The 288,358-nt window shown below is 43.6% G+C and overlaps 4 protein-coding genes across 14 annotated transcripts; 2 read left to right on the forward strand and 2 right to left on the reverse strand.

Moving 5' to 3' along the window:
• Positions 1 to 51,857: 51,857 nt before the first annotated feature.
• Positions 51,858 to 81,968, reverse strand: TMIE (transmembrane inner ear). The gene is made up of 4 exons (XM_086741685.1): positions 81,873 to 81,968; positions 70,954 to 71,071; positions 56,812 to 56,961; positions 51,858 to 52,192 (listed from the first exon to the last, which is right to left on the reverse strand). The coding sequence occupies exons 1-4, from the start codon at positions 81,966 to 81,968 to the stop codon at positions 51,858 to 51,860; spliced, it is 699 nt and encodes a 232-aa protein (XP_086597811.1).
• A 3,867-nt stretch (positions 81,969 to 85,835) lies between these two features.
• ALS2CL (ALS2 C-terminal like) lies at positions 85,836 to 134,761 on the forward strand. 5 transcript variants are annotated; one of them, XM_086741676.1, is made up of 27 exons: positions 85,847 to 85,908; positions 104,449 to 104,626; positions 106,162 to 106,270; positions 107,156 to 107,348; positions 108,929 to 108,994; positions 109,721 to 109,886; positions 110,332 to 110,460; positions 110,797 to 110,916; positions 112,356 to 112,432; positions 112,832 to 112,898; positions 113,382 to 113,578; positions 116,409 to 116,474; positions 117,290 to 117,388; positions 118,394 to 118,552; positions 118,860 to 118,971; positions 120,478 to 120,555; positions 122,047 to 122,174; positions 123,221 to 123,394; positions 123,967 to 124,060; positions 124,639 to 124,796; positions 126,965 to 127,033; positions 128,958 to 129,131; positions 129,971 to 130,013; positions 130,706 to 130,767; positions 131,846 to 131,995; positions 133,021 to 133,117; positions 133,405 to 134,761. In XM_086741676.1, the coding sequence occupies exons 2-27, from the start codon at positions 104,453 to 104,455 to the stop codon at positions 133,474 to 133,476; spliced, it is 3,033 nt and encodes a 1,010-aa protein (XP_086597802.1). In that variant the 5' UTR covers positions 85,847 to 85,908; positions 104,449 to 104,452; the 3' UTR covers positions 133,477 to 134,761. The 5 variants fall into 5 exon arrangements, with proteins under 5 accessions (XP_086597804.1, XP_086597802.1, XP_086597806.1 ...); XM_086741678.1 differs by lacking the exon at positions 104,449 to 104,626 and having other exon boundaries at positions 85,836 to 85,908; XM_086741680.1 differs by lacking the exons at positions 85,847 to 85,908; positions 104,449 to 104,626 and adding an exon at positions 87,215 to 87,234.
• A 2,218-nt stretch (positions 134,762 to 136,979) lies between these two features.
• Positions 136,980 to 143,386, reverse strand: JMJD4 (jumonji domain containing 4). Of its 2 annotated transcripts, none has more exons than XM_086741683.1 (7): positions 143,283 to 143,386; positions 142,138 to 142,720; positions 141,382 to 141,547; positions 140,175 to 140,300; positions 139,238 to 139,505; positions 138,369 to 138,515; positions 136,980 to 137,524 (listed from the first exon to the last, which is right to left on the reverse strand). In XM_086741683.1, the coding sequence occupies exons 2-7, from the start codon at positions 142,400 to 142,402 to the stop codon at positions 137,213 to 137,215; spliced, it is 1,284 nt and encodes a 427-aa protein (XP_086597809.1). In that variant the 5' UTR covers positions 142,403 to 142,720; positions 143,283 to 143,386; the 3' UTR covers positions 136,980 to 137,212. The 2 variants fall into 2 exon arrangements, with proteins under 2 accessions (XP_086597809.1, XP_086597810.1); XM_086741684.1 differs by lacking the exon at positions 143,283 to 143,386 and adding an exon at positions 143,030 to 143,117.
• Positions 143,387 to 143,487: 101 nt separating this feature from the next.
• Positions 143,488 to 185,737, forward strand: SNAP47 (synaptosome associated protein 47). Of its 6 annotated transcripts, XM_086741690.1 has the most exons (6): positions 143,488 to 143,517; positions 150,796 to 151,351; positions 155,637 to 156,121; positions 160,469 to 160,599; positions 185,445 to 185,538; positions 185,650 to 185,737. In XM_086741690.1, the coding sequence occupies exons 2-6, from the start codon at positions 150,855 to 150,857 to the stop codon at positions 185,718 to 185,720; spliced, it is 1,278 nt and encodes a 425-aa protein (XP_086597816.1). In that variant the 5' UTR covers positions 143,488 to 143,517; positions 150,796 to 150,854; the 3' UTR covers positions 185,721 to 185,737. The 6 variants fall into 6 exon arrangements, with proteins under 6 accessions (XP_086597816.1, XP_086597815.1, XP_086597817.1 ...); XM_086741689.1 differs by lacking the exons at positions 185,445 to 185,538; positions 185,650 to 185,737 and adding an exon at positions 169,749 to 172,372; XM_086741691.1 differs by lacking the exons at positions 185,445 to 185,538; positions 185,650 to 185,737 and adding an exon at positions 169,765 to 172,372.
• The last annotated feature ends 102,621 nt before the right edge of the window (positions 185,738 to 288,358 follow it).

Below are 288,358 nucleotides of genomic sequence, written 5' to 3' on the forward strand. Positions count from 1 at the left end.
TTGAGTGCTCCCTCCGTAAGTTTGCAAATAGCACCAAATTGGGTGGGAGTCTTGATCTGCTCGAGGGTAGGAAGGCTCTGCAGATGGCCTGCAGAATTTTCAGCATTTCTTTTTTTTTGTTCACAAGGCTTCTTGCTCTGTCACTGGGCATCACTGAGAAGAGTCTACCTCAGTCTTTTTCATGCCCTCCATCAGGTATTTGTATAAATGGACAATATCCACTCGAGCCTTCTCTTCTCCAGGCTGAACAGCCACAACTTTGAGGGGGCATCTACAATTTATCTGGGCAACCTGTTCCAGTGTCTCACCACCCTCAAAGTAAAGAATTTCTTTCTAATATCTAATAAAATTCTGCCTTCTTTCAGTTTAAAACCATTGCTCCTTGTCCTATCACTGCACTCCCTGATAAAGAGTGCTGTCCCATCTTTTCTGTAGGCCCCCTTTAAGTACTGGAAGGCTACTATAAGGTACTGCATTTGTTGAGGATGTTCCCACAGCCGTCATACAAGGCAGTAGAGGACAATAGGAAAGAAATTTGTGGAAGAACAGACATAATGAACAGTTTGATATCAATTGTTCCTATAGAATCCTAGAAGCAAGCTACATATTTTTTATCTCCAAGTAAACATTCCTATACAACCAGAATTCCTGCATATCCCAGAAGAAAGCTCCATATTTTTGAGCTCCATAATTTGGCAGAACTCATTAAATAAGGCCTTCAAAAATATTTGATCATTTGATATATATTCTTTTTGACATAGCTGGAAGAGACTAGTATTTGGAGAATGAACATGCTTAGAGATGAAAGTGATGGACATATTTATCAAAGAGGTGGGCAGGTAGGTATGTAGGTAAGAAGAGGAAGAAAGGAAGAAAAGAAGAAAGGAAGAAAGAAATAAGGAAAGAAACAAAGAAGGAAGGATGAAAAAGAAGATACAAGGTTTTGTTATAGTCTGACTGGATATCCTACAAGAATAGTGTTGAAGATTGTCATAATTTCCACATCACCATCTGATCAGAACCAGGAAGACCAGCATCATAGAGAAGAGTAAAACCAAACAGACTTCTAAAAGCAGAGAAATTTTAGCTCTACTTCATTTAAAACTTCAAAAGAGGACATTACAAACTTAGGCTAAAAACTTGGCAGGGATTCAGCTTGTGCCGTATGCTATCCAAATGTATTCAACCCTCCTCGACCCTGAGTGTGCAAGACAGCTGGAAAGCAAACAGTCACAGCATGGAAGGAATGAGGATCTCGTGGTTAAACCATTAGACAAGGCCCCAGGAGATCTGTTCTCATTCTTCAGTTTGTCCACAGACTCCCCACATGAATGCAGGCAAGTGGTTTAATGTCCCTGGGCCTCCCTTCAGTTCTGTGATGAAAACATACCAACGATCCAACAAGCTTAAAAGGAGCTGACACGAGTGGCCACTGAGTCCAGTTCTACACAACGCAAACACTAACTCTTTTATTACACCCAGCCTTTTTCTTGCTTGCCTATTAAGTACAAAGTCTTCTCCATGGCAGGGCTTTCTCTTACTACTCATACATCAAAGCCCAGAGTCATCCATTTGGCTGTGGGTACTGCAATAAGATGCCTAAATTAGGACCTTACACAGTCAAGACTCTTTCCAGCTATTGGAGAAAGGCCGAGCCATCTTCAGGAGCTACCTGTTATTCTCCAAAGGACATAGAGTTAAAGGTGATTGCACTCCAAACACACTGTCGTAGTTCAGCCCCAACGGGGACCAGACTACGCAGTCTCTCTCTCACTCCCCCCACTCTCCGAGAGAATAGGAGGAGATTTGACAAACAAAAGAAAACCAGGAAAAAAAAAACCAAACATGTGGGTTGAGATTGAACAAAAAAGTAAATTTAACAGTAATGACAGAAGAAAACAAGAGAGTGATGGAACACAAATACAGTATAATAGCTCACAACAGATCTCCACATCCAGCCTCTTCCAACTAGCAGGGGCCTCCCTTCAGCACCCTCCTCACTTACATACTGAGCATGATGTCAGATGGGATGGAATAGCCCTTTGGCTAATTTGGGTAAATTAACCCCAGCTGTTAGCTAATTAGTTAACTATCCCAGCCATAGGGGCTACCAGCTTCAGTTCTCCACCCAGCTCAGGTAAATATTAACTCTATCCTGGCCAGAACCAGGACACACACACATCTTGGTTGAATGTGGAACACATCCAGGATGACGAGTCTAGCATACTGTAACCTTGATGTTTCTGTAGTACAAACATTGATGTGCACAGGCATTAAACATGTGATCCATGGACATAGATAAAAGCTGAAAAATTTGGATGAAGTTATAATACATCATGAAGTCAATAGGCATCTCTGGGTCTGAGATTTTTTTCCACCACCAATGAGAGTCAAGTAATATGTGATAAATTCAGAGTCTGATTTATCAAATTAATAAATTATTTTTATCAAGTTCTAAATTATTTCTTTTCCTGACTGTGAATAGGTGAGGGCTGTACCGAACCATAGAATCATTATGATTGGAAAAGATCTCTAAGATAATCAAGTCCAACTGTCAGAGAGACCATAGCCTGTTGAGCTCTCTCTCTGTAGATCTCCAACTAGAATGTACCAGTAAGATCTTTGTCATTATGAGGTCCCTGGGCAGGAGCCATGGTTTAGTATTGCGTATCACTTCTCACACAATTAAGTCCTAGCCCATGGCTGGAGCTGGTAGGTATACCGATGGTTTCAGACAAACTACTTGGATACTTGGATTTATGAAATGTAAGAGCAATTGAGACCTCCAATACCAGAGCTGTGAGAACTGGTGGCACAACTAGGGAAGGGCAGCAAGGACTAACTCAAACCATCTGTTTCCGAAATAACACAGTCTATTCACAAATTCTATAAAAAAAATACATTGAACTTGTACGCTGCAGAAGATCCTGCTCACTGCAGGAGGGTTAGACTAGAAGACCTTTAAAGGTCCCATCCAACCCAAACCATTCTGTGATTCTATGATTTTATTTCTGAACAGGGCCCTATGGAAAAATGACTGATAATATTGGTTACTCTAGGAGCTTTTAAAGTCCTCTCTTCAGCAACAGTAGATGAAAAGGGACACTTTCCTCTAATTTCTCTTTCACATCCAGACTCTAAGGCCTCACCTACACTGAAGAAAATGTTTGCCAAGGCTGTTGCACTTGGTAACAGTGACTTTTTACCTGCTTCTAGCTCTGAGAACTGCCAATTTTTAATATAAAGAGGCAGATGTCTCAAACAGGACCTCTGTGGTAGTTTTGCAGTTGGCAAAGAGTGGACACAAAGTAGGATGTGCAGCCTACTGAGACCAGAGGAGAACATGTCTACGCTGATGTCTTCCATCACTGTAATTGCTCTCTGCAAATGACCCCAGGGCTGATTCCAGGATGTTTCTCTCTGACAAGTTGTCAGGTCTCCAGTTTTCTTTAAAGATATACAAACAGGCTGAAGTTTGCCCTTTCATCCTTGAGGTGACAAAGCAGCCATCTCAAGTCTTCATGCTGTTCAAGGAGAAGAAGAGATAATGTCATTAGGTGCAAAATGCACCAAGTGTTCCCCTGTCTGTGCCAAAAGACAGCTCTCAGTACTCCCTTGCTGGTGGCAGGGTCTCTCCCGGTCTCTCCTCACCAGAAGTCAGGCAGGCAGAAACAGAGTGGAAACAGTGAATTTATTGCTCTGCTCCAAGCTGCACTGTTCAGGCACAAAATTCCTGCTGCACAGGGACTGCTGAACAACCCTGTTCCCGTGATTTGTCTGGTGCTATATTCCCTCTTTCCCACCTTTTCCCCTCCGAAGTTTTCCCATTTATAATCTCCAAGCCTTCTCAGATGAACAGCACTCCTCTGTTTGCATCTTCCCCATTGCCTCTGGTTTTGTTGGTGTTATACCTTTATTTAACACTTATGGTGGTGTTCTGCTATAGTTGCTCTTTTTGGTCAGTTCTGTCAAACTAGTATTTTCCTTCCCCCCCTTTTTTTTTTTTTCTCTCTGTAGCGACCTGCATACATCAGGGTGAGCCACCTGCTCCTTTGTTATCTCTTATCTCCCAAAATTTCCTCAAGGTGTTACCTTGTTAGCTGCCTCATTGGTTGGGATTTGACATCTGCACACCCTGACTACATGCACCTAACACAAGAATGAGGCAACCAGTTGTAACTTCATCTTACTTCCTCACACACAGTAGTCAAAGCTGATGCTCCTCAGTGACCACATGGGCCAGAAGCAGCTTGTCAGCTTGAGTGGTCCCCTCTTAGGTGGGTCTTGCACAGATGAAGGGTGATACAGTGGGGAGAAGTCACAGAGCAGTGGTGCAAAGGAGCAGTGAGTCGCCTAGGAAGACTGCTCTCAGAGGACCCAGCCAGGGCATCTTTCCTCCAAGTTGGCTCTTCTGCCAAAACAGAGACTTGAAAAGACCCATTAAGTGTTCTCATGTGTCTCTTCTTTCATACAACGGACATCCTGGACACACCGTTCCGGTCACATGGAGCTTTACAATATAGCAGTGAAGATGCTTATGAGGTCGGGTAAAGAGCAGTGGCATTGGTTGTCACACAGGGATTGCTACAGAAAAACAAAGAAACTATAGAAAAATATACACATTTCTGGTGACAAATCCTGAAAGAAAAAGGTAAGTACTCCAAAGCAGCACTGCTGCGGCAGGTTCATGGAAGCCTTTCTTTTTGTTGGCTTTCGCTAGGTGACAAACTGGGACAGGGAAGGTTTGAGTCACTCAAAGCGCGGGAAGCTGTTGTTGGCTGGATGAAAGAAAACAGAGAGCTGCCATCAGCGGAAACAGGAGGTGCACAATGGTGGTTAGGAGCATAGATGTATGGTTGTCACGGCAATCTGTCCTCCTCTTTTATTAAATATTTGTCTGCGTACGAATAGTCCCAATATAGATAAGGCTTCATGACCCTTTTAACATAAACAACTCATTTCAGTCTCTTAATGTTGATGCTGACACTGAATTGTAGAAAGACCCCATGAAGGGTCTTAGTCTCTTTATTTAAGTAGAAAAAGTGAACGGGATCCAGGAGTTTCCACAAATAAAGTAAGGGAAAATATTTTGCTTTGCCCAACTTAAAAAAAAAAAATTTAAAAAAAAATTGGAATTTGGAGGCATGTCTCTTTGTAAAATAAAATTCACACACATTTGGCAGAAATACAAGCCTTTGAAATTCCTCCTTTGCATGAGAAGTTTGCAACTATCATGTACCTCCTCCATTTCTACTGAGCACACTGTATCCTCACCAGACACTTCCTCAGTCAGCCATCTGTGGGATCCATCTTCACAAGACATGTTTGCAGCCTCATGGTGACCATTTGGGAGACTTACTGTGATAAACAAATATATATGAACCTTCTTTCTTTCATTAATCCTAGCTATGCTGCTACACATTGAGTGTGACTTCAGAGGACTTCCCCTCACTTTTTCTTCTTTGATATCACAAGGATCCTCAGCATGGGGAGGAATGGGAAGAAAGCCTTTCAGTGACCACCAGCTGGGGCCTTTCTGTGACCACTAGCTGGAGGAGAGGAGGACTGAATCTCACAGATGAGGAAGGAAGTCAAGGGGACAGAAGATGGCAGGGAAAAAACTGCAGAGGGAGGCAAAGCAGTAAGATGAAGAGTCTGACCAAGATCAAGACCAGATCAGATCAAGACCAGAGGTTTGATCCTGGAAATTACTGTGAGGAGCACTCATGCAAGAAAATAAACAAATTAAACGTCTATGTCTGTCCTCCCTTTATGATTTATGGCTACTCAAGAGGGGAATTCATCTCCTCATTCCCCCTTGTAGTTACATAGATTTTCCTTTTTATTTTTTGAGTCACTCAAAGATGCAGGAAAGAAAGCAGCTTATTCTCTGCTGGTTTGACTAGTGTTGACATTCACATCTCCGTTGAGAACGTCTGCGTTTACTCATTCTCACTAGGGTATTTGTGGAGCAGCTGATAATTCAAAACAACTGCTTCCAGTGGATCCTTCAGCCTCAGGAATGGCTGAAGGAATAGCTGAAGGAATAGTCTGGTGCTTGGGGCTCGAGTCAGACTGGTCCAGCCTTGATGAGGTTCAGTGAAGATCTGTGGAAAAGAAGGTGAGATTCATCTCCTTCTACAGCAGATATCCAAAGTAGGACTGATGCAAGATACTCAAAAAATGTCAGTTTCTCAACATTGTCTGTAAAGGGAGGAATAGGGAATTCAGCTGGAGATATTTACATTACCAACAGCAAAAGCTGGCTGAGATGACACTTGTTTTTGACAAGACCTTGTCAGTTTGCTTACCACCTGATCATATGCACATTCACACCTCATTCTTTTTCCCTGGAACAAACTTTTGAAATGAGAGAAACGTAACCTTTTCTGACATTGCCCTTCAAAAACTTCCAACGTATCAGCTTGAAACAACACCAAGAGTTTGCTGGTGGTGTTGTCTCGGTAGGTTTGTTTCCCTGTGTTAAACCCAAGACAGGGTCAATCGGTTAATATATTAACAAGGATGAGATTTGCAGTGGCTGTTTAACATGAAAGACATAAATGTCACGCAAGCAGGGACGAGACCCTAGGACTCAGGTCAATGCTCCCATTGCCTGAGCCAGTGAACCAGCACGGTTTTGCCCTTTTTCTCAGTGCTTCCATTGGGTTCACATTCCTGGTCAGCCAGGGGGAAAGCTCTGGCAGGATCAAGGGAACAAGACAGTCCCCAGCAGCGTGCCTTGCCAGGTAGGCTGTAGTGAACATGTTTAGCAATTGCTGGAGGCAGTTCAGGCAGAAATCAACACATTCCCTCTTCCTTTTGAAAAGCTCTTTGCAGACATGGACTTGCATGGCAATTTTTTTTTTTCCCTTCAAGCAATCTATCTTTTAAGCAGTACTAATTTGGCCTAAGCTCTTTTTAATTACTATATAAAGGCTCCCAAAGCCCTGTGGCATGAAATTATTAGAGACCAGCTGTGACTAATTACATTTTTCAAATTCACTGGACACAGCACCAGTAAGACTGTTTATTGTTACTCTCTTTGTTTTTTTAAAGCCAAGTTGAATTTCAATTTGGCCTTGGAAGAGGTCAATTTTTTCACTTTTCCTATGTGAGAAAAGTGAATCCCATACTTTTCTTTCCAAATAAAAGCTTAGAATCCGTCATACTGCCTTCGCTTAAACTCCCTGCTACAGAATGATATGGAGACTTTCCAGTATTGCCCCAGCAAAACTGGACAAACTGGACAAAAACTGGACAAAAAAAAAAAAAGAAAAATCTTTTCTTGTCAATGGGTTGACCTGGGCTCCAAATCCCACAGCATTTGGCTATCTGGACAAACCTTTCCAGGATGGTGTACTCAGGTGAAGGAGATTTGCACGGCTTTTTCCCACCTGTCCCCAACTGGTAACTGGTAATATTATTCACAACCTGGTAAGTGTTGGGAATTGAGCAAGGAAAATCACTTCCCTGGCTCCCACTGTTCTCCATTTCATGTGATTACGTCTCATGGCTCTTTGTTGCAATATGAGCTGGTTATAACAGGGCAAGAGTTATTTTCACCAGTCTGTCATGGCCCAGCTGTGAGTTTAGGTCTCTGTGTGACAGATGTATCTGGTTGTCCTGTTCTGAAGACTATTCACTCACATTATTTTTTGATGAGGTACTTGAGGGGAAGAGATAGTAAGTATTGCTCTCTCAAAATGATGCTAATTAGCTAGTCTAGCATCATTGCCCACTGCATCATACAATTTTATTTACATCCCCCAGGGCACAGAATATGTGATGTTACACTCATGAGCATTGTTCTCTCATACAAAAAAAAAAAAAATTGGCATTTGATAATCATTAATTGTGTGAGGTTGAGCAGCACACATGCTAGCAGTCCAGTGTCTCAAAATTTCTTTTTTTCTACCACCTTCTATATTTGTGCATTGCTATTGCACTGGGTCTAAATATTTGTCTAGTATCAACAGCTGGAATTGACTTATAAGCACTGAAATTCTCTTTCTTCTTCCCCTAAAAAATGACATGGAAGGGGTTAATCAAGCCAGGCAGATGAAGTAGACATACCACTAACTTGTTCCCTTTAATCACTTTGCAGGGCATGAGGGAAGAAATATTGCCTCTAGGACCACAGCGCTTTATGGCAGGGCAAGTGGAATAAACCAGGAAAGCAGCATCACTAATTAACTTGCAGTGAGCTGCAGCACAACCCATGACTTCGTGAGGAGGAACTAAAATAGCTGCTGAATTGCTCTCATGACCTTGTTATCTGGTGCTACTGCACCAATGGAGGACATAGAAGGAAGGGCTGCTCCAATGTGAGGGGAAAAAAAACCAGATCAACTATGGCATCTTTAATCTTCACAGGCTTTCAAACCACAAACCACACAGTTCTTGTATATTTTGTATAACTCCTCAAATACACAGGACTCATGGTTTGACTTAGAGTGCAGACCATTCATAAAGAAAGATATCTGCAGCGGGTATCAAATAGTGGCCCAGTAGAACAGTGTATAAACTAATTTGGCAGCTTGATTGGATAAGAAATTCAGGTAAATGTACCCATACAGAGCTTCAGGTTATGGGAGCTAGCTGGTTCCTGCAACCTTAGTATATAGTAAGATGGTGTGGGTATCTCTACACCATGTGCCAGTCTTGTAGAAGTACCTGGGCGGAATTCATCCCACCCAGCTTCAGATGTTTAGATCTGAGCTGTTGTCTGGGCCCCTTTTGTACCACTGAAGAGAAACAGGAACTTCAAAGGCAAAATTCATTCACCCCATTTTAGTTGTATTCTTTTGGATACGGTGAATAAAACCACCAACATCTTGAATGAAGTTCAGTTGCCCAGATATAAGCACTTGGTAGCGCTTCAAATATTGGCTAAAACCCTTACAGGTCTGGCTTCCAGCTGCTGCAAGGTCCTCTGTTACGTTTGTCAGCCCTGTATGGATCCCTCAGTTCCCTCTAACATCTCAAATGGCACTAAGCAACTCAACCCTGCCTCCTTCATTTGAATAACAGTTGGTCACCCATTGTGATGTACATTCAGCTCATGTCACCATACCTGAGCTAGCTTCAAAATAGCTATGACAAATCCTGCCAACCATGCAGCCCTGAGTTTGTGGAACGTCTTCCTCTCTATTCAGATGGGTTTTGCTTGCTTCCATTGTCACATCAACAACAAGGCATGACCTAGGTGGGTTAAAATCAGTTTGAGCGTGCCTACCTGACGATGTGTTACAATTCTGATGTCAAGGAGCACATAAATGGGCTGATGTAGGCATTTTTAGTTGGCTTGCACCAAGAAAGAGAACACCCAGGTGGGGAACATATATCTGAGAAGATGTTTGAAGAAGAAAAGAATAATCTGTTCTCCAAGACTCACGGAGAATAGAATAGGAAGTCATGTTCTTACCTTGGAGTAAAGAGATTACAATTAGGCTTTAAGAAGTCTCCCATCTCTAACAGAATGAAAAATAAGGCACTGGAAGTAATTGTGTGAGTATAGGTGGGGAATCTCCCTTACCAAATATATTTAAGGGTAGGTTTGACAAATATCTATCAGAAATCATGTAACTAGGAAGAAGGGGCTAACTAGTCCTCTGGAGGGTTTTCTTTGGTTCTGTGATTCTGTGAGTCTGCTCCTGAAAAGGGCCAAAATCTCAATAAATTCCAAAGTGGGTATTTAAATGGATAGCAAGAGTACTCATCGTAATCATATTTGATGCTATTCTGAATTCTGGAAGGATTATTGAGCCTCCTGATTCAGGATTTGTTTTTGCTGGACTCACTTAAGACTAGATCTCAGTCGTGAACAGATTATTTTACATATACTGAATGGGAATGTTACAGAGCTTAACATAAGATTTTAAATGAAATGCAGGAAATCAATCCAAAGAAAACTTTCTTATTCCTTGCACTCTGCCCTACAGAGGAAGAGGGAAGCCAAGGTCACAAGATCAACCTAGCCCCAAAGACGAATTCCCTTCTTAACAGAACACTCCTGCATAGCTGGGGGCATTGAAGAAAAGAGAATAGAGGTGGAGGAAGTAAGGAAGTTAAACTTTATATAGTCACTGATGATTCTTTCACCCTGGCCCCTTTCCCTGACAGGGACAATCTGTGTTTGCTTCACAGTCTTTGCTTTTTGTTGCCTTGATGTTCCATGTTGGTCACAAGTGGTGTCCCTCAGGGGTCAGTGTTGGGCCCGACCCTGTTCAACATCTTTGTCGGTGACATGGACAGTGGGATAGAGTGCACCCTCAGCAAGTTCGCCGATGACACCAAGCTGTGTGGTGCCGTCGACACGCTGGAAGGGAGGGATGCCATCCAGAGGGACCTTGACAGGCTGGAGAGGTGGGTCCATGCCAACCTCATGAAGTTCAACCAGGCCAAGTGCAAGGTCCTGCACCTGGGTCATGGCAATCCCAGGCAGAAATCCAGGCTGGGCGGGGAATGGATTGAGCAGCCCTGAGGAGAAGGACTTGGGAGTGCTGGTGGGCGAGAAGCTCAACATGAGCAGGCAATGCGCCCTTGTGACCCGAAAGGCCAACCGCATCCTGGGCTGCATCAAGAGAAGCGTGGCCAGCAGGTTGAGCGGGGGGATTCTCCCCCTCTACTCTGCTCTGGTGAGACCCCACCTGGAGTACTGTGTCCAGTTCTGGAGCCCCCAACATAAGAAGGACATGGACCAGTTGGAGAAGGTCCGGAGGAGGGCCACGAAGATGATAAAAGGGCTGGAGTACCTTTCCTATGAGGACAGGCTGAGAGAGTTGGGGCTGTTCAGCCTGGAGAAGAAGAGGCTCCGGGGAGACCTGATAGTGGTCTTCCAGTACCTCAAGGGGGCCTACAAGAAAGATGGGGAAAGGCTGTTTAGTAGGGCCTGTTGTGATAGGACAAGGGGTAATGGTTTTAAAATAGAGGGAGGTAGATTTGGATTGGATATTAGGAAAAAAATTTTTACAATGAGGGTTGTAGAGCACTGGCACAGGTTGCCCAGAGAGGCGGTGGATGCCCCTTCCCTGGAAACATTCAAGGCCAGGCTGGATGAGGCTCTGAGCAACCTGATCTAGTCGGGGATGTCCCTGCTCCTTGCAGGGGGGGTTGGACTAGATGACCTTTGAAGGTCCCTTCCAAACCTAACCATTCTATGATTCTGTGATTCTATGTCTACCTATCTGTGGCTCAGAAAAGGGAGCATTTAGCTAAGTTAGACAACACTAATGTGCAGGAGCTGAACATTAATTTAGAAGGAGATCTAAGTGGCTTTACTCACAGCTCATTTGGAATAATCTGTGTCCCAACAGTCTTTGACTTCATTGCAATTACCTAGCGTTACCTAGGGTTATTTTCAGAACTGGCTGAGGAAAATATATGCTTAAGCAGGCGTACTACAGAGCTAATCTACTACCATTCCAGTGAACCAATAAAAACTGGAACAAGGTAATGATTTTCTTAAGGCCACAGTTAAGAGTCATTCAGTAGATCAATACAGTTGAAACAGCCAAACTGGTACAGTAGATAACGAACTCCTATTATAAGAATAAGACTTAAAAGAGTGCCATGGGGAATCATAGAAGACTTTGAAAGATTATGTAGTGCATGCCTATGTCCTCAGGCAGGAACAACACTATAAACCATCCTTGACCGACACCTGTGCTGTACTTGTATTGCTACCCTTTCTGTTATAACATTTGTTCTATTCACCAATCAGAAACTTTTTTTTTTGGCAATATATGTCCAAGGCTTCCTGGCCTCACCACCATGGACACAAAGAACAGATTGTTTTCTTCCACTCTGAAACAATTTCAGAGACACTCAAAAGCTGGTTTCGTACCTCCTCAGGCCTTTTTTTCCTTCAAACTAAGATAACCCAAATTATCTCAGCCTGTTCCCTGAAGCTGTGTCTTGTATTGGGACAATTGAAAGAGCAATCAATTTCTTGTCAGCTAAAAGGCTTGGACATTGTCATAGACATTATTATAGGAGTGCTTGTTCTTGCATACACTAGGAGAACAGGCACATCTCTTCTCTTCTTAGCATATGACTAATCAGATAGACGCAAGAAGTGACAAGGTGACAGTCTCTCCCATAAGGCAATCCTTGTGCAAGGTGAAAAAGCATAATAAGATTAAGTCTTATTCATGCCCAATCGTCTGCATCATAATTTGTACCTCACAAAATGGAAAAACAAACAAAGAAAACCTGGATTGTTCAAGGTCTAAGCTGTGGAGACAGATTTAGATTTTTGGATGAGGGAAATTATTTATAACCACATCCATCAGGTCATCTTGTTTACACAAATATGCAATAAACCAGTCAATATTATTTGGCCTCTCTTATCACATACTCTTACCAAAACAATTGTTTCTGCCTTCTTATTACTTAACAAAACAGCCTGCATTTTGTACTGACAAAGGGACAGAGAACTCATATGAAGTCATAATTGCCCCTTTGACCAGTGTAATCTTTTTTTTTCCTTTGTACATTTTTTTTATCAGAACAAATACTACCCACAACTAAACAATTAGATTTTTCCTAGAACCTGTTAAATCTGGGTTTGTGCCTATTACAATAAATATTTTTCAATTTGGAATTATTTTGAAATTCTGTTCTCTGTGGAACTTAAAAGTCAAATTTCTAGTCTTAGAGAGTTTTCTGAGCTCCCTCTTCAGGTAGTGCAATTACGGTTACATCCTAAGAAAGCAACTGAGTCTACTGAGTGGGAGGCACCTAGGAGAGGCAGTGAAAGCCACGCTTGGAGACAAGCATCTCTCCGTGGACTTCAGAGTCTCATTTACTTCCTTAGGCTACCTTGTTCCCTTTTGACTACAGTGACTTTCACCTCTACAGAGTAGATCATCCGCCTGTTTCAAACACTTGTGTCAGGATGAGATCAAGTTTGTGCTTCTCATTGCTCCACTGACTACGCAGAGTAACTAGACTCAATATCTAGCACTTTTTTTCTGCATGGCAGTTAGGCAATCTTAAGTAAAATTAATCCCATGGTAAGTATTTTTCTGCATGTTCATTCTTTCATGTGATGGATCCCCATCTCCACATTGTTTTCTAGCAAGGATAACAGAGATGAGAAGTAGGTTTTGTAGCCCGATTGAGTCAGTTTGTTTTTCTCTCAACTTCTTTATCACCCAAGTTCTGTTCGTGAGATGATAATTGCAGGCAGCACACCAGGGTGAAGAGCTGGAGGCATGAATATCTTCAGATACTATATCCAGATCCATGATGGTCCCTTGTTTTGAACTCACCACCCACTAGTTTCTATGCTATTTCTAGTATTTCTAGTTCTTGTATTGAAAGAAATAGTAAACAAGAGTATCCCACTCTCTTTCTGTGGGTCGTTCACGCCTTCTGTCACATCCTCCTCTGTTGTTTCTATTCCAGGAAAGAGAGACCAAGTATGTCTGAGCATTTCTTACTCAAAAGCAGTTTGATAACCTTACTTATTCTTGTCACCCACCCTTGCATGTAGCCCCGGCTACAGTTTTCCTTAGCCTCTGTCAGCAGGAAAGTTACCTTATGGGTAAGACAAATGTTTAATCCAACAGTAGAGATTATGAGGGAAGGGATCAGTCTTCTGAAGGAAGATTGCCAAATATGCTAGAAAAATACACCAAGCATTCTTACAAGTTAGTCTCAGTCTCTCATCGGCAGCTGCTCTTTCGTCCGCTGCTATTATAGTAGAACATATCACTCTGGGTTTGATCAGAGATTGCAGCCTCTGCTTGAGAAGGGACTTCACTGCAGCTAGGAAGGTGCAATGAAAAATTTGAATTTTGAGCAATTAGAATTTCTGGAAGAAAAATGAGAATTAAAAAGACCAAAACCAAACAACCCTGAAAAGAAAACAAATCTCCACAGCAGCAACCTGCCTGCTCACCTTGAGTCTTGCAGTCAGCCCTTGGGAACAAGGATAAATACACTCTCCTTTACTTGGGAAGGGCTTCCTGAGCTCTTGCTCAGGGTTTTGATGAGATTATTCTAAATTTGATCTCTGCTGTGGTTGTGATAATGAGCCACAAAAAAGAACAGGAGGGAGAGGAAAAAAAAAAAAAAACACCACCACAGCTGCTGACTGGCTTCCACAAACAAACACTGCCGATGACATTTGTAAATACTCAGAGGTGAAGTGAGACAAAGAACAAATTTCATAATTTACTGAGCAGTTGTCAGAAGCAGACTTGGCTCAGAGCAGATGAGCAGGATGAGGCTGATGGGCTAACCAGCGTGAGATCCAGCCTCCAGATACTCTACATGAAGGGGAGAGATGCCCCCTAATGGGTGATTATAGAATAATCTTGTTTCTGAAATCCTCTTTTCCCCAGTCTTTAAGGTTTCCCCGTCTTTAAGGTTTGTATATTCACAGAAGTGTGAGTCCGTATTCCTCAATACCCCTCTTTGGGGCCAGAAAAGGAAAAAGCAACCACAGAATATCATTGCTCAATTAGATCCATTCCATTTTGATGGCCTCATTTCCTTCAATCCATGTTTTCCCTTCTACCTCTCTGCTGGGAAAGTTAGTCAAAGCCCCTTTTAAATGAAAAAGAAGAGAAAGATTGGCCCCATTGAATAGTAGACCTCTCATGAGGTACAGAGAGGTCTCATTAATATGCACAATAAATGAGTGTCAATGCATATTGGATCTTACGACGGAGAGGAGTCATAGTATAAAGCTACAGAAGGTGTCTGATTTCTTAGAAGGCCGTCTACAGTCTTGTGAGTTCCCCCTCATAGCAGACATGGCATGGCTGATCCCAAATTTGGTTCAACTGATACCGGTCCAATGAAGAAATGTCTTCTCATGTGGATTCCAGAAGTGGGAGGTGTGAACCTCCTTATGGACCCTTGAGATTTGAGGGCTCCCTGGGACATACTAAAAAATCATAGGTTTCTATATCTTTAATATTTTTATTACTAAGCAACATCAGGATAATTCATGGTCTGCTAGACTTTGGCCTCCAAAAAGTTTCCTCAAATCTGTGCAGTTATACAGAAACATGACAGCATGTGCATTACAGATCTCACTCAATAGCAAGCCAGCACTACAGATTACCCATCAAGGATTCAGATACTTAGCAGAAGGCTTTTCTCGTCCTGCATTCAAGTGAAAGTTGATGTCTTTTCTCCAAGTTTTTTTTCTTCCAAGTTGCCCAGTTGATTTTACATTGTTGAACATTATTCAATATTTGCCATTCTCTGCCTTTCTGATTTTCTGTTCTTTCCTGCTGTCCTCTCACAATGCTTTATGGGACCTAAGCAAGAAAGACAGAGCTTCTGTTTTTAGATAAATAACCCTGTGGAAATTGAGTTTTCACACCTCTTCTGAGCAGGATTTGCACACTGGCCTGCTGCCTTGCTCTAACTGTCCCAACTAGTATGGTTCAATAGAGAAGAACAGAAGAAAACAGACCCTTATTGTTTCACTGAATCAGTACAATACGTCTTGTGGCACGAGTGTTAATGTGCCCCTGATCATTTCTTATTGAGTTATACTTTCCATAATCATCAACACAAATGACTGAAGGCAGATTAGATGAGCCAGGAGAATTTATCTTTGTTTCAAGAGAAACTGTATAGCAGAAAATAATTGGTTATGATTTTTTTTCACTGCACCATGGGCACATATCCAAAGTGAGATAGGAACAGATTGGAAAAGCAGTAATGTTTTATGCACTGTCTGAATTTTATTTGCCTGTACCAGCATCCTTATGTGGATTAGTGGAGGCTGAATTAGACATTTAGTACCAATTTGTGCTTTCCTTTGTATCCATAAAATGTCATTTTCTTTAATACTAAGACTATTCTAAGGTTTTGGACAATGGAAAAGGGTCTTGAAACAAATGAAAATGAAGCTGACACTTACCGTAAGTCCCAGCAGCAGGGCAATCTAAAGTAGCCATCAGGACAGTACAACCTGACTTTGAATGTTTCCAGGGATGGAGCATCCACCACCTCTCTGGGCAACATGTACCTGTGCTTCATCACCCCAATTATAAAAAATGTCTTCCTTGTATCTAGTCTTAATCTACCCACTGTTATTTCCAAGCCATTTTCCTATTGCTACAGGCCCTACTAAAAAGTCTGTCCCCACTTTCTCATAAGCCTCCAATTAGTACTGAAAGGCTTCTAGAAGGTGTCCCCAGAGCCTTCTCTTCTCCAGGCTGAAGAACTCCAACTCTCTCAGCCTGTCCTCACATGAGAGGTGTTCCATCCCTCTGATAATATTCACGGCCCTCCTCTGGATCACTCCAACAGGTCTATATCTTTCTTGTACTGAGTATCAGAACGTCTCAGATACCCTACTGTGTCCAAAATGGCACTAGAGGCAAAAGACTCATCTCCTATTTTTTAAGTCATGGAGCCCAGAGAGAGTTCAGCTTACCCATGTGTCAGTAACGGCACTCGATTTACAATTTGCTGTCCAGCAACAGACCATTTCAAGTGGACCTCCATTAACTATAATGGGAACTGACACAGCCAGTGCTGGTTTCGAGTGGTTGCTCAGCCTTTCTGATGGACTGGAAATCAAGCACTGGATTCTGCTTTATAAGAGTTGGAGACCTCCTCCGCATGGGCACAAGGCAGAGTTCAATGGCAGACGATGCTTTTGTAAAGACAGAGCCTTTACTGCTGTGCTTCTGCAAACCTCATGGTTCCTCACGTTTTTTCTTCACATCAAATGAGATGTGACCTCCTGAAACATCACTTAATCTGAGATGGAAATAGTTAGGTATCACCAGTGATTTGAGCAATACAGAAGGTCTGCAAACTTTCTCTTACCTCCATCAGTTTTTCAGTGGCTCCATGTTGGAGAGAAGCAATAAGGCTCATGTTGCCTGACGAGGTGCACTGATATCTGTAGATATTTGTAGCATCTTTGTATTATTTCACCCAGACCATTATGGCTTAGAGAGTGGCTCTAATTTTGTACAGCATTTACGGGCCCTGGAGAATAATACAGGACTTGTGTAGGCTTCAGATCTCTTGATCAATCTATGATTATGGGCTTGATAATAATCCATGCACTGTGTATCTGCCTAATGACAGGGTACATTTGGAAGGAAGATTATATGTAATTTTGTTGCAGTTATTCTTATTTTTCTCCTAAATTTAGGATAACAAGAATGATCAGAGAGGAAGACCACACTCAGTTTTCGGAGGAACCAATCCAGATTCACATTAGTGGGAGAAAGGGCAATGCCAAAAAAAGCTAGCATTTCACAGCTCACTTTGGTGCTCTCTGAAGTTAGAACATTCCTTGTCCATTTGTCACCCTGTGGCTACTATTTCTGTTTACATAAGAAGTCAATTCAATTATTCAAATCACAACGAAGGCGTTCTAGAGGTGTTCATTCATAAAATCGGTGTCAATGCTGCATCTTCAGTGTTTTCTGCTTAATTTCCTCCTACTTAAGTGAAAGCAATGAAGATGGGAAAAAAAAAAAAGGGAACCAATCCATTTTCTTCAAGTAATATGTTATCCAGGAGGTGCTATTAACTTACTGTTTGATACTTTCCACAATAACTCACAAGAATCAGCCACATGTTCTCTCTTGCAGCACTGGAAATCATAAGGATATGGATCTCCAGAGGAGTCCTATGGTGTGGATGACTCCAGGAGGGAGAAAAACCATATCTAAACTTCAAATTGCTTCTCAGCTGGCTGGGAATCTTGTTCTGGTGTGCCCCACTCCTCCAACTTCCCATCTCTACTCTACTGTTCCGTTTCTGGTTTCCTGGTTTTTGACCTGCCTACTGATGGTGATCGTGGTCTTTGCTCTTTACTCTATATATTTCGTCATACCTCCAACTGGAACACTGAACTATAAGGCAAAATGGTAATTTTGGTCATCGAATCAAGCTTCATTTATTTAAAGCTGCTTCACTTTCCTTTGGTAAAAGAAACTCCAGGAAAGGCTGGCCTGGGATCCAGTGAGTTTAGCGAGCCAGTTGGGATTGAATCAGAAGAAAAAGTTGGTTTGTCAAATATACCACAAGTAGATCTACCACAACTATGGGAAAAAAGGTGGCATTTCCCCAACTATCTGAAAGGATATTTTCCACAAAATGATAGTCTGTCAGCATTCAAGCTCTCTAGCAATGGTTTGATGAATGCATGGGGGCAGTTGTGTTGTACTTGAAACTAAGCTTGTAGAAAACTTGTAGAAAGACATTGCCAGTGAACGTCATAGCAACTTCTATCCCATAAAAATTTTGGCCAAACTTTGCATTGTTTGGGGACAGAGAACAGAATTAAAACAAAATATTTTCTTGATCAGCAAAACACTTTGAATTTTTCTTCTCCTCTACCCCCTCCAAATATCTTTATTGGGCAGTTTTTTATATTTGCAAAGTTTCTCCTTATTTTCCCCTAAAGCTCGTAAGTTTTGGAGAAATCTCCATCTCTGAATGTTTATTTTTCTTGGCTTTGTACAACTGATTAGAAGACAGCACTGGTGTGCGGATACTGATGAAGCCAGGAAAACAAAGAGAGCTGTGATAGATACCCATGAAGCCTGTCAGCTTAGGGAATAAGGAAAGTAAAGATATCAGGCCACTTCTGCAACGTCAAACCCTGGTCCACTGTGGAAACAAGGTAATAGTTTCACACCATCTTTTCTGCCTGGAGAGCTGGAAAATTGGCAGTCTGAATCCTGGGTTGGACGTTACACAGGTGGTTGTGATGCCAGAACGCCTGGGAAGGTGGGCTGGCAGGAGACCAGCTGACTAACCTGACTGCCCACTTGAAGAAGTCATCACATTCCTGCAGAACATTGCAGCACTGCACACACAGCATTTTCCGGTGGAAAACTGCCTGAGAAACTTGGACCAACTCTACAATGGTCGGAGCTGACTGAATTCTTGGAGGCCTGGTACTGTAGTGAGTTTGAATATAGCTTCTCACCACTTGCACGTGTAACTGTGTGGTTTCAGGAAAATTCTAGCAAAGGGTTAGTGATAACTTACATAAACTGCTGGGAAGGGAAGAAGATGGCTAGCTATAGAAGAGACACAGGCTATGGAAAGAAGTGGAAGGGCAGATGGTGGTGCTGGGGGTGAAGGTACGAAGGTATGGCTGGAGCAGTTCTCCATTCATCGTCTGACATGGATGCAAGCAGATAGAAATGCCAGTGTGTGCAGGGTTAGTTGTCCTTGTGGAGGAATGCCTTTTCCATCCCGTGCCCAAGCAATGCCCTCTGCCACATCTTGCTGGAAAAGGCTGAGCCGCTCCATTAACACCAGGGCAGCTGTGCCAAGTGCTAAATGCAAACCAGCCATTAAGCCTACGTATTTTCTACCCTGATCCACTGTGGGGGAAGGAGACAGATACAGGTACCCGGCTTGGCAGGTAACAACACATCTCCCAGCAGCTTAGATGTATGAGCCAGTTGGCATGTCTTGGTGGACTTTCGGCCTGCGGTCGGTGTCGCTGTTCTTGTGTGAAAGAGCTGTAGCCCTTAACCTGAGTGGTACTCTTCAATTAGAGGCATCCAAGAGTCAGTGGGAAATGCTCTGGTGTGCAGGTGTATTTTATAGCACCACCTCACAACTTTTGCATTTTTTAATGTGCGTTCTAGCCAGCGTCAAACTAAGCTTCCAGCTGTGGCTGTGGCTGCTTTCTCTTGTGTTTGGGGCTTAGGTACTGAATGGAAGAGTGGGCTTTAACAGCTTTCTAGAGAAAGTTTGAATTGTAGCACAATATTAAATAGATGAATGTTATATGGGAAAAAAAAAAAGTTGCTTTTATGTATGGTTCAACAAAAACAATTCCAAATGAAAACAATGGAACAGGACGCTGATATAGTAAGAGTGCAGTTAATTTAATGGCTTGCTTTCTTTTAGCCAAGAAGTATTTTTGTGACCCTATTGAATTACTCATTTACCCCTTGATTCATCAAAACAACTCTTTTACAAATGAAAACATGTTGTCAAGCACAGATGCTGACACTGCTGAACACTGCTCGACTGAATTAAGCACAGAACATCCACTGCCTTTGAGCTTTGCCTTGCGCTCTGATTCCCGATCCCGTGCCAGGTACGTAGTTGGGCTGACCAAGCAAAGGTCAAACTAACCAGGTGAACAGAGAGGATGAATGGACATCATATTACGAGGAAGATTTGTACAGCTAGCACATGGGAGAATGTTTTTAAGCACTCAAGCAGTGAGATGCATGGGAACATGAAATTAAGAAACAAGTGTGTGCCTCAAATGCTTTTCCATCATTCAACTCAAGAGGTGGGTAAAAAGCTCCTGTTCCTGTCAACGAAAGGAGCTGGCATGCTGGCTTTAGTTGAAGGGTTTGGTTCGTCAGCAGCATTAAAAAGCCTTCATTTGAAATCTGCTTGAGCAAGCACCCTGGAAACCGTTATGTTCTCAGAACAAGGTGTTTTTGGCTGCAGCTGCCGAAAACAGGAAGCAAAATGAGGCAACTCAGAAAATGCGATAAACTTTGGCTCGGTTTCACCATGCGAGCTCAGAGGAGTGGTGGGAGGGAGAGCTTTTGCCACCTTCCCATGCAGAAATGTGAGCGTCGTAAGATGAGCGCATCTGATAGCTGCTGCTGCTTGACCACATCCTTTCCATTCTCTGAATCACCGCGTGCTGACACTGTGTCACCTGGGGCTTCCTGTGCCACCGCTGATAAGCCAGCAGAGAGGAGCCTGCCCTTATGCTTCTCTGCACAAGGAGGCTATAGACACACATGGTGGGGCCAACATGTTGGTGGGGTCCCCCTGGTGCCTACCAGCCCCCCATAATAAAGAAACAAGTGTTTTCCGTGCAGCTTTCATCCTGTACAGTAAGCACAGTGTGAATCTCACAATGCTTGATTTTTAACGTATTTCACAGAGATTTACCTGAAATGAAGTGTAAGACAGAGTATCAGCCCCATGGTCCGATGAACCCTGAATAGTCTCTCTGACAATAACCGCCACACAAAGCTGACAATGACCAAAGTAGGCAGCTGAGATACAGTGTGGGATGCCCCTCTAAATCTAGCATCCAGTATTGTCTTTTAGCATTGGTTGTTGGAAGTCTGGTTGCTCTACATATGATGGAAAGGGTCCATGGGTGATTAAAGCTGTGTGTTGGACTGCAGCCTCTGGGGTTTCTCCTCAGCCTGCAGCCCATGGGCATGCAATGGTGAAGAGTCCTTTGATCAGGCCTTGGCATTATGGAAATGTCAGGGGCCTCTGCCACACATTATCTTAAGTGGCATGACTTTGCACCTTTGAACTTGACCACCTCAGGTTTTTGCTTTCCAATTTTAGGCCTTCCTGTGCATTGCAGAAAGCCCTCCAGATACCTCAACATCAGCCATCTGTTCTTCTGAGCTTCTAATGAGCAAGCAGCTCTTAACAGCTGCAGAGAGGAGCTTTTCCACAGTTAACTCAAAATAAGATCATGTTTACCAGTGTTCTTTACTGCACCTTTCTTGTTCAGACTTGAGTCAAAATTCAGCTTAGAAGAAATATCACCTGTTAATTGTTTTTTGGAAACAACCCATCCAGCTCATATCCCAGAATGGGCCTTGCTGTGAGCTGACTTGAAATAAATAAATGATGTATTAGTGAGAGTACAATCAATACAGCATGCCTGGAAGCAAAAGTACAGATTGGATACTTTCCTCCCCACGTAATATATGCATAGCGTTATCAGAAAGAGAATATTTCCCAGGTGATGGCAGGGGCGTGAAGAGGAGACAATTTTCTCCGGGGCACTATTTTCTTGATGGTGTCTATCAACTTCTACTGCATAAGCAATAGCCAATTAACTGGCAGACGTAAATAGCTTTCAAATATCTTGCCTGTCAGTGTTTTTTGACATGCTAAATTCAGTAAGTCGGTTTTCACATTTGAAGAACATAAGGACAGTGGAATGGAGGGAAGATGTTCTGGAAAGGAGACAACGTGTTTTCTGCTCTTCAGTGAGGAATGACTACTGACCGCCTAAACAGCTGAGCCCCTGATCACCAGGTCTGAGTTTACTGGGAAGGAACTAAGAGGGATGAAAATACTTTAAGAGGTTATGGACAGAGCAAAAATAGAGTGTAGTGCCTGCTGTCCCATTCCTTTGGACACCTAGCTAACTGGCTGAAACTGAAAATCAAAAATCAACTCAGCATCAAAGACATTCTCTGAATGTGATCGGCCAAATCTCGACTGCATGGAAGAATTAAGTTTTTTAATGATCTTTGTATTCTTGCATAATATGGCGCAGGCTGATGGGCTGGTTCACCTTCACCTGGAAGATACAAGGTATTGAAGACCAAGAAGGAGATTTTAAAGGTTAGTAAGCACCAAAATAGATTACTTAAGGACTGCTTATAGAGATGGTGTCATCCTGAAAAAAAAAAAAAAAAAAGCAGTGTAAAAATCACAAAGATTCACTAAGAATCACAAACGACATCTACTATGGAGATTTCAATGCTAGGACCTTTGGCAAGTGAAAGAATGGTTTGGGTATTTTTGTGTTTTAGATACTTACATCTCTTTGGAAGAGATGGAACAAAATCTTTCTGCAAATGGAAACAGAGAAGATTGCTTTGGATAGGAGGTTGATGTAAAGCTGAATTTAACCTTACATAAAGTTTGTTCCTTCTTAGAACACTTGTCCTCTGTTCCTCTTGTATTTAATTAAAAAAAAACCCAGGAACTTATTTCTCTGGGAAGGAATCTTCCTGAACTAGCCAGGACATAATACATGAGAAAACAAAGCAAAATAAAGAGAAATGTTTTGAGGGGATTTCAAAACACGCTGCATCACACAAGAGAATACTGACTCACCCTGGTTGTCACTATATGCTTGAGATACTATGTTTAAGTTGAAGATATTGACGGAGTCATCATACCAAGTGTACCAGTATTTTAAGACTACTCTACATATTCACTGTTCTTGGATTCATTGCCATTGATTTACACTGTTTTTGTGGTCACAGTGATCACCTGGCCCTGAAAAGCACAGAAGCCAAAGAAAACACAGCACAGGAGGAAAAAAAGATATAGAACTAGAGAGGGAAACAGGGAGCAAGGAAGATGCTGCAGGAAATGAAGACAAACGTCACTACTTGTTTGCAATGGGCTGATCATCTGAAGGTTTCAGAAAGTTTTCACTTGGGAATCAGAAAGACCTCACATGTCAGAAATTACGGAGTACTTGTATTGAATCCTGCTCACCCAAGCAAGATCCCAGAGCTGGTGTTACTCCTGAAATTGGAAATGCATTTGCCCACATGGACCTTGGGGTTTGGACTAGACGACCTTTAAAGGTCCCTTCCAACCCAAACCATTCTATGATTCTATGATCTACAGCCCTGCAAGATTTTGTTACCTCAGGTGCTCCATCACCAGCCCTCGCTGCTGCTGGGACTCCACGTGCCAAATGCTGTCAAGATGCTCCAGTCCTGCCAGTGCTAAATTAAGACATTGTCTCCTGCTGTGGTCCCATGTGCTCTTATAGTGGGATTATCTCCAGGAAAGCATGAAGAAATGCCCAGTAGTTCTGAACTGGGCATTGTGAGCTCTCAATACTCTTTTGCAATATTCCCATCCCTGCACATTCACCAGTTGGTCCCTTCCTGCCTCCCTTTCCAAAAGAGGGTAGGATCCAGGCAATTTCATTTCTGGCTCTGTGATGTCACAGCGCACAGAGTTCTCATTAACTGGATTGTCTTATAATCAGGAGGAGCTGTCAACTATTTTTATTAATGGGAAGAAAATGGAGACATTCCCTCTCATCACTCAGACCTAAGAGCAAGGACCATAAGGAAAGCCCTCATACCACAAGACTTCATATCACAAGCTGTGAGGAATCTGCCTTTCTTCCCTCAGGGCTGAATGATGAGGCTCAGCTAGCTTCTTTTTTTTTCCCCTTTCAATCTTCCCTGCCATTTTCAATCAGAAATGTGATTTTTCATGCATTAACCCTAAGTGGCCAGGCAACAATCCTTCATGTGCAGCCTGACGAGATCCACATTATTATTCATGAGGATTGTGAGCAAAGGCAGGACTAAAAGGTTCATCTTCTTGTGGAAAAGACAAACGACTCTCCAGGTCTGGAGAGGTGGAAGCTCCAGACCATCATTCAGAACTGGTGAGTGGTACTTGAAAGATTCATTTTATCAAGCAAACATTAGATATCTCTTGCTGTTTACTTCTTGCAACTGAATCTTTCTTATCTCTCTCGAGTACATAGCACAGTTGTGCCAGAAAACGGATAACTGATTAATATCTGTAGAAAGTGGGCCATGGAGAGAGCAACAAGGTTTCACTGTGAATCTTTCCATCAGCTGTAAAAGCTGGAAGGTTGTCCAGGTCCCTTGCAGTTAAAGATGAAGCATAGGAGTAGGACATGAGTAACTCCAGCTTGGTGAGGGCTGTACAGACTTATTTAAGAGGAACAATTCTCTGCTACAATTCACAGCACTGTTTGCTACAGGAGCTGGTTTGTTGCTGAGGATTAAGGTCTCTACATCCCATATTGAGGTGCTACGGGCCTCCTGCGTTGTGGTGCTACAAGAAAGTGTTGGTAAGTTACACCCAGACAGACTAATTAGTTCTCAATTAAAGTCACCTCCAGGGTTCTTTGAAGAAATTTCTCAAATATTGAGGTGAAATTTTTCCATTTCTCTGTTCACCCATCCAAATGCTTCTCAGAAATTTGTAAGTTATTCTCTCACTGGGTGGGCTACGATCCTCAGAGGAGCAGTTTGCCCGGCTGTCTCCCACATCCTGTGACTGAGGTCATCTTCAGCACCAAAAAAAAAAGGATGATAATGAATCAAATTTCAATGCTGATTTTGGTTTTATTGTCACGGTTTTATACAGTACTGTCAAGCAATGATACCCATCTCCCATAGTGCTCAGAGCTTTAATAATTCTGCTTGATCTCATCTTACACACCATAAATTCAAGGAATTTTTGGCTAACAGGCTGCCTATCTGCCTGAACTGCCTGTCTTTTCAAAACCACTGTGGATTGATTTCAAACCTGAAAGGAAGACCCTCATTGTGGTCCCTCATTGTGTTGTTGAGGGAAGTGTTGGAAAAATCTGATTCCTTGCTCAGAGCTCTGAGAGATGATGGTGAAATCTGGCATTTTAGGACTATCTTAGGCAACCAGCTGTCAGGAATAGTGTTGGTGTAGCTGATGTTAGCTGAAGGAGGAGAAATAAACTGGATGACCGCTGAGGTCCCTTCTAGCCCTCTTCTTCAGGCCCTTGCTGTGTAAGTAGATGATGTATTCAACCCTGGAACAGGTTACTGGGAACCCTGCAGGCTCTGTCTGGTATGTGCTAGCTGTTAGTGAAGCTTGTTAAGCATTCTCTCTTTGTAGAGATTTTGTATTCAATTTTTAATTTTTTTTGGTAAATTTTGTAAAAATTTTGTAACGAGTGTTTTGTATATGATCTAAATTCCATTAAAGTCAGGGGAAAACTTTCTTCTCAATTTCAGTGAGCTTTCAAAAGGTCTTTCTTTGTTTTCTTGTGATAAATACACCAACAGCATACACCTGATGCTAGCAAAATTACAATACCTCAGTCTCTTTCTGGAAAATCTACAAATATTTCCTTTATAACTATGATGCAGAATCAGCTTTGCTATGTCATTACATCGTTAATGATTTGTGTATGGATAGTCACTTCTGCGTTCTTTTTTCTTGCCTCCAGAACCCACTTAGCGTGGCTTTCATCATTGTGATTGCAGATTATTCCTAACCACCTTCAAGCCATAAAAAGAAACAAATCATCAAAACACTTTGCGTGAGCATAACAGGAAGCCAAGTGGGAAATCTTCTGCCTCTTAAAAATGCAGTACCTGAAAGAAGATCTTTTAAAGCAGTGAAGTCTCGCACAAGAGCACAAAATGTGAAAGGTGAATAATTCAGAGTAAGGCTGTAGATTCCAAACCTCCTGGAACATAACAGGGTGATTTGATCAGCAGCCAAAATACGAAACTTGAGGGAAAAAAAGATTTGAGGGAATTATTGGGTACCAGACTATGGTTTAAAGTCAGCTGCAAAACCAGGTCTAGGTATATTTCTTGTTCGAGCTAATGGTGATAGGTGTGAGTCAATCTGAACACCAACCCTAGTCTTCTTCTGAGGTCTCTGCCTTGCTCCGATTCGCCCACACACAGGAAAATGCTTAAAGTTACATAAAACCATGTACTTCCGTAGGAAATGAGGCTGCAATCAGTTTCTGCCCTGCTTGTTTTAGCTTTCAGCTCCATCTGACACACAATGATCAGCCTGGCTTTGTCTTTTGGAACGATAAAGACATCTTTGTTCTCTTTTGGCTCAGGGCTCACTCTCACGTGGGAGTCAATAAACAAGTGGATAAACTCACTTGTTTGGTATTCCGGGCCCACCACATGGAGCTGTAAACCACCAGTTGCCCAAATTAGAAGAGGATAAACTTTGTTTACCTCTGTTCACCCTTGGCTACACTTCTGGAGATAGATAAATCCTCCACGGGTGCCAAGCATTACAGCTTCCTGAATTTTAATGAAACGTGATTTAAAGCTCCTGCAATCAGTTATGCCTCCTGAGAATCAGCGTTTTGGAGACGTGTTTGCTTTGAAAGAAAGACTGTAAAGCTATTTGCTCTGGCTCTTAAGAGGGCAGAAGCAGAGGAGCAACATCTGTGTGCTCTTCTGCCCAAGGGAGTTACCCCCACCAAGGTATTGCACTGGAGGAAATCCTTCGCCGAGGTGAAAATAGCAATATCCATCCTACCTTTGGAGTGCCTCTGATGACCTTACGTGATTAATCTCCTGCTTCACTCTGCGCTGTGCCGCTCATGCATAAAAATGTATTAAGGAGTAACACTGAATGGGGGTAGAAATTGTTTGTTGCAATTGGCACTTCTTTTTTTTTTCATGAGAAATATTCTGTAAATCATGCAGTTAACCAATCACTACTGCAATTAAGATAATTTAGAAAATTAGATCAATCATACCAAGAAAAAAGCAAAAAATAGAATCCCCAATCCCAAACCTTGGTAGTCCTCTAAAGCTACAGTAGGGTTCTGAACTCTTGCAAGCAACAAAGAGAGAGATTGGAGGAGCTCAAAACAATAAAAATTCATCTAAATTTAATAATACCCATTACATATAAATTTATTTAAAAATAAAGACCTGGAGTTAAAAAAAGGAATATTTCTTAGTGAATATTAGGCTGATGGCAATTGCAGTTTAGGACAGCCTTCTTCCCTCTCTGCCCATACATCTGCAATGACACAGATGCCACAAAATCCAGCATCACACTGAGATATGATTTAGGCAAAAGCAGTATCTGCAAAAGCCGTTCCAGGGTCCTTTCACTTTGCTCAGCTTTGGTATGGCCCCAGATGTCGGGCCAAAAGTGATCACAGAATCATAGAATCATAGAACGGTTTGGGTTGGAAGGGACCTTCAAAGGTCTTCTAGTTCAACCCCCCTGCAAGAGGCAGGGACATCTCCAACCAGATCAGGTTGCTCAGAGCCCCAGCCAACCTGGCCTTGAACGTTTCCATGGATGGGGCACCCACCACCTCTCTGGGTAACCTGTTCCAGTGTTCTGCAACTCTCATTGTAAAAATTTTTTTCCTAATATCTAATCTAAATCTACCTCCCTCTATTTTAAAACCATTACCCCTAGTCCTGTCACAACAGACCCTACTGAACAGCCTCTCCCCATCTTTCTTGTAGGCCCCCTTGAGGTACTGGAAGACCACTATCAGGTCTCCCCGGAGCCTCCTCTTCTCCAGGCTGAACAGTGATGGAGCAGCAGAAAAATTTATTTACACATCTGAAAGCATAATCTATGGGGAAAGACGGCAGGAATTGGCATTCCTCGGTGTAGAGATACAACCCTGAAAATATAAGGGTACATGCCTCCAGAAACAGTCAACTAAATCACTACTGGTGTTAATTGACCTGAGAAACCTCCAGTTCTAGGAATCCCGCATCATTCTTCGGCCTTTATCCTAGGGCTGCTCTGCTCCAATGATTAAGAAGTTACTTCTAAAAGCTGAAATGATTTTACCTCCAATTTTAGCCTCTTCCATAACAATTGTCTCTACATGAGCAGAAGATGGTTCTTCTTAGTGACAGAAATATCCCATCTGTATATACCAAAGAACAAGGCCTAATGTTTGCCTCCAGCTTTTTCCGGTTTCAGAAAAATGTTACTTCTCTTTCCTTTTTTTTTCTTCCCTAAGACTACAAGATCTCTTTTTTTTTTTTTTTTTTAGCACATAGTGCAATAAATCAAGCCCTAAAAGTGTTTACAACAGAAAAGACAAAGGTTTGGAGGAAAAATATGTTTTATGTTACAGATTGTAAGGAAAGTACACGCTCCTCAGAGTTTTAGGTACCAGGAACCGTTTCTTGTGCCACCGAAGTCACATACTTTACCAATGTAAGATGTAACTTCTCTTTAACTGAAAGTTTATACCTGGAAGCTTTGGAATAAAATAGTACTGTTTCTGAAATCCTCTTAAAACTTACAGTGAGATCGTATGTGACTATGGAATCTTATGCTGTGGCACAGAGGAATTAAGGCTGGGAACCATCATGTAAACTAGGGCACTTTGTACGACTAAATGTGTTTTGAGTAATTAATCTGCCATTAGAATACATGAAGGATCGATCGATCTGGGAAAAATTCTGATTGCTCATTTGAAGGCATCTAATGCCATTTGAATTACCGTGAAGGATCCCTCCTGATCACTGCTTTCTGGTTCAAGAGGGTACAAACCACTGATGTTTAGGCAACTGGATAAAACCGTCTACAGGAAAACGCAGCTTTCCTGAGCTGCAAACTCTGCTTGTGATTGCCACACCATCCCGAGGCTTCACCTCATTTCCTCTTTAGATGACTGGTCCCAGCAAACATTTTCTATTGCTCGCTTGCAGACTCAAAAAGTTGCTAGCGCATCACTTTCCTGTGCTTTACATTTACATACTCTATTAATTTTTCTAGCTCTCTTTCTTACTAGATCCATGTTGATACTGGTTCTTTGTGTAAGCAAAAATGCAGATGTACTCATTTTCCTTTGTGTTGCCCATTGTGGGTAGTTCTTGTCTTTTATGATTTAATCATTTTTTAAAATCAATTCACTTTGTGTTAGACATGAAAAGTAATGTATATCCAACAGACATTACATGGGTACATAACGAGATTATGGGACTCATGTCAAGCACCTCGTATGCTGTGCATTAACTGAAATGTCTCCAATTAATTCATAAAATCCAGTAAGTAACTTCTCAGCAATCTGTACGGTGTTTAGCATATTAAATTCTAGGCCTGATTTTATTGGCACTGCTGGTATGCTCACGCTGATAACTATGCCTAATGGTTGGTGGAGTAAGTTTTGTGGTGGGTATTCAGCTTGTAACTTACAAAGACAAAAGCACAAATGATCTTGAACTATGCCTATGTTCTGCATTAGACAACTATTAAACCCAAAATCTCTGAAAATATCCCAGCAGGGTTCACCCATCAACCTTTATTGAGCTACAAATACTTCGTAATGTCTCTCATTGATGGATTGCTATTTGTAAAGGAAGACTCAAAAGAATGGACGAAGGCTTCCTTTGATCAGAACAGTTTTTCTCTTGCTAGTTACAAGAAGAGGTGGATTTGACAAAGCCTAGATTCTAAGATCCCCCACATTGGGAAGTGCTTTCACCTGCAAGCTGTTAAAGAACAAGAGGAAGGTCCTTCTTCTTCTTCTGCCTGTGTTTTGATCTGACCTCCATGCCCTTTGGGTTTTCCCAAAGCAAATTGGGTCTCCGAGGTGAAAGTGAGTGTGAACTCCTCTAGTTTTGTTTTTTTTTTATCTCATTAATTTGATGGGAAATAGTCATTTAGCTGTGTCAGTTCAGCCAAGACTGTAGCGCTCATGAATCCGCACAGAGGAGAACTGGAGGTGCATAAAAATTTACCAGAAACAGGATATACCCGTGTACGTTTAGATCCTTAAAGTGGTTGTTGGGCTTGCCTTCTTCCACAAAAGCCTTAAATTCTCTACTTCAGATTATGACACATGAGGAATATTTGGAGTTTCATGTCTACCTACTTTCCTCTTCTCACAGCCAGAAGTGTGTCCCTGAATCACACTGACACCAACAGATGTGCCATGTGGCTATTTTTCACAGATTTTCTTGCTCTCTATCCAGTTTTTATTGCAAATAATTATTCTGGGAAGCAAAGATAAGAGATGCATTCGAGAAAAGGCAGACATTTACATTCCCATGTAAAAGCAAATGTAAAAGCTTAAACTCTAAGTCTTGCTTGGCAGAATAATCTCCCCAAGGCCTAACAGCTATCAGACCTCATTCGTTCAATGCCTTCAAAACAGCAATCACATGCCTTTTTGAAACCTTTCAGATACCGGTGTTATTTTTATTAATGTAACAGATTGTGTAACAGAAGCGAGATAAAATGGCTCATTAATAAAGCAGATTTAAGCTTTTTTTTTTTCACCTGAGGACCTCACAGGAAACTCTGAATCTGTTTAATTGAGTGTCAATACATCTCACCAGCTTCCTTAGAACAAATGCTTTTCAACTCCAGCCACATTTTGGTATCTCAGCATAGAGGGTCCTTGGGATGACTTAAAAGCTACTGAAGCCGACGGCAACCTTTCCCTTGCCCCTTTCAGATTTTGGATCTGGATGTGTATTCAATACTATCTTGTAGTCTTGATGGTTTAAAGACAGAAAGAAGACAACTTTTACTTAATATGAGGTTGACTGTTGACTGTTTCCCTGAGGAATCCCTTCAGGATTTCCATCCTGAAGAAAGGGTTGAATCTCTGGAAGCATCTTTGTTCTTTCCAGCTGTATCAGCTGGTCTAATAAAATGTATCGACCCTTACTGCAAAACCTATTTTTTGTAGACAAAGCAGACAGATTTTTCATATGTCCTGGGAAATATTTAAAGTTACAAAGCACTTCTGAGAAGGCAGATCCTCTCTGGTTTTGTTCTCAGAGCAAAAGAGAGGTGAGCTTAGGCGTCAACATAGTAGCCTTGGTGCAATGCAGAGAACAAGAGGAATGAGAACGAGATAGCAGCAGGCAATCGGAAAGGCTCCCGGTCTCCAGAAGGACTCAGAGCTCCTGAAGAGTTCAAGCTTGCACTCAGGAGCAGGCCTGGAGTGGTGGCCAGTGGCTTGGCTCACTTGTTGACACCAATGCAGGTTAGACAACTGCTTCCTAGCAGGCACCGCAGCGTCTGTTGCCTGTGCCAGCTCTGTCTAGACAAATCCATAAAGGCAACTCACGCCATGCCTTTCCTGGGTGGAAGAGGCAGCCTGAGACCTCTCTGTCTTCCACAAATGTAGCCTCACATATAGTCCCAGTTAGCAGTCCAGATCTTCTGAGGAAACTTCGTTAGCAGTCCTGTTTACTGAGGAAACAACATACATTAAAATAACTGTATCACTCCAATGTGAAGAACCAAGGTTTGTTAAAAGCCCAGATCCTCTCCTTCACTAAGTTTTAAGAGGTCAGCATTCCACAAACACCGAATTAGCACTCCTCTTTGAAAATAAGTGGGTGATTTGTCTTAACTTTTGTAGAAACCTACTTGATCACAGAAAGGGTCAGCTTTCTGAATCTGATTCTAGAGGGAGCTTGAAGTGACTTACCCAGAGTTAGACTTCTGGCACTTAGATGACTGCCATAGCCAAGACAAACCTCGTATGTGGTGTCAGATACGTGAGTTGTCAAGCTAGAGCAGAACTTGGCTCAAAAGGGCATCACAAAGAGTTAATATTCTCGCTGGACAGAGGACTTAAGAATGAAAAGGCATGAACAGGCAAAAAGGTTATTTCTTTTTTTAATCTCCTGAACTAAAAGTGGACTTGCCAAACATTGACTTGGCTCATAAAGGCATTTGAACAGTTTAAGCAGCTGCCAAGTAAGCGAGACAGAGGAAGATTTCCAGTTATCAGTGGAATGGTAAAGGGATACAGTTTTTTTTTAAAGGTAATTCCTCATTTTTGAAGCCAGAAAACCAAAATGAGCATTTCATTTGAACTCAGTCAGACTACTTTGCCTAGCAATTTGTATCAGTCCTCAGGCTCTCTGTTTGTTGCTGTCTCATCAATTTTGGAATGACCTCCAAGCTTTCAAATTACGAAGACTCTACCACAGGTATCCCCAGGAAAATCAGATAACTACAGGGAAGCCATAAGAATCAATCCTGGATTTAAACAATGCATGACAAGATACAGAAGAAGACCTCTAAGTATTTTTTTTATTTTTTAAAAGTCTGTTCACAACATAGGACCGTCTTTTCTATGTCACCTCCCAGTGCTAATCTTCAGCTTCCCAAAACTAAATGTGCAGCTTCAGAGGAATGAGTAGGAATGAGTTCTCCTAGGTCATGGGTACTGTCCATGGAGAAATTCTTAAAACATAGCAGTTCAAAGAAATTCAAGGCATCCTATTCCAATAGAAAAGAGGGCTGTGCTTCCTCATAGAGCATTCAGTACCTGGTGGGTTACAACACAAGGTGGAAGGCTGAGGAATAAGGGACAGATCTCCAAAGCCAGTGACCCAATGACTCTCTTATATTTTTTTAAACCTCTTGCAATCTGGCTAGTAGGACAGATTCCTGAACAGTGAACAGCTTTCTCATGAGACTTCAATATGGTTGAAGAGCTACTGTTCAAGTGCTTTGTAAAAGGTTATGCAAAACACAAGAATACCTAGAATCATAGAATCATAGAATGGTTTGGGTTGGAAGGGACCTTCAAAGGTCATCTAGTCCAACCCCCCTGCAAGGAGCATGAATATATGTTGCATAGAATAGCACAAACAATCTAATCAAGCTAAAGGGAGAATTAGTCTTTTTCATCTTTATTTCAATTTAAAGCAAAAAACTCAAAACTGAATACATTTAAGAACGTTCATAGGGATTTGTTTTTCAGGGATTTATACTTTCAACCTTAATTTATCCTACAGAAAAGATACAGAACAATTCTTGGTGCTCAGTGCCCGGATGAATTCATTGCCATATTGTGAGTTTAGACCCAAAGAAACCTCGTGCACCCACTCGTAAAGAGATGTCTATGCATTGAAAAAGTTTTGTTATTTTGCCTTAAATATTTCATTACAATACAGTTCCTTATGCCCCAAATGGAAAAGGAACTGAAATAGTACTATGAGAAAGATCCTTCTTATAATAGTAGCAGCTGGAGGGGAAATAGGAGGTATTAAAGCGGCAAGTTCTGAACGTCACAGGTTCAGACCCAAGTGATTGGGTCTCTCATCTTTTGGCCAGCAGACAAACAGGTACTTTGTTGCTAGTGCCCTGAAAACTGCAAAAATAGAATTGTTGGTTATAAGAAAAAGTCTATTTCTACATTTCCTATTGGTGGTCCTGCTCCACCAAGCCAAAAATCTGTATAGCCTGTCCTAAAAGGCGATGCATAGGGAATGAGTGGAAGAAATACGGAATGTAGAGAGTGATGCTGTGTCTGGAATAACCTTCCAGAATCTGACACTACACAGCTCAGAAGCTTCCTGTGTTGGAAGTTGAATCCAGAACCTTGAATTTAATAATCCCATGAGGTGGATCCTCCATGGTTTTGTCTTTATTTTACGAGCCTATCTATGTATTTGGACTCCACAGCTTCCTGTGACAATGAATTACAGGATATGAGCTTGGCAGAAGAAGGCTTCCTCTCATTTCTTTTTGAGGTGCATTGCTCCAAAAATTCATTGGGTGCTCCATTTAATTGGTAGAAGCTCCTGCTGACTTTCTCCCACCTCATCATCCCTCAGGAATTTACAGACTGATTTCACTATTTAACAAGCTGAAGAGCAGAGGGGCTCTTTTCCGATGTGGCCATTTTATTGTCTCTGTCATCCATCTCCGAACCTTTTCTGACCTCAGCGTGTCATAGAATCATAGAATCATAGAATGGTTAGGGTTGGAAGGGACCTTCAAAGGCCATCCAGTCCAACCCCCCTGCAAGGAGCAGGGACATCCCTGACTAGGTCAGGTTGCTCAGAGCCTCATCCAGCCTGGCCTTGAACGCTTCCAGAGATGGGGCCTCCACCACCTTTCTGGGCAACCTGTTCCAGTGTTCTATAACTCGCATCGTAAAAAAAATTTTCCTAATTTCTAATCTAAATCTATCCCCTCTATTTTAAAACCATTATCCCTCGTCCTATCACAACAGGCCCTACTAAACAGCCTCTCCCCATCTTTCTTGTAGGCCCCCTTGAGGTACTGGAAGACCGCTATCAGGTCTCCCCGGAGCCTCCTCTTCTCCAGGCTGAACAGCCCCAACTCTCTCAGCCTGTCCTCATAGGAAAGGTACTCCAGCCCTTTGATCATCTTCGTGGTCCTCCTCTGGACCTTCTCCAACTGGTCCATGTCCTTCTTATGTTGGGGGCTCCAGAACTGGACACAGTACTCCAGGTGGGGTCTCACCAGAGCAGAGTAGAGGGGGAGAATCACCTCCCTCGACCTGCTGGCCACGCTCCTCTTGATGCAGCCCAGGATGCGGTTGGCCTTCTGGGCCGCAAGGGCGCATTGCCTGCTCATGTTAAGCTTCTCGCCCACCAGCACTCCCAAGTCCTTCTCCTCAGGGCTGCTCTCAATCCATTCCCCGCCCAGCCTGGATTTGTGCCTGGGATTGCCATGACCCAGGTGCAGGACCTTGCACTTGGCCTGGTTGAACTTCATGAGGTTGGCACGGGCCCACCTCTCCAGCCTGTCAAGGTCCCTCTGGATGGCATCCCTCCCTTCCAGCGTGTCGAAGGCACCACACAACTTGGTGTCGTCGGCGAACTTGCTGAGGGTGCACTCTATCCCACTGTCCATGTCGCCGACAAAGATGTTGAACAGGGCCTGGCCCAGCACGGATCCCTGAGGGACGCCACTCGTGTCCTTTCCTGGGTGGAAGGGAGGAGAACAAAAAATGCCAGAAGCATTGAAGATGTGGGTGCACTATTTAGCTATGTGATTATTTTGTCTTCTTCTAACACAGAGATATTTCTCTCATCTTCTCTTTGTCTCAATGGTTTTATAGTCATTGCTAAGATCTATTATCTCCTTGAGCACTGAACTGATTTACAGACATCTCAATACAAACTCCAAGATCACTTAACCTCTGTGCCTCACCCTATTTAAAAATAAATTTTTTAAAAAAAATATCTTGCCCTGTAAAATGTTCTGATTTAATATGAGAAAAGAAACTCCAGAGCAATTTGACTGGAGTAAGTAGCATTACACAGAGCATAATTCAGCTCACAATCCTACATTAACAGTGCTGTCAGAGTTCAGATCGCCAAAAGACGTATTAATTCAGAAAAACAGTCATTAAAGTAAATAAAGTCAACTTCCTATTCCATGATTCCGAAGCTGCTGGGGGGCAAGCAGCCATGGGGCTAGCTGGCACTGAAGCAAATGCGTTAAAGACCAAGGAATTTACTAATTAAAAGGCACTGCATGAATAATAAAGCTGAGGCCTGGGAACTATGATGATGGAGAGAAGTCTGCAAGCCTGAATGAAAGAACTACCATTAACATCTTACCAGTTCAGCTGAGGCTCTGAAAAGATACTGGAAGCCCAAGAGAGATTGAATGGAGAGAGTAGTTCCAAGCTGTACATTTGCCTTTGGGTCACCATCTCTACCGGTAATAAATGCACGCACATTTTACCCTGATTTCCTCTGGAACTCCACAGCTTCTGTGGTGCAAGGGCTGCTAGCTCACACTCCTCATGCAAAATGGGAACAGAATATGGATGCGGGACACAGAAGGCTGCATTAGACTTACAGTCTAAATGACTCCGGTGTCCCATCTCTAACAATAAACTGCAGAAACTGTTTCACAAGAAGGTGAGAGAACTCTGTGTAAGATAGCTAGAGCATCATCCACCCCAGACATGTCTTGGGCTCTTGCTGCTTCAGTATGGCTGAAGCTCAGCCCTAACTTCTCAAAGTGTTTCAAGCTAGTGATTCACTTTGGCCCACAAGTCTTGTATGTTTAGCTAAGAAATGATCTCCATACCCCTCTGTATCTGGGTTTGGTCAAATATTCACTTGCTCCAGGTAAGAGCCAATGAAGAAAACCATCAAGACTGCAAGCCCTAGCCTGACACACCAGTCTAGACACCAGCTACTGGACAGCTAAAACACAAAGCATGACCCTCAGGACCCACTCCTATATTTTCTCGTTTAACTGTAACAACCTCACCTATTCAGAGTAGGAGTAAACATGGCAGCTTCTTATTTAATCTAAGCTTTAGGACTAAAGAACTTCTTGTCCTTGTCCTCAGTCCTAAACGTCCTAAATACCAAGGTAGTGCAAAAGCTCTGTAACTGTTGAGTAATAGATTGAGGTTGTTTCACATTACTGTAGCTGTCTAAGAATTAGATATCTTGTCTAAACTGTGATTTCTCTAGGTTTTCTCTACAACTAACAGAGAAAGAGAGAACGATACTGTTAGTCTTACTTTCAGTTTCTTTTAAACCCAGGCAGAAATCCACTGAAGCATAAGAAGATGGTGGTAACATCTCTGTTAAGCACCACCCAACACAGCAGTCTTTTTGCATAAGGTGATAAACAGTAACCAGAGAAGTATTCCTCCGTTCTGGGTAGCCTCCAGACCCTCTAGCCTCACCTAGGTCCTCACTAGTCCACACCTTTAGCCACACTGGCTAACACGAACTCAGAATATATTTTGTCTTCCTACAGAGAAACAGAAGGATAGCGTTCTGTCCTTGCACTCTTTTAATGGAGTCAAAGACTTACAAAAATTCAAACAATGCCCCAGTTCTGATTGTTTGTCATTTTTTTTTAATCAGTATTTTAGTCAAGATCAACATTTTATGTAGAGAAAAAAAAAAAAATCTTGTTGACAGAATGCTCAGTTGCTTGCTCCAAGTCTTTCAAGGCCTTTTGGATGTCTGAACCTTTGGACTCTTGACTGTCTGTAATAAGATACATAAGATTTTTGTATACAGCTTTGAGAACTGGTATGGTTATAGTTAGGAAAGCGATTCTCTAGGAACATAAGCCCCTTTCCCCAAAGATCTATTTCATTTTGTCTTTGAGTCATAGTGGATTCTTTAGCAAGCAAAACTAATATTTTACTCCTGTTGGTTCTACAGAGCCAAAGCCGTTAATGGAAAAATCATCTCCATTCGGTTCCAGCTCATGCATCATCAACAAAATGGTTGGCTAAATTCCAATGGAAGAACTTTTGGGGAGGACTTAAGAGACACACACAAAAGTTTTTCATCCAAAACTGAATTTGTGTCCCTGGTAATTAGAGGAGGGGGGAGCACGTCTTTCATTTTTGTAAATCAAATAGATGCAATCTGGAAGCCATTGAGTGAAACCAGAGAGGGGGAGAGAATTTCGAACTTCACCATTTTTATCGAGCCGATTTTCTGATGAATGGTTAGACTTTCATGTGGAAGGGTTTTTTTTTTTTGTTCTGGCCTGTGAAAGGCTGCTGGATGTGGAATGAAGGATGTGGAAATGCATCTGTGCCCAGAGATCGATGATATTCATGGCTATTTTCATTTTGTTAAGGTTGCAGAATGGTGACATTAAAGAACACAGCTGGGCCACTTAATATTTAAAGGTTGGATATAAAAGCCTGGTGTTTCACTTAAATTAAAAGGCAATGCTTGTTTTCTTGCAAAAGAATACAGTTTATATTGTCCTTCAAAGGCTTGAGTTAAAAGTCATCCCCCGCAGCAAATATTGTGATTCTTTTTGTGGTGTTTAAAGTTTATGGAGTACTCACAAGTTCTGGGTTCTCTGAGGTTGCTTTCTTCTCAGGGCAAGGCAGAGCCAGAGGAGAACACAGGAAGGTCTGTAAGTCCATTAATTGTTGAACCTTTCCTAGGCCAGTGAAGGTCCCATGTTCTCTAAACAGGTGGTCAGGGTTTTACAGGGAGGTTTAGAGGCAAGTTCTCAACAGCTTTGTATTACCATGCCATTGATAAGTAGGAACCATAGCCCTGGAAACTTGATTGTGGAGGTTTCTTTCAGTTTCCCTTTATTTCTCACATCATCACTTTTTGTAATGGGTGTTTTATCATCAACCCCTCAGGTTTAAGAACCCATTTTGTGCTTCCCAGCTCTTCCTCCCAGCTTTCCAGGCTGTCTCAGGGACCGTGGTTTCAGAATTCCCCGTACTGTTGCTGCCCAAGCGTGTAACACTGAGATGAGCATCCCAGGGCTCTGCAGCATTACTTGTCATTGATTCCTGCTTCATGTGCTAGATCTCGCCACCCTCCTCTGCTTTTCAGAGGGCATCACATGGAGTGGGAAGCCTCAAATGCCTTTAGATTCTACAGCGCAGCCACATGACTCTGCTCTGGTGACGCCGGGCTCGTTTTGTAGTCAGTAGAAAGAAATAGAGCCTTTTAGGGAGCAATTTGTTTGATCTAGCGTCTACCTTAGAATGAGAGGAGCAGTGCCTTAGAAGCATTTATTTATTTTAGCAAGCTGTAATGAAAGCCTGGGATGACTTCATCAGCTGTAGACACCGGCAACTCAGATGTATTCATTTAGTTACAGAACTCCTGTTCTTGTGCCTCAGTTTACCGAGCACTAGGAACCCAGAGACCCTAGAAGACATCGAAGACTCAATCAGCGGTTTTCCTTCTCTCTCAAAATTGAATTGATTACTAGAGTGAGCTTTGCTCAGAACGAAGCGTTTGTACAGCTAACACTCCTGTACAGCAGCACCAGATTAACACCCTCATGCTGGTTGGCTTGTTTAAAACGTCTGGGATATCTATCATTGGTTTCAATAGTCTCATCCTTACCAACAGTTTTCCAGAGATGTCCACCACATCGATTTAAATGCAGGCAAGATTTAAGATTATTCCCAAACAAGCTGAAATTCTCCTTAAAATGCATTATTTAAATCTTATAGTACATCATACTTTACAGCACACCTTTCTGCTTATCTAGTTAGATTATTTACTTACCAATTTGCTCTCTCTTTTTCTTCCAGGTTCTGTATTACTTCTGTCAAGTTGCCGGCTTATTCCCTGAGTGAAATTCATTTTTACTGATTCATCATACTGATACAGTTCCTTCATTTTAGTAAATGGATAGCCCAGTCCTCAAACCATCCTTTACATCAAATATTTACTGACTCACAGGATACTCAAAGGTATCTTATGACACAGTTGCTCTTTCAGAGTCCTTTTCTCTGATCTCTCCTACTTGCCTTTTTTCCCCTTAGCCTCCCTCAATAGTGTGCCTTGGTATGAAGTCTCACGTCTGAGAAACCAGTATATGTTTTTCCAGGTAAGAAATAGAAAAATACCTTTTACAAAATCTTGCTGAAAGGAAAAAGACAAGAAACCCTAAAAACAATAAGAACAACCAAAAACTACTCCATCTCTGAAAATACAGGAGATGAAAAAGTGAAAAGCAGGTAGGAGAGGTAAATAGACATTCCAGATGGACTGGAAGTGGTAGCAGCTTTAAATCACTTGGATGCCAATCTCCGCTTGAGGTTAAATTCTCTAACAAGTGACACTGTATTTCATAATTTTTATTTTGTCAGCATTTTATCCTAGAGTCCAATAGTTTCACAAAGCATACACACAAAGGGGATATTCTAAGGCTTCCTGATTCAGTTGGCAACCTTCTTCTGTACTGTCCTAATAAGTAGTGTCTCCCTAAAAAGTACTGAGAGATTTATTCAGTGCCTATTCAACTCTGTTGGAGTACATTTACATTTGTCTTTGAATTTCAAGGTTATGCAAAAAACTCTCCTTCTCCCTGAATATATTGTACAGTAAACTTCAGAATATCTGTTTCCAAGTTAGTGAATTTAGCATCTGACATATACAATGTCTCTGACATTGTAAAACATTTATCACTGTGTTTTATGTCTAATATCAATGATTAATCTGGACGAACAAAAGTCTGACAGGAATAAAATAAAACCTTCTACATATATTAAGAGAAACAGAATGGGAACCAGTAAATTATGCTGAACTTATAAATGTTGGATCTGGTTTGTCCCTTGGAAGCACTCCAACGGTTTCATGGGTCATATCTACACTTGTAAAACAAAAAGGAAGTTGGAGAGTGAGCCAAGACAGGAGACTTCCATGTTCTCCATTCACATTCCTTGGTACGAACCTGACTCTGGATAGAGCTTGAAGGATACATCTGAATCCAGAAGTAAAACGGGTCAGGGTCTTTCTGGTGGTCCTGAGACCAACCGGCACAGTACAACCTACAACCCCACAGCTTAGCTTTTCTACTCCTACTTTTAGGTCATGACAACCTGAAACGGGGTATCTTCATGCACTGTATATTAGGAACAGTCATTGGCCTGTGCAAACCTCAGAAAAGGCCAAGACATTTGCTAGAAGAATGCTCATTGGCATCGGCCAGGGCAAAAATAAATTAAGTGTATGGATGACAGAATTCTTGCACTGAGGGAAGTTCCTTGGTATTCTTTAATTCTTAGGATAGACATAAACAAAATCTTGATATTATCAGTTTGGAAGAAGGGTAGAGTTCTTCATCTATTCTTTTAGAAGTTCCAAGCATTTCTATACTGCAAGGGTGAGTTTCTTGGGTAGCTGATTGGGTTTGTTTTTTTCTTATTTAGCAATGTATATCACTCAAAGCAAACACAGTGCTTCAGGACTCTACAGGAACAACTTCTAGCCCTCATTTGCTGCTTATACAACCATACCAAGAGCCTGCTTTGAAGCATCTTACTTCCTCAGATATTCTGCACCTACCTCAAGGATGATACCACACTTGAGCAGAGCCCATGGTTGAGGGAGTAGAGTGGTGAGGCAGCTGAATTGGGTGGAGGATGAGCATAGAGGGAACAGTGATTCTGACGAAACCTGTCTGGGAGGTTTCAAAGAATCAAAGACTCCTTCGGTCTCCGTAGGGGACACCCTGGGAAAAGCTGGTTCAGGTAAGGAGGACTCTCGTCATGGGGAGTCAAAAACCCAAAAGTAAAAAAAAGTAAGTACATAGGATATATGTACATAAGTACGTTTACACTTACACTTTTGAAGATACTTCTTGGTTACAGGCCAGGCTGGCGGCGTGTTGTGTTGTGACTCGTTTTTTGAGCTCTTAGCTTTGGCAACGTGGGGCATCCTAAAGGAGCCTCTAACAGGTGACGATGAAGAGAGCTGGGAAATGATTCAGCAAGAGCAGAATATTTATGGCTGTAAAGGCAAAATGGCTTCTGGGAAGCAGGAGAATGTGAGTTATTTTTAGGAAAGAAAGGACAACGAAGTCTTGTCTACACCGTGAGTTTTGCCCAGCTCCCAAGCTGGCCTGGAAGCTGCCTGAAATCACTGTGTAAACAAATTCCCAGCTGCCAGAGTCAATGTTACCACCCTTTTAGTTTTAAACAGATTTCAGAGGGTTTATCTGCTCTGTTTGCCAGCAGGATTGCATCCCTGAGTTGTAATGCATTGTTCCTTTCAAATAGTCTCACGAAATAGGGCAGAGCTCACTCTTTCCCCTCTACAGCCATCATAGCGTGGAGAGGAGAAATCAATTATTTAAGGTCAAACATGAAGCATGTGACCAAATAGGTATTTGATCCCAAGATTTGAGCTAACACTCTAACCATTGAGGTACTTTGCTCTACCTGTGCTTCACATCTTTTAGAAATTACTTAAATTTTAGAAAAATGGATCATCTGCATAAAGAAAACATTATTTTTCTCCACAAAGACTGGTAGATTTCAAATCAACATTTAAACCATATTTTTTCCCATTTTCTTTGTATTGGAAGAACAAGGCCTGGAAATATGAAGTAAGAAGCTCTGAAAACAGAAAGTCCTAGTAAAAAAGGGCATCCCCTAAATCATATTTTTAAAAATTATTTAAGCAAATGTCATGACTTCTAGTCTGAAGTGGAAATCTGGAACTTGTGTGTACAAAATCCACCACGTTTCTACTCAAGATGTCTAGGTCCATTTCACAGCTCTGTATCGAATCAGCTCCACCTTAACCAACCATGACTTGTGTCTAACCTGCTCTTAAAGTCCTAAAATGAGAGAGGTTTCAATACTTCATTACTCTTGTCATTTAGAGTCTGTTCTACTAGCTGCCCTAAATGTTTATTTCTATAATTAAGTTCATTTTCACTTTCATTTCACTTTTCATTTTCATTTGTTCTGTCTGCAGTGGACTGAGAAAACACAATACACAATATATTTTTGATCTAGTTAGTGATCTTTATTTTTTTTTTGAAAACTATTTCCAAGCTTTTCCTTTGCATTCTCTGCAGTAAAACTTCGTTTCAATTTTGTTTGCAGGCCATTATTTCCGCTTCTCTGATGCTTCCCCTCACCTCTATCTGGACCACCTTGACCTTCATTACTAGCTCCAAATGGAGTGTAGGACCTATCAACCTTTTCAGATACTCACAGTAATTTTTTTCTGTGTTTCAGCATTCATTAAACTCTTGCCCATCATTTTCTGTATTTTCCACTCTTTTACAACAAAGGAATTACATTCAGCCACTCCTTTCCTCTTCGCAAATGTGTGAATATTGAAGCAGTGTTTGGAAAAATGTGTTTAAGTTGAACTGAAGTAAAAGAATCAAGTAAAATAGGGGTTTAATTTTCTCCAAATCTTCTTTAGTCCCTCTTAGATATTAGCTTTCCGTGCCACTGAAATGCTTCTCTGAAAGTCCTCAGATTGAACTGTTGCGTATATGGTCAGTAAGTAGAATAAAATGGACTCTTATTTCTGTTTGTCTCTTTCCAGTACATAACAGGATAAAATATTCAGTTTGGGGAATTTGTCTGAAAAGGTTTGGCAGCCTTCTGAGATTTTTTTGGCCGGTGGGACAATCTGATTTGGCAAACTAGCTAAGAAGTTGTTGAAAGAATTAAACCGTATTATTGGATCAGATGTGATATGGCTGTTTTGCCAGAACTGTGTTTTGGAGGTATCGTTTCCACTGGTGAGTATTTTTCAAATTATACAGGCTAGGTGGCTTTTTTTTTTTTTTGTACGTGTGTAGTTAAAAAGGCCCCCAGATCTCCCACACAATGAACATGTTAATCTGAAATGAAAACAGAATAATTTTAAAGCATTCTTTTTTTTTTTTCTCAGAAGTTCACATTAAATGCCTAAGTCATTAGATGTCTAAGTCATTAGGCCTAAATTCTATTGTAATTTACAGTTTATTTTGTGGGTAAAATCCCAGCAGACAGAAGGTCGGTGCTTACATAAGTCGCATGCCCTTTATTCTTGCCAGTTCTTGCGCTTGGTTGAGTTTTTCAAGTCTGCAGAGGAGAATGATTGCTGTCTGAAAGGCTCAGATCAGATACTTTTACTTTTTTACTTACTCCCTTTCTGTGGACAAGAAATTTCTCCCCATTGAGGGTTTTCCATGAGGAATGTATCCCTCAAATTACTTTCAGGCTTGCAAGGGTCCTAACCAAAAAAAAAAAAAACCCAAAACCACAACAAACAAAACTAATCAAAAAACTCATTGGGAAATGTAGAGTATCAGTTACAGCTTGATATTGAACAACAAAGTCACACTGAGACTTTTACAGAGCGCAGGGAGACAATGGCTTCTTGAAGAAAATCTGAAGTCCACCTGAAAGTTTGTTCTAGTTACTTGGGGTCGAACTTGCTGTCTTTGGTAAATGCAGGAGCTCTCATGCCCCTGTTGTCTCAGACATAATTTTTCTTCTTTTAGGTCAAGTCTTCACCCCTCAAGGAGAGAAAAGGCCACCTTTTATTCCAGCATGGTCCCACCACATTCAGCCTTGCCTTCTACTCAAGCCTTTAGCTAATGCTTAATCTTTAATTAATATTTAGCTTTCATATGTGCCTTAAATATGTCAGAACGTATATTCATGGAAAATCCAGTGTTGATATATATCTTTTCTTTGCTAGACAGCCCTGTTTAATGAGATTAACCTGGAAATATATTTAAAGACCACCTGGGATAGGTGAGTATTAACTCAGATGTGCCACCAATCCAAAGTCCTTCACTCACTAGTCCTCTGGTTATGATTTCTGGCAAATTTACATATTTTTCTTTCAATTGTGCAGCCTACATTTAGCTCCCTTGCAAACAAGTTATAACCTGCCCCACTGTTTCATAACTCTAGAAATGAGAAGAGTGAAATGTGGCTCATCTTCTGCATCACTCTGAGGATCTCCCAGATGTTAGGTGTAAAACCAGACCTTAGAAATGCACAGTCTTTGCAGCAGCAAGGCAATGGACCCCGTTCACCTCAGTGGCATGGTAAATATCCCAGCAGAGAGGTTTCTGAGGGTCCTCTTTCTGCAGATCTTCCCTGTGCGTTGCACTGTGCCCCTTGAATATCTCTGGTGGGGCAGACCAGGGAACGGGTGCTGGCTCATTTTTTTACCAGCACAGGCACATTTTCCGACTGCAAAGAGAACAGGATTTGTGCTCAGAGTTGACAAGTGTCTGTCCTAAATTGAACTGCACTTCATTATGTTACGGCCATAGTAGTTGGACTTTGAGAGTCAAGCTGTTAGATGTGTACATCTGTGCTTCTACTATTACCATACACCTAGGTCTTTCTTTTTTCTTTCTTTTTTTTTTTTTCTGTAATTTTTTTTTCTGTGTATATGTCAGGATGCTTACAGTCTCCTTCCTTGGATCAGTTGACATCTTTACCCTTTCCCAGCTGCCTGGCCTAGCGCATGCTGTTGCTTTTGAAGATGAAGCTGCACCTCTGCCTCCTCTAGATCTGAATTTCTAGCATTTTCCCTACTGCCTAGTTCTGAATTTCTAGCTCTTTTCTTATTGCTGTCCAGATCTGTAGGAGGTTCTTTTTTACTCTGCTCCTACACAGCTCTGTCTCACCTGGCATCCCTTCTCTGCTATACACACCTCAGGAAGGAGCCAGGCTAAGACAAGTAGGATCCCAAGCAAGATTTAGAGGTGGATACTCTCAACTGTGTTCAGTTTTGGGCTCCTCACTACAGGAAAGACATTAAGGTGCTAGGAGCATGTCCAGAGAAAAACCATGAAGCTGGTGCTGGGTCTGGAGCACGAGCCTTGTGAGGAGCGGCTGAGGGAACTGGGGTTGTTCAGCCTGGAGAAGAGGAGGCTGAGGGGAGACCTCATCACTCTCCAACGGCCTGAAAGGAGGGTGTAGTGAGATGGGTGTTGGTCTCTTCTCCCACGTAACTAGTAATAGGATGAGGGGAAATGGCCTCAAGTTGTCTCAGGGGAGGTTTAGATTGGATATCAGGAAAAATTCCTGCATAGAAAATGTTGTCAGGCACTGGACCAGGCTGCTGAGGGAAGTGGTGGAGTCACCATCCTTGGAGGTATTTAAAAGATGTGTAGATGTGGCATGTAGGGACATGGTTTAGGGCTGCACATTCCAGCCAGGACGGGACTTGTGCCCTAGACAGGAGTTCTGTCCTTCTCCCAGCTCGGCGACTCATCAGACAGAAAGCCACAGAAATTAAACAATTAGTCTTTATTTCTATACACATGGGGCATTGATCCTAGGGTCTGTTTTATGGGCTGGGGAGGGGGGAAATGGGATGGGGACAGGGTGGAGGAGAGCATGAGTGCATTTCATTTATGAAGTCAAGCCCTGTTCTAGTGAAAATTTAAGTTCCTGTTTCTTTCTCTCTGTATTAGACTCCCTGTCCTCTTACAGGAAGTCTTAATAAAGTCTCCAGGGATGTTTAAAATGAATTTTAAAAAAATCATAATCCCCATATGGAAGCATTGGCATCAGTAAGATACACCACTGTGTGATAGCATGGAGCCAGGGAATATTTGGAGGCCTATAAAAGAAACTCATTAAATTGGTATTCTGAATGCACTGCCTATGGAGAAAGCCTCCCGTAAGACACTTCCTATCTCCTGAGCAAAGAAAAAAGATGTGCTGGAGTTTAAGAGCTGAGCAGTTTGAGGCTGGGATGGAGGGAGAGCAGCTCTACATTACACAGGAGGGACAAACAGCAATGGACAGACCCTCGCTGCAAAGCACACAGCTGGCTTTCTGCTTTTAGTTTTGTCTCAAAGCCATCCTTCCTCCTAGCAAGGAACAAGCAGTCCAGAACTCTTTCAGTCAGCCACAGAAGGACTTTTCACATGCAAACGGGAGATCAGTGGCAAGAAGTCAATGAGTGGTAGAAGTAGCATCAGGTAGAGGTCACCACGTCAACAGGTCTCAGTTTTGAGGGAGAGCAAGGCAGGACCAGCCACCAAAGTCTTTGTAAGTGATGACCTGAAGTCGCTGCAGACCTCAGGCAGAAAGAAAGACACGCTAGAGAAGATCATAATAGGCTACTTGTCCAAAGGCCACCAAAATCCTAAATCCTTTCAGCATTAGACCAGTCAAATATCCCTGCAGCCCAGCCTCCTGTCCTGGATGGTAGCACAGAAATGCCCAGGAAAGGCTAAAATAACAGGTCAAGTATGGACTGAAGATTTTCTGGAGGACTCTCCCAGCCTTGAGGTAAAAGGACACTTTTTCTTCTCCAGAATCACAGACTCAAGAGAGCTGTGAGTAACAGCCCAAGGAAAGGAAAATTACACAAATCTTTATATCTCATTTTCCTTTTTCCTTTCACTCTCCTCAGAGCAAAATGAGTTCACCTCTTTAGCTTCTCAACAGCAGATTTTTGAAAGTGAACATGAATTTCTATTGTGTCTTAAATAGGAGAATCTCTATCGCGTCCTACAACCTCCCTGCAAATAACTTTGCTTTGACAGACAGTTTTATGGTAAGAGAAGATAGTGAAGTTCAGGGAGGCCTTGCCACTATTATTTTAGATCAACTCCCTGGAGCATCTTAAGAAGGAAATGTGCACAAAGCCCTGTTTCACAAGATCAGTGCTCAGGTCTCATCTATTGTCCGATATTTTGCTTCTGACATTAAGCAGATTGCCTTTTATGCCCCAGTTACCCTGCTTGACACGCTTGACACTACTCAGTCTGCAGGAGTCCAGACTAAGGGATTCAGTACATCAGGGACTCAGCAAGAAAAGATCTATTTTCTTTAGCCAGAAAAGATGAGGACCATAAAAGCCTTTTGGGTCTATGTGTGGAAATGAGGGAAGTGCCGTGCAAAATGCCATATGAAATTAGGAACAGCAGAGAGCCAGAGTTATCTCACAGTTATTGTCTGATGCATCTCTAAGGCACCTTAGGGATTTTGGAGTTAGATTTTGTGAGGGTGTTTAGCTGGCTGATGTGTTTGTAGGAACACTCTCAAAGGACCACAGTTTCTCCCCCTACTCCCCTCCTCTAAAAGAAAAGGAAGCAAAGAAAAGGAGGGGAAGGAGAACTTCTGTAGCTCTTCATTTTTTAAAAAAAAGATGCTTTCCTTTAAGCCTACAAAACCCTATGTCAGCAACATAAAGACCAACCCGACCTACAGATGAAAAGCTCCATTTCCAATCCTGCAAATATTTTCAGGTTGATCCCTTTATTTTTTGGCCACTGAAAGGAAAAACCCATGGTTTTAACAGCTCCACCTCAGATCTGGACTCCTCATGTCACCTGGTGGAAGGAGGAATCTCCCAGTGCAGAACTTATTTGTTCTCCATGGGTCTAACCGGGTGATGAGGACAGCACAGGTGATCCAGATTTCTTCTCAAAAGGGAGCTGGGCATGGAGAGTTTACTTTCAGAAGGTAGATCCAAGATACTTCTAATATTTAGATCAGTATTATGAAATCAATAAGAAGCAGCGGTTCTTATTAAGAGTCTCACTGTGTAAGAAAGTACACAAAGAGAGAACAGAAATATTGTATTTTTCCTTGAGAACCCCTGGGGCAGCTGTAAGTACTCCAGAGGATTTAATACTTTGGAGAAAGCTGCAATTTGGTGGCGAAAAGGTATCACGAAATTTCCTAGCAACAGATGCACCTTGTGTGCAGTATCTCCTGGCAGATCAGCACAGAACCTATGCTTAGTTTTTCACTGCTTTTCATTAATACTAAAAGCAAAAACAACGATTAAAAGGGAGCGGAAGGAAAATAATGCAAACGGGTTTTCCATGGGCTTCTTTCCCAAATGAACCAAGAATGAAATTTAAGAAACTTCAGCTTCTCATCTCCTGCTATTGACCTGCTCATGCAGATTTATGATCCTCACCACCTAGCTAGGCTGGCTTAAGTTTTATCCACCAAAGCCAGTGGCTGTTTTCTTGACGTCTCTTACATCAATGATGTCCTTGGTGTATTAAGCTGCTGTTGACTGAACTCTTCCCTCTATTATCCAGTGGAAGAACAATACTGGAAGAAGATATGATGGCTCAGGTAGGTAAACCAATGCCCTGAAAGTCTTCTTTAGACTGAAGGAGAGATGTTACCAAAGCCAGGCTTTATTTAACACCACGGATAAGACAAAATCTATCCTGCACAAACTACCTTTACAACTATCTCCAGATATTGCAGAGGAAGAACAAGGTCCCCTCTAGTGGAAAATTGTGGAATATCCCGAGCAGGACATCGTGCAAATCCTTCCTCCTCCTGGGTCTGTAGGATCTCGGTTTGTTTTCTCCACATCACCCTTGCCATGCACACACCATCAAGCCAATCTAAGGAAAGCAGAGCTGTTGTCATTGCCACCTGGATGTCTGAGCCTTGGGATTTAAATCTTGCTTTGGGCCTCTGGGATTTGTCGTTGCACTTATGTTTTCAGAGAAATCAGCATGTCTCCCACCTTGTCATTAATGATTCATTTTGTAAAGCTTCGGCAGCTGTGGGTGTAATTTTTCCAAGGCAATTTCTCCATCTGGTGGTGTAAAAAGCAGCTTCTGAGCTGCTGTCGGTCAGCATGTTCCACTCCGGCCGAGCTATTTTACACCCGCCGAGATCTGGCTTTCAGATTCCACCCGACCACTGTGACATGAACTAGGGGAAAACACACACCGGTTTTGGACTGTGCCTGTAAATTTACCATGCTCACTCCAGATGTTACGATAAGCTTTGTTAGGCAGGATGCTTCCCTGAAAATCTGCAACCCTCAGTAATGTATTTCCCTCATTGCACCCACAATTACTCTGTGGCTCGATCCCCTCAGGTGACACAGGGCTGATTCGTCTCAGAGGAAGAACTTTTTTTTTAAGATAACATCTTTTTTTTTTTTTCAGTAAAACATGACCACAAAGTAGTGCGATCTGACATGTAAGAAAGACTTGGAATGTATTTGCTATCTGACCTTGGTAGAAATTAATTAAGATCAATTGCAAAGGCTCCAGCAGTCCCTGATGCAGGTTTTTTGTTGATTTATTTATTTTTTAATGTGAGAGGGAAAGTGGTTGTATTGGGGAGGAAGGGGTTAAGGAAAGTGCTATTTTACTCTATGACAGTGATCTTAATGACAAAATGGTTTGGTTTCAAAATAGAGGGAGATAGATTTAGATTAGATATTAGGAAAAAAATTTTTTACAATGAATAAGGATGGTAGAACACTGTCCCAGGTTGCCCAGAGAGGTGGTGGATGCCCCATCCCTGGAAACATTCCAGGCCAGGTTGGCCCGGGCTCTGAGCAACCTGATCTCGTTGGAGATGTCCCTTCTCCTTGCAGGGCGGTTGGACTGGATGGCCTTTGAAGGTCCCTTCCAACCCAAACCATTCTGTGATTCTGTGAAGGTGCAAATCTTCTTCATAGAAGCTTTTTGATCAAGAACAGACCTGTCCCTCTTCTCTCTCGCCCAACAGGTACAGACTGAGTCAGCATCCTCATTCCACGCATCCTAAGGAGATTTAACAGCAGGAATAACAGCACCTCACCATATTTCCAGCCACAGGACAGGGAAGCAGTTCTTCTCACCCAAATCACAGCTGGATCCCATCCTACAGCTGCTTTACCTGCGAACTGGAGTTTGTAAGACATAAGCATCTACTCAATCCCCCTAAAACACACAACGAGCTCATGCAACCTTGTGCGGTTCCCAGGGAAGGAGAGAACAGAAGAAAGGAGGTGACTGGAATATAATGATTGACACCCATCATTTGTCTGTGTGTTGGAATCAAGATGCTTTCATTAACTCTGGCACTAGGAGTCTCTGCAGCTCCCTGAGTGAAGGTGTGTCAATATGAACTGATACCTCATCAGTTATTTTAAGGTTCTACAGGTGCATGTACACGTACAGACACAGACTGGATTGCAGACCTGTGCTCCTGTAGGGCTGCCTCCTCCCCAGCTGGCTATATGACTTATTTCCTTTTACTCCAGCTGAAAAAGTGAATAAAAGTACTTTTCCTCATCTTACAGCCCACTAGTTGTCCTGAGCCATAAACCTGGACATCTGGGACCTCTTAGGCTGAAGAAGGAGTTGACAACAGGTCTTCTGCTCCTGCCTGGAAGTATAATCCCCATTCATTATTAGTAAATATTTCTGTGGTTGTGAACATCTTTCCCATCCTTGCTCCTTACACCCTACACTGTCCCTTCAGTAGCTCTGGTGCTTTTATGGCTTTTTATGAACTGACTGACGTCATTAATACAGCAGAAAATGCTTTTCATTTTGCGGGGTCCATTTTCTACCAGGATGGGATGTATAGGAGAGGACAAAGGGAAAATGAGAAATGTCTTTGATAGATCAGCTGTCTGTGTTGAAACCACAGAGTGGATAGAAAGCAGTTGGATTAATAGACATCTAATTCAAGGGGGCTGAATAAACTACTGGCGATAACTCCCTCCTTGCCCCATGGAGCAGACAAAGCCATGCTGGTCTAGATGCTCAGAGATGGTGTATCCAGCAGAGACAAGAGGTAGAGCTTCAGTCATCACAAGAGCTTGCAAACTATCCCCCATTAGCTTTTTTGATAAATACCCCATGGCTGCTAATCTTAAGGCACGAATTTCTGAGATATTTACAAAACACACTAGGAGAAAAGCTGCTCCTGATAAAACCACTCTTCAAAATTTTCCAGGAGGTGAGAGAAATAGCAGCCGCATAAAAGCGTAGCAAAATGCCTGGTTTCGAAACTGCTTAGGGAGAGAGCAAGGAGATGAATGCGTTCAGCCCTGCTCCCCTGAGACCCTGAGTTTCTGCTGCAACACGTTGATCATCTTCACATCGCCTTTGTCCCAGCGGGCTCTTGTCATCTGTTGCCTTTCCTGAAGTGAGGACAGCTACTGCCTACAGCAGCACAGATGCAGTCTGCTGATTTTTTTTTTATCTTCATTCTGTGCACATCCTCCTGCAGCTTGACTTGTATGTCTTTCATCAGAAAAGAGAAAAAGGTGGATAAATCTTCTGGGAGACACACAGTTCTCTGTGTTTCTTTCAGCAGTCCAGAGAGAGCAGCATCTGAGAAGGATAGAAAGCTTTCTCCCATGTGTCCAAGCCACCTCTCAGAAACCACAAGATCTATGACATAAAAAACTCCATTCTTTGGGTTTTAGCATCCAGAATTTACTTAATCCTTAAAATTTCCCACATACAAATCCCATTTAAGAGGAGATGAGTGCCAGTAAGTATTTATCAAACTCCTTAAGGTCCTCAAGAAGAACAAATTCTAAATGAGTCTTGTCCTCCCATTAGTTCAGATCGTCATCTCTTCGCATTTCCATGCCTATCCAAAGTCCTGATCCTCACTCCAGGTTGCAGTTTGGTTCCAGCTGCTGTTATCACGTAGCTCTGCACAGTGTATTTTATTTACAAGATAACTGACTAGCCAAACGGCCAGGTGCTCCTTTGGTGGACAAAGAAACAGTGACTTGGTCTTCAAAAGGTAATAAATGCGTACATCCAGTGGCACTCAACAGCCTGAGTATACGGAGTCAGCATGTCCCGTCTGCTCCCAGTGCTCTACCCACAGCAATTTGACAGTGTCCTCCTGGACAGACTGCCAGCACTGTCTTTTAACAAGGTCACTTCTTCTTTGCTGGGCCTTTGGCATTCCCACCAGCCTTGCCGTTATTTTTGGTGCTTCCTCCTGATTTTACTGCTTCACCTTCTTTTTCACCTTTCTTCCCACCACCTTGTTTCTTGTCAGTAGTGTCCTTTCCCCCCTTTTCTCCCTTTTCTCCCTTTCCTCCTTCTTTCTTTTTGGCCCCATCCTTCCCTTCTTTCTTGGATCCTTCTTTCTGGTCCTTCTCACCGTCCTTCTTCTTGGAGCCTTTGGATCCATCTTTCTTACCCTGTGCCTTGTCTACTTTTCCAGACACAGTGGGAACTTCTTCTTTTTTTTCTTCTGCAACCTGAGCTGTATGCAAGGATGGGAAAGGAAAACAAGAAAGCAGTTAACTTGGGTTGACGCTAGCGAGGAAGAAGGCAAAACTCCTGCTCCATGCTGGCAAATCTTGGACAAAGGGAAAACACTTCTACCGGAGCTCTGGTCATATAGCTGTTTTCCTCACTGACTACCGACTTTTGTGTCTTTGTTTTAGACAAATGGGGTAAAGCAAAACTGGTAATTTCAAGAGCTGAGTTGTGGATTTATTGGAGGAAATGGCTCCTGTTGGTAGGAATTGATCCATAGACACTATAAGCACGGGCCATAAGCATTTTCCAATAATGATATTAAAAGTCAAGTTGTCTCCTTCCACAAGAAGGAACAGAAACACCTCTCATACAATTCAGTACAGACCTGGCTTGCGTTTGGTTTTGGGGTTTTTTGGTTGGTTTTTTTTTTTTGTTTTTATTATTGGTTAGCTTTTCTAATTCTTTGTTTTTCTCTCTGAGGTATATCTCCTACAGCTGAGAGTGAACAGTAGGGATTCTGCTGGGTATCTTTGCCCTCAGAGACAGACAAGCAAAGATGACTTGCCCAGCACAGGACTACAAAGTAGGCTTAGCTTATGTCCTGTCCACATCCAATCACCATGGGACTGGCTTCCTACCTCTACCACTGTAATTAATGGCAGTAACGTATCACGGGCATATAGCAATTAACTCTACTGCATAGTAAGCTCTGTTTTAGTATGCTTCAACACACAAGGATTATTAGTTATAGGAAGCTTATAATGCCTTTACTTATGAAATATTTTTACTTAGGAATATCTTGGATTCAGTGCCCACATTTCAGTTGAGAAGACTCATAAGTATCATACTGGCTCTGAAGACTTTAATTATTCTGACAAAGGATTTGGTAGCAGAAAACTTTTCCTCGTCTTGCTTATTTTTCCTCTACTACAAGTGGTTCATTTCCTCAAAAGCATTTTTTACCTCAGGGCTTGATGCACTGAACTCTTGTCTCAAGCTGCAACTTGACACTTAAACACAGATCATATTTCAAATATTTCTGATGGAAAGTTTTTCCTTCGCTCAAGACCAGCAGAGGATAAAGTTTTGCAAAAACAATTGAAAATGTGTTCAGTTTCCCTTCACTGCCTCTGAAAATCCCCAATATAGCACTCAGAAATGTAAATAGATAATGATGCTAACATAACGATGTTAACATCATGATGGATGCCCCATCCCTGGAAACATCCCAGGCCAGGTTGGATGAGGCTCTGAGCAACCTGATCTGGTTGGAGATGTCCCTGCTGCTTGCAGAGGGTTTGGACTGGATGGGCTTTGAACGTCCCTTCCAACCCAAACCATTCTATGATTCTACGATTCTATAACTTAATAATTAAAATCAGCCAAGATGTAGAAATGACCTGGGAGTGACCTCAGCAAACAGAGGATGATTGGTCACTATTCAGCCTTCTTCAGCTGGCACCTAGGCTAAGTCAAATTATTTCACATTTGTCACGGGCTAAGGAATGATGACAGTGAACTGGCTTAGGAGGCAATTTAGTATGGGCCTTTGGTGAGACGTCCCTTAATTGGAGCCACTGGACCCCCATCTGTTTAAGTAGCCCCAAATCTCCCATTGCTGTGGATGTCTGTAGTGTCACTTGCAGCAATGTTTTACAGGTGAAAATCAAACCTGAATTTGTTATGTTTACCTAAAATACTGCTTCATCATGTACACTGAAATAAAATATCAGCCTTTCGCCTTGGGAACTGGCAATACATTTGTACATACAAATGGGAGTAGAACAATGCAGACTCTTTCTTACAACCACAGGGGAAATCCTGACGTCTTATGAAAAAAAAAAAAAAAGGAGAAGGAAGAATAAAAACAAAACCACCACACTGTCTGCTTCCTGGACAAATATGGTAGGAACCAGGTGAACTCCCAAAAATATCAGCCGGAGCAGCTTCGGGTCAGAGTACTTGAAGATCTCCCAGGCCATGGACCCAGACAGTACATCTCCACTTAGAGCAAAGGCCAAGTCCTGCTTGTACTTCTCCCACAGACTGGGAGACAGAGCGCAAATGAATCAATTTGTAGATAACATTTCATACACTGAACCCTAAAGTCCATTTTATTTATGTCCAGTAAAAGGCCTTGCCATATATGACACTGAAAAAAAAGTGCATTGAGAGCCATTTCACAGTCAGAATATTCCATCATAGTCAATGTGAAGTACGGTAAAACGATGCCAAGAAATGAGAGTATTTAAGCATTGTAACATATTCATGATTGATAGCATTTTACACTTACATAAATCTTTAAAGCATTTAATGGCCACCCAGTAATTAAAATCACTCAAGCCATCTCTCTGGCCTTGACTGGGTCTACCAGGGGTTGTCACAGTGTGAGTATATAAATAGTTGACAAATACATACATTATATTTCACGACTGTATAAATCAAGGTGGGCTGCCAAATGTCAGTGGGGCGACATGGCAGAGTATCTCACACTCTGTACAGACAAAAACAACAGCAGAGAGATGAAACCCAAAGGTTTGCGTACTTTCCATTGTAATGCCTAAACCATGTAGGTAGACTTTTGGGGGGACAGGATGCACACTGATCTCAGAAGGTGGATTTGATCTCACATAGCTTTTGCAGTTAATATTTTAAACACTGAGAGCTGACTTTTGGGTCCCCAAGATTGGAGACATACAGGCATTTTTAAGGCACAATTTATCTCTTCCATTTTAGCACCTCTCCTACCTTGAAAGGAATCACATCCCTTTTATCTTCCACAGTGGATAGAGGGATAAAGTTGAGACAACTAGTGCTGCTGATATCCAGATCTGGATAAAGTATTTGTGACTAGATGACTCCCACCCTGAGTTCCTTCAGGGCAATGCTGGCAGGTTTATCTCTGACCCCAGGGGACTAGGAGCTTCAGAGCACACGTATTCATGAGCAGAATAACCAGACATCAGCAATACACTATCCACCAGCCTCTTACCCTGCACCGTGCTAGGACCATAATTCTGGGATTCTCAAAAGGTCAAAGGGTGGTCAGCTGTTCAACTTACACATTTAACTGGATAAAAGTTTAGGTAGTTTTTATGGTGCAGCTGACTTTCCATAAATTGCTTTCTTGTGGTAATTTATTCATGAATTCACGCTGCAACAATTTACCACGGTCTGATTAAATCTGCACCAAAAGAGCCAGCCTTTGGATAGAGTCCATGGACGTGTTTGTGGGATGTAAATGCAGCTTATGGTACACCAAATTTTTTTAGCATTCCTGGGTGAAGAAGCCTTTCTGCTGCCCAAATATATTTTCTGTCTTTTCTGGATGTTCTCATCATTAATTTACTGTTTTTCCAGAAGTAACAGGTATGCAGGAAGAGGATGGAGCAGAAAATGAGTGAATTTGGCTTTTTGCTACCTATGGGTATGATCCCTTACACCCTATAGTGTCTATTGATAGCTGGTCCTTAAAGAGTCAGAATTTGGTCTTTTGGGTAGGAAACCAAAGAACACAATACTAAGTGCTTCCATGTGTGATTGCTCATACATGTAAAAGTGCGTTAACTAGACTTTTGGATGACTTTTAACTTTAAAGTAGGTTAAGAGAATTTAACTATATGGACAAGGTCTTATTCATGCCAGTTGGGTTCAGCTCCAGCGAGTGATCTGGCCATCCTCAGTTTATAGTAGAGGAATAGTCAGATGTATGAGCACTTCTGAAATACTGAGGTATGTGCAAGTTCCTACTGTTAAGCACTTAGTTCTGTACTTTGCTGGTGTAGGACTAAACTTCTACAGTTATGTTATCTGCCTCTTTCACAAGTTTTATGGACTGAAGCATCACACGTAGAGTCAAGGAAGCTCCTACTTTCCATGAAGCTACAGACCACAGGGCTTGCAGAGACACAGGAAAGAGAAAAAAAAATCTGAAAAATGGTACTGAAACAAAGAGGTGAAATGCAGAAAGGGAACTGAGAAGCAAAGTCCAAGGTATGACGGATCTCATCAGAAAAGAGAAGCCATAGACAAAGAGACAGGAAGGAGTCCCCTAATTTCCTTGCAGGGCCATTTCATCTTCTTCTTTCACCACAGGCAGGGAGTTGAGAGGTCTGGACTGGACATGACCAGAGAGAGTTAGGAGAGTTTCAGTAGAGCCTAGGGTACAGAATCAGGAAAGATGAGTGAGAGGAGCAGAGAGCAGTGACAGAAATACTCTTGGCCATCCAAATGGCGGAAGCCATTTATAGGTAATGTGAAACTTCAAGAACTCCTTTTCTTTCTACTGACACCCCACCTCCAACCCAGGAATTGGCCCTTAAAATGAATCAAACTCTCTGGAAATTTTAAACATAAACTTCAAAGGTATGATCCAGACTCGTACCAATGGAGAAACTGTCTGTTTCATAAAAACAACCATGCCTGCTGCCACAAATACTGCAGGTTTAGTCCATGGGAATGGGAGGTGTTTACCAAGTCATGGCAATATCTTCAGGGTTGTGCTCAAGGAGCCACATTGGTTTACACTAAGGGTGGATCTAGCCCTTCACATTCATGCATACAGAAAGCAACCCAAAAAAGAAAAGATAAGTCTCATGTAGGTGTGAGCATGGGAATTACCTCCAGGGATCTCTGTCAGCTCATTGAGCGGTGGCACAGTCTCCAGTTTGTCTGCATATGTCTTGGCTGCTTGTCGTTGAGCATATCGTGCCTCAATCTCTTTCTTTGTCCGGGGAATCCGGCACTTGAAGATACAGCACAGCGTGATAACTGGGAAAGAAAAGAGGGAAGAAAAAGCATTCCATTTAGTCAGCAGATCTCTGCCTAGTACAGGCTGGGCAATTTACAGTGGGGAGACAGCAGGAAGAAAAAATAATTCCAGAAGAGTTTCTTCCAGTAGGAATCTGTAGCCACTTACATCAGTGGAAGTACCTGCCTGAGGGATAGGGTCACACAGTCTAAAGTAGTTGAGTTACCTGATAGTAAAGAATTACCGCTCTTCAGCTGAGCTGCGTTAAAGTACTGAGTACGTCCTTCCCAACAAAACTAATGCAAACCATTGCTTTAAACCATATATGCCAATGGTGCTTCTGAGTATCAGACCATCAACAACTTAAATGCGTTATCTCTTTGGAAATGACAGCGGCAATTAAGATGTACTGTCACCTTTCAGCAGTGTGTTATTGTTAGAGGTTCCTGACAACAACAATGGCCTTAGCCATTCATTTTTGTGGCAGGTAGATGCTGGGGCTGTGGACCTCCAGCTGAAGAAAGCAATGAGAAATTTGGCATGGAAATGCTGTAAACTCTTCAAAATAGATCCAGGATAAGAGCTCAATATAGGTCGCAACTGACTTTCATCCAAATCCATTTAGTGTAAGCCAAGAATTGAACCCAGATCTCCTAAATCTCCCCATCATGCTCTTCCTTTTCCATCATGCTTCTTTCTTTGAGCCAGGCTTCTTTACATGAGTTAAGGATGAAGCTGACGCTTTTACTCCTAGAAAGAAATATTTTCTCTTCATGCTTAAACCTATACATTATTTCAGAACTTCCATCTGCAAATCTAATCATGATTCAGACAATTCATTGTAATGAAATCACTATTGGTTGGTTTCCTAGACTAGCAATTCACAGGCTTGAGGAAATAATTGGTTCATCCATGCACCACTTCGGACAGCAACAAAGCAGCAACTTCAGGCGAAAGGTCAATAAAACTCACAAATAGGTGATCATAAAATTTGTTGGCCCACAGTTCATAAATGCATAAGAATCATGAGATCTCATGGTGTGTGTGAACTTTCCAGTTGTTTTTTTCTGGGCATCCTAAAAATGATTCAAGGGACTCTGCTATTCTAAATAAAAGCTCAACATTCCAATCTACCTAAGTTCTTTACCTCGTTTATACTTTGTGGAAATGGATTCTGCAGGCAGGCAGAGCCCCTTGCTTGGAAAGATGTTGTACGATCAGTTTTACATACTATATCTCTCATTTTAACTGGAGGTCCCTGGTGCCACATCAATGCTATGAGAAAGGAGCGAGCATCCAACTTTCTGTATGTTGCAAAAGTCAGGTAATCTCCTCTGGCTTTATATCACCACCAGCAACGTGTTAGACCTTTGAGAGTAATCCAAGGAAATGAGCGAAATAATCTGTATGCTTGGTTCCAAGTGTGAGCATTTCTCATTCACCAGGAGTAAAACCGTTTCGCAGACAGCTTTCACAGCACATCACACAGACCGTTTGCTGGTGTATATTTTACTCCCTAAAAGCTTGTCCTGTACCTGTCCAACCTCTCCTAAGTCAAGAGGGATCACGTTAAACCAGGAACAAGCACTGCATGACCTCTCCAAACAACAAAACAGAAAAGGAAAGTAGTAAAACATCTTTCTTGGTGTTTTGAGCTTGGTGTAAAGTTACCAAAGTGTAGCAGCTCCTCTATCCCTTTGCTGAATTTTGCATTAAACAGTTTGCTGCGGAGGTGTTGTAGCGGAGTCACACTCAGGGCCACCTAAATGTCACAACAGGATGAGAGAACTGAAGCTGAAGTGAATCGCCTAAAACAACATGAAATTGTAATAACTTGTAATGGAGGAAGTAATCAAGATGCTTTTATCCTTGCTCTTCCATGAGGGTCAGCAAAAAGCTGAAGGTAATCAAGCTTTTAATTGTCTTACAAAAGGAAGGCAAGGTACCCATATGGCATTATTGTCAGGACAACATCAACAGACTGCAGGTGAGCAGCACGCCACATCTGGAAAGCACACAGCTGGCTCTGCCCTGCTGTTCAGGGCACTGGGATTTCACTGTGCACCTGCCCACAGAGCCTCCTACGGCTATGTCGCAACCAATGGATGGCACAGAGCTTTTCGGGCGAGTAGACAAAAAAAAAATACCCAGCAGCTGGGCAAGGACTCAAGGCAAAGTCAGACTAGACATGTGGATGCATTTTTCACAGTAGCAGCAAGCAGGGAAATAATTTACTAGGGGAAATGGGATATGTGCTTTTTCTCTCACCACTTTTAATCAAGATCTATTGTTTTCCTGAAAGCGCTCTGAAATTCAGGTAAGCCAGGAAATCTCTACTCACATTTGAGAAAAAAAATTGCTGAGAAATTTAGCACCATATTTCCTGGAGATTGATAGACGATGAGTCTGTTAGCTTCCAAGTAAAGGCCAAAGAGATTGGTCAATACCCTTGAAAGTCAAGGACCAAATGCCTGCTGACGTCACAGTAGTTGGCTTAGCCCTCCAGGAAGGAGCAGGGGCTGTTGTATCTTTCACAGTTCTACTTCTTTTCAATTACTAAGGACAAAAATGGTAGTTGCCACCTGAGAATCATGAGCTGAGCTCTCTTCTAACGGAGACGAAGTGTTACACCGAGGTACTGGGACTTACGTGGTCTTGGGATGTGAAACGACTCATAACCAGCCCCTGGAGCAAGAGGCTCATGTGAAAATAATACAGTGCTCTTCCTATCTCCATCCTCCCTGCAAGCGGTGTTTAGTGTGAGCCCCCCACGCAGGGGCCTAAGTATTGGACTGAACACCATTATTTTTTTGAAAAGAACTGGCCAGTGAATAAGATTTTGGTACAAAAGCTTTAGGACACTGAAACTGATGCAAGGAATGATAATTTCATGGCCAGTGGGAAGTTATTGCCTGTTAGATATCTGCTTTTCCCTCCAAGTCAGGAGACAGAGTGGGTGGAATTCATCCGCTCTGCTTCATCTGTCCCAAAGCTAGAGATTATGGTCTCAGACAGTCACTCCAGGCTCCCTTTATCACTGATGGAGGGAAAGAAGCATCTCTACAGGGTGAATTAATATCATCTTAAAACAGAAATTTAAAGTGTGCCAAATAAACCATTCTCTGCAGCTGCCTTTCTCCCCACTAACTACAAAAAGAGCCTGGAGTGACCAGTCTGACACAGGACCATGGAAGATCTATGACCCCCAAAGTGAGAGCCGGAGGTTGTACAATGGGCCCTAGGGCTTCCCAGATGACGTCAGAGATCCACGTTTAGGTGTGTGAACTGTTCCCTCAGTTGGAAAAGGTGATTCTTGTACTTGGGAACTTAAAAGTGAAATGTTTGTTGCATATGAGAAGTTTGGAGCTATCTTAGCATCATTTCTGTTGTGGCTGGTAGATACTTTAAGATTTTCCTCCTTCAAACTGGCGAGATTATATTTGCTTCACGGGTAATTTATCCATCAAGTGAGGCAGAAAGCAACACAACCTGTAGTATTTCCTGGGCCTTTGTTGGTGCCAAAGTTCATTGGAAGAGTACGGATTTTTTGCGTTCTGAAGACAACCTGGGAAGCTGAACATGGCTGTAAAGGATCTGAGAGCATCCTCACCATCATTACGCTTTTTGGGGTTTGGCTGCCTGGGTTCAGGGCCAGATAAGAAGTAATGCAGCTAGTGGCCTTCAAAGGAAGAGTTAGAAGAAGCCTCAGTGGAGGCTCCCCTTTTCTTCACCTAGAATGACTCTTAAACTGATGTTTTCATGCCTGACCCTCACCAGATGGCCACTGCAGCAGATGTTGTAGCTGTGCCATGCCTGGACATGTGTCCCATTGACCCAGACCCTGACCCATGGATGTGACTTTCTGGCTTTATCTCAGATGTGCTTCATCGCTACCGACTTGGCTGTGTCTGACGCCAGTCACACTTAGCCATCATGTGAGGATGGCTGGCACTGAGGACTGCCATCTAAAAATATCCATCCCTGTAAGATAAGACCAAGAATTGGACTGTACTCTCTTCCATGAGAGTTAAACATCAAAGCAATACTCTTACAAAAGCTTAGTACGTGACGTGGCATCAGCTGAGCACTTTAACTGATAGGCTCATGTTCTCTGGGTAGAAGAATTACAACATTAAAAAAAAAAAAAACCTACTAAAAACCTCCATAAGAGTTATATGTGTGATGAAAGTACCTTAAATGAAATGTTTTTGTTTGGGATATAAATACGTGCAGGAATATTAATGGCAACTCAGTCGAACAGTGATAACTTGATCACTTTTGATACTGGGTCCGTAGGTGGAACTATTTGGGTGACCAGTTAGCTTGGATGTAACTCAAGAATCTGTTATTATGCTTTTCTCCTGGCAGGTAGATGACCTGACTTCAAGCCTTGAATGTCTGTTTTACATTCACCAGTTCTCTTATTCCCCATGTGAACGCTTTAATCACACTGCTATCAAGCAATAATTAATCCCTTTTTTTTCATGCCGTGCATCTCCTTTTGCTTTCCAGGATTTTAGCTTTCATTTTAATTGTTGAGAAGACTTCTAAAATGCAGCCTGAGTAAACTATTGCCTGTATGATGCTATGGTGAGCTTAAAGCAATCTCCAGAAGATGTATCAGTGCCCCGTTACCACCATGGAAGGTCCATGAAAACATTCACCATCAAGGCTTGGAATGGTGACATTATTCATGGTTTCTCTACTATCAAACTATGTAAAGCAGAAGAAGAAAATCCTCTGTGACAAAATATGATGGAGTAATTTTCAATTCTCTCAATTTTCTCTGCTTTTCTGTATTAAAAATATAAAGTATTGTAATACTCTGATAATAAGCATCTTCCATGAACTGCACAATTAAAATACAGGCTTTTTCTTTTTCGATACACGCTGTGGATTGCTTTGCTGTTTGGCTTCTAAAACTCATTTTGTCATCTATTTTTTTTTTTCCTTTTCTGCTACCTGACACACACAGTTGAATTCAGCCACCTATTCTGAAGGTACACTTCTGTCTTAAATTAAAAAGTCAGGTCTGATCCTGCAGATAGTGTTCTCTTTCCACACTGAAGACTCCAGCTGACAACATATCAAATAATTTTTCATTGTTTCTGCCTGGCTGTTCATATGAAATGTAATTTTTCAAGAAGGAAACAAATACTTGGTAGTCCTTTATTAAATGTACTTTTTAAAAGAGTCAACTTTTTGCTATCTACAATGACAAAAGAGGTATTCTAAGTGATACATTTTCCTCATCACATACTAAAAAAACCCTGACTGAGGGAATAATGAAGAACTCTGAGGCTTGCTCCTTTCTGGATTTTTAGCATATTTTAATTATTTTTACAGGGAGCACTGTCTTCCTAATATTCATTTTCAATACTAATCAGGTTGGAGGAGCTGAGAAATGACTTAAAAAAACTCATCTGAAGCACAGTAACAGAACAAAAGTTAAACATATAATTTCCACCAGAAACAGTTAGATGCTTATGACTAAATAACAGCTGTGTGTTCACTCCCACTGGCTTACACTAAAAGATTTTGTTTTGTCATTGAAGCAAGCTAAAAGCCTACACAAAAGACTGTGAAAGGAGGTCTATTGGCTTAAACCAAATGTCCATGTGGCCAAGTTGCCCTGTTTGTGGTCTTTTTTCTTTTCACTTAAGTGAAGTTAGCTCATCAACAGCAACAGAGTTGCTTCTACTTTAGCTGGGCAGTAAATCTGGGAGAAAAAAAAAAAAAAAAAAAAAAGAAGGAAAGAAACAACTTGATTCTCCTAGGAGCTGGGGAAGATGTCAATGAAGTGTCTTCTCCAGAGGCCACTTGATGTAATATTTCAGCAGAGCTATGACGGAGAACTGAACAGTTTCGTGAATTGAATGGAAATTGGCTGCAATACACAGTAGGTTTGCTCCCTTTGAAGCTGAAAAAATACAGTCTGCCAGCGAAGCATTTAATTAACATTTAGCAAAGTAGCCTGTGCTGCTCTGAGTTAATTAGGCAGCCATTCCACTGTTAATAATGCAAGCAATTAATGCAGATGTGTTCAATGGCAAGTTAACTGCAGCACTTGTGTTTAAATGCTCGTTGAGAAGCCTGGAGAGTTGCTTACTACATGACTACAAGGTACTTGAGCTGGGGTCCAGAAGAAAGAGGCTTTCCCTCTAAAGGATGTGCAGCCATCTACAGGGCATGTAACCGCATCCCGGCTGTGGCTTGGGATCAGGCTGCAGCAACGGGGACTCAGGATCTGCTTTCTTCCTGAAAACAGAGATGTGGATGGTAAAAACGTCAGATTTAAAGTCCAAGTCGGCGATGAATTAGATGCCCTCTCACAATCCTTCCCAACCCTGTATTTTATCCCATTCTGTGGTTGCTCTTTCAAGGAAAATCTAGTGCTTGGATTAATGTCCTAAGTTCCTAGCAAGCAAAAAGAGGAGACAAAGAATGAAGAGATTTAGATTTTAGTATTAATAGTTGTACCAATATGACTTCAAGCAAAGCATGTTTCTAAATATGTCCACCTCTGTAAAACACCCTGAAGATAGGCTTAAACTGCTGCGAGGGGTCAGGGCTGCTCAGCCATCAAGCTTAACTACGCCTCCACATGTGAGATATTCCTGGTGTCTGGAAACGAGGGCCTGTCCGCACCATCAGATCACACCATCTGACCTCTCTGCACATCACAGGTCACCATGTCTAATTACTGCCTGAGTGAAATATCTTGCGTTAGACTGCACCCCACCTCGCTCTGGATAGAGCTGTTAACAGATGGGGAGTGTGACGATGGTTTACCACTCTCCCTGCCATATTTATTTCTCAAATTCTCATTTGAATTGACCTGCTTTAATTTCCAGATTCTGTTTTTGCCTCTATCTACTAGACTAAAAAGATCTTTAATACTTCTTTTTCTTTCTTTCTTTCTGAAATCCTTCAATTCTGCAATCAAGTGGCCTTTTGATGTGCGTTCCAACAAGCTACACAAAGTCCGTTCAGTGAGACTCTTGTTTGAAGATCTTTCTCCAGGCATCAAACAGAGGTGAGGATTTTTTTTTTTTTCCCTGCAAGCCTTTGTTGTTTCAGCATTTACGTTCATACATAAGGAACAAGCATCTCACCAGGACAACATACAGCTGTCAAAAAAACTTCCTGCCTCTCACTAACCCGTGATAATACATGGAAATAACTCCCGACTGCAGCATTACCCTGCAATGGGCTGCTTAACCGATTGCTTTGCTCTGACAGCAGTTATTAAATTTTATGGATTATCATTTAGTCACTGAATATTGGTTTATCCTGTAGAAGAGGTCCATATTCCTTTCTTCCAACCATAGATTCTTGCTTTCACTTGCATTCACTGTATTTTGTTTGAATGGACTCAGTGATCTCCCTGCATTGCTCCTTCCACCTCATTTTTTAATTTTTTTTTTTATTCTCCTCTCTACTGGTAAGGAGGACAGCTTTAACAGCCGGCACTTTTGATTTATTCTGAGTTCGCTAGTGAAAAATATGAGTTATGGCTGGACCACTCATCAGACCAAGTGTTTCCTTAGGAAATTTTCATCTGAGCAACATTAGATTTCTAAGCTAGGATACGTTGTGTGGGATAAAAAAAAAAAAAGCAGGTAGTCACTGGGAGCTCCCTGGAGCATCCTCAGACAGGATGCTCATCCTAGGCAGCTCAGCAGTTCCCTGGTGTGATAACTGAGGACCATCTACAGGGGTAGATCCAGACAGCGTAGTGAGGGCACTTGAGGACATAGGTCATTATCCTTAGGCAGACATCTGAAGCAAACAGATTAATTACTCCCACTTGTTGTCTCATGGGGTGACTCTAGATGCCAGGCTGCTGGTGATGCAGCACTTGAAGATTGATGCTAAACCCTCTGTAAGAAAGCACCACGTGAAGCACCCCTGAGCCAGCCTAAATTTTCTGTGCCTCACCAGAAATCCTGCATATTGACGGAAACATCTGGGTAGTTTTGCCATCCAAAAAATAATGGTTATTTAATAGTGTAAATCTTTCGCTTGGCATTTATATTTCAACACCCGTGGCAAGCTGGTAAATAAAACCTCTAACGCTTCACATTAAACTGCACTCAGTTAATTGCATGCAAGATGTTTAACAGCTTTGTTGGTGCTCGTTAAATAATACTTGATTCCTGGGTACATGTTTGTTCAGTGTGAGCCTCCCTTGTACTGTTTTATACTCCCCTTAAACTTTTGACAGGTTCAAAGGAAAGACTCTCAGTTATACGCAGACAGATAAGGAAAAGCTTTGCATTCATGACTCCCAAGCGTTCCTCCTGGTGACAGACACGCATCTTCAAGCTTCCATGTCCACGGCTATGTGTCAGGAGAGAAATCACTGATGCTCGTGTCTGGGGCTGCATGTTACCATTTGACTGCTATGGGTGAGAATGGGAAAGCACTTCTGGTCAATCTTGCAGAAGGACAGGAAAACAGGGAAAAAGAGATCAGAACTGAGCCAGGTAGACCTGGTGTGGTCTACATGTAAAGACATGCAGTGAATAAACCTGTTTCCATGGTCCTAGAGCTGTTCTGGTGCCACTAAAACGTTTCCTATCCCTGTAAATGTTCAAAGCCAGGTTGGACGGGGCTCTGAGCAACCTGATCTGGTTGGAGATGTCCCTGCTCCTTTCAGGGAGGTTGGACTGGATGGGCTTTGAAGGTCCCTTCCAACCCAAACCATTCTATGATTCTATGATTCTAAAACACCAGCACTGAACAATATCAATGAATGAGGGGGAGAAACTTTTTAACAGGGCCTGTTGTGATAGGACAAGGGGTAATGTTTTTTAAATAGAAGGAGGTGGATTCAGACTGGATATAAGGAAGGAATTTTTTACAATGAGGGTGGCGAAACACTGGCCCAGGCTGCCCAGAGTGGTGGTGGATGCCCCATCCCTGGAAACATTCAAGGCCAGGTTGGACAGTTGGTGGTGGTTGTGATGCCAAAGGAAAGGATAAGTCAATGAAGTGCACACTGGGCAAGCCTTGGGCCAGCTGCTGGCTTTCCCAGGGATGGATCAGGACCACCCCCTCCTCCACCACAGGACTGCAGTTTGCAAAGGGTAACAACTTTTGGTGCAAAGTCCTCAGTCTTTGTAGATAAAACAGGCTATGCAAGATTCCAAGGCTGTGACTCAATCCCATCCTATCAGCATGACAGTGTTGGGCCTCAGTTCTCTTTTACAGCTTTCACAGCACTGAAAAAAAAAAAAAAAGTGAGGCCAAGAAACCAGATAGCAGCCCTCCCAAGAGAATCAAATCCTCCTGACAGCTAATCTCATATCAGTTGTTTGTTGTTGTCTCATCAAAGTCTCTCCAAGAAAGAGAGAGACAGATATAACCATTGTCTTTGCTCCAGAAGTCTCTTTTCTTATCTACCAGCACTTGGAGAAGGAACCCAGAGCAGATGAATTACGCTGGGTGCTGAGAGACAGCCCTGATAAGGATTTCAAAGCACACTATCAGGAAATTTGCCAGCCTAATGGCTTGCCTTGCTCTACCTGATTCCAATACCCAAAAAAGGAACGTTTCCTTTAACCAAGGATGAAATGACTGAGCTGAAGTATTTGGGGCAGAGGAGCAAAAGTGAGTTGACCTGCTCTGTATAGTACGTGAGAAATTTTGATTTTCCTCCCATTCTTTCCAGATTTTGCCCTGTAGAGGTTGTGCTTGCTTTAAAAATCACCTCTTGTGTGCCTTCTCCGCTTGTAGTAAAAACATCTGGCATTCCTGATATTTTAGTAGATAAACAAGAATTGTGTAATGATTGAACATGTCCATGAGACTCATATCTCCAGCGTCACCTGAATGATGCTCTACATGTGCTATAAAGTTATATTTTCTACTTTAAGTTGCTTTACTCCCAAAAGTTGTTTGTTTGTTTGTTTTTTTTTTTCCTCGTGATGTATCTTATCACAGAGCAGAAACAAAGGGAAAACATGGAGAATGACGGCTCCAACAGAGAGATGCTTTCATATGGCATATGAGAAAGCTAGCTATCAGTTGCTGGAGGAGAGACAGAAAAGCTTTCTGATAACAGGCGTGCAAACATTTCATCTTTTCTGGTCTCTGCTGGGTAGAGCTAGGAGGTACCCCACTTGGTTTGTAACCTAGCCAAAAACCTTATGATGAGTTAGAAGATCTCCCCAGAGACTTTTTGCCCATTTCAGTGGTGTGTGTTGATATATAAGACGCCTTTATGTGAGTTTTTTAAATACGTCTTTTTTTTTTTTTCTTTCCCCACTAAACAAGGAAACGTAAGTTGAGTCTTGGATTTGTCCGGTTTTCCTGCCATTTATTATGTGATGATGCCATCTTGTGGAAGTTTCTAAGAACAAGAGTTGGAAAACACACCTAGATCACATCTATATTTGCACATTCTGTCGCTCAGCGGGAGCGGGTTTGTGAGGTGGAAGGGCGCAGAACATCTGCCATCCACACTTGATTCGTTTCAGGAAGGTTATTCTGGAGTTGCTCTAGTTTGGTCCTGTGGCTTCCCTTAGCAATTATCACACGTATCTGGGACCATACCTTTCTGGAGCAACTACGGTCTCTTTCCATTTCAAGGGAAAGAAATTCAGTGCAAGTGCTCCACAATCACCCACCCTGAGGGAGCTAGGGGCATTAACTTTAAAAGCATCTCGGTTCCCCTCCTCATCCTCATTTACTCCTCACCTGAATTCACATGACAAAGCAGACACGCCTTTGAAGCCTTGATAACAGGATGAGATGGGAAGCCAATGGGATCAGGTGAGGGCCCTGAGAAGCCCTGGAAAGAATGTTCTTGTATCGCCTAGCCCAGAGTTTTAGTGCTGTTAGATGGTTATGTTAGCCTCTTGCTGTCACTGGGAAAGTGCTCCTGGAACTGGGAAAAGAAAGCCACGCTAAAGCTCTTCTCCAGCTCTTGTCCCATTAGAAAAGTAGAACATTGCCTATTTTTCCAGACTGATACCAAGGCAGCCTCCAAGCTCACTCACAAGAAAACCTTTATCTGCTCCTGAGAGTTGAAACTTGGCCGGGAAAGCTGGGGAACCAGCAGTGCTTTGGGGATCGGAAAGCAAAGGAGGAGGACGATGCTGCTGGAGCAAGATACGAGAAATTGGTGAGAACTGACTGCATCATTCCGTTATTCTAATGTCATTAAGTTTGAACTTATCCCATTTTGACCTGAATTGCAGACTTGGTTAATAGTTGCTGTCTTCACTAAATGCTTACTGTTTTCATAAAGCTGACTGAGGTGGCACAGTTGCTTTCAAATCCTCTCTGCTCAATGAAAAAGAAAATGGTTTTCAAAAAAAAGAGAGCAGTAGAGCCCCAAACTGACTCCTTTCTGTGTTGTGATGTTCTGAATCTATTTCTCACTCTGAGAGCCAGCAAGCCAAAACCCTGTGATCTCCTAGCAAATACTTTCCTATCCCTCCAGTAATATATTTGCAGCAGGCTGAGGTAATAGTCTGAATCTGTTGAACGACCTCTGTGTGTTAGTTGGAAATCAAATCATAAAGCAGATGTTACTTTATTGAATTGCTCAAAACCTATTTGTTTGCTTGTCTAAACATAGATCCTTATAAGTTTGGGGTTTTTTTCTTTTTTTTTTTTTTTTAGTTTATCATAATTCACTGCTTTCAGCACTTTAAATACCCAGGCTGTGACTTTCTTTGTATGCTGCTTTCTATAATAAATTTAATTTCCGGGTTGTCTCTATATCAGTAAATTTTCGTGAGTGTTTGCATCTTGCTACTGATATTTTTAGATAATCAAAAACCCCTTAGTTTCTTTTCTGCAAACAGCGCACCATCTAATGTGTTGGTTTGCCAGCACGGCAGAATTTCCACATGTCTAACCCTAAATAACCTGGTATTGCCAGGGCTAGTTTCTAATGAACAACAAAACAACCAGACCTACTGTGGCAAAAAATTCTTTACAATTCCATGGCCCTGAGTCAAGGAAAACAAATTAAATAAACCCTTTCACCAGTCTACTTGCATTCTGAAGCTCTTGCTGTTAATTTTGGTGCCTATTTCACATGGCGTATGGAGTCACCAGGGTTAAATACTTGGCTGTGTTTACTTTGCTCAGCAGAGTTTCTTGTGATCGTTTGCAAAGGGTGTTGTGGCGTATGATGAATTAGCATAAGCTCCATTGATCAAAGCAGGCAAGTTGTAGGAGTAGTTATCCCTCAGACTTTGGGTGGAGGGTGTGGTGCTTGGCCAGAAAGGCAATAGGTGGAAAAGAAAGCAGAGGAAAATGCTTGTGTTTGCTTTGAAAATGTGAATATCTGGTTTAAACAGAGCACGGGAACATCATAGGAAGGCTATCGGGGAAGGGCTGATGCAGGCTACCCACACCAGCCGAAGAGGAGGCTGCGTCAGCAACAAGTGTCTTAATTCCCCCAATATCAGCAGAGACAACACCCCGCAAGCTGCTGTGCTCTTTGATTAGATGACGGCTACACCTAGATGTAGGTTTACCAGCAAGTTAAGAAGTAACAGGGAGCACTAGAAATGAGTTTTCTGCAATACGATATTTTTAGAGCTGGCCCAGCAAACTCTAACGATGGCTGCTCATAGGTCAGGGTTGGCATCACCCATGGCTGTTCCCTGCCAGGAGTTGTACGTGGCCACTATATTTTGGAGAGTGCTCATCACTGAAAAGGAATGAGAGCAGAAGCAATGTAGAAAGCTAAGGCACTCAAGGCCTTCCCTGAGTCACTTTAAAATGCTTCATTGCTCTGCAATGTCACAAAAAAAAAAAAAATTTAACAAGCAATTAGCCCCACAAGCCAGAATGAGAAGAGAATGGTTAAAAATGCCCAGAAGATTTAGACATTTCTAAGTCCCTATGGCTGGATGATGTCCCTCCTGGAGTGGGTAAGGATTTGAGGTGATCGCTGATCTTTGAGTTGATGGGATTTACCTTCAGGGACTCGGGACAGGCTCTGTCCCTCTGCTTACTTGCCCCTAAGAGGAAAAAGAGGACATTCAAGGGAATTGTAAATGCGTCAGTGTAACATTATTAGCTGGAAGAAATGAATTAGTTATACATTTTGCAAAAATCTAGAGAGTAATAAGAAGGTGAGAAAGAGGTGGATTTATCAAGTTTGACTCATATCAAACAGTTTGGGGTTTTTTTTTTTTTATGAAGTTATTGTTGACTCAAGGAGAGACCAGAATGTCTTTTTTTTTTTTTTTGCTGGTGTTATAACAGTGTCCTAAGTGATATTCTCATGAGGAACCTCATGATAGTAGTTTGTAGTGCACAGTGAACTTGGCTTACGCTCTTCCCAGAGAGTGAGCTGCAAGGGGATGAAGCTGGATGAAGACACTTAGGTGGGGAATTGGCCATACCCAGGTAGATCCTCAAAGGGTTCTGGGAGAGTGTCTGATCCCATCCCACCTCAGTCACCAGTTCTGAGCCAGTGGCTTCCTTGTGCTTGGGTCCAAAAAATAAGGAGGTTTTTAAGTCCTGAAAGCCCTGACAAAACGAAGTGGGAGTCTTAGCACCTTGAACTGGAGTTAGGGACCTTAACTCCAGACCTGTCTGTGACTGGAGACCTCTTGAGGCTTCCTATCTCAGCATGTGGGACAGCACCACAAGAGGTCACATATGGTTTTTATGGTTGTGTGACAGGGCAGGACCACGGCTACAATACACATTTGGGCCTGAGTGTGGTACTGCAGCTGAACACAGTCCCAGCTGTAGCCCAGCCCTTATAGCACCTCTTCTTCTCTGGGATGCCATCAGCTAGGACCTGTTGATCGGTGTGTTACAAGATGAAGCCATGATGGCCCATCTGCGGTTCCTTCAAAGACCCCACCTGCCTCTCCCTGCTGCAAAAACCCCTCAGTGTGTATCCCTGCGATGCCAGGGCTACAAGAACCTCAGCCTGAGACCTCCATGGCCATCTGGTCTGTAGTCCTCCAGGAACAAGTCCTACTTGGGGTGGTGCTGTGGTTGGTGCAAGGCAGAGAATTATGACTTACTGACTGCCAGGACAAAGATGGCAAAGATACCAATCACCTGCCAGAGGCGCAGCCCCCAGATCACCACCGTCTCCGAAGTGACAGGGTCCGGTTTCTTTTTTGGGGGTTCTGTGGTGGCCTGGGAAAGAAGGTGGAAAAAAAAAAAAAAGAGAGAGAGAGAGAAATATGGTTTAAGATTTCCAGGAGTCCCTAAAACAGTCAGAAAGATGCCAACAGTACAAGAGATAGTAGACTCCAGTTTACTGGCCCCCCAACAATTTGGAAATCTTTGAGGAACAAAGACTCCAATAAAGAGTTGTATTTAAAGATTTTGCCATTTTTAAATTTATCTGAAGCATTGCCAGTTTTCATGATTACAAAGCAAACCTTTTTGCTCTTGTTTCTTAAAGTCACCAGTTTTTCCAAGGAGTCCATTTCCTGGGTCAGGAGGAAGTTTCTTATATTTTGCGTTCCTGTCTTTAAAAGATATTTTTAAGACTCAGCTGCAGCAAATTACATGGCTCTTTTTTTTTTTTTTTTTCCTATTTTTTTAAAAGACTTTTCCACAGGTTGCATTGCAGTGGTATCTGTTTTGCTGGTGCTAGATAAGAAGGGAAGGAGGAAAAGAGCTAAACATTGGGGCACAATGAGTGCCAGCTGCTCCCTAAAGGTGGGAAGCTGAGGAGGACAGCACAAATTGCAGGGCAGGGGTCTCGCCAGCAAGACCCATCCCACCACTCCCACATAAGGGTAGGCCCAGGGTGGCAGCCAGGGTGAGCAGAGAGCCCAGGTCACCAGATACGTCCATAGTGATGGGGCAGGTCCCAAAATGTTGTTTCATTTTGGTTTATGTTGAAGCTTGCAGGTTGCTTTCTGTGCTTTCATGCACACATAAGATGTATATTGTGATCTGGAAAACAATTGAAGCAGAGGACATAGTACCAAATGCCTCTGTTCTGTAAAAATATCTTTATTTTTACAATTAAATGGAATTTTCCCAGCTGTAAGTGTACTTTTTTTTTCTTTCAATTTATATTTATTTTGAGGAAGTCTGTTTTTTACTGGTGTTCTCCATGAAATTAATTGGTAATGAATTAAAATGGAACATTATAAAAGAACCAAGAGACTTTTTCATTCTTCACTCATAAACAGTACCATTTTTAAGCAGTCTTCCTTCTATATTTTGAGTCACTAATGGCAAGTTTGACTAAAGAAATCTGCTCTTAAAGTGTTTTGTAGATGTTGCATTAACCCTGATCGTGATTCATGAAAGCACGTCTCAAGTTAACATTAGGTTAATAACATTTAGCTATTCAGGCTAACAAGGAGGTCTTTGAATTAAATTCTGTGGCTTGTACTGTATCAAAGGTCAGAAAATATGTGATGGTGTCCTATTTAGTGTGTATCTTCAAAAAGAAAGGGGATTTGGCTAAAGAGGGGAGCGTGTATGACGCAGCAAGAACAGCACTCTGATTTCCAGCTCCTGAAAAGGCTCTAGAAGTGAAGTGCAAGAGCAGAATGAGAAAACAGGTGAAAAAATGGAATAATAATCATGCAAGCCTTATTTTGTGAAGATGGTGATGTGAGCTTTCCTTATGCAGTTTAGTGGTGATTTGGGTTGTACTTCAGATGACGTGAATTGCAACCTCAGCTCCACTGACTATTTGAGTAGATCTTCAACATCTATGGGAAAGCCTGGGTCAAACAGCCTTACAGATCCCTGCCTTTGGCAGAAGAAACTTCTCTGGAGTGGCCATTTAGATGGAAACGGGACAAGGACCTGATGGCCACCATAGCAGCGAGGTGTTGGACAAACAAGGTACCAAAGTCTTTTTGCAGGGGTAGTCCTTAACTCTTGTGTGCCTCAGTTCCCCATTCTGAAATGGAACTGAACATGTTTCACAGGTCTGTTAAGAGGACAAACATCACTAGTGAAACAGGTTGTCTAGACCAACTCCTGCAGTGCCAGCGCAGTGACGATGTTGTCGGGTCACACATGCCAACAAGCAGCATTTATTCTCTTGTCCTATGGCTTAGAAAATTAGAGGTTAACAGCCCCTCACTGCTAATGAACTTCACGTTATGATGTGTTGCGGTGCAGCAAATCATAGGGTTACAACCTGCTGGTGACCTTTTGGAAGAGTTGTTAGCAAAACACCTTAATTGATTTACATCTGAATGCAGGGCCTGATCTGAATTGGTTACGGCCTTTTGATAGAAGATGAAAACACAGAATTTCTAAAAAAATAATTAAAAAAAAAAAAGTCCTAAACAGGCAGATCTATTCCCTGCAGTGCCCTTCCCTTCTCAGCCCACGAAAGTGTTAAAACACAGCTGTAATGGATATCACAGAGTGCACTACAGCTGCAGCTGCTCTCCAATTACACGCCTATTTGTGCAATACAAACCATATTTTAGTCCGTTCCTAATGAAAGATGCTTCCCTGCCGTGTCTGGAGTGCTTTGTCTCCCAGGGGCATCCTGTTCGAAATCCATCTGTGGTGGATAGGATTGCTGCCTGAGCTTTTCTCTTCCAAACTGCCTTCGTGACAGCCACCCTTCTTCCGTAGCGTGGGGACTGCCCATGGGGCATCTAGTGCTCAAAAACCAGAATTGCTACGGTGAACTGGGAGAGAAAGAAAGTGTAGCTGGAGTGGTGCAGTCTTGTAGAGGCATCTGGGACGATCCAAGAGGTAGGAATCTGTGATACCTGACACTGAAAAAATCTCAATTTGCAACTGCAGGATTTCTTTCTACTCTTTACCAAGCATCCAGCAATAAAGAGAAGAAATGGAAGAAGCTACAAGAGACAGCAACTGTAGGGAGGGATCAGGGCACTGGTTTAGGTTCAGAAAATTTCGTCTAATTAGATGTGCTGACCCCAGATATGGACAATTCTAGAGGAAGTTTTGGGTGAAGAACAGCACAATCTTAAACACAACTGAACTTGCATTGGAGGGAAGAAACAACAAGGTTAAAGATCTCTGCCACTTTTCTTGCTTTCACAAAAGCTCTTGATGTGAACCAGTACATAAAGTAGCAAAATATTTTGCAAATTCAAGACAAAAGTGCAAAGGGAAAAAGCATGAAGCAAGACTGCTGCAGAGTGATGACCAATCATGTAGATCTCGCGGTTTGATCACTGTAACTTTTCTTCATATTCTTAGAATGAGTGTTGGATGCTAGAGCTGAAGAATGTGGTGAAATTACTGCAGCGTAAGGGTTAAGCTACCACAGTTTAGCAAATTATCACACAGCAACTGCCTGGTGCATGCACTGGGACCCGGTAGCAGATGTCTAAGTTTGCATTACTGCACATGCCAACCAGACAAGGCATCCAAACTCTTAAGTGTGTCCAAAGATGCAACACTGGCCCACACCTGGTCCTCTTAACTTTTGGAGATGATAAGTACAGTGGAGGGGAAAAACACCTTAATGAAAGTAATTCTTAGTAGCTTCACAAAATTGGAACTGCTGATTGGTGCTTGGCAATGAGTGTCAAGATTTGGAGCTGTTGATTTGTGCATGGGAATAAACGTCAAGGTAACAGAATGATTGGGCTGGGGACAAAAGGAAAAGATGTAAGGAGGTGAAATGCAGCAGAGATGGAACCAAGACAAGGTGATTCTTATCCAGCCCTGGCGGGGTCTGGGATGGGGCACACAGATGACAACACAAGAACCTAGTTCCATCAAGGGTGAACTTGTGCCCTTGGCCACCAGTGTGGTCCAGAAGTGGAAGATGGACAGATGGAAGAAGAGGTTAGATTTGATATAAAGACTAAGAGCATTGCTTTATCTACGCAAAGCAGCTGCATTGAACAAAAGACTCCAGAAGACTGGAGGCAGTAAAGACAACTTCTGCAAAAGATATCAGGCTTCAGACGAGTCATCTTTGATGAAGGAAGCTGTTAGGAACACAGAAAATGCAGACAAGAAGCAGTACTAGCAACAGTCTGGTAATAATTCAACAGGGAAAGACTTTTGAAGGCAAGGTGATGAGAATATATCAAACAAAATGATGCGAACACACCTGAGGTTAGCATCACTGCACTGTTGCTACCACTTAGTTGTCTGGGCGGTGCCCATGGGAATATGAAAGGGTTGGGGCTCCAAGAGGAAACAGAATTGAACACAAACCAATAACAAGGAGGCTCTGGGCTGAAAGAGCGTATAATCATGTTATAAAAGAAACTTATAGCTTAGTTTAGCAGCCTAAACTTAAATGTAGAGGAGACAATGAAGTAGGTCTTGGTAAAAAATTTCATGTAACATTTGTGGAAGACCTGCACTCTCTGGAGCAGCAGCTGGAAAACAGGTGGAGTGGAGCACAGTGCCTAAAATAAGATTAGGCTGCTATGTTTAGGAAAGTGAAACCAACTCTTAGCCAACACCAGTAAGGAATATTGAGATCAAAGGTGGACTGTTGATTGGGTTGTCTCTGGCACGATAGTGGAACAGCTCCTTAGGTTCTGGCTGCATTGATTACATCTCCCATGGAAGCTGAGGCACCGGGATCACTTGTTGATGCTAATACGTAGACACATATTTTTGTGTCTTAATCTTTGGGCTAAATCTCAGTCTAAGAAAATGCATTTACCCTTACTTAGGTGCATAAAAATGTGTGGTACAAGTAATTAAGCCTCAGCTAGTTGTTCCAGGGTTATTTATGTCTGAGAGAAAGTGGGACTTACACAGGGCTATTCATCCTGTTGAGGAAACTTACCTAGATCTGATAAATAAATGATTATTTCTCTTCAATCATTATCAGTGGAGCCTACACTGACTAGCTCAGATTTGGGTGTCCGGTTTCTAGAGGCCCAGTTCAGAGCAGGTAAATCCTGCCCTTGACACCCACATTTTTTTTTGCTTGATATCTGGAAGCAGGAGCAGGGAAGATAGAGAAGGGGATTTTGGGGGTGTCCTAAGGATCAAGTGGCTCTCTGGAGCAGCTGGAACCGGGGCTGGTGGCCAGTTACTGCCCCAAGCTTTGGGTTTCCAATCCCTCCATTTGGGAGGGATTTAAAGTAAGAGCCAAGGCTGGACTATGTTCATTGTACCCTGGTGTCTCTTCTGCTTTACCACCCACCATGGGAGGTTCCCCTAGCTCTGGAGGCATAACATCTTCCAGTGAAGACTGGACTATGCCAAAGACTTGGCCACCAAGTCCTGGTGGATGGATCTCTGTGTTGTGTGCAGGCATAACCTTTGCAGCTTCTCCAAGTGCCCAGCAAGGGCTGGAAGGAGGAAAAACTACTCCATAAGGAGCTGGATCTGAACTGACATTGGACACTCAGGGCTGCAAAACATCAACTAAACCCCAAAACATTAAATAATTTCCAGGCAAGTTGCATTTTCAGGTCAGAACAGTCTGACACTGGTTCTTCGAACTACAGGAAAAAAAAAAAAAAAAAAAAAAGACTGCTTTGTTTCTGATTCATTTCAAGCAGGCAGAAGCTGTCAGTGCTGATGGTGGGGGAAGCAGAGGTATAATTCCCAATGGAAAAGGAGATAGCTGCTGGAAACAGGAGATTTATTTGCTTCACCAAGCAGCAGAGAAGAAAAATTACAGAAGGCACCGCTTTTCAAGGCTTTTTGGTTTTTGTTTTGTTTTGGTTTTGGTTTTTTTTTGTTGTTGTTTTAATGTCCCTTCTAATTAGGCTTGACTGGTGGGGCCACTTTGTCTGCAGCATGGCTGGGCTTTGAAAAACTAACAATGTTTACTCCTAATTGCATTTGATTGCACATATCTAAAGGCCACAGATGGTTCTGGAGGACTGAGCTTTAAATAAATGCACGGGTGCACTGTCTTCCTTTCCCTCCTTCCCAGTAAGGAGAAGGAGATGGACAACCTGACCATGGACCTCCATCCAGCGAGGCCATCAAAATCCCCTCCAGTGGTGGGGAATCCCTGGCAGAGTCCAGATGCAACACTGAAAACACAGTCATTGGTCTGTAGCTTCACAGGTCAAGGGCCAATATAATAGGAGTATGTATTTAGGGAAAAAAAAGACTGATCATAATGACTGAATTTAAGTGCGATAGCCGATAAATCTAGTAATTAATGTTAAATTATTATGTAGATATAGCTGTTGACCTGGTTGTGAGACTTGCTTGTGCCAGGGCTGCTCCTGGGCTGGCCAGAGAGACTCCTCTTGTGGTCTCAGACCTCCAGACTCAGTTCCCCAATGGGAACCTCATTTTTTTCATACCTGGACCAGTTCACACTCCTGCGAACAACAGTTTCAGACTGAACCCTGATGCCTCTTTTCATCGGAGAATGGCAGTAGTCACAGCTTCTTTACCATGGCTGTAGCATTTGGAATAGTTCTTTTTTAGCAGAGACAACAGATCTAGTTATAGATGCAATCTCTCTGCAAATAACGAAAATGCTCTGAGAGGATGTGGATTTGGGTCTGGTAGGGTCCAGTCTCCATCCCTCTCTTTTGAGCCTGTCTCCTCAGACAGACCATGACGAGGAATTTTCCAGAAAACTGGTTTTATAATTTTCTATAGTATTTTGAAGCCAGCTAACCCAAAATACCAATATCTTCCTTAAAGATGCCATTCTTAAAGCTACCGCTTATCTCTCAGATCACCACGTGTGTTGCTCGTGTATGTCCTCCTGAACTATTATTTTCTTGCTTGTCAGCTATTGAGTTAAATCCATGCATCCACATGGGAAATCAACCTCAGGAGTCCACTACAACTACTCAGTAATTTTACCTACCTTCATTTGAACTACAGTCCCACATGAGTATTTTTAGATCATTGCATCCAGCAGCTCATCCATCGCGCTCACTTGGAGCCTACAAATGAGGGTCACTGTCCCTTGAGCGAACAATATACAGCTAAATATAATATAAACTGAACTCCACTCATCACCCTGTGTATCCAATATACAATTTGTCTATACGGCAATTTGGAAGTGGAAGGTCTTGGAAAACATCTGAAAGCCTTTAATTAACTCCTCCTCCTTTTTTTTTTTTTAAATGGTATTCGATTTATCTTGCAGTGATCTTCTTACCCTGCTCCATCAGGACCTGCCTTCGTTCCACTGAAGCTATTCATAACTAGTAAAAAAGATTTGTTTGGTTTGTTTTAATTTTTTCTTCCCTACTCTGAAGTCTGTGTGCAGCTTTTCCAAGGAGCCCAAGCTAGAACTGATGGGACACCAGAAGCATCTTTATTTTAATTCCTATCTTGGTAGAAAGAAGGGGCACTTTTTTCTCGTCTGACAAAGCTTCTGAAGAGTTTCTTTTATGTGGCTTCCTAGGACAGAGTTTAATCTACTGAATAGGAAGCTCCAAACTCCAATCCAGAGACCAAGAGGTTAATAAAGGTCTGACAGATACAAAATTGACCCAATAAAGGCATCATTGACCAAACCTCACACTACATCCCAAACGCCTGCTATACCTTCCCCTCCCAGGGTCCAACTTAACACCTGGTCCAAGTCTTTTAAGAGCTGACCTGATGCACATTGTGCTGATCAGGTCACCCTGATGGTTTTCTATATGAGGAATGCCGAGAGCACCCATGAGGCTGATGGACCTAAACTCTGCCAAAACAAGGTGGACCTCTCCTGTAAAGCCACGGGGATTGCAAAGGTCCAGTTTTCAAACTGCTTTTTTGTTTTTTTACATTTGTTTTTATCTAGCCTGATTCCCTCCTTTAGGTCCCCCTTCTGTCCCTTTCATGGACAGAAAACTGTGTAGCAAAGAAGAAAAACCAGGTAAATCAAATAAGGGCTGAGAAAAGGCTTGGAATAGAAATTAGAAGATAATTATATCAACAAGGAATTCAATAATGAACCATAGGGGGATGACTGGGAAAATATGGTCTGTTCCAGCTGGTTTATCAGTCATTAGCATCAATAAAGTGGCTCAACAGAGCCTCAAACCTCAAACAGAGGTTTCCCTGTGCTTTCCCAAAGCAAAGTCCTCACGGTTTCCTTCTCATGCTGCAGAGTAGACTGCTCCTTAAGCTGATTACAACACAGTCATAAAACATTATGATGCCAATTTTCAGCCCTGGTGCAAAAGAGGGCTGAATCTAAGAAGTGATGGGATTTATATTGGCCTTTGTAAGAGGACATTTCTGTTTCAGAGGCACTGGAAATGTTGATGTTCCTCCATCTGTAACTTGTTCTAATCCTGTTTCCAGAGCGTCCCCTGGGCATGTTGAAGGTCTGATGGGCAAAAGGAGCAGTAGTAATATGAATTGCGCTAACCTCTCATCTCTCCTTCCTTGTATAAGCTGCCTGCTTCTTGAAAGGCATACCTCATCCTAGCTGGGGCTCTTGCAGAAGTGATGTGGAAGGTGGAAAGCTGAGGAATGGGCCAGAGCTATATGCATTTCATGTAATGGGTGTTATTCTATGGGAGATGAATGTGTTATCTGAGTGGTCCTGTGCAAGTAGAAAAAAAAAAAAAAAAAGCCAAAGCTGTGCTCTTTTGTTTAGTTTTCTTGGTGCTAGGGCACTGGTGTGTTGCTGGAAAAGAGCTTTTTCCCAGTCTTGTAGCTGTTTATCGAACACCTGCTAATGTCTGAGAATGTGAACGAATTTTAAAGGTGTGGAGTGCCTAGGTAGAGCTACGTGGGTGTGTATCTTCACAAACCCACACAGACTGCAGTCAAACTTGGGCAAGGGGCTCCTCAGGAAGAGTCCGCAGCTCCGGGTCAAGGGCAGGAGGTCCCTCTGCAATGCTCCTTAGAAGAGGGCTCCTGCTTCACCGAACAGGCCAGTGTCCAGGAAAGCCCATGGAGCTCATTCCAAATTTTACCCAGTGCCAGCATAGCCTGCTGATCCTCGGGCAGTTATCTTTCAACCCGGGAGACTGAGAATTCTTCCAAAAAGCCTACGAAAGAGGAGAGCTTTTTGTCAATGCAATTAGAGCCAATATTCAGAGGCTTTTATTGCCTTTCCGCTCCCGAGTGGAAAGTGCACATGAATCTGCACATTTGAAAACATTTGAACACCATTAAACAAGAGCATCAGAGCATCTTCTTGTTTCTTCTCCTTACTGTCTGGGTTTTTTAGCTGATGTGGTTTTGGTGGGGTTTTCTTTTTTGTTATTTCGGCGGGGGGGGGGGTGTTTCTTTTTTTTTTTTTCTTGCTCACTGAAATGCTTTGATGTCCAGTCCCTTTAACCTCCTCTTTATTTGCTTAGGTGGGCTGGCTTAGCGTAAATTGAATTATTCAGGATAACTACATTGTATAATTATTTGAGGTAAAAGTCCTTGCAGAGCTTTGGGGCAGCCTGTAATCCATCTGCTTCTAGAAATACAGAAGCTGACTGTTCATCTAATCTCATTTTTGGATAACTGGTAGTTAACCTGCCACGCAGCTTGTGTTTCCAGATGAGATTTGCTCCCTCTGACATGCTATAAGAAGTGGACAAGTTTCAAGAAAGCTTAGTATCAGCAAACCAGACCACAAAATTACACCTATTTTATAACAATTTTTGCAATTTTGCCGTTTATCTTTGTTTTGCTTTGGCATGAGGACAATTCCTGTGAAGCGTGCATCTGTGAAACATAGTGAAAGGGAACGTCTTCCTGGTGGGGTGGATGCTGCGTCTGCACGTCGCCCGGGGATCAGCAAAGCATGCTTTGTGAAATGTGCACTGTCAGAGAAAGTTCTGCCTGGCTTGTCACCTTGAGAGCTCCTGAAGGCTGAACAGCTTGGAAAAATGCGAAAAATGTCCACAGCAGAGTGTGGGTGAGTTTGTAAAGGAGTTTTAGGTTCCTGTTGGCCTTGCTGGGGATGCTGTGTCGTGGTCAGACAGGATGGGTTGGTGGATCAATTTGAAAATCCTGAATTAAGTAACTTTAAAATGAGACAACCAGAGGGTCGGGGCAGAAGATGAACCGTGGGGTGGAGATATGAACTCAGCACAGTTGTAATTTCTCTGTCACACTGGTGATGAACTGCTAAAATCCACAGACCAAAGGCTGTGGAGATCACACCTAGCTTGATGTGAGGCCAGACAAGGGGCAGGGCAGTCAGGGATGCGAAGTTTTAAAATGTTGAAAAAAAATGTTTTCTCATGCTAGCTCATCAGAGCCCTTAAAGCAGCTAAGCGTGCACAGATGCATTTTCGAGCAGCTAAACCCAGAAATCTGAGCAAAACATGGTACACACTGAGGCTCTGACCCTGGACCAATGCAGCGCCTGCCTCTAACGCGGCTCAGGCTTTAGGAAAAGTGATGGAGAGCTTGAAAATGGGTGGGCTGCAAAATTTTTGGCAGCTATAATTCTGGAAGGCTGTCCTTCCAGCTAAAATAGGAGTCTCACTTCTGAAACTGCTGGCAATCAGTTATAACCGCTTCCAGGGCGTATTCCTGGGTTGTGAAGCTGGTCTTCCCTCCTGGTTCATCCCAGCCTTGATGTAGGGAGCCGGGGCCGTGGGAGTGTGTAGTCATCCTCAGAGGAAAGCTCCGAAACGGAGCTGTGGGAGAGGAGCATCACCTCAAAAGTTAATGTTTTGTGCTGAACTAAAGGAAATAAGGGAACAAAAAATGCAACTTCAACGTTTAACTTGGGCAGGTACATCCAGGGATGGGATCACCTGGGTCACGCTTGGTCCTTCTCCTCTCTCCCTGAGCCTCTGATGTGAGGCACTTGTTGGACACACCGTACTGGGTTAGGAAACTCTGTGCTGTGACTTTGGCCCCTTGCTCTGTCTCAAGCTGTCTTTGGGGCTTAAAGCAGCCTTTAAGTGCTGCCTGTCCTCAGCAGCAGCTATTGGCATTTTAAAAGCACTTTCTTTCCAGTGCTGGGCCTGTAGAAAGCAACAAGCATCTCCCAAAGAAACCTTTAACTCCTTAGAGCCACCTTAAATTCCCTGCTTTCTGCCCTACCTGTCCCCCCTGGACAACAGGCATGGAAAAAAACCCATGATTTCTGGACACCTCCAAACCCCGAGTTGCTCCTTACCTCGATGAGCTGTGCCACGGCCGCTCGCGAGCAGAAGATGAGGGAGGACGACCTCACCCAGGAGAGAGGATGCTGCGCGGCTGGATCCCACGCCATCTTCTCTCCCCGGCGTATCTCCGACTTCTGCGCCGTAGCCCAAAGCAGGGGAGGTTACGAATAAACCCAGCCAGCTCTCGGCAGCGCTCAGCGTTTACTAGAAGCAGTCGCGTGCTGTCCTGGCTCTTCTTTACTGCCTTCCTTTCTAACCCAGAAGCCACAGAGCTAGATGCCGGGGAGTCATTAATTAATTAGAGTGGTGTCGCTTACAGCGTGCTCTGCTGCTCCTTGAGCTGGGCTTCGTGATGGGGGGATGCAGGGAGCAAAGTAGCGCTCGGAGCTCTGGCCGCTCCCTCAGAGGAAGGCGATTTTCACTCTGGCTTTGCTTTTTTTTTTTTTTTTTTTTTTACTCCTGTCTGACTGATTCCAGCCCTCTTGCTTTTGTTTTTCTCCTGGTCTGTTGAGGGAATCCTCTTCCTCTAATGAAAAATGGCTGTAAGCCAAGCTGATGCATCATCAGCATCACAGCTACCCTATGCTAACAGGGTCCAGTGTTACCAGAGACGACTACTTGACATCTTGGGACTTTAAAAGCATCTTTCATCCCTGAAGGATCTCGTGGAGGTGTTGTTGCAGGGCCACCATCTTCAGCTCAGCTCTGCTCGAGGGGGCTCAACAAAATTATCTGTAATTGGATGGGTAGGAACAACACAGCTGGAGGGATTTGAGGGACACTCAGCTGGCCTGTCCTTCCACCAAGGAGCAAACAAAACCTCTGGCCACAGAGCAAAAAAGAGAGTCAGGAGGAGAGTGACCGGATGAACAGGTTTACTACATTCTCCAGTACTCATAATTTCTTGTAGTACTCTTCACTGGGAGAAGCCTGGGATTTTAGGCAAGAAAACAAGCAATGAGATCTGGAAGGATCTTGTCACTTCTGCTACTGTAAACACAATTTCAGGAAAAATAGCTCCATAGCAAATTAATACTTTACAAGCTCAAATAGGCAGGACAGCTTAAAGGCCAGCTTTCCTGTGAGATGATGAGAAACCATGTGCTCAGAAAATCGATGTGAGAACTGGGCAGGATGTTGTGTTGTGAGGTCTCATCAGCAGGCGACAGACGGTGGCAGCATGGAGGCAGGGAATTATCCATACGCCTCAGAAATCCTGCAGGTTGGTCCTCGTCCTCCTGATGAAAATCCAATCTAGGGGTCTAAGACGCTAAGTGGTGGTTCAACGAGCTGGTTTTAATGTTCTTCAGCTTGATTTTTAAAGGAAATGGGGCTTTGGACGTGACACTTTGCTCACCCTTCTCCTCCTCTCTTCACCTTACCTTCCCTCCTCTGGACTTCTAAAACTTTGCTGCTGTTTTAATTCAGCTAAAATTGGCCAAGGGATAAAGGTCTGAGAGATACTTTTTTTTTTTTTAAAGTGCATTTATTTTTAAAATGTATGCTATTGGGTAAAAATTTACATCAGCCGCAGTCCCCATGGAGGGAAGAAAGACAGCATGTGGACAATTTTTGCTGGATACCAGCAAATGCAACCACAGGGCATAAATCCACGGCAAACCGGGCTGCCAGTCCTGCTTCTCAAGAGGTGTGGGGTTCTGGTGTTCTGTTTTGTTTTGTGCTGAGCTAGTTACACTGCGATCTTCCTGCAGACGATGGCGAGCTATCTCCAGCCTGTGCGCTCATGAACGAAGCCTGCCGTGGCACCGAAGCACCGCTGGGAAGCATTTGTGCCAAGAGCTATGCAAAAATAGCACAAAAAAAAACTCGATCTTTTTTTTTTTTTCCCCAACCTCCAGTCTTCTTATTCTATATATGGGTCACTGAAGCGGTGTGCCTCCTTTAGTTTTCACGGCAAAAGGAAAGTGCGGATTTCTGCAGACTCCAGACCTTTCAGCACTTTGTAACTTCATTTTAGCTTCTTTCCTTGGGACAATTTGAAAACACCTGAAGCAGGTCAGAGCAGAATCTCCTGCTGGGATTTTAAATTACAATAATTCATGCTGGCCTTCCATTCCTTTGAGCTGTCAGAGTTTATTTTTTCATTTTTTTTCTTTGATGATAAGGAGGACAAACTTCATATGCAAGCATCTATTTCTAATTTGATGACCTGACCCCTCGAGATGGATATTTTGTAGAGAGAGGAAAAAAAAAAATTGTTGCAAAACTGCTGAATTTAGCAACAGTGAGGAAGTGGGATTTGCAGAGAGAGAGGATAATAGTTGTCTTCTCCCATACAGAGCCCTACCAGCAATGACCCCTCACTGAATGAGGTTACTCATAGCCCGCATTGCACGTGCTGTCATGTACCCACAGATTAGTGGATGACCATCCCTTAATGAAACCACAGGTGCTGTTAAACTTGTCAGCTTCCCACTTACAGCTTGTGCCTCTTGCATCCTCTTGGGAAATAAATGAAACGTGGCTCTTGCTAAACATTTCGCCTCGCCAGTCACCGCGGTGCTGGCGTTGTTGCTACGCAAAAGCACGATGATGCCGTTTGGGAGAATGTCACGAGCTTGGTCGGCGCGGCAGGGAGTGCCCAGGGGTCAAACCGCTGGAAGGAGATGTGGCTCTTGCCTGCTTCATCTTCTCCCCGACCCTGGGGCTTCCTTGCTATCTGCCTGCATTTGGTATGATGGGCAAATGGACAAAGAGCTGTGAAGGACTTGAGGTCTGGTCTCCATGGAAACGCACCAAGCACGTAAAAAGACAGCAGGGAAGTAAGTCTCCTTGCTTTATTGATATTGATATCTGCCAATTTCAATAGCTGGGATTTCTAATGCAAACGTCTTTTGTGAGAAGGCTCCTGAAGAGAGAAGTTGTGTGTTCTGCATGTGCTCGTGTTGCAAAACTGTTTGTAGGCACTGCTGACAGAAATCTGAGACTGGCCCAGTGGGTAACTTCCATGCACGTCACGGCTCTGTTATGCTGCTCATTCTGCTGGGTGCACGTTGATTCCTTTCCTCCGTGTGCTTCGAAGCAGCCTGACACTGCGGTGATGGGCACTGTGCAGGGTTACAGTGTTTGGAGAGAAATTACCCTTTGCCATGCAGAATGTGAGTTCTTAAGTGAGTGGAAATAAGAGATTTGGGGGAAGATGGAGGGTTTCCTTTCCTGCTCAAGTTGTGGGATGATCTCTATCCAACCACTCCCAGAGCCCCCATGCCCTCCAGCAATCATCTCCAGGCTTTCTCTGCTCTCCTCACTCTTTCCCCAGAGCAGCGAGGTCCCAAGCCCATGTGCCTCCTTGTTGTCCCAGATGTTTGAAGATTCCCAAGGAGACCAGGCTCCCGGTTCCCCATCGCTCTTCAGCCCAGCTGTGAGCAAAGAGGAGGCAGTGCCAGGGCAGGGGAGGTCTGGGAGCCAGGAGAGAGGAGAAGCCAGGAGAAGGGAGGAATGGGTCTTCTTTAAACCCCTTTCTCTACAATTTATTCCCCAGAGCATGGCAAAATGTTTTTTGCTTCATCTTTACAGGTCCCCTTTAGATATTTCAAGATTGCCCTCAGTCCCTGCAGACTGTGGCTAGGAAACCTCCCTTGCAGGAGAAGTGTGGAGGCTGCATTGGTTTTCAGCTGGCCCCATCATACCTTGCCCACCCTGAGCACCGCAGAAGCACCGCAGAGCTGAAGGCCAACTCAGGAACACTCCTACATGCCTGCCTATGGGGAGTGGCAGCTGCTATCACCCATTCACGGCTGCCGTTTCCCTTTAAATTCTCTAAAAGCCATTCAAGCGTCGTGTTGCTTGCTGAAATTTAATGTGGAGACCGGCCAAGTGTGATGGCAGCCTGCCAGGGGTTTCCATGTCTACCAAGAATGTTCTGCAGTGCACCTTGGGAGAGGAACATTACTTCCTCGATTTTTTTTTTTCCCTGCCTTAAAGTGAGTAAATAAAGCAGCTGAAAAGTTTGAGCAGGCGGTTTTCATCACCAGCTCCTCTTTCCATTCACATGGCTACGTATCCTGGCTGAACGCTCGACCCATGGTAAGAAAGACTCTTTGCTCAGGTTCCGATCAGCTGCCGGGAGATGCTACTGAACTGCTCTTGGAGTGGTCTCATGGGAGATTGGGTTTGGGTTTGTGCTATGATGAAGATTAGAGGGTTACAGCTTTGGGACACAGAGTGATGTTCGGTGTGTGAAAGTGTCTCAAAAGTTTATTACTTGGGTATTTCGTAGGGTTAGGAAAGGATGCATCCATGCTTAAGACACTGGCTCGGGGAGGCTGTGAATTCAGTGAAATCCTGCTATCCACGCCTCTGTAAAACAGGAATGTTGTTCATTTCCTAGCTGCATTGAGGCAAATATTCAGAAAATATCTCCCAGTGCTGATAGGGCGTGTGCTGCAGGAGCGGGATGTAATGGTGCGATTCATCATAACGCTGTGCGACAAGGTGCCTATGTTTCTCCGACATCATGTCTCCGGGCGGTTGGACTTGTTATGTAGCCGACATGCCTCGCGGTTGCAGATGGCTTCCAATTTGTTCAGACTGGGCCTTGCTGTCCCCATCTAGCTGCTGAAGGGAGAGGTTGGATATGGCCAAGGTGGTGATGTGGGAAGGTCGCTCAAAGGCAAGGAGAGGGCCACCAATCTAATGTGGCCACAGAATGAAGGTCACCTCCTCCTGGTTTGTTCTGTTTCCAGGGAGAGTGTTGCAGTGACTCGTCACTGCTCTTACAGCAAATATGGGTTGCTGATGGGATGGTCTGTGTTGCTCTCTCAACGGTGGTTTTGGGAATTGGGAAGGATAAGAGTAGGGAGAAGACTGGGCCAAGACTTGCTTTGCTCTTCAGAGTTGCTAATGAGCTGACTGGCCCTCACCATCTTCTCCCATGCTGCCTGTGTTTGAGGAGAGCCTTCCCTACCACACTCAAATCAAAGGGTAGCTTTCTCTGGAGGTACCCTTAAAACCAGTCTGGGTGATATAGGGGCAAGGGGGCTGGTCTTGGCTACAAAAATAGTCTCATGCATTAAGAAAGAAAATCTAGTTGATTTCTGCTCTCCATCCTCCTTTAGCGAGCCTCTTGCTTATCTGTAGCTCTGCACCCTTGCTCCTGTTTCATGTTTCCACGTGCCAAATGCCTCTGGCTATCGGATTGCTCTGATCCACCGACTGGATGCATCTGACACAGCTTGCCAAGGAGTGGGAAGAAGGCCCCCACTGCAGTTGGGGTTGTGCCACCCTGCTCGAAGCTTTTGGAAGAGCCGTAGTAAAAGTCTTTGTCCTCCTCTGCCGTTCCCCAGCGGGACTGCTCTGCAGCCCAAAAGACTCGTGCAATTATACAAAATTAACAACAAAGTTAACAAAAATGTACTTGCTTATCTCACTGCTACCATTTTTCCGCTCCAACTCAGACAAATTTTCATGTCATTTTCAGAGCCAGAAGGGTTGCAATCATTTTGCTACAACGAAAGAGCAACAGAATGGGTTTTTTTAATTATTATTATTACAGTTTTTGGGAAACTTATCCATCCAACTAACCACTGAAAGGCTCATGGTTTCAGATAACTTTGCACAGAGGAAGAAGCTGTTCTGAGCTGAAAGATGACGGCTTGGTGCTGACATAGGAAAGTAAGTTTCTTTTTGTCTGTTTTCCTGCTTTCTGGCTTCCTGCATGTGTAGCAGCTCCTATGGAATTGGGACTGGCTGCTAGAGGGAATTTTTTTTTCTTTAGCAAGACCTTTGGTTAGACAAGCTAATACAGAGCAATAAATAGTTTGGAATAGTGAGTCGTGCTTCATTCCTGTAACTAAGTAGGCATCATGGGTTTATTTTAAAAAGGCTTTCTTGTTTCTGTGTTTGTTGTTACAGTAAAATAATCCTCAAGTAGAGTCCTAATGGATTTCTTGGAACGGCCAGCTGTCAGTGTCAAAGGTAGCTGCTCAAGGACCGATATTTCTATCTGTTTTGTTCTGTGAAGTAAGAATTAGAATAGCTTTATTGGGCAGTAAGCACATTAGTCACGTAAAGCCATGTGCTATGATGTCCCAAGTGAGATTGTGTCTTTGGATATGATGTGGGGCTGGGTGTGATTGCAGAAGTGCTCGGTATCTTCCCAAAATGCCTGTAAACCATCTGGGCTTTCCAATATTCTGAGAGCGATGTAGCACCCTGACCTTCAGATGACAGCCATGGCCAGATGGATGGGCAACCCAACTGGCTCTTCTGCCCTCAGGGTACAGGCAAGTACCACAGGTCACATGGATGAGGGTACAGCTTGAAATGGTGACCATCCTCACTATGACCATCTAGTTCTCTCGCCTTGGCAGCCTAATCTTCTGTGCTGTGTGGGACAGGGGGAGGATGGGACCAGTTGGTGCAGCTCATGATGCACAGTTTCAGCACCACCTCGTTGCAGCTGGAGTTTGTCCAATGGGCTAAGGAACTGGTACAGCTTGACTAACAGGCACAAGGAGACATGTTACTCTTGGGTACTTCTTGGTCCTTGGATCAGGACCAATGTTTTGTCCCTGATGCTAATGACCAGCATGCTCCTGTTTGATTTTGCCCCTTTCCAGCTCTTCCTTACTCTAAAGAGAACCAGGTGCTACCTGGTGAAGGCCATCAGCCAACAGCTACTGTCTGTCCAGGGTCTTGTGAAGGCCGTTTGGATGATCTTGCACTTCTACCAATTAAAGAAATTGTAGCAAGTCCCTGCTGGTGGCGGACCTTTGGCAATGCTGATGTTGAGAACTGGGTCTGCCATAGACCAACAATGAGTGCACATCTAATTAGAGACAGTACCAGGACCAACTGTTGACTTAACAGAGGAGCGCAGAGGTGGGGTAGACTTGCCAAAGGTCATGTAAACAGCTAGGAAAATGGTATTTAGGTCATCTGGCTGCTCAACTAAGCCTGAAATGTCTAGACTGTGCACACTTCCAAGGATTAACTCTTGACTCTTCAAGCTGAGAGCCTGTGTGGGACAAATACGGTGACCCTGAGTTTGCACCTGAGCTCTCTGTCTAGCAGACATTGAGATTGAAGGTTGTAGGAGGAGGCAGTCTCTTAACTTTGCACAGGGCTTTTCTACAGAAGGAAGTAAGGAAAGATGTTGAGTACATATCGATGTATTTTCCATGCCTTCTCTCCTCATACTTGTTCTGTGTGTGTCCTGCTCCTGGCCGGTCTTGTGTTGCAGTCTGTCCTTGGTCTTGTCTGATGTTACCTCTGTCCCTCATGGACAGGAATACAGATGCAGGCACATGACTCTGCAGTGTGTGTCACCAGAATTCTTCTGTGCATCCAGACATGAGTCTGGAGAATTTCTAAGTGTTTGATTTTGTCGTAGTTCAGCCCCGATCGGGACCAGACTACGCAGTCTCTCTCTCACTTCCTCCACCCTCCGAGAAAATAGGGAGAGATAATATAAGGAAAACAGCTCGAGGTTTGAGATAAGGACAGGAAGAAAATCCTTAAAGTTACCGTCACGGGCAAAACAGACTCAACTTGGGGAAAACTATTTATTTATTACTACAAACAGCAGGAGAATGAGACAGAGAATAAGATAACCTCCCCCCCGACCCCTCCCTCTTTCCAAGCTTAATATTATCTCTACTACCTTCCCCCCCCCGAGCGGCACAGGGGGGAAGAGGGATGGGGGTTGCAGTCAGTTCATCACACGTTGTTTCACGCTGCTGCTTCATGGTCGGGGGAAGAACTCCTCGCATTCCTCCCCTGCTCTGTTGTGGGGTCCCTCCCACGGGCCACAGTCCTTTGTGGAACTGCTCCTGCGTGGGTCATCTCTTCCATGGGTGCAGTCCCTCCAGAACAGCTGTCCCAGCGGGCCCTCCACGGGCCACAGCCTCCTTCAGGCATCGACCTCCCCTGGTGTGGTGTCCTTCACGGGCTCCAAGTGGATCTCTGCTCCTCCGTGGACTCCATGGACTGCAGGGGGACAACCTGCTCCACTATGGTCGTCACCACAGGCTGCAGGGGAATCTTGGCCAGGAGCCGCATTACTCCTCCCCCTCCTTCTGCACTGCCCTTGGCGTCTGCAGCCATTTCTCTCACAAGAAAAGTTCTTCACAACAGGCTGGCAGACGCCTCTCAGAATCTCTTCACACCATCCATCTCATCTCCTCTCCACTTCTTGCAGCCGGGCTGGGCCAAGTTGGGCCCAGTTGGCCACCTGGTGAGAGGCCAGAGGGTGAGGCCTGCAAGGCCCATGAGGCCTGCGCCTTCCCCTCTGCGCCTCTGCCCCCGCTCAGCTTCTTCACATCTTCTCTTTTTTTTTTTTCTGCTTTCCCCTTCTTAAATATGTTATCGCAGAGGCGTTATCATGGGACATTCTGCTACCAATCGGCTCGGCCTTGGCCAGCAGCGGTTCCGCCCTAGGCCCGGCCGAGTCCACTGAACAAAGGGGAGCGACTTCCAGCAGTTTCCTACAGAAGCTACCACCTTAGGCCCCCGCCTCACTAAACAAAACCACAGCAGATTTCTATACTGGTTTACTGCAGAATGGTTGCTCAGATGTAGAAAACATGTCTGTAGCCATCGTTGGTCCCAGTTTCTTGTTCCTTGTTTTCTAATCAATCCTGCCTTGCATGCCTCTATTACCATTCAGGGAAAAGGCTTGTGTTGCCTCAGTGAGAAGAACCGGGACAAGTTTCATTATCAAGCAGATTGTGAAACTTCTTTTGCATGAGATATGAATAATTGCACACTTAGCTCCTGTTTCCATGCATACTTTCTCAATGGCATGCACAGGTACCGTGCTTCTGGGCTTGCGAGGCACATGAGTTGGAGAGTACGTGCTTGGATCAGACATCCACCTCTACGTTAGAGTCCCCTGGGTGAGGGAATTTGCAGACTCCACTTTGTTGCTCCTGTCTGGGGTGGGTGCTGTGTCAGATCTTTAACTGGCTGAAGCATAGCAGATCCAATGAGGTCTCAGCAGCTATGACTGCCTTGTTCCCTGACAAAGCCTCAGATGGTCCTGTGGCATGGCCGCAGAAATACCAGGTTGGTGCTAGCTGGGATTATGGACGTGGTGCCACCTTAGATTTGCATTGCTTTCTCCATCTCCCAACTCAGTCCTCTTTTACTTGACATCGATGAGCATCTGAAACTCTCGGGATGTCTTGAGGGATAAACGAAGCTGCCGATTCTTCAAAAATAGCTTTTTGGAAAGTAAAGAAAGATATATGATACTGAGATTTATGCTAGGACGGGGGGCGCGGGGGGAATAGTCTGTTTTTCTCACATCTTCAACCAGCCTCTACTCAGGGGTAAGCAGGAGCTGAGGTTTCATCGAGTGACGCTGTGGGAATGGGAGGCTGCAGGCTGTTTGCTGCTGCTCTGGGGCATGCTTCAGCAACCCCGTATCAGAGCTGGTGTTGGCAAGGATATTCTTTTAAGCGAGTGAGTCATAAAGCAACTATTTCCAGAACGGTTGCTTCTTGTAATACAGGCTGGCATTGCCCTGGTGACTGAAAGATGTGCTGGCCAACAGAGCTGACTCAGCGTCACCGGCCCCAAAACTCAGGAATTTGCCTGTGACCTAGTTTCAGCAGAGGAACCTGGACTAGGTTTTGGTTAAAAAAACAAAACTAAACCTCCTTGATGGAAAAGAGGACTTGTTTCAGGGAAGCTGTATTTGGAGGAAATCATGAGGGTGGTGAAACACTTTTCAGCGAGGGTGGTGAGACACTGGAACAGGTTGCCCAGTGAAGGTGCAGAAGCCTCATCACTGGAAATGTTCAAATTCAGGTTGAGTGATGCTTTGAGCGACCTGATCTAGCAAAAGATGTCCTTGCTCCTTGCAAGTGGGTTGGACTAGATGATCTTTAAAGATCCCTTCCAACCCAAACCATTCTATGAAAGGAGACATTTTCTCACGAAGTACAAGTTGGGGTGAGATTTGTGGACAACCCAGTTCTCATGGCTGAAAATCCTAAGCAGGAAGAGCAAGGTGAACTCCTTCTCTTAGAATTTTCTTGTTCAAAACTAGTTTGATATTTCTAGAGGTACATGCTTTTTATTGCCATAGGTGGCTGAACAGCAATTTGTTGTGCTTTCTTGGAGACAGCATGTTCTTCAGTTCCACTGCACTGCAACTGCCACTCCCCAGTCACTTGAGTGGATGTTTCTAGCGATGGAGTTAAGCATAGCTTTAAACTATGTTCTCTAGAGTGACACACGCAAGCACAGGAAACAAAGATTTAAAACTGAGGTCAAGCAGGAGAACAAAATACAGAGCCTGGACCACCTGATACAGTTTTCTGTAGACAAATCAATGCTAGTAGCATCTCATAAGCTCCTGGCTAGAAATGATATCACGCGCTCTGTGTTTAAGATCCATGGCTGCAGACAGCCAGCGACAATTTAATTCATAACGATCTGGTCAGATAACAGGAGACAGACCTAGGGCTGATGGGGAATATTTCTAAAGACTTCCATGGAAAACCACTATGTTTATTCAATAAAAACTGTTAGTGGAAGAAGCTTAGTCCTGACAAAACTCCAAGCATAGACCCCTTTTTTTTTTTTTTTTCAAAAAGAAAAGCTCCCTCTGTCAATGTGTCCCTGATTTATTTTTTGGTTTGTTTTGTTTTGATTCTTTTTTTACAATTGAAAGTCTCTTGGGCCTACTTTTTTTTTTTTTTTTTTTACTTCAAGTTTTTAAACCAATCATTTCCCAAGATCAAAAAAGGCCTTTTTGTCTTAAGGTTGATTAGGACTAAAACTTAGCAATCTGCAAAATACCTCTTTGGGTATGTTTTATCCCATGTTTCCCCCATCCCAAGCCCCCAGATCAAAGTAGGATGGGGAAGCAATTGCAGTATTTACAAGTATTTACAAGATGAGAAGCATCTTCCTGTTGAGGAAGATAAAGAAAAATCCAGGCTGTCTGGCCTGCTGTTAGAGGCATCCTAAGGAGCAAGGATGATTAGGGCTGGGGAGAAGAGGAAAAGCAGCAAATCAGTAGCAGCGTGCTGAGAACTGGGTTGCACAGATCATGACTTGCCTTCTCCACATCCAGGAAGGATGTCCCAGACCTGAAATACAGAGGTGCAAACATCAGGACTTGGGGCTCCTGCTGCTGCTCATTGGGGTTAAGGCTGAGAGGCAGCCTGAAGGTCTTGGACCGAACACGACATTTCTGCAAATCCTGAGCATTTCAGGAAATCTAGCTAAGCGACTAAAACCAGAATTCTGCTGAAGAAATACAAGCAAAAGTAAAAGAAGTGTCCTAAAGGAAACTGTCACACCCCTCTGTATCATCAGTTTCACCACAGCTTTACCAGAGTGGTGTTAAAAACAATAACGGGGAAAAAAAACCATGAATCCAAAGCATGCACAACAAGCCACTTGACCAAAACTTTGCAGACACAAGCCTCTGAGCTTGAGGTCCAGATCGAAATGCAGTCAGTGGGTTGAATCAGAAGACTTCAGATATCAGGTGGGCTCTCCAGAGTCCATTTCCCCCAGCATGGAGCAGAGGTCCTGGGCCTTTCGTGCAGTGCCGCAGGGGAGCTGGAGATCCTCAGACCTTTGTACTCATTAGGGAAATGCTCAGCAGTGGGATGTCTGAAAGCTTCTCCCCTTTCTGGAGGGGTAGGCACTATCGTAAGCTCTGCCAGGGAGCAATCTCCATCCATACAGACTCTGGAGGCTGGAAAGTCATAGAATAGTTTGGGTTGGAAGGGGCCTTTAAAGGCCACCCAGTCCAACCCCCCTGCAAGAAGCAGGGACATCTCCAACCGGATCAGGTTGCTCAGAACCCCGGCCAACCTGGGCTCAACCACCTATGCGAAGACTTTGAAAGGACTTTTTCTGCCATCTAATCCCTTGTGGGTGAGCGCTTCCTCAGGATGTGGCAAATCTGACTGCATTCCAAATCTTGAACTGGAAGAAAAAGGTCTGTAATTTTGCTGATCACCAGCTCTTTGACTTCATAGCTTGCGGAGCAGGTAGGAGGCCGGCAGTGAGCTCATTGCTCACTCATCCTTTCCGCCCCCCGCTGCATCCTTTCCTGGTGTTGCTCCTCGCTGTGTATGAGGATTGCTGCTCCGAGGGTTGCTGCTGTGTGGTTTAAACCTCTGTGTTGAGGCAAACAGCAAGTTATGGGCACATCCCGCTCCGAAAAGACACCAGGAATCCAGGAAAGTGGGAAGGAAGTCAACACAATAGAAGAACCTCTCTGAACAAAAGGGGATTGAGGCACCTCTTGTCTCCTGTGACACCCTGAGCATCCTCGCTATAGAAACCGACTTGTCCTGATCCCACAGCCCACAGTAAGTTCCAGTGAAGTCCTTGAAATCATATAGGTGGGGAGGAGGTGAGCTGCTGAGTTGTAACATGTTCGAGCGCCCAGGGAAGAATGGGGCTTTGTTCGTGCTCTTGAGCACGCTGGGAAGCAGAAGGGGAGGGCACGGGGCTTTTGTCGGGCAGCGTATCTACTTTTTCCGACATGGAGAGTGCGTGTGTGGTGGCAGCAGCTGCTTTGACAAAACGCTGATGGGGATTTGCTCTAATTATGGATGGACGGGGAAAACACTTTCGTGATTTAGGAGGTGGGGGGGTGGCTGAGCTCAAACAGGTGGGCTGTGGAGGGCTCTGGGACCTCCTGATAGATGGACTTGGGGCTTTGGGTTTGTTGTTTTTTTTTTTCTTTAAAAGGAGGGGAAAAATAGTTATTCTGGCTGGGACGTAGCAGAGGACAGACTTTGCATGCATCACGTGCGAGCTGTCACACGCTCCGGGCAGCAGGCACTGAATAGCAGGAAACGGCCCGTTTCCCAGGGTTTCCGCCTGTGAGCTACAGCAAGCACAGAAGTCACACGAGGGGAAAGACTGGCAGAAGGAGAAGAAAAAGCAGAGGAGCTTTGTTTGGCAAACTGCTGTGGGAATGCATTTTAGGTGAAAAGGAATTAAAGCTGAGAAATGCCACTGCGCAAAGAAAAACACATCCTGTCCTTTCTCCTTTCAGGTTTTTGGTCACAACGTTTCTTGTCCTTTTAAAAAAGGCAAATAACAAGCAATTGCTTTAGAAACCCCATTCGCATGGGTTTCGTAACCGTCTCCCCGGGCTCTGTGGGTGTCTCGTCTAACGAACAGGCCCAGATCTGTGTTTCAGCAAACGAGGTGGATGGATGTGGGAGGGAGAGGTGGGAGGAGAGAGCAGCAGCTCCGGGAGCACCGAGTATTTCAGGACTCGGGAAACTCAGAGGAGCTGCCGCTGTGCAGCATTTACCGTGGGGGAAGTTTAATTGGCCGCCTTACGCAAGGTACGTTGCTCTATGCGCCGGTTTATTTTTGGGTTTCGTGACCAGTGTTCGTCGGTTGGTGGTTTTCCCATTGACGCTGAGGCTTGGTTTTATGTTTAGCCATGTACGGTAGGAGAGGTGTAAGATTATGCTTAGCAGGCTGAAGGTAATGTCGAAGGTACTGTGCTATGGGTAAAAGTCTTGAGGTAGAGTAAAGCTCGGGAGTGTTTTCTAAAGGTAGAAATTTTACCAGTGCAAGTGACCAAAGGGGTGGAATGGACTTTCCTGGAGTGCAAAAAGCACTTGTGTGCAGCCCTGTGCTTTATCTAAACAACACATTGGCCTTGCATAAAGAATGTACGCCGTCTTTACGGTATTTAATTCCCAGTATGGTCCAGACTTGGGGCATTAAATCCTCTGCTGGCTCTCGTGGTGTGTTTTCCAGAAAGGGATCCTGGGGATGCACATTCACGCGTGGTACCTCTCCTACCTAATCACATATGTGTTAGGGCTCACTCCTGTTTCGAGGGAGGGACTTTTCCACCTCTGCCAGGCGAGCCGGCAGCCTCACCTGGCAATAGGGACCTGATGAAGTAAGGCTGAAAACCGTGCACTCATACTGGGGTTGCACAGCTTGCCTGGCAGAGTAAAGAAACGAATACCCAACTAATTAGTCAGGGCGAGAGAGGCTGATAAGCTCTCCTGGGTTTCTGCAAGGGAGGGAAGCGGTCAAGAGCTTGCAGGTGTCTTAGGTGTTAAGTGAAAAGTCTGGGTCAAAGGCCCAATTACAGGAGAACTGTAACCCACTTAAGACTTTTAAAAAGCAACAAACAACTATGTGTTTGAAGCCAAAAGAGGAGGAGCTGCCGTTCACGGGAGGGACTGTTTTTAAACTTTAGCTTAGTTTAATTTGGACCTGGACCAAAGCTGTGTCTCTTTGTCTGTGGAAATTTCCTATGGCCTGGAAGCTTCCTTAGACCTTGCAGCTGCTCCCTGAACTTGGTAGTTTCATGACTGTTACCGCAGTGACTTAAATTCCCAATGAGCTGCAAGATAAGAGTTTTGAGGATCTGCAAGGAAACCAGGCGGAACTGTCTGTCAAGACACTGCCTTCAATTTAGCAATGCATTTTGGAGACAAACAGTATCGACAAGTTCAAGAGGGATAAGAGAAATTCAGGGACAACAGGTCCATAGGCAGATACTAGGAATAGGGTTGCACTCTTTGAGATCTCTAATGCAAGAGTTGGTTGTCAGAGAAACACAAATGGACATCAGAAAGTGACCAAGCTCTAGTTTTTTCTCTAAATAACAGGTCTTATTCTTACTGCCAGACTAGCTAGACCACTGGCCTGACCTGGTTGGGTATTGTTTACATTCCTGCTGAATTCGAAAGGGCTCATGCAAAACACTTCGGGCTCAACAAACAGGAATTTTCTTGTGGAACAGTTTTGTCAGAGCTTTGAGCTTCAGGTCATCAAAAGACCTGGGTTTTGGGACTCAAAGCACCTCAGTGAACTGTGGCGTCTCGGAATGATGATCAGAGGTTAGGAAGCACGGACGACTCTTTGCAGGTCTATCCTGCCTTTCGTGCCTTGTAATTTGTCCTCCAAGAGCACCTGAAGCGTTTGATGAAATACAAGAAGCTTCCTACTACACTCAGCCTTTGGTAAAGGCCTTGGGCACTGGAGGAGAGAGGAAGAATAATTTGATAGTTCTTCAGTTGGGATTGTTGTTAATATTCCTGGATGTGGTAGAGTTTAGGGGACTCAAACAGAAAGCAGAGAACAGCTGGGTGCAGGGATTAAACTAATCCATGTATGCCATTTTTTTTTGTCTCTATTCCTGTTTTTCCTTTGTACGGACTTCAGCCCTGTCCCATTTCTGGCAGGGACTGGGGATGCAGTGAGGTGCTTGGGCTTTGCACAGGTCACTTGGTAGGGCAGATCTGAGAGGTTTTGTAAGTGGCATTGTGTCATGATATGTCATTAGCTTTTGGATATTGCCTCCAGCATAAGCAAACATCTGTGAGATGGGAGGAGAGGCAAGTTGTGGTGTCAAAAGGCAGAGCAGCTAGAGGATGGATCCAGAGCCTCACTTGGGAATATTCGGTGGAGCCAGCCACCTCAAAAGTGGCTAGTGTCACAATTTTATGATGATTTTTTGTCTTTTAGCACAAAGGAAGCAAAATCTCCTCTGGTCCTACTCAAGTTCTGGAGGTCCTGAGTGGAGAGAATGGTCCAGGGGGATAACAGTACTGTACACTGAACTCCATCTCATCTGTGAAGCAGTTCTGCTACCAGCTCTGCCATTGTCCCAAGGGACACTCCTCTGATATTGGTTGTGTCTCTGGGTTGGTTTCCAGGCTATAATTCAGACTGGTTCTCAGGATCTGACTCAAAACTTCTTTGGTGTAGATGGTAACATGTTTTCTAAACCCCAGATGTGTAGTGCTCTTGTTTTTTGAGGCCATGATGGAATTTTATTTGCTCTGGAAAAGCAGAGGAGGGATATTGGGTGTATGAGGCCAAGGGAGAGGAGCTCCTGCTCCCAAAGCTGCTACCAGAGCTGTGACACAAAAATTGTCCCTACCTGTTATCTTTTGGCTTTCCCATATTTCTACTCCAGTGAAGAATTATTGAGTCCTCTCTTCTCAAAATCGCTTTTTCCTTTGCTGCCTCCAGACAACCTGTAGCTTTTTTTCAGGTTTGCCTTGGAGTCTCATCTGGTAACTCCAAGTCATTTTGTGTTGCATATGAGTTGCTGGGTCACAATATTTATTCTTTTGCATGCATAAGGTGCCTGCGAGTGATAACGATAATGGGAGCCACAAGGCCATGGGGGATTAAACCACTAACTAAACATCATCTCACCTGTGGACCTTATTGTACTTGCCTTCCTATTTGTAAAGGCTGAATGACATCCTTAGTTGTGGTGAAAGTGATCTTCTCTAGCCTTCGTTGTCAACAAGTAAAGGGTCTTATTCGAGTTGTTTCATTCTGTAGCTAGTGGAGAGAGACCAAGTATGTCCAAAGGTCCACTTATCTCACTTATGCTGGATTAAATTGAGCTTCCCATATGCCTCTTTGTTGATTACAAAGGGAGTCTGGGGTGGGAAGTTCAGCCTTTAGACACCCAGAAAGGGCAGGTGGATTTTGTCCTTTTGAAGTCAACTAGGGGTTTACAGTTGTTTTGATTGGGCTCAGGAGTGAACTTCCTAAGGAAGGGACGTGAGCTTTCAGTTTGGGTTAGGGGAGGAAAGAAAAAAAGCTGGATCAGATAAGGTTTGTGTAAAGCTTTTGTGTTCCCTGTTTTTGCCAAAAAAAAAAAAAAAAAAAAAAGCTAAAAACATACTCTCCTCCTGCACACATAGCTTCCTGTTTTTCTTGGTTTTTGTGTTAAAGATGGAAGAAGAAAAAATGTCTGAAGAAAAAAAAAGGTTCTTCTTGAGCTGAAAAATCAATTATGCAGCCTCAGTGCTTTCTGAAGAGAGTATTAATGCCTGGTTCACCCTTTGTAAGCTCCTGGCCACACAGTGCTATCCTAAATTTGCTGAAATTTTAACACGGTCGATATTTTGACAACCTGGCAATGTCTCTTCTTTCAGTGCTTGAGGTCCTGCCATGCAGGTGACCGACAAAAAAAATTACGGTTGATGCATAAAATCAGCGGTATTAAGCCAGGCTACATCACCGCTCATAATACAGAACAACATGCCTGGACAAGAACAGCACAAAAACTGGAAAAGGTTGTAGTAATACTTCCTCCTTATGTACTTCTTGCTTCCTCAGGAATTTCCTGAGCTGGAGTTGATGCCTTTGAGCCTGAGGGTCTTGTATTCAGGGTGGGAGTCTTGATGGGTTTGTTAATTTTCTCGTGTTTTTAAGTGATGTGGTGCACTGTGCGTACCTGCTTTCACTGCTGCAATTTCCCCTAGTAAAGAAAATGTTGAATCAGACCCCCTAGTTCCTTCACGTGGCTGGCATCAGCACGCTCTCTGTATCCCATGCTAAATCCTAATCCAAGTAACTGCTACCTCTGTTGTTCTCTTCCTCCTTTTCATGCTGCTACGGGCTGTCTTGGGATTTGAAGTTTTATTCTCTTTTTGTCCCATTTATTCCCAGTTATCTCTTAACTGGTACATTGTGTGTTTCTGTCTGCTTATGAGGTGGCTCCAGTCAGTTGAACACTAATTCATCCCGACTCATGATGATCTGAGGCTTGACAAGAGCAGACGCTGAATGGAAGAATTTGCTCCAGCCTGTTGGTGTTGGTTAAACAAAGCCTGGGATTGTTTTTCCACATGACAGAATGGTCTTTGTGCCAGCCTGAATGCAGACTCAGCTGGAGCGTGACACGTGAAAGGGGGGATGTTGTTCGGAAACGCAGGCAGCGTGAGGACACTCGGCCCCTAGAGAAAAGCAGCAAAGGTTGGGATAGAAAGAGGAGCAACACCTCAGCGTTGGGCACCGGAGTTTGACCCCGTGGCTGAAGGAGCTCCTGAGTTTATGGCCTCTGAGCCAGCACTACTAATTGAATGAGGAGATCACACTCTGTTCATGGTCATGTTTATGTGATGGTACATCAAACTATGCTGGGGAACAGATCCAAGTTAAAAAGTAATCTGGCAAAGAGGGCTAGGGTCCATGGTCCAAGCTCAAACACATCTTTCCTCTCCTTCCTCCACCTCTTAAGTTGAACCCTTAATGCTAATCCATTTTTTTTCCCTGAAAAAAAACCCCTATTTTTGGTCATATTAATCATGATTATACAGATGTTGAGCTGACCAAGGGGAGGAAACAGCTAATTAGGTCTATGTTTGTTCTGGTTTAAGGTTCTGAGATTTGTCTGTCATGTCACACACTGTGATGTGATGTAAAGTGCTGGCCTGTATTAACTCCATCTAATAATAAATATTTAATAAGTTTATTGGTTAAAATAAACTCGCTACTGGCAGGTTTTGTGCAGAACTGTCTATTTTTCTGCCCTGTAATGTGCATCCTTTAGAGCTACAGGCTGCTTGGGGAAAGACACAATCCTCATGCAAAGGGGCAGTGAGTGGTTAACAGCTGGGGAGGGTTTGTGTGTCCTTCTGCGCATCTAGAGGAAAGTCTGTCAATAAGAGAGTTTTAGATTTCCTGCGCTTTAGACTGTGTCTTCCTGCAAAGTGGAGGGGCATTTACCAGCCCAACTGTAAGCACCCATGCTCTGTATGGCATTCTTAGATGGTTTTAGATGCTTTAGTTAGAAGCAACACCGTTACCGGCATGAGAGAAAGTGTCCTAGAGAGTGAAAAGCAATATTTGAGGAAGAGTTTCAGGTTTACCCTGTCAGAGAAGTATCTTTGGTCCCTCTTGTCTTCAATTTGGAAGGCTTTTATTTACGTCTGAACTACAATTTGAATTAAAGTAGCTTTACTCCTGCCTCTGAAACGATCATAGAATCATAGAATGGTTTGTGTTAGAAGGGACATTAAAGATTATAGAGTTCCAAGCCCCCTGTTCTGGCCAGGAAAACCTTCCACCAGATCAGATTGCTCAGAGCCCCGTCCAACCTGGCCTTGAGTGTTTCCAGGGATGGGGCATCCACCACCTCTCTGGGCAACCTGGGCCAGTGCTCCACCACCCTCAGTGTAAAAAATTTCTTCCTTATATCTAGTTTAAATGTACCCTCTTCCAGTTTAAAGCCATTACCTCTTGTCCTATTACTATATGCCGTTGTCAAAAGTCCCTCTCCATCTTTCCTGTAGCCCCCTTTAGGTACTGGAATGCTGCTATAAGGTCTCCCCGGAGCCTCCTCTGCTCCAGGCTGAACAGCCCCAGCTCTCCCAGCCCGGCCTCACAGCAGAGCTGCTCCAGCCGTCTCAGCATCTGCGTGGCCTCCTCTGGACCCTCTCCAACAGCTCCACGTCCTTCTGGTGTTGGGGGCTCCAGAGCTGGACGCAGCGCTGCAGGGGGGTCTCACCAGAGCGGAGCAGAGGGGCAGAATACCCTCCCTCACCCCCTGCCCACGCTGCGGGGGTGCAGCCCAGGGTGCCGTTGGTTTCTGGCCTGCAAGCGCACATCGCCGGTTCATGTTGAGCTTCTTGTCCACCAGCACCCCCAAGTCCTTCTCCTCAGGGCCACTCTCCATCCATTCTCCACCCAGCCTGGATTTGCGCTTGGGCTGTAGTAGGAAGGCATCTCTTCAGCTGCATGTCAGTAGTAATTTGACTGCCTCTCAAAAGGCAGAGGAGGGAAAACTTGGCCTGTTTGAGGACTGTAACTGCAAGGATGGATGAGATTGGAAGGGCTGCAAAGGCGCAATGCCCTTTAGGTTGGCGATGCAGGGAAAAAGGAGACTTTAAGGAGGGGAGGGGCTGCAGCAAACATGGTCATGGCATTTACATCCCAGGTGGTTTAGTATTAAAATGTCCTGAGCCCTCCCTAAATCTGGCATAGTTCATGACAGGTTTCTTCCGTCTGAGAAGTGTTGTGTCAACTGACAATCTTAACTTCAGCACAGAGGGGGATTCACAAGAGGAAGATGGAAAATGAATAGTCCTTTTGTCGATGTCCAGTTTATTCCTTAATGTACAGGAGCTGATAAGATTTTTTTGGCTAGATGCATGTTTCCATCAGGAACTTTGTGTCACATCTAAAATTTATGGGGCTTTCCAGACATTTTCCTGGGGGAATAGCTGCCTCAGAGCTACAGACTCCGAAGTAGAAAGGGGTTCTATGCAAAGCTGACAATGATGTTCAACATTTCACCAAAATGTCTCTTTGCTTGGTTTCCGATCTGTTCCACCCACCCCTCTGGCAATTTTCTGAAACTGAGTATAAGAACCTGTTGTGGCTCCTCAAGACTTTTTTTTTCTTGCTAAATGTGCATTTAGCAGCTTTGGACAGACCCTATTGAGGGTGAATGTTCCTCCAGATGACCCAGGTTGCTCCCATCTATTGCATGCTCACCAACTGCTTAGGTTGGTATAAGCTGCTCCAGCACCCTTTTTTTCTGCCCCCCATTGTCATGCTCAGTGGGCAGACAAAGGATATGATGAGCCACCGAGATCTGGTGACTCCTACGGAAGTTGTTTCTCAAGGTCTTTTACCTGTTTCTACATGAAGACTATTATGTGTCCCTTCTTTAATTACAGATCTGTGCTGTACAGCTTTCTTCTACCTTTGTTTAGGGAGAAGAAACAGATATGTCTCATACTCTGGAAAACGTTCTCCTAAGAAAATCTCATCCTTCCTCATGGGAGCCTGAAGCAGGCTGGTGGATGTTTTGTTTCACCAGTGGAAGTCTCAGTCCTCAAAGGCTGCAGAGTTTCAGATTTTGCACATAAACCCAGGCGCTGTCATGCTATGTGCAGCTAGTGGACCCTTCCTTGCAGGTCCTCTTCCATCAGTTCTGGCCATCGGGAGTGCATCACCTTCAAAGGTCTTGACTCCCTAGCAGCAGAGCCATGCACGAAGAGCAGACGAAGATCTTGTGAACATGCTTCAGAGTGGCTCTGCTCGAGCTCGCCTTGCCCTTCACAGAGCAAACACAGAATTGCAAAACCACCGAGTCACGTGAAAGCTGTGTCCAAACCGGGGGGAGAGAGCATGTGACAGCCCCAGGTTTCTGCTCAGTGCTTCTGTCACCCAGCGGCACTGCAGTTTGCATTCAATTTTTCACATATGTTAATACAATGTGACCTCCGCGTGCCCTTGGACAGTCCCGACTGTTTCCTTTGCCCTGTGTGGTGGAGCCAGTGTTGGTTTTGTTCACTAAGCGACAAACTTCAAATATTCTTTGCTTGACTGGGTTAGAATAAGCAGGCGAATGATGTTCTCACAAAACTGATGAGGAAAGCCTGGAAAGAGTGGCTGAAACTCACGCTTACCTTACTGGGTGATGTGATGGGATGTGATGTGGCGACTTAGGTCTTCTTGCAGTGCCAGAAGGGCTGTTTTGAAAACTGAATGGTGCTGCTCACCCATTTAGCAAATCATCCCTGACTGTCATGTTCAGGCTGGAAATAGCTCACAAATTTTCCCAGGAAGGGTGAGAACATGATTGCTAAAAAGAAAGAAGCACCACCAAACTCAAAACAAAACAAAACACTGTGTTAAATCTGTGTCAGGTTATAATGGAAAAGAGTGTCCAAATGCTTCTGGGTTTTTCAGAGTTAGCTTGGGTGTCTGTACAGCGTTGCGACTGCAGGGGTTTCTCAGCCCACGTACTGCACCATGGGAATACTTTGGGCTGAGCCCTGTAAGGTTTGAGCTCAGGTCTTCATGGGTAATAGACCTTCAATGAACCAGGATTGCAGATGGGCAGGAGGCAGAGCGTGGGTCCAGCTGATGGTTGGAAGGGGCGATGCTGCATCCAGATCAGTAGGTCCACCTTGGACATACGTAGTTCTTCTTCCAGGTGACTATTAGAGAGAAGTAACCAAATAACACCTAGGCTGGGGCAGTGATCTTTCTGTGGTGCTGTGCATGCTCCTCAGCCTCCTGCATCTGGTCGTGGACTATCATGGTCCTGTAGAGCAAAGCTTGAGTATCTGCACCCTTGGTTTGAGTCATTCAGTTTACGTTAAGCCATCTGTACGTAATGATTGGGTGGCTTCTCTAGTTGTTTTTGTAAGGGGAGAGTTTGGGAAAGACTTCCCGAGTTTGGCATCTTAGCACCCATTCTTTTTGTTTTGCGCAGGATAAAACATTTTCTTGCAGAATTAAGTAAGGACCAGGTGGAGAACAAGCCCCTCTCATAGCAGAGTGATCTGAAATGATTGAATTGTTTTCCTTTCTTCTCCAAAAAGAGACAAAATAGTCAGGCTTAAATATAAATGTGACCCCACTGGCTACCTGCTGTTCTGCTGAAGCATTTCAAAATGAAATGCTGTCACGTATCCAGCCGGATTTTACTCACTGATTAGGCAAGCTACTTACGCCTAGAAATTTCTAACAAGCTTGGATGCTTTCTAGGACCGGTGAGAAACAACTTTATCCTTGTGCCTACAAAACAGGGGATTAATTGGTGGCAAAAAAAAAAATTAACTTTTAGATCTATCCTGTCCTCTTGGTGCTCCAGGCACCAAAGCAAAGAGCTTTGTTTTGCTTTTTTTCCTGGCTCAGTTGCTTTCCCTGGGAGGGGCCAGGAGGAGTTCAGATTCCAGCTCTTTGACCTGTTTGCATGCCTAGAGCTTTCCTGTGGGACAAATCACTGGTGTTCCTGCAAAAAAAAAAAACCAAACAGCTTTATGGTCATGCAGATCTTGATGTATGAAAACCTGAAAACTAATGAGATTATGGAATTTTTTAATGCTTCCCATTTTTCAGACAAATGAAATTTAAGAGACAGTGGTTACTAAGGAGAAAACATTGTCATTCATCTGTGCAGCCAGTTGTGTCTGGATCTGAACAACCACCTAAAACCAGGCCAGCTAACCATTCAAACCGCAAAGCATCCCTTTTTCTAGGACACCGTTTCATCCCAAGCTCCAGGATGACCTGGAAAGTGAATTGCTAAGCAGAGTTTGGTGCCTTTAGGGACCTTAAACGTTTATTTAGCAAGGAATCCATCCACACATGAAGCTTAAAAGTGAGATGTTCCCACCTAACTTAATCACCCCACCCAGGTGACCTATTTATAGTCTATGTTGAGATGCTCAAGGAATTTCCTCCCAGGAAGTATAAAGTAGGGTTAGGCTTCGATGTCTAGCTTCCTGACATCTCAACACAGGGAGAATGAATCTCAGCTATTGTTTGTAGCAATCAGGGTAAAGGTTCAGGATGTCTTAGAGTATGCCACCAGCAGACAGCCTGAGTTCAGCTCTTCCTGGAAACAGTGCAAAGACTCTAGTTATGTCTCCATTAGTAGACAAATTATGTCTAGCCCCATAGCCAAGGGTTATTGCATAACCTACACATAGCTAATTTCTCCTTACCTCCCAAAATAGCATGACTATGTGCAAGCTACCCATTTCAAACGGTCTGTGGACCATACCTGAGAATTAATTGTCACAGATGAAAATTATGTCAAGGTCTCTGCCACCAATTTAGCAATGTAAATCTTTGCAGCATAATGCCATATTCTCATTTGCTTACTATTGTGAACGTAGTTTTTGAGCGTGCACTACAACCAGGGTAAGGATAAACGTGGACAGACCATATTCAGTCTCTTGAGTTTGCTGTTTTGCTTCATGAAGTTAAAAGAATCTCAATTTTGTATTTTAATCACCATTAGTATTATCAGCTGATTCTGACCATAGTATCTTCACCACTTGGCCCTCTTACAGTCTCTTATGACATACCATTAGCTGGCTGTGTTCACTTCCTCTGAAACATTTATTTCAGGAGATAAGACTGGGAAGGAGGAAGCTACTGGAGTTTGCTCACATAGGTTTGCTGCCGTTTTTTGTTTAAGTGCTGCCCACTTCCATTTTAGGCAAGCCTTCCTTCTTGACGCAGCAGTTGTGACATATAACCAGCAGTGCAGTGTCCTACTCGGAAAGGAGTAACACCAGACCTTTGTTCCTTCAGAGGGTTGGGCGTCTGGGCATGGCTGGCATGGCTTTGCAGCTCCGTACAATAGCTTTCAATGCCAAAAGGTGTAGACTGAGGCATCCAGGCAGAAAACTGGTGAGGGATATGGGAAGAGATGCTCTGCTTCATCCTTTGCTGCCTTGTACTTCAGGGATTTTCTTCTGGGAGATCGAATCTGGCACTAAGCAGGATTAACACATATCAAGAATTTTGGGGTCTTTCCAGTCATGTACCAGAGGTATCGTGGCCCACCTGAGAAGATCTTCATTTGAAGCATGAGGAAAATGGGCTGTAGCCTTGGTGGTCTTCTGAGACACCAGCTCATCTTGAGCTATCGAGTTTCCATTTCCTCTTCTAACATTTTCAGATGCTTTTCTTGGGAGAGTGATGACACCTGTGCATGCTATCAAGAGCAGGAAAGGCTGATTGTTCGCAACGAGCACTGAAGCCTTGGTAGATGGATTCTCTTGCAAGGGAGTTCATGTGTTCCTTCTGTGTTGTATCCAGGACATGTGCACGGCTGAAGCAACTGCGTCTCTGCTCCAAGTGGAAGAAACCTTCTCAGCATGCCTGGCACGGATAGATGCCCTCATCCTGAAGCCTCTGCTCCAGGCAGGTAGGTCAGAGCAGACTACTTTTTTTTTTGTTTCTACTTCTAGCCTTGAGTTGCAGGCATACCTATGAAAGGAATTATAATTTAAACTCCATGGCTGAGAACTTTGCTGAGGGCTGGTTTGCTGGAATAAGTGGTATAAGTGGAATAAGTTGTTTCATTTAAGATAGTGAGCTCCTAAGGATGCCAATGGCCTTTCATTCAAGCCTACGACCATGGGTCCTGTTGTTTTTAGAGTGTAATCCAGATTCTAACCAGAGTCAGCCTGTACACCTGCTCTGAGGATTGTTTCCAGCACAGTGTGTGGAAACCCAAAATGCATCTCACATATATGTGACCCCTAAACTGTGCCAGTTCTGCCTCCTTGCTCTCTGTCCATGGTCATGCCCGTCCTGGAAGGTAAAACTGGTGGGAGCAGGTTCTGAGCTGGCAGTAAATCAGAGCAGCTCTACTGAAGTAACAAATCCATATAAATATTTACAAGCCTGTCTGGCCAAAAGTGGTGCAACTGGATTAGGCCTGTAGGGTGATTCCCTCTCATGTCACCACTTTTTTTGGTCTACCCTCCAAGGAGACCAGGAACAGTCCTTCAGGCCAGGAGAAGAAAATTTTCCTCCAGTGCTTGTGTCTGAATTGGGGCTGAGCCTCATGGGCTGCCCTGACCACATGGCCCACAAGAAAGGGAAGGATAAAGTCAGTGCAATTACTCACAGGAACACAATCCTAAATCATCATCATCTCCTTCCTCCCTGGCATTGTTTTCCTATAAGAATATATGTGCTTTACACTGAAAAATTGGGCTGAGTATTAGATATAGACAATGTTTTCCATAAGATTTCTTGGCGTCAAGGCTTTCTGATAGCCTTTTTCCCCATCTTTTCCTCAAAGAGCCTAGTGACCAGAAAGGAAAGGAGAACTTCAAGCTCTTCGTGCTCCTGAACGATCGATTTCAAGCTCTCTGGAACCTCACAGAAGAAAATTACCGGATACTAAAACAGAAATGCAGCACCTCTGAGTCACTCTGCATCCAGGACATTTATGTTGTCTGGAAAGGAGACCTGTTTCTAAGCCTCTACATCCAGTAAGTACAGAAGCATTTTGGAGTAGTGCAAGGGACCAAATTTATCAGCTAATGGGTAGGTCAGTGCAATTAATTTGTGTATTTAATTTGTTCAGTCCTGTCCACTAGCGTTCGGTCATTAGGTCAGGGAAGTGATTGCAGTCAGTGCTCAGGACAAATGCTACAGAATACAGCATCTGTGCAGACACCTTAATATTTTTTTTTCTTTTGTAGCTGTGAGTAGGGTTGTAAAAGGCAGATTTTTTTTTTTCTTGCAAGTATAGGGTTTTTTACACATCTTAAAAATGGGAAGAGGACAAGGGGAGAATTTGTGCCTGGGGAATTTGTGAGGACAAGGCTTGGGCTGTTATCAGGAACAGAAACGCATGCACAAGCAGGCTTAAAGGACTCATAGGGACAAGGAGAGGAAGATGTCACCAGACACAGTTCATATTCTCTGTTTCTGCCACATTTTTGTGCTTTTAGCGAGAGATGTGACAGCAAGTGATAGATATAGTGTGATGTGCCACTGCCCCACTGCTGTTTCTATAATTAATTATGTCTGCTCCCCATCTGTCTGCACCACAAAAAAAAAAAAATGTTTACCAAAATCACTTTAGCATGTATAACCCGTGTGTCGATGTCCTAGCATGAAAAATGGTTTATGGACACCTGAGATGACAAAAAGATCAGACAATGTTCAATCCTTCATTCATCACATTGGCCACAAATGTGCCAGGAGATGGGCTCCTGGACTTTGCTGCTCATCTAGTCTTGATCTTGAAGGTTTTTATGCACGTGGAGGGAGGAGGGAGGAAAGAAGGACTACTTTTTGTTTTGTTTTTATTTGGACAGCATCATTTTAGAAAGTGATGCACAACAAGCTTTGCCTTTACGTGAATGGGGTTGGGAGCAGTGTGCGTTGTTCACTTGGGAACTGATGCAGTGACTTAAAACTGGTTTGCCTTAAAAAGGCACATAAAAGATGAAAACTTGTGCTGGGGTTTCAGATGATACAAAGGAGAAGTTTATCTTAAGATCTAATTTCCCCTCATTTTGAATTTAATACCTGGTTTTGTCGGGTGTTGTGCAAAAAAAAAAAAAAAAAAAAAAGGTGGTTCCTGCCCATCTCTGCTGACTCACTCTGTGCAGTCCTGATCCTAGAGCATCTCACGCTTTTTGGAATGATATAGGAGGAATCAAAGCAGCTGTTCAGGGGCCTGAAAATGAGCAGTAAATATGTGTCCCTGAAAGATGCAATAAATGATAATTAGTCTGGACCTTAAACATGGCTGAGCTGAAAGCACTACTGGAAGAAAGGGTGGTATTTACGGACAAAATATGGCTCGATCTCCCTCTAGTGTGAGATGAGATACATCGGCGTGGGACACCTTGCCTTGAATTTACCATCAGTAACACAGACCTGATCCTTTTCCTTCAGCCAGCAGAAATTCGTACATCCGAAGGCGGTATCTCAAGCTCAGCCTTTGTATGTTCAAATGAACTTCATCCCTCTGTCGCTTAAACCTTGTAGATAACATGCATCTCTAACTCAGCCTGTGCTTATTTGTGTTTTTTTTTTTTTTTTTTCTTGCCAACAGATATTTCGTCACTTTTGCAAACTACGTTGTAGTCCACGGTTTCGAGCACGCCACAAAAAGCAAAAGGTCAGTGGGTTGGATAGAGCTTATTGAAGGGGCTGACAGGAACACAACGCTACTGCACGGGTTAAGACACTGAGCAGGAGTGAGCACTGCACCTCGCGGCGATCTCCATTGCACAGCTGCTTCTCCTCTAAACTGGCCATACTGGCTGGTCCTGTCATCTTCTCAGACCACGGCAGCAGTGTTGAAAGGTTTCCTCTACAGATCTCTCTCCATCTCCTTCTAGCCATGCACAACTCCATTTATAGGACAGGAAACCTGTGAATTTGGAACTGGGGGGTGGGTTCGGGTAAGAAGTGAGACCTGAGAAAGGATGATGTGGGAATCTGGCAGGAAATTTCCACTGCTTGTCCCAGATGTCGTCAGAGTCTCATGGAAACAGCAAATGAAAACACGAGCGCTGGATGTGAGCAGATTCACAGCCACTTTATCTCAGTCACCCTCTTGGTGTGCAAACCATCACAAAAATCACAGGATATTCTGTGTGTCTGTGGGCGTGGGTTCTATTTGCAAAGGTTGCTAGGCCAGAGGCAGGATGGATGGAGCTCATTGCCCTATCTCTCTGTGTTTGGTGTGCAAATATATTTGCACTACATTACCTCCTGCTCGTTCAAGTCTTTCCATACCCTCCATGGGAGTGAGGTAGCATATAAAGTTTGGAAGGCAGAAGAGTGGCAATTTGCAGAAAAACTAATTCATGAACCTTGGTCTTAATTCACCATCTTGCAGCGAGGCCTGGAAGCACCATAAGACAGTGCTGAAACAATTCCTCACAGACTTCACCTCTGAGACCTCCCTGTCACTGGCCTTGTACACTGTTCTTCAGAAACCAATCCGGGATCACATCGAGCAATATGTACTGCTCCTCACCAAACTGAACGAGGCTCTCAAAGAGGTAGGAAGCTTTATGTGATGTTACTTGACTGGCTTATGCTAAAATGTTGCGCAGGGCTTTGTGGTGATGTCATTGAATCCAAAGTTGGCTGGAAGTGAATGATTTCCCGTGGACAGTTGGGGTGGTAGAACCAGCACAAGTGGAGTGCAGCCCACCTGAAGGTCTCGAAGCAATGAAGAGTGGCCACTCCAGCATAGTATGAGCTACTCATCATACAGAGGACCTGAAAGGATCAAGTCACTGGCCTAAGGTTGCACTCTTCTGTTGGTGGCAAAGATAACGCTAGACTTGGGAGGCTTTCCTTGTAAAGGGGTTTGGAGGGTTAACTCTTGTTAACCCTTTGGATTCAGAACTGCTGAGACTTTTCTGTAGCTGTAGCCCAGAGAATAGATGTCCTGCACAGCCATGCCTAAAGCATTGCTCAAGCCCTGCCTTCTTTCATCAGGGCTCTGAAAAGGACGTGGTTACCACTGCCATCAAGGAATATATGAAGCTGGAGTCTTTCATCAGCCAAGTCCTGGATGAAGCTTGTTTCACCAAGTCCTTATGGAAATCCTTGGGCTACAAATTCACAGTGAGTCGTGGATGTAGAAACTGGCTTGATGGGGAGCTTTTTGGAGGTCTTACACTTCTGCTTAGACATGGAGGAAATTTAACACGGATCAAGCATTTGAGGCTTGGCTTGGAAGCCAACAGAGTAGGGCAATGTGGAAGCCTTGGAGAAACCATATGGACACTGGGTGCTTTAGAAGTTAAGCCCTATGTCTAGTTATGCTGTCACTGTCAGCTTGTACCTCAAGTCAGACAGTCTCTGGAGGAACCGTTGGCTTGAATTGTATGCTCTCTCCCAAATCCTGATGTTTCCTAATGCTTTGATCCACCATCTTGACCTCTGTGGTTCCCTCTGTAGGACATGCTCTGTGTACCTGAAAGAAGGCTGCTGGAAGATAGCAAAAATCTTCCCATCTTTACCAGCACGAATCGATCAGACCGGATCTTGCTCTTTGATGATGTCCTTGTGCTAATTCAGGTGAGTCTTCAATCTTTCATAGAGATTGGAAGGGTAGTGTGGATAAATGACAGTAAAATTCAAGTTCTTTTGATGCTGAAGATGCAGCGGGGCTTGGCTGTTGGCAGAACCTTGTATAAGATCCATGCACCTGTGTTTTGCACTGGAGAATAAAAGCAAGCCTCATGAAGAAAGAATAGAGGAGCATCCACATAACTTTTTTCCCCAGTAAACGTGTACTATCCAACCACTACAGGCACCATCCTAGTAACCCAAGCCCATGTCTACATATAAATCTGTTTATTTCTGTCCTTGCTTATTCAAAAGGGGTCTGATGGGTCACAGATATTTTGCTGTAAACACTCACGCATAGGACTAAACATGGTCTTTCATGGTTGACTCTGCTAGTGGTATGGGAGCAGAAGTCGCAGGTGTTCTTGGGGTGATTTCAGGTATTTAGGGCCTGGGTGTGGGGCAGACAGGGAGTGTCTACAGCCCCGGATAGCTAGATGAATAATACGTGTTCAAAGCTGTTCTGCAGCCTGTTAACTATGTCCAGCTTGGCTTGCTTTGACTGACAGCTCCTGTAATCTAGCATGGCTCTCTTCATGTGCACCTCTCTCCGTTTGCTCTTTAGTCATGTGCCAGCCCCTCCGGTGCCCAAACACGACTGCCTTGTGAGCTGATAGGTCATACGGGCTCTTCCAAACACGAGCCTTTGTGATAACACTGAGCAGTACTATGCAGCTTGCAGGGTCTAGGCCTGAGGATATAGGGTGGTGATTATCTCGTCCAACTTTACATGGTAGATTTCTTTGCACCGTAGTGATCTCGCTGTGAGCAAGTGCCCCCAGGCTCCCTTTATAGTCAGAGGAGAGAAACATGCGCTATCTGGGTGTGGTTTGTCTGACCTATTTTAGATGCCAAAATTAGGATTAGTTGAATCATGTCCTCGATTCCATTGGCCAGGACGAGAGCACAGCATAACCAGCTCACACGGAGATACTTACACTGTAGACATCTCTGTTCAAGCAACGGTTCCCACCCACTATGTCTCATCTGCTGCTCTGACTGTTATTGAAGCTTGTGGAGATATAACTGGACTGGGATTGAACCGGTCAGCTTGGGCTGCTAGCAGGGGGCTGCTGATGAGGACTCTGGTGCTGGGAATCTGAATTTCCCTCCCTTCCCTGTTCCACCAAATCTGGTATATACATTAGGATTAACTCTTGGTGAACTCCGTAGTGCTAGTGCCACTTCTTAAACTAAGAACTTTCTTCCTTCTACATTTCTTCAGTCTCTGAGATCTGTCTTCATAGTGTGGGATAGACAGGTGGACCACAAAAGAGAGAATTTACAGTGCTGCCAATCTTGTTCTGCTGTTCAATGGATTGACAGAGCGGGGGACAAAGTGTGATGCTTAGATCAATAAGAGCACTACCTTCTCCCTTTTGTTCCAGGGAAACAGCTTTCAGAGTTTTGACCTGAAGCTTGTGTGGGTAGATGAAAACTGCAAGGAGAAATCATCTCCAGCACTGTAAGTGAAAAATTTCCATTTGGAGGTTAAAAAAAAAAATAAAGTGTTTAACTTGATTGTGAAACTGAGGAAATAATTCAAAACTTTGTCCCATCTCCTTTCCACCCAGTGGGATTGGTTCTGGGCGATGGGTAATTGCAGCACCTCTCAGATGGGATCACAGCAGCTTGGTCTTGCATTGCTTGCATTTGCTGGCTCTTGAAATCAACCGATACTAAAATGGTTTTGGCTGCAGACCTAGGACAAAGATGAGTTGACCAGTTGAGTATCACTTCAGAAGGAAAAACTGACCGCAAAAGCACCATTAGCTTGGGATTAGAATTGAGAAGAGCAGGAACTGCTGTTTGACTGAGAAATGTGTTTTTTTCACAGTCTCTGTAATGTCTTTTTGCTTCACAGGTATGGGCTCCGCATCATAACCCCAGAAGAAACGTTCTTTCTCTTTGCCAAAGACCCGCAGATGAAGGTTAGCAGTGGGCAGGGTGTTTCTGCTCCACCTGAAATACTGTGCACCGAGTTTTGAAATAGAGGAATGGCATAGAGGGGATGGCAGCTCTGTAGTGGGGACAAAACATGGACTAATGAGTGGAAGTTGAAATCTCATTAAGCATCAGGGATTTAGCTTCCTGACCAGAAGGCAGATGAGCGGGCTCTACACCTGCTTAAAATGCAGCTGAAGCTTTTCCTTTGTAATTTTTGCCATTTTTAAATTAATTAAAGCAGAATAACAAGCAGTGTGGCTTTTTTTCCTCTCTGGAGCCAATACTTCAAGATAACACCTCCTGTTAATGCTGTAGATGGGCCATAACTCACCAACCAAGCCAGCTGAATGGCACAGAATTGATGGGAACCCAACAGCTTCTTGCTGATTCTCCTGAAGTATCTCTTATTTGGAGCTATTTTGCTTTCTTCACTCATTAGTCCAGCACTTCTCTTCCTCTGTCCGCAGGCTGTTTGGCTGTGGAAGCTGAACCAGGCTGTCCGCCAGGCACTGAATGGGAAGCGTGATTTCCCACTGTGGGGCAAGACTGGTGAAGGCACCGAGCCCTCGTCCTGTCGCTTCTTCACCTACGTCTTCAGGCTGGAGGGCAAGTTCAAGAGCGCATCCTACGAGGGCGAGTGGCACTGGGGAAAGCCACATGGCAAGTAAGGAGCCTTTTTTGCCCCTTTCCTAAGCAGGAACATGCAAGGATAGCCCTGCTGTCTTTGTGTAGCATTGTCTGGATCCAGTGGATGCACAGATGGAGGTATAGATACCACAGAGTGGTTGTGGACATGGCATGATCTGGACCACAGACTCTGGGTTGGTGATTTCCCGGGGTGTGCCAGCCTCTCTGATTCCTGCCTTACTTCTTTCCAGAGGGAAATCTGGTACTGAGGACAGATCCAGGGGGCAGTTGGGACACATTTTGCTTACTTTCAGGGCTTGGTCAAAGCAAGATTCCTGCCATGTGGTCTATTGTATTGTAAATGTCTCACTAGCCATACTGGTTTATGCAGTGAGTTGTAGAGGCTGACCCTAATAATGTGGTAATGATCACATCAAAGGCACTGCAGTGGCTTATGCCTGTAATTAGGACTTGAGCTAATGTTTATTTTCAAGATCTCAGCCTGAGGCATAAAATCTTACCATCATGATGACATGAAAAAAACAACAAAAAGCCTTTGCTTTCAAGTGAGGGAAAAGTTTCAACCTGTGCTATCAAAGTATATTTTAATATCCAAACTATTATCAAAGGAATTAAAAAAAAAAAGTAGTCAATAAATACAAAAGATGCTCAAATACATTTATTGGGAAGATGAGAACTGTTCACTAAATCCAACTGAAGTTTAAGAGCTCTGCCAAAAGGGAATGGTCTGAAAATCAAAGGTTAAATGGTCCAACCAAAATCTCTTTGACACAGGACAGAGCACAGTCTCTGTTTTTGTGAAGAAACATGAAATATGACCAACCTCCTCAGACACCCAAACAGGCTGATTTGGAAGTTTTATACTTGCTGAGTTGTACACAGTTTGTTTGCAGTTGGTGTAGAAACAAAAAGGATAGAATCATAGAATGGTTAGGGTTGGAAGGGACCTTTAAAGCCCATCCAGTCCAACCCTCCTGCAAGGAGCAGGGACATCTCCAACCGGATCAGGTTGCTCAGAGCCCCGTCCAACCTGGCCTGGAATGTTTCCAGGGATGGGGCTTCCACCACCTCTCTGGGCAACCTGTTCCAGTGCTCTACAACCCTCATTGTAAAAATTTTTTTCCTAATATCCAATCTAAATCTAAATATCTAAATATCTAAATCCCTCTATTTTAAAACAATTACCCCTTGTCCTATCACAACAGGCCCTGCTGAACAGTCTCTCCCCATCTTTTTTGTAGGCCCCCTTGAGGTACTGGAAGATCGCTATAAGGTCTTCCCAGAGCCTCCTCTTCTTGGTTTGAAAGAGCCCTAAAATAATGAGAATATCCAAAATCAAAAGCTTCATCTTGAATCTTCTGTGGAAGAGATTGTGCCTTGCCCTAGAATGGCATTAAATAAATGTTTGGAGTAGAACTACACCCAAGGCAGTCCTTTACATCATCCCACCTTCCCCAGCACCTGCACTCCTAGCAGAGATCTGAAAACCACTGTGTGCAGACACAGAGGGATAAGCCCTTCTCCTCACTCTTTGTCTCCTCCTGTCTTAGGGATGGAGAAATGAGATGAATAAATACCTCTGCTGCTTCAGATTAAATGACTTGACTGATACATCCCAGGAAATCTGTGGCAGAAATAAGTGACTTCAGGTGCTTTTAATGCCCGGACTTTTAATTGCTTAATTACTAGGCTGTCCTTCTCTTGAGATTGCTCTTCTGTGTGACTTGCTACTAATACAAGGTTACAGAGCAGCAAAGCTGGCCTTGATGGCTTGTCCACCTCTGAGGGAGAGACTGGCATGGCAAAGCACATGAGCAGAAGGTTGCAGCAGTGTGAATCAGGGCTCTTCAGCAAAAACATCTGTGCTTTTCACTGTTCTATCCCAGTACTCATGATGATGTGGTGTTGGGGAAGGAGATACTCCCACTGAGAAGTAGCTTAAACCATCCCCATGGCTGGAGCAGGCATTCTCTCTGGCTTGCTCTCCTTTGCTAGCATTCACACTAGCAAAGAAAAACGAGATGTATTTTAAATCCACTTCATTTCATCTGACCACTTCCTTGTCAATACCAGAAGAAGAACCTGTCTGATGTAGGTGTTTAAAGCAACAGCCTTTGTGAAAGTCAAACAAATGCGTCATGGTTTTGGTACTGCACCATCTTCTATTGTCTCTAGTTGGGGAATGTGTAGGGAGCTGGCTGTGTCTGGGATGATGCAAGAACTAAAACAGTGAGTGGGTGTGGGTGGAGAGGGAGACTGGGAGGGAGGGAAACGCGTTCACAACTGGGCATGGCCACGCAGTAATTTGAGCATCGCATTGACCATTCCAGTCTCGTTGCTGCGTTGTTAACTCGTGTAATAATTTCTACAATCCCCACGCAAAACTGATGGAAAGATATGATCCCTTTAGGCCAGCGCTTGTCTCTTTTGTTTTCATAGTGCCTGGCGCAATTAAGTCCTGGATCGTGGTGTCATTATGTTGTCTACAAGGATGTGCCACGCTGAAACTTTAGCTGGCTTAATCACATGCTGCACCGCAATTGCAAAAGGATCGTGCGCAAGGTCCTAAATGGATGACCCAGCAACTCTACAAAAAAAAAAAACGCTTTTGAGATTAGGGAACTTGGAAGATGATTCTTCCTGCTCATTCTGGGGCATGAAAACATGGTATTAAATCCTTACAGTGCAAACCAAGGTCCCAGAGGTGCTTGGAGTACTTCTGTGTCTCTGTTTCCAGAGGAAATATTTTGATATTAGCCATTTCTAGGTTGTGCCTCGATACCTTCTGTTGCAGCTGTGAATGTTGGTGGTGATCTCCCTTCTGTAATGCTTGCTTTGAATTGCAGGGGGACACTGAAGTGGCGCGACGGACGAAACCATGTTGGAAATTTCAAAGAGGGCTTGGAGCATGGGTAAGCCTTAAAAACCAGGGTGTTTTTTGTTTTCAAAAGAAGCTAAAAAATGGTTTCTCCCAGCGGTACAGGGACATTGGTGTCTTGTAGGACTTTATTCACCCTTACAGCCAAATTCACCTGGCCTATTTTAAACATCTAGCTTAAAACTGAGTAGATTGTAACCTAGAGTCAGTGGGTAGGGAGTGTGCGCAGATGACCAGTTCAGATGCAAACATCTCTTCAGCTGGATGAATCTGACCCCAGAACTCTAAATCTAGGTGAATTTATTCATATGAAATGCCTTGAAAAAGTTATTTTTAGATATCTTTAAAAACCTCTCTTAAATGAGGAGGTTTTGGGGGAAGAAAACTATATCATGAAATTCAAACAATATTTTTCTAAAACTTTTTAAAAATAAGACTTTTAGCTTTCTCATTTCTCCATGAGTTCCGAAATAGGTTACGTTTTTAAAGGGAAAAAATGTCTCAAATACTTTGTGTCAGGCTTAAGTAAACATTTTGTTTGGACCAAAGCAATTGCTTTGGTAGTTTAACTCAGCCCTTAAACTGGAGAAGTGGTAGAGAGGGGGAAAAAAAACCCAACACCACTGAAAGTAGCTCTGTAGAAGAAGCAATGAGAAACTGTGGCTGCAGCTCACAAAGAGAAGAGCTATTCCTTGGATCAAGTCCATCGACACCTAGAAGTAGTGTCAGAGGCAGAGCTGACCCCAACCAATCAGTTTGGGAGACTGGAAGGTCTTTAGCTTCTAAACTTTATCCAGTACAATTGAGTTGCCTTTTACCATGCTGACCTCTGCCATATGCACCTTGTAGGTTTGGAATATGCCTTGTCCCACGCCGATCTGAAGACCGGTATGACTGCTATAAGTGCCACTGGTATGAGGGCAAGATGAGAGGCTATGGAATCTGTGAGTAAGTAAAACCCAAAGATGGACTCTGGAAAAATGGGGACTCCACATATTTAATGTTCACACCTCACTGTGAAAGGCTTAGTCACAGTGGGGTGATTCAGGTGCCAGAAGCTCTTGCTTTGGAGATGAGCAGTGTGGCTTCTTCACAAGCCCCGAGTCTCCTGAGCATCAGAATAGTAAGAGCTCCTCTGCAAGTTATGACCACTGTAACTACCGGACATAGCATCCTCTGTGCCCTATAGGTGAGGATATAATTTTTCATTCATGCTTGCGGTTGCAGAGCAGAGAGCGCATGGTGGGCCATCAGCCGTGGACAGACCTGGTGGAGCACACAGCTTGCTTTGTGTCTGCTGGCCATGCTACCTGGACTGAATATCAGATAGAGTAGTTCCTTAATGATGGATGGGATTGTTGGTCTGCGAGTCATAACTGTTATCCTGAAGTGCTGAAGTGGGCTAGTTTCCCAGTTGGCTTTTTTTTTTGCTCTCTGGTGTCAAATGTGAGAGCATGTTGATAATTACAGTTGACAGCTCTGCTTAGCATTAAGTGCTTTCTCTGTTGTAGCAGTGAAGATCTGCTGACCAGCATGGATAGAACCAAGGGGAACTCTTCTCAGGGGGATGAGCCCAAGCGAAGGGGTGGCTGGTGAACGTAGAAAGGTGAAGACAGATCTGGCTTCCTGCTTGATCTTAGCTACTCCCACTCTGGATTAACCAGTTGTCACTGCACCCTGGCTGGTGAGAGGTCAAGGACTGAATGGCCTCTCCCAGGACAATTGCAAGCCTAAGTATTGTGTCCTTAGATAACTTTGAAAACTATCTGTTGAGTGACTAGCTTGGGTCACACACGCTCCTAATAGGGAACAACTACCAGCTTCAGAGCTATCAGTCAAATATTGAGAATATTTAGCAGGTAGATGAGCCCAACCTACTCACTTTCCTGACTTCCTGCTCCAATAGTAGCTATCAAATAGGCACAGCCTTAAATTCTGTCTCTCTCCCTGCAGGTATGGGAATGATATGGTCTACAAAGGTTACTTCAAAGACAATGTGCGTCAAGGGTTTGGGATACTGGAGAACCTCTCAGCTGAGCATTCATTTAAATACACAGGACAGTGGGAAAATGACAAGAAGAATGGATATGGAGTCTGGGAAGACAAAGATAGGTAAAGGTGGTATAGGTCAGAGCTGGCTTTAGGTGCCTGACAGTTTTGTCCCTCTACTGGCAGGGATAAAGCCTCATGTTTTGATGGAGAGACTTGGGAATGAAGGGGGGATGTGTTTAACCTCTGCTATAAGGTTTGAACTCTTGGGGAAGCATTATTTGAATTGAGTTTGTGCAGTACATCTGGCATTTGTGCTGCATGGAGCATTATATCAGGCAAAACTAGCCTCAGTAAGTGATACATCAAATTGACTAAGATCTAATAAAACAAGGAAAAACCATAATTTTTTTTTTCTGTTGCATTCCAGAGGGGAGAGGTACATAGGAACATGGCTTGATGATCACAAACATGGACAAGGCATTGTAGTAACCCAGTCAGGTGTCTGCTATCAAAGGACATTTAATGCTGATAAAATGGTGGTGAGTACTCATTTTCAGGGACTCTCTAGATCCAAGGGAGATGGGATTCCCTATCAAGGGCAAAATTAAGATTTCACTTTATCATCTTTGAGGGAAAATAGAAAGCAAGAAAATGTAAGCACTGATATTTTACCACAATAATGTTTTTGAAGAACAAGGCCTAGATTAAGTCTTGTTTCTTATCATCTTCCTGAGGTGCAGACAGGAACTGGATGCGAGACTGTCACTTCTCCTTGCTCATGCTGAGATACTCTATAGATCCAGCTGTTCAACTGACCGTCGGGTCACAGTTATAGACCAGAACTCTCATGTGAAGCGCAGTGCAGTTATCTGTGATACTACGTCTATCTTAGAGATCATTAAACCTTTGCCTTTCTAGTGTGACTTTACCTATGACAAGTTGGCTGTCCAGTTCATTGAAGGTTTAGACGTTGGTGTGGAAAGCAAAAGGGATTGGCATCGCTAGAACTGGCTTGGAAATAAAAGCATTTCTCCTCATAAAAAATACACGCTTTAAAAACAAACCACCCCTTCCCCATTCACCAAATTAGGACAGAATGTTTAGCATGGAAACTTTGTCGGAAGGGCTTTCCAAAAAAACTCCATCTGCGGGGAACCAAAATAAAGCCGTCTTTTGGTCTGCCAGCTGCCAAAGGCTCCTTTAACTTCCCAAGGCTTCCGAGTGGGGAGCAGTCACTTCAGCTTTCCTAGTGGAAAATTGGTATGGCCAGGCAGCTTCCCTTGGAAACCTTTTATTTTTGCCAGAAAGGGCGCTTTCCATCAAGAAAACCATTCCAGTGGAAAATGTGTTACAGCTCTAAAAGCGACCACATTTTCTGGCTGGTATGGGTACGTATAAACCTTCAGGCCCAAATCATGGGCTAAGCCAAGTAAGATGAATCTTCTCTCATTGATATAAATTATCCTGTGTCTGTTCTGCATCTTGGTGCTCCTTAACTGAAGTGGGTGCTACTCTAAGCAGCGGTGGGAATTGGGAGGTAATGGAAGGAGTTATTTTATGAATGCTTTAGGATTAGCTTATTAAAGCCTCGTTGACTGCACAATAAGGGACAAAGCTAATGCTACGTAGCGAATGCCTTCCTCTTTCAATTGTCTTGCAAAGAATGACACAACTGACTGCAATCACCTAAACGTCATAGGACTGGGAGGACCATGAGGTTGACCTGTATGGCAATTCTGTGAAGGTTCTTAGAACAGGAGCTTGCCTTTTGTTCCTTTTTCTAGGGGAATTAATTTAACAGTACTGTTGTTTAAAGCCTCCTGACAACCCAGTACTTCTCCTCTGTGCAGTGATGCCTAATGTTGGTTATCTCTAGAGAACCTCCTTGCTTTTCTCTTGAGTATTGCAATGCTATGTTGGGCTTTCAAAAAAGTTCTCAGGATCAGCAACCCGTAAACGTTCCAAGCCAGTGGCTGTTTCTAGATGAACTTGAGTAGGTAGGAAATTTCATGTCATGAATTCACTACTTCTGCTTTCAAATTAAGGGTTCTGGGATTCTGCTTTTGGAAGACGATTCAGTCTATGAAGGGAACTTTACGGAAGATCTAACGTTTGTTGGAAAGGTGAGTAGTTCCTTCATCTCAGCCTTTCTATATAGATGCTTGCTTTCCTGAAAGGGTGATGGGTTCATCTTCAAAGTTCATACCTTCTTGCTCCACTTCCCCGAGTCCCCTAGAAAATAACATTTTCCTAGTTTTTGTGTTGTGTGGTTTTGGATTTTTTAAATTATCAATCTCATTCACAGAAGGAAGGTGGCAGATGAGAAACTTTAAATAGCTGGGGACTTTGTGCATTGTTTTGGTTTTTACTGTTTTGTTTACATTGAGGATTTTGAGGTTTTTCTTGTTTGTGGGACATTTTTTGGCTGTGCTTCTCAGCTGCAGTCAGGATGCTTTTGTATTCTTAAAACAAATGTTTTAGCCTTTGTAGTGGCTGGGAACACAGGAAATGATGCGTAAACCAAACAGAGTTGCAGTACCAGCACTACGCTAGTACAACCGAGATGTTAACGTAGCTGAGGGATCTTGGAAGCTTAATTTTGCAATCTGGACACTGCTCTGACATGTTCAACCTTTTGTGGTTGATCTTTATAGAAATATCTGGTCGAAGCAGGGAAAACTAATCCCTCGTCCTGTTACAGAAATCTATGATGAGTCTAACAGGAAGTGTGTCGTTATATCAGACTGAGTGGATGTCAAAATAGGCACTTGGTTATGATTGCAAATGAGCCCTGTCATTTACTGACTTGTCGTGGTAGGAAGAGTTTGTCATTGTCTTCTTCAGGCAGAAGATTCAGGATGGATTTTCCAGAGACTGATTATAGTGCTTAGATACTGCTTCCTCCAAAATTAATGTCTAGTTTGAGCAATTAGTCTAGAAAAGTCTGTCCTTTATCTAAAGATGGAGTGCCTCCTGCTATTAGCAATGAGGATTTCAGGCTTGTATTCAAAGCCAGACTAGCTTACGACATTGTTTGGCTTTGGATTTGATGTCATTGAAACTTCTAGGTTTGAGTCAAGCTACTACATGTCTTCTGGATTTGCCTCAGAGAATTTAAGGTTTGTTTTGGTAGCAGCAAACATTTTGAAAGCATTTATGATGAATATCATATGATTCCCCGTACCTGTGAGACCAAACTTGCCTGTGGTTTTAAAAAGCAGAGGAAAAACAGAGGAGAAATTGAAGTTTCATGTGTTCACTCTAGGTTAGAAATAACTATTGTCAAATTTAAGCCAAAAAAAAATTATAACTCAAAAAAAGATATTGGATATTTGTAAAGCATGATGCAAATGTTTTACTCTGCGGTTGTGGTGGTCTTTCCCCTCCAGAACCCTGTGTCATTCAACAGCAAGAACGTCTTGTCTCCAGTGACTGCCACCTTAATTATACTGTTCCTTTGGATGCTGAAAATGTGCACCTCCATGCTGGAAGTTGTTCTTAGCTGCCATTTCAGGAGCTGGCTCTGTTGAAAAGAGAATTTGAGATCTCGATCCAGCTTGTTTCCTCTCCTTAATGAGATCTTGGCAGAATAACCCTTTATTTCTCCATTGCAGGGAAAGCTGTCATTTGCCAATGGCTTCATTTTGGAGGGAACCTTTACTAACAAATCGGGCCAAGGCCTTCAGACGCACGGCATCCTGAACACGTCAAACGAGCAGCTGGATGACAGGATAACCAAAGCGTGAGCAACACGAGCTGACTTTTCGGGTCACGGCTTGTATTTTGACTGTACCTGGAGGAGTACTGGATCAATCCTTACAGAGATCAAGGCAGTCCTTGCAGAAAGAGTTGATCTGAAAACTGGTTTATATGCAAAGAGGGAAGGAGAGCACAGTTTGTTATTTAATTCTAATGTCACATAAGAAGTAGAAAACGGATGCAGGAAGTAGAAAACTGGCTGATGTTGTAGAGGTAGGAAAGCTACCAAAAACCAAGAAGTGAAGCACGGAACATGAAGCTCTGAAGAGCTTGAACTGGGTAGTGCTTTATGTGGAGGAAGGCTGCGGAACCAGGATCGAAGCTTCACAGAGCACTGATGCTGCTTTGGCAGGCAATGGTGCGAATGTAGGGCAGGAGTAACTGAGCTGAAGCTATCAGGCAACATCCTTTGGTATAGACTTTTTTCCTCATGTCTAAACATTACAAAGGGATGCTCTTGATGCCAGGCTAGAGAGCCTTAGTTCAGGCAGTTTAACCCAAATGAGGGAGTCTCAGTTGGAAAGGCAGCTGCCTGTCCCTCAAGGGGAATTCCTCTCACAAAACTCAGTTAAATTTCCTCCTCAAAACATTTACAGTCTATCAGAGTATCTATGTTGCAGAAACAACTCTTATTTCCTGTGCTTTTCAGACAGCAATAACTACTGGTGGTGGTTGCTCAACTATCTTCTTGCTTCAGTGTTTTCTTCAGGCTTTCAGTTGAAAAAAAGTCTATATTTAGCAACGTCTATAAGTGAAGCAGAAAGCCTGCGATCAATTTACCAGCAAAGATTCTGATCATTGGTGTTCCACACACCAGGAATTTTTCTCCACCCAAAGTACCTCGTTGTCAAGTAAACTCAGACTTGAGTTGTTTTTCATTGAATTACCAGTTAGGCACTGTCATCTTTGTCTGCTCCCACAGTTCTTGTGTTAAAATCTGATTCTGGAGAACCTTGCATATTTGAAGGTGAAGTCTGAAATAACTGAGGAGGGACGTAGAAAAGCCTAATGCAATGTTATGTTCTGCAGTCAGCTGGGCCTCAAGGAATTCCCTGTAGAGAAGAGATGGAAGGGAATCTATGACCAGTTCTTGGAGTTCATCCATTCTGGCTGCAAAGAGGAAATGGAGGAGTCTTTCACAGGGTTCCACATACAAACGAGCAAGGAGCTGCGGAAATCTCAGGAGTACCTCTTCTGCCAAAGGTACAAGTATCGCATGCCCTCATTGCAAGAAAGGAGCCCATTTGTGTAGGGTCTGCCACGTGTTAAAGTTAGGAACCCAAGTGTTATCCAGTTGTTCCTGCTCATCAGATCGGAGGACGAAATTTAAGCCTGAATTTAAGGTTATGCTGTTGAGACTGATTCTTATAAGTGAAAACTTATAAGAAAAATCCCACTGTAAGTGGGGTTCATTTGATTAAATGTAAGCATCTGCACACGACCCAGTCATCACTGGCTCCTCTTGTGTTTGAAGGAGACCTGACGTCATCAGATGACGCAGAGGAAACTCACCTCTCCTTAGGAAAATATCTAAGATAGATGAGATGAGCCTGTGCAGGATGCTACCCAGGCTGGTTGTACGGGGAGCCAATGGTGATGAATTTAGATAATCGCAGGTGTTGTAAGTCAGTGGGGCAATTCCATTGAGAAGAGTAGAGAATAATTGATTTGTTTTAATAGTCTTCTTGTCTCCTTGGTATCCACCTGCAATACCACTTGGGATTTATCCCAGTGCTTCACTGTGTGGTTTTCCTTCCTCACCTCTCATTTTTCAGGGGGACTGAGGATGTATCCTGGAAGATAGAAGATATTCTTGAAGAGCTCGTCCAGCACCAGGGGTTTGAGTCACTACAGAGTTATTTAGAGAAGGTAAAGTTTAAAACCATAATGATCCATGTCTGTCCACCAGACATGGGCACAGGTTGTAGCAACTTTCTGTTAGCGCATACAGCATGGTCAGTGACTTCAAGAGTCTTCTCTACATTACATTTGAATACCTATGCTTGGGAGGAAAAGGGTTATCCTTCCTGCTTTTTGGACACTCATTTTGTGTACAGCTCTACGGGCTGGGAAGTGATGATAAAGCTTCACTCTTGGTTCTCAAACTGTGTCAGGGAATAACCAGCTGCTGGAAATTATTAATAAACTTCCATGCACTCTCAGTGTTTTTTTTTTTTTCACTCAGCCAGCCTTTCCCTGAAGCACCCTTTGCTCTCTTTTCGGTATCACAGCAAATCTCATCAGAACAGCAATCCTACTAAGTGTATTTCTGCCTGATAATGGGAGGAGAATGGGCTTGTGGCAGCAAAAATAGACCAAAATTGTAGTTGATTACCTCCAGGCTTGTTCTCCTTTGCTGACAAGAGATGATTGCGTGGCCTTTCATTGTTATCCTCTAATAATGGCAAGGGCTGACTTGTAAAATTTAATTTTCCTCTATTGTGCAGGCATTGAAGTCTTCCCTGCACCCACTGGGAAAGCTGCTGAAGGCCTTGACGATAGCTTTTCAGGCAACATATTCTGGGATTGGAGCCAACAGACACTTGCTGACTATGGCACAAGAGGAAATCAAGTTCTACGCGAAGAAAATATGGGAGTTTTACCAGTAAGTCAAGCACCCTGTGTCCTTCCAATGGTGTGAGCATAGAGCGATTGTGCAGTGGACCATTGGGATCATTTTTTCAGATAACAGGGCTGCTTTATTTCACACCATATTTCTTGGGAACGGTGCTAGATAAAGAGTTATTTGCAATATCTAAGGTCATTTGGACCTAGGAAACTTTTATTATGCTCATTGCTCAATACATGACCCAGGGGCTGTAATGTGACTAAATCTCACTAAGTTCTGGCAGCTCAATGAGCTGTTGCCCATAACAGACTTCATTTAAGTAAGCACAAATAGGAGCAAGAAACCTCGTTAAGTAATAACGACAGCAAAGTATATCGGAACACAAAGCAGTGGTGTTCAGTATCTATGTTTGAATGAAAAATAGCTTAAGCTTACCATGTCTCTACTCAACAGGAGTTAAGAACATGTGGTGTAAGCGCGTTGTTGAGGCTCGGCTGATGTGGGTAGTGACTCTAAAATGAGGTTGTTCAGTTGTGTGGTTGTGCCCGTGCGTAATTAAGGACTGGATCAAAGGCAGGATTGGTGTCCCGGTTGCTGTTTGAATATCTTTTAGGAGAAGATACAAGAAATGCCACAGTAGGCAGAGGTGAGGAGCTCTGCCTCTAGCTACGCTCAGGGTTGGATTGCCTTAAAAATAAGAGGCTGGATAAAAGCTCTGTTGTTATCCGCTGTGTGCTTGAGGAAGGCTGCCAGCTTCATGATGAGGAGTTGTCTGTCCCAGAGCAGTCTGAGAACAGCAGCACAGCTGATGGGGAAGAAGTCAGTTGATTCAGTTCATCTGAGCTGTGTTCATGAGCAGCAAAACAGGGCTGACAACCTGAGCACTGGTTTGTGTGAAGGTGCTTCTGAGCTCAGTGCATACCTTGGAAAGCTTGTTTCATGTCTCAAGATCTTTCAGATGCAGTGTGGACAGGGAGACCCACCTTGCTCTGCTGTTCCTCTGGCTAAGTTTCCTAGGCTGATATTTCTACACCAAAAAAAAAAGACAACCCCTCTCTAATCCCCATTTTGAGATTATGAAGTTTTGACTTGGAAATATCAAGACAACCTCAAGCTACTTTTTCAGAGTAGAGTATGAACATCCTTTAATGTTCATAGATTAGAGAACTGGTTGGACGACAGGTCCTGAAACCTCATGTCTCCTGAGCAGGAACACAAGGAGAGGGTGCTCAATGCAGATCGCAGTTGAGATCTCCCGAGTGACCGCCCTACTCTTCAGAACCTATGGAGATTTTTTAAATACTTATTCATACTTATTCATACTTATTCTGGTGGATGAGAAGCTCAACATGAGCAGGCACCCCTGTGGCCCAGAATGCCAACCGCATCCTGGGCTGCATCAAGAGGAGCGTGGCCAGCAGGTCGAGGGAGGTGATTCTGCCCCTCTGCTCTGCCCTGGTGAGACCCCACCTGGAGTACTGTGTCCAGTTCTAGAGCCCCCAACATAAGAAGGACGTGGACCAGTTGGAGAAGGTCCAGAGGAGGCCACAAAGATGATCAGAAGGCTGCAGCACCTTTCCTATGAGGACAGGCTGAGAGAGCTGGGGCTGTTTAGCCTGGAGAAGAGGATGCTCCGGGTGAGACCTGAGAGCGGCTCCCAGTGCCCAAAGAGGGCTGCAGGAAAGATGGGGAGAGACTCTTCAGCAGGGCCTGGTGTGACAGGATGAGGGGTAACAGTTTCAAAACAGAGGGAGGTAGATTTAGATTAGATATTAGGAAGAATTTTTTTACACTGAGGGTTGTAGAGCAGTGGCCCAGGTTGCCCAGAGAGGTGGTGGATGCCCCATCCCTGGAAACATTCCAGGCCAGGTTGGACGAGGCTCTGAGCAACCTGATCTGGTTGGAGATGTCCCTGCTTCTTGCAGGGGGGTTGGACTGGGTGGGCTTTGAAGGTCTCTTCCAACCCTAACCATTCTGTGATTCTGTGATTCTGTGATTCTATGATTCCTGGCGTCTTCTGCTGGTAATGGAGAAAGCCCTCAGATAGTGAAACTTGAATACCAAAACAACACCACAAGGATTACAGAGAGCTTTACAAATACCCTACTTGGTGCTGGGATGGCTGAGCTCCTCACTTGTGAATAACAAATTACTCTTAAAAAAAGGAGAAGGGGAACTAAACCTTGGTTCTGCTCCTTTTCTAGGGGTTTGCTCCATCTGGCGCTGGAACAGAAAGGCCAACTGCCTGCGAAGTGTATGGATGGAGACACAAGGTATGTGTCACCACTGGTTGCTTAACTTTAAGCTATTTGGATGTACTTTTCCAAAATATGTTAAGTGCTGAACTGATTGTATTTGTCCATTTGAGCCAGGTTTAGTGCCTACACTTTTCTCTGAGTGCAAAGACTTCAGTAGTTCTGCTTGAAGCATGAGAGCAACTTCCTCTAATCATGTTTGTCATAGTTTAGCCCCGCTCGGGACCAAGCTATGCATTTATTCACTCACTCTCCCCACCCTCTGAGAGAATGGAGGAGAGAAAATATAACAAAAAGGCTCGAGATTTGAGATAAGGACAAGGAGAGATCCTTAAAGTTATCATCATGGGCGAAACAGACTCGACTCGGGGAAAACTATTTATTTCTTATTATTAATAAAACCAAAGCAGGATAATGAAAAAAGAGAACCAAACCCAACTTCCTCTCACCCTTCCCTCTTCCCAGGCTTAACTTAATTTCAAATCATCTCCACCTCTTTCCCCTCACCCCGAGCGGCACAGGGAGGAAGCGGGAATATTCGTTACAGTCAGTCCATCATACGTTGCTTTACGCCGCTCCTTCCTCCTCAGGGAAGAACTCCTCACATTCCTCCCCTGCTCCAGTGTGGGGTCCCACCCACAGGCCACAGTCCTTTGTGAAACTGCTCCGGCATGGGTCATCTCTTCCACGGGGTGCAGTCCCTCCAGAACAGCTGTCCCAGCGGGCCCTCCATGGGCCACAGCCTCCTTCAGGCATCCACCTGCTCTGGCGTGGGGTCCTCCACGGGCTGCAGGTGGATCTCTGCCCCTCCGTGGACGTCCATGGGCTGCAGGGGGACAACCTGCTCCACCATGGTCGTCACCACAGGCTGCAGGGGAATCTTGGCCAGGAGCCGCATTACTCTTTCCCCTCCTTCTGAACTGACCTTGGCGTCTGCAGCTGTTCCTCACAAGAAAAATTCTTCACAACAGGCAGGCAGACGCCTCTCAGGTTCTCTTCACATCTCATCTCCTCTCCATTTTTTGCAGCCAGGCCGGGCCGAGTCGGGCCCAGTCGGCCGCCTGGCGGGAGGCCAGAGGGTGAGGCCTGCAAGGCCCACAAGGCTCACGCCCCCCCGACTCTGTCCCAGCTGCAGCTTGTTCACTTCCTCTTTTTTTTTAATTTTTCCTCTTCTTAAATACGTTATCACAGAGGTGTTATCACTATCACTGTCACCAATTGGCTTGGCCCTGGCCAGCAGTGGGTCCGCCCTAGGCCTGGCCAAGTCTACTGGACAATGGGGAAAAATCTTCTAGAAGCTTCTTACAGAAGCTGTAAGCCACTGTAACCTTGCCCTGCTACACAAAACCAGGACAATGTTCTGTAGCAGAACAGTTGTGAGTTGGAGGTGCAAGATTACCCACCCAGCTACTGTGCAGTAGCGTGGTTGTGTGCGAGACGTGGGAAGAAATATCTATGTTCAGCTGTCCCCATTTTGTCTGGATTTCTGTTTCCTGTAACCTGCAGCCATCCCTGTGTGGGCTGAATGAAGCCAAGAGGTTGATTGAATAGTAGACAGTTGGAAAATAACTTTATCTGAGTTCATTTGTTCTTTCTCCTTTAAGAAGTAAGAAGTGCTCTGCTGAAGCAGCTCAGGAAGAACAGCTGGAGATAGGTCTCTGGTGGTCCATGTTTCTCCCAGTGATTAAGGAGACCTTGTGGAGAAACAGTACCCTCTCCTGTCCTACAGAATAAGATGCACTTGCATCTTCAGCCTGTGGGCACACACACGAGAGTGTTGTGTAGGTCATTACTGTCCAACTGTGACATTGAACTCAAAGGTGGGTGGAGAGGAGAACAGGGAGACCTTGCAGTCTTGGAAGCTGCCTCTTCCATTGTGTCCTGTGTGCCTCAAGATTGTAGGTCTCACTGCAGGACTCTGCTTTGCTTTTCTCTGCTGTAGTGACCAGAAGGCATGCAGTGTGGTCCTGCCGCTGATCTTGCCCTGCTTCTACCCCGAGCTTTTCATGCTCTACATGCTGTATCATGAAAGAGAAGATGACCTCTACTGCCAAGGGATCGTAGACCTAAGTCTGTTTCCTGACATCAAGCTGCTAGAGTTTCTGGATGTGCAGAAGTAAGTGACATTTTTTCATTCCAGAATGCAACCCCATAATAGCAGCTGGGAAAGCAGCAGCCAGCAAAAGCTCTGATGGCACAGGAGGAAAGGACATTGAACCTATTTCTGGGCCCATCATTGGCTGTAGCCCTGAAGTTTTTCTGAGTCTGTCTGAAGAAGTCCTGTCATAGAGTGTCTGGAATAATGTCTGGAACAACATTGACTAGTGGAAAGCTGGTTTTATCTATGCTGATTTTCATTTTTCTTTAGCAAAAAATCTTCTTTTCTAGCTCACCAAAGAAATGGTTTGCTCCAATATAGAAATAATCATGTATCTTTTATAAAAATGTCTCAGAAATGGCTATCGTGGACCGTGACACATGGTCTCAAGACAGGGGAAAGGCTATAGAGCCAGATGTTTCCCTCACCCGTTTCTGTAGCTAGATCCATCTCTGGAAGTGATGTGTAAGGACCAATGACTCAGACTCAGGAGGCATGTGAGCTTTTCTAACACAGCATTACCTGCAGCTCAAGGGCCTAGCAGGAGACCCAGAGTCTAAATTTGGCAGTTTGATTCAGTCTAGACTCAGTGAGAGAAATTGAATCTGAAAATGCCAAAACTCTCCTTTACCACAGGAGCATCTGTGAGTAAAATGAACCCTACACTCAGATCAATGATTCTACATTATTAATTCTTCCCGTAGCAGTGTAATGAGAGGAGCAAACTCAGCCTCATGCACCTACAAGACTTTTGCATCACCTTGAACGAGGAGATAAAAACAGTCAGGACTGACTTAGGGTGGAGTTAAGACATGGACATCTGCCTTCTAAATCTTCTCTCTGTAATCCCCTTTCAGACACCTCTGGCCTCTGAAAGATCTCACCCTGACGACCAACCAGGTAATAACGCTAAGAGCTAGCTTTGGTGTGTTAGTGCGGTGGCACTGGGGATACATGTTGGTACCAGCTAATAATGGGGCTTCACTGGAGTAACCGCAGAGGCTCTGCACTGCACTCAGAAATCAGAGCTATGTGGCATGTGATGATTGGTTATGGCCTGGAGCTACTGCATATGAATTTCAGGGCCTGTTGCAATAGGACGAGGGGTTATGGTTTTAAAATAGAAGGAGGCAGATTCAGACTGGACATAAGGGAAAAAAAAAATTACACTGAGGGTGCTGGAACTCTGGCCCAGGTTGCCCAGAGAGGTGGTGGATGCCCCATCCCTGGAAACATTCCAGGCCAGGTTGGCCGGGGCTCTGAGCGACCTGATCTGGTTGGAGATGTCCCTACTCCGTGCAGGGGGGTTGGACTGGGTGGGCTTTAACCGGCCCTTCCAACCCAAACCATTCTATGATTCTATGATTCTAATTTCCGTAGAGTATGAGCTTTGCCTAGGATTGTGTTGCAATGTTCTGCTTGGTGGCATTTCAAAGACATCTGTGTTCAGAGTGGCACTGTCTACGCTAGCTTTATTTTGCCCTCCTTTATAAACAGCAAAAGTCCTTATTTTTGGTCCAGCACTGAGGAGCCATATGGTGGCTCCTGGGGAGATGCTCTTACAGAGGCACAACTCTTTGTCTCTCTTCCAGAGGCGGTCCCTTATCAAAGACAAGTGTTTCCTGTCTGCCACAGAGTGTTTGCAGAAGCTGATGTGAGTCACTCTTCGTAACTTCTGACTGACAACCAGGATGCCATAAATTTAAAAAAAGCATGACTGGGTTAGCCTACAAGATTGTTTAAAGAAATGTTATTTGTGATATTATTTCTGTTTTAAAGAAAAAGTAACTTCTATAGATTCCACCCTGCTCCAAAAAAAAAAAAAAAAAAAATCAAGACAGTATCAATCATGCTTAAATGCAACCCTACCCTGGCTAATACCTCTCCTTAATTTTGCCGAGGCGTTCCTACGCAAAATCTGGCTTTGATGAAATGGTTGCTCCTGTGAGCATGCATAGCAAATTGGACCTGGCTGTGACTGCCAGGTCATGATGGAACCCATTGTTCTGGACACACAGAGCCACATGAGGGATATCCGTCCAGTGCGGCATCCCAAGATGGTAGTGTAGCAAAGCAGAGCTCAATTTAAGAAGCTCAGCTTGATTTCTTGGCTTGGAGTCCGGCCTAGGGGACGGTGCTGCAGTGATGAGTGGGAAGGAGGCTAAAGGGGAGTGGGGAAGTGTGGGATCCATCAGACAGGAGCTCTCAGGTCCTAAGTACACTGGTGCTGGTGAGAGCCTCTCTGTGAAAGCCGATGTGACTTCTCTTCTGGGGAAGGCAGCAAAGGCTATGTGTACCTTTGCAGGACATTACAGACAGAAAAAGCCCAACCTTATAGATGTGACAACTGTATTAGTCCATTGCAAGAGCAATTTCTTGATAGAACTGCCCAAAGTGATTCATCTCATGCTCTTCAGATTTTATTTGAGGGACTGTGACTCAAGTTAGTCATATCTGAAATGAAAGATTGACACTAGGGCAAGGAGGCCATAGTTGGGACTTGGGAAGACTCAAGGTCCATCTGGATGATGTTACACCTTGGTGATGCCTGCTGGTACAATCTTGTTGACTCTTTTTTGGTGCAGTCATTTGAGATGCTTGATGGACTTTTTTTTTTGTAGCATGACCATCTGCTCTGATTTTTTTTTATTTTTCTTTTTTAAGTTCTGCTGCTTTATCTCTTTAGCTGTGTAGTGGAAGCATCTTTGACATGGGTGTTTTCACACTGACAGCACCACAGTGGATCCCCGGGAAAAGCTGGTGATCCTCCAGAAGACCTATGAGGAGATAGAAAGCACAGTGTCCCGGGTGGTGGAGAAGGACTACAAGCTCCCCATGGACGACCTCTTGCCCCTGCTGATGTATGTTGTATCCCGAGCAAAGTAAGTGGAAATTTTTCATTTCCCAGTCCTGTTGTGTGGTACTTCATTTAGAGAAAGCACAGCTACATTTCCAGGTCAAATAGTTTAAATGAAAAACTGGAGTTTGTGCTTGAACACGCTTTTTCCTGAGCTGTGTTTGGGTTTCTGTGTTCTACTGTCTGCCAGCTGTGGTGGGATGGTGTTGGCCAGGGACTAGGGACTTCCTGATTGTCCATCTCTTATCTAAGAGGATAGTTCAGGGTTGTCATGGGAAATGCAGTCTTACCTGCATCTCAGATTACCGTAGAAAATAGGAAGTGAAGCCTTTGAAGGCCAATTGTTGATGCCTTCGAGGCATTATCTACATATCATACATCTTCTATTTTCCATTCTCAATGGAGCACTGCGATTCAGCTCAGAGACTAGGCAGGTCTTGAACACTGATCATCTGGTAATTAGACTTTTCCTGGGTAGGAATGACTGTAAATGGAGCACATTTCTGCCAAAGAGGCTCTGTCTGTGCTGCTTTCACTGGAACTGCTTGTATCTAGTAGAATGAAACTATACTTCTTTTTTTTTTTTTTTTTTCCTGGCAAATTTGAGTCGAAATCCTTAACTGACTTCCTGGATATGCTTGGTCTCAAAACCAAGGTGAAATGTTTAAACTGATGCCATGAAATCCAGAAGCTTCCCCCTTATTTTTTTTTTTCTGCAGTCATGTTGGATATTGGATGGTACAGGTTTGTTTGCTAGGCTGCTTTCTTGACTGTAGATGAGACGGGCGGGGAATAAAAGAGATTGTGTAAAAGGGAAGACTTGAAATTTTGAAATTTTCTCATTAGAGCATCTTTGCTGAGACCTAGTCAGCCAGATGCTTTAAGGACTCAGCCTCGAGAAGATCAAGGTGATGTACAAGGAATCAGCAATGGACTTGCAGATCTGTGCCTCCTTCTCTCCGCAATCTGATTTCAAACATAAGCCCACAACCACCAGTGCCCAGAGATTTGTTCTAGTTGTGACTTTATTTTTTTTTTTTTTTCCCCCAGAATACAGCACCTGGGAGCTGAAATCCATCTGATCAGAGACTTGATGGACCCCACCAATCAAGGAGGACTGTACGACTTCCTGTTAACAGCACTGGAGGTAAGGAAATATTTCCAGCAGTGATGGTTGCAAGCTGCAGTAGCTTTTCTTGAGTAGTAGAGACACTGACGTATCATGCTCTCATTTAACTTTAGAGGGCTGTTTATACGCCTAGCACAGGTTATTTTCCTTCTAGTCTAGAGAATATGCTTATTTTCAGTGTATAATCTGCAGATTTAATCTTTTGTGTAGCCTGTGGGGCAGCATGGCTTCACTTTGCGAGAGACCAGGTTCGCGCCCGATGTTCCAAAACTTCTCCCTAATGGGTTGCTCTGTTCCTTGCCCAGTCATGCTACGAACACATACAGAGGATGAGACTCCACCCAAGAGAGAACTGCCACGTGAGTCCCAGCTCCTGAGCCCGAGGGACCCGAAGAGAGCCTCCTCCCTGCCGCACTTTCCTGACCGAACGCTGTTGGATGAAGAAGCAATCAAATCGCTGCTGTTCTGGCTGCCTCTAGAAAGGGAAGAACCGTTATTTATCAGATGAGGGATTCTTGCTGGGTTTTCTCTTGGAGTAGCTATGATCGTCAAGTACAGACATACGGATGCTGTAGGCCAAAAGCCTTCAATACACAACCTCAACTTGTGTTTGGGAATCTCTGTGGAAAGTGGCCAAGGTTTCTTTTGCCCTGTAGTTTTATTTCACTGTCCTGCAACTAGCCATCTGCCTTGAAACCTCACGTAGCTGTTCTCTCAAATGCTGTGTTTGTTTTGCGCTGGTGAACTGACATAAGGGAGAAGAGGTTATTTTATAGAAAGTGGTCAAATGAAACCACAAGAATTGTGCTGGTGGGACTATTTCTGGTTGGCAGAAATGTGGCATGGACAAGAGAAGCCATCTCCGTGCTCCGAAACAACCTGCTCCTGGAGTGAGGTGGCTTTTCCTGTATCCCTACGAGGAAGGTTTTTCCATTCCTCTCCGTACCTATGCCGAACTCAGTACCTCTCCATTGCATTGTAAAGCTGCTATTGACTAACTGCCTTGTTTTATACTTACGAGTGTGCATTTCTGCATCTCTGCAGGCTCCTGTTAAATCTCAGGGATATCATACTTGCACCTTGAACGTGCTAGTGCTGCTTTGTAATTCCGCAGGGGTTCCTGTGTGCCTACGAGAAAGGACATATGTTGTCTTGGGGGTGAGGAATCTCAAATTTTGGTGAGACGAAAGAAAAAAAAAAGCTGGCTTTCTGTACTGACAGAGCTGCAAAACCACCAGCTTTCCACGTGCACAGCTTGATGCTGACAGATCACCCACTGACGCCAGTGGGCTACAAATCAGATGAGAATTGGGCTGGGGTTTATGCTGCCTTTATAAAAGGCAAATGGATATTTGGGATCCTGTTCCCATCAGACAAAAACAGTAACGTCTGAGTTGCATATTTAGAGCAAAAGCTCTTTTGAACTAGATTTTAACTTGCCTTTTTTTTTTACGGTTTGTCAGTTTTTACAGTTTGTCCAGGTCTGTGACTTCAGGAACGCAAAACAAAACTCTACAGGCTGTTTCTTCCTGTTTATCACAAGTATTTTGCTTTAATAAATAGTATACTGATTACAATAGTTAATATATTGATATGAGAGTATCCTAATGTATGTTTTACAGTAACTTTGTATTTAAATAAAGCTCTTTAATTTTTAAAAGGGATTCCAGGCTTGCATACTTCTCATTCCAATCTTGTTGCTGTCTTCAGGCATTTGAGAATTTGCTTTCCTCTCTTTAACTTCAGAAAATATGTCGCTCCCTTACTGCCTTGATCATTCATTGGAATGGAGAATTTGAACTACAAATTAGTTTCCTACTGTCATTTTAAGACACCGAATCAATAAAAATAATTTTTGTGCTTCTGCTTCCCTGCCAAATCAGTAAGAAGAACATGGCTTAAGCTTTTAAGATAATTTCCTGCAATTAAACTACTATTTTGACCCCATTTTCTTGCACTGATCACACTAAGCCTTAGCAGGCCTTGTGAAGGATGGTTGTTACATATCTCCAGAGCTGAAGATGCTGTGGTGCAGAGGACAGCTTGGGTGAAGAGAAAGTGACAGTGAGTAGTTGAGACGCTTCTTCCTTTACCTGAACATCTCTTTAGTCACCCTGCCATGCTGATCTATCGTCTAATGTTCCACAGGGAAGAGGAACTAACTGCAGAAATGATGCCTCGTCCCTGACAAATGCTGCCTGAATTCCTGCATCACAGCAAACTCACGCCATCCATCCACACGAGGACGTAGTCTGCTGGGCAGTACAGTGTCTAAACTGGTCCCTGAGTCTGTTGAGATACTGTTCTCAGTGTAAAAGCTAGACTTGTATTTATGCTGTTTTCACACAGCAGAGCCAAGCGGTTCCAGGTTCACGGGACACGAAATGAGAAGCACTGTTCATCTAAGCGAACCCTTTATAAAATTGCAGTGTTTGAGGTGGTTGGTGCCAATACCAGTCACACAGCATGCAGTGAGACTGGGGAATACAAGACCAAAAACATGCTTTCCTACCAGTAAAACACCGATTGTCAGCTTTAAACCATTGTTCCTCACCTCTACGAGCCCTCACCTTATTCATAGAAGGAAAGCTCCAGCTGCCTGTCTTTGAGAATGTAAACAGCCACAAGTAACAGCTATGAACTTTTAATTCCAGAGTTGCTTAAAACTGGCAGTTTTCTAGTCCAAAGAAACACCCTGCCAGAAGGTTGAATCACTGAGATGTAGTCACAGCTGTTTAAAAAAGGAGGGAGAAAAAAAAAAAAAGTCTGTTTCCTCCATACTCCATTCTTCCATACTCTGGGTATGGATTTTAATTTCAGGTACCACAAAACGCAGAACTCCTACTAGAAAACAGGACATGCAAAATGCATGCATGTACAAACTCCACAGGATTATCTAGAAAACAATGAGATTTTTCAGTCTACTGAAGATTTCTACTATTGCACTTGCTAAACATCTAGTTATTTGTTGCTCTTACTAGTCATCTGGTTGAAAACTGAGGAAGTTCTTCAGCAATAATTCAAGTGAGCCCTAAAGGGGCAGCTAAGGTAACAGTGTGCAGCCATTTGTGCTTCTAGGCTTTCTCACCAACCAGTAAAAGCGAGAGGGATACGTCACTGGAAATATTCTTTCAGGCCAAGGGTAGCATTCAAATTGTGCTCTGTAACCATGCAGTAGTGCTGTTTGGTGTGTTAACAGCGTGGCTTTTTTTTTTTTTTTAGGAGATATTATGAGGCTACTTGCTAGCTTCCCTGATTAATCAAAGCTCTACTTCGTAAAATACTGTGCCTTGAAATAGCGCGTAGAAATGTGAGAGTACATTCCAGCTCCTCCTTTTGAGCTTGGGTGGATCGCACGCTTAAATTATTAGTGGCAGATTTGCTATCTGCATTAATTTGCAATCAGGACTCCAGCTTCCTGATGATTATGTTAAATTTAATCCTGCAAGCCCTGGAGCAGTAGGAAGGCTGACCCTACCTGAGACTTTCAGTTTTAGAGAGATGCCACTGTCTAGGAAAATAGTACAGTCAGCTCTTCCACATCCAGGCTACAGCTGTTGAGCCAGCTCGGGCTTCAAGGGAAGAGAACTAACTAGAGTTCTCTAATATTAAAAAAAAAAAAAAAAAGCTGAGCTGTACCTGGAAGCAGGACAGGTCTTCAAGCAATTTAGGTGTGATCAGATGAAGCAGAGCTTAACTGCTGGAGCCTGCAGTCCTGCAGTGCAGCTTTACAGCACTCTCAGAAGCAAAGGGAATATGGTGCAGACCACTGCAATCTTGGTGTTTAGCCCTGAGAGACTTAAGCTTGATCCCCCAAGAATTTCTGTTCCACTTCCCTGAACGCATACTCACCGGTGGGGCTCATAATACAGCATTAGCATGATTTGGGTTTTTCCTTTATCTGCGATTTTTTTCCCCCTGTCCAATTATTCTAGATACTCGAATGCTGTCAAGTTAAAAATTACTCAGTCTTCTTATGAATGTACTCCCTCCCCACTCTATATTAAGGCTCTTTCTACTTAAACTGCAACAGCTATTAAACAGGGAGGAGGCAGTCTTCTACAAATACCCATTTTGCAAAAAGTTCATTTTACAAATAATTAAATAAATAAGTTAGAGGAGTGCTGTATCTATTGCTGCTTTCAAGTGGTGGAGTAATGCCTCCGGAGGTGGAGAAAGCGATGTCAGGTCTAGTTTCTTGAAATCTTCATTAGCATTCAACGATGTTAACACCTTCACCGTCCTCTTTAAATCAAACACTGCGTGGAGCATGCCCAGGGTGGAAATGGCAGCTTTTGGAGTGTTCTTTGCCGAAGCTTCGTCATCGAGGCCGTTTTCCAAGACAGAAATCCTGTTCTCTGCAATAACTTTGAGGAAGTTGTAGAACTCCTTGTAGTCTATACCAGTGCAAGACTTCATGATCAACTAAGGGTAGAAAAAAAAACGCATTGAAATGGAAAAAATTCTCTTATTTACAGTAAGAATTACAAAAATATATTTTATCAAGCTAGTAACTATCTGGAATCATAAGTAACCATGTTTAATGGTATTTTTTTTAATTCCCTGACAGCACTAAAATTCTTTACCTTACTTGAAATGCCACGAGTCCCAAAAGCAACAATCTGTTTCTTCTAATTACCAAATGGCTGTTGTTTTCTAAACCCTTTTTGAAGGATATCAACTGAACAGCAGTAACAGCCTCCAGAAATAAACTTCACATTTGTTTTACGCTTAAGATTTTTGGAAGCACACAAGATGCCACACTCCTCAATACAGTTACGCGTTCTGAAAGCATCACTTTGCAGACTCAGAAACCTGCTGCCACCTTCACCTTTGCTTGTTTTGGATTCACTGTTTTGTCACGAATGGTCTTCAAACCAGCTCTTCTGGGTGAGGTCTGTCTTATCAGTTCTGCTGTTTACACGACAAAGCACTCATATTTTATACTACACCAAGGATTGATCTTGATGCTAATCCTAGCCTTGATAGTTGAAGAAAAGCAGATGAAGTTATTAGTTTTTCAGACAACGTCCTAACCTCCTTGACATCGCAAATACACACTGCCACAAGCCTTTCCTTCCGTTAGTAAAGCAATATTTGATTCCCTGCAAAATTGTCACCAGTTCCTACTTCTGTATGAAACCCATATGAATTCCAGGCATGAGGTTGTGGACTTGTGTGTCTTAGGACTCATGAAGTGGTGCAATGCACCCTGGAAATATCTGATCCTCTAATAGAGAGTCAGGCAGCCAGCACGACGTTGTTATACCTGGCATTGTAGGTGCCAGTCATCCATAGGGTCCTTCCACTGATTGATTTCCCGCTGGACAGCTGCTAATTCATCCTGCAGGAAGCACCACATTATAGCCACGTTGCAGCCATTCACCCAGTTGTGGTTAATGGAAATGGTATCCTCCTGAAGAAATAATTTAAACGGTTACTAGGCTCTGCATAGGAACGTGCGAGGAAACAGCTGTTACACCAATGCTGCCAAATGTAAAATCATATTCCTCAGCAAGGGAAATGTTTCTTTGGCATCAATACCACCACTGTGCTGAAACGCCGTCTCTTTCTAACGTCCCTGAACAATCAAATCTTGTTTCACTCCGTAAACTGGCAAATGTCTCCAGTTCCTCTGCCTCAACACACCTTTTAAGGGCACAAAGGCGGGAGGAGGCAGCGAGGAGAAAGGAACAAGGTTGTTAATTTTGGTTTGTAATCGTGAAGACCAGGTTGTTAGCATTCTCTATTATTAAATTGCAATTTACACTTAGAAACCAAGATTAACAGCCTCACCATAAGTCCATCTTACCTAGCATCCTATTTCTCAGTGACTAGTAGCATCTAATGAGGAAAAGCAGAAGAAACGAGGGTTCAGACGGCTTCTTCAGTTGTACACTCTTCCAGCTTCTAGTGGTCAACGACCCAAGGAGCTTATGAGTTCAGGCTTGCTTTTAGCCATCATCTCGAGCGGCCACCGATAGACCTTTCCTCCATGAACCTCTCTAAATTTTTTTTTTGCGGCCCAGTTAGACTTTCGGCATCCACAACACGCTGTGGCAAGAAAAGTTTGGTCTGATTCAAGCTGAACCTGATTATCTCTCTACATTATGAAGAAGTTGGTAGCAGTTATCTTACCAGATTGTAAACTTGATGATGCCATCCACTGGGGATGAAGACTATCTCCCCTGCTTCCTGCACAATTTCAACAGGGGGCTGACTTTGGTTGTAGCGAGGGTAAACACTCCTGTCTTGAAGACTAGGTGCAGTCACGTCAAAGGGCAAGTTGCCATGGCGATCTTTCAGGTATTCCTCCTGTCCTGCAGGATACAACAGCCATTTCTTTCTCCCACATATATTGGCTGACCAGCTGTAGGAACGGAAGACATCAGCATGGAATGGAGTCCTGGGGGAAAATCAGAAATTTAAGTAAACACAACGCCTAAAAGCTGTAAGATGATTTAAAGTCTGTGAGAATCAGACGTACACACAGAAATGAACCTTTACTTTGCAAAACTGTCATCTTCTTCATTTAGTTTTGACTGTTTCATGTATTAAAAGGCCACTACATCTACATCGTATCACAGAATTTTATATCCTTTGTGCTTCTCCATCAGGTACTTTTGAATCTGTCTCACAAATACCTCGATGGCAGGAGATTCTGTGATGTGAACTGATGAGAATACTGTAAATGCAACTTTATCACCAAGGCTGGACTTAAAATGTTCACCTGTAAAATATTTGACCAACTCCTCAGCACCCCTCCGAGGCTGATGATCCCCAGGGAGATGCTGCTTTAAAATGTTACATAAGCTAGCTGACAACTTTTGCAGATTTTGTGTGCACAGTTCAGGGCTTTTTGAAGCGCAAAACCACTTTAGCTGACTGCATAAGGACGGTTCACATCCAGAACCAAACGAGCTGCTTGAGAAACAAGCCTGGGTGGGTTCAGGTACAACACTACGAAGTATGGTCACACAGCATGATGCTATCCTGGGGAACAATGTGATAACCCTCTGCAACACTAAATCTTAAAAATGAGTGTGTAAGAATGACAGAAACCACACTGCCTTACCATGAACCTTTAGGTCCCATGTAGACAAACCGGTAATCATCCACAGCTATAGCATCCCAGTATTCATTCAGCCAGTCGGATGAGAAATACACAGGGGTTGTATAAACATCTTGCTCGGGGAAAGCTCTTAAAAAGATAAGGTGTTGGAAATGGGTCTCAGGAAAATGCAGCATTGCTCCTCCTACTTCAGTTTCCAAAAACCAGACAGAGAGACCAACCAGGTCTCTGGCAGGCCACCTCTTATATCATTGACAGCTCTTAGTTGCACACAAAATGCACACACGAGTGCTTTTCCGTGAAGGTTAACTACTATTTGAGAGACTCCTTCTCACCATGGCAAAGACAGGTCCTAATAAACACATTCTCTTTAGATGAGACACCTGCAAGACTGATTGTCCAACTGAATGACAGGTTGGGGGTGTGAAGGTCAGAGGGAAACCAGGCTGTGGGATTTTGACAAGCACGTGGCCTCTTCCTGCAGGATATGCCGCAACTTTCCCATCCTAGGCTGCACATGCGGACTTTCTGTAGGAAGCCACAGCATCGGCGTCTGGGAAAGCGGACAGGCAGGGAGGCAGAGACTGGCAAATTCCTCTATTGTAAGTCACTGGCACGCTTAAAAACGAAAATGAGGTGATCATAAGAAATTTGGATTAAGAGCAGGATACATTTAAGGAAGAAGAGATTTGAGTGGAAAAGACATGAAAGTCCTACACAGACATGGGGAATGGACAACCACCCACCTCGCAGGGCTGGAGGAGAAGGAAAGCCAGAACAGGGTGAAGAGAACTTTAAAGACTGGGAAGGTTAACAGAAAAGAAAACTGATGATAAAGGATTATAACTCACACACGCTCACTGAAAGAAACACAATCAGAAATGTCCCCCTTCTTTTTAAGAAGTAAAATTTGCGCTGTAGCAGTCGAACAAAAGCCAAATGTTAGAGCCACGCGGTTTCCACAGGGATAACATAGTCATTTAAAATATAAATTAAAAGGCAAGTGCTCAAGAATGTCAGCCTCTTCGGGAAACAATGACCTGTTTAAGGATCTTGTCACGTGAAACACCCCAAGAACAGTGCAGTAGAAGACTGATATTTTGGTGGGCAGCTGCTTTTAAACGCTCAGGCATTAGGAAATGAACACCCAGGCTCCGCGGCAGCTCTCTGCTGGGCACGGCACGCGGGGGTGTCCACAGTGCTCTCTTACCTGCTCAGGTGCCAGTCCTTCAGATAAAGGCACCCCCGGGATGAGCGGTAGTCATTTCTAATGTACTCTTTCCAGTACTTTACGTACTCCTTGAAGGGGAGCTGCTGCTTCGGGTTAGAATTGTACTCCTTGACATCACAGTTGGCAACAGGTACTACGGCCTCTCCTGAAATACAAACTCTTTGAGGCCACATGGGGAGAGAACAAACGATGCCGAATGAAATGAAACGGAATGAGGATGAAACGAAACTGAATTCCCTTAACCTTACCCACTGCAGTAGCCTCTAGTACCTGGGTCCTATCATGCTGAGCACAGCACCATCACATAAAGCAAGAATCCCTAGTCCAGCTCTCACATCTAACGCCATCATTTGAGGCAAACGTGACTCAGAGCAGAAGTTATTTATTTAATCTGACCTGAATTTTCCTCTTAAAACTACATTATGAGCGGCGTATTGATTCCTAGTAAACACACTAATATTTTGCAGCCTGAAAAGATATTTCACTGCCACTACAGAATATTTTCCCCTTGCCTGGGGAAAGCGTCAGGCTGCTCCTCTAGTTAAAGTTAAGCAGTTTGTATGGTTAAATCATACAACACTTTTTATTTTACTTCATTACGGCAATAAATTTGAGATCGGAAGAAGCCTGGAGAATTGCTTGGTTTTGTCTAGCGGTTCTGTTCCTGAGATTAAAAAAGAGCCGTGTCATTTAGCACACACGTTTTAATTAGGTATTAAAAATGCCATGACTTACCAAACTTCTGCAGCAGATGATCAAAATTAGGCTTTCCATCCCAAGTAACCCAGTTCCTCCTGCTGCTCCAGTCTTCAGTGAATTTAGCTGAGAAAATACAGGGGTGGTTGGGAATCAAATAGTCCCGGAAAAAGTCCGAGTAAGTGAACGAGTCTACTTTTTCAATGAAGTCAACGTGTCCTCCGGGGAGGCTGAACGCACCCTGAGATGAGCTGTTGTAGTCACGATAAAAGGCAGTGGAACAGGCAAATGTTGCCCTGTCCATGCAGGCTGGATACTCTTCCTGGCTTGGCCAAGACTGCGTTGCCAAAAAAAAAACTGCTTTAAAATATGACTTGAGCCTCTAAACCCATAAAAACTCACAGGAAAATATAAACGGCCAGAGGTAAAACAAGAAGTCGTGCAGGAGCATCCCACCACGACGGGCTAATTAGGATCTTCCATAGTTTATGAAGTTTAACGCTGGTGGGATATCCGTCGACAAAGTCGCCCTACGGATGGCGAAGATGTTGCTTTTCCCTCATCACCTTCATGCCAGGGCGACCACGGTGTCTGGGGACGACCAGCAAGGGCTAGATCCTTCCTAAAACGGCAGAAACATTAATTTCAGTGGGATATCCCTGCTAAAATAATTAATTGCAGGAGTGTAGGGAAGGAAACTCCCGAAATACTTGAGGCCCTGTGAAACTGCTGCAGTCTGGCAACTACTGGGGATCACCCCTTTGTCAGGAGAAGACAGCAGCTCTGGCATCTCCCACCCTCCTCGGACCTTTCTCTATGGGCCAGGCAGCAATTATAGGCTAAAAAAAAAAATTAAAAAAGAGTAAATAATAGTGAATAAAAGGGAGGTGTTTGGGGGGCGGGGAGGCTGAGCACAGAGGGGGACCCTTACACGCAAGGGTAAGCGAGGTGACACGCCATGCAGGGATGGGCTTCAGGAGAGGGGTGACACAAGGGGGAAGGGGCCACCAGCGAGCTCAGGGTGGGCAAGGGGCCGCCATGAGCCCCTTCCCCCCACCCCCCCCCGCACGGAGCTCCACGGGGGGACCCGGACATCACAGGGCGTCGCACACGGTGTGTTCTCGGCCCACCCGCGCGTCCGCGACCCGTGGAAACGGAGAGGACAGCGGGGAACGGATACTCACCCCCGCCTCCCGCGGGACAGGACCCCGGGGCGAGCGGCGGCGGCGGCAGAGGCGGAGGCGGAGGGGACAGAGTTCTGCGGCCGCGCACAGAACCTCGGCGCTCGGCAGGCGGGGCCCGGGGGGGTAGAGAAGGGAAGAGCACCGGGGCGCGGCTTAGCCAATAGCAGCGGGCGGCGGGCGCAGGCGCAGAGCGTCGATGCGGGGCTGGGAGCCGGGCTGCGGTGCGTGGAGGGAGGTGGGTGCGGGGCCTGGGCCTGGAGGGGTTGGCGGCGGCGGGAAGGGGGAGACTGGAGGGGTTTATCCGCGGTTCGGAGGAAAGGGGGGAGCTTGCCAGTGTGCGGGTAGGGGTGCGAGGGTGGTTTGGCCTGAGCCCGAGGGGAGGGCGGGCACGGAGAGGTCGGGGGTTGGCCTAGGGGAAGGGGTGGGGGTGGGGGTCTGGCCTGGAGCTGGAGGGAGTTGCGGGAACGGGGGTTTGGATATCTGGCTTATAGACAGGGGAAGGATAAACCTGAAGAGGGGAGGGTGTGAGGAGTTTGGATGCAGTAGGACGGAACAGGCTGTTTCAGCTGGAAAGGCCCTGCCGTGGCCATACAGTTTAACTGCCCGGCCCGTTCAGGGCTGGCCAAGTTAAAGCACGTTATGAAGGGCGCTGTCTAAATGCCGCTTAAACACTGTTCCAGTGTTTGACCACCCTTTCAATAAAGAAATGCTTCCTGACGTCCCGTTGAAACATCCTGTCGCTGGATACGAGAGGAAAGAGATCGTAAATCTCCGGAGATCGGTTTGTGCTAGAGCTGTGGCAGAGGGAGAGATGAGGATTGCGGTGGGGCCTGGCCTAGCAGTGAAGGAGAGAAGATAATTTGGGGTGACTGACCTACCGCTTTCGCTAGTAGGACTAGGGAAAGAACAGAGTCTCTTCTGTATTGGGAAAAGGGGCAGAGACTGAGGAATGATCTAGTATCGCAGGTGCTGGTGTTGTGTTTGGGATGAGGAGGAGAAAGACTGTCTTTGCGCTGGGAAAGAGGGAGAGGAAGGGATGGAAATGTGTTTTGGGAAGGAGGAGTTGTAGCGTAGGGTAAGGAAACAGATAGTGAGTGTTGGGGATGGCATTGGGGAAGGAGAGGGGAGCGAGCTGGGGGAGGAAAGAAGGGAGACAGAGGAGGGTTCACCCCTGAGGTGGGGAGGGGCACCCTGGGAGGGCGGGGGAGCAAGGTTTGGGAAGTGTAAGTGGGTCTGAGTTTTGGGTTGGAGAGGTTGAGACAGGGTCAAGGTTCAAAGGAAGGCTGGTGAGGTTTAACCCAGGCGCTGTAGGGGCTGGTGGGGGTTAGAGGATGGGAGCTGAGGCAGACCCACACTTAAATGTGTTTAGGAGAGTTTGGTGGGACTTTGGTCTTCTCTAAAGTTGCTTTATGTCAGAAATAGATTGGGATCAAAAATGTTTTTTTTCCATAGAAGGATGAAAACATGATGATGTGGAGGGGCCTCTCGGTCTAGAGCCATTCTTTATTGGGGATCTGTTGATCTTTCTGAGATGAGAGGAGCTGAATTTCTCTGTGTGCCGTAGTGGGGAGGTACAACGTGTCTTTGCCCGCTGCGCTTCTTGGAGGGTCACCCCTCAGTACTTCGTGTCTTGGAGCATCGCTCGGAGAATCGTAGAGTTAGAAACCTGGCGGAACCGCATCTTAGACCTTCAGTTAAAAAAGAGAAAGGGTCGCTTGATAAGCCTTATAAACATTTTTATTTTGAGGGCTGTTGGGCTCGCAGGAGTGTTTAAATCGTCGTTTGCCAGATGGTGGCTTTGCGAATAAACCACCAGAGATGGTGGTTTCCAGCCTATGGAAACTTGGAGCAGGACAAAAAGTAACTGACGCTGACACGTTAGAAGCACGTGGAGGAGTATTCTGCAGATAATTAGCGAGGGCAGATGAGAAGAATCTTATGACTGAGTTCTGGAGGCTCTGAGGTAGACACGTTACAAAAGGACAGTGTTCTGCTCATGCGCTGACGCTGTCTGTCGCATCTCCTCGCACCTGGGGCAGTTACTAATGCTTACGTTTCGCTGAGTGATCTCGGGGCACCTCACAAGAGAAGGTGAGTCACCTCCTTTTTATAGAAGCAGCCACCAAGTTACGCGTTAGCTGAAGAATTTGTGCAATGTTGTGGTGATGCCGCCGGGAACGTAATCCGTATCTCTTCGCTGCGAAGCCTGGGTCTTGCTCTGCGCTGCGGCGTAGAGCCGTGTACGGTGCTGCCCGCGGTTCGGGGTGCGGGTGTGTTTAAAAAGACTCACTGCTGAAAAAAGAGGCGGTTTACAGGGTGTGGGTCATGGGTTGATGTTGGGGAGCCCGGGTTGGGAGAGACTGCATGCATCACCTGCTCTGTAGACAAATGTGGAGACAAACATATATTTCTTTTAAAAAAATGTGAAGGGATTTCTTGTGAAATCAATAAATAAACCTCTTCCGTTGCATACAGGGAAGGGGTTTAAGGACCGTAACCCTCCTGAGTTGATAAACCTATTCTTGACTGTATTTACAAGTAATTAGAAGCCATTTGTTGTTTTGTTTTTTGGTTTTGTTTTTTTTTTTTTTTTTTTCTCCTGCCAAGCTAGTCCTTTGCATGGTATTCTAAAGGACATACATCTGTTTGTTGTTGGGGATTTTTTTGTTTGTTGTGGGTTTGGTTTTGGTTTTGTTTTCTGGGTGGGAACACTGAAATGGTAGGTTTTGTTTGCAGGTGAGGCTTTTTTCAGTGTGTTTTACAAAATTGTAGAACCACGGAATGGTTTGGGTTGGAAGGGACCTTTAAAGCCCACCCAGCCCAACCCCCCTGCAAGGAGCAGGGACATCTCCAACCGGATCAGGTTGCTCAGAGCCCCGGCCAACCTGGCCTGGGATGTTTCCAGGGATGGGGCATCCACCGCCTCTTGAATATCCCATGTATGGTAATATAAGGAATTTCTAGTTATTTCTTAGGAGGAATGATGAGTGATGGAGTCAAAATAAAGTGATGGGAGGAGACCAGGAGAGAGATCCTGAATTTTGAGTAATAGTTCCTTACAGTAAACCAGCTGTGTGAGTGGCAGAAGGCTTCTAGCTCTGCGTTTCTGAAATAGGATTGTCAAAACTTCAGGGAATATGGGGGGGAAAAAAACCCCAAAACTTTTCATTTTGAATGACAGCAGCTGAGCTATTTGGTCTTAAATGTTCACGTCAGAGATGAAGCTGGTATATTTAACAGTGCTCTTCTTTGCACGGCTCAAGTATGATGAGATGTTCTTCATGCAGGTGCAGAACAAGCAGGTAAGAGAGAAGCAGAGGCAAGGTTCTGTTTTACAAAAGGCAAAGTGCTGCCAGTAGATGAGTCCAAGAAGTTTCTTTAATATTGAGGAGAGCAGAGTTAAAAAAGTAACAGGATAAAAACCATAGGGTGGTTTTTAGCTGCAATCACAGGTTAATGCCCAGCATTATACAACACAGTGCACGAGCGTCGTAAGTGAAGTACATTTGTAAAGCTTTTTTCCAGCGAACTTCAAATAATTGTAACCGTTTCTTCTTTTGTTTGTTTAACATTGGTAAAATTTATGGTGTGTTTTAATCTGACTCCTTGAAGTCTTGTATGAAGTTATGGTACGCCCTCGAATTTTCATAAACAGTAGCTGTGTCCTGTACCCTCGACGACTGTTTTCATTGTTGAATAAAATCAGTCTTGTCCTGCGTCTATATTTCTGCAAGATTTAACTTTCTTTTCTAAGAAAGGAGAGAGAGAGAAGAAAAAAAAGAAAAGTCGTGCAGATCTATAACGTCGTTATATTGGGGAAAAATGGAACAATCAATGGATTTAATTACCAAAGAGGTTTTTTGCTTGGAAGTTCTGGCCTCTGGCACAGAAAGGAGCTGAGTGTCAGGCAAAGCCTATAAGCTCTCAGGTGAGTCAGAAGTCATATGACTTATGCGTGTACACACGTTTATACACACAGGCCAAGTGACTGCTTCATTTCTTCTCCTGGACTGAGAGGACTTCTTTTACTCTTAGATCCAGTGTTAAATACACATTCTCTATTCCTTATATATTTTTCTTTGTGACAACGGCCATAGTAGGATTCTTGCTTTAGCTTTGGATTTTTTTTTTACCTGCTCTTTTGGACTTTGAAGAGAAAGAAATACTCAGGAAAAAAATTCTGCCTACGAATGGACGGTTCTGTAAAGGCAGCAGCCCCCAGAAGGCTGACAGAGAGTTCTGCATCTACAGATAGAGGTAAGGAGCTTGAGATACGGTTTAGGGAAATCTTTTTTTATGGCACGGTTGTGAGACTGCGTCAGGCATTAATATTTTCACAACCTTGAAGGCAGAGACCAGACTTGAGATAAAATGGTGTCTTGAGTGGGAGCTAGTGGTGGTTAGAGGAGTTTGTGGAACTCTTAGTTTGTGAAAATGGGCTCTAGGCTGAGATTCGACAAAAACTTAAGAGTCATTTCCTTGTTTACAATTTCTGCTTGTCTCCCTAGTACGGCTGTGCCTGGCTGAAGGTGTCTGTTGCTGTTAGTAAAGTCTAGGAGTTGTTTTTCAGATGACATTATGTTTTGCAGTGCTTGTCCCAGCAGCGAGCGTTGAGAAACCTGTGTTTGGTTCCAGATTTCCCTTGTGATCTTCTGCGAGGCGTATAATCTTTCTGTGTCTCGGTTTCATCGTTATTTATATATATTCATAAAACAACATCTCAGGACTACAGCTTGTTGTGGGCTAATACTGATGAGATTTTCAGAAACTGGTGTAAATTGGTGTAAAAAAAGTAAAGACTTGCACAGGGTGAGGGAAGGGGATGTCAGCTGCTTTGTATGAGCTGAGATCTTTTGCGTGACGCACTGTTTTGATAGACAAGGAGACTTCTGATGGATTTTCTTGATTTTTATTTTTGTTTTCCGGAGTCTGATGGGAGCTCTTTCAGTAATGTCCATTTGTATTTACGGTATGAGGAGTTTGAGGATGTTATACAAGATTTTTATTTTTGTTTATTGTCTGTTTGTTATCGTATTTACTTCAAACCGAGGCAGTTTCAAACAGTTAAACCTAGTCTGGATTGGGAATTTTTAAATCCTCATTCATAAAGATATAACAGGATTTAATTTCGACCGTCATTTATTTCAACACTAATTTAACTTAACGCTCTTGTTTAAACTGATATGGTTGTCAGTTGTGGTAGCAGAAAGTATACGGTTATTAGCAGAAAATTGTGTATCCGTACTAGAAACATTTCCACTTGAAGTGTCCTGTAAAAGCCTGCTTGGGAATCCCATTGCTGCGTTGGTTTCTTTGCGGTCGCATTTGATTGTTAAGAAGTATTTTTCTTCTTTCTGTTTCTTTTTAAATAACTTATTTCTCTTCTATATGAAGAAGAGAAAGAAAAAAAACTTTAAAATAGAAATTGGAGTCGTTGGCTACTCACAAAGCCCAGTCAGTCTGGAAAAAAAATTCTCTTTATTGTATCCGTCTGCCCTAACCTCGCTGCAATAGAAGAATGGAGGAATTACCTTCCTTTTCTAGATGGAGGAAATAAGGTCAGAGCTTTTAGCTTTTTCTCTGGATTGTTAATTTATGTCACAAATGACTGATAAACCTGTTGGAAATCATATTTCTTAGAACTTGTCCTTGGTTTGAGGGCTATGGCTCCTCACTTAAATCACGTTTCTGTGGGCTTCTTCCCCCTCTCTTTGGCCCGTAGTAAACTGCAGAGAGAGATGACTTCTCACTGGACTGCGGTTTCATTAGGGATAAACAGATTGAGAATTTTCACTTTAAACTCCAGCTGCTCTGTAAACTTGTGCCTTATTTTTTCCCCGTTCATAACGCTGTGGAAATAAAGTATGAAAACCAAAGTAAAGATTTTTGTGGAATATGACATATTGTGAGTAGTCCTTATTCAGTAATACTGAAGCTTTGAATATATTTGACAAAAGAAGTCGTTGGAACTGGGTGCAGAGTTAGCGAGCTCTTTTTAGGGGATATTAATGATGCAGCAGTCTGAAGGCACTGGGAGATTTTCAGTGTGTGCTGTAGGAATTCACACCAGTGCTACCTGAAAAAGAACTATTAGCTTTTTTATTTCATTAGGATTCCCAGATGTTTCCGTAAGGGAAACAGATCATACTGAAGTAAAAAGGTGTAATTAGTGTCAGTCTCAACCTCACTGGGGATTTTGTGCTGCTCTTTTCATTTATTGCGCCATACCAGTAGCAGAACGCCCCGAGATAATGTTACGGTGCTGATGTGTAAATTGTGCTGTGATACGTCAAAGGCTTTGAGAGGATAATAAGTGAGTAATGAAATCACCGTTACGTAATGGGTGTTCCCAAAGAAGTTAGCCGTGGAACGTAATCTGTCTTCGGGGTACCTGCTGAAAGCTGCAGCGTTATGAAGGAGACGTTACAGGAAACAATCTGACCCCTGCGTACAAGAAGTGTCTTTGGAAGCGTGGAGACACGCCACTCCAGATTTACCGTTCCAAATTTGAGATTGTTTTGATGTAAGCATAGGACAGCTCCATGTTTTCTTGCTGGGATTCCAGATACCAGTGAGCAAGTCTTCTAGGATTAGTATTGTGTCATCAAACGGCGTCACGGGCTTCCAGGAAAATATGGCCTGTCACAGAGGTGCAGTTAAATCGCCGTTGTGCTGAGCATTGTGTCCCTTCATTCTGAGTGAGCGGAATTGGTGCTGCTGCTGCTTGCTCCGCTGTTCCACGTGCAGAGTTGCTCTGCACGCGATGCCAACAGCACCTCTTCCAGTACCGCTGCGACATCTTTTTCATCTTAACTTCCGCTTGGATCCGATAGTGTTTTCCCAGCCACTGCTAGGTGGTTTCAGTTCTTTCCAGACTCTTATTTCCAAGCATCTTTGGTGGTCACTGAGAAACAATTAATATTTCACAGAAGAATTACTGCAGATTTGGGGGGTTTATGCTGACTGCATTGCTCTACCAGAAGTTCTAGTATCCGCTTAAATTTTGTAGGGTAGGTATTTTTTCGAGTTTCCTGAGACCAAGAGGGGTGGTCTGAGATCGTGATGATTTGTGAAGAATATTTATCAATTTGTGACTGGGTGTTTCTGCTCTTTAATGATTGTGAGTTCTGCTCGGTGGTGATTTTGGTTACACCTGCGCTGTTGAATACGTCGGGTAGGCGTTCTGGGTGTGTTCGTAACATAGTTGGATGTTGTGATATCAGAGCAGAAGGGGAAGGACCAGTTATTTATTGTGATTGTTACAGATACATATTGGTGAGCTTGTGTTTTGGTATATTCTGGATTTTCTTCAGTAGCTGTTGGTCTATGGGAAGCTGCTTCTGTAGCCCACATCCACAGCTATTTCCAAATCTATCTTGGGTGTGCACCTGAAAGGTTCCAGTGAGAGTATTGGGAGCCAACTGTGGATGGGATTAATTATTTGTGAGTGTGTTTAATGTCAGCTTTTATATGTTGCTAAGGATTCTTGTTTTCTCTCTCTCTTTTATTCTAGTTTCACCTTCTGGCTTTGAGAGCGTTGCTCCTGTAGAAGAGGATCCGAACGGCGAGCTGATGAACGAAGACATACGTATCCATAGCTGGCCTTGTTCTTACTACTTGGACACCAGCAAACAATGGGTCGCTGGCAGACTCTTGCTGACTCCTGTTGCGATCAGATTTACAGCTGACAAGACTGGGGAGCTTTTGGTCAACTTCCATCTTTCTAGTATCGGTGAGATCAAGAAGGAATCTTCCAATTTAATCTTCAGCTCCCTTACCATCTTAGAGAAGAACACCAAGCACTGGTTCAGCTCTCTGCAACCCAACAGAAATGTGGTCTTCAACATCCTTCAGCACTTCTGGAGGGAGCAGTTGTTGTCAAGCCAAGGCACAGGAGCAGAAGCAGCAGCTTTGCAGTCGACGAAGGGAAAAGAACTGACCGGGTTGTTGACTGGATCGCAGAAACGGCTGGAGGACACAGCGAAAGTGCTGCATTACCAGGGCGAGCAGTTTGATAACATCATGAGAGGACTCAACAAGATCGAAGGGGATATGGATGTAGCAGACAGGTACGGTACCGTAGCATCCTGTGAGCTAAGCAGTGCTTGTGAGATTGTGTTGTTTACCCCTGACGTTTATGGGGCAGATCCACAGAGGTCTTTAGAAAACTAAACTGTTGACTTGCACTGAAAATTTAACCCTGTGATAGTCTTTCGCGGATCTAGTTCTTGTTAGAAGATGTTTCTGAATTTCTGTGCTCCCTTCTGTTCAGATCATCTTCTACATTTTTTCACCCTGGTGAAGTTGTTTGTGTGTCTGTACCTGTCCTCTCTCCTTCAAGTAACTTTTCAAGGCCTTACAAAGTTTCAGCCACAACTGGAGGTCTCCAGAATGCTAGCAACCTGTAAGTTTTGTCAGAATAGGCAGCCAGTTAGGGGAAAGAGGTGCAAATTAATGTCCCCACTGAAGAACAAGGTACGGAATTCGTATTTTTATTAGATATCGAATATGCGTCAATGAAAAAGATTGGAAATTGAGTTAGTTTTTCCAGTCGTGGACCAGCTTGTTTAGCTGTTCTACAGCAAACACAACCACAATTCTGCTTTTCTGGTTCTTTTCAGCGGAAACGTCGAATATCGCAGACGGGCTGCTGACTTGGAGTCGGTTTCCGAGAGTTCTCGGGAGACAGCTGCAAATTAATCTTTCTTTTAAGTGGATTGTACTATTTTTCTCTGTGCATTAAAGTCAGCTCTTGAGGCTGATTTTTGCATACAAAGTGTGTGTAGCTGAGGGCTTTGTATTTGCCCTTTCCTTCGCAGGGACTTAACTTCCCAGCTCCGTGCAGCAGTGAGGATCGGGTCTGTGGTGTGGATGTAGTCAGGGAAATGGCTGTAGAGAGAGCGCTCCTTTATTTGTGCTGTAAAACTGCACTGCTTTTAGCCTTACGTGGAGCTCGATGCGAGTAGCAAATGGTTGGTGTCTTAATCGGAACGTTATGGCTTTTCTGTTTAATGATCAGCATTCGAATCGAATTACTCTATGCTGGTTTGTGTGCTGCGAGTTGGATTCCATGGCAGTCCAAAACAGAGGGCAAGGTTAAGAGTAGTATTGTAATGTTGGAAGATATATAGCTATGAGTGCCTTTGTGAAAGCTCTGACACCTGCGTGAAGAAACAAACACAATAAAGTTCAAACTAGTTGTTTTTGGAAGGAGCATCTGTTTTTAGATGGATATCATATCTAAAAGAAAGTGTGGATTTCACTACGGTTCTGGTGATACTCTCCATACCCTTTAATGAAAAGCCAAGAGAACTGAAAGCTTCAGCAATAGCCTTTAAAGTCCTGTAGCAATAAACAATGAGTAGGAAAATAAATACCTGCTCATTGTTTTTGGAAGAGAGTTTTGTTTTGGGTTGAGATGCACTGGGAGGTATTATTTGTCCTCATGAATCTGCAGAGCTCGATGCTTTGATTTAAAATTGGAAAAATAAAGGAAGACATTGAGCAAATGTTAGCTGAGATTCTGGTCTGTCTACAGTATGAAGAGGTTGGCCAGCATGCTCACAGGCCAAAGTGCAGCCCCAAAGCCATTGGTGAGACTGAGTTTTAATCGCGCTGTGCTTTTTGAGGAGGTCTTACACTTTGTTTTCTAGCATAGTTTGTGTGTGTGTGTTTTTCCTCATAAAGCTCTCCTCCCCCCCTGCTAAATTCTTCTCTAAAACTGATGATATCTTTCTCGATGTCCCTAACCAACAGAGGAATGTGATTGAAGCTCGTGTGATTGTTGCATATTAGGTAATTCAGACTATTAACATAGATAAATATGCTGATGTCCATTAAAGCTCTTTGTCTCTTGCTTTCTTTAGAAACTTGATGAGAAGTAGCTACATGCGTAGCAGATTTTGTGCAGAAAAAAACTTTGGTAACAAACTCTTGTGTCTGCTAGCTCGAAGTTACATGAGCGACGCCAGTTTGGCCATAGTGTCTTTCATAAAAAGAACCAGGCCACTTTATCTACTTTCATACGTTTTAAACTTTGATTAACTTCTTGTCTGTACGTGTGGGCTTTTTTTGCTTATTAATTCTGTTCTTGTGTATGCCTGGGTATATACAACTGCTTTCAGTGAACCTGCATGCAGATAAGCAGAGCTGAGTCTGACGTCCTAGCAGGTGTTCAAAGACCAAAAATAAACAGAAAGCCAGATTCACTGGTTCCTTCTTAATGCGTTGCTGTGAGAGGACAAGGGACTCTGGTTGCAAATTTTCGTTTGTATATGAGGACTGGTCGTATAGTTTGTTGATGCAGAGGGGTGACTCCTCCGTGGAAGGCCAGAGAAGTTGGCTAGAGCCTTTGCAGAAAAATCTTGACTGTAAATCGGACGTCGCATAGCCAGGATGTCAGTCCCTGGGGAAGGAAGGGAGGAGACGGGTGAAGGGACAAAGTGATAAAAAGTAGGGCTCTAAGCTGTCCAGAATGATACACCAAGAGGACAGAAAACGTGCCTGGTGTTCTGTGAAATGAGATCGGGTCATTTGTTTCTGTTTAGTTACCGCAGGTAGGTTAAAGCGTGGCTTTTAATTTGGAAGCTGGTGTGTGCTAGCAGGGCCTGGGGCTTTTTCAGTCGTTCTCTGTGTTGAACTTAAGTTGAACCTCGTAGTTTCAGAATTCGGCCCTAAATCTATGATACTGTGCCATTTCAAGTTCTGTTATTGTAGAACTTTCTGTTACATCTTTGGTCTGTCGTCTTTTTTTTTTTTTTTTTCCCCTCCTTTTTTTTTTTTTGAAGGAATCAGAGGGCAGCAGAGAGCTCCAGACCCATTACTCATCTCGCATGCTGTCTACGTAAATATCTGATGTTCATGCTTTAGTTGGGAGTAGATTCTTGGAACAATTCATTCTGCCTCTGCTAGCTGTGAATTCAGTGGTTGATTCCCAATATTACTTTTTCTGCTTTTCCTAGCAGATGAATTTCTTTTCGTAGGTCTGTTTTGAAGCTGGTGCAGAATTTTGATGGCTAGTAAACAAAGCTTGTTCAATTAGGGCTTCATCTTTCGGATTAGACTTTGTCTGCAGCCAAATTAAACAGGATTTTAAAATTGCAAAGTCTTCTGTAGACACACTCTGATTCTCTAATGGAAAACAAATCCTTACAAAAAGTATCTTGGGAGCAGCACTACTGTGATGCATATTTTATCAGGCAGTACCTTTCTAGGGCAAACTTGAAAGCAAATTAAATCAAGCTGACTCTCCAAAATAGCAATGAAGCAATAGTTCTTTGTGTTTTGATCTGATAAGGCTTGCATGACTAGGATTTAATTCAGTAAATAGTCTTTTGTAGCATCAGTAGGATGACAGGGTTTCATTAAAGATTTTACTACATGTGGTCTGGCTTCACTGGAAGCATCTACTACAACTACTATGCCAGGGGCACATGCCTACTCCCTGAGTAGTCTTTCAGGTATTTATGGGGTGGGGGGGCACACAATTCTGATCTGGGGTGAACTTTTTTAGAGTAGTGGGGGTTTTTTTGTTGGTTTTTTTTTTTGTTGGTGGTGGTGGTGGTCGTGGTTTAAACATAACCTCTTCCATCCCATTAGTTACTTGAGAATCCATGTGTGCCTTCCAGAGATGGCTTTCCTGTTCTGTTCAGTGACTGATGGGTGGACTGAGAAATCTCCGCTTAAAACGTCCTGATCAGGCTGATTTGTGGGATGCTTCCAGCCAGTGCACTGCTGTTTTTCCACTGAGGACTGGATAGGGTTGTTTGAGCAGTGGATGCATCCCAGAGGTTTGGCTTCCTTTTCCTGTGCCTACCTGCCGCTGGAGACGAGCCGCTTCGGCTCCTTCGGGAGCTACACCAGCGTTGATGGTGAGGCAGACTCTGGATGCTGGTCTTTTCAGCCTCAACCTCGCACTCTTAGTGTTTTAACTGGCAGTGGGAATCTTGGAGTGGGGGCAAAACAAAAGGTGGAATCAGACTATGGAGCTGAGGTATACAGGAGTAGAAAAAGGCAGCGGTTGTGATGGCCAAGTGTGGAAACACTGAGGTAAAAGGCGGTGTTAGGTGAAGAACAGATGGATGTAAACTGGCCTGAATAAATCCAGTTGGATTTCTCACATCAGCACAGTGAGATTCTGGGACTGCTTTCCGGAGTGCTAGCAAATGAAGAAAAGCTGTTTTTTTAAAACAAATGGATCCTGCTAAGCTGTGAATAGGTTTGAGGGGTGAAATAAAGGAGAGCTGGATTCAGTATTAAGAAACTTTGTGTCTGTGATAAACTGCTTTGAACTGGTGGGGTAGCACGACCCTCCTGCTGCCTTCCACTCTTCTAACGCTCTCTTTTCTCCGCTAGGTTGTTGACCGAGCTCGAATCTCCTTCTTGGTGGCCGTTTAGCAGCAAGCTCTGGAAAACGCCATTGGACACCAAGCCAAAAGAAACTGCCACAGTTTCCGATTCAAAGAACCAGGAAGGAATCATAATTAGAATTCCAGTTATTATCACCCACAGAACAGACTCAAACGTCAAGCCAGGAAAACTCACGGTCTTTGCTTCTGGCCTGGAAATCAGTGACTGCAATTCTCAGGTCGTTCACCGATTTGAATCGAAGGATGTAGATGATATCAGAGTTCATACGCCGTATGAAATCAGTGTCCGTCAGAGATTTATTGGGAAGCCCGACACCTCTTACCGGCTCTTGTCAGCGAAGATGCCAGAAGCAATCCCCATCTTGGAGATGCAGTTTAGCAAGAAGATACAGTTTTTAGAAGATGCCCTAGGATTTGTTGGTGCCAGGAAGTCTCCTCAGGTCGATTTGGGGACCTCCATTTGGCAAGCAGGTATGTGGCAGACAAAGCGATCCATCTGTGAGCAGGAACACTGGCACCAAAAGTTTCCAAGTGGTTTTCAAACTCAGAATAGTTTATAAAATTTACAAAAAAAAATTTACAAGGCAAATCCTGTCCTCCCTGCCCCAGCGGTGAGACCATGCTGATGATAAGGCTGAGACAGGCTGAGAGAGCTGGGGCTGTTCGGCCTGGAGAAGAGAAGGCTCCAGGGACACCTTAGAGCAGCCTCTCAGTGCCTAAAGGGGGCTGCAGGAAAGGTGGGGAGAGACTCTTCAGCAGGGCCTGTTTTGAAAGGACGAGGGGTAATCGTTTTAAAATAGAAGGAGGTAGATTCAGACTGGACATCAGGAAAAAAATTTTTACACTGAGGGTGGTGAAGCACTTGACCAGGTTGCCCAGAGAGGCGGTGGATGCCCCATCCCTGGAAACATTCCAGGCCAGATTGGCCGGGGCTGTGAGCAACCTGATCCGGTTGGAGATGTCCCTGCTCCTTGCAGGGGGGTTGAACTGAGTGGGCTTGAACAGGTCCCTTTCAACCCTAACTGTTCAATGATTCTATGATTCTATTCTATAAAATGCAAGAAATAACTGCAAGGTGACTTCAGGCCCTCTTAACGAGAGGGAGAGGGTAGAGATGGCAGAGGTGAGTGGCTCTGTTTAGTTGATTTTGCTTTTTCCCAACTACGTTAGCAAAACCCGTGAGCGTAGGTGCTGGAGCTGAGTGTCCCTCGGTGCACGGCAGCTGGAACAAGCCAAGCCCTCTTTAACGTAGCGCTCTCAGCTGGTTTCTCACTGACTCCACGCCACCTTGTGAAAGGATTAGTTTAATTTGAGTTTCAGCTACCTGCCTGTGTTTTAACTCCAGTGTCATTCTGTTTCAGTGGTCACCAGTTCGGTATTGTGCCGCTCGGTGGGGAAGGGTTGTTGGAAATCCATTCTTCTCTCCTGAGTGCGTGCTTCAGAGTCCTCTGTCGTTGCTCTTTTTCCTTTGGCAGTTTGTAGCTGGAAGCATATTTCTATGAAACCTGTCGTTCAGTTAATTGTAGAAAGTTTAAAACAAATTTCCAGTCTAGCAAGTTTTTTAAATAGCATATGAGATAAACATGTTAATTTTCATATCTTAAAAAATAGATTTTTGTTATTTGAGAAGTTCAGGTATTTGGATTTAGGGGATTTTAGGTCTCGGGTTAGGTGAATGCATAGTTTAATCATTTAAAAAAACACAGGGGAGACTGAAACCCTTTCACAACAATAAGAATGACATTCCTTACCACTATTACTTCTTCTAAAATTCCGTAGAGTGTTGGTTTTTTGTTTTTTGTAATCCAACCCTGGATTCATTTGGACAGCTAGTGAATTTTTGTCCGTTAGGAATTTATTTCTATCATCGTGGCTGAATCCTCTTTCTTTCCTGATTGTTAGTGACAAATGATCAGATGAGTGGATGGATTTATTGCCAGTATATTAAAAACAAGTAGAAAAATGATACAATAAAACAATAAATGAACCTATTTCTGTGCACCAAGCTAAAACTGGACTTCAGCAGGGAGGATAACGTCCTCTTGTTGACGAGTCGTCAAGGGCCATAGCTTGGAAAAGCTTGTTAATTTTTAAGGAAGTAAGTCTTGGGCATCTGGCACTAAAATGTCAGCACAACAACTTAGAGGAAAAACAACCTGCTGGTTTCTTAAGCACTGAGTTATTCCAGCAAATTGGTGTGCAGTTCCTGATGGTCTTAAGGCTGGTTACATAAAATAATTGGTTATACAGCCCTACTGTGCTTAATTTCCCACTGCTCTGCTCTGTTTGCATCTGAGTCAGTGAGTCAAGGATACTGCTCTCCTACCCCCACCTGCATTTTCACTGTTTAATTTGGAAATGTCAGTAAAGAAAACTGGAGGTTATGGAAATCCTGACTTCTCCAGCTCCACCAAAACTCTTGTTTGTTCCTTCCTCGCGCTCTGTCACAGTCAATCTTCCATCACAAGGTGGCAGCCACGGACTGCGTTTTCACCTCTGGGTTTTTTCCAGGGTTTCTCACATGGTGGAAACACTGATTTTTAATTTTTTTTTTCTTTTCCCTCTAAAAGCAGGGGAAAAAAGTCTGTTATTCACGCCTGCCTCTGTGTACACGTAAAATATATGTGTGTATTTTCAGATAGCAAATGCGGATTCAGAGATTTATAGGAGAAATACCCTTGCAGCGGGGGATCTGTCTCGGCGAACTGGCTCGTAGCATTCTTTGCCCTCGGTGGTGCAGCTCAGAGACGCGAATATTTCCACAACTGTCATGGTCTCATCTGGATCCTGTCTATACTAGTCCTACCTTAAAGTTGTGCATATTGCATATTTGTATAAGTAAATACAAAAAAAAAAAATAATCATCTTTCCTAAGACTTCTGGCTTGATTCCACCTGGAAGAGGAATTTGTGAAGAGTTTTCTGCACACTATATTATCTGAAAATATTTTTAGCTGCTTTGCATGTCTTTTCTGCCTGTATTTTTTTGGACCAAGCCACATGAGTGTTTAAATGCTGAGGACAGAGCAGAGAGGTTTGTTTTGTAACACAGGTTTTTCTGTGTTCAAGCCAGCACTTTCCTAGTCAATAACATCCTCAGTTATGGCTGATAACAGCTACCCAGGATTAAAAGGTGCAAGAAATCCTCAAGTACATCTGTGTAATAACAATCTAGGGCAATGCTGTCTTAATCCTGTAGCTGGAGACTGGCATTCACAGTTTTTTTATCCCTTTTGAGGCTGCTGAATTTTTCCTGCTTACCCCCGTGACCGAATGTTCTCATTCTTATGAGTTTCCAGCACTTTGTTTGGAGTTTTGGTCGCTTCTCGTCCTCACGTGGTGGCAGCGAGTCTCACAGTCCAACTGGGTGTAACACAAACAAAACAAAATTGCTTTTTAAGTGTTTCTGCCTTTCTAGTCAATTCTCTCCCTTTTTTTTTTTTTTTTTTTAAACTAGAAAATTGCTGGGAAATGCCAGATCTCCTTCCTCATCCCATTCCTTTTGTGCACCTTTCTCATGTCCCCCTCCTGTTCTTGTCCTCACGAGGTTAATGGAGTGAAATAGATCGATTTCTTGGTTTTACCGAAATAATTAGCGTATGGTGACACTCAGCTGATAAGAAACACAAAGAATCTTGTCTGGCTGTTTGCTGCTGTCTGTCATTCCCTCCCCACTTTGTCCTCAGAGGCAGACCATGACAGTAATTTACCGTAAGCAGTGTTTTTCAGTGCCTGGTTCTCAGCCCCTCCGAATACAAGGGTAACACTGGTACAGTGAATGACTTGCTTGTCTTAAACCTTGACGGTGTCTGAGTCCAGTGACTCTCAGGCTGATAACCGAATAATTCCAGGGATTATGAGTTTGCAGTAATTACTTGAGAGGGATTTAGGCTTTGGTACTTTTGCTGTAGCTTTTGTCTCTTTTTGCGGGGAAGTAATGCTATCCAAAGTGGTCGGGTGTACGCCGGCAGTTGGCCAGCCAGCTGGGCACCAGCTCTTCGACCTGGCAGTGAGCTCTGGCATCTGCCTTGCTTTCTGCCCTCATGTACATGTGAGCTGCTGTCCTTGTCCTGTGCTGGGTCAGGCCACGTGCTCTCAGGTGGCAACGGCGGCATTGGCTTCCTTCTTGCTACCTCTTTAAGCCGGAGAGCTTCGGAGTCGTTTGAAGCGCCTCTGGGAGCCAAGATGTGTGTCTCGGGTGTTCAGCACCCATCTGCCTCAGAAATAACAACCTTTCCTTGCAGCACGTCCCTGCTGAGCAGTATCAGATACTGCAATAAGAGCTGATGCTTTAAATAAAGGACGGGCGGCATGTTACGCGAGGGATCGCATCCACGCTGCTGGCCTGGGGGTGGCTGTTAGCGTCAATGCTGCCCTTCTGTTTCAGGGCTTTGCTGACTCGACTCTTGGGCTCTGTCCCTGATCCATCACTTCTACATTCTTTAATTGAAAAGATTAAAGAGAGAAGAAGCAGCAGGTGGAGAATCATGGTTTATCTGATTGAGAATGTGTTGCTGCTGTTTCTTCGCTCTCTGTTTGGATGGATCTGCACAGCCCCAAATGAACCCATTCTCCAAATAATATAATAAGATCATCTCGCAGCAGCTTGGTCACCTCCAGGTTAGACACTGTGCAAAATACAGCTCAGATCCTTTCTAGAAGAACATAGCTTGATGGGCAAGGTTGGATTAGGCTTCTCTGAGTGTGCTTGTCCCCTCTCAAGCTGCTGTGGAGCAAAGCAAAGGTCTTCCAGCTTGATACTGGTCCTCCCTGTTGGTACAGGAGATGGCAGTCTGACCGTGGGAAATTTCTCTTGCAGCCACAGGACTCCTGGGAGGAGTGGTGCAGCCCAGCTCTCCGGTGGGAGGCAGAGAAGGGATGGATGATGACCAGGTTCAGCTACAGAAGCAAGAGAAGATCTCCCAGGAAGAAGCAGAAGAGCTTAAACAGGTATAAGTTGAGATAACTTTGACAAAGAGTTGTTTCACTCCCTCTGCTTCCTTAACAACATGCGTTTTCATCATCAGAAACATAGGCCTTGTCCTTAACAAAGTCTTCCTCTCCCTAAAATATGCCCTAGATAAACATGTTTTAAAAATTAATCAAGCCTGTGATTAAAATACACTGATTACTTTATGTTGTTTTTCACTGTTTCGAACAAATCAGAGATTATCAACCAAATATATTAAGTGACAGGATTATAACTCAAGGAAAATCCTGAACCGTAACTTGTTTTTTTTCTGAAGATTAAGAGGCTTAACAATTAAATAATTTTCAGCTTTTTTTTTTGTGTTTTCACTATGCTATGTTATTCTTTTTATTAAGGAGTAGCAGTTCTATTTTAGAAACATCCACAAAGCTGAACAAAGTGTTTTATAAACACACAGAGAACTTTTAGTAAGGAAGTATGCCGTCCAGAAAATAATTAAAGGGGAAAAAAGGTTGGAGATTTTACTAGAAAAAAAAATATTTATGTAAAGTGATCCAGTCTGATATTGTTCCTCTCAGTGGCTCTTTAAGGAATTTCTCTCATAGCTGATGTTCAGAGCTTTTAGTGAAGAATCCTTCTTGGTAGTATGTGGTTGATCTGAAGCAGTGGACTGACTGGAAAAACAAAGGAGTATGGTTTTAGTGGTTTTCCCATTAAAATAGGTTTACTGGTGATGATCACAGCCACATCAAAAGATGTGGTTGAAGATTAAACATTATTGTTCGTACATTTTGAATTTTTTTTCCCTGTAGTATCTTATTCTCTTTAATATTCCCTTGTAGCTTGGTGATAGCATGGTGTGAATTTTCTGCAGATTCTATTGCCTTGTAGCCAAACCTGCAGTTGTCTAACTTTTATTTTATAGCTGAGAATTAGAATACAGCAACTTCTGGTAGCTTGAGTGCATTTGACAATCACAAGCGTTTAGTGGCTAAAAATTAAAACCTTATTGCACGAAAAATCTATTTATTAAAATTAACCAGAAGAGAGTTGGGTAAGTGAGAGTTTAGTGTTTGCAGAAGGTTAATTTCAGAAATTTCTGAAGTCCTCTGAGCTAGGTGATAGCCTAGAAACAGTGTTAAGTGGCCAGTGTTATTTAAAACAAAACACTTGCAAGATTAACTAGAGCTCAAAAGGCAATTCTGGTATTTATTTATGCCACACCAAGCCAAGAATTTTTAAGCCAGTTAATGGTTTGGGGTGAGCTTGCAGGGTGGTGTGGGCGGGGAGAAGATCTGAATGCCAAACTGACAGGCCGTGAATTGGCCTGGGTTTTTCCCAATAATTGCTGAGCACCTGTTCCCTGAGAGTCAGGCCTCTTTAATCATCAGGCCAGTCGTTAATAATTTTAAGGTACGTGCTGTAATTCCTATAAAACTCCTGTTCCTTTTCCTTACTACTTGTCAGTGCATAAATACACAGTTTTAGATCAAAGCTTACTTCTATAACCAAAATATAATCAAGATCTTTTCACTAAAATATCTTATTTGGGATTTTTCAAAAGCAAAATGGATCATTCACTATATTCGCCCTTCTCATCTTTTAAAGAGCTTACCTCCATGATCTATCACTTTGTCAAAAAATAAGCGTTTTCTGCAGCAGCATTGACCTCTTGGGAGATTTTAAGGGAGAGTTTTTCTCAATCATAGTTGTACAAATAGCAGCAATCTGTTATTCACGCGTGCATACACTTTGCACAGCTGTTACGTATTCAGAAGGGCTATTTGTTCTTCCTTAAATGTCAGCTTTTCGGTACTATAATTCTGATTTGTAGCCAGACTCAAAAAAGCTAAGTATGGTACGAAGGGTTGTTGGTCATGGACTGCTGCTGAAGACACATTTTGCTATGTCTTGCAAAAAAAAAAGGTTCTTTAAAGCACCTTTTGTTGGTGCTTGATGTCAAAGCAGTTGGCTGTGACTGGAGAAGCAGAGGACGCGTAGAACTGGGCGTTCAGCATCTTCCAACAAATCTTGTGAACAGGGAATGAAGCCTCTCATTTTGTGTGGACCGGTATCTCTCCAGCCGCTCCCAGTTGCGGTGCAAGCACTGCTTTTTCTCCCTGCTCTAAAGCACGAAGCAGAGTGAAATAGCTTGGGATCTTTTGGTTCCGTTAGAAGAGACTGAGGTTTAGAGGGGAAGTGTGAGGATGTGGAAGTGAAGGGAAGCATGATTGAAGCAGGAGGGTTCCTACCAGTAAAAGCAGATTTAAAAGGAGCGGAGGTTGGGGATGTATTCTGATGGGGTTCAAGGGCAGCATCACGGTAAATGCCGTACAAAGCCTTTCAGGTATTGAACCCCTGGAAGCATCAAGGTGAAAATCTTGAAATCACATCTGAGCAAGACATTTAATGCTTACCTAAGGTATGCCAAGGATTTATCTAAGGTTCTGTTTGCCATGTTCAGTCATTTTATAGCTGGGAAGCAGGTTAAGCCCATAAATAGAAAGCAGGGCAGGGAACCAGGATATTTGTTTCGTTTCCAGCTGTGTGGCTTTAAGCAGTAAGATGCGAGCTAGGTTTTAGGGTGCTCCTTGCTGTGGTGTAGCTTGCTTCTTTGTCCTTCTTTTTTTTTTTTTTTTTTTTTCCTCCAAACATGTCTTATCAATGAGCAGTATGCATAGTTGCATAGTCGTTTCAGCCTGCAGCAAGGGTTTGTCTTTCATTGATGCAGTTGCTCCCAGAGAAAAAAATCTTTGCACTGCCTCAGTTCAGCCCCCACTTTGGGAATGAGCAGATGATGGTTAATCACATTTACAAAGCGTTTAGTGAGTAAAGGGGGAAAACAAAAGTGTAAAGCATTAACATGCATCAAAGACAGTGATACTTGTGGCATCACGCTTCCCTGAATGAATTAAAGGTATTTGAGGTCCTTGTGTTTGGTAACTACAATGTTATTCTGAGCAGTTTCCTCTCTTGAGGATTATGATATTTTATTCTTTGTTTATCTGTAATGCAAACACTTGTTTTGAAAAAAAAAAAACAAAAAACAAACAAAATCACAAAGCTCAGAAGAGCTCAGCTCTGTCCCCCTCATTACTTGTGGTGTGGATAAGTCCAGTAGAACTTTCAAAGCTGGAGAAGTGAGGGGAATTTGTGACGAACAGACAAACAGTTGTCACTCTTCCTCTCAGCTCAAAAACAAAGTACTCGCAGTAATAACGATAGATGTTTTGCAACAGGAATTGTTGAACGATGCTAAATTCCTTCCATGAGAGCCAGGAGCCCTGAGCGGTCTGCAGTTGCGATTGAGTGCCTGAGTAAAGGACCTCACGCCTCACCAGGACTTCGTGAAGGGACGTTTGTGTTGAAAAACACAGAGTTTGTGGCAGCGTGAGCTGTATTCCTTAGCTGTGCTCTAGAGGTGGAGAAAGAAGCCTACGAAATTCCTGCGGGCTCTGGCTGAGCCCCTGCCTACGGCCTCGCTGTGGCCGACGTATCGGCACGGGGCGTGGGAGGGGGTATGGTATTATGAGCTTAAGGGCTGTGGTCGAGGCGGCTATATTCACTAAATTTGGATTTATTTTGCCAAACTGGTGCCCTGGTATTTACCGTCTGCAGATAGCATATGCCATGAAGACAAAGATAGTGTTAAAGAAGTTGATTCTGTAACATCTGGGAGAAAAAAAACACATCCCAGTGTATATCACTGACGTTTGCTTCCTCAACGTCTTTTCAAGTCTATGTGGTTCCGTTTCAGTCTTTTGCTGCTTTCAGAGTCTCTTCAGTGTTTATTTACCCTTTTATTGTGCCCTCATCTCAGGAAATCGCAACCGTTCGGTCAGAGAAAAAGTGTTTTGTTGAGGAACCTTTCTTTCCAAGTGCTAAATACCAAATTTGCTCATATCATGGCCTTGTTCCATGGCCTATAGCGATCAACAGACCGCTGATCTTAACAGACACGTGTCATGACCATGCTCCAGACGTATTTTTTGTAAGGCACAATACGGGGAGAGAACTGAGGTCCTCACGCCTAAAACTTTTTATTTGCTTGTGTGTAACTTAAGTATTTGATGGTACCAAAATAAAAGGTGATAGTTAAGCCTGTGGAGCTGCTTGAGTATTTTTTTCCAGACAAGGCCAGTGGTATTTTAGTGACACCGTGAGTGCTTACTACTCCCTGAAAAAGTAAATAAAATCAGACTTCTGTATCGGTCCAAGAAGAAATTATGGGAGAAATCAGCTTTAAGAATAAGATAGTAAACAGTGACCCTTCCATACTGTCCGAATAGCCACTGGCTCAAAACAGCTGATGCTTTAAAATTTGTCTGCTTTTGTGTGCTTCAAGTGCAAGGGACCTGCTGTTCTCTCAGAGTTGCCTGTTCCAGTGTTTTCTGTACTCAGAAGTTTTGTGCTGCAAGAGCCATTTCTGGTTATATACGCCCTGCTTTGGCGTTCAGACCTCAGTGGCCCAGGGATAGCGGAGTGGGTCTCAAGGAGGATTTCAGGGATTTCAAACTACAATTGGCAATACTTCCTGCACAATGACGCTTTCTGTGTCTTACGTTTACTGCTGGATACTCGGTGAATTGAGGTGGTAGATCGTATTTCACAAGCTTTAGATAAATTGCATTATTATGATGGCATCTCAAAACAGAGGGAGGGAGATTTAGATCAGATATTAGGGAAAAATTTTTTACACTGAGGGTGGTGGAACACTGTCCCAGGTTGCCCAGAGAGGTGGTGGATCCCCCATCCCTGGAAACATTCCAGGCCAGGTTGGCCGGGGCTCTGAGCAACCTGATCTGGTTGGAGATGTCCCTTCTCCTTGCAGGGGGGTTGGACTGGATGGGCTTTGAAGGTCCCTTCCACCCCAAACCATTCTGTGATTCTGTGATTTCAGGACCCAAACCAAACTCTCCCTTGTAATATCTTTAGGATACAGTCTCTGTACGCTGCTTGACACTGAGTGTAGGTCTTCAGGTGGTGTGGCAAAGCGATGAAGCAATAGGGCTAAGTACTGAGCAGGTTCACGGGCTTGGAGTCCTCTCCTGTCATTCCATCTGTGTCTGTTGTGACTGTCTCCAGCTAAGCTGGTTTCTCAGCTCTCACTTGAGCCAAAGCAGAGGAGTGATCAGCGCTTGAACTCCTCCTTAAGCAGGTACATAAAGTAGAGCAGATGAATCACCACCTAAACCGCACTGTGTTGTCTAGGTCCCCGTAGTCTATACAAGAACCTGGGGTGCATAGCTTGGACGGACACCTCTTCTTCCAGCAAGGCCCAACTCTGCTGTAGCTGAACACGTGACACAGGTTGGATTTGGAGAGCAGTGACAAATTTGCTTCCTTGTTTTTTACAACAAGAACTCTGCGTGTGGGAACGTTAGGTAACTTCTGTTACACAGAAAGTCTGTGGCAGAGCCACGAGGATAAATCAGACTTTCCAAATTATAATCTGGTGGCAGAAATCTGAGGCTGTCTCAATGTGAGACTGACCAGGGCCTGAGGAAATGTGCCTTTAAAATGCATCTTTGATGGGCTCATACCTGCTGTTTGGCTTTGCGTAACAGATAGAGTTTCACACTGAGTTTTCATGTCTGGGTTCGCTGTCCAAATGACGTGCTGGCACAGACGGCACTGCTGCTCTGAGCAGCTGACAGAACTGGAGCAGTGATAACTAGACATCTTGCCATCATTTTGCTTTGCAAAAATAGTGACCAGCTTTGGCCAGACTTCAGGTTCCAGTAACTCTTTCCAGCAAGCTCTGTGGGCTTTGGTGGAAAAGCATCTTGACCATTTCAGGTCCCGTTGGATTGAGTAGCAGCACTCAGCTTGAACGGTCGAAGATGCTGACAGACAAAGGGTTAAGGGATTTATTACCAGACTCTCTTAGGCAAAGGGAATTAACAGATGAAATTGAGCCACTTGCCTTTTATTTTTGTGTGTGAGTAACCACATCGTCATCGCCCGCTGCGTTTCAAGGCAGAGCCTAATTGGCAGGTGAACTGAGCAAAGCCCTGTAGCTGACTGAGTTTCCATTTTACTGCTTTCGTATTTTAAAAGCTTTTCTGTTCTCCACAATTGTGTCTTTTCCTGCATTTTAAATGTTAACTATGCTCTAATGAACGTGAAGCCTATCAAAAGTAACCTGGTTTGAAACTAAAAATAAACTGTGTTTCATGGCAAACCTGGGCCTTTGTTGGCACAATTTTGATTTACAAATAAATTGGGTGCCTCTTTGAGAGATGGAGAGGGCAGAGTGTCCCAGCTCCTTTCTACATACCCTTGCACCAGCTCCTGCTTTGCTGCATAGGTCTCTTGGAGGCTTGCACTGCATATCACCACATTTACCTTCCACGCTCACCTCCATGGATTTCCCAAGCTGAAATGTGCCTGATGAGACAAGGCCAGGTTGGACGGGGCTCTGAGGAACCTGATCTGGATGGAGATGTCCCTGTTCCTTGCAGGGGGATTGGACTGGATGGACTTTAAAGGTCCCTTACAACCCAAACCGTTCTAAGATGAAGCACACGTCTTTAACTGCCATCCTTTAGGATATGCTGAAGAAGTAAAGTCTCTTCTTTTTAAAACTAGTATAAAAAAATTAAAAGTTTATTGGAGTGGAGGCTGAAACCCTGTAATAATTTCTCAACTGAATATTGAAGCTGGCCTTGCAGTGGACCAGGAGATCTTCAGAGGTCTCTTCCAATCTTACACTGTGACTTTATGAATGGTAGGAGTCATTCCATGTAACACTGGCTACTTTATATATTCATGTTTATATATATGAAATATATGCAGAAGATGCTCAAAGGAAGGACTGAGGGAGAGCCACCTCTGAAATTCCCATTTCCAAGTAGTGAAGTTACTTCCTGAGGAGAGGTAAGACGTTATTTCAGACCCTTTAAAGGTCTTCTAGTCCAACGCTCCTGCAAGGAGCAGGGACATTTTTCTGATCTGACCATGTCGTTTTTCTCACACATCTACCACCTCCAGTTTGGGGAATTCAGCCTGGCTTTCCTGTTACAGTGAAAGAAACTGAAGTGTTTCGTTTGGGATAGGAACCGGAGTTTTTTACCTTGTAGTTTTGGTAAGAAAAGAGAAAGGTAGATAAAGCTTCACCCGTGGTTTGTTTTGTATTTTTGCTTTGGCAGCCAAATTGCAAAACTGGTTACTCACACAGCCGTATTTCTAGCTGCTTGTCATTTGTGGAGAGAGCTGAGAGAGATTTTACGAGATAAATCTCACTACGGTGGCTGACGTCCAGCTTTAGTCAAAGCATTTTGTCTGTGTAAAATTCCCCTGCCGTTCCAGCAAGATATGCTGTTCCTCGCTGCTTTTCTCGAACCGGCAACTTGCAGAGCTGCAAACAACGGGGCTGCTGTGGAATTCAGTCCCGCGTGGGGGTAAGGGGGCTGCTGATGTTTCACAGCAGCTTTCTGGGGCTGATTTTATATATTCTAAGAGGAAAACAAGAAAACAGAGTTCACTAGTTGTTATGAAAAATATAAAATTAAATGTGTATAAAGTACAATTTTTTTTCCCCCCATTTTGTGAAAAGTCACAGACTTACTTTGTTTGACAGGCTGCAGTTCTGATATCTTCAATAGCGTTGCCTGAATATACCACAGCAGTTGATGCTGTGGGATAGTACTGGAATAATTTCCTTTCTTGGATTGGATAAACTGCTCTTATTGAGCAGGCAGCGTGAGGACATCCCCGCGGACCCGCCTGGGGATGCCTAAGGAAGCAGAGCATGTAGGCCAGCAGTGACAGACCCCGTTACGATCTGAAGCAACTGGGAAGCTGGATTTCCAGTCAGTGTGATAGCGGTGCTTCCAAATCTCCATCCGATACCTCTGAGGGAAGGGAGCTTATCAGGCAGGTGCTTTCAGTTTGTTCAGCCAGGCTTATTACGGGAGTAGCCACAAGAGGGAAGAAAAGACAATAATATAACTCGTGCCTTAGGCGGCTGCTGAAAGGAGCCGGTGTTACAGGGTAAGGAATTAGGGCAGGTTTTTTTTGTGGTGTTTGTGTGTCTGCTCCTGGACTTGTTTGTGTGGACTGATGAAAATTACGCTGGAGTAAGCCCTGTAAGCCAGTGTATGGTGTCATTATGGATGTCTCCTAGCCTTAAGAACGCATCAGACTGGCTTTCTCCTTACCCTTTCTGCCCTGTTTGGACCAGCATCTATTGGCTTTTTCGGACAACAGGGTCTCCTCACAATCTTGGGGTGGGTCAGGGTGTTTGCTTACAGTCCCACATAGGACCAGTAACTTGCTAAGAGCAGCGTAAACTGGTTGATGTGTAACAACGCTTGTGGCCTGGAACAGAGCTGCAGCCAGTGCATCTGTTGTTTCTCCTCTCGCGTCCAGCCTGAGCCACTTGGCCGCCTTGACGTCCGTTCATACCACACCACCCTCTAGTCCCTTGAAAATTGTTTCGTTGCTCAAATTTCACCTTTTCCCTTCTGCTTCATCCAGTGACACTTCTTTCTTTAGCGGATTGTAGTAAAACAACATTTTCTTGTCCTTTGACCTGGTCCCTGCCTAACCTTGCTGCGACTTCAGCCGTGTGATCCCTTTCTGGCTCTACACCAGCCGTACTCTCTGTCTGCGTCGGCTCTTAACACGCGCAGCCTCTCAGGGCAAGCTACTGCTCTACGATGCCGACGTACCCGGGAAATAATAGCAGAGCCAGCAAAAGCTGATGTTTACACTGATTTTTACTTCTAATTTATTTCCCCCTCATATAACCATGACATTTCAGATGTGATTTTTCTGATCTTTACTTCATTGTTTAGTTCATAGAATCATGGAATGGTTTGGCTTGGAAGGGACCTTTGAAGCCCACCCAGCCCAACCCCCCTGCACGGAGCAGGGACATCTCCAACCAGATCAGGTTGCTCAGAGCCCCGGCCAACCTGGCCTGGAATGTTTCCAGGGATGGGCCATCCACCACCTCTCTGGGCAACCTGTTCCAGTGTTCCACCACCCTTAGTGTAAAAAATTCATCTCAATTCAGCTCATCGAAGCAAGATCTCTGTCTTTTCACCAGCAGACTTCAGGGCACGCTCCATGATTTGGTCATTTAGAGCAATGAAATGACTAATTGCCGTGGGTCTGTTACATTTCTCAAAGAACTGGCTGGTCAGTCACTGAAAGCTCTCAGTCTTTTCTTCTGACAGATCCTAAAGAAGCTGAAGGGCCTCGCCTTGGAGACAGAAGCCGAGCTGGAGAGACAGGACGAAGCTCTCGATTCCATCACTACCTCTGTAGACCGCGCGACGCTGAATATCGACAAGCAGAACCGCAGAATAAAGAAACTAACGTAGCGCCCGCAGGAGCCGGTGGAGATGGTGTCGTGCGGAAGAGGAGGATCGGGGAATTGTGCTTTTCAAGACTGATTCTTTAATAGACACTTCGATTGCGTGGGAGGTGTTTGCAGTATTGCCTGGAATATGGTGCTGCTGTTGTCGAGTTCCTGAGGGTTTTGAAAACGTTTCCAGACTTTGATGATGTGTGAAGGCTGTTTTAGGATTAAAAAGGCCAAGACTTTTAATTGCGGTGAAACACTGATAGTGGATTCTTTACTACAGAAAATCTGTAAATATGAAGGGATGTGATATAATCGGAATCAACTTTTATGTGCTTTTTTTATGTTGCTGCTTTTGAAAGGTTTTTTTTTTTTACTGCGACGAAGAAGTGAGGGAGAAACGAACTGCATATTGGACTACTTTAGATGATTACAGCCTATTAATTCTCTCTCAAGGTCTTTCTGTAAAATAGCTAATAGCGGAACTAAGGGCCAGATGTCCAACTGCAAGTCATTGAGGCTTTCTTTGTGAGTTATTGCCGAGGTGAGCAAATGGTGCCGATAAAACCTTGTGTTCCCTGAGCAAATAGTTTTAATAGGTTTCAATCATGCTTTTTATGTACCTAGAAATTTTATAAGAGTAATGAAGCCGCAGCTGTCTGTTGCCATGTCCTGGAAAATCAAGAGAAGGTTAGTTAATGTGCATATATTGGTAGAGGCATCTACTTATTGAGCAAATTTTTTTTTTTTGCCATTCAATAAGTGTTCTGCTTACTTAAGTCACTTATAAAAAGTAAATGTCAAAGTTAAATACTTGCTTCTGCTTTCCAAAAAAGGGCCTGCTGATCTTTGGTGATCATCTACCTGGTTTTGTGTGTTTTATTTTTCCCCTTTAAACTTCACACCTAGTGAAGGAATTGATTTTGGAGTGGAGAAAGTGATTTTTCTTCATGAACAAATTTATTCAATTCTCAAAGTTCACTGTTTGTATCCCTCACTTGCACATAATGGTTTTATATTTTTGGTAATAGTCTGACATGGGATCAGCGTCCTCAGAGCATCGTGAACATAGTGTTCACTTAATGTGGACCCTAAATACCGTGTTGGATCTGGGCTGCCGCATCTCTGGTGGATGTTAGTGTAAGGTCTCTTGTCCCTTTACTTCTCTGTCCTTCATTTTCCAAGGATCTCCCTACTGTTCATCTCCAACTCTCTAAGTGGGAACTTTGCGAGTTGTGTGGAGCATTCCATGGTTTTTGTGTGCCCACTCCGGATTCATAGGCTGAGGGGTCTACGGTCAGAGCTGTGGACATCTGGATGACGTTTGGTAGTCGTGGCACATCCATTTATCTTCTGGCGTTTATTTATTTGCACTAACTGATGGTGAAGCATTTCAAAACTTCGTGTAGGTCTATATTTCTAAAATAAAAGGGAATACTGTCAAATGTTGTCTGATAGGTTTTGTTGAGTTTACAGTTTGCTTCATCGAGACTACAGGACAGTGGAGACCTTTTCCCCTCCTAATTTACTTGATACTCTATAGGAGAGATTCCAGGTAGTCCATGTATCTGTTGCCTGTGGCAGAGAACTCACATTTCATCAGTTCCTACGGTTTACCAGCTGTTTTAGTTCAAAAATAGCTGTTGTAATATGTCTTTTTTTTTTTTTTAAGTGTTTTTATATTAAAAAATTCTTCTTGTATTGCTTTCAAATACAACACTTCTGGTGCAATATTTTTAACTATTGAAGCTTTGAACTCTTTGTTCCCCCCATAGCTGATGTGAAATTTTAATGTTTCAGAGTAATTCAGCCTACCTTTTAAAACAAGATACGTGGAGTATGTTGTTTTCAAGATCTCACTCTACCTTGTTTTGTATTACTTAATATTAGTTTGTTAGTACTGGAATAAAGTGTACTTCTGCACTTCAAGGTCTTAATTTACAGTCCAAGTTGTTACTGGCATGCACTTTACCTCCTTGCTGGATATGGTGATTATGTATACATACACTACCTACCGTGAAATAAAATATTGTCTGGGGCTTCTCTTGTTTGTTTCCGATCCCCAAATCACTGTTGCTTTACTGTGAAAGGAAGATAACGTTTACACAGCTAATTATTTAATGAATTTAAAAATATACGTTGCACAAAATGTATGTTAACTGAGCCTGATGCTGACTGGGAACGGATCTCTGAACTGAATCAGTCCGAACCAGGATTGCCAAAAGTAAATACTAATTACGTGTCATTTAGTTTAGCATTCTTTGTGTCGTACTCCTTCTTGTGGTTTTTAGCGCTGGCTGTTGCATCTGATGGAGTATTTTGTGGTTTGTGTCAGCCCAACATGTCCACGCTAAAGCAAAAAAATTGTAATATTGTTTGTAAGAAGTGACCCATTATAGAGCTGTGCATTAGCTGAATTCCGTGTACCCGGAGGACTTTCAGTCTGTAATTTCTTCTTATTAAATATCTTGGAATAGTGATCTTCTCTCTTGTGTTCACTTGGCTGAGAAGTTGCAGTGAAAAACACTCTCTCCGCCCCGTTGTCATACTGTGGAGCAGAATTTAATGTAGCGCTTTGTGTAGGGTTGAGTTTTAGGATAGACTTTTTTTTTTAAAAAAAAAAAAAAAGGGAAAATATGGACTGGTGGAATATTAGCGGTGTGAATGTTGGACATGAAGTGGGTGAACGTCAGCACGGTGTATGCGGCGGGTGGTGCTCTGTCCTGGAGAATGTTGAGCAGGAGCAGCTCCAGCCCTTAGAGGGTGGACTCAGAACTGATGGACGTGTCAGGATTTGAACACGTACACAAATACAAAGATTTTACTCTGATCAAAACTTCTCTTATGTAGTAATACAGCTTCTGTTATTGCCAAAAGTGCTTAGAGCCTCCTAAGTTCCCTTCTACCTTAAACCCAAGCTCCGTTATTTTTCCAGTAACGCCACAGATCTGGACCAGTGCTCCATGGGGGAAGATGCAGCAGGTGGCACGTGCCAAACGAGATTTGTGTGCTTCGTTCTTCACTGCCGTTATTGTCATCTACACGGAGACATACTTCTAGGATAACTTTTGCCTTTCATATGCAGAATTTATTAGTTCTTTGCAGGTCTTTTACTACAACGTGAAAAGTAGGGGGCTTTGTCATTAAGAGACATAAGGTATCCCTTGCCTCTGCTCCCTGTGTGTGAGCAATGTTAGATTTCAGCTCGGTAGAGGGAAAAATAATTTTGTAATGGTCCCAGTCATCGGTTTAACAGCTGGGCTTTGCAGAGTAAACAGCGCGTGGCTCACCTACCACCTCGGGCTTGCGTGTTTGCGACTCGCAGCTCGGCACGAGGATCCTGACGTGGCTCCTTGGGTTGTCCATCATGGACCTGATGGGGAGCATATTGGTCTGGGCTTCGCCCACCAGCCTTTTCCATGTGCTGGATGTGCAGCATACATTTGCTCAGCCCAGCCCAGCCCAGCCAGGCCGTGCCGTCTCTGGCGAGCTTTTTTCCTCGTCAAGGTAAATACAAGGTGTGGGGCCAGCTTCCTGCGAGCCAGGGCACACCGAAGACAAAACGAGCACCCTGGGTTCAGGCTGCCTCCTGTTTGAAGTGGAAAAGTGTTTGCTTAATGGTTTAAAAGTCCAGCCTGGCTTCTGTCAAGTGGTTTAATTTTAAACCAGCGGTTTTTAACGCTTTTATAGTTTGGCAGCAGAAGGGTTAAAGTAGTTCAACGCTAGAAGTTTGAGTTCAAGATTCTGGCGTTTTTTTTTTCATTGTTTGCTAGGAGTTTTAGTTAGATCCTGGATCATTCAGGCTGGGAGGGAATAAGAGCTGAAGAGAGCCAAATGCACGGTGGTGTCGTAAGCTCTTACCTTACAGCAGGCAGTGCACCTTGACCATACCAGCCTGGTGCATCAAAAGGATGGTGGTGGATCATCAGAGAGGTGGTGGATGCCCCATCCCAGGCCAGGTTGGACGGGGCTCTGAGCAACCTGATCTGGTTGGAGATGTCCCTGCTCCTTGCAGAGGGGTTGGACTGGATGGCCTTTGAAGGTCCGTCCCAACCCAAACCGTTCTGTGATTCTATGGTGTAGATTTGGGTGTAGACTCAGGTTTTGCTGGTTAAGAATTTATTCAGGAGCTGGCAGCAACGAACGAGCTTTGGAGGACTGGGTTATATCATCACGGAAGGGGGAAACTGCTTGAGATTTCTGGAGGGGGAAATTTGCTCTGCTGGGTGGGATGGGGCTGCTTTAGAGAGGAGAATGAAAGCTGAGGTGGAAGATCTGGCCTTAGTCTGACCAGGTTTTGTGTCTGACGTTGCTACAGGCTGTCAGCCGTGGGATTTAATTCAGATCCCCTCTCTTGGGATTCGTGCTCACTTTGTATCAGCTGAAAATGAGAATATTTCCGCTTGGCGTTTCAATTGCTGACCAGCAACATGACAATATTGCTGTTTGTCATCTTTTCAGAACCTTAAAAAAAGCTTGCAGCTCTTGAATCCTAATGTATCTTAAAAGCACCCACCCTAGTGTGGAGCTTCTGTAATTGGAGGAGTAAACCCAGCAGTTCTGGATACTATGAATGAACACTGAACACACTGGAACCTCCCTCTGAGTGAATTACTGGTCCCCCCATTTCACAGGTGGCGGAAACAGAGAGACCAGACCTGTGACAGGTTGAAAGATCAGCCTGCAAGGAGGACTAAACCACAAACTGCGCTTAAGCCTCTGAAGCATAGCGTTAGGAACAGGACCGTCTCCTAACGCTCGATGGGGCTCACGAGGCTTCTCGTTATTGTGCAGTGTTTATCCTAGGCTCGTAAAACCCTTGCTGCTTAACATTTTGCTTCTCGTTCGGGCAATGAGCTTGTATGACGCAAACAGAGACAGGAGAGGGTGACTGCAGGTACGCAGCGACGCCAGGGGCTCCCTTCCGTGATGGCATCTCCATCCAGCTCTTCCTGTCTCGCCAAGCTGCTGAACGCCAAAGGCTGGAAAAGGAATCTGCGTTCGGTGAAACGGTTTCCAGGACTTGAATTCTCCTTTAGGAAATGAACCTTTCGGGCTGCCTCCCTTCTTTTCCTTGTAACTTCTGCGTAAGAAGGAAACCACACTGCAGGCTTGCGTTTTTTGCTCTAATACACTGTATTAATCGTGCGTATTTAACACGGGGGTTGGGCTGAGGTTTGGACTGGGCTTGCTGGTTACGCTGCATGGTGAATACCGGAGGGTGTTTCAGCTCTAAGCCATCTCATGGCATTCATAAAGTTGTGTAAAAATCACTGCCTGCGTTTTACGGAGGTGGTAACAGGTATAGAAATCGGTATGTACCATGGTAAGGCCTCAAAATTTATCCCAGGCACAGATCCAGGCTGGGCAGAGAATGGATGGAGAGCAGTCCTGAGGAGAAGGACTTGGGAGCACTGTGAGTGAGAAGCTGGACATGAGCCGACAACGTGCCCTTGCAGCCCAGAAACCAACGGCACCCTGGGCTGCACCCCCGCAGAGTGGGCAGGGGGTGAGGGAGGGGATTCTGCCCCTCTGCTCTGCTCTGGTGAGACCCCCCTGCAGCGCTGCGTCTGGCTCTGGAGCCCCCAACACCAGAAGGCCGTGGAGGTGTTGGAGAGGGTCCAGAGGAGGCCACGCAGATGCTGAGACGGCTGGAGCAGCTCTGCTCTGAGGCCAGGCTGAGAGAGCTGGGGCTGCTCAGCCTGGAGAAGAGGAGGCTCCGGGGAGAGCTGAGAGCGGCTCCCGGTGCCCAAAGGGGGCTGCAGGGAAGGTGGGGAGAGACTCTTCAGCAGGGCCTGCTGTGACAGGACTAGTGGTAATGGTTTTAAAATAGAGGGAGGTAGATGTAGATACGATATTAGGAAGAAATTTTTTACGCTGAGGGTGATGATGCACAGGCCCAGGTTGCCCAGAGAGGCGGTGGATGCCCCATCCCTGGAAACATTCAAGGCCAGGTTGGCCGGGGCTGTGAGCAACCTGATCTGGTTGGAGATGTCCCTGCTCCTTGCAGGGGGGTTGGACTGGGTGGGCTTTGAAGGTCCCTTCCAACCCAAACTGTTCTATGATTCTATGATCAATGCCAACCAGAACTGGAGCATCATCTTCCTGGTTAGAAAGCCCCTATCCCATCCCATCCCATGGACTGCAAGGAGAACAGTTTTCCTTCTGTTCCTTGGTTGTGCTGGACTAAATTTAATAGATATGTAACAGATACCCTGCTAATCAGTGTGCTGTCTGAATGCAAGCTTTTCAGGAGATTGTGTTTGTAATGTGGGTACCTCTATGCCTTCATAACTGCTAGAAGTGCTGTTGTGGTGATTTTTTTTTTCCATACACATCAAGTTTTCAGCCTGACGACTGGATCCTGTTCAATTTTGAGCTACTTAATAGCTTCCAGCCTTTTTCTGCTGCGCTGTGAGTGGAAATAAATGACAATCGGTCCCTTGGTTTTGTGCCACGTTTTTCTGTCTGATTTCGCCTTCCTCCTGAAATGAAAGAGCTGGATCTTGCAACCTGGTGGTGAAGCAAGCCAAGGAGCTAACTGATGGTGAGCTATCTCTCAACAGCTGCTCTGATTATCCATTTGTATATTCTTGCCCTGTGGTAGATGTTGTTTATACGTTTGTGCCTCTTAACGAAGACTAAGACGTTTGGATTTGATAGGATAAGCAAGCTCGTGAAGCTACCTTGGAGCTGGAGGTGTGCCCTGGCTCGTCTTACCTTGTGTGGAAGATGTCGTGTCCCAGCCAAATCCTTCTTGATGTGTCAGGTAAGGATCAGTCTCTTAATCTAGCATCTTTTCATCCATTCGTAGCAAGAATTCTTAGAAGGAAGTACAGGAGGGAGGAAAGAAGAGAACCGGAGAAAGCAAAAGGTGGACATGGATGTTGGAGGGACCAACAAGTTCAGTGTCTTCCTGCAGGCTGAACGGCTTCTGCTAAAATCACATGCTGCCTGTTTGCAAACTCAAGCCTCCGATGCCTTCAGTGCCGCTACCTGTTTAAACACGACAGGGTGATGATTTTAAATCCATTTTCTTATTTTGGTCTTCAAGCCCTGTTTCCCAGCCAATGGAAAAGGTGCACCGTTCCACACCTGCTGCTGTTGAAGGCTACTTGGTCCCTCCTTGTCGTAGTTCAGCCCCGATCAGGACCAGACTGCGCAGTCTCTCTCTCGCTCCCCCCACCTTCCGAGAGAATAGGGAGAGATGATATAAGAAAAACGGCTCAAGGTTTGAGATAAGGACGAGGAGAAATCCTTAAAATTACCGTCACAGGCAAAACAGACTCGACTTGGGGAAAACTATTCATTTATTTCTAAAATTAGCAGGAGAATGAGACAGGGAACAAGATAACCTCCCTCCACCCCTCCCTCTTCGCGGGCTTAACATTATCTCTACTACCTTCCCCTCCCGAGCGGCACGGGGGGGGAAAAGGGAATGGGGGTCACGGTCAGTTCATCACGCGTTGTTTTACACCACTGTATCATCGTCAGGGGAAGAACTCCTCGCATTCCTCCTCTGCTCCAGCGTGGGGTCCCTCCCACGGGCCACAGTCCTTCGTGAAACTGCTCCGGCGTGGGTCATCTCTTCCACGGGGTGCAGTCCCTCCAGAACAGCTGTCCCAGCGGGCCCTCCACGGGCCACAGCCTCCTTCAGGCCTCCACCTGCTCCGGCGTGGGGTCCTCCACGGGCTGCAGGTGGATCTCTGCCCCTCCGTGGACCTCCATGGGCTGCAGGGGGACAACCCGCTCCACCATGGTCTTCACCACGAGTTGCAGAGGAATCTTGGCCAGAAGCCGTATTACTCCTCCCCCTCTTTCTTCACTGACCTTGGCGTCTGCAGCCGTTCCTCACAACAGGCTGGCAGACGCCTCTCAGGATCCTTTTTACATCTTATTCACTTCTCATCTCCTCTCCACTTCTTGCAGCCAGGCCGGGCTGAGTTGGGCCCAGTCGGCTGCCTGGCAGGAGGCCAGAGGGTGAGGCCTGCAAGGCCCATGAGGCTCGCGCCTCCCCCTCTCTGCCCCTGCTCAGCTGCTTCACATCTTCTCTCCTTTTTTTCCTGTTTTCCCCTACTTAAATACGTTATCGCAGAGGCGTTATCACGGGACATTCTGCTACCAATTGGCTTGGCCTTGGCCAGCAGCAGGTCCGCCCTAGGCCCGGCCGAGTCCACTGAACAAAGGGGAGCGACTTCTAGCAGTTTCCTACAGAAGCTACCACCTTAGGCCCCCCTCACTAACAAAACCAGAACACTCCTATACCTATGGACAGTTTATAGCACAAATTATCTTTACAGACCTCAATAACTTAATCCCCTTCTCTCTTCTTGTTTATAATTTCAGGCTGTGGCTTCATACCTTGGGCATTTTATATAGAACATCGCCCATCCAGTGCTCTCAACTCTGTCAATCTAATCTTCATAAACAGCCTGATGCAGAGGAAAACTGCTTTTTCCCAGGAGAGGAAGGAATTTCTGTAAAGTTGATAATTAAGAGAAATGTCTATTTCTGATCATAGCTTGATCAGAAATTTTCCATGGCATCTTCCCTCTGAGTCTAAATGCTCTGTGCCTCGATTCTCCCGTGGTCGGCAGGGTGTTGTAATTCATCCTTAGCCCGTCTTTAAGTGACCTAACGGTAAACCTTTGGGACATAAAATCACCTGTTCATGTGTAAACAGCTGGAACAGTGGGGCTTTGGTTGCCGCTGTAGTACGAACAACAGTAATCTCAGCTGAGCTGTTAGTAAGTCGGTGGGAGCAGGCCTTGGAGCAGGTTATCCAAAAGTTCCTCCTTTTCTCTTTGACCATATTATCGTGGTGCGACTATTTCTCTTCAAATTATTCGCTGCTCCCGTGTGAGCTAGCTTTGCCTGCTCAGATGTTCAGTGATCATGTTGGGTTTTGTGTGGGTGCAGCTGTGGAAGAGGTGAGAGTTTATTTCACCGGGCTCTCAAGAGGTGTTTTAAAGAGGCAGAATTTTTACTTGTGACTAGATGTTCCTCTTGCGCTGGGATTCAAGGATGAAAGGATCGCTTTGTGGTACGGCTGAGCTGTCTTTCGAGACTGGTGTGTAGCCAAGATTCCTCCCTTTTGGTCTTAGGAACCAAGATGCATGGATTGTCATCCCATGTTCCTTCTATAATTTTTGGGAGAGAGTCATGGAGACAGACTGGCACTAACAGGCCGTTCTTCTGGGTCAGACTCAGATGCCTGCCAGGTCTACTGCCACTTCCACATCTACTTCTTGCAAAATCCTCTGCATGATATTCAGATCCCGTTCCTTTTCCCATCCCACCTCAGGGTGAGGAATGGAGATTCTGAGCAACCTGATCTAGTTGGGGGTGTCCCTGCTCCTGGCAGGGGGATTGGACTAGATGACTTTTGAAGGTCCCTTCCAACTCTAACCATTCTATGATTCTATGATTCCCTACTGTTGGCCCATCTCCCTTGTTCTCATCTCCTCCATCTCCGTTCTACCTTCTCCAAACATCTACAGCCATCTCCTTGGCTGTCAGTAGGTGCAAGGAGTAACAGTCTCAGGTCTAAGGCAGTTTCGATAAATATTTAAGGCTCTGTGCAATGACACTACACATGTATAAATTGAACGCCTTAATCTGAGACTAAAGCCAGGCACGCTTCATGCTGATCCCATGTGCTGGACCATGCTGGAGCATCTTTGGGTTTATTTCACAGGGCTTCTCTCTCCTTCAGCGTGACCCATCTGTCTTGCTCGGGACAGGGCTGCAGGTTATTTCAGGTTTGTCTTTTGACTGTTCAGCCTCGTAATTCTGCTCCAAAATAGGATGTGTCCTTCCACGTCGAGTCCTTGCTCAACTGCCCTGCCCGTGGTGCTCTGTGCATCCCACCTGATGCACTCATGGGGAAGGAGATGCTCTGTTTGGCAAGTTTGAAGCTATCATGGTCCCAGAGGCTGGATGCCCTTGGAGAGACTATAGAAACACCAGTAGATCTCAATTTCGATAGCTCCAAAACCATTACATGCAATTAATCTCTGCCAAAGTAATTTCTACTAGATGTTTTATGGGGCTGAGCTTGATACGTGAGCTTACGCTCCATAACGCTGGGTGGGAAATTCCCACAGCTGGTTGGCAGCCAATTGAGGCTTTCTCCGGGTCAGTGCGTTTCTGAGCCAGTCCTCGGAACTTCTCATTTCAGCTGCCTCCAGTCCTTTGCAAGGCTGAGCGTGCAGTTCCCACCACAGAGAGCATCATCCAGAGCCAATGTCCAGGGAGAAAAAGGAGAAAGGAGAAGAACACAGATTGTTGTGTTTCCCAAGGTGTGGTGCACCATGATAGACAGGCTTCTTGGGGTTTTTTTTTTTTTTTTTTTTGAAGCTTATAGCACTTCTCCGTATCCAAAGGATCTGGACTGTCCCTTCACCAGGGGCCAGGTTCTGACCTCTCTACTTGAACAACTTCAGACTTCAACAAGGATATTTTGAGGGAGAAGTCCTGCTCATTGCATACTTTGGTAGCAGACTCTTCCCTTCTATATGAAGAGAAACCTCTTCTTGGGTCCAGGAAGGCCATCCAGGACCCTTTGCACTTTAATGGGGAGCAGTTAGGCCACTGCAAAGATCCATTCTTGGGACTGGTTTTTTTGTGCTCAACAGGAAATTTCCGATTTTTTTTAAAATATCTGATAATGCAAATTGGGATGGAAAGGAGGGATTTTGGCAGATCGATGAAAGCCATCCAGCCTACTGAAACTAATGAAATCAGACAACATTCAAATCAATGAATTAAAAAAACCGAAGCAACAAAATAAAATTGTTCTTCGACCAAGTGCCTGAGCCTGGAGTGCCCTTTCCCAGACAGATGAATTCTGGAAGATTGTGTAGGGTTCAGATATTTTGTTCAGTGGGACTCACGTCCTTACGTAAGTACAGAGACATACTTCTTTGAAGCATTCATAAAAAATATAAATTAAAGCAGCATGCTGTTTGAATGAAAGCATAAAATGGATCGGCTCCCAGTACAGACTTATTTTAGAAATAACCTTGAGTAAGAACAGACATTTTAAAAATTATTATAAGCAAGAGACTTCTACACCATCCAGCTGTAATTTTTTTCGGGCTGTGCGGGTTACTGTGGTCTCAAATCTGTCTGTTTTACCACAAATACCATGCAATTTAATTTTTCCCTTCAAACGCCAGCTCCCAAATCTTAGTCATTAAGTGAGAATCTGATTTTGTTGGGAAGCTGGTGGTTCCGTGCTTCTTCGGTAATAAATCGATGAAGAGAATCTCCTCCAAAGAACCTGGAGCGAATGCCTCCTTTAGACGTAAAAGCGTTAAGTGCAACAGGTGACCTAGGAGCGCGTTACCGCTGCTCAGCAATCCCTCTCCCTCCGACATGACGGTTGGGTCCCAGCGTGCTTTAAGCTTACCCTAAATCTTAAGCACGTGTTTTAAGTGTTTTGCTGACTAAGGGTGAGATTTAATAAACAATGCCTGGCTTTTATATAGCGCTTGCCATAAATACCGCATCGTGGGGTTTTTGGAGCAAATAAATGGGCTGGATGAGCAGACAGCGAGGTGGATTGAACACAGGCTGAGAGGGTGGTCATCAGTGGCACCAAATCTAGTAGAATGCCAGTGACTAGCAGTGTACCCCACGGGTCAACACTGGGTCCAGTCTTGTTCAACATCTTCATTAATCATCTGGATGCAAAGAGGACGGAGCCAGGCTATCTTTTGAGGTGCCCACTGGCAGGACAAGAGGCCATGGACATAATCTGAAACATAGGAGGTTCCATCTGAATAGCAAAAAACCACTTTTTTTTTTTACTGTGAGGGTGACTGAGCACTGGTGCAGGTTGCCCAGTGAGGTTGTGGAGACTCCATCCTTGGAGATACTCAAAAGCCATCTGGCCGTGGTCCTGGGCAGCTGGCTGTAGGTGGCCCTGCTTAAGCAGGAGGCTTGGACCAGATGACCTCCTGCAGTGCCTTCCAAATTTAACGGTTCTGTGATTCTGGGCAACAGCAGTCGATGAGGCACGAGATGGTACAATAGCTTGTACAGCAGCATAGAGCAGTGTCACGGCCAAACGAAAAATGAATTCCTTGCTTCCATCCCAGTGGATTAGTCACGTGCCAGGTGACTAACCTAACCATACAGGCTCACTTGCCTGGCCCCAGAGGCAGCGTGGCCGTGGGTCCCCCTTCCTGCGACTGGCAGGGGTCTGGGGCTGGCTCAAGGACCTGTGCGTAGTGCTTGGGAGTGAAAAAACACACCGAATCTTGGTACCACTCAGTGCTTCTACTCCCTCGTTGCACCACGCTAAGGCAACAGCTAGGGGAACGCAGCAGCCAGAATCTGACTGCTGACAAATCCTACCAGCCCTTGGGGCAGGAATGCGAAGCCTTTCCTCAAAAGGATCCCAAGACATTTTATCTGCTTCATACTGCTCACTCAATTTTGGGCAGGGCATGAGAGGCAGGGAGAAGCTACCAGACCAGCTGAGAAAGGAACAGGAACATGTTGCCCAGAGAGGCGGTGGATGCCCCATCCCTGGAAACACTCAAAGCCAGGTTGGCCGGGGCTCTGAGCAACCTTATCCGGTTGGAGATGTCCCTGCTCCATGCAGGGGGGTTGGACTGGGTGGGCTTCGAAGGTCCCTTCCCACCCAGACTATCGTATGATTCCGTCACTTTTATTTGTGTATCTGTATTCGTTTGCTGCACAGATGATACAGGGGATGGCAACCTGCAGCCTGGGTAGTTTTTACAGTGGTGCCAGTCCCAGCTGAAGACCACAACCAAAGGCACCATCGATGCTATTTTTATGTCTGATTACTCCATCAATTTAAGGAGTCCTTCCTAAGTCTTCGCTTTCATAGCCTCCCCCCATCCAGAAAAGCAGATGTGGGAACCTGAGCTCCCAGACAGAGATAGGGGCTCCTTTGGGTGCTCTACATCTGCATAAGAGAGTGTCCCAGTTTGGCAATTAAATAGCAAAAACAAAGATGGGAAAAAATAACAGGGCACAGGAAAGAAGTTACTGGGTGACCCAGCATGGCTGTGCAGAAGGACTTATCCTGCAGAACAGCACTGTGCCTGAGCACATGGTGCAGCAGGCTGACACTCCCAAATTTTGCCCTGCTTTCTTGATTTTTACCTTCAGAAGGATTTCTGGAGGACTTCAGAGATACAGGCTGTATTTCCAGCTTTGCTGGGCGATGCACATCCGGCATTGTGTGCCTCAACTTCCCTGCACGTCACATGGAGATAACACCGTTGACCTTCAGAAATGGCTTTAAGGCTTGTGGTTGACGTGGGACATGACAGGATCTTGATATTATGATTTATTGTTGTATTTACATTCTTAGCTTGCTACTGCTGTCCCAAGACTATGTTCTTCTCATCTCTTCTCTTTTGCATCAAGCTTTTCTCTTCCTACAGTGGCTGCAGTTGCCCTGATGGGTGATTTTCTAGCCTGCTTCGATATATCTGTGGAAATACAAACTGTTGCGGTTTCTGCTCAGGAAATGAAAGCATTCCATCATTCTCCATGCTGGTTGGGAAATGCAAACTGGTCAGCTGGACCAGCATCCCCAGGTGCCTCCTTGGCACTGTCTGATGGCAGGGCCTGAAACAGCAACCAGGCAGGACAGGGTGGAAAGCCGCTTAATGGAGTTTACAGTGTCCTTTAGAGGGGCAGCTGGAGCACTTAGCAGAAAATGAAGGGGTTTTGACTTTCTGCCTGTGGCAGGTGGAAGGAATTTGCACTCAGATGCGAGTAACAGATGCCGTTCTCCCTCGTGGTTCCCTCTGCCTGCTCAGGAAGGTGTTTTCAGCTAATGCTTGGTATGTTGTCCCCCTGGGATTCCAGTTCCTTTTGCTATAATAGGATTTTAATTTTAGCTTCTAATATGAAATTACGCTGGTCTCCAGGTACATGAGAAAATAATTTCCACACCAGCTCACTTCCACGGCTTCATAACCGTGAGCTGCAGCTGGGCAGGATGGGGGACATGGGAGGCCAAGAGCAAAGAGTATGGAGGCAGAGGTGAAAAAGTGCAAAAGGGGAAATGCATGGCCAATGGTGCTTCAGCATGACTTTGTGAGACCTCCGTCTCCAGAGGTTTTAATTCCTGTTCTTGGTAAAAGTGTTCAGTCTTTCTGCCAGCGTGAAGGTCCTCGCTGTACCAGGTTCTGCATGAAGTGGACTGATCCTTGACATTGCGGATGCCTGTGCCTTACACCTGAGTTCATCCCACCTCACTGTAGACAGATATTTGAGGCATCTACACGATAGCTAAGGTCACCTTAGGGTTATTGCATAGTCAGTGGATGGAGATTAGCAGCTCCAGAGGGCAATTCAGCCTGACTTGTCCTTTGGTCGCAGCCATCTCCATTGACTACAGAAGAGCGGAGGATGCCTGCAGTCCTAAACCTAGATCTTAGGTGAGCTAATCAGACCTGGAGCATCTAAATATTGCAGAATCAGATTTCTGAGCTAAAGCAGAGGAGCGTGGCATCACTGCAGAAAGGACAGAGGTTGCAAACGTCCCCCGAGGCATCCGGATCCAGTCAAAGTTCAGTGCATGCGGTCTTTCAAAGACTTGGCCTCAAAGTCGAAAGAGAGCTCAGAATTCTGAAAAATTAATATTTCAGGCTGATGTAATACACTCAGACTAATTCCCAGCTATTATTGCAAACGCAATATACATTTACACTCACTTTTAAGTTTCTCACTCTTATTAAAAAAATAAAAATCTATGGCCTTACTGAAATATTAAAACCACATCAAATAGGTTGAAGCTTGTTATTACTGTTATTTATACTGGCCAAAAAAAAAATCACTTCTGGTGCCTTGAATGAATCCAGCAAAGCTGCAAAGGATTGTGTATGCTCAGACTGATCAGAATAAACACTGTCATACAGCAAGTCAGAGAAAGAGTGATGGGATGGAGAGCTCAACAGGACATGAAAATAGGCTGTGCAGTTATTTCAGCCTGACTAATACACAACTGTTCCTACAATTTGATTTTTTTTTTTCTCCTGAGAGTCAAATATGTGACCTGAAATTAAAATGTACAAGTGTGCTCTCAGAATATTTATTATAGAAGAGTTTCCAAATAGAATCCGGAATTATTTTCCAAAAATTAGGTGACATTTGGATTTTAGTACTCCTTTCAAAGGCTTCATTCACCCAAAGTTGACATGATCCACAGTGATGAAACACAACTCTCTATTTCTTCTAGGATTTTAAGAAGCACGTTCATAGTGCTGATTGGTTGAAGTTTTCTGTTAAGGAAAACAGAAATATTCCAGTAAAAATTTTCAGAGTGAGGAATTTTAAATTAAAAAAAAAGTCATTTGAAAAACATGTCCTGTGTTCTCATACCCCTAGTCTGTGTACTCCCTAATTTCAAAGGTCCTAGCTCTGTAGGTTCCAGTCCCAAGTTGTGCTGCATTTCTCCTGGCCTTGCTTTTTGAAGAGATTGGGAGGGGGAAGCAATGCATCCCCTCATTATGCTGCTTCATGGACACCTGCATAGACTTGTTTGGTCCTGTCTTCCAGATGTTGCTGGGCATTGAGGTTCTTCAAACATCATCTTGGAGGTCATGGATTTGTCATATTCCAGACAGACAAGCATTTGTTCAGGTTCTTCCAGGTAACCTGGACTAACTCCAGATCTATTGTATGTACTAAGATGTGTCCCTTCACATATTTTTAAAAATTTATTTTGTTTTGTTTTATTTTATTTTATTTTAAATTCGCAAAGCAAGAAGGGGTACCATCTCCCCCCCATGGCATTCTTCGAACGCCACTCCTGTCAGCCACAGATCTCTGTGACTTTGTTTGACCTGCATTCTTTATGCATCCCATGAATTTTGATGTATTTAAAGTAACTTGGCTTGACATGAGCTGGAACACGCAGCTGAACCAGAATGTTTCAATCATCCTGCGGTTTGGAGCCGGCCGGTTTAATGTTATAACTGAGGGCGCAATATGGAATCTATTGAAAAGCCCATAATAACGTGGAGCTAAACAGATGAGAATATCATTATTTTTGTCTGAATGACCAAAAAAAAAAAAAATCTAACATACTTCATCTTGAATCAAAGGGCTGCCACTCCCAGAATATTCTGGCATCCAGTTCAGCCAGGGTGGTGGACGTATTGGAGGAGGATAGCCTGAAAAAAAGGTGGTGCCACCTTGGCAGATGGCACCAAGAGGTCCTGTTCTCCAACTGCCTTTCAGTGCGTGCAAGGAGGGGTAAAGAAAGGAGCCTGGTCCAAAAATGCCCACAGACATGAGGGCGTAAAATGAAGCGTGTTTCACATCATGCCTCAGTTATGCAAGGACTCGAGCTCCACACCGTGTCCTCTCATCGCGATTTTCTCCCCACAGTGGGTACATCGCTCACTGCCTCCACGCAGAGGATCCATCCCAGGCTGTCCCCGATGAGGGTTGTTGCCTGCACGCTGCAGCTCTGCTGCAAATCCACCTGCCTTCTCTGTTCGCTTCTTTAAACATCCCGTTTGGCCCACTTGAAGCCACAAAATGCCTTGACTGTACTTCAGCAGTTGTTTTGCTGTGCCGGTCTCTGTGCTGTGCTGGCCTGTTCTGTCCCCCAAATCTGCTTATTTGCAAGCCAGCTGGCTTGTGTCTTGGGGCACAGTTTGGCAAGAGAGTTAAAAGCATTTTATCTGTCCTGCCTGTAAAATCCATAGTCTTCCTCTCCTTCTGCACCTTGCTCGGTTGTGAGGGCAGCCAGATGAGGGAGCTGACCTGACTGCAACCTTAGCCAGGAAAAAAAAAAAAATATCTCCCATCCACACCAAGAACCTGATGCAGTGCATCTCGCAGCCACCTGAGTGTTAGTGCTGGCACGGGGAAGTTGCTAGAATTAATTTCACGGCCGAGAGGTGAACACAATCGATGAACTGATCTGCTGTGAACCTCCTGGGTTTTCCCTCCGATCCGCTGGTTACTCTAATTTACCACGTGGCTGCACAATTGCTGGAGTACCGAAATTGAGAGCATCAAAACCACAGAGATGGAGAAGGAGAAGGGGGATTGTCGCTGCTCACAGGAGCAATTTACACCAGATTCAGTGTAACATCAAACCCACACTGGAGACGTGAGAATGGGAGATGTGTATCAGCTGGCTCAAACGGTGATGGAGGAAGGTGGCTTGACAGCACGGAGCTCCCCATGGGCAGAAAAGTCAGACCACGAAGGTAAGGTTGTGGTTCCAGTTGCTACCAGTGGATTCTTCATGGGCAGATGCCCCAGCAGTAGAATGCTGACCCAGGTTAGGAAATAATTAATGGATCACTGCATGCGGCAATGACCATCAAACCATGGCTTCGGTGCATTAGCCTGTGTTTTATCGGGTGCTGCAGCAAGAGTGGAGTCCACTATGCAGGTCATCAGTTCAGCGCTATCTGCATATCTTGGCCCTGTGACTGTGCTTTTGGTATCTTTTTTTTTTACATTTTTAAACGTTATCTTGCACAGATGTTCCATGAAAGGAGTTTTCATGCTCTGCAGTTAGGATACTCAGCTCCTAACCCATCTCAGTCCACTCAGGAGAATTCATCCAGCCTGTATCCCACCCTCAACAATCTTCTTTCTCAAGGACACTGTGGTAACAAGCTGTGAACTGGGTGAGTCCTTCTGGAGATGGGAGCATTTTGTGTTCAGTTTGCTGATGCCACAGCCTCTCCCTTCGGTTTGGGATTACCTGGACCTGGAAATGCCCTCTGAAGCTCTTGGGAAAGGTAATAGCTACAAACAGCCACCACTTCACAAAGCTCTGACCTGCTGATACCCAGGTTGTCCTTGAAAAAGATGGTGAACAGGAACAGCTGAATGAATTACGCTGGCAGTGTGAGCTGCAGCCTAATACCCATTTCTGGAGATCCCTTGGGACTGGGAAGCCTTTACCTGGGGAAATGCGCAATGCACTCAATTGCCATAGGCACAGAAATTGCAATGCTTCTGGGAAGCATTGGTTCCATCATCCAAGAGGTGTCTAGTGGTCCATGTCTTGGAAGCATGTCCTGTAGTGAAGGAAGAAAAGGTACAAACCGAGGTACTTCCCGAACAGTCAGTGATGTGACACTTAATAGCAGAAACACTCTCAACCCTTTCGCTATTTTTCTTTCTGGAATCTCACAAAAGAGCAAGACACGAGAGAACCAGAAGTCCTCCCCAGAGCTGCAGCAAAACCAGAGTTTGAAGGATGTGCCAAGCTGATTTATGGTGATGCAGCAGGCTCCGCAGCCAAGTAGGAGACTTTCCATGTCAGCTCCAGGTCCCGTGCGTAACCGTACAGTTTATAGCTGGGATTCCACATATCAGGATGGGGCTCAGAAGGCCTGTGTTGTATTCCCAGATTTTCCTCATCATGGGTAGTGACAGACGAATAATTTGGCTTCACCAGAAATTGAACTGGGCTCTACACTTCCCTATGCTTCAATTTCCCCATCTGCAAACTGGGGATAATATTGCTTCATCATGGGGTTGGGATCATCTAGCATTATTACATCTGTAAATCGCTCGCTGATCCATCTGTTCTCGGTACGTTACAAGTGACCATATGGCTGTTTGTTGCCTTGGACTCAGCCCCTTGTCTCCCATTCGTCTCAGCTAACGCTATGAAAGTCATCACTTGGGTGTCCCTTTATGGTCCCTGGGGAGGAATAGGAACTTTTCGGGCCTGATTCATCTGACCCTGTTTGTGCGGTTGCTGCTGGATGAGGTGAAGGCCACAACTCATCATAGGAATCCCACCCTTGGAGTCACCGTGGGGTGGAGTTACAGCAGGTCACGACCGCTAACGAACGGGGTAAAGCTGGAACAAGGAAAGACACGCGCCTTTCTGTCTGCACATGGAGCTGGGTTTCATTTTTGCTAATAACTTCTCCTGTTCAAGAAAATACATCATTTTTACATACCCTGACAAAGCTATTCATCAGGACGCCGTTGGTTAGAGACATGTTTGCTCAGATTTTCTGGCTGATTGCCTCCCTTGATTGAAATTAATCTAGAACTGAGGAGGCCAAAAGTGATATTTTTTATTAAATCTGCTGAAATAAATGAATATTTTTTTCTTTTCTTCTAATTTCTTCATTTTTTGTTTCTTTTCATAAAAAATTCTAAAATATTTTTCTTTCCAGGAAACAACTCTTTTATTACAGTGTCAGAAGTCTGGCGTTGGCTGTCTTGTATTATTTCTTTCCAGAATAAAGGAGAAAAGCCAGTGTGTTGAGGGGCAAAAGCTTATTTTCCTTATTTCTGTCATTTAAAGTGTGAAAAAAAAACCCCAACAAATAAAATTTCATTGAAAGTAGCTTTTCACAAAAGCTTTCATACCTTAGCTTCAGAAAATACTTTCTGTTGGAGAAAAGATCTATCTAGATTTTTGACTCTTGGAACTGTAAATTATAGTCATCCAAAAAAGCCGTACTTTATAATCTCAGATATTTTTGTCCAAATAAAATGATTGATTATACCACCTCAAATCTCCCTTTGATTTATGGGTGGAGACCTGACTGAACAATGAATGCAGTGTCCCGTTTTTAAGTTCAATTCCTCCAAAATAAGCATTCTACAAAAAGTAATGACCTGAACATGACTAAATAGTATGGTATCCTCCTCATCTAATTTTAGACATGTAAAGTTAGATCTCTAAATCTGAGATATTCCTCTGGGGCTTGTCGTATGATAGAGTGATTTCTACCTATACAGGGGCCCAGGTAATTATTTCTGACTTTGAAGATCAATCCCACCTTAGGTCTAATTGAGGCATAGCTGACAGAACTTCTGTGTTTTGACAAAGATATGTTTAATAAAATCACGTATCACATCATTACCAAATCGTAAAGGAATAGTTCATTGGCATGTGCCATGTTCTTGACTCCTAGTTGATGCAGAGAAAAACAGTCAAAGAAAGACAGCTGATTGGGATGGAGGCACATTGTACTCAGAGAAAAACAATCATGAAAACTGAGAAAAAAAAACCTTTTCTATTGGTTTAAGCAATATCTTGACATTTTTTTCTGATCTGCCTCTTATATGGACATCTCCATAGGTAGGCTGAGTGATGTCTGTATGGCACCTTGCACAAGAGGACATCTGAATTCCAAGTCCATGCTTCCAGTCCTATCTGTCTGTCTGTGTATCTGATCTGGCCATATCCACACACAGCTTTCACCAGCTTTTTCTCCTTTTTTTTTTTTTTTTTTTTTTTTTAAAGTAATTTGGCTCAAGGTACTTCTTTGTAACTTTGAATATATATTTTTTTTCTTTGCTTTACATGTGTTTAAAAATAGGTGAAAAAATCCCCAGTGGTCAAAGCCAAAGACGGGGCGGGGGGAAAATTGCCCTGTTCTCAATAGGTGTTTATTAGCTCAGGTTCTCTCCGCCATTTGTTTTTATGGCAAGGTGAGAAATGATGCATTTCAGAAGCTTTGCGCCTTTTCTTCTGGCCCCCTTCAGCCCGCTGCCCCCCCTCTACTTGGACTCCTTTCCCTAATGGCTCTTCGAAATAATAACCTGTGGGCATTTGCTGTAATAAAGTACAAAGACCTTGTTCCAAATGAGTCCAACTGCAAGAGAGGAGCCAAAACCAACTCCAAATGAGATTTTTCTCACTCTGTGAGTTTGCTATACTTGGAACTGGCAAATCATAAATTGAATGGTATATGGAAAAACATGCAGCCCTAAGGATACGGGAGAATGGTTGGCATTGGGTGGGGCCATAGGACTTTTACTTTTTAGCTTACAACACACTGTGGCTCCCAGCCCTAATCTTTTTCCTCTCGTTTTCAGTTGCATTTTGCAAGCTTGACTCACCTTCAGAAGTGCTTACCCGCGTCAGAGGGGTGGAAGGGCTTTGGAGAGGATGCGCGGAGGCTAAGCGGAAGGAAGTGATACACGTGTCCTGAATTCAGGACTCTCTAGGCTCCCTTTATAAGCCATGGTCAAAGATAGGTTGTTAGAGAGGGCAGGGCAGCTCCCCTGTGTCAGGACCTGACCTGGAGTGTTCCCTGAGGAGATCAAGTAGCTCTGGGAGTCATTTCTGCGTTAGTCCAACTGGGACACCGAATTGCCTTTAGGTCAGCAATGAACCCTTCAAAACCAGCAGGACAAGTGCTGTGTGCCTCAGGACTGAGGCACTAGATGTAGTGAAAGTGCTTGAGGAAACAAGACTTGCTAGGCTGGCCTTGGATGGTGGTGTGAGCTGAAGGAAGGCAGACATGGTGCGATCTTACCCAAATTGCTTATGAGGAGGCATCCCTGCAGACAAATATTCCCAGCAAGCACTCAGGTTTCATCTCAAAAGGAGTAACCTGATTCTTCCCCTAGGAGGGCTTGAGGACCAACTAACACCCGTCCAAAGGGGACAGTTAGGGGACCAAAACCTGGGAGTAAGCTGGGGATCCAAGCTATTTGGCAATGCACACCTTTAGATTCTGTAGTGGGATGGGATGAATTGCTTTGTGGGTTTTACTCTCTCCGTAAAGTGAGAAGGAGCCTGCAGAAAGCCTGCACTAGGACATGAATGCAGGTCTAAGACCCTTAGCCAACACCATCCACGTGAGCGCACCACCATATGCAGGCTTCAGCACAAGCCTTGAGAAGTCCTCCACCATGGGAAGATATGCAAGACCACGACGTTAAGTTAGACTGGAAATCTCGTGAAAGATTTGGACAGGCCATTTTCATGGTGGTGCTGTGAAGACTTTCAGCCCTGGAACAGACATTTTTCACAATATAGATGTGTCCAGCAGCAAATACAGCCGGATCAGAATCCACCATGTTGCAGTAATGATCGCCTTGAGCAGCATATGAGTCACAAAGGAGAAGAATAAGGGGAAAGATTCAGAATAGTCACAGCTCCTTGTTTAGTCTTGCCCTCATATTTAGCACCGAGCCGCATAAAAGAATTCAGGCAATGGGAAATCGCTGTAGCTGCTCAGCGAGGACTGCATTAGATCTGGTGCAAAAGGTGGAAGTAGCGTGGTGTTCAGAACAACTTGGCGTCACTCAGCAGGACTGGTCAATGTTTATCTGAAGAAAAATGCTCACACTGTAAAGTATGTTTTCTTCAAAATAGCAATGTTCTTTGGAAAAGGGCAATTGTGGTATTTCTTTAAAAATATTTTCTATGGGGGAAAATTGAGAGGAGTGTATGTTTGTGAACTTGTTCTTGACTTAAAAGATCAGCTAATGATATTTTCAGCTAACATCTTAATTAGGTGGAAAGAGGCTTCTTTGATTAGATATTGTGAAGCAAATTTTATTTTCAACAAACCAGAAACATTTTTTTTTATTTTTCAAAAATTCCCACTTTTAAAAATTTAATTTGCCATTCAGAAGCTATGTCAAGCTAAAGCTCTTCTCAGAATATTTTTCTGCAGTTTTCAGTAGATATTTTATTTTTTTTTTCTCAGATCACAAAAAAAAAAAATAGTCAAAATTTCTGCCCAAGCGCTTCCTTAGAGATGACGGGTACCTAAATCAGGGCTCTGCATCCCACTCTAGGCTCAGATGTCCAAACCTCAGATATCACAACTCACTGACTCGTGAAGGACATGCTGATGTGAATCTAGCCAGAGCGGTTTCACAACCTGGACAGGTAGGGACTAGACCAGCTGAACACTCTTACATCTGCTTCAGTGCAAAGTTACTTGGCTTGGTTCAAGCTGTCAGGCATGGTAGTTTGCAGCAATAGCTTGCAATGGAAGGGTACAGTTCATAGCTAGATGATATGGCTTTTAAAACTGGTGCAGCTAGATTTGCAAGAGGTTCTTTGACTGTCCCCTGCATCCATATGTAGCTCTGGATTGAAATTCCATGCGCACTTTTGGTTGATGAAAAAATGTCCTTAGTTTCTTGGGAGCAACTCACTGTCATTGCTCTTGAGATCAGAGAGGCTTTGTCATAGAATCATAGAATGGTTAGAGTTGGTAGGGACCTTCAAAGGCCATCCAGTCCAACCCCCCCCCCCCGCGAGGCGCAGGGACATCTCAGACTAGATCAGGTTGCTCAGAGCCTCATCCAGCCTGGCCTTGAACATCACAGGGAACGTCATAGGGAATGGGCTTTTATTGGTCAACAAAGGTATTGCTCAAAAGTCTTCCCTCTGAACACAGAACACAGTCAAATATACTGCTTGCAGACAATGAAAATGCCCAATCGAACAAAAAGGATACATTTCAAAAAAGCTCCTGAGCCAAAACCATCCCAGTCATATAACTCCATCACTTTGAAGCTCTGTACCCCACAAAATTACCCCATAAAAAATGTCAAGCAATTTGTGGAAGCAACTTGGGAGGTTTAGGCCCCATTTGATTGTAAACACCTGCTAATATTTTTAGTAGTTTTCCTTCCATTAGTATTCCTTCTCTTTCTTTTCTCTTTCTCTGTATTTTAAAAGTTTTTTTTTCTTTTCTGGCAGCCTCAAAAGGGTGATAGAAAAAATAAACACTGAGAAAGTAAGAGAACCTTGGATAGACCGTGGAAGATGTTAAAAGGTGCGAAGTAGTCATTTGCTGCGTGTAAGAATTTTGTTAGTCCTGTATAGCTCTGATACGCTTCTTAAGTCTCACCCACTGGAACCCCAGCTATTAACAACAGCTCTCCTGCATGGGTAACTAACTACCAGGAACTTCCTAAAGCCAAAGTCATTTTGAAAAAAAAGTCTGATATGAAGTTTTAAGGAGACAATCCCATGATCACCACTAAACTGGATCTACTTCAAAAAGGTTCTGAGATATGTATCGCATTGTTCCTTAGGAACGTAGACTAGAACAGTTTTCTTCCCATCCTGTGTGGGGGAAAAAAAAAAAAAAAAAAAAAAAAAAAAGAAAGTGAAGTGAAGTGAATAAGATGTAAAAAAAGATCCTGAGAGACATCTACCAGCCTGTTGTGAGGAACGGCTGCAGACGCCAAGGTCAGTTCAGAAGGAGGGGGAGGAGTAATGCGGCTCCTGGCCAGAATTCCTCTGCAGCCTGTGGTGACGACCATGGTGGAGCAGGTTGTCCCCCTGCAGCCCATGGAGGTCCATGGAGGAGCAGAGATCCACTTGGAGCCCATGAAGGACCCCACACCGGGGAAGGTGGATGCCTGAAGGCGGCTCTGGCCCGTGGAGGGCCCACTGGGACAGCTGTTCTGGAGGGACTGCACCCCGTGGAAGAGATGACCCACGCTGGAGCAGTTCCACGAAGGACTGTCGCCCGTGGGAGGGACCCCACACTGGAGCAGGGGAGAAACGTGAGGAGTTCTTCCCCCAACCATGAAGCAGCGGCGTGAAACAACGTATGATGAACTGACCACAACCCCCATTCCCTCTTCCCCCCTGTGCTGCTCGTGGGGGGGAAGGTAGTAGAGATAATGTTAAGCTTGGGAAGAGGGAGGGGTGGAGGGAGGTTATCTTGTTCTCTGTCTCATTATCCTGCTGTTTGTAGTAATAAATGAATAGTTTTCCCCAAGTTGAGTCTGTTTTGCCCGTGACGGTAACTTTAAGGATTTCTCCCTGTCCTTATCTCAAACCTCGAGCCGTTTTTCTTACATTTTCTCTCCCTGTTCTCTCGGAGGGTGGGGGGAGTGAGAGAGAGACTGCGTAGTCTGGTCCCAATTGGGGCTGAACTATGACACATATAAACCTTTCCATAGGTGGATCCCATTCCAGCTCAGAAATCTTGAGTACGAGCTATGTTGCCCTTTGCACCATTCCTGTTTATCATGCAGGTCTTTTGTGGCCTCAAAGAGCATGGATATTCTATCAAAGGACTGTGATCTTGCTCTGCAATATCTGATGGTCTGTTTGGTGTTGCATGATTTCAGGTGAGTTGAGCTTCAGACTGATCTTCCTTCCCCTCTTCGCACCACCTCCACTGGGGTACATCTTATTTCCATTCTGTTAGTGACTCCATTCTGCTGGTGTCCTCAGGCTTTTGCTCACCTACCTAAATTTCTTCTGGCTTTCCCATATGAGACTTCTCTAGGCCGTCAAGCCCTACATGAGATTATTAGATAATTTTCAGGGTGCTCTGTTGTGATGTTCCAGCACTGCCAGCGCAAGATCCCTTTCTCCATGCTATACCTTTTTGTCAGTCTCTGGCTACCCTAGTTTCAGTTCGTTCCTGGTTGCTTGCTGCCTTGTGGGCACCGAGAGAAGATGCCTACACAAGCTCCTGTTTGGCACTGCCTTATCAAACTCTGCTGCAGAGCACTGACATTTTTTGTCTGGTACATTATCCTCAAAATTAGCCGTCAAATTTCCAGAGATTGGCTCTTGCCTGATCCTTCTGAGGGAAGATGATGGATGAATTAAATGTAACTCAGCATTAAACCTTACCTGGTCTGTGCAACCAAGTGAGTGTGAGGATCTCATGAAACTGTGGGTTCTCCTGCGGCTGAAAGGTTCTCCCAGAGCTCTCCTGTTGTTGACTTCTGTCAACTGACCATTCATCAGTGGCTCATTCCAAGCATATCGCTGTTTCCAGCTGTGAAGGATATCTTGATTTCATGATTGCCAGATCTTATATCTGCTGAACTTGTGACTTTTCCTTTATAAATGAAATCCTTTTTCTGTTCACACATAGCTCAGTCCTCTCCTGATAATAAAGGGTAAACTCCAGTAGTACTTTCTCTGCAGAAGATGGCCAGTCCTGATAGATAGGAGCTGTTTAACTACCTGCTACACCTCTTCTGTGCTTTGCTGCCTTCCCAGGAGCCTCTCAGACAACTCACGCCAGAGCACAGGCCTCAATGTGACGTTGTGGACAAACGACATCTATCAGCCACACTCTGAATGTTTTCCATTAGCAGCAGGCTGGACCATCTCCTCTCCTCGTGCTGGAGTGTCCAATGCGGTAGCGTAATTTCTCCGTGGTACTGTTTTGTGGCTGGGCTGCACAACCGCTGCCATGACCTCAGGAGAACCAAAAGAATTACTGTCCTTCAAAGCACACAGCAAGTTGTTTCTTCTCAGCAATTCTTCTTTGCTTTGTTTTCAGAGCTGCTTGGTTCACCTGACGGTCACGCTGTCTTGGTGGAAGACTGGCCAAAGCCACCGCGGTTCATACACTACGGGCATACTGAAGACCAACCACAAAGTTCTTTGCAGGCTTCCACAGTGACTTCTGCCTGCTTTCTCTCATAATTTCAATATCCTCTTAGAATGATTTCTACCCAGATTTCTTGTTATGCCTCTGTAATTAACTCGAGGTGACTCTTTTCTCCATTTTATCCAGGTCAAAGCTGGCACATCACATTTCTCTTGGCACAGCATGATCTGAAGCCAAGGTAGGATATGATGGTGTGTATGTAATTCCTTGGTTAGCTGAAGCTGAAGTAGATTTTACTCTGACCTGATCTGGCAAGTCCCAAGTCCCTCAGGCTGCACACCAAAGTTTGAAAACATTTTAGAGGCAGAGATTCAAAATTGACCACCAAAATCAATATGCCACTAAAGTTTATCACTGGAGAAAGCCAGAATTTTGACCCAACCTCATATCTCACTATGGGTTAAGGTTACTAAGGAAAAGATGAAAAATTGGGATTTTTTTTTTTTTTGTGCTTCCCTTCTGTTACACTGGTAATAGACATCAGCCATGGTTTCGTATTTGACAAAGAACTTCCCTTTTATTAATCTATTGAAACTTACCACTTAATTTTACATAGCTTTAAATCACATTGTTTTCTGTTCTTGACCTTGAGCTATCATTCCACTTAACTGTGGATGGGAAAGAATAAAGAAGGTCATCATGGGCTTTTTGGCAGAGCATGGGAAGGGGGTGAGGGGAAAGTGATTTTTTTTTAAGAGTCCTTTGCATGAGTCAGAATTTAATCTTAAAGAACATAATTGCTCCATTGCTCAATTGTGGCTTGGGGTCTTATTAGCAGAGAGGGGAAAAAAAAAAAGTGCTTCTTCACTAGTCAGCGCTCCTCCAGACTGCAGCAGCCGTGCCAACTTCTCGAGGACACACCTGCAGAGGGGAACATTAATTCCATGGTGCCTGTTTGTTATTAACACCCCACTCTGATTGTGCACCGTGCTGGATACAGAACAGCTGCATTTATGTCTCTGCGGCTGGTGCGGAGGTGGAAGGTGGGAGAGGGGAGCGAGGGATAGACATGCTTGAGAAAATCCACCGGAGCAAGTGGCACCAAACCACTGCTTACACACAGCAGTTCTTAGTACTTCATGCATGCAAAGCTGCTGATTTGAACAAAACCCGCTTGAATTATTATATTTGCTTCCGTTGCCTTCTCCAACGTGGCCCTGGAAGAGCAAAATGTGAAAGCCAATGGTCAAATGCTTCGTCCCTTCATTATTCTTCTATGGCTTGAAATGTTTGCTAAGCAAATAATACACTGTGAGAGGTATCACAATTTTCCTCTAGTTCTGGTCACTGAAGTGATGCCTCACAGTGGCCTCAAACAATCATAGAATCACAGAAAGCTTTGCGTTGGAAGGGCCTGTTAAAGCCCATCCAGTCCAACCCCCCGGCGTGGAGTAGGGACATCTCCAATCGGATCAGGTTGCTCAGAGCCCCGGCCAACCTGGCCTTGAACGTTTCCAGGGATGGGGCATCCACCACCTCTCTGGGCAACCTGGGACAGTGTTCTACCACCCTCAGTGTAAAAAATTTCTTCCATATGTCTAGTCTGAATCTCCCCTCTTTTAGTTTAAAACCATTATTCCTCGTCCTGTCACACCAGGCCCTGCCGAAGAGTCTCTCCCCACCTTCCCTGCAGCCCCCTTTGGGCACCGGGAGCCGCTCTCAGCTCTCCCCGGAGCCTCCTCTTCTCCAGGCTGAACAGCCCCAGCTCTCCCAGCCCGGCCTCACAGCAGAGCTGCTCCAGCCCTCTCAGCATCTGCGTGGCCTCCTCTGGACTCACTCCAACAGGTCTATGTCCAGTGTGTGCCCACATTACTCCACGTTGGTAATATATTTCCCATAGACCCTGAGCTGAGATCTGGAGTGCTGGGAGCAGTGCTACATGCACAATAGTGGTCTTAATTGGGTTTTCTTAGAGTACTTTATTTGCCCTCTTTCTGACCTCTCCCTTTCCCAGATTACATTTTTGTCCAATTCAGAACATATCTTGACATCAGCTTGGGTCAAAACCAGCAGATCTTTTTGGTGTGAAGTGAAAAAATAATAAATGAAAGGAAAAAAAAAAAAAAGATCAAGTCTTGAAAAAAAAGAATCTAGCATTTCCAAAATGAAATGTTTTGACTGGGGGGCTAGAGACAGGAAGAAACTTACGCAGTGTTTGTAAAAACAAAACCCAAACTACCTTATCTTTACCTTAAATCATTAGGACATTCGACGGAGAGATGTGCTGCTGTCAGCCCGTACGTCTTTCGAGGCACACCAGGAGGTAGAGGTTCGTGCTGCAGAGGATCTACCCCAGGACATGCTTGAACTCTTCAGCTCTTGAATGAGTTGAACTTTCTTTCTCTGTCCCACTGGATATTTAAACATGACACAAAGTGTAATGGTTTTTATAAGGGAGAACCCACGCTCAGCAGATAAGATGTGTTCCTTGGTAGCAAAATAACAGGAATTTTGATCAGGCAAAGGAGTTTTCCACAGCCAAAGCAAATATTTTAAATACCCAGCTATAAGAGGCTTCGGACTGGCAATCTCTCTTTCGCCTGGTTAGGGTTGGACACCCAGGGCTCAGTTCAGATGCTTGTGCATCAGGATTCACGGCCATTTTAGGAGCCATGGGGCTGTAGCTGCTGCTCCAGGAGGCCACCACAGTCTCCCATAAGTCCCAACTCTCACCTGCTTGCCCTGTGTCGACCACTTAGATACCCCAGGGTGTCACAAGAGCCCTAGATATTTGGCATGAGTAACCACACTGAGCCTCAATACGTTGAGTGGAGGTCAAGGTGTTGTCCAAGTACAGAGGTTCAGGGCCACCTGAAGCACCAATGGGTATCTGAGCCATGCTCCTGTCTAGAGACAGTGGGAGAGCCAGTGGAATATCCCAGGGCACCTAAAATAGGCACCTGTCTTCGAAGAACTGAACTGATCTGTACCACGTTGGCTGAGCAGCTCTTCGGTGGTCCTTAGGTTTCTTCAAAATCTTCCGCATCTTTAGCCCCATGGCTCTGCTACCAATTATATGAAGGAGCCCCTTTATGCCACAGCAAAGATCTTGGTCTATGAAAACATTCTTTATTATTATTATTATTATTATTTTAGTTTTCTGAAAACTGGAACAAAATGACCAGAATTAAAATGATCTCGTCAGGCAGATTCCATTGTGATCTCCTCACAGCAGAAATGAGATATTTGGCTTCTAAAGGTGTTCCTGGACCCACAAAAAAAGCAATCTGCATAGAGAAGGTAGAACCAATAAGTCCATTTTATAAAAAGAGGCGTTTTTTGTGTGTGTGTGTATCTGCATGATCTGGAATGAGGCAGTATTAATAGTAAGTGATATGAGCAGTCCAATATCCAGCAAAAAACAATCCATAGCAGAGCGAAATTTCCTAACCACCATATTCCCACTCCGGCATTTTAATCACAAGGCCATCTTTCCTTTTATTCTTGTCTGATTCCGACAGATTTATACCAGTGTATATTTAGTAACCGGAGTAAATCACGCTTGTACAGAAGTGAGAATGTTTTTTGGTAATTCCTGTGGCTATAAGTCCTCTCCTAGGGGAAAATATTTTGTTCTGAAGTGAAGCAGCTTTTATTTATGTCATCTTTGTCAGTAGGACCCTCATTATTCTGTAGCACGCTATGTTAACGTGAGTGATTGATTTTAGACCTTATACATGGCAGCTCTCCTTTTCCCTCCCCCTGTACAAACAGCTCCATTTCCAGACATGCAAGGATGCCAAGTTCATTCCCTTCTGTAGACATCTGGACTTGCCAATTTTGCTGTCATTGCGCTTTCTGGTCTCAAAGGTCATGATTTTCAAACAGGGGCGGGAGAACAGATTTGGATGATGGAGGAGCCAATCCACCTCGTCACTCTGGCCTGGAATCAACCAGATGGAACATTTCTGGAGGTGTAGAAGTGCTCGGGTCATCTCCCTGCCAATTCTTGCCCATCGCTGAGACCTTCTGAAGTCCAGTCTATAGCAAGAGGGATGGTCAACCTTCAGCAGAGAATTAAGATTGAGTTGAAGAACCACTTGAGGCAGTTGGGTTCACTTCTTGGTCCACTTCTGCCTCAGAGACTGATTTAATCAGATTCTCTGATGGGGTGGAGAAGATGAGGGAGCACATCTCTGTGTTCCCCTAAAATGAGAGCTGGAGGCCAGCTGAGGGCATGCCCAATGGCTCTACACACCTATGCTTTCCCAGTTGAATTGTACCATGGATGTCTACCTTGTCTGGGTTGGGAACTCAGTGCTCACTGATCAGTGCTCACTGATCAGTGCTCACTGATACCTGCATGGAGGAGTCTATTCACGTGTTGTATTCTGCGAGCGGGATCCCAGCCCTCCTAACACCATCTCCTGTAACAGGTGGAGGCTGAGCCATCTTTTCTGCCCAGTGGGCCTTTTTTCCTTAGAGGATTTCTTTAGGGGTGGCATCAGTTTAGAAGCAGTGCAGACAACGCTGGGATTTCCAGGATATTTATTTCCAGAAGCACTTATAAAATCTTTTGCAGAAACCTCTTCACACCAGGGTAGAATAAAACAGTTATTTAACACAGCACAGGGACAATGCTGGCCTCAGACAAGGAATGACACAGGCTGGCGTTTCGAGGAGGCAAAGGCAGTATGGATGATGCAGGCTGCTGCTGGGGACAGACCCTTGGGCCTTCAAGCCCAGCTATGTAAGCTGTGACTACTAGAACCTTTGCAACCTCTTGTAGCACATGTCCATCTCTATGTCCACTTACCCCTTTGCATCCTTGTCCTTCAGCTCAGCAGTGGGGCCCGAGCTGACTTCCAATTCATTTATTTTCTGTGGCTTGGTATCTGTCAGCTGAATCAGGAACCAATCTGTTCTTGATGCTCAAAATTCCAAAGGCATCTCCTACCCAAGAAGCCTACAGACCTGGGACTTTTCAGCTTCAGCTTTGAATAAGAACATGTGTGTTCAGGCTATCAGGGCTGGTATCTTTAGAAGACATGGAAAACCTCTCTTTGCTGACATGAATAACAGAAATCCATTGGGAAACTGATGCCTGCCACCCTGCGTGTGAAGTGCAGGCTGGAGAGCAGAACATTGTGAACTCTGCTGCTCCCGGGAGGAAATGGAGAGGAGGAAAAGAGGAGGGAGGAGTGTTTGATTCTTTTCCTTATCTCTCTGTTCTCCCGCTTTCTCTTATCTTCAGGCTCTGTTTGTTTTTCCCAGGTGCATGCAGGTAGCTCCTCCAGGTTGTCATTTTTCCCACTGGGCTCTCCAGATGTGAATAGAAAATGTAAGCACTCTGATGAACTCACTGGCAAAAAGGAAGCAACAAGGGGAGCTTATATCAATTTTGCAAAAGGTTTTTCAACAGTGCTCATTATATTTGTGTGATGTGATTAACTGAGGACCTCATCCGGCTCTCCGGGATGATTTTTCTTTGGTTTTAGAGGTCCAGGAGGAGGTCTCAGCTATTGAGCTGGGTCAATACCCAGGGTGGCAAGGCAAGGGCAAGTTTTGACTTTTTGCTCAAGTTCAAAATGCTGGGGTGACAAACCCTCATGACCATAGGAAGCACACCAGCTATCATCAGAGTTGTCTGAAGGGGCAAATCTGCAGTGGAGAGGTTCTACTGAAGATTTTTCTTAAAAAAAAAACCAGGAAAAATATTCTAGACAACCCAGTGCAAGTCCATTGTGTGGATGCTTTTAACTCTTCTCTAATATTTTTTCTTAATTTGGTCTCTTCTACCAATTTCACAAAGTCTCAACTGGGATGGTCACCAGTCGATTGATTTGACCCTGATTTTGCCAGCAACCTTTTTGATCCAGGTAAAACTTCTGCTTGATGAGCTACAAAGGTCCAGAAGAAATGACAGGGAAATTTAAAGATGAATTGCTCTTCCTTCCACCCTACCATTCTTCCTTCCCAGTTTTTCCACTGTTATGATACTTGCATCACTGTTTACTTTATTTTATTTTATTTTATTTTATTTTATTTTATTTTATTTTATTTTATTTTATTTTATTTTATTTTATTTTATTTTATTTATTATTACTGAAATCTCAACAGTCTTTGGAGAAGATTAGTCTGAGCTGTGCTGGCTAACCTGGGCACTTGATCACCTTATAAATAACTGGATGTTCATACCAAGGGAGCCAACGGATGCCTTCCCCTTCCTGAGATGTGACTGACACCAAGCCCTGAGGATCTGAAATGCTCTCCCAAGGAGGGTCAGATATCCAGATTGGAAGTGAAAATCCTGAGTGGATATAGAAGGGTGTCTTTTGGGGCAGAGTGGGGAGGGCACTCCTCTAGCCCACCTTTTATCTTTTATTGTGCCACATATTTCATGGCTACAGCCAGGAGGGGGTATGACAGGGCTGAGAGCGGCTACCCTGCCTCTCCTGAGGCTGAGGTGAAGTGCCACATCCTTGTCCTGGCAATTATTTTTTCCATCCTCCTCATCAGATCAACCTTTGCACTCCACAGGCAAGAGCTTCCACCTTGAGCTCCAAAATCCCTCCTTCCCTCAGGACAGGGACTTTTCACCGGGCCAGCATGGCCTGCAAGGAGCAGTGGTTGTGCAGCGTGGAAAGGTGACACAGCTGCCATGCAGCTGTCCTCTACGGGGACAGACACCTCTGAGAATCAAGGTACGGGTCATCTGCTCTGTGCTCTCTCTTCTCATTGTACAGAGCCAGGAAAACTTCAAAGAGCTTTCTAATGGTGTATTTTAGGGCTCCTTGAAATGATGGTAGGTGGGAAGGGGGTCGTGAAACCCAACTTTTCCAATTTCCCTGTATTTCTGGCTAGCTGGGTTTTCCATTGCCTTACTGTATTGAAATCTTGTTGCTTGATATCTGATGGGCTGCTCTTGGGGGAGTATTCTCAATCATCCAGCAAGCCATTGCCATACTGCATGATACCAACTGGCAGAAAGGAGCTGAAGAACTCCTTGTTTCAAGAGCAGTGTTTGCCTCCTCTGCAAAGTTTGTAATACTTTGGGTTAGAATTTTGCATGGAATAGTTTGCAACCCAAACTATTCTGTGATTCTGTGATACTGTGAATATTGTGTGATTTCATGCAATAACATCAACCCTACAGAACTGAGACCTTCCAACCCCTTAAGGCTCCCCCATCCTGGAGGCGGTGCATGAAACCAAGAGAGACACAACATGTCATCCTGGTCACTCTTTGAAGACAGGGTCCAAGTTTCAGGTGTTGCCTGGACTCTGACCCTCTTTGGGACCCAGGAAGGTGCATATTGAAACACAGAACGGGAGGAAAAATCATCCAATTCCCTGTTTCTCTGGTGCCAAAGAGTTTGGCACTAAGCAGCTTTTAGCTGCGTGGTGTCTGGCAGTGCTGGGTCTTATTTTCAACAAGCCCTGTTAAAGGATTACAAGAGCCTAGTTAAAATAATGCCCTTCGAGCTTATTCATTATTGGAAAGAAAACAAGAATAAACAGAAAGGGTTCTATCATCCACAGTGTTATTACTTGTAGTGCTTTGAAAGAAGAAAAAAGAGTAAAACTGGCAGGTATTAGAGAAATATATAAACACATACACACTTGTCTTAAAATATAAAGTAAGTTTTGTTTCATTTCTCAAAATGGTTTATAGCTCTCAAAAAAAAAAATCAGCAACTCCCTCCTCTACTTAATCTAATTACTCCTGATATTTTGCCATTACATTAAAGTTTTACCTCTAAGAAATAATCAATTAAAAAAGAAAATAAAAGGAAGAAATTCCAAAAGGGAGTTGCTATATTTACCTTTTTAATAGACTTTATTAAACCTGCATTGTAAGGCCGAGGAATTTCACATCAGCCGGAACAACAACACCACAAAGTTAAATTGTAAATACTGTTTGCCACAAGTGGTCACGTTTTCCAAATAAAACGGCATTACATGGAGGGCTGGATGGCTCAATGGAGAGCTAACGGGGTAGGGAGCCTTTCCCCTTAAGGCTGCTGAGATGAACATCATCCAGGTTGGGACAGCAGCAAACACGGAAGGTCCCACTACTGCTGCTCAGAGGCTTCAGACCTTCCTGAGGTCTCCTGTGCTTTTCATGGAAGGTAAGACACACTCTATCCCTTCTGTAGATGGAGAAATTGGGGACTTCAAGTGAATGGGAACTGAGCAGGGCTCTCCAGGAAGTCACCCCAAGGCAGCAACTCGGAAGACTCTGGACACCCTGATTCCTTCAGCTTTGATCCGTTACCAGATCCCTTCATCTCCCAAGCAGAGGTCACGTGTCTGATGCACATCAGCAGTGATGCCTCTGGTGTACTGGCTCATTTACCAGGGAAAGGCCCTTATGGTGCTACGTGATGAGGGCAGGAGCAGCGATAGATTTGGTGGAAGGGCCATGCTGAGCTACAACGAGGAAGGCTCCTCTGAGGGACGATCCTGCTAGGCAATTTACCAGCAGCAAATGTAAGGGGCTGTTTTCTTCCCCAGGACCCACATGCAGGTTGTGGGCAAAATTAAAAATGGCATTGATCAGCTACTTCTGGCACATGGAGTAACTTACCAGGAGAGATGCTGAGGGTGGAAGTGAGGGAGCAGGGAGCACGAAGAACAGCTGAGTGAGAAGTTTCATGTCTGGTGGGGTGGAAAGAAGCAGGAGGCAGAGACAATGACTGGCAATTCACTTACCAGGCCAGTTACTGGAATAGGTTTCTCTCCCCAGATCTGTGTCTGACACAGGAATGGCAACGGTGGAGCAGCCGAGAGACCCACCTTCCCTAGGACATTAGCTGATTCCTATGAGGAGGAGTGTAACAACAGAGCAAGAACGCAGTGCTCTTCTCCCAGTTATGACTCAGCTTCCAACAATTCATGGCCAGAGGTAGTATATTTGTTTAAAAGCTGTAGATAAATCTGCTTTCCGAATCATGCTGGCTATAGGCATCCACAGATGCTTTTTGGCAAGCAGTTTCAAAGTTTGTTCAAGTACTGGACATGCTACATGCTGATTTAATTTGATCCTCTCTGGTTCTTGCACTGGAGGACAGTCAATCCCGTTTCACTTCTTCTTTTCCCCTCACAACTTTATAGCCCTCTATCGTCTCCCAACAATCCATTTTGAATAGTTCTATTCTTTTTAATGATTCCTCACAAGGAGAATGTTCCTCTTAGTCTTTCACGTTGCCTTTATCCAAAAGTATATTTTAATCTAGTTTATGGAGGTTTTCTGACCTTGTTTAGCTTTATGACCCGCAGTGAACAGAAATGCTTGGCAGAAATGTACCGGTCTGAGGTCGGCAGGAATGGAGATGTTTTCTTCAGTCCAGTGGCCTCTTCCAATGTGTCTGCATCACACGGTCAGACCTGCATTGGCATCTGTTCCCAGCAGTTTAAGCAGCCTACTTTAATCAGATTAATAAGACAGGAGCAAAGGCTCACCCTTTAATTAAATTATGGATATTATATTATGATTGGGCTCATTGTTTTCTTTGCTGTACACAAACCTGAATCTCCTGGAGTCAGGAGTTCTGCCATGGTAGCCCAGCCAGGCTCCAAGATCTGTTCTCTGGCCCTGAGGCCATGGTACAGAGAGATCTGCATTTGCACTATTAAACTCTTTTACCTCCAGAAGAGGGTAGTCACATCTCAGTTACCTTTGCGTTCTGTCCCTGCAACATTCAAACTCCCAAGAGTATCCAGGAATGGTTTGGGAAGGTTGACCAAGACTAGAATGGTGCCAGGGATTGTTCTAACTGTTTACTAGCATTTAGTCAGGGTTGAGTGCCTGGGAACATTCCTTGGCACAATGGATTCACTAAGATTTGTGCAACTACTCAGTCTTGTGGCTGATGAGGAAAACGATCAGGCTCCTCTTCAGATCCATCAAGTTTCATTTTGAGTATGAGAAGCACAAAGGTTCTTTCCTCAAGCTTCCCCACAGGTAGATCAGTAAGCCCTTGGTGAAGTGGCTTGGTTAGCCTGACAATGCCCCACATCACTACTATTTGAGATTTAATCTGATATATCCCCAGGTGCAGCCAGCCAATGGAGATTGTAATCTGCTCATCACCTGTATCTCATTTCTTTCTCCAGCTTTGTGGCTGCAGTGTGGATCTCTGGCCATGCAGAGGTTAGCTTCCAACTTTTAAGAGTATGTTTACACATCAAATTTCCTCTGTACCTGCGAAGATCCACTCATTTTCATTCTTGTTGCACATATTCCTAAATTCCTAAGGCCAAACTTTCTGTCATCTTACCCTGCCAGAATATACGAAATCCAAGTCCCTTGTCTAAGGAGATGCAATGAGGTGTAAGACCTCTGTTCTTCTATCCTTTTTCCCAACATGGGTCTGAGGTGGGAAGATGTAGGCCATAGTGTGGAAGAAGGTGGAGATGCGTCTTCACAAAGAGTGGAATTCACTAGGCATACGCATACCATATCTGAAACAGCAGCACAATCCTTTTTATTGCTCAGAATGGAAGAAAGCAGCCCTTTTGCCAAGCAGTGTACAGCACTTTAGATTTGTAATTGACAGTATATTGTTTACCAAAAGACTTTTTGATTGCTTGCGGTTAAAGGAGAAAAAATCTGCAAGCCAAGCAAACCATTGTATAAGGCAAGGGCGATATTTCTGAAAAGACAGTCCTTGGCTTAGCGTCAAATTCCTGCTTCGCATAGTCAACCCAGAGTCAATCCATCCACACGCAGGACTGAAAAATGAGCAGTCTCCTGAGACTGTGAACTACAAAGATGTCGAGGTGTCTGTGTCCAGTAATCTTGATTTAGCAACTTCACCAGCTAGTGGAAACATGATTGTCACCGTGGATTGCATCTAATCTAAACCCCTCTGCAGCCTGTTGAAAGGATATCATTATTTCTTGCATCACCTTCCTTAGAACGAGGGGTGATTTTTTTTTACAGCAGCTTCCTTAGAACGAGTTGATGGGAAGGGTGCTCCTGAAGTCAGGACTCAATCTATAGAAACTCCTTTCAAAAATAAAAATAAATAAATAAACAAATAAAAATTCAGTAAAAATGGCACTAAAGCAGAAGGAAAATTTTCTTGAAATTTGGCAGAGGAAAAAGAGAATAGAAAGTGGAAGACAGTAATAAAAGTTTTTGTTTCAGTGGACATGTGGGTGGTGTGGAGTGAATGGTTCTGCAGACCTTTTCAGATAGCAGAATTCATCCTCAAGTTTTTTCCTTTATCTTTGTTCCAACAAAGCATTTCTAAGCATGTGCGTAACGTTGTGAGTGCATCGGCGTGCTCATAGAAATCAGTGGTACCACATGTTCCAAGATAAGCAAGTGTTTAAGCACTTCAAACATTCAAGATTCAAAACAGATCAGAAACAACAAAGCAAGCATGCAATAAACACAATTGCTCGCTCCTAAAAAGAAGTTTTGAAATATTTTATGTTTCTTACTCTTGGAGTCTGGTGATTTGGGGAAAACCTCAGATTTCACTGGGAGCCAGAAGCATATTCCTAGCTCGTGTAATTGCCAAGAAAGTCTCAAAAAAGCTACCATCAAAATCCAAGGTCTTGACTTCTTGTTGACGAAAATGCTAATGCTTTTAAAGACAATCTTGTGACTTTTTAACCATGAGTTAAACACACAGTGTGTTTCTTCTTATTGAGGCAAGGAAGGAATAGGAGAGAGAAAGGCCTCCAGGTTTTAGCAGTATGGACCTCTCAGGCTCAGACATTTGGTCTAATGGCTAAGTCTTAGGATTTAGACTTAAAATATTTTTAGGGAAGCGTACCAATATTTTAGGATAAATATAAAAAAAAAATCAATTTGATTTCTTTACAGAGTAAAGTATGGAATTATTAGACCCTACTTGTAAAGCTAGAAATTTAGCTACAGTAATGGTAGAGTTTGTTTGGGTATAATTATAAATGGAGGTATTTATTCAGGAATGCCAAGGAAACAGAGAAAAAAACCCATGCTGGTCATATGATCTTGAGGAAAAAAATCTAAATGAGAGAAAATTTTTGCTCTCTAGAAAGAGATTTTGAACTGTGAGAAAAGAATCTTTTTCTGCCATGTTCTGTGAAATGGAATCTTAACTGCAGTCACTGTAAATTCACAGATCTCATCCTTGCAATATCTCATGCTCACTTCTCAAAACCCTAAATATCAGCTTATTTCTCAGCATGAAAAATGCCGATGTGGCCATTGTCATTGGGTTCTAGTGTCCAAAAAGGGAAACTGTGGCTTGTTCTTAAAGGAGAAAATAATGGTGCAGCTCACTGAACGTGAAAGCATCCAAGACTTTATAAAAGAGGATTTAAAACTACCAGACAAAGAGCCTCAACCTTTGCAGAAAGAAAAACAATTACATGAGCCATCTAAGAAGAATCAAGAAAAAAAAATGGTTTTAGCCTGAAAATTGAGGGACCTTGAAAATAATAAAAATCTAACAAAAGTATTTCTGTTAGTGTCTGGGAATGTTCAGAAAACTGGCTACAAAATCAAGATTTTTGTTTCCCCTTGAAAAAAAAATTAAAGCTTGCCAAGACTGACCAGCTAAGTACAGTGTGATTATGCAAAAACATTCATCCAGCTTGGGAAAGAGACATATATATAAACTGGAAAAGGTTAGATGGAAACATTGCAGCCAAAAGTTTGGAGGAACAAGGGTTAACTGCAACTTCTTATTTGAGTTTGAGCACAGAAGTCAATATTGAGGGAACACAGGCTACTCAATATTCAGTAGACATGTGAAAGGGCAGGTAAGTGTTGATGTTGACCTAAATCTAGCAAACTTTGGAGCAGACAGAGAACCCGTGGACTCACAAAACTGAACCTCTTGATCTATCGCTAGTGGAGATAATTGCTGGGGAATGTGTGTGTGCAACTCCAGAAGCGGGAAAAACTGAGTCTGAAAGTTAGATGCTTGCAATATGAGATAGCCCAGCGAGGTGGTGAGCTCATAATCAGTCTGGATTTGCAGATGGCTAATAACCTTGTGATCAGTGCCCAGAAAAGCTGTGGAAATTCTTTTCCAAGATGTGGTCCATTTAAAGCCAATGATTTGTAGGCAATCTCTTCTCAGTACATAAGTGCTCTTGGTGCCAGAAGCAGAAACAGTTACACCAGGCATGTTCAAGGGATAGTTGTCCAGGAGAGCTGGGAAATGCTAGCATACCTCAGATTTTGGATTTTTAATTGTTAAAATTCTCAGTGGCGGGAGGCAAGTGGAAAGTCTTGTCTCCAGTACAGTGGATGGCGCTGGTCATATTAGCACATTTTTAGCTGCTCCTGATAAGTGAGGCAAGGCTAGCTGCATCAGTGAACCCAATTAATTTGGGCTGAAATGAGATAGGAAATTATTGTGCAAGCACCTAAACTGGAATTGTTTAGGCAGGCTGTGAAGTAGGTAGGGGAGGTAGACTGTGAAGCATCTGCGAACAATTCCTGACTCAGAGTAGCTATAGCCTCCTGGCTGCTTCATACCACCTAACTGTTCTTCCCTGAGTTGTTTAATTTGTATTAGGAAAATATTAATTTAAAATCAGGTAAAATCAATCAAGTCTTAATTAATTTTCACAATCCACTGTCTTCTGGAGAATATGAGTAGCCCCCATTTGCAGTGAGGGACACTGAGGCACAGAAAGGACATGAGTTGCTCCGGCTCATACAGTTAGGAGCTGTCAGGGGACCCATTGCGCGTAGAGGTCATCCCAGCCTTGAGTTTCATACCTGGATCACCACAGGTCAGATCAGTACTTTGGTACCATGTCAACACCCGGTCTTCTGTCCTCTCTGAAACACCCAGACGTGTACAGAAAGGAAAGAAAATAGCTGTGGACAAGCTCAGGGGTTTTAGATATGAAACTCCAGGCTCTGCTCTGAGAGGTGTAAATCCCTGGAAACCCATGTAGTTCCTCAAGGTTCACACCAAAGTTATTTGGACCAGAATTCGACTGTTCAGCCTTCACATTACTGCACATAATTCCCAGATGAAAATGGGTAGTGTCACCCATTTCAGGAGGATCAGGTCACTCAGGTTCTGGAGTGAGGGTCCCCCTCCTCTTCTCTTGATGTCACAAAGAGATTAAAGCAAGGCTGCTGGCTGAATGCACCCGCATCACTGCTGCCTGTAATGGGGAGATTTACGGCTCTCATTACATACCAGAAGAGTTAAAGGCCGTGCACCTCATCAGGACCTGTTCCCAGCTTATAGCTGCCGCCCACCAGCCCCACTAATGATCCCAGATAATCGCTCCTTGAATGTTCCCAGTCACCTTGACTTAGTACTCTCTCCCCGTGAGTCATGCTATGAGTCTACAACATGGTATGTAGGAAAAAAAAAACCACCTTTCTTGCATCTGGCTTTAATTACCTTCATTTTTAATTAAGTTCTGTGGCTTTAATCTCAATAACCCTGGCCTGGAAAGACTACTTTTGCTTGGATGTTTGTTCTCCATATAGGTAAATATTGCTGGTCACTTATCCCGTCCCATCACCTGTAACCTTTGAGGGTCTTTGTCAAATGCTACTGGAGTTCACCGAGGTCCTGGAGGGCATGGACCATCCAGACTGGATTGGGTGGTTCATTATCCTTTTATTCACCTTGAGTCAACTGCAAAGTGTTCTTTCTCTCTCTGGCTTTTGATTTCAATGGGTGCTAATTCTTTATGTGGCCAAAGAATCAGCTGAAGCTAATGGTCTTCTCAATGGATTTGAGAGCTGAAGGGGACAGCTGGGATCATGAAGGAGCTCCCTTGGGCAAGACCATATTTTGGCCTGTGTGTGTATACGCCACTAGCACCTTGACCCATGGCAAAGACAGCCTGGCGATACAGTCAGCATAATAAAATAAAATAAAAAGACAGGGAAATTAAAACCTGATAAAAGGAAATACTTTTCCACACAGGATGGAAGTAGACCACGGAGAGCACTAACATAGGAATTTAACAAGATTCAAAGACTGGACTTTTACCTGGCTAAAAAAAAATAGGCATTCCATCCCTAAATATGAGTGGATTAAAAGGTTTTATTAAACTTCAAGTTTGCGGCAATCTTTATCTATGAGAGACCTGGGACAAGCCTTAGCAGGTCACAGATTTTTCCAAAGTCTCCCCTGCAAGAGCTGGCGCCGCTCGCAGTACGAGAGGGAGCGCACGCCAGGACCAGACTCTTATGTTTGTTTTCAAGAGGGACAACGAAACAGAGTAGACATGTCAAAGCTGGGCTCTTAAAGTCGTTAGAGTGTAAAGAATAGCCTAAGCTATGGCTGAGAATTTACATAGCACTTGGAAAGTTGCTGTTCATTATATTGGAGTGCAAAAATCAAGTGATTCTGCAAGCTCAGGGGACACTTTCATTTTCAGACGTCCTTCTAATGCTTGGTAGTGTTACATTAACAGTTGGACTTGATGATCTTAAAGGTCTTTTCCAACCTAAATGATTCTATGATTCTATGATTCTGGTGGCCAGCCTTGTACAGTCAGATTGGCAAAGAGACTGCATCTCTCTTAATAATCTCTGCTTAGTTTTGCATCCTGCATACAACACGTTTCAAGGGCACGAATGCAGTAGTGGACCTTGACCACCCTGACCATCCCTGCACGCCGTCCACCCAGGAGCTGGGTAAAAGCTCAGGTTCCTGGTCAGCCTGATTAGGGGTGGATGCCCAAATGTGGTTTGTAAGGACAGTCAGTTGCTGTGGCCAGGGCCATGAAGACATGCACACAAAACCCACAGCATCCCTCAGCCATATCCCAGCTCAGGCTGTCCCAGTGGTGGGCACATCTTGAGAGCATCATGGGGCATGTGGGCTCAGCTGGCCAGCTTCATCCAAGCATCCCTGGCAGGGCTGGCAGATCTCAGGCTGAAGCAGAACTCCGTATTTTGGGAGGTGCCAAATGTTGGTGCTGCTGATGCGAAACTGCGAGAAGGTTCTCCAACATGAATATGCTGAGGGGAGCCAAGCACCTCACAGAAGGGATTGTCAGCATCTTGACATGTTGCCTCTTAACTAGCAGATTGCTTGTTGGTGCTGTACTCTTAAGCTACAATCAAGATGCTTTTCCGACCATTTGAACCCTCTACAAGTGCCTGGGAGGATCACTGTATCCTGTGTACCTGGAGAAGAGAAGCAATGGCTCAGGGTGCCAGGGAATAAATAAATAACGTGGGAATATTTCACTGTACTGCAGAGTACAGCACTCCATCCAAGAGAAAGACCAGTGCATCTATTAACTATACCATCATAATTATATTATTTCAAGGATCTGTGTTTACACCTTGGTGCAACTCCGAGTGATGTCGATGCAATTAGTGCAGAGAGATCTCACAAGCTGCAGGGAATAAATGGTCAACATGCTAATGCGACTGCTCATTTTAATGGAAACACCTATGACTTTGGGATTATCACCGATGCTGAGCACCAGGAAAGGGCTGAAATATTAGGGAAGAAGCAGAAAGGAGAAGCTGGAGGATGATACCGAGTTGAATGGGTTGAGAAAAACCTCGAGATGTGAGGGAGAATATAAAATCCTTCAGGGCTTCAACAACCAGCAAAAAGAAAGCATCTTTAAGAAAGCATCTCTAGAAAAATCAATGAAAATGTTTTTAGCTGCCAATGCCAAGAGTTTTCTGCCCAAAATGCCCCAGGGGAAATTCCAGGGCACAATGGCTGGTTTCAGGTTCCCTGAGCAGCTGCATTTCGGCTTCCCAGAAGAGGTCAGTCTTTCCCAAGGATTTGTAGTAGGCTGCCCAACTTTTCCAAAGGAAAGCTCTACCCCGAGCAAAGCCTGGGTGGGTAAAAATAGGGAATAGCAAGGGCCTGCCCGGACCCCAGCTGCAGCCTCAGGTGAAAGCGAGCTCATTGCAAGTGTGAACTCACCTGGGTAATCTGACAAACAATTGACCTAATGTTCCCAGGATGTGGGAAATAGCACTGCCTTGGAGCGAGGTGGGGCACGAGATGGGAACAACATACTTGGAACAATCCTTAAAATTCACACTTTCTGTCAGTAAATTCTACTCTTGCGTGTATGCATGGTGAAAATCCTTTCTCCTCCTTTAATGCTCTGGCCTAGACCTGGACGAGTCTTACTCTGACAGCAAAGATAGATCTTAAGAAAATATAATGAAGCCACACTCCCTATGAAGCAGTTGTGCAATTACTAAGTCTGAATTATGTGTCAAACACAGGGAAAAGTCCTAGCACCCTGGTCCTCCAGCTGTAAAAACACAGGGTCCTTCCACCTGCACTATCAGGTAACACAGTTACCTTGCCCCGTTCATGCGTTTCTAGTTCTCCTGTGGGCTAAGCTTTCACTGTGGGCTGTCACAAATCTCATAGAGTAGATCCATCCTTCTGGATTTATATTTTTATTGTCTGTGGCTGCTGCGATAAGCTTCTCAACAAGCTGACACGGTGATGGTTGCCTGAAGACCCTGAAACCTTTTATCTAAAAGATCATCCATCCTCTTTTCCATTGGTGTCTTCTCCAAATTTTAGTTTGAAAGCGTTGGAAGATCACACTGGTGTTAACTCTTTCAACACTGGTGATTCAGGTGGATGTAATGGCTGTAAAGGTAAGAACGAAACTCGTGTGGACCTTGGACTTACTGAAATAAGTGGGATATAAAATGAAGGTCCAATATAAGCAACAAAGAAGAAAAGAGGAGGATGAGGAAACAAGTGACATCCAAGCGGTACTTTAGCTGGTCACAGCAAGAACAAACTTTTTTTGCTGCATGGTGAACTGAGTTATAAATCACTGAGAAAATAATAGTTAAGAGCCATATTTAAAAAGATATTTTGGTCCTTAAATGCTGGTACTAAATATTTCAGCTCATAAGGGCTAATGTTTTCTCTTTGATCTCCAAATCTCCGTTGACTCTGGACTACTTGCAGGATACAGCCCTTTTTTGTACCCAAAGCCATTTCGAATGCAGGATCCTGCCTGCCTTTTTTTGTATGGGTTGGCATTGCTGGGCAACCCGACACTCACGTCACAACACGAGCTAGTCAAAATCTTTCAAATCAGGTCAAAATGTTCCGTTAGGATATTTACAAAGACCGGAGGGAAAGATATTTCCTTTCATTTTAATGCCGTTCTCTTTTCTTCACGTGTCAAAATGGCAGTCAGGAAAAGAAAACGTATCAAATCTTGTTTCAGCTATTTTTTCTCTCTTGTTAGTCAAGCACATTTATTTGCTGTCAGAAGGACAATATCTTGGTTTTCAAAGCTTTATATGTGGTTATCAGAATTGCATGAACAAAGGCGGTAGCTGTGTGATTTATGACTCTGGTCTGGTCATATCTTCTTGTTCCATTTGTCTGTGTGTATGTGACAGTCCTAAGTACATCTTGCCTGTGTGCAACTGTGAAGATCAGGCTTCTACCGTGAAATTTATCTAATTAAATACAGACATCTACATCTGCACTGATAACCTGTTTCCTTCCATGTCGATGGAGCTCCAGGATGAGCTAGAGTCCATGGATGGGGCACATCTCATCCTAAAACAGGAATAGGATCTGGATGAGAAGAGACATGTTCGTTACTCGTTGATCATTTGTCTTTGTAGGTTATTCAGGGAATCTACTTGGAGTAGTTTATCTATAGGCACCTGAATTTAAAGTCAGATGAAGTTAATCCCCTCCCAAATGTTCATCAAAGCTCCATCATTAGCAGGAAGTCCAGACTAAACACTAATGATCAGAGCAGCGTTGTTGCAATAACCTGGAGAAGGTTTTATTTATATGGAACTTGTCTGGGACAAATATGCTACAACTCCCGGATGTGTCTTATATTTCTTTCTTACATAAACTTTCTTACAGTGCTTACTTCCAACTTAGGGTGAAAGAGAGATGGCTTTTACTCTTAAATGCTTGTCCCTATCTTCTACATGGTGTGCATCTTTTGAGTAAAAGGTTGACATTTCAGCTTAGACCTGCTGACATGGACCAGTTGGAGAGGGTCCAGAAGATGATAAAAGGGCTGGAGAACCACTCCTGTGAGGACAGGCTGAGAGAGTTGGGGCTGTTCAGCCTGCAGAAGAGGAGGCTCCGGGAAGACCGGTCTTCCAGTACCTCAAGGGGGCCTACAGGAAAGATGGGGAGAGACTGTTCAGTAGGGCCTGTTGTGACAGGATGAGGGATAATGGTTTCAAAATAGAGGGAGATAGATTTAGATTAGATATTAGGAAAAAATTTTTTACGCTGAGGGTGGTGAAGCACTGGCACAGGTTGCCCAGAGAGGTGGTGGATGCCCTGTCCATGGAAATGTTCAAGGCCAGGTTGGATGGGCTCTGAGCAACCTGATCTGGTTGGAGATGTCCCTGCTCCTGGCAGGGGGGTTGGACTAGATGACCTTTAAAGGTCCCTTCCAACCCAAACCATTATATGATTCTATGATTTTCCAATTATATTTCTCTTAGTCTGAATTAGATACATCTCCTGTCTCTTCCATAAACTTTCTCACAGGGAAACAAGTTGCTTTGCTCGTGTTTCTGTTTTCCTTGTCAAACAGGAAGGTAACAAGACTCCTTCCATCTGTCTGTTTGAAAAAATAATGTTTTATTTACATATATCCTGTTCTGATTTGAATGGCTAGGTACTGGACTGAGAGAAATCACAAAATCAACAGTTCCTATTTCAGATTGTGAGAAAGAAAATTCAATGAATGAGATCAGTCTCATCATATTTTAGGTATCTATTGTGTAAAGGTCTCTGTCTGAGCCAGTTACCCCTAGTTCACTTTATAGTCCTTGGAAAGAGCTATGACTTGTAGATTGCAATTAATTAATTAGACCTTTTTTTACATATCCTCTTTTGAAGGAGATAAAATGCTCCCCTCAAATATCAATCTTGTTCCATTTAGAATCATTGTCCAGATGACAAAATCTGCGTTGTAGTAATCTATATCTGGTCTATATCCACCCTTTCAGCAACAGGTGGATAGAGAAGAGAGATTGGAGGGTGGGCAGAAATTCTTTATATAAAAACAAAGCTAACAAATATGTTTAGAGATTGAAAGTAATGGAAATACAAGGACAGGGAAGCTAGTTTAGTGGGGGAAGAATTTAACAGGTAGCTTGGGAAACAGCTGTGATTTACCCATATATTCCACACTGCTTCCAAAGTTGTTCTGGATATTTTCCAGTAAATTAAGTTGTGATTAAGGCCGTGATCAAGTATGCTAAGCAATGCTAGTTAAGAAGGAGGTGAATTTCAGGCCCAGCTGGGAAAAGAAGCAAAATTGAGGTGTAGGACTGAAAAAAAAATAAAGGAAGAGAATATTTTTTGTGTATATTGAGAAAGGATAGTATGAACTAGTGGTCTGTTACTCTGGAGCTTCGTGTTTAAGTCCTAACTTTCTCTAGAAGTTTCTGTGTGCCCCTTGACCCATGACTTCATAACTCAGTTTCTGCTTATCTGCAAAAATGATATAACAGTATTCTATTTTTTTTTTTTAATTAGCCTTCTCCACTTTGAATATAACCTTCATTTTTTTCCTGGGAATGACCTGAGAGAAAGAGAAAACAGGAACACACATGCCCTTCGGGACACTCACCCTTTGGTTGAAAGGGGCATGTGATGCTCTTCAGCTGCTTCCACTGAGCATGTGCCCTCTGACAGGGTCCTTTTGAACTCCTAATCCCTTTTGGAGACATGGAATATTTTGAAGAAAATATACTTTTAGTCATTTAACAGCAAAATAATTTTTTATATTTTAGTTAAAAATGAAGGCTGAGATTATTTTGGTCCAAGATTAAACTTTATTTTTTTTTTTCCAGTTCACAGGAAAAATCCCTTTCTGCAAAGTGCAAGAGTTTATCTGGCTAAAAAAAAGCCCCCAAAAGTTCTATCACAGACTGTTTGGAAGGGAAAATTTGTGATCATCCTTAATTTTTAAAATTGATGGAGAAAATAGTGCCAGGTTTTAGTCAGTTATTTAAATAACCTACTCGGCAGCAGTCAGTAGGAGACCCAACCACTTCTGACTCACAGCTCAGTGGATCTTGCTGCCGCGTAACACTCTCCCTCTGCAGGTGACTGCTTCAGGAATGAGTGGTGCAGATCCTGAAGGACTGATCATCTCACTTGTTTTTGTAGGACATCCATCTCTGACCACATGACTGGTAGGATGCCTGGGGAATGACTCAGTTTAGTCTGATGTGGGTGACCCTTGGATAAGTCTTCGTTATCCATCAAAGCCCAGGTAAATACTGAGAGGCAGGAGTGTTCAGACAGATTTCTGAATTTTTTTCTCACTCAAGCAGTTATTTTCACATACAGTTTGGTTTTCTAGTCAAGTTAAAGCCAAGGTGGTTTGTCTCCCCTCCAGATTAGGCTCCCATGTAAAACAGAGGCAGTGGTGCCTAGTTTGAGGAAGAAGCATTTTAGTTATATCCTCAAGGTTCTCCCTCATCCCCAATTTGTATTTTTCATCTTTCCAGCATCAAGAACAAGTTACTCTTTTATTTTTCTCCTCCTTCCTGAAGAAAAGAATCAATTAGAAATTTAAATACTGTGAGCCACTCCCCTTTGCCCCCTTCTCACCATCCCGGTCTCCCTTCCTCCACCATCCCAACTCTTGGAGTATAAATCATTTTCTGTGGTCTGCAGCTCAGCTGGAAAAACTAACAAAACGGGTCTATAATGTCACCAGCATCCAATTTGGTGGATTTATGGGGTCTGGCCTTAAGCACTTGCTGCTTTACAGCGTGTGAGTTCACTCCTGCAGGAACTCCCTCCAGATGACAGCTTTTTATCCTTGACTGTGGCTGTCCGCAGTCTCTGGAGCTTTGCAATGGGCAGATCCCTCTCTCTTGGAAAATGGGAGTGCTCCTTGCTGCACTACCCATTGCTCCTACCTGATGGGCCCAAAACAGGATCACAAAACATTCCTGCAGCTGGGAAGGGCTCATCAGTGGTGATGTGCTGGTTGCAGCAGGTAAATGTGGTCATTAACCCAGGCAGACCTGCCGAGGTTCAGTAGGGCTTATTGTGACAGGACAAGGGGTAATGATTTCAAAATAGAGGGAGGTAGATTTAGATTAGATATTAGGAAGACATTTTTTACAATGAGAGTGGTAGAACACTGGAACAGGTTGCCCAGAGAGGTGGTGGGTGCCTCATCTCTGGAAATGTTCAAGGTCAGGTTGGACGGAGCTCTGAGCAACCTGATCTGGATGGAGATGTCCCTGCTCCTTGCAGGGGGGTTGGACTGGATAGCCTTTAAAGGTCCCTTCCAACCCTAACGATTCTATGATTCTATTCTATGATTCTGTGAGGTTCACATATCAAGCAGGAGGCACATGGCTGGCTCTCTCATTGGGCTTCCTCACACACAAGCCTGTCCTTTTTTCTATTTTTCTTTTAATCTTTTTTTCATTACTGGCATTCTCAGATATAGGGGAATTGCCAAGCAGGAGCAAGCGTTTTGCTGAGCGCATGCTTATTTACGAAGCCCTACTTTCAAAGAAGCCTCGCTGGAAAGTGCCGTTCCTGCTTGCATAGCTTGACCTAGGCAAAGGAAGCATGAGGTGTTGTGTAACCAGGCCTTGACAAATATCCCTCAGCTGAAACCCTTCTGGCTGCAGTAGTGTTGTGACCACCTTCCAGGAGCAGCCTGTTCCCTGGAAGACCCGGTGCTGGTGAGCATTAACTCTCACAGTCCGTTAACACCCTGGCATTTGCCCCAGAGGAACTAGCTGAAAGTTCATTTGAGCCAACCCATGCATCCAAGCCAGCTGCTGTTCAATGGCAAGCCTACATTGAGGACCCCTGCTTTGTTATCCAAAGCACACCCCAAGCACTTGGGAGTGGGGCCCACTCCCTGCGAATTGAATATTAGGCCTTACCTGAAAATAGCAGGCGCTGTCCTTTCACTCCAGTTGGGTCCACAACCAGCTCGGACGTGGCTGCTGGGATAACAATTCTCGGAACCCAAAACACTGATACACTGGTGCAAAGCGGGGACCTCAGAGTGGTTTTTCCTGGAGACAGATGTCAGAAGTGCAGTGACACAGAGTAAAGACACCTGGGTAGCTCTAAAGGAGCTCAGATCAGAGTGGCAATGATGGGCTTCTGGGGATTAAATTTGCTGGTTGCAAGCTGGCTCTGCCAGGGTGGAAGCTCTGCATGATGTTCACGATGCTTGAAGTGTAGGACTGAAACAAAACTGGCTCTGGCAGTAGGAGAGCCATCTTCTCAATGTTGTTGTTGAGGTGACCATCCTCAGTAGCCTGGAACTAGGTCTGCCCAGTCATCGCCACCATCTCCACATCTGTGATTCTACAAGTGTGTGTGTGTGTGTACTTACATATATATATATATATATATATCTCGGTATTTGTATCCTAGGTGTAAAACCTAGGATAATTCAGATACCAGGGTCTGAAGTGAAGAAGTGTTGGCTCTCTTTCCTATGCTTTCACTTATATATTTGCAATCTGGACATATATCTGTTTTCCAGGATAAACATACTTTCGGACAGAAGTATGTGCTGCAGCGTGGGTCAGGAAGGGGATGACAGCTCTGATTTACATACCATTTCCCTTGCCTTAGTATATTAAGCAGGTTTCTTCTCTGTCCACCGCCCCTTCTCCCTGAGGCATCACATGTCATGGAAACCAGTGATGCTTTGTGGAAAAATGGGGAGAAAGTCTTCTTTGGGGAGCAATCTATCTTGTACCTTAACTATGTGTGGTATGTTTCTACCTCGATTCCTTGCATATATAGCTGCAGGGATATCTGGTTTCTTGCTTTAAACATTGGTAAGATGTGGGTTTAATCACATAGTATGGATGCAGGTCCTCCTGAAGCCTATGGAGTCAAATTGTTCTCTCCACCTTCAGGAGCCTATGAAACTTCCCAGCCACAAGAGAAAGGGAGTATTGCAACCCTCAAAGGATGAAGAAACAGGGGAATGGCTTTTGAATGGGAACCTGTCCAAAATTACACCACAAATGTCTGGGAGAGTCAGAAGGAAAAGCCAGATCTGTGGACTCCCACCAGTTTACGTACGTGTGCGAACCACTGAGAGCATCCAGACTCACTTCTGAAACCCACAAAATGCCCACAACTGCAGTTGCTGTGCCAACGCTGTTCTGAATAATTTTATTGGTGCTGTTTGCCTTTCCCATCATGCTCATTCCTGAGGGGAAAGACGGTTTCATGGTGAGGGCACAGATCTAACATTAAGGAGGAAAAAGACTTTGGAAAATATTCTTTGTCTTGGTGGCAATTTGCAGTAAAGCCAAGAAAGTGCTTGTTGACATTAGTTTTTCATTTAACGTGAAACACTTTAATTTTCTACTCTTTGAAAAAATGTCACCAGAATATTTAATTCTTTAATTATATTTGTTTTTTTTTTGTCAGCTGTAAATAAATAAAAAAATCTATCTACAGGATGAAATATTTTGGCTTTATTTTCCCATCAACTTCTCTCCCAGTGCAAAACACTTAGTGCTGGAATTTAAGCAAAAAAAAATTCCATTGACAAATAAACATATTTTCCTTTTTCTCCAAAATCTTAGTAACTCGGTACAAATAGTTTTTATTACTTGGGTTCTCACCAGACCCACTCTCATCACAGAGCAGTTGCTCAGACAAATGAACCCATTTGAGGAAATGGCACTGCAATTTTTTGCAATGGTAAAGGCCCCTCCCTTCAGCCTCACAATTTCTGTGTTCATTAGTTCTTCGTAAGTCGAAAGAGATACCACCATTTCTCTTTCTCCGTGGTGAAACGGGCAGCAAATGGTTCAATTTGTGACCGGTAATACTGATGTCATTTAAACAGCTGCCTCTACAGAAGCCAAGCCCTTGCTATTAAATAACCTTTCTGTCATTCCTTAGCGGCTCTGGAAAGCCTTTTAGAACAGTAAGGAGCAAAATTATTGCAACAGCCATGTCTAGATAATACGTTGCCGTTAAAGTCTTTCGTCTCAGGGTCTCTGACTGTTTAACCAAGCTGAATTCTGCCAAAAGCTGTGAGCAAGTCATTACTTCTGAGTACGTGGAAAAAGGGAGTTGTAATAATGGAATGGGATTCATCTTGCTTAGGGTCAGTCGTCTAAAAGGTCCAAGGTAAACCTGAGCTCTCTCTAGCCAAGGGCCACAGGCTACAAGTCATCTCTCCTCCAGGAGATTACTTGCCTCATCTGTATTAAGGCAAGATGTGTCAAAACTCTGGGGACCTCTTCTTGACTCCGTAGAGTGTGGAGGGAGCCAAAAGAATGGGTTTAGACTGTCTGCCTAACTTTACTTGGCTAAAGGTGGTAAGATAAAGCCAGTCCAAGGTGTCAGGAAAACAAGGGATGTGTTGAACGCATTACCTCACCTCAGTTAAACCCTTATTTCTTAGGACTTTTTTCTTTTCCCTTGTCCTACTCCTGTTTTAGGAAGGATGCAGCAGGTGGGTTCTTCAGTAGTGGCCAGTTGTTGACCTTAGGGTTGAAGTGAAGGTGTGGCATGGAGTGATGTCCACTAGCAATTAGATACAGTTTAATGTGGTCAGCTGCAAAGAATTGCACTTCCTGAGGCTCATGGCATTCATCAATCAGATCTGAACTCCTCTAGAGCTCATGGAGGTGACTTCTGCTGTTGCCGAGTCTGTGGGGTCTCAAGAGACGAACTTGCTCTTTCAGGCCCCTTTTCTTAAATGGCTCTGTGATGATCAGGAGGCAGGAAGGAAAGACCTTAGAAGTGAAATTGTCTCAACAAATCCCTCTGAGACATCCTATTCCCTTAGCAGTCCTTGCCACAGCAGAACGCCGGCATGCATTTTCCTGTCAACACCCTCGGAGAGAAATCTGAGCCTCGGTGTTTAAAGCCAGATGCTCAGCTTCCTTCCCTGCCTGCACACATGCCAATCTGTTAGGCTGGCCTCCTGCCTGTTCCCAGGTGGTGTGCCAGGATCAACAAGCCCCAGATACCAAGGAAAGAGATGAGGCCTAGGAGAGCCTCTCGAAAACCTCGTGCTGACATACCCTCTGAAAGAGGATCCTCACCGTGATGACTTATAGCAAATGGCTGCCCCATGTTTCATGGACATGAGTGTTTTGCCGACAAGATGTCTGGCCTGCTTTGCTATTTTTGTACCTAGCGAGGGCCCAAGCTACTGAAGGGGAAGACTAGGCTCTTTGCCATATTTGGAAAAACAAAGTCCTGGGAGCGGACGGTGTGCTACTGGACTGTAGGATGGTCAAATGGCTTCTTTCAACCCATGCTGCGGTGTGCCCAGCTGAAACACTGACCTGGAACCGATGGACATGGGTCGTGTTCTTCCTGTAGCACTGCAGCACTCTTTGACCTTGACCAAGTACCTTTGCTGTTCTTTCTTTCATGCTGTTCGTCTTTTTAGACAGAGTAGCAGACATCAGACACTTCTTGTCTCTACAGTAACTCACCCAGTAAGACCCAGATCTCAGTTGAGTCTCTGATGGGCTTCTCCAAGAAGCAGTCTATAGAAACACAACTATTGGAAGACTTTCCATTATGATGGAGTTCTAGCCCAAGCTAACCAAAACCACTGACTTCTGCAGACATTCCAGAAATAAAGACAGGAGAATAGAGGCCCATATAGCCCGGTAACCTGTCTCTAAGAGTCATCACTAGTAAATAGCTAGGAAAAGTTTAATTACAGGAATCTTCTCCCTGGTTCATGTTTTGGAAGTGAAAGTTTTAGGGTTTTGCTGATACTGTTATATTTGCTACCCCTTGAGGACTTGTCTTTTGGATATTTCTCTATGCTTTTTAGAGATTTTCCTTTTTTTTCTGGCCTTCACATCCTGTACTGACAAGTGCCACAGTTTTCACAGAGCTGTAGGCAGCTCTGTATGAGATGAATATGGATTAACCTGCTTTCAAGGTGATTTTTCTTCTTGCAGACAGAGTGGTTCGTCCTAAAAGTAGGAATCCCCACAAGTTAGGCTAAGGCTTCCCATCTAGCAGGTAGGGATTATCATACTCAAATTCATACTTGCTTTTGGGAAAGACACTACATGGGTGATAAAATTATGATAAAGGTGATTGCATTGGGTAGCCAAGACTTTATCCAAGATAATTTGCTATATAAACACCAAAATAAAATAGGAGTGTAACTGGGATTCAGGTGGGGTCAAGACCAAAGGAAGAGACATATATGGAAATGAGAAAATGCATGGTCTGTTAGGTTTTCTCTAGCCATTTCATTGGGACACACTTTTCAATATGTTGGCTTTGCAGTTGAACTAAAAAACAAGTACCAAGATCTATAGGGAGGGAAAAGAGGGCAGAAAAATACATTTGCAGGACTGCTATGTTACTCCTTCCAAGCTGGAAAACATAATGTCCTCAAGTACCTTGCTGAATCAGCAACTTCATCTTTCTGTGTAGGATACATCTCACCTAACTTCAGCCAAATTAAATAAGTTTCCTCTAAGTAGTTGTCCAGTCCTTCCTAGTGCTTACTAGAGAATGGCACCTCCAGGACACAAGTACTTCCACCAGACCCAAATACACCTCAGAAGACAGGAGGAACCAGCTGTCATCATCTGAACCAACCTTACAGGCTATAATACCTGGGATGTGATTTTCTTAAGGAGGTGCCCAGGACAGGACAATTGACTGGCTCCCTGGACCCCGAAGGAGAAAGCTCCTCCAGTGAGCTTAGGTCTCTCCAGTAATTCCAACGGGAGCCTGGGGTGATTAGTTTAGCGATGTTGTAGATAACCTTATTGTGAATCTCACTCTCTTATATTTCACTTCTGCATCAGCAAGGAGGCAGTCATGGAGAGACACATTCCCTGCCTAAGGCAGGCAACCCTGTGTCGTTCAAAGCAAGAGATCTCTCTTAACGGCTGTGTATATCCACTGGGGCAATACTGGAAGCTTACTGGGAATACTAACCTCTGCTTGCCTTCTTCCAGAGGATGTGAGACCTCTTTCTATTGAACCATTTCTGGATTTCTGATCAGCGTTTTGGGTTTCTGTTTCTCATCAACTGCGCATCACAAATCTGACCAGATAATTGGCTTCCTGTTTAAAACATTTCCAAGTAAAAACAAAATCTGAAGCTTAATTATACAGTAGTAAATTACCCATTGAAAACTTCTGTTCATGAAAAACAGAGCAACTTCATCTCCCAACACCACCACCTCCACCCTTGGAATAAATCCTGTGAAGTATAAATAGTGAGAAGCCAAAGAATTAGGGGGGATGCTAAACAGTGGGACTCTTGTTCTGTAACTCCGAAGTGTGAGAACTGAGGAGGGTGAGTCTCCATGGGTGAATCATGAGCTGACCGTATTTAGCTTACAGCCCATTTCTTAATGTACAGTCTCATTGCTTTCAAATGTTAGACTGTTCCCCTGCAGACAATCCAGCAAGGGGAGAAGTCAACACCTTGGGATTTTCCATGAAAAAATGTGAAATAAAATAAATTGAACGTCTGTTAGATGCACAAGTTGGACGGTGAACTTATTAATTAATACTGGTGCATACTAGTGATGTAGGCCAGGGGTTGCCCCTTTACCAATTAAATATTTAAAGGTCTGCTCTCTGTCACTAAAACCAGCTGGACTAAGATAGTCTGTGTCCATACTATTAAAATGTCTTACTTCCCAAATCAGGATGGCCTCATGCAAGCAGTCAGTGCGAAGTGGTCCCTATCTTGTACCAATTTCTAAGCTTAACTTAAAATCCAGCTTTCTTTCAGTGTTTTTGTGTGGTTCTGGGCCCACACAGCAGACGGATTAGCTCACTGCTAGCTGGGCTCCAGAGTTTCACCTCCAACTGGCATGGAAAATCAAAGTAGAAAACATAGAAAATCAAACTAGAATATGAGATATGAGCTCTGGATCTTTGTCTTCGTAAAACCTGCGCGTGCTTCAACCACTAAAGTACATTAACTTATTGAAAATACTTATTATAGGATTCATTATACTAATTTTGGCCCCTAAAAGGTGTATGTTCTGAAGAGTCTATATATTTAACTTCCCTCTGTAGTTGATAGAGAAAGGAATCCACAGATGGTTATTTGTCCCATCAGTAATCAGTAATGATTTTTAAAATACATCAGCCTCACTAGTGCTTATGTCAAAAAATGGAGCATATTGCAGCACTCTTGCTTAGCTGGTGTCTTTTTTTTCCTTCTTTTTTTTTTTTTTCATTGGTTATTGATTTGGTTTAGAGTATAGCTAGCAGAGAAGAGGAGCATGGGTCAGTAAACTGAGGAGAAGAACAAAAACTAAAACTGTATAGGGATATCTTAAATTAATTATCCTTTGAAATCAGTCATAACGTGGTTGATTTGTTAAATATTGAGCGATCAAACAATCAGTTAGTGATTTTAAATTCTTGAGTGTGTGGGATGGGGATTTAGCTCTGCTACTGTCAATGTCTCCATCTTAGTAAGTTATCATGGTTTTCCTTTACAGGTGATAAACTCCAGTTAGCACAGCCACAGAAATATGGATGTCCTGTTTGGAAGTGATCTTTGGAGATCTCTAGTCCAACCTGCCACTCAAAGCAGGAACAGATAAAAGTATTGTTGCTATTGTCATTGGACATATCATCAAGATCCAAACGAAGGTCAACACGAAAGGCTCACAGGCTTACGCAGATGGATTTAATGTGAGATAGTGTGTATGTATGACACTTGGATGCAGCCAGTTTACACAAGGGTGAATAAAAACCAAGAGCAAAGGGCTGAAAAGTCACACAAACAGAGCGCACATCAAACCACCATGCTGGGGAATTTATTTAGCTGCTTCTTAAATTGAATTGGATCTTCTCCCCAACCACTTCACAGAGAGACTATTTCTGAGAGCCCCCCTTTGCCAACTGGAAAACAGAAGCACAAGGAAAAATAAAGCCCATGAGGTGCTGCAGCTGTACATCTTTACCAAAATACTTCTGTTATGTATCTCTCTTACAGTTAGATTAAAAGACATATTTTTAGTTTAGGGTTTTTTATCCTTTTTTTTTTTTTTTTTTCCACAGGAAGTAGGCACATTTAACAAGTCAGAAAACCAAAATCCAAAAGCCCAGTTTCCCATTAAGAGTCAGTTGTGATGGAAAATTTTGCCAAGGCCACACTGAGAAAACTGCAGGACGGAACACGGCTGTGCTTATGCAAAGCTAGGACAAGTGCAATGAATAGCGAAGACAAGAAAAAACAGACTAAAAGGCCTGAGAAACACTGACTGGCAGGAGACAAAGAAAGAAAACACATCTGACTTGCCCTGTGCCTGCTCTTGAAGAGCTTTTGTCTAGCCAGAGCTGTCTGCACAGCCTTGCTTCACAAAGCCGAAATGCCTGCCTGCCATCCTTTCCCAGCAGCGCAACGCAGCCCGGAACAGACTTTCTCTCTTTTGCCTTTCATGTTGACGAGAAGGGCAGGCCGGTGTTAGCAATCCCTCTGCAAGTTCGGCTTGATGCCTTGCTGAAGGGCGATAACATTTCAGCGCTGAAAGGCGGAGGGGTGATTAGCAAAAATATAATGAAGGTAAGTGTGCGGTAAGGAATGCTTCGGTGCAGTTGGTCACCGATGTCCTCAAAGCCTCTATTGTTGCTCATACAGGGGATAACAATTTGTCCCTCTGAAGCAGGCAGATACTGATCTTTTGCCATCTCTCCTGAGAGCCATCCGACAGGGCTGCCTGAAGAAGGAGATACAGATCAGCCTCAGTGACTCCTTCAGCCTGCTGGAATGGCTTCAGAGGGCGTCAGATGTCAAAAGCAGCGTGGAGCCTCGCTACATCACCACATCTTGTCAGCTACGGGCTCCAAACAGGGCTTCTGGGGTTCAGCTATGCAGGTACTGGATAAAGATGCCAACCTTCGTGTCGCAATGATATTCCCAATAACCCCTCCAGGTAGAACTTTCTTTGGGGAATTCCTCATTCTGAGATTCTTTTTCATTGTTAATGTAGGCCAGGTGAGAGTTTTGGAGGTCTATTTCACCGTATAATTATCCAGGTTTACACTGCCTGGCTTGCTCTGACTTGGACAGAATGAAACCATGGCCAAACTGGAGAGCCAGAATGGTCCTTGTGCTGCTCCTCTGTGGTCCAGCAAAGTTTCCACCTTGGCAGTCCTGCCTGTGTTCACTAGGACACAGTCATTTCAGGGGGTCTGACACACCTGAAATGATGTGACGCAACATGCCCCCCACGCTATTTCTAACGCAGGGTGCGAGGTTGAAGTCTAAACCGCAATTCCATTGGTAGCAGCTACCTACATGGCTCAGGGGCCAGACGCCTAGGTGGTACCCACAGTTTTTATAGGCAATGGGAGATGCCTTCTGGTCCTTGGGCATTTAGAGGCTTTGATAGAATAGATCAGAATAGTTTCTGCTCTGCTATGTTTATTTTCACCAGCTGAGGATCAGTCCCTAACACTTTTAAGATACATTACATGACATTTTGGCCACTAGGAGAGGCACCATCATGGGATTTCATCTTGTTTGACATGTGTCTTCCAAGGTAAGCAACTTAAAAAAAAAAAAAAAAGAACAAAGAAAAAAAAAGAGAGGGAAAATGAGAAAGGACCCATGAAAGTGGCAAGATCTGAGTTTAAAAACCAGAGAAAACAGATTGAATGACTGGCTTTACAACATGTCACGCTTCAGAGAGTGAAGGAGGATCTGGTTTGTCATTGTTATATTCACATTGCTCAGTGCTATAGGTTTATCCCCATATTAGCTCCACTTGACACATCAGTGGAGGGGGTCAAAAAACTCTTCCGATACTGTATTAATTTTCTTTGAGTTCTCTGTGTGTGTGTGTGTGTGTGTGGTGGTTTTTCTTTTTTTTTTCCCCTCAGTGAGAATTTATGACTGGTGATTCAGAAAGTGAACCGGTGTTTATTTTCCTTTTCCTATGATACTCCACACTGCCTATGTTCCAGGAAACATGACATAGCTGTTATTGCTAGAAATGAGCTTTCTGCCAGTGGTTTACATTCACAACTGGCTTCTGAAGGAAGGAATTCCTGGCAGTGCTCCTCAAACCATATAGTTTTGTCCTTTGCAGTATTCCTGAGCATTTTTTTTCCCCCCCAGATTTGCAAATCCAAACAAGATAATTAAGAATTGCCACTTGGGACTGGAGATTGGGTGCTTGTCTCCTCCTCACTTTGGTTAATCTCCGAAACAGCTTAACGCATTCCTCAGTGTTTGCATGCTGCAAGATCCAGAAGAATTTTCATGCGTTTGTAGCCATGTGCTACACCCTTGGGGGGACAAAATGTTCACTGACAATCATCTCGGTAAATTCTGCCTGTGCAAGCAGATGCAGCTCCAACACCATCATTAGTTCCACAAGAGATACAAGTTTTATAATAGTGCTGCCCAGCATCTAATGGTTTTAGGGAAAAATCTGGCTGAAGAGGGGAACTAGTGCACTTGAAATGACCAGTCGTCAAAAGAATGACCAGTTGAGTTCTCTTTGTGTGTTGGTAGAACAGCAAGAGCAGATGGTGTAGCACTGGAGACGTTCAAGGCGGGGTTGGACGGGGCTCTGAGCAACCTGATCTGGTTGGAGATGTCCCTGCTCCGTGCAGGGGAGTTGAACTGGATGGCCTTTAAAGGTCTATGATTCTATGAAAATGAAGTATTCACGGGAAGATGCATTAAAAGGCCTCTTGTGATGTGGTAGTTACACTTTCACTGGAGCTCTGAAAGGAGAAGAAGATGAAAACCAAGAGAGAAGGACACAAGGATATTTAAATAAGTCCTGAACTCTATTTCATGTTTCTGTGCATTGGCATGAACAAATACAGTCAATAAGAAGACGAGTTATTCCACGTACTAACAGAGGTGGACCATGTTTTCTCAATGCTTTTTCCCCAGAGTTCTCGTCAAAATCTTGAAATTTGCTGGCCTAGAACAGCAATTCACTAAACACCATTTGATTTTGCTGGTTTTGGCTGGCATTAGTCTGCCCCGTGGTGTCTATCTGAGTCTTAAGGAAATTACAAGCGGTTAACAAATAAAAGCCTAATTGTGCCAGATGTGGGACATTTTGGCAGTCTTTGACTTCCAACAATCTGATTACGATTCCTTTATTCATTCATTTCAGGGAACAAAAACTTGTAACAAATTCTTCTTGGAAACACCACCAAAATTGATGCTTTTAATTAAAAAAACAAAGAAAGAGAGCAAATGAAAAGAGTAATTGCAACTGAGGCTTTTTGGTCTGAATTTTCCTACTGGAAAGTTGGAAAAGGTCACTGAAATAAACACTTTTTTCCCTGTGTCTAAACATTTTTATTGCAAAGCATAAATGTATTTCCTGGCCTATGAAAAGAAAAATACGAGGAAAAGCAGCTTCACTCTCAATGGCAGTATTCTAAGCCAGTTAAAGCAGATAGACGTAGCTCCCCGATCCGTTCGGAGGAGGCTGAGAGACCATGTAGCTGTGACCACAGCCCTGAAATGTGAAACATTTTGTGTCCCACCAAGAAGAGACTTATTCCCACCATGGACTTTCTGTGTAGAACTACACTCAAAGCGCTACATTACTGTGACACTTTTTTTTTTTTTTTTTTTTGCATGACAAATTTGATATGTGAGTAAGGAATGACTTTTTTTGAGATTTCCAGACCCTTGCTATCTTCTCAAAGCTCAACTGCTGTGACTAAAGCTTACTGAACTGATGCAGATTTTACCTGAACAGTCTTCATATATCAGAAGTGAAAACTATAGAAAAAGAAAACTCTGTGATAGTCCTATACCGACTAGGGCTGATGGAGGTGATATTTCTGCTTGCTCCAGTGGATAAAACTGGGCGTTAAGGAAGAATCTCTCTTTCATAGACGGGAAAATTAACCCAAAAAGTGAGTTGTGCATCTCATGCTCTCCGCTTCAGGAACATTCCTCTGCTTTCCAGACTTTTCTTTTTCCCCTTGAGATATTTCTTATCAACAGTTTTATTGATTTTTGGTCTTGGCTTAGCTGCCCTGAAAACATCAAAGCATCTCAGTGTCCTCAAATCAGCCAGAGTCTTCACTCCTGGTGTCCAAATAACCCTTCTCTGCACCTGCTTCAGTTCAAGTCCCAACACAAGATTTGCAGAATATCTTTTATGAGTCAAACTTATACAGATGGAAAAACAACAACAACAACAAAAACCTCCTAAAATACACACAACCCTTGCTCTCGCTCCCATCAGCAAGGTTTCACAGGTTAAATTAGACAACTAGAAAACCACAAAATCGGCCAGAGAGAGAAAATTTGTGATTGCTTTTGTATTCCAGCAACTAAAGAGTTCACGTGGTGGGATGCAGTCCCTGCCTTCATTAATTGTTATACCTAGGAAGGACAGGTTTGACAGCAGATAATGAAAAAGGTCTCTGAGGAGACCCAGGGCTACTCTGTGGAACATGAGGACCCCAAATTCTACCTCAAATAAAGGAAGAGGGACAGTTGAACACATTTTTTTTTAATGCGTTTTATTCAATAGTTTAGCACTGGACTACAAAACTGGCATTGCTACAGTTTCTGCTAATGCTGCTCTGTGAGACAGTACGTGCATTTGTCCTTAAAGGATGAGGTTGTGGATATGTCTATGTATCCTGCAGTGCTTTCTGAACACTTTAGCACCCATAATTCAAGGGCTTGTGGGACCTTGGCACCACTGGGATTAGATGGGATTTGGAAATTCTACCTTTCTGACACAGGCTTATAAAAGATATGTCTGTATTATACATTAAATACACATAGACATTCTTTGGCTTGGAGGTTAACTAGCACAGAACAGCTCCAACATATGCTGGCCAACTCACTCTCCTCCAAAACAAGGCGGCTGGCTTCTAACAGCACGTTGGTCACCACAAATCCTATTTGCACCTCCTTACTTGCCAGAATGATGGAGCCTATTCCATGCCAGAAATGGGGACTGTTCTTTGACCTGTGTTGACCCTAGACTGTGCTGAGGAGATGTTTGCGAGAGCCCTGGTTGACCTGCTCCAAAAAATGTGCCAGAGAGCCTATAGACACTTGCGTACCAGTGGCAGATTTTATAGTGTGGATGTTACTAGGTGGCTTTTACACTGCTTTTTTTACATGACCAGATTCAAATTTAGCCGTTATCATGCCAGGCATAAAACATGTAGAAGAAAAATCCCCGAGCCCTAGGCTCAGACATCTAACCCAAGCGTTGGAGAAGACAACTCCATTACTCATTTCTCTGGGGGAAATGGGTGGAGAAGGAGGTGCCACTTTTGGCAGGAGAGACATGTCTCTGGGGCACGCACTCGAAAAATGGGAAACCTGGATTCAGGTCTCTGCTCAGCTTGAGAGAACCTCTGAACACCTCCATCTCCAGGCAGTTAACTGCAGTGTTGGGGGTTAAGGGGTGGGAGGTGTCACCTTTTTTTCTTTGAAGTGAAAGGCAGGCTTCTGGGACGAAGAGATGGAGCAGAAATCTGTGGCGCAGAGCATGAGAAGATTTCTCGGGAAGCAGGTGACACGTATTCAAAATACCCAGTATCCTGGTGTTTATGACACCAATGCAAAGATGAAGCTGTCACTTTGAGGGAGTTGTCAATGTCTGAGCTTGTAAAAAACACCAGGCAGAATTAAGTCTGATGAAGTAGCTGTGAATCCTAATAAAATCCTAATAATAGCACTTGCGGACAGCACTAGAAGAGGAGCCTTTCAGTGCAGTGATTCCGATGCGATCTGCAATGCTACAAAGCTACCATTTCTGAGTGGAAGTTGATCCACAATTTTTTTCAGCATGGTGGAGACCAGCAATGATGAATAAAATATATATATATATTTTTACATCACTAAGCGGCCCTAAGGCTATTTGCCATCTGTCTCTTATTTAATAAACAAAGTGAATCAAATTAGACCAGCAGAATAGTCAAGGACTCATTTGACTTTCAGACGGGGTTAAATACACACATCCCTCAACATCCTGAGGAGAAGTATTTTCAACACAAATAGACACTGCAAAAGGCTTTCAATGACAGCTTTCAATATTTATTTCAGTGGAAAATTTCAGGGGAAAGAAAAAAACACGCCTTGCATTAATCATGTTCAAAATAACACAGCAGTAAACACAGACAAGATGAAGTGGATGTCTGATTATTATATAATTACATAACACCTGGTGACAGACATCCTGAAATATAATTACTCTAATTCCAGATCTTAGGGTGAGAAAGTGACTGTGGATTGTCTTGTCTAACTCGCTATACAACACAAATCTTATCATTTCACCCATTCATCTCAGCATTGGACCCCATAACTTGTGTTTTTCTCATCTCTGTCTTTCAAAGAGGCACCTATCTGTCCAGATTAATCTATGCATTTATTGTTATCAACTAGACTCGTTTAATCAAAACACAGTCTCATCTGAAAATATTTTCTCCTCTTCTTTAAAATCATGCTGACAGACACCAGTGGTAGTCTCATACACAAATTCTTTATCTGTTGGACCCAGCACTGTCTCTTCCTTAATCTTTCCTGAATTAATGTCAGATGGATTAGTGCATAGTTATTTCAGTTATTCCACTTCTCCTTTGTGGGCAAGGAAAGAGATCCAGAAACCCAAGTTTAACATAAAAACCTCAGACTGGCCATTCTGGGTCCTGTCTAAGGTTTCCCCTGTCCCAGTATCCTCTCTGCAACTGTGACCAATAGCAGTTATCTAGGGCAAATATATATTAATGCTTTACTGCAATATTTTTCTCTATTTTTCTTCTCTGTGCTATGCACTAGTCATTCCCGTACTCTCATAGCAGAAGCAGCAACTACGTTGGTTTTCCAGGGTTCAGGCCCGGGTGAAAATAAGGCAGGAGGGCAGGAGTCTATTTATGACCCCTGAAATCAGTTGCATGTGTCTGGGGAACGGATGCTTTGCTTAGGAAACTGCCAAAGCACACAGCCAGCCAGCTCTCCAGGGAGTTATCTGGGCCTACTGAGTATCATCAACCCTAGGAGATGATATTAAACACCATTTTTCATTACAGGTGGGTTGGAAAGTTATTTCTCATTATATGAATCCAGCTTCCTGCGCCTTGCTAACTACAGAGCACAAATATGTGTTGAATGCCCCGCCATCATTCCTCAAAGCTTGGTCATCTACGTCTGGAAACGGGCATTTATTTTTATTACAATGTCTGTCTTTTCTAAAAATATTCAAAACAAATTCCTAGAGTCCTGACAGCTGTGGAATGTAGCTTCTCTCATCATATTTCTCCATCTAATGCCTTCAAAGGTATTGGCCTCGTGCCTTCTCCCCCTTTCTCTCATTAGATTTCAGCCTGGATTGTGCAGGAAGCAGGGCTGATAGGATCACGCTGATTTTCCATCTGCCCGCCCGCCTCTCCCTGTTGGTCACTGAACCCCCTGGCTTTACCAGACAGAGGGGTAGAGCTCTCCAGGGGGTTAGGTACCCACAGGACTTATGAACATCGATGAGTGATTAGAGGAGCAAGGAACTGAACACAGACAGTTGTATTTCAGTCCCTCATCTTTTCTGAGAGGAAAGATGAGCAGCCAGTAGGTATGGTCCTCCTGGTGACTGGCTGGAGCAGCATGTGGGGTGAAGAGGAGGTGATGGACCATGAATTACAGCAGGGAAAGGAGAGGATGCTCTGTGGGAGGGCGAGGCTGGGACACTGTGGTGAGACGGGCACAGAGTGCAGAACCCAAGTCCATGAAATTTGGCTTCATTGACTCCACTGATAATACTGAAGTGCTGCTACAAACAAAAATTACCTTGTTTAGGTATTTTACTTCTTGCAATATTAATTTCCTCCGTAAGCCAGCTGAGCTTTTATGAAAAGACATTTTTGACTGAGAATTATGACTATTTAATATACTTGTTTTAATAACTCCCAGTTCTGACCTGCATTTGTTCAGTCTCTATTTGTCTTGTGGTCCAGCTCACCACCAGCTTTCCTTAGCACGGACTTATTTACTCTTCTGAACCACAGGTGGTCAAATCACTGAAAAAAATAAATGTGCAAAGCTGACCTCCTGCATTCACGCTGGCTTTCTACACTCTCTATCACATAGACCTTGCAAGACTTTCTTTATCAAAAGCAATGTGGTAGCTGGAATAGAGAGAAATAAGAGAGGGCAATCTTTATTATCTTCCCTTCAGCCAGCTTGGAAGAGTTCAAAGAACTGAGACCAGCTTCTGGGGTGCACAGGCTCTTCTGAGAGAGATCAGGATTATTGTCATACGGGAAAACTGTAACAAAGCAAAGGGAAGCACCTTGATGATAATCTCCCATTAGACTGGGACAACCAGCCAAAATCTCCTGTACATCTTTAGCTTGAATGTCGCACTATGTTGTCTTCCTCCCTTGCAGACAAGAGACCACTTGCACAAGTCAATTATTAGCAGATGTGACCAAAATGGGCAAAAATTCTTGCTCGTAAGAAATACATTGTGCTGGAATAGTTGGGAACTGTTCAAACCATCATTTTATAAAGGGACACATGTCCCTGGCATAATTTATTTGCGCTACTTATTAGGTAATACTAACATTTTTTTCTTGTTGCCTATAAAATACAAATGTTTCCCAATTAAACAGGGCTGGCATTGAGTAAACACAACACTATCTCTATCCCTCCATAGCTAATTTCCTGGCGGGAGCCGTACTGAAATATAGCACAGGCAAGTAGTGTCTCTTTGCAGGTTGGACGTAGCACAGGCAAGTAGTGTTCCTCTGAAGGCTGGAGGGGGATACTTTATAGGACAGTGTCTGGGAAGGCTGGAAAGAGACAGGGTGCTGACAGGAAGGGGCTTCTTTCATGAAGAAACTGAGAGAAGCTGTTGGGCTCCAAAATGACTTTGAATTCCCGGTGCTTCTGAGTGTTCACTTGGAAATCTAGGAGCCAGCTTAATTTATGATTATGGTTATGAATATTTTAGCTCATTTCTGGATTTCATATGGCCGTTTACATAAGCCTGACACTTGTCCATGACTACATGAGGTCAGCCGACATGAGTCACCTCCCAACCTGCCGTGAAGGCTGACACATGGTGAAGGGTGGGGTTCCTGGGCTTGTTTTCCTTCCAGCAGCCGAGGATGTGGATGGGGGACAGCAAGAACACGCCCTGCGACATCAAGGCTGGAGATGATAAAGAGTCTCTCTTCCAGGGACAGCAGGATTTCAAACCAGGCTACCAGGCCACAAACTGAAGAGCCAGGGTGGTTGGATGGGTAGGGACCTGAGAAGGGTGCATCTGTCCTAAGGTGCTCAAAAGCCACAGGGACTGGTGACAGTCATCACAGGGATGGGGTCTTCACTAGCTCAAACAAATTGCTGATTTCTCAATAGTGATTGCTCTCTGACCAGCTTGGACTTGGGGATCTGAATGAAGTGAGACTAATCCTGCCTCAGATCTCCTGTTGTACCCTGTTTTTCTCTAGAGTACAAAAGGTGACACTTTCCTGATTTTTAACTAGCAAGAGCTTGTCAATAATATTGGAAACCACTGTGAGCAGATTTTGAAGGGCAGAACATGAAGGGATATGAATCTTTCCCCAAACTTGGAGCTTGGAGGTGCTTCCATTGGTATGATCTTTCCTTTGGGAAAAGCTGTCAGCTCTTGTTTCTCCTTTAGTCCAGAACGCAAAACTGCTTTTTCAGTGCTTGCTGGTGCAGCTATCTTCCACAGCGCCTCCTGCAATGCCAGTACCCGGTCTGAGCCCTGGCCTGTCCTAACTGCAGACTCAGAAAAACATACACATTATTGCTCCTCAGGTCCTACTTTCAGACGTCCTACTTCCTTTCAGAGAACAGTGTTATAAGCTGTAGAGCATTTGAGTAGGTCTTCTGGTCTGCATGAGGAGGAAACGAAAATGTAGGCTGGCTACTGACTTAGCTACAGTCACATGTACAACTGTACCTCACAACACGGGATCTGTGGTACAACACAAGTACTATTTCTGGAGGCAATTTCTGGAGCAGTGTTGTGTGGACACGCTTTTATGTTTTATGGATAAATATTGCAGCTACAGCTTAAATTTCTGATCTTCTACATGCCTTGGACAGTTCCTTCATGTACGCGTGGAGCACATTCGTGGACCCTAGCTACTGTTGAATTTGACTCTGAAACACTGAGTTTTTCCTTGGGCTTTAGCCTGTTGTGGAATTTGTTTGTAGTCATTTTCTGCTCAAAAGCCTAGGCAAAAACCTGGAAAATGTTGCGAGAAAGGCAAGAAGATTCTGGAAAGAGTCTCGGGTCAGAAACAAAGGAGAGAATTCATCTCAGCTAGATGAAAAGAAAACTGAAGAGGAGGATGACAGATGTCTGTAAAATTATGAGTGATGCAGAAGGGTTAGGCATGGATTTGACTCTTCATTGTCTGTGATACAGAAACTAGGGGCCAGCAAATGAAGCTAGGAGGAGGTAGTTCTTCACGTAGAAGGTACTAACTGTAGAACTTCCTGCTGAAGCACCTTGTGGATGCAAAAAGCTTGTGTGGGCTTAAGGTGAGACTGGACAAGTACTCGAAAGTGCAATCCATGGTAAGTAGACAAACCCCCTGAACCTCAGGAAATCCCCTCAGCTGAAGATAGTTAGCTATCTTCCTTGGTCATGCTTTTTTTTTGACTACTGTGAATGGTGGTATTCTTGACACTAGTCAATTTGGTTGTTATGACAGGACAATGGCTGTCACCAGCACATTTCAACAAGTAAATCTTCACTAGCTGGACATCACAAGATGGAAATATCTATAATAGTGAGCAACATGGGCTCAATGTTTGTAAGAGTCTATGTATTGCGTCTTGCATTTTTATGAGATTTTTTTTTCCAGAGCACCTCTGGGTATGTCCACACTTGTAAGAAGATGATACAGTAGACGTGGGACAGAGTGAGATGTTGTAGAGTGAAGTGGTTGGTTCTGTGAAGTGGATATCCATGCTGTACACAGTTCAGGGCACTTTACTTTTTAATCTAATTTTAATTTGGTCCCAGGATGTTTGTCTTTCTGATCTTACTCCCTTAGGCCTAAATCAGCCTAGACTTTTCATAGACCTAAATCTGGTGGGGTTTTTTAGCCAGAGGTGTTTGAATGTCTCTATGGGTGTGCAGAAATGTGACATGCATAATGTTATTTTTCATTAACATAAAAACCGGGACATGAATAATGCATTTTCCTACTTGTCAACATTTTAACCTGTTTAACAAGTGAAGTCAATGAGTCAGTAGAAATTTAACGGAAAGAAGGCAGAAAAGGGTGATCTAAGAGGTCAATGGCTAAACATGAATGTCTTGCACCATTTAGGATACTGAAGAGGATTCCACCTTCAGTTGCTGAACTGGACGAGCACTGGTCTCCCACTGGTCATCTGACATATACGGCAGCCGAATGCTAATGTCACCTTATAGTGCCCAAGTGGCACTAGATGCCTATATCTGTGCAACAGATTTGCAACCCAAATATTCCTCACTAAATCACAAAGAAATAGTAAATAAAGAGTAATGAGCTGAGGGATCTGCTGAACTCCTTCAGGCAGAGACTTTGGATCACTTTTGGTTGCCTAAAGATAGACTGGCCATCTAACTGTCCATCAAGAAAAGCTGTAGTGATTTCAGTCATCCACGACCCATGTTTGCTGTCCTAAGAAATTGTTCTACCTTGAAAGGAAAATGAGTCATACCTGAATTTGTAATGAGAGAAAACAACCGCTGGCCTTCAGAAATCACTTTAACTCCTTGTTCAGACAGAATACAGAAAGGTTAAAATGCGGACAGTGCAAAGTGAACAGCTTTCTGACATAGGTGTGCCTAGGAGGTCTTGAAGGAAACTCTTCTGTCCTAGAATGGGTGAGTGCTTCCACACTTCCCCCAGAGGAGCCATAGTAATCATTGTAGGGTTTGAGAAAATGCCTTCCAGCTCTTATCCTACTGTTTGGGGGAAGTACCACGTTTAGTTCATCTCAAAGCTACACATGATAGTGAGTCAATGACTCTTTTGCACTGTGGAAATGCACAAGACAACACTGTGGGGCAATTTCATGGCATTTGAGAGGCAATGCTTGTAAGAATATTACTACACTTATCACTACTGCAGCCAGGTTTTTGTTCAGATGCTTTCCTGGACCACAAAGCCAGAAGTTTTAAAGTTTATCATTTAAAAACAGAAAGCCTGTCCTTCAAAATAATTACATATATCAGTAGCCATTCATAAGTCTAACACACTTAATGTATGGCTTTTGGGCCTCTGGAGGAGTAACGGAAAGAGGCAGAATGATAGATCTTGTAGCTGAAAATGTTCTGCTAGCAGATGGGAAAACACAATGTCTGTACGGCAATACAGAACAGATCAACAGGTCTCTTCAGAAAGGATCTGTATGTCCTTCTTCCACTCCATAATGGCTCCAAATGACTAACCGTCTGTCCCCTCTAAGCAGGAGAGGGAGAGTCCCAGGGTACTTCTCCTTGCCCAGTGAGTCAATTTGAACCCTAACCTGAATTCTGTTTTGCAGAATACGAGTTTTTAATCACTTCATGGATAAACACTGGTTATTTTAAATAAACTTTGCTGACCTGTGCATGAGCATCTACGGTGCTAAAATGCAGAAACTAACACACTTAAGTGTGCAAAATGCAGTGGGATCTTTCCAAAAGGTTTGGCAGAGCCCTTATCTCTTGACTGTCTTTCCCAGGAAGCATGGATAATTTTTCACATGTTCCACAGGGATAAAATTTCCAGACTGAGTCAGCTTCTTGCGGCATGGAGAAATGTAGGCTGGGCCTCCAAAAGCCCTAGAGTTGTTCACAAGCGTGGATGCAATAAAACAAATTCCATTGCACAATCAGGTTGGTCTCATTTGATGGGGGCTGTCTTTAGAGAATGGATGTGGATGTAGATATCCCAAGCTTATATTGCAATAATAGGGGATTAAATGTTGTGGCTCTGGCTTCCTCCTTCAAAGGTGATCAAAGGGTAACATCAATCTGCCTAAGACCAGTCTGTACACCACAAAGACCATTTCTCCATGAGGGAATTAGAAAATGAGCGTCATCCATTCCTGGGAAAGCACTAAAGCGAGGAACTGGGGTTCAGGATCAAAGACCTGGAACTGGACATCAGAATTCATTTGAAGCAGTAGCCCCCAAAGACATTTACATTCCAGTCCCTTTATGTCAAGATCCCATGAAAACCAAATGCAAAAATATTCCTAGCTTCTAACATGATAAAGAACTGAGTATTCAGCTCCCAGTGCTGAGAGCGCATTAGCAACAGGGGTTATCAGGGAATCAGATGAGGGTTTCATCCCTCAGCGGCAACCTCAGGCACCCGCACTGATGTTGGCGTGACAGGGCAGAACGAATTGGTATGCACAGAGGAATGTGTTTTCCCATCTGCAGAGCAGACACGGGGTTAGGAGAGAGGCGGCAAGCGAAACATTCACTCCACTAAATGCCAACTCATGGCTCTTGCACACCAGCTGACCTCACTGCTTTGAGCCCACCCTTTGAACAATATTGTTTCTGCTGACAGCCCCCTGGCTCTGCTCCATCCCCAGGATCAGGTGTCTGGAGGCTTTTATTTGCCACATGGTTAGTGCATTGGCCCACAGGGTCTTGAAAAAGCACAGCATGAGGCTGTAATAATACTGAGAAAAAATCAGGTGATGTGGGTAGTCTTCCACTTCAAGAAGTGTGAATGTGACTGAGATCATCACATTCCTTAGACACCTTCTTTCCAGTAAAGGAAAACTAAACCAAGTCTGTGGAGGAAGTTTAATCAGTTCAGGCCAGACCCTCAGGAGGTGTAGCTCAGCATCATTCCCCTCATATCCACAGAACCATGCTGGCCGTCACCATCAGAGGGGTTGGCTTTGTGGGCCTCAGAGAAGGATGAAGGCTCTGGAGAGGATCCATTAAGGCTGAAGTGACATGAGGAATCTCTAGGGAAGCAGGGAAATTGCTTGAATGAAAGACCTTGTTCAGATACGAGCAGTGTAACCTGATGGCGCGAACGTGAGATGGGAGCCATGTGCCCGTGCAGGCTGTGTTTGTATTATTGACTTGAAAATGCCAAGGAGTATTGCACTGGAAGACAACTAAGTTTATACTTCTGAATTTTTAGCATGTTCCCTGGCATGGTTTTGTCCTATGCCAACTGGCAGTCATCCAAAAAAATCCTTGTGCACAATTTAAGGCTAGTATAAGCAAGATGCAGTTTGAGATATTTACCACCACCTGCTGTTTGTAAAAGAGTTCAACTGAAAGGACATGGGCAGGTCTCTGCTAGCTGGTATCGCTGCCAGAAAATTGTTTGGGTGCATGTAATTATTCAAAAGTATGGCTGTCATCTCAGGAAACCTGACTGTAGGCTGAAGATGACATTAGCCAAGGTAGAAAGGCTTGTTCTTCTACAAACTTCAGTTGTCTACATGCCATTTGTCACTATCTTCCAAAAGTTAGAACTTCGTTTGCTCACTGTTAATGACAAAGACATGTCCAGAGGGAGTGTACATGTCTTATTTGTAGGGACAACATGCGCATCAGTATTAGGAACTCATCTCCACAAAGTGCCTCAGAGATAAGTGGAAGAAAAATTGTCCTCCCTCTGTTTCTTCCTTCTTTGGGTTTCCTTCTTCCATCCACTGAAATCTTGGAGTGGACAGTATGAATTACCACGTAGTGCAATCTGAAGTGGGTGACTGACGTCTCCCACAGCTCAAATCTCAAAGTGAAAGTCAGTGAAAATTCGTAGATGTTCAGGAGTTTTTACTTAAATCCCTAAAAGTATTTCTATTTGCTCTCAAAAAAAAAAAAAGCCAGTAGTCGTTGGAGACAGTGCTTGCAACCTTTGCAGCATTTAACCAAGGCAGTGTGACCCCAAGGAGTTAAGTAGGGTAATTTATAATTTCAAACAAAAATAGTTACAGAGGAATGAATAATTCCTCCCAGAAATACTGCCAGGCATGACACATCTGCATGTTAAGCTGCGTTGTAACTAAATGTGGTAAGATAACTATTGATAAAATTGAAATATTTGCATCCTTGCAAATTTAATCAAAGAGAGTTTTCAATTGACAAGCCATTTGGGTTGGGCATTGATGAGTTACCACATGTAAAACATTTGCAACATCTAGCTCTGTCTTAAAGTTTGAGGTCACTAGGGAGAAAAAGAAAAATCTAAAAAATGCTTGTACTTCTGAGGTTTAAACATTTTACAAAGGCTACAGCTGATGCATGAGAAAATAATATTACAGGATAAAGCTAGTGTCTTTGGATGCCCAGGGAGTTGCAAGCTTTCACAGTATTTCTAACTGCAAACAGGTTTCACTTACGCATTCGTGTCTGGGAAACTCAGAGTGAAATCGGGTAGCTGTTGTCTGTATTAATGTTGCTGCAATTATTATTATTTTTATGGTAAAGCTTTGAATTCATCGTCGTAGAGCAGAGCCCAGCCAGGCAAGGTGCTGTATAAGGACAGAAGCAGTGGAAAGTACTTGTTCCAAAATCAACTTACTCTGCTCATTCAAATATACAACTGCCATGGGGAGAGGTGACGTATAGATGTGGTGGGGGAAAGACGCACAGCAAAACAGGGCAAAGCGTTATGGTTTAGGGTGGACAGGTAGACAGAGAGATTCTGACAAATCTAAAGGATTGAGCACGGGGATGAGAAATAAAACATCCTATGCATTCACTTCTCCCCTCTTTTGAAAGAGAAAATGAGAGAAATTAAGAAAGGTATGTAGGGAAGGGAGGAAGAGATGGAGGGATAATGAAAGTGTTGAAAGCTTATAATGCATCCCCTTCCCCCTCCACCCAAAACACACTGCAGTGCCGGTGAGGCAATATGATTTCCAGCTGTGTAAAGCCACAAACACTCGTATGGTTTACAAATATTTGCCCAAGAAAAATATCATCGCAGGGCTATCCTTATTTTGCCCTCATATTCAAATGAACTATTTCTTAAAAACAAGCTTTTCTGAGACAAATCTTGGACAGAACATGTATCCAGAGTGAGCAACGCCCTTGATCAGTGTTTTCTTCTTTGGTCAAGGCTGCTGTAGGTAGGAGATCTGCAGGCAGAGGGATACTCAACAGGCAGTCAAGACAACAACCAACCCAAAATGACAGCCTTACCTCTAGTAAGAGCATGGGTTATTAATAACCCTCCAAGACTTTTATCAGAACCTCTGGGGATCAGCAGGATCAAAATATCTGGCTATTTCTGTAAAGGGATACTCATGCCATGGGGCTCTTCTGGGTATATTCTGCACCCTTTATTGGAGCACAATCTCTATGCATTGAAAAGTGTTGGTTGGATTTTCACACTACGTAAAACCAGGTTGTGTCCTGTTGGTTCAGATTAATGTCTCTCCAATGATGTCCACAGCTAATGTCCTTGGCTAGATGTGAAATAAGGATGATGCCAGTGTAGACACCTCATGGCTGACACAAGAAAAACATAACTCTGCTACAGACTACTGAAGAAATACATGCTTGATCTCAGGAGGGATTTATACACCCCTTCCAACAAGGCAATAACTATCCTGAAAGGAGGTGTGTACACTCACAGGTATAAAAGGAACCATAGGAGAATCCATATGTGGCTTTAACACACATTTTATTTATCTTATCCAAGAGTGAACAGAACTGAGATTGGAAAGAAGTGATCAAGACTTGCTGGGTTTTAATTCACTTTCCACTCTTGGCCCCTGTCAGAGTGAGTGTCTGTGGGGCAGGATGAGGGGAAGGAGACAGAGACGTTTCTGAGTGCAACACCTATTAAGTTAATGAGAGTTCAATGTGTGAATTGCCTTGTCCTCACCAGCAAGAGCTCTTGGGCAGGTCAGTTCACCTTCAGGTAGGGCAGGAACTGGATATAGCCATGAGGCTGATGGGAGGTGGGTGACGCTCCTCATCTGATATCCTGGTGCTTCCCTTCCATGGATGCAGATGACATCAGGTAAATGCTGTTTAAGCAGGAGTTAGTCTTCTACACCTTTCAGTTGTTGTGCTGGTGAAGTTAAAGTGAACCACTTTGGATTTTGCTCCAGGATGAGATGAGCTGATCTGTGGTTGACATCTGTATTTACTTAGATGAATTCTGTGTTCCAGCCTCTTGGTTCTCCTTTATTGAGGAAGGGTTGATAATGCTGCCTCAGCTCTCAAAGAGTGTCCAGTCTTGGAGTTGCATGGGTAGCAGCAAGTGCTGTAGGAATCTTATTACTTTATTGTAAATAGTAACCCCTATAACATTATTTTGGAAAGCTCCATCTTTGTCAAATTAAGTCTCAAATTCTGCTCTTTTTTTTTTTTTTGGCATTTGCTTTTTTTTTTTTTTTTTTTTTTCCCCCAGTAAGTCTGCATTACTAATCTTCTAGATATTTGTTTTTACATTTCTAAAACACTTCCAAGCAAAAGAAAAGTCTGGAGTTTAGTTGCACTTCAGTAAATTATCCACTGAAAATTTCCACAAAATCAAACTAGGGCAAATTCTTCCCAGCCTTTGAATAAAGTCTTCTGGCATTGTTGATAACTACATTTGTTGAGATGAAACTATATGAGTCTTTACACTAAATTTGGGATATGTAACACCTATTCTTTTTATACATTAAGAGAAGGAAGGTGTATCTGAAGAACTAGTGTTTACAAATAGGCACTTGACTGCAACCAATGCCTATGGGTACAGAATTTAATTAACTTACCTGCTGTATCAGTGATTGGATTGGGTCAAACAGAGCATTGCTGCACATTGGGTTGTGTGGTGGCCTACTGTTCAGCAAGGATTTGTTTCTGATCCCTTAGTTTGACCTTGCAATTCTTTGGAGGCCTAAATGGTCTGTCCTTAGAGTATAAAACATGCTGGAGACTGCTTGGTTTGTACAAGAAAGAGCTCAGTTAATCCTGAATTGTTAATGCCTATTCTTCATTCTATTGTTGGCAACATGTCCACAAAGCAGGACATGCTGTCACAGAAGGAAATAAAGAGATGGATGAATGTCTTTGAGGAAGAGCCAGATGGTTAAATGAGACAGCTGGCCACAGACAAACAAAAATTATGGCTAATGATCAATCCAGGTACCAGCCAGAGTCAACAGACTCCATACCAGCTCATTCCAAATTTAGTGTTTAAACTTAGCAGGGCACCCTGATGTGCATGTAAACTCCAAACTCTTCCTCTCCTGGAAAATGTTTTCCCTTCTCTAATTTCATGCAGCAGACGTCTACATTTCCAAGACCAGCATTGGTAACATGTCTGAGAGTTTAAATAGCAGGAAAAAAAAAGGAGAGTATCTCATCTGATTACTCTGAAGTGCCTGTATTAAGTAATGTCAGACACTCAAAACTTCTCATGGAATTTCAGCTTCCATCCATCGTCACTCAGACCCTTCCCTTTTGTTTGGTTGATGGCATCCTTAACTCTTTCTGATAAAGGAGACTGATGAAACATCCCACCTCTCTGACAGACACCGAGTAAAAGATGCTTCTGAACTCATGGTTCATCCTGAGGGCACCTACAGTGGAGGAAAAAAAAATTCTATTGTGTAAGGAGGTCAAAATTGGAAAAGTTGTATTTTTGTAGGCAAAATTGTATTTTTGTAATGAAAGAATGTATCCTTCCCTGTGTCATGATTTCTTCTCCTCTTTTTTTTTTTTTTAATGATACAGAACATCATATACATAATTCAATTCAGAGTAGAGACAGGTTTAGACACTGTAAATGTTTGGAGAAAACACTTGGCTCATTTAAATCTGATTTCCTGGCTCATTTAAATCTGATTTCCTCAGAAAAACCAGTAACTCCCACTTCAAGACAAAAAGCCAAATCCTCTGTCGGCTGGACCTGACTATTCCTTTTCTTCATAGAACGACACCCCTTTGCGGTGGAGTGACCTCAGGCGAGTTCAACACACCTCATGCCAGTGCAACTTGTTCCCAGGTTTACGGAGATTGATCTTACCTGTTGCACACTTCCAACCTCCGTCCTCTAATTCCCCCTTATCCTTTCTACATTAAAGATTTTCTCTGCCAGACCCTCCTCCGTAAGACTTTGCACAAACCACCAGAAACTCAAACCCACCAGCAAACAAGAGAACCCCGAGCTTGCCCTTTACCCTGCAAATGCACACGTTTTCCTTACCAATACCGGGAATCCCAGGAGTTCCCCCCACACTAATAAAGGTAAGTATGTACATAAACATTGGCAAAGGCGGGGGGGTGATGAGGTGTTAAGTGGAAATTTCTTTACTTAGCAGTGTTGATTTGTGAGTCTTAGGGGAAGTATGCTAGGGGCCTCTATGAAGAGGCTCTGGATTGATTTTACTCTTATCCCCTTGTGTCAACCAGAGAGGTAATAAATAAATAATAATAATGCTTATATTTTTTTCTCTATTATAGCATTATTAATCTAAAGAGCCTAGTGTCTGTGAAAAGAATAATTTCTATCTCCATTTAAAAAAATACTTCTAGTGTCACAGCAAGCTACTGAGGATAGAGCCTAGGTCTCTCCATCCTGAAATGCCGGACTCTAAGCAATGAGGGAGTCATCAAGATGAGGTTGCCTGCATTTAAATAAAACTTATCATGCATACTTCAGCTATTGAAACCCAGGCTGGCTGGAATGCTGAGGTTAGCCAGATTACATTTCATACATGCACGCCTGACAATTTCACTTACCTAATTCCTACATTCAAAGAAAAAAAATATGCCAGTGCCTCTTTTGCACAACAAATGGATCCTATTAACTCAGAATAGCTTTGATTTTAACTTTACAGTTTCAGGCTTCCCGGTAGTGTATCGCAAGGTTTATACCTCAGTTCTTCACAGTGAAGTAAAAATACATGGCCATATTTTAGCCAGAACATGCTCTCTCCTTTTGGGGAAGGGGGTTATGTTTGAGCATTTGGAAAAAAAAAAAGGTATAAATATTTATGCACACAGTTTCAGTGATTCAAATTGGTCTAGCTCTCTGGCAGGTCAGAAGTTCAATTCAGAAATCATTTGAGGTTCAAGCTTTCATGTCTCAGGATCTGTTTGGTATGAAATGGACTGGATTTTTCCCTATGCTGGTCCCCACCCATATCCTGGTGAGATTAATCTGGTTCATATGCCTCTGCATTGGCCTGGCTTTTCAACCCCTGAGAATGTGCTTTTATGTTTAGAAAAGATTAGCAGGAGGGTTGAGTTGGGTCAAGTTAACAGTGAGACAAGATCATACCTACCCAATTCAAAGGCTGTCTCAAATCAGTTTGTCCTCCTGGAGCCTGCATCCAGGGATGCAGTTGGAGATGAGTGGAAGTAAATGGAATTTACCCACATTTAATGCCACACAAACATCGTTTCTCTAAATGTCCCACCATGGAGGTTGTAAAGATAGGACAGCTCTTCTGAATTCTTCACTTTCCATCTGCAAAACAGGTGGATTTACTTGCTTTATTTCACTGCAGAACAGGCTCACCCTCACCTGCACTCCTGAGTCAAAGCTCTGTGGGATATCTGGGGTGAAGACCACTGAAATCCCAAAGCCAGAGCAGGGTTTTCCAGTAAAAGTGATGCCTTCCTTGCTCCTGGGGTCTTCTCTGCCATCCTCAGCAACTCTTGCATCTCCCAATTTAGCAAACTTTGGTAAGTGAAAGCCAAGCAGGAAAGAATCAGGCCCTGAGTCTACACAATTTTTATAGGATATGGAGGGGCCCCAGTTGAGCTACTCCAAAAGGAGCATTTCACATACATATTCACACATATTCACTGTAAATACAGTGAGCAACTGCCTTCTGAGGAACAGATTTTTTAAAGTCTCTCCTCTTCAGATCCATAAATAACATGACATTCACAAATTTCTGAGCTACACTTTCTGCCTAATTTTTTTTTTTCAAGGTCAGTTACCAAATATTGAATTTCCCCTAGAAATATTGCTTCTGTAGATTGTAACACCTTTTTTTTTTTACCTTCCCACGATGGAATGTATCCATACAATTTTTAATTTCCTTTTTTTTTTCTTAAAAAACCCACATATGTCAAATAAAAGCCACTGAAATTAGAATAAACAAAATTACCTTCCCCTTTTCACCTCTTGCTTTGTTAATAAATTTCGTTGCATGGGATTTTTTCAAGTTTCATTGCTTTCCTTCTATATCAGAATGGAGATGGTTTTGCATAACTCCAAACAAATGGGAAAATTCTTCTCATCCAGTTCTAGCAAATACTGATTTCTTCCAAAGTATGGAAAAAGGCTGGAAGGGAGGATGAGATGGATCATAAGTCAAAGGCTTACTGAACAGACTGTGGCATCTCCTCTCTAAGTCCGTCAAGATTCATAAATCAACCCTTTCCTGAAAGCCTTCAAGAGTAAAACTCCACCAGTTCCACTGTGGCCAGGCTTCCCCTTTTGATTTCCATGGCTAACTCCATTCCTGCGGCTGGTGAGCTCTTCTAAAGAATAACAAACAACAGCTTCATCTGCACGAGTAAACTAAACAGAGCTAAGCTCTGGCTTAGGCATTTCTCTGGCTCTGGAGCCAGCTGAGCATGGTCTGACCACATCTCAATGATTAAACTTCCATAGTCTACAAAATGAGGTGTCTACCTCTGAGTTGTCTATGGGGAAATGGTCCCTGGATGGTGCTAATTTCTGAAGCATGCCTGCTTGGGAGAGCGCTTGTTAGCCTGGGTCAAAACCATCATGAGAACTGCTGTAGCAATTTATCCGTCTGAGGGATTGAATTCCAGAGACTGGGAATGCTCCCTAGCACTGATCTTTTTTTTTTTTTTTTTTTTTTTTTTCTTGGCAAAATATATCCAAAGTGTCCTTACAACACACTAACAGGGGAGAAATGCCTTCTGCACCCAGATTACACTGCTGTGGTTTAGTCTCTCATTTCACAGGTGGTCTGTGGATGAACCAAGCTGTTCAGAGAAAGCACGAATGACCTGGCTGAGTCCTAACATTTCATTTCCCAATGCCAACCGCTTTGAGCAATGACAACAAACTTCACTTGTTAGCCAGCTGTCTCTGGGGCCATTTTGTCTTGGATGCTGGATCTTGGAGCCTTGCAGCTTTCCCAGCTCTCTTTCCTGTTGCCCTGTAGCTTGGACTACCTTTTGAGCTGGGGCAAAGTATTTACAACCCATCTCTGCAGCAGGAAAAGTGAATTTTAATTTTTTTTTTTTTTTAATTATTACTCCCAGAGGAATGTCTGTGTTTCAGTCAGTTTCAGGTGTCAGGGCCAAGATTGGGATTTGTTATGTTGGGCTTAAATATAGGAAAACTGACTTTTTTTCTGGTAAAGCTGCCTGTCTAAATAGACAATGCAAAGACAAGGGGAAGGTTAAAGAAGAAAGGGATTTTAATCCCCTCTCCAAAACTCTTTCACATCTACCCAGTGATTCCTCCATCTCTGATTTTTAACCAAAGGGCCACTCACTTCTCATTCGATCTGGGCAGAAAACAGAAAAAATAAGAAAAGATCCCCAAAAACCTCCTCCGGCCCGAGCGCTGGCGGGGCGCCAGGGAATGTAGGGAGGACCGGGCTGTGGGGTTGGAGGAATGCAGGCCTTCCTATCTCTTTTCCCAAACATTCCCTTCTGCAGCAGACTAAATATTTTCACATGCTGCTGCTGGAACACCCAGGTTCATGGTTGAACAGAGGCGCAGCGAGCAAGGACGGCTTTGCGCTCCCGGGGTGATGGTCCTCATTACCGCCTGGCCTGCGGCCAGTTGCCTGGCACGGGGTGTCATGTTGCATTTTCCCTGCCTTCATCTGACGTTTTTCAGGCTTTCATATCTTTTTTTTCCTTTCTTCTTTTTTTTTTTTTTTAATTGCCCTACACTATTTTCACTTGTGTTTCTTGGTACCAATTGATTCCACCCCTTTGTTCAGTGGGTTTTGTTGTCCTCAGTGCATCTGGTAGAGTAGGAGCCTCTAGGAAAGTCATCGTGCAACCTTAGAAAAGTCCATGAGCCATATATGTCAGGCTCTTTCATCCATAACACCTGGCTGACCACAATTATTGCAGCTTCAGGAATTCAAGGTGGGTCACGGTCTGGGAATGGGCAGAATGACGTTCGTATCGCAGCTCCTTGCCAAAGACTTCTTGACATGTTCCTGGGCAACTCACTTAACAACTCTCACCCACCTTGTGGGACTGAGATTAAAGTGGTTTCCTTACTTTATAGAAGGTATTCTAGAGTGTATTTATTTACGATTGTGAAGTGTTTCAGTGTTGTATGGAAAGAGACAGTAGGAACAGAGAGACACATTTCTTGGTAAGAGAGGTGTTGGGGGGAGCCTGATTGCAGTTTCTCTGTAGGCATGCAATTAATGAACAGGAAGGACATTTGGTGACGATCTTCACCTCCTCGTGTGGGATTCAGCTAGTGTATTCATCCACAGGTAGCTAGTTACATCTGTAACTAGCTGTGTGTCTCTGACCTCGTTATAACTGAGGGACATCTAGTTAATAAGGTTAAGCTGTACATCTCTCCCTAAAGCAAAGACTTGCATTTTGTCAGCTGAATTTGTCTCTAGGCTTTGCTGAAAATTATTCTCTAGATTAAGATTCTTGTATACTTTCACCTATCAGTGTCTATGTTTAAACTCAATTTCTGAGCTCCCTTCCCCTTATCAGGTCCCCCAGTGGCAAAGTAGTCTTGGTTTTGTTTGGAGGGCTTGGCACTCCTTGCATCTGGAGAGGAGGGCAGCGCAGTGCTCAAGCGTTCCTTATGACTACAGATGATACTTCATCGCTTTCAGCCAGACTTTTCTAAGCCTAGCCTATCCTTCTCCCTCTCCCCAGGATAAGTATTTGTTCCTTAATTTAGTGACAAATAAAGGTTTACAGAATCTTTCAGTAAGATACAAATTTTCCTAATACAAATAAATAATTTCCCATAGCAAAACTGAGTTTATGCTCAGTGAACTTTGTCAACAAATAGGTGTTACTGTGACTTCACGTGTAACTGGTAACTGTCACCTCTTTCAGGACTGTTGGTGATTTCCACTGGTTTGTTTCTGGCAAACCAACGTTTATGCAAAGGTATCCCAAGATATCTGCATGGAGCTGTATTATGCCTTATACGTAACAAAATCTGAGGCCATGATATCTTCCTCTGGTGCACCAGGTGTTGGTCAGTCTCAGAGACAGATAGTCAAATATGTTGATGATATATTTTAAGTCCTGAAGTCCATCAAGGTGGGACAACATCTCATGGTAATCACGTGTGAGAGAAAAGGCTGAGATTTCACAACATGCTGTCTTTATTGGCCAGAGGGGATATTTGAAATCAGGGGCAGGTAGCACCTTCTTTTCCCACTGCCCTCCTGTGATGTGTTCAAAACACTTGCGTACCAGGAAGGAGAAACGTAAAATAAGAGCACACTTTGGGTTTCCAGGTATTCTTGTCATAGGGCGGTTTATGTTATGATAGCTTTTTGAGGTGGATTTCTTTACATGCCTGTAGCCTTTGTTCATTGTTGTTCTGGAGACCATCTATAACCCTCTAAGAGACATCTCATTGCATGCTAAGTAACCTCAATGATTTTCTCTGTATTTCTTACACCTCAGGCACTCAACCTGAAACTCAAAAATCTTTGTTTGCGTCTGGCTAGAAATATCAGTACTGAACTAGGATGACAAATATTTCTGAATATTATGAGCTTTGTTTTTGTGTGTGCTTGTGTAGGTGCATAATTTAATTTCATTCTTATGTGGAAAGGAGGTCTCTAATATTAGCACTAAAGGAAAAGTAGCTTAGTGGGGTGTGATCATGAGCTGAAACATTTGCATTCTCTCTTATCCTTCTAAAATGTTCAGAGAAACTGTGAAGACATGTCTACTTATCAATTGAAGCTGAGTTTGTAACCTGCCGTAATATACCTGCACTAGCTGAATCCAGATGGCACAGGAGGTGAGAAATATAAGGCCACAGTTATTTAAGTTTATATGAGAAAACAGATAACTTACCCAGGAGGGTCTGTGTTGTTGCCGTTAGCATTAGTGCTAGATAAAACCTTTACCACCTGTATAACCTTTATAATTGTCCACAGTTACTAATGCCACCAGATTAGGGCCACCATTTCTCAGTCTGATAGAGCACTAGTGCCTCCATCAGAAAGCACATGCACATATGAGAGGAAATTTTCTTCAGAGAAGAGTCTGAAAATCTTTGAACAATTGCTGGAGCTCAAGTTGTCACACTCTATTATGTGCAATTCACCTCACACCCATGTTTCTTTCCACATTCACATTTTTTGCATTTTTTTTCCTCCTATTTTCAATCTGTTTGCTATTTCCTCCATGTTCTCATTGTCAGAGCTGAGCTCTAGAAAAGGGGAACATTTCCCACTGGTTCTTACTGTGCTTACTCGAGACAGAAGCGTTCTGGCTTTGGCTTCTTTCGGGAGGACATTTTATCTTAAACAAATATTTGATTTCTGGGATTAGTATACCAGGTGGTTAGGAAATAAGCAGCATTTGCTTACTGATAGCAAGCAAAATAGGTTGTGTTGGTTGGGTTTTGATGACTTCTAATTATAGAAGACCAGATTATAAATGTTAGTAATCTGCAAATTTGAAATCAGTACTTTAGCTCATCCGCTAAGTCAATACGTCTATAGTGATTTGTACTAGCAAGTGTCCTGGGCTCAGTCTACAGGGTTGTTTAGGTAATTTACTCCAAGCTAACTGCATGGATTGTCGAGCATGAGAATTAAAGGCAGGCACAGGCACGGATACAATTCCATGGCCCTGAATGTGCTGTCAAACTGAGCTTAAGAGAAATCCTGATGCAAAGGTAAAATTACCAAACTAAGAAGAGATGTTCTGCTAATAAAAGCTAAGGTTTGGTTCCTTAAATTGCCACAGAGCTTTTTATAGACTCTTACAAGCTGTTTTACCTTTTTGAGGATGGTCTTCCCCATCCAGGAAAAGAAGCAAGAAACATCTTCCTGCCTTACATATTGATGTGATGGACAGGCTTACGATGACAGTGACCCTCGGATTCTTATTTCTGTTTTTGACCACCTGAGTTTTCCTGGCTTCTAGTGTGAACTAAGCCTGTAAAACTCCCCGGACTTAACAGACAGCAGCCACAATACCTCTCGAGTGGCTTAACTAAAGTAAAGAGGACTGGTAAAGTGTTTTTCTCTACAGCCATAATCTCTCTCACATTTCATTTTCTTTTGATTGTATTGGACACAAGTGGCCTGTGAAAGTCTGTGGCGGGTTGTATGACAGATTTCGGCTATGGCTGTGCAGCAGATACCTTGCAGCAGACTCCACAGCGGTCACAAAACCTTGCGAAGTCCTCTGCTCCCTTGTTTGAGTAAACCCTGCCTTTAACATCCAGGGAGCAGCCGAAGGGATCTCATCAAGCAATTGTGTGTGACCAGTGGGGCTATGAAGCCCAAGGAAGACCACATCACTGCCAAGACAGGTTTAGCGGACCATTCTACGAGTCTCTAGTGTAACATACAAGTTTTGGTGATATTTCTGCATTGAAATGAAAAAATGATATATTGTCACAGAAAATCTATGCACTCAGAGTTAAGGATCAGCTGTGATATCAAGCTCTGTGCAGAACGAGTATGTTTGCAAGGCTCAGAGAAGTTCAGAAACTTTGCTCTATCTTCCCTCATAACTTTTCAGCATTTCACACCACCTTTACAAAGTGAACAACGTCTTATTAATTTTGGCCAGGTAGTCACAAGTAGAATAAATTTGAGTAAAATAATGACTGGATCTCTCTTTATTTTATTACTTCAATTAATTAAAGCAATATCTCTGCTTCTTTTTTATGAGGAATTTTTTAAATATTTGGACAAACAGGTTGAGAAACTGGAAGCTAAGATCACAGAATCATAGAATGATTAGGGTTGGAAGGGACCTTTAAAGCCCACCCAGTCCAACCCCCCTGCAAGGAGCAGGGACATCTCCAACCAGATCAAATTGCTCAGAGCCACATCCAACCTGGCCTTGAATGTTTCCAGGGATGGGGCATTGGTCACCTCTTCAGACAACCTGTGCCAGTGTTCCACCACTCTCAGAGTAAAAAAAAATTTTTCCTTATATCCACTCTGAATCTGCCTCCTTCTGTTTTGAAACCATTACCCCTCATCCTATCACAACAGGCCCCGCTAAAACTTTTCTCCCCATTTTTCCTGTAGGCCCCATTTAGGTACTGGAAGGCTGCTCTAAGGTCTCCCTGGAGTCTCCTTTTCTCCAGGCTGAACAGCCCCAGCTCTCTCAGTCTTTCTTCTTTCAATACTCCAGGTGGGGTCTTACCAGAGAGGAGCAGAGGGGCAGAATCCCCTCCCTCGACCTGCTGGCCACGCTGCTGGTGATGCATCCCAGGATGCGGTTGGCTTTCTGGCCTGCAAGCGCACTTTGTTGGCTCATGTAGAGCTTCTCATCCACCAGCACTCCCAAGTCCTTCTCCTCAGGGCTGCTCTCCATCCATTTTTCACTGAGCCTGGATTTGTGTTGGGATTGCCCCAACCCATGTGCAGGACCTTGCACTTGGCCTGCTTGAACTCAATGAGGTTCTCACGATGATGTTGTTGACTGAATAAAATTGGAGCTTTGTTATAAAACATGATAGGCAATTTATCTTCTCTCATAAATTTGTTTGCTTAGGACCCTCTCAACTGTATTTGATTTGAGAACAGAAATCAACTTGGCACACCGCAGCATCTAGGTCATGCAGGGAGGCTTGATGTATGTGTGAAAATTTTTGACACAAAAAGCTCCTCTAAAATTTGCGGATGTCTACAGTGTAATCACCAAAGGTTGAGATGGTCCCTCATATATCTCATTGTAGAAAATAGAAATAGGTACTTGAGGATAAGATTAGTTTGATGTCAGACATAACTTTAGGAATAGCATCCTCAGCTCCAGCTACTAAATTGAATAGATCTCCCTTGGCTATAAAGGGAGCTTTGGATGTCTGTCTTGGATGGTCGTGTCTGCATTGTAGACTCTCTAAAGTTAAGTGAAACAAATGCTACTCTGGACTCTATTTCAGCTGGATTTCCATCACGCTAAAAGAAGTGTTTGGTGTGAAAGTATTTAAAGTCTTCTAATTTCCAGATTTCCAGTCTCAGAGCAGAGAGTGACAGCTAATGAGTGGATGACCCTGGGGAAATTGTATTCTTCACATTCCTCGATTGGTAAACACAGACTGTTTCCTAGGCAGTATAAACCCCCGTAGCTGCACTGGAATACTTATTCGTTATGTTAATTGTCACCTGTTAAGGTTTTACTTCAAAGTTTCGCAGTGCACATTGGAGAGCAGCTTCTTTTTGAACTAAAGGCCTCACATATACAGAAAAGTTGTCATGTCATCATGGAGCAATTCTTCTTATTGGCTGAATGACTATAATTCCTTCCATGAGCTGTAAAGCTACACATATGGCTTTACTGCTTCAGAGTTATTTTAATAAGGATTCCCCTTAGGGCTGTCCAGACAGCAGATGGCATCGTACGTGAAAATTAAACTCCTGAACTGAGGCTCCAAACCTATTACGAGGCTTATAAAATACACCTGGAGGCTTTAGGTGAAGTGGGAAAGGCGGGAGGTGCTCAGTGCAAACAGAGATTGCTGAATGCACAGATAGAAAAGGTCCCTTTTTATTTCCCAGCACTAGTCCAATGACTGACTTGTCTCTGACTTCGTTTCACGAGTCCCAGGGCAGAGCTAAACGCTCCCTTATTTCTTGAGCTGCCAGTGCTTTGTGCCATATAAATTTCAAGACAATCCGCTCCTTTTTTCTGTTGTTGCTGCTTCAGCTCTGTTTTAGTTGCTGGAGGGCAGATGTGGAGTTTGTTAATAAACAAAAATTCTGTAGTGAGGTTGAAAGTTTGCCCTTCCACACAAAATTTAAAGAGTCTGGGAATAAGGAAATAAATACTAATCCATGTGTACGGTTGTAAGCAGAAGGAAGTAGGTGATATCTGAGCCCATCAGCAGCAGAAATTCTGCATTTTCTACAGCATTTTCTCATCCGGAAATGCTTTTCTACAAACCTCTCTGTCCTGCCACTTCGTTGCAGTTCTTTTGGTTATGGTTTCTGGGTTAAGTTAGTGGTTAAGAGTACAGAGTGGAAGGTGGACAGGCACTGACATCAGATATCTGCCTAGGCCTCCAGAGAGTTTGCAGGAGCTGTGATAGTAGATTTAAGAAATGATCCAGAAACAATTGTTGTTTGCATATTGCGGGAATGAGCAGTAATATGAACAAAGGAGATGTCCCAGAGTGCTGTGCATTGCAGTGAATCCCCTCTGAAAACTATGAAAAATAAAAAGGAAAAAAATAAGAAAGAAATTACTGAAACCACCTATTAATCATCCTACTTCCAGCCATCTCGCAGGAAAACCAACAAAATATTAATATGATGATGGAGATGGAGAACTTAATTTTCCTGCAATCATTTTTACAGCCCACTCCAGTCTCAAGGCCTACTACAAATGGTACGGTGGAGCTTGGTTTTCAAAGTGATAGAAGTTAGTAATCCAGAGTGGGATTTAGCTCACAGGCTGAGATACCTAAATTGAGATGCCTTCATGTGAGAAAGTACTAATCCACAATGCAGTTGCCTACAGCTGAGCTAATTAACCATAACTAATTTTATGGTCAATGGAGAGAATGAAACATTAAGCGTGTGCACTAAGTATCTAAACTCTCATGGTAGTCAGTGAAGATTGAGCCTCAACAGTCAATATTCAAGGCTGCACCTTGAATACTGTGTTCAGTTTTGGGACCTTTACTACAAGAAAGACACTGAGGTGATGTAGCGAGTTCAAAGAAGGGCAACAAAGATAGTGAGGGGCCTGGAGAACAAGTCTTATGAGAAGCGGCTGAAATAACTGGGGTTCTTTAGCCTGGAGAAAAGGACACTGAAGGGAGACCTTATGGGTCTCTACAACTACCTGAAATGAGGTTGTAGCAAGGTGGTGGTAAGTCTTTTCTCCCAAGTAGCAAGCTATAGGATGAGAGGAAACAGCCTCAAGTTGTATCAAGGGAGATTTAGGTTGGATATCAGGAAAAATTTCTTCACTGAAAGGGTTGTCAAGCACTGGACCAGGCGGCCCCGGGAAGTGGTGGAGTCACCATCCCTGGAAGAATTTAAAAGATGTGTAGATGTGGTGCTTAGGGACATGGTTTCATGGTGGACTTGGCAGTGTCAGGTTAATGGTTGGTCTTGATGACCTTAAAGCTCTTTTCCAACCTAAATTGTTCTATTCCTGTGGAATTGCTAGAATCCATAGCATATTGCAGAACATAGTATAACACAACTGCTTCACAAGATAAGAGTCAGTGACATCCAGGGGTTCACTCTACATAATTTTTAGGAGAATTAGGACATAATATCCACAATTGCATGTCCATATATACCCAAGGTTTCTGAGCTCTTCATAAAACCAGAGTTCATCTGGGACACTGGCTATCCATAGCCATGGCAAAGCTATGTTCTTTCTTCAAAGAAAGAGGTGGGGAGTATCATGTAAATACCCCTCCTGACCTCCGTGTTTCCTCACCACAGGGCTGAGGACAGCCTGTAAATCCTGTCAGTCTGCCAGATACGACATCTGCGCGAATGTCTTGGACCCTTTCAAATGGAATTAGGTGGTTGTATTTGGACAGGTGAATAGAGCCCCTGCGTGTGTTTAGCAGTTGCTTGCTAGCCTCTATTGGCTGTGTTGGCTAGCCCTCCACCAGCTATAATGTGAACCCAGACTCCATCCCACTTGCAAGCACCTACATGCAAAACCCGTATTTGTCTTGCTTTTTGAAATCAATCCTACACCTGGTGTGCCACACTACTGGAGCTGCTCCTGCTGAGCTGAATTGAGCTCTGGCTTAACATCCCTAAGAAAATATCTCCTGTAAACACAGGAAATGAGAATTATTCTCTCATAGATTGGATGTCAATTTGCAAAGTGCATTGGGGTAAACTGGAAGAATCAATGCTGTATAAAGAAAAGAATCACCCACATCCACAAAATTTTATAGTGATGCTGAGCTGTCAAGATCTGTGCCAGCTGCTGAACAGAAGATGTCCTTTTAAAATGTTCCTGCCCAGTCCTGTGGGCCTGCAAAGTTTCCCACTTACAAAAAGTAACTCTCAGAGTATTCAGAGAGCATCCCTGCCGCGGGTTTTGTGTATATAAGATGCAGCACACTGAGACTTTGTGATTGATGTGATTTTCACGGGGGGTATTTTTTTTCTTCCTGCAAGAGAGATTATTTCCAAAGACAGCTTTAAGAAGAAGGGTACTCCATTACAAATAGCTAAACAAAACTATCTAAGGTTCTTTTCCTCTCACCTAGGTTTGGGTAACTGTAACATAGTTATCTGCTGCTGGGCCAGGCAGTCTAGGCTCCATTTATAGTCAACACAGAGAAGTAGCCAATTTTAGATGTGATTAATCAGATCTATTTTAGACTTTCATTTTAGGAGTGAATGAATTATAACCTAAACGCTATTGACCAGCTCTTCATTGAATACGAGGGGAGCAAAGTTTAGCTTTGGTGATTAGTTCAACTGCAAAAGTCTTTCTCTATATTTGGTTAAGTCGTTCCCATTTCCAATGTAGGGGCTTGGTCAGAAAAGGTCCACAGTTTAGATGCTTTTCCCAACATCCCAATGAAAGTCTTCAGGACAGAGATTTATCCAGTTTTGGAGATTTTGAAGTGTGTGTGTGGTTTTGTCCACAGACAATTTCCATGAGTGTGAGTCCAGGTGGACGTCAGTCTAGGAAGGTATCATAGATGCCTTTACTCTTTCTGTAGGTAAATTGGGAACTGCAAAAGCCATCCAGTGGGTATTAGGGATAATAGCTGCTGTATATGTAGTATTGATGCAGTGGGCATGACTCAGTTGGATGCATCTGAACAAACTGGAGATCTTTGTGGTTGTCACCAGTCACCCTTACATTAACTTCCACAGGAGTCTATGTAGCTGCTGTGCCCATGCCAAAGAAAATTCACTGTGGATATCAATAAAGACTTAAGAGATGCTAACAAGTAGTCTTCTAGCCATAAATCCCACAGCTCAAGGACACATCTGTCCTTTGGACTGGGACCCATGGATCACAGGAAATGGTGGCACACGGCAGCAACAGAAAGTAGATGGATGTAATGGCAGGAAGGAGAGACAATTTCTTTTCGTGGTCGATGGCTGTTTTCAGTAAGACAGTGGTATTAACTGCAGAAAAGAGTTTTACAGACAAATCAAAACCACAAATCCATCCTTTTGTCATCATTCCTTCACTGCTCGGGGAAATTTTTTCCCCTTTTTAAAATTATCTCCAGCACAACTCTCCCAAGTGTATGGCAGTGCATTTGGGGATTCTTCAATGAATAAGCTGAAGTGACACACACACACCCCCACCTCCCAGAGAGGATAATGAAATTTGAGGGCATAAGATTGCACTGCAGATATTTCAAAGGATACGGTTTCCAGAGAGACCTTCACTATATTTTTCTTGGAGAGTTTTTGCATTAGTCTTCTTCACACTCGTTATAGTTTACTCTTTATCTTTTATCCTTTAAATACACCCACGCTTGACAAGGTAGAGGAGAGGGCATGACAGAAGTGTAGATTTCTACTTGAGTATGATTTTTAATAGCAAGTCTCCCAGCTGAAATAACAGTGTTCTCCCCCTTTATATATATACACACACAAAATCAATTTTCATTCTACGACGCATCATGATGCTGGATGAACCAGTGCTGGTTGATATAAAAATTGACATTGATGTGAGCAGGTTCATGCTGTAGCTATGAAGAGGCTGTGGTGATCTTACATGGTCCACATGTACCTAAAACTTTAAGTGCGGCCAGTGAGTGTCTCCAATGATGTCGATCAAATGGCACATGTTCGTAAGGGTCATATTTGGTGATGGGCTTAGTCGGGGTGTGGAAATGAGGCCTTCAAACGCAACTGAAGGAAGAAGTTAGAAAAAAATAAACTTGTATCCCTTTTCTTTCCCTCTCCAAGCTGGACTACACAGAATGGAGTTAAACTGAGGCCTGTACGCTGTTTCTGGGGCAGCTGCAAGAGCTGCTGATGGTTTGACATTCCCTGTTCTGGAGTTGATAGGCCATAAACCAAAATGTGATGCAAGAAGTATTTCCATTTCATATTTACCTCACTCGCATTGAGGATTAATGAGTCCAGATAGGCTGAAACAGTTCCTGTGGTGAAAGAGTAAAGCCATTGTGTGCATCTCTTCTTATTAAAAAAACTTACCAACAAGGTATTTGTATTGCAAATATTGGTATTTGCTCAGACTTTTATGTAAAATATACATTTATATTAATTCTCATCTTAAAAACATCATCATTGTGTTTCTCCAGTGTCACAAATTGACCTTATAATATCTGAAAGGATTGACTGGACAGTTACAAGGTGATTTTCCTTGCGGGATGTACTGCATTTTCTCATAGACCCCTGCCACAAGATGGAGGATATGTGCTGGGAATATGGGATATGTGAGATCATCTGTGGAGGATATGTCCTGGGAAGAGGGGATATGTGAGATGATCTCAGGGCAAGTCATGCTACTACTGCTTTGTGGTTCTTGGTTGCCAGTTCTTCCTTTCTTCCCAATTTCTCTGTTGAGTTCTGAATGTTAATAGTAGGACATCAGGGAAATTACACATTACAGAGAACATTACACAAACCCACAAATGCTTATAGCTGGAAACAAGAAAAAAAGAGAATTGTCTCTTTAGAATGGAAATCAGGTGAAAGGAATCCTCTGAGAGGTCACCTGGATTTTAATTTAAACCAAACCTTCCTTTCAGTCACCCTCCCATTCCACAACGTCTCAGGTGCTGGAAATATACTTTATCGTGTTTTTCTGCTGCTACATGCTATGGAAAATCTGCTGTCGCTTCTGTGATGTTATCAGTAAAAATGACATATTTACATTTCCTTTAGACCCATGTGCCTTTACAGTAGCTAAACCAGCATGAACCAATGTAAAATCACAGACAAGTCTCACACGTTGGGACTTGCACTACTGGTTTCTCCTTTACACTCCCCCATGGGTAAGGTCATGCTGTGTGCATTTGCAGATCCACACGATGGCCTTGGACAACAAAGTCAGTTGGGGAATCATGGTGTGGAAGAAACCTAAGTACTTATCTGTAAGCTGGGAGCACTTTATGTCACGGCTTCCCACACTCAAAGATGAATTGCCAAAAACCTCCCTACCTTCAGCTTGCTGTGCCCTTAATGTACGAAGTCCTAAAGAAATCAGACTTGGAGAGACACACACATGTTGTGAAGTCGTTACCTCACAACTGCAGAAACAGTTTAACATGTGTCTGTCTTTCCTGATACTGTCAAATGTGTTCTTCATGGTCTACCAGCACCAGCCAACTGGATAAGCCCTTGGTGGTTCAACAGTTGGCTCTACTGCATTGTGATTTTTGATGCTGGGCAGATTACATGAAGAGGATGTTAAAAGGTACAAAAAGATAAAAGAAATTTGAGCAAAACATCTATTTGACTTTAAAAAGTATATAGACCTTAATCTTTGCACTTCAGTTTATCATTTATTAAGTATGGATAGTGACCTTTCCCTAGGTACAAAGGAATTTCAGAAGGAAGGATATCTAAGATTTAGGAAGTCTTGTGCTGACGAAAGTCATGGGGGCACCTTAGACAGACACAACCTGAATTCCACTTCTCTGTTGGGTTTTACTGTCATGTGCAAGCAGTACAATTCCAACTCACTGGAGAAATTTGCTCGCGGGCAAATAACGCAAGCATAGTCTACTTTGACTTTCCACTGGCAGAATTCAGAACAGAGATTCTTCTTTGACACATTTGCGGGACTTGCCAGGAGAAATTCCAATCCCCGGCATACTTTATGTGGCTAAATAAATAACATAACATGAATAAACATCGTTAGTAATTGCTGATTGAGTTCAAGCCCCTCCAGTTTTGTAGGGGAAATGTTTTATTATAAACTTCTGTGAAGTCTAACCTCAGACGTGGTGACCGACTTGAAAAAAAGAGAATATTTTTTGGCAATTAAAATTGCTAAAAAATGAATACTTTTCCATCTTTTTTTCCTAAGTATACCAAGATTTTACCATTAAAACATGGTTGCTGCTGGAGTTAGAAAACAGTAGCAACCCAGTAGCAGTGCTCTGTGTTTTTATAGTGCCAACCACTTAATGGACCCAACATGAGCAGACCATACTCCTATACATCGTGTATAGTGTTGGAAGAGTTTTGCCGTCTTAGGTGTGCTGTAATGAATTTCCCCGTCCTGTATAAAATTGAGATGGCAAAAAATGTGTCCAGTCCACATGAAATGAAGGTCTTCTAAAGTCTTCTTCTTTAAAAAGAAAAGATAAGAAAAGAAAGTTCTCAACATAGAGCAGCCCAATAGTTAAGTATATGAAGTTGAACTATGAGATATCAAGGCCGCCTTCTGTATTTATTCATTTGAAAACTGAAAATGTGTCTCCCACATTTTAGATATCTACTCTGACCACGACAATTCTATCTGCTTTTTAATGTGTCTATTCCCCTTTGGTTTTGATTGTAAATTCCAGCTCAGAGTCATGTGACCTTTCCCAAGAAAGGCTCTGGTGAAACTGGCGCTCTAGAATTGTAAAGAGCTGCTTGAGATTGTGTTAAGTGAAGGGATGTTACCTTTTCAGAATTTATTAATTCAGATATGGAAACAGAAAGTGGCTGTGAAAATTGTGAAAATTGGGAATTGAATTTCCATCCCATGGGAAATCTTGATAATTTAATATTTACAGCCCTTTAAAACAGGAATGAAAAATCCAAAGGATCAAAGCTTTAATAGAACATAATTCTAAAAATATAAGCTGATAATTTTAAGGCCAGATGAGCAGGGACGTGTCATCTCCCTGAACTGCTTCAGTGTCTCATGGGAGCTGAAGTTCCCCTTTCTCCATTGCGAGTAGTCTCCATTTTCCAAAATGCACCTGTTGTTTGCCATTTTATTTCATGTCAGCTTGAGCTACATGAAAGATTTATTTCTAAGAAAATAATGATGAACTAAATCCTTTCCCATTTTTTTTTTTGGTGAAAAATATTCAAACTAAAGCAAGAAGCAAACAAAATATTACAATGAAATCCATTTCTGTAGCCATAATTTCTTCGGGAACAGTTAACTTTCCTAGTAAATCCCACATGTATTCGTATGAGCATGGACTTAATTATCTACATATAAATAAGCCAATCTTCAACTAGTGTATTTTGTTTGCCTCTGTCTTTTCTTAATTTCCCTTTGTCTTTTGCTTTTAATTTCATGTGACGTAAGAGAGAACATCATCTTGTCACATGAACGGCTCTTGTTTTACCCACAACCTTAATCTAACCACAGATAAACTTATGCCATGGTATAGAAGCTACTGAGGTCCCATTCAAAGTCAGCCTTGGAGAAGACGGGGCATCACAGTTCTTCATAAACTGTCGTGGTACTTCATAGGTTCACATTCATATGTCCTGTATGGAAAAAAATGTAGTTATTTATAGAGAGGTGGAATCAGCTACCTCATTGCAAACCCCACTACTATCATCCATGAGGCTATGCTGGAAAATTGCAGAATCAGGAGCAGTATTTAGAGGATTCCTCTTTACTCTGCTAAACTTATCTGCCTGGTGCACCTTTGTCCCACAAATGCTCGCACGTGAGAAACACAGCATCTATTCCCAATGTGCTTTTCGGACAATGTGCCACAGCCAACAAAGTGAGAGCAGCAGGGGCTTTGGAGTTCAGCATTCTGACCTTGAGGTAGAAGACAAGAAGAAATAGGACTGTCCTTCTAATATCTCAATTTCAGAAGTTCCTATCACATCCAGGACCACTTGCAGAAGAAATGCCTGTTGAACTACAGCAGGTTAGCCCACCTGCAGTCGTACCACTAGGGAACGAATGTCCAAAGCCCTCAAAGAAAAATCATCCTGTGTTGCCTTCCAGTTTACTCCCTGACCATTATAAACTCTGTATTCCTGCTCATCGCGCCCCCACTTTGGGAGTCTCAGTACTTCCCAACGTGGAGAGAGGCATTTCAAAACTAATCATGTCACCGCTTTTCTTGACAGAATTTGCAGGCTGGATTTGGTGAGCCTGCCAACGCTGAACTAGCAATTGAACCAGAGCAACACACTTATGTGTTCAGAAATGAATATGATGTGACATCTAGACTTGTTTTTCTTCTAGGGATATCATGACAAATTATTCTCCTCTTGTTTATCTCAGCACAGCCTACAAAGCCATGAAGATTATTCAAGTCACTCTGGATTTGCTGTGGGACAAAGAACGCAGGATGTGGCTAGATCCAGTGAACATATTTTTTAATCAGATTTCCATAAAATCCCACCCCACCCCCCCGCCCCAGACACACACAAAGAAAATAATCATAATATTGAAATAGAGCTGGTTGTGAAACTTCCTTTTGTCCTGTGAGAACTTCAGATTTCAAAAGTTTTCCTGTCAAAACTTGATAACTTTGGTAGTCCAGTAATCTGTAAAAAATTCAGAATGGTTATTTGAGATATTTTTGGTCTTTTCATTCCCCTTAAAACTAAAATAAAAATAGAGTATTAAGAATGTTAAAGAAAGAGTAATTTCAAAGCAAAAGTGAAACTTTTTCTTCAAAGAATTTCAAAGCTGTATAAAGCAACTTAAAAAAAAAAACTTCTCTTTTTCCTTCTATTTTTAATGTAATTTTTTTTTAACAGCCTGAAGGAAATGGCTGCAGCTTGGTGAATCGGGGCTCTTTCGAGGGAAAAAAAAAGTGTTAGTAGAAAATTCTCAGCCAATTCTAATCCATGAATTCCGTTGTTCCTCATTTCCTGAACAAGCAAGTGTGAGGAGAAGGAAAGAGAAAGAAAAATGCACCAGGGTTGCCAGTTAAATTAAAAGTGCCAGTTTTAGGCTCCTTTTTCTCCAGTGACCTGGTGTGCTCCTGAGAGCCCCTCGTCCCACTCTCAGCTGCTCTGCAAGGATGGGGAGCTACAAGGAGGGACTCCACATATGGGACAGAAGCAGCTTTACTGGGACATATTATGGAGAAGGTGTTGTGGAACAGGGAATTAGTAACTTGCCCTGATCTACAAGAATTTAACAGGGACTTGAACCTCACCTGCCATCCAGATTGACAGCTTGACCGCAAGAGCAGACTTCTGCAATTTCTGCTCACTCGCTGATCATGTTTCTGCATTAACATTATTTATATCTGGAAGTAGTTGCCTCCCTTTTCCCTTCCTTGTTTTCATACGATTGCCCTATTCCTAGCTCAATCTGTTTAAGACGCCATCCCAAAACAGAGCAGAAACTTTAATATTGAGTAGTTTTTGAGAAAATGTGAAATGAGATGAAAAATCCAATTTCAGTGAATTTTCTCTAAAATGCAGGTAGGATCTCAGCTATTAAGCAGGCTGGATTCCTTCGTAGAACTGTTAGGTTTCCACCCCTCAGGACCACTTCATGTGCTCTGTCCCAGAACAGGAAATCCACGATTTCCAGACCACTTAGACACATTGGGGTGAAGATGGTTGTCTGTATTCTGGTAACCCAGTCACAGTGAGAACTTTGTCACCCCAGATGTCAATATTTCTGGACCCTTCTGCAAAACAGAGAGAATTTTCCCCAGCTGATCAAAGGCTCTTTAGGTGTCCAAACTGTGTGTCCAACGCAGCAGCAGGCTGCCCATCCCATGGAGATGGCTTAAGGTGCAACATGAGGAATCTGGAAGGAAATTACTCCATTGGTGGTGCGAGGGAACCCAACCCACACACCCTCTGACAGAAGAAATTAATTTTTTCCGGGTTTGTTTCCCTGGAAAGCTCAACTCAGAGGCTATTTGAAAAACAGTCTTGCTTGTGTTCATGTTCAGTTTAAAGTGTATTTTTACCAAATGCTAGAAATTTTCTACATTGGACTAATGCCATCATAGAAAACATCTTACTCTTCTTCTGCTCAAATATTTTCTCCCATTGAAAAGATGGCAGCAAAGAATAAAATCATGGAGTTCAGTAATTAGTTGACTAAATCCCGTCCCCAACAATTGATACACCATAGAAATCATCCAGTAGCAGGTCTGAAGGAAGAAAAAGTCTGTACATTAATTTCTGCTTGTTTCATAAGTTCATATCTAACACAAAGACAGTCTTTGTGTACAGTAAAACAATGACTGAATCTGTCCACATGATCATAATGGAAGGTGAAACCCACATAACTGCACTTGGTGAACGTTAGGGATGAGGGCTAATGCCAACAAGGAGGAACGTGCATCTCCAGACCATGATTTAAACCCTGTTAGATAAAATAAGTTCAGGGAGAGAATCAATTGCTGAGATCTCAGCTGTGCTGTCAGGGTCATGCTCCTTACCTTGGCCCTTCCATTTGGACTGCGGAGAGGTTGTCCTGCAGATGTATATTAACAGCTCTTTTTTTTTTCTCCTAATTTCTGACCAAATAGAAGGTAAGTGCATAGATTTGAAAGACTTAATTTCACTTGCATTTAAAAAATATTTTTATCAAATACTCTAAACAATATTTGAGTACAAACCTGGTGTTTTCCATTTCTCTGATCCACTGTGGATGGAGAATGCCCACACCACTGTTAAGTACTTTGATGCAGCAGAACATATGGAGGGTCAGAATCCAGAAACTGAAAATTTTAAGCTAGCTTTGTAATGGTTGATCTTTTTCATCAGATAACTGCAAGATTCTTTAAGGTGATGAAACTCTCAGTGAAAGAAATTCCAGCTGTCTTTTCTGTAGGGCAGGAGCCTCGCAAAGCACTTAGCTCATCCTGAGTCACGACTTATGCCTGGAAGGAGGCAAAACCTGTGGGCTGTTAGGATGAGGGAAACTGGAAATGGCCTCTTTGCTGTCAGATTTCACTCACTCGTGTTAACCCGAGGTTTCCCCAAAGGCTGCAGAACAAATTCCTTCTGTGCAGGAAGTGCTCAGGCTACAGAGGAAAGTGCTAATCCAGAAGTTCAAAGCTTGTGTGAGGAAATATAATGCTTCCTCCAGAGACTTTTCAGGGGAGAGTGGTTGACCACAAGAAAATAAAGGCTCCTGCAGCTGATCATAAGCCTGTGTGAGAGAGCTGTGGATGGAGGAGGCACCTAGGAATGACTGCCATTCCAGTTTATGAATCAGCAGGGAGGGAGCAGCCCAAGCCAGCTTTTGGGAGATGCCTGGGCTGTCTGCCGCCTCTCAGACCACGGGAATCCTGCAGGGAAACCAAGGGGAGACAGAGGAGTCTGGGGACTGTGGGAATTCAAGGCACTATAGATCATGATGGTTGGATTGACACAGCTGCTGTGTAGGCATGATGGTGCCTGCTGTGAGCTGGACTTGAGCTCTTGTCCAACAGTGCTATGTCGTGTAAGGTAAGGCACTTTGATTTTCTTCCTCTTCTTGGTATTTAAAGACAGAAAGATCTTGTGGGCATGAGTTGCCTTGATCTATTTATGTATAATATCTATTTCAGTGAATCTGGATTTTCCCACAGGAGTGGGAAGCCATATGGATCCAAACCCAGAGCTCATCTTGTTAAGAGAACTTCACTGTTCTTCCATAGCTCCAATAGCTTCAGAGGGATTTCGTCTAAACACCACCACCCTTCCTAGCACAGATAGAACTCAAGACTGAGAATTCAGATGTAACTTAGGTTCCTTAAAACAAAAAAAAACAAAAAACAAAAAAAACCTCACCTAGATGTGTTCACTCAATTTTGGGTCTTTTCTGAACTGATATTTTTCTTGGGTAACTGGTACCACATCAGAGTGCCGTTGTGTTTGAAAGCACTGAACAACAGTTAACATCAGAATAGAACTGTAATTAAAAATGTCAGGATGAGAAATAACCTACCTCATCTTTTTTTTGCCTCTTTCCAGAATAGGATCAACCCTACCTACAACATGCTGGATATGTGTTTTGTAACCTGCTAAAACCTTCTCTTCATAGAAGCTTACCAACAAACTTTGACCTGTCTACATCGGACAGACAAATCTATCCCTTGGCTGTTTGAGGAGTATGGTAATACCATTTAGGAACGTTTTGACTTCAGTTTTTTGGTTTGGAAAATGTGGATGTCTTGAAACGGAACATTTTCTTAGGAATATAAAGGTTCTGGTGAAGCTTTCTTCATGGAAAGTTTTTCCAGTTGAATTTCTGAACATAGTGGAAGTGCGAGATTTCCCTCAAGAACTGACATTTCCTGCCTGTCAGGATTCTCAGTCATTTTCTGTGTAAGTCATCCCTACGCAGGCTCTTCCTCTGCCTAATTCAGATTAATTACTTGAAATTGAATCTTTTGTGACTTAGGTTAATATTTTATCTACCAACCTGTTCTCTCCTTTTGGTCAATTCTCTTGTGTTGTTTTGTACTGCTTCTTCTCTTGTTTTAGCTTTCTTTTTTTTTTTAAAGTCTTGGTTTAAACTCAGTGTGGACTGAACATCATAGGAGTGCCCTTCCATTTCCTAAATAATGTATTTAGCTTTAATAAAACATGAACAAGGCAGATAGTGTGTGGCTTTTGGAACATGAATTACAACACCTCCAAAACAATTTGTGATGTCCCCTTTGGGATTATACAGGTTGGTCATGTGTGGACTTGAAGTCTGGGCTGAAATGATTTCAGCTCAATTGAAATAAACTTTCCAAATGTATTTACTTAGAGTGAGATCCATGAAGTGCAAACACCTCAGGCCTAATGGTTCATGGAAAAATAGAAAACACAACTCCTACTCATTTGCTGTGATAAATGATCACCTCCGAATCCTAATGGCCATGGCAGTCTATCAATGCGTTCAGCTCCTACCCAGCACCTGGTGAATGGTGGTGGTGGGTGAGCGCGCAGCTCAAATTATATTGCTGATCTTGGCAGGGCCTGGATAATTTAACAAGCCTGATTAGATACTAAATAAATATTGGCTTTGCAATATGCTCACCAGTGTTTAACTTGGATAAAAGAGGCCGCAAATACTGTTGCACTGGGTGATCTGGCAACAGGCACAAACACTTAAAAGATCCATTCAGACTGTGACAAAAGTGTTTGAGAAGGAAATTTTGGTGGAATTATGTTTTGCCCTAATGAAAACCCTCTGTTCTGCAGTAACTGAAGAAAATCAGCTAGCTCTTCCCCTCGTTACTTCAACTCACATGTTACTGTAATTGGAAGGTAAATTGGTTTTATGAAAAAATGAAGTCCTCCAACAGACCTGGAACAACAGGTTCACAATTATGGACAATTTCACAAAGATGCAGAGAATTTCATGATCCCACTTACATTGCAGGGTGTGCTGGAAAGGGAAAGTGCAAAAATTCAGATATCGTCAGAAATGAGACTTCAGAGACTTGCCAGCTGCAGACCCTTTGCGTGAGTTCCAGCAACCTGAAGATGAGCTCACTTATTTTAATGCCATACTCATTGTCTTTGGTAGAGTTTTCAATGCTGAAGATAAGACTCATCACATCCGGCTCCATGCATACAGTCATTTGATGTGCCTGTAAGTTATCTCAGATGCGGCAATAGCACATAGGATCGAAGATGTAAGGGAGAACCAACACTTTTTGGAGCAGTAAATAGAAGAAAAGTAGTTAAAGGTATCTTAAGGCATTTAAAATGTCCTTTCTTCAGGCAACTGAAACCTGCTCCATTTGAGTTGGGTGTGTACTACAGTCTACCAACATTCAGCCAATATTGCAACAAAACCTAAGAGCACTTTGTAAGAACCACATTTGAATAAACTCAGGAGCAATCGGAGAAAGTTTGGGGAGGAATTACTGGAAAGATCAGAAGCTAAGAAAAAATGATGAGGTTAGAACAAAGGAGGTACGGCTTTTAATCTAGAGAGTCTGAGGGAATAAGCAGAAGTTTTTTTGCACAGAAAATAATCAACTTTCCAGATCCATAAATAGATCAGACATGAAGTCCTGAACATCAAATTCAGCCAGTTTAAATGGGCTTAGAAATAATGATAAAATTATTATTAATATTATTATTATTAACCATAATAAGTAATATAATGCCAACACAGCATCCACATAAATATAAATGTAAGGAAAGTCTGGAACTGACTACTTGGAGTGGAGGAAGTAATGTCTCTTTGTTGGCATGTTCAGAAGCTAGATAGACAGTCAAGGAAACTATCATTGGAAACATTTCTGCTTTTAGTCTTGTAAGGACTCCTCCAGCTCTATTAATATCTGATTCTCTGGCCCCTGGCAGACAGCAGACGACTCATCTTTACAAGTAGAAATCAGCATTGATCAATTACACCAACAGAGTTGTGCTACTATAATTCCACCATAGGGTTGTTGTCAGCATTATCCATATATTGACAGGTAAGGCAAGACAGCTGGTGTGCATTTTTTAACTATACATTGCTTTTTTAACTTACAAGTGTTTATTTCCTTACACAATGAAGAGGTGTTGTCTTATCTTCCCATTTTCTCAAAGGCCCACAAAAAGTGAATAAACCAGATCTTCCCCTGGCATCAACCAGTGATGCCATCCTTCCTTACAGAAAAGAGTTTGGACTTCTCTCAGAAGAAGCACTTGCTCACCAAGACTTTAACATGATTAAGGTTTCTATTTAAATCACCTTTTCCCTATTCTAGATTTTCATTCCAATGCTTTTTTTTTGTGCAGCTTCTTTGAGCCACCCTCCAATCCAGTACAAATCACAATGAATTTGAGTGGAACTGTGTCCAGTTAGACCAGCAAAACTTTTAGTGCACTACCCTGACCAATCAATTTTAATTCCAGCTATCCACATGGGGAATGTCAATCAGCAAACCCGTGCATCAAGGTACTTGTTGTTTCAAACCTCCCCAAAATTTATGTTCCCTCTGGGCCGTTCAATGTAGCACGTTATCCCTGCTCCCAGCAGTGAGCAAACCAGGCCCACAGCACCCTGGGTGCTTGTCAGCATTTAATTCTGCCAAACTAAAATCTCACTCTGGTTAATTAGGTGCTGCTCCAGGTGTTTGGTAATCATTTTTCTTAGGCTAGCCACTCCAAGATCAAGAAATGAAGTGGGGGGGGGGGGCGGGGGGGGGGGCTCCTGGCCTCCTTCATCTCATCTCCAGTCTCCTCTAATTTATTAGCTCTGGTCCACGAGAAGCAACCGAGTACGAGCTGAAGAGATGTGTGTGCTTCCACTCCCCACAGCATCATAAATTATATGGCGTAAAGCATTACCTAACTCATGTAACTTGTCATGTTTTGCTCCCCTCAGAGGAAAACTCAATGATTTTAAGAGCAAATATTTGGGCCTGTGGTAGTGGAGATTTTGTGTCAAACTGGGAAAAAAACTTAAGTGAGATTGGAGGGAGGGCTGGCCATCAGGTAGGTTTCAGAAACTTGAGATTTGGTAGTTTTTGTCTTACCCTGGAGAAGATGTCCATGGATCTTGTGGCTGACAGTGCTAGATTTGTGCCAAATGGGGTCACACATAATGTTAAGGTTGATATCATCACTGTCTACTTCTTGTAAGTAATCATATGTATAACTGTATGTCTGTGTCCACATCCTCACCCAGCCATTAGGCATTCTTTAACATATTATTTTTTTCCTTTAATTATCCAATAAAAAGTATTACTTTGTCATATTCAGCTTTTTTTAGGGTCCAAGTTGATAAAGCAACTGAGATAGCACCTTTCATTATAATGTAGTTATGTTGACTTCCTATTTTTGCAAATGAAGGACTTTTCTTACAGCCCTCACTTTCTTTGTTTTCAATAAATAAAAACAGATTTGTAATCTTTCTTAGAGGAAGCCAATACACAAAGGGTAACTCCTGTTCTAGGAGTCACACTTGCTGGTTTGGACTTCAGAATAAGAAGTTTGAGGCTCTGTCCCACGGAATTGTAAATCTTGCCCTTCAGAAGGCAAGTTCAGAGGAGGAACCATAATGTAGGAAGGGCATTGTGTTACAGAAACAAACCTTCCACATCAGAGAAAAAAAAAAAATGACCTGACATCTTCCTCATCATCCTCCTCATCCTGGTCATGCCTATGGTTTCATGATGACACGAAGTTGTCCTTTGGGAAGATCTGCTTTGTAGCCCTTCAGAAGCTGCCAGCCAGCTGACAGGCTGTCTATAAGACTCTAAAACCCAGAAGCTGATACACAGATCCTAGATTTCCCAGCATCTAGCTGTGGGCAGACTCCTCTTGCCTCCCTGCTTCTTAGTTGCACACAACCTCTTTTGTGCCCGATCCTTCTTTCTGGGATGCCCAGGGGAAAAGTTGTGAAAAAGAAAGGCCCAAAGGCTGCAGTGTGTTTTCATTTGTGCATAATTCAGGACCCTGCTCCCATGGGCTCTGCTGCAGAAAGAAAAGAACTTTTCCCACTGACAGTCAAAATCCTGCAGGATTCTTAAAACCAGATGCAAGAGACCAGGCTTTCCTGACTCTCTTCCTGCAGAGGATGGCAGCTCGACATTGAGATAGAAAGAACCATCCTACTTGAGATAACATAGTGGACGGGGTTGGAGTAGCTCAAGAGCTTGTATTTCCTCACTTGTCATGAAATTCATTCCCCAACCCTCATTCCTCTATCCTGAAGCCAACACTTGCTTTTTATTGCCTGGCTGGTTGTCATGGAAACAACCTAAAAAAAGGTAAGGTAATGTTGCAAGGCTAAATATAAGCAAAGCATTGAAAGAGCTTAGGCTTAGGGCTCCCTTGTTGCTGCCCTCAGAGCTCGTATAGCACTGCTGCTGAAATGGGACCCAAGGAGGGTGACCAGCTACAGGAGGCCACCGCAATTTACAGTTATGGGGACAAACAACTGGAAAAGGACTGACCTGGTTTTAGAGAACTTCCAGTACAATAGGTACAAGGTGGGCGGCCAGATCCCATGGAAAGGATAAAAAATATATATATGCCTTGGGAAGAGAGCGGGAAGGAGAGTCTACAGGACTCTTGTCCCAGGGAATGTGTGAAGGAGAAGTGTCCTGATGGTCCTGTCAGCTTTTCCTTTGTGGCTGGGTAACTTCTATCAGCCAAACCGGATTCAGAATGTCCTGAATAAAAATAAACATGAGAAATTAGGACGATAATGATGTAAAAAGTTGTTCAGCAAAAGGTTTTAAGTAACAAAAGACAGTGAGGTTTGGAATGGGAATTTAACTCATGGCAAAAGGGACTTGCCTGTGACAGCAGAGCAGGCCTGACTCTATCCATGAAGATGAATCTGCTGATGCTCTCAGGCACTAAATAGGGGTTAGCTCTTCTGGGATGTCCCAGAAGAGGGCAATCATGTACACACAATCTAGCCCAAGGTAGCAGCTCACTTCTCGGGCTGTTCACCATCTTGAAGAACCTAGCGATTTCCAACACATTCAGTTTAAATCTCCTATTGGCTCTGAAATGTCAGAGTGTCTGAGCAAGCCCATAGCTGATGTCAGCGGTGGCTACTTCTGAACATAAAGGTATAAATTTTTTAGACCTTTAAAAAATATGGACAAAAACTCACTCATATCATGCAATGTAAGTTAAAATTCTCCAGGTGAGGTCATCTTAACATGCAAGTGATGCTCAGTGAAGTACTGGTCTTGCCTATGGAGTTGCTATTGAAACATGCTCTGGAGGGGACTGCAGATAGCACTACTCGCCAAATAAGAAGCAGCCTAATTCCTGGGAAAAAGCCAAGAATCTTGGTATGTGACATTGTGAATTCAGGATTCCCTAAGGTTATATCTACACTGTATGTTTTCCGGGGATCTTCTCCAGTATCACAGGGAAAGACTCACCAGTCAGCATCTACCTCGCTTACCAAATTACCTCTCCTCTCAAGCAGAAGAGCTGTTACTCTGGAGCATACGTACCAGGGAGAAGTTAATTTACATCCTGTGTTTTTCCAGCACTTCTTGCTCCAGTCTGTGCTCCCTAGGGTTAAATCTTCGATGGCATTGCCACAGCAAATCCCTGTTGGAGCAGAAGCTTTAAAATCCCATTTCAGGGAGTACGGGATTGTTGAAGGGATCTCCAAATTTCTGCTTCATTGTAGGAATTTTGTACTATGAGAACATGGTGGCCACTCATTGGCATCCCCCCCTGGAGAGAGGAATTCATGACCCCACCACTGTTTTTCTCTTGAGACTGAGTGTTTACACCAGTCATACCTCCTTCTAGGAGCTGGCCAGGTTTGGGTTTATGCAGAGTTTTGTGTTGAAAGAAATGGACTACATGACAGAGAAAGACATCCTTGACTATTTTGAGTGTGGTATTATTTCAGTTGCAACCAGCCCTCTGAGCATCTCTGTTTGTGGACAGCACCGGGTTCAAGCGGTTGGATGAAATGCAACAGCCCACCATGTGAGAAGGTGAGAAGGAGCTCTGAGGGTGTTAGTGGTGTCTCAGTGGTTGATTTAGGCACCTAAAACACAGTAGGACCACCAGCCATAGAAGATAAAACTCAAGCATTCTTCAGTGCTGCATTCACCGGGACTGTAACCAGACACGAGGGCTTTGGAGGTGAATCTCGAGGGTCAGCTCTTCTGGTCAGAGCCACACACAGTGTCAAAACCATTATTTTTTTTTTCCCCACTTGGGCAAGTTGCCCAGGCTGTGCCCTCATTTATGCCATAATAAGCTTGCAACATTAGCAAGTGTCTCCATGGGGATCTGAGGACATTTAGCACCTCTCAGAAAGAACTGAGATTTTGCCAGACCTGGCCCTAAAGCATTATTTTTCTACCAGAGACCCTTCTTGCAAAAAATTTGAAGCTGTCAGTAACCCTGATGGGCTGAAGGTTGTTAGCAATTTGGTTTAACAGTTCCTTGTGGGTTGTTTTTTGGTTGTTTTATTTTTTTTTCCCTCTGCTCTTAATTGAAGTGGAAAACAGAAATTCCTGTCAACATATGGACATCTGCTTCTGAAATCTACCATCATCATCACGTGGCATTCATCGTGTCTTGCAGACTGGTGGATCCCTGAAGCCTTTCCCAGAAGCTCTTTTTGGTGAGGATGGTAAAGGCAGTCCTGCAAGTCCTGCAAAGTCAGAGGAGGGCCACAAAGATGATCAGAGGGCTGAAGCACCTCTCCTATGAGGACAGGCTGAGAGAGTTGGGGCTGTTCAGCCTGGAGAAGAGGAGGCTCCGGGAAGACCGGTCTTCCAGTACCTCAAGGGGGCCTACAGGAAAGATGGGGAGAGACTGTTCAGTAGGGCCTGTTGTGACAGGATGAGGGATAATGGTTTCAAAATAGAGGGAGGTAGGTTTAGATTAGATATGAGAAAAAAATTTTTTACAATGAGAGTTGTAGAGCACTGGAACAGGTTGCCCAGAGAGGTGGTGGATGCCCCATCTCTGGAAGCGTTCAAGGCCAGGCTGGATGAGGCTCTGAGCAACCTGATCTAGTCAGGGATGTCCCTGCTTCTTGCAGGGGGGTTGGACTAGATGACCGTTGAAGGTCCCTTCCAACTCTAACTATTCTATGATTCTATGAGTCTAAGTCCCCGGCTTATGAAGATCTACAGGACACTGTGGTAGCAATCAGGAAAGAAATGGGGGGAAGAAAGATCTTCTGAGGTCACAGCAGGATTTATAAAGGTATTTTCTTCTCGGACTCGAAATAGATAATTTCTATGAACTCTGGAAAACAACTAACGTGAGGTCTTGTGACTACTGGATAGCTCTCAGGAGACGTCTGTCTCTGCCATGAACCTGCTGAATGGTCCTCAGTGACTCATTTTGCACCCCTGGGCCTCCATTTCACCACCTATAAATTAAGGGTAATGGTAACGATTTCCTTTCCGGTGTTTTGAGAAGTATTTACAATACAGTTCAATACACAAGACCATTGGCAACTGCTGCATTTCTCTCTCCCTCTCCAAACGCATAACTGCATACTTTTCACTTAGGGTGCTTGCACCAAAATGTGGAAAACAATATGGTCTGTGTAGTGCTTTTCAGACGGGAAAGAGGAGGGAAAAAAAAAACCAAAAACGAAAGAGAGAGCTCCAAGAGATGATATTTGGAGTTGCCCAGCTGTGTTTCTAATGTTGTGTCTCAGATGCTGGTCAGATTCCAGAAGCAGAAGTTCCTTCCAACCCTATCTGGAAGGGAAAAAAGCCACTGTCAATAAACGCATTCGGGGTACTTTTCTCTTAATGAATTTGGAGAGAACTTCATATTTATTTTTTCAGGGAAGTTTTGAAGCAAAGCAGCTACAGGCTGCAGCTGGGGTTGGGTGTGTACATGCCAGATCTCTAAAGGCAAAGTTTTCTCTGGGAGCTTTGTGTAAGCTAGAAGACATAATCTGTACATGGTGTGTAGATCCAGCCACTATATTCTCTGAGTTAGGAGAGCGCAACACGGGTCAAATGACGTGTGAGAGGCCGACACAAGAGATTATGTGCTAAAGGAATGACCACACTCTGAGGTTGCAGAGGTGAGTCATGCCATCCATGAAGAAGAGAACTTCTCTGTGAGGGCAACTGTGGTCTATGTCCGTTTTTGTGAACATGCTTGCCAAGAGCTGTGGGTGGCATCTTTAGGACTGAAGGAAGATGAAGCATGGTGCGAGGACACACAATGCAAGCTCAACTAGGGGAGCTTGAACTGGGGAGCTGATGTGGGTGAGGCTTACACAGGATGACTCTCATGAAATTATGAGGTTTGGATTGTCCCAGTTCAGACTGGGACTGTGGACTGTCACTGTGATCTAGAGGAGAGTCATCTAAGGGAAACCTTTGGAAAAAAAGTGTCATCAGAGCCTTCCTAGCTCTTTATTTTGGGGCTGAGGCCTTGGCTGTGCTAAAGCCAAAGCGGGGGGGTTTACTATCAGCTTCAAAGTGGTTAGGCCATAGGATCTCTCCTTCTGGAGGAAGTTTCCAAGCTTGAACAGAAAACAGAACAGTAATGCAAAGGAGCTGCTGTTTTCTATAATTGCCTTCATTGCTGACATTCTATTTTTCTTCAGTCAATCAACTCCTGCCTTAATTACACTTTAGAGAGCCTATGGACACCGGTATTTGCAGGGCTGATTCCCAGAAGTATTTAGAAACCTGCCTTGTTTTTAAATGGACTGAATTGTGTTGCCTGTTAAAATAAATGCACTTGTCAAATCTCTTTCTTCAACAACCTTGCCTTACACCTTGCCTTGACAGTGTAATAATGTCTGTAAAAACAACCTAGAGGCAACTTTCTACCTACAGCCACTCCTCAGCCCTCAAATGAATGGCAAGAAGGGGATGGAGGAGTGAGAAATAATAAACTTGGACTCTGGGATAACGTCACAGGGCTCAGACCCATTAGAATCACTCACAAAAACTGGTGAGACTAGGAGAACGGTGTGCACTTGAGAAAATGCTGGAGGAGAAGAAACTAAGATGAATTGATGGAAATATTCCATGCAGATTATTAAGGGGAGGGGAGAAGTTGTGTGCTCTGTTGCTGGTGTGAGGTTTGGGGCTCTGGGATGGATGGGCTGCTTGGCACCTGATGGATCCCTTGAGTGATATACTCTGCCTAGGAGTTGGATATATCAATCTGGTCCAGCAGATGTGGTTTAAAGTTTCTCAGCAGCTCAGGCAACACTGAGGCTTGACATGCTGGTGTGAGGAAAGTGGACCTTGTGGTTCCTGACGTGGGAGAGTTTGAATATGGAGGTTGGACAGAGCTGGCAGGAGAGCCCAAGCATCTCAGCCTTCCTGCTGCTGCAGAGAGTGGTCCCTGGAGTGCCATGCTGACTCTCCAGTTGCTCCATCCAGGGCAGCAGCAACCAGGCTGTTTCTGAGGGCTCACGGGTGGACAAAGGAGGCAGCGGAGCACAGCTGTTTTGCTGATACCCTGCTGTCCCCTGCCACTTTTAGCAATAGCCTTACTCTACACACCAGGAAAGCGTGGATACTAAAGGGAATATGAGTTTGGCTTGTACTTGCAGATAGGACCAGCCAGAAATCAAGCTAGAGTATGGTTACCACAAGCACAAATGAGCAAATCATGCAAAGAGGCAGAGGAACCGTCCTTTGAATTGGTGTTATAAACTCACTTTGCCAGACTCTTGTGGCCTGTTTTCTTCCAGGTTGCTGATACCTCTCCTCTCCTCTCCTCTCCTCTCCTCTCCTCTCCTCTCCTCTCCTCTCCTCGAGTCTTTGGGGATATTTATGGCATGCTTTGAACTTGCCTGCCTTCATGTGTAAGCAACTGCATTAAGTGCAAGACCTGAAACAGAGAATTTGGAAAGGTGGAGAGCACATCATTGGCCCATAGTAAAAGAGTATCACTTCATGTATTAAACTGCTGACACGGGTGATTTTGACTTTTGACTGGATATTTTCTGGAGTGGCCAGTGCTTCTGTATCTTGGAGGATGCCTTGGTTCACAGCACACATAACACAACAATGAGATTATGCTTCGTGTCCTTCTCTGCCTCATCCATGCAGTGCATGAGTTACTACAGCCCCACTCCTCCTCCCTTCATCCTTTACCCTTGGCCTTGCAGGGGAGGCCAGACTGCAGCAGGATCTCCCCCCATACTGATGCCATGCTAAGAACAAGCCTTCTGGGGATCTAGGTGCATGAGATGACCAGAGGAAGCTTCCATCCCTGCAGTGTGTGTGGGTATTTCCCATCTCCCTCACCGTCCCATCCACAGAGAACAGGGGGTCTCAGTTGCAGGGGGTGCTTCTTGCTGGATGGTCTGTGCACTAGGACTGTCCCGTGCCCATGCTGCCTGTATGCTGTTGAACGCTGGCCTTACAGCTCTCAACAAGCTCATTTCAATCTTGCTTCAGAGGCATCCACTGCTGAAGAGCCCCCCAGGAGGTTCAAGGCTGTGCTCTGGGGAAGGGTGACAACAGCAGTGACCAGCTGTCCTCTTACCCCCTCCTTCAGTAAATCCCCAAGAGCTTTATATGGGAGAACTGAGTCTTATCTTCACAACAGTGGTGGAGAAAACATGGAACAGAGAGATGATATGAGTTGTTCAAGTTAATTTAAGAAGCTAATAGCAAAGACAGAAAAAAAAAAAGTCTAGTTTCTCCTGCATCCAAGTCAGATGGAGCTGAGTGCTTAAATCCCATGTTACTATCTACTTTCTAATGCAGCTGTAATGTAAAGGAAGAAGGGCAGAGCTTTAGGAGTCAACATGAATTATACGCCCGCCACCCCAGGATCAGATTTACTCTGGGACCTCCCCAGCTGTCAGCTTCTGGATTCGGAGCCTTCACTTGTGCCCCTTCAAGAAAGAGACCCAAAGGATCACCGCTTGCACACCTCCTGGTTGCAGCCAAAGAGTTAAATCACTTCCCATCACTGTTTGAGTGGGATGCAGAAACAACTTTTCCTACTGCATCCGCAGCTGCCAACAGAACTCAGTGACAGCTTTATAAATCACACCTGAAGCAAACAAAAATGCCGTGTTCAAAACGAGCCCTTATCTCTTCTTGTTTGCGTTTGGCTGTTTTGTTTCTAAAGGTCACGGGTGGAAGCAGAAGGAGCCGTCACAGGGTGATGTATGTTGCCTTTGGCACTAAGTGACTAATTTGCTGTTAGGGAACAGTAATGTGAAAGTGAACGGCAGAAGTAGGTGGGGGAGATGAAGAAAAGGGGCAAAAAAAGTTACGAAGCAAGTATATATGTTAAAGAAGAGTGAAAGGGGGGAAAAAAGAGATATCTGAATAGCGTCCAAAAAACATGGACCTCCATGCAGCTGTTGAGGAAAAATGGGAAGGACAGATGAAAGCAAGGATTTCAGCCAACTCCTGCCTTATTTTTCAGTAAATGTTGGAGAATCATTTTCTTTTGTGTCCAGGAGGGAATGGTTCCCTTCCACTTGGTGTCTCTCAGATGCCATCTTAATCTGGTTTGGACACTTGCTGCATACCTTGTCAGGGGTCATCATAATAAAAATGACATATTTACTCACGTAATCGCTAACCTTTCAGCCTGGAAAGGAGGTGGGAAGTGGGAGGGGAGCTATTCCAGAGCAGCAGCCATTACACTTGCTAATAAGGTAATAAGAGAGTTCAGACCGGAAAATTTCCCTCAACATCTGTGCAATGCCTCTAAAAACTTCTCTCTGGGTTGGGTCATCACTTTCGGAAGGGCATTTGACCTTGTTTTCAAAGCACTGGATGATGCAAAATCCACCGCAAATTTTGGAAATTGTTTTAGTGTTTAATACCCTAGACCCTAAAAAATCAGGGGTTTAGTTACTTGTATTTTTAGAGATCCATGCCCTCTGTGGAAAAAAAAAATCCTTTTTCCTATTTAAAGAAAAAGCACAAACAAACGATTTGTTTAGGTTCCCCTGGCAAGCCCCTGGCAAGCAGGTGAAAGAAAGACCATTTTAATGTACGTCAAATTGGGCACCACAAATTTTAGTCACTTGAGAAAATTTAAGCCAATTCTTGCCCAGCTCAGGAGCTCAAAGCACTTTGAAAACATGAAGGAATTAAACCACATGTGCTGTCTGAGGTAGGTGAAGCATTTTTATCCCCATTTTATGGCTGGGTAAACTCAGGCAGTGAGAGGTTAAGTGACTTGTTCGGTGTCACAGTTGGCTGGGGAATGGAAGAGGTGAAGCAACAGGCAGAGGATGACCTGGGATTATGTTGTGTGTGTGTGTGAATGTGTTTTTACATACTTGCTCTAGAGTTTCTTTCCCTATAAAGAACATAACTCCACTTCACAAAGTGCTAGTTTGAAGTGTGTGCCTTGTGCAGGGGGTGGGAATGGAGCCTGTGGATGCAAGAACCAAGATGAGGTCAAATAGGAACACAAGGACAAGTTGGCACAATAGTAGCTGGATAAAAGGATTAAGGAGTCAGCTCAGTTGTAGAAACAGGAAACACTGTCTCTTTCTGAAGCATTTGGAACTAGTTCAAAGTGCCCTGCATGGGATGTAAAAGCCCTGGGCTTTGAGGGGAGCGGGCAGGCCCAGCATACATGTTTAGATGTGACCCAGCAGAACTAGAAGCAGGATAGAGCTGTAGTTTGGGCCAAAACTCTAAAGCTAAACAGCCAAAATTCAGTTCCTTGCTTCTTTTGGTGCCTTCTTGGGTGCAAGAAGCTGGCAACAGGAGTCATCTGCATTCTTTTAAAAGTCTAAAATGGGCATGAATCAGCTGCCTACCCATGGCCAAAGGTCACTGGAGGCGCAGACATGCATGAGACTTTGATATGGGTCTGGCAAATACGACACAAGACTTACAGGGAACTCAATCCTCTGGAGCAGTAGCTGGAGGTCATGTTGACACTCCATGGATTACTAAATGGTACTAGATACCTATTTAGGCACCTGAATCTTCTCTTTTACTGTATGAAGACCACATAGGTCAGTGTTTTCTTGTGACCTAGAGCTGTCCATGTCTGTATAGCCAATTTCATTTGAGATATCTTGGCTTCCAGCTGCTGATCCACATGGTCACGAGTCTTTCGTCATTTCTGCCAGCTCCATGTCAATGTTTTGACAGTTTGGGTTTTTTTTCCACATTAGTCACACTTAGACAACTGAATTAAACCTGTAATCAGTACAGCCAATGTATCCCAAATAGTAATTCAAGTCACCCTACAGGTCTCCCTACACATCTACATTGGGTTTACGTTGACTTTTGACTGACTCTTCAACAACTGTATGAGGAATGTAGCAACACAGAGGGACATATATCCAGCTGTCTAAATTTGCAAGTTAAATGGCTCTTACAAAATTAAGCTAGTTGAATCTTACATTTACAGATGTTAACACTCTATTAGCATTTCCAGACTTTGAAAATTACTTGTGGTAAATACAGCAAAAAAATAGAAGTTACTTGCATCATCTGTTCAGTGCCTGAATAGCTGTAGGTGATTCAGCATTTGCTTCCAAAAGATGAGTTATCTCAGACAAGACTTAAAACAAGTTAGTGGAGCAAGATCATTATCTGGCCTTGAGAAGATATTATTAATAAGTGTTGATAATTAGCCTGGACACATAACCCAGTACCCTAGTACAGGATGACATGAAAAGCCTACTCTGTCCACAGCAATTTACTATTTAAGTCTGACGTGTTGACCAAAATAAGCTGTTCTCATTAAAATATGTTCAGTTAGTGGAACAAAAGTTATTTAAATATCTCCTACACTAGAAAGGAAATAAAATTATTAAATGCTTTCAATCAGACAAAGCAAGAAGAAGGAATACGTAGTTTAGGAGTAGTGTTGAATAGCCCCTTGTTGACATGTCAGGATAAAACAGCCCCTGGTGAGGGTGCAGATTTACAGAGGAGGTTGTAGGGAAAGAGGTCCAAAGGTGAAGTCAGTTCTCCTCCATCTCCTGTTCCTCCTGTTTACCTTTTTCCCTGTCAGCACCATGAGGCCAGAAATAGCACCAGAATCATGCAAAGAGAGTACAGAATAGGGTACGGGAGAAGAGACTGGAACTCCTTTTTGTGGCGACTGGGTCCAGGTTGTCTCTGGAGACAACTGGGATTTGTGCATCACTAGACGACTGGGATGTCCCTGCTGTGTCTGGAGCTATGGCAACAGGCATGCCCATCTGCTGTGGGTCCAGAGAGGAACCACACACCTCTTCTTACATGACTTAACTTACAGAAAGTACCCCCTGTATGTATACTTACATGAATGAAGAGGACGATCTGAAATAATTTTTGGGGTGTATTAGATATCAAGCATTTTTTTTTTTAAATTTTAAATAATACTTTGACACCTAATTATAAGCAAAACCCCACCAGTTGGCTTAGGAATAGAATAGAATAATTTCCTTCATTTTCAGCCTAAGAATAATTTTTCAGGTTGCGCTTTTTTTTTCAGGAAAAAAAAAAAAGGAAAAACTTAACAACTCTTTTTAAAGTCAACTTTAAATAGTATCTCACTCTTTATTGCACTTCCTTTGCCCCGCAGCCCCTCACTCCAGTTCTATAAGCTTTATTTTGTAGTGGAAAATGTACACACAGTGCACACAGATATAATTTGACTTACAATCCTTTGTTTTCATTTTTTTCAAAGGAATCACCTACACGACCTTGCAAATCCCAAACCTGATTTCAGCCATCATCCTCCCACAGTGATGTCAGCTTGCTGCTATGGAGACAGTGACATCACAAGGATGTCTGGCCGATGAAAAATTCCAGGTAATGAAAAAGCAATGAGGATCAGACACACTTCTTCGCAACACAGATCTTGTTTGATTTTCCATGCTTGTTCTGAACTGAACAGAAATCATGCATTGTGGAAGAAATATTCCATTTCAGATAGAGGGGGAATATTTGGGTTTGTATGTTTTCTGCGTGTCTGCCAACTCAGCCATAAGGCAAGATAATTTTTTCTTAAACCAACAGTCCAGGGAGAGCAAGAGACAGCAGGTGATTAACTGACCCGCAAAAGGACTGTGGCAGTAAGCCCTGGTCTCCTCTCTGTTAGATGTTAAACAACAACTCTGTTCATATGTCTGTAATTCCTGCCAACCTTGGAGAAGTACCTCTGAACCTTCCCCTTTGGCAGAGTCCATGTCCTCACCAGCAGGAAGATGGTTCAGAAAACGACATGAAAGGGATCTCAAAGTTTATAATCCATACTTCACCTAAGAGCAGCATAAAATACAGAAATTTTACCGTGGCAAATATTTATGTAACTTGTATTTAAATCTCTAGTAGCAAAGGCTCCATGCCTTCTCCAAAGTGACTGTGTTGCTGATGCCACTAGAAAGTTTTCCCAAAACTCAGGTTCATAGCACCTTCCAGTAAAATTGTGCTGTTTAAACATCTACACATGAACTTGTCCACCCTGAGCTTCCTTTGCAGGCAATCAAGATAAACAGACATTTCTAAAGTAAGGTTCACTGGATCCATTTCAAGTGTCTGTGTCAGGTTAACATACTCTGCTTCCATGGCTGTCTTCAGTAGCACAAATAAATCCTGTCCTAGTTACTTTATTATTTCCCTGGAAGAGATCATCTTCTGCTTTTCTCACTCAGTGTACATGGCCCATCCCCTTCCTCTTTGAAGAAATGAGTTTAAGATAGTTATTTGATTTTCCCTCCAACTTTTTACTTCCAGAACGAAGAATTATTTCCTTAAGTCTTGCATCATGTTAATTTTCTAAATCTCTGATCTTTCCTCCCCCACCTCCCATTCAAAATTGATCTCAACACTGTGTTAGAAACAAATATCATGATAAATGTTAATGAAAAACACGGATTAGAGAGGTGGAAGAGGGACATATAATCTAATAACAAGGGCACATCATAATGAATTTCATAGATTTGGCCTAGATCTTGGCTGTTGGCTCTTCCACTTGGGCCACCTTCAGATAGGAAAGACTTTTCTTTTCTCAGAAACACATTTGACCCTTGACTTTTCCACAGAGGCTGCCAAAGAGATGACTAGTTGCTCCTAAAGAGCAGTAGTCGTTTGGACATGACAAGCATCCATCTAGGAGGGACCACCAGCTTGTCTTTATGGAAGCCATCAGTCCCAGACACCTTCGGGAACTGCCCTTCTGATGCTGTTGGCCTTTGCCACCTTGGAACCACTGACCCAGAAGAGTGGATGGAACTTAAAACCCATTTGCTAAATATTGGGTTTGTATTGTTTTTGCCCGATCTTCCCCATTGGGATTCCTAATTGAATTACTTGTGCCGTGTGTAGCACCGAGGCAGTAATTACAGAAGATCTTGCATTTGACTCTGCTTCTGCTGAGGCTGAGCAAATGGGATTAGAATTCTTCCTCCCAAATTGGCAGTGCAAATTAAATGTTTATTCTTTCATGTAGGGAAAATGTCAGCTGTTTCAAATTATCTGCAAAAGATCTTAAATGATTGGGAATCATGAAAGATAGAAGTCTAACTTCTGATCTGAAACGTTTTGTAGGTTTGGGGGTTTTTTTCCACTCTTTTTCTCTCTTTGGATTGAGATCAATCCATTAAGTGAATACATTTATGCTATTCTATTTTTTTCATTCTTCTTCCTTTTTTTTTTACATTTGTTAAAGTCAGTAAGGTGCTTTAGTCAGAACCGATTATTTTACTTTTATAGTCTGTAAAATTCCAGGCTTTAAAGGATACTGTCAAGTCAAATTTGACTCCAAATTAAGTTTTGGTCTGAGACTCAAAAGACATGAATTCTAATCCAAATGACCTGCTGTGTGACCTGCTTCACCTCTTTGTACCTCGGCATGCCTCTTGGTAAAACAGAGATGCAGCGCTCCTTTCTGCAATGACCTGTATTTCCCGTGATGGTCTCACACTTCCAGGCACCACAAGACAGCTTTGCCGCTTTAAATAAGAATTACATGGAAAGAAATGTTACTTAGTAGTCAAAGAAACAGGCTGCCGAGCCACTTCTAGCCTTATGGGTCTGAAGTTGTCCCTACTGCAACTCTGCTGACGCCAAATGGTGCTGAACGTGGTCCAATGTGTACACTTCGCTTCCTGAGAGACGTCAGCGGTGAAAGGCAGCCAGTTAGAAAACGCAGCCCAAGGAAAATCAATCTCTGCGCTCCACCTGCGCAGACAAGTTCACTCACATCCTTATCGGTGCTAGTGCCGGCTCTGACCTCACATAATTTTAGAAGCCACTGGTGAGGCTGTGGGAAGGAAGCCAGCTTCCTGAATTCTGCAAAATTTGACCTCTTTTGCTGTACCATCCTGCATCTTATCTTGTTCTCAAGGGTTATTTTAGAAGTGACGCATGGAGAACATCTTATTGCATGATGGTGGTAAAGTAGCGTGCATCCTCTACAGCAACTCCTTTGTGTTCAGGGCTCTGCCAAAGCAAGCACTTCTTCTCTTTTCCCACAAATGCAGCCTTTCTCCTGCTCTGTGAATCCTCCCACATGTCATAAGTCCAATCGTCAAAATAACAGAGCATCTGTGAGTGGTGTTTGGAGCATGGAGCAGGAAAGAGGCCACAACCATACCTAAGGTTGGTCTGCGATGGCAGGGACGGTGGGAATAATTAGTACGTCTGATCTAAGCTTGACCACTGCCAGGCTGTGTCCCTCTAGGCTGAAATGACCATATACAAATTCCTGCTTGATCAAACAATAGAAATACCCATCTTGTATCTACCTGTAGATTAAGGACATTTTGGTCAAACCAGTGTTAACCTCACCTTTGAATTTGGCTTTCCAAGACGTGCTTACCTGGCCAGGGATGGTAGACAATATCCCTGGCAAAGGGATGCTAAAAGGAATAATGTTGAAAGGGATATCTCCTTCTCTCAAGCCAGGGCACTCGGGTGACGAACCTTGCAGGATGCCTGATACATGCATGCACCAGTCCCAGGGACGATGGCAACTGGCTTACTCTTCCCACTCCAACAGAAAGTTGCTTTGCCCATCTGCAAAGAGGGGAAGACTTCACATCCCCCATTGCTGAAGCCACCACCTCTGCTCTGTTTCAGATGGAAGTAACAGGTCATTTATTTTGAGGTAGAAGAGTTGAATGTGACTATTGGGATTGGGGGAGGTGACTTTCTGACAGACAAGTTGTTTCAGTGCATTCCTTCGTGCTCCTTTTCAGTGTGGCCCATGATGATGTTTAATTCCCTGCAACGTCTTACCCACCCAAACCAGCTGTGGATTGCCCACTCGAAGGGGAAACCCGCACAGGTTTTGCGTCTCATCGGTGGTCCTACTGAGCTGCGCTGCACCCCAGTGCTCTGAAAACCCCTGACAGATATGGCTTGTGGCCAAGAAACGGCTTGAATTGTGGTGATTTTACAAGCCCTTCCTTGTGTGGCTATTTTCATGCCCCCTTCCTCACTCTGGGAAACACTTGGGGACAGCCATAAATTTGCGATACATCATCGCTCGCACTCCAGGCTGAACGCAATATTCCCTTAGCGAGGCTTCATTAAGAGGAAATTCATGCCTTAAACACCTTGCAGCCTGCATTTTTGACAAGTCATCACATTTTTGTGTGCCCTGCTTTATTTTAAAGCCCCTCTAGTAATGACATTCCTGAACAGGGGCTGCTTTGCAGCTTGCAAAGGGGGAGCCTTTGTCATTTGGGAGCAGTGGAGAAGGAAAAATGTGATGTAGAATATGTATTACAGTGCAGGGGAGCAACCTGTTGTGATATTTTGTCTTCTTGGACCCCCATACTGGTGTCTCCTTTTGGCAGGCAGGTCAGGGCAGAAAGAAACTCAGTGTCTTAAATCAGTATGGAAATCATCACCCGTGAGCAAGGCATGCTGAACCTTGCGTACTAGCGTGGAGTGTTGCTTTATCTACACAAAACCCTGTGGGGAAGCGGTCTTCAAACTTCAGAGCCCACCCTGAATTGGTCTCTTTTTCATTGCAGTGTTGGTCCTGCCCAATCAACTTTGATCATGGGTACCAAAGGTGAATCCCTCCAGTCTTGCACTCTTCAGGATCACCTGGAAGAGCTTTCCATGACTGCTGTGCTATTATTTTTTTTTCTATTTGCAAGTGTCCAGCTCTCAGCCCTTGGCCCACAAGCTGACTAATAGCTTTAACCATGGACAGAAAACTAACTCCACGGGTTCACCCCAGAATTAAAACTGCATAAATCAGGACAGAACGAAGCCTTTTTAAAAATAAATACTTTTCTCTGAGAAATTATGTAGACAGGGCAATGCTTTCCAGCTTGGATGACTAAGGACAACTACGCAAATCCACATGTAGACATCAGAACAGAATGATCTGTCTTTGTGGAGATCCTGGGGATCTTCACTGACTGTTGGGTTGATAAGTGATTGATAAGTGATTTTGATTTTGGTTTTACCTCCATTAAACTCTTACGCCAATAAAAATGAAACAAAATCCCTTTGCCCAATGCATTAGCAAGACTTTAGGGAGAAAAGTACCTACCATCTCTGAAAGCAGAGAAATCTGTTGTGTTCTGAAGGTTTAGATGAGATGTGGAGCCAGTTGCAATGATTTAAGATTGCAGTTTCCAGCCAATGCACTTAACCGATATATCTCTTACAGTGACAACTTAAGGGGTTATGGGAGTGTAAAGTCAAGCAGATTTGCTTAAGCTAATTTCATTAGTTGCTTACACTAATCCCGTTGATGTTGGGCTGAAGAAAATCAAGGTGTGCTGATAATGCCTGATACAGCTGCGTTATGAGTTAGGAACCAAGAGCTGGAGAGCTGTGATGAACATCTACAGTTGTCACCTCTCCAGTTGTAACTGCTAACTTCAGAGTTATGACCTGCCTAACACCTTCAAGCTGCATGTCCCCCTCTTGCTGCTGAATTTCCTCTGAAAAATCATTTAGGACAATTCTACAGTACATTGCGAAGTTTGCCATGTCAGTGCTTAGGAGAACCAAGTTTAGGTGAATCTTCACCTCCAGTCCATCCTTTGTCCAATCTGAGCAAAAGAGGGCTATGAACCAGGGTAACCAGGATGTAGTAAGCACACAGAACATCATAAGTTGAGAAAAAAATATTTTTAATCATCATAGATTACTCCTAAGGAACTCACTACTACACAGAGCAGATTCACTGAGATCTGAATTCACAGACTCCGTGAGATTCACACTGTGGAAGAAGTTTCCTGACATTCAGGTTGAAATCAACAAACGGCCTGGTGGTCAGATAAAACTGAACTCAACTTGGGCCTGGGGAAATGGCAGGGAATGCACAGAAATTAAAGTAAGAAATAAGGATGAAACCCATGAGACTTAAATACAACTATAGGTGGCCTCGGTAACCTACCAACCATCCATCTACTTTTTCAAAGCTGTCTGTTATATAAACACTGTGGGTTCCAGCCACTTCTCTTGCAACCAGTGCTGAGGTTGGACACTGCAGGAAAGTCTCAGTAGGTCACTTCCAACTCTTTGGTTTGCACCACCAATGAAGATCCTGCAACTGGGACCTTATTAATGATGTGCCAGAAGGAATTAGTTGCATTCTCATAGAATTTGAAAGGGTGAAGTTAGCATACTCTTTGGTTTGAGCATGTAATCACAGGCCCCGTGGTTGTGATATGAACTGAGCTGAGAAATGAGACTGAAACTCTTCAGATTTAGTGACTTCTTGATGACAAAAATGGTTTCAATTCCCCACCTTCTCAGACCAGGACAATAGGCTGTAACCATGTATACCAACAGCATTGAGTTTCACCGTAAAGAAGGTGGAGCTCAAACACACAGGCAAGATAATATGGCTTAAAACTGTTATCTGTTACGTGGTTGTGCGAGCGTGCTCTTTGCCCATCCCCAACTGCAAAGTCAAAGTTCATCTCTTTCCCATTAAGGGTAAGCTAAGCCAGAGCACATCATGCATCTGAAGAAGATGCACATGGACAGGTACTGAAGCTGAGCTGTGGGCTGTGACCTCGTTAGGCCACTGGACCTAATCACTGGTTCTCTCCCTGGCCAAAACAAATAAGTATCTTTCAGTTCTTAATGGATATATATTTGCCCATATATTATTACTGCTATTATTAACATCATTGCTACTCTAAGCAACCTAATATCTAAATCCTAAATTCCACCTTTCCATTAT

This window comes from Chlamydotis macqueenii, chromosome 2 (assembly GCF_036417535.1).
Source record: "Chlamydotis macqueenii isolate bChlMac1 chromosome 2, bChlMac1.mat, whole genome shotgun sequence".
Classification (NCBI taxonomy): Eukaryota; Metazoa; Chordata; class Aves; order Otidiformes; family Otididae; genus Chlamydotis; species Chlamydotis macqueenii.

Coding starts and splice junctions, on each gene's coding strand:
- ALS2CL (XM_086741676.1), top strand. CDS start 104,453: ATGAAATTTAAGAGACAGTGGTTACTAAGGAGAAAACATTGTCATTCA. Junction 112,433..112,831: donor GAGAAATCATCTCCAGCACT/GTAAGTGAAAAA, acceptor TTTGCTTCACAG/GTATGGGCTCCGCATCATAA. Junction 117,389..118,393: donor AGAGGCTATGGAATCTGTGA/GTAAGTAAAACC, acceptor CTCTCCCTGCAG/GTATGGGAATGATATGGTCT.
- SNAP47 (XM_086741694.1), top strand. CDS start 147,473: ATGGACGGTTCTGTAAAGGCAGCAGCCCCCAGAAGGCTGACAGAGAGT. Junction 156,122..160,468: donor GACCTCCATTTGGCAAGCAG/GTATGTGGCAGA, acceptor TTTCTCTTGCAG/CCACAGGACTCCTGGGAGGA. Junction 160,600..169,764: donor AAGCAGAAGAGCTTAAACAG/GTATAAGTTGAG, acceptor TTCTTCTGACAG/ATCCTAAAGAAGCTGAAGGG.
- TMIE (XM_086741685.1), bottom strand. CDS start 81,968: ATGGCGTGGGATCCAGCCGCGCAGCATCCTCTCTCCTGGGTGAGGTCG. Junction 71,072..81,872: donor CCGTGGCACAGCTCATCGAG/GTAAGGAGCAAC, acceptor CTTCTTTCCCAG/GCCACCACAGAACCCCCAAA. Junction 56,962..70,953: donor CATCTTTGTCCTGGCAGTCA/GTAAGTCATAAT, acceptor TTTCTTTCCCAG/TTATCACGCTGTGCTGTATC.
- JMJD4 (XM_086741683.1), bottom strand. CDS start 142,402: ATGGACAGGGCAACATTTGCCTGTTCCACTGCCTTTTATCGTGACTAC. Junction 139,506..140,174: donor ATGGGACCTAAAGGTTCATG/GTAAGGCAGTGT, acceptor ATTTTCCCCCAG/GACTCCATTCCATGCTGATG. Junction 137,525..138,368: donor ACTGGCACCTACAATGCCAG/GTATAACAACGT, acceptor TTCTACCCTTAG/TTGATCATGAAGTCTTGCAC.